At 41.9% G+C, this 256,019-nt stretch overlaps 4 protein-coding genes, 1 long non-coding RNA gene and 1 pseudogene across 7 annotated transcripts; 4 read left to right on the top strand and 2 right to left on the bottom strand.

Annotated features, from left to right (window-relative positions):
- The first annotated feature begins 9,492 nt into the window (after positions 1-9,492).
- On the top strand, positions 9,493-16,116 carry acot13 (acyl-CoA thioesterase 13). Its single transcript, XM_072283546.1, has 3 exons — positions 9,493-9,672; positions 14,854-15,038; positions 15,888-16,116. Exons 1-3 carry the CDS (start codon positions 9,589-9,591, stop codon positions 16,042-16,044), a joined length of 426 nt encoding a protein of 141 aa, XP_072139647.1. The 5' UTR covers positions 9,493-9,588; the 3' UTR covers positions 16,045-16,116.
- Positions 16,117-17,955: 1,839 nt separating this feature from the next.
- On the bottom strand, positions 17,956-29,109 carry c19h6orf62 (chromosome 19 C6orf62 homolog). 2 transcript variants are annotated; one of them, XM_072283543.1, is made up of 5 exons: positions 27,692-29,109; positions 23,981-24,157; positions 22,659-22,784; positions 21,243-21,377; positions 17,956-19,024 (listed from the first exon to the last, which is right to left on the bottom strand). In XM_072283543.1, the coding sequence occupies exons 1-5, from the start codon at positions 27,818-27,820 to the stop codon at positions 18,899-18,901; spliced, it is 693 nt and encodes a 230-aa protein (XP_072139644.1). In that variant the 5' UTR covers positions 27,821-29,109; the 3' UTR covers positions 17,956-18,898. The 2 variants fall into 2 exon arrangements, with proteins under 2 accessions (XP_072139644.1, XP_072139645.1); XM_072283544.1 differs by having other exon boundaries at positions 23,981-24,154.
- An 8,266-nt stretch (positions 29,110-37,375) lies between these two features.
- LOC140212575 (uncharacterized) lies at positions 37,376-44,978 on the bottom strand. The gene is made up of 3 exons (XR_011889750.1): positions 44,949-44,978; positions 39,349-40,807; positions 37,376-37,942 (listed from the first exon to the last, which is right to left on the bottom strand). It is a non-coding gene; the product is annotated as an uncharacterized lncRNA (long non-coding RNA).
- A 20-nt stretch (positions 44,979-44,998) lies between these two features.
- Positions 44,999-57,897, top strand: gmnn (geminin DNA replication inhibitor). Its single transcript, XM_072283542.1, has 7 exons — positions 44,999-45,102; positions 46,847-46,911; positions 52,847-52,948; positions 53,789-53,945; positions 54,042-54,124; positions 54,213-54,323; positions 57,373-57,897. The coding sequence occupies exons 2-7, from the start codon at positions 46,855-46,857 to the stop codon at positions 57,559-57,561; spliced, it is 699 nt and encodes a 232-aa protein (XP_072139643.1). The 5' UTR covers positions 44,999-45,102; positions 46,847-46,854; the 3' UTR covers positions 57,562-57,897.
- A 25,372-nt stretch (positions 57,898-83,269) lies between these two features.
- eepd1 (endonuclease/exonuclease/phosphatase family domain containing 1) lies at positions 83,270-224,323 on the top strand. 2 transcript variants are annotated; one of them, XM_072283540.1, is made up of 8 exons: positions 83,270-83,431; positions 143,815-145,372; positions 174,749-174,800; positions 204,178-204,288; positions 208,865-208,999; positions 211,023-211,134; positions 217,904-218,098; positions 223,188-224,323. In XM_072283540.1, exons 2-8 carry the CDS (start codon positions 144,510-144,512, stop codon positions 223,385-223,387), a joined length of 1,668 nt encoding a protein of 555 aa, XP_072139641.1. In that variant the 5' UTR covers positions 83,270-83,431; positions 143,815-144,509; the 3' UTR covers positions 223,388-224,323. The 2 variants fall into 2 exon arrangements, with proteins under 2 accessions (XP_072139641.1, XP_072139642.1); XM_072283541.1 differs by lacking the exon at positions 83,270-83,431 and adding an exon at positions 83,606-83,812.
- On the top strand, positions 113,203-119,207 carry LOC140212393 (copine-3 pseudogene; annotated as a pseudogene).
- Positions 224,324-256,019: the final 31,696 nt, after the last annotated feature.

Genomic DNA, 256,019 nt, shown 5'->3' with positions numbered 1-256,019 from the left:
CTTCAGTGCCAGAGTAGGCCAAGATTCAGAAGCCTGGAAAGGAGTACTTGGCAAACATGGTGCTGGAAACTGCAATGACAACGGGCGCCTTCTGTTAGAGTTTTGTACGGAGCAGCAACTCACCATCACCAACACCATTTTCCAGCAGAAAGACAGTCTGAAGACAACCTGGATGTGTCCTTGGTTCAAGCATTGGCACCTCATAGACTACATCTTGGTGCGCCAGGGAGACCTTTGGGACATCTTACTCACCCGAGTGATGCCCGGCGCAGAGTGTCATATGGACCGTCATCTTGTCCGCTGCAAACTCAGTCTCCATTTCAAACCCAAGCCAAAGAGAGGAGGCGCTCCAAGGAAGAAGTTTCAGGTTGGCAACCTCCAGTCAGCTGAGGTGAAAGCTGACTTTCAGACGAATCTTCAGTCGAGGATTCAGGATCCCAGTTTCCCCACAGTGCTCTGGGAACACCTAAAAACCACCATCCTGCAAACCTCTGAAGAAGTCCTTGGGTTTTCCACAAAGAAGAACAAGGACTGGTTTGATGAAAACAACCAGGAAATCCAAGAATTGCTGGCGAAGAAGAGATCCGCCCACCAGGCGCACCTTGTTCAGCCGTCTTGTTCTGATAAGAAAGCAGCCTTCTGCCTTGTATGCAGCAACCTCCAGCGCAAGTTTCAAGAGATTCAGAATGTGTGGTGGACCAACCTTGCAAAGAGAACTCAGCTTTGCGCAGGCACCGGTGACTATAGAGGGTTTTATGAAGCCCTGAGAGCAGTGTACGGCCCTTCACACCAGGTCCAGAGTCCCTTGCACAGTGCAGACGGTCAGGCGCTCTTCACAGACAAGGCATCCATCCTGAACCAGTGGTCGGAACATTTCCAAACTCTCTTCAGCACCAACCACATGGTCCAAAACTCAGCAATTCATCGCATCCCACAACAGCCAGAGAAAACAGAACTGGATAAGGTTCCAACTCTAGAAGAGACAGTCAAGGCCATAGAGCAACTGAAAAGTGGCAAGGCAGAGGGAGTTGATGGAATCCCACCTGAGATTTGGAAGCATGGGTGCCTAGTGTTACACACCAAACTCCACGAGTTCTTTTTCTGCTGCTGGGAACGAGGTAAACTACCACAGGACCTCCATGATGCAGTCACCGTCACCCTGTATAAGAACAAGGGGGAAAAGTCCGACTGCTCCAACTACCGGGGGATAACTCTTCTCCCTATCGCAGGAAAAATCCTCACAAGAGTACTCCTGAACAGGTTGGTGCTCATCATTGCAGATGAACACCTCCCAGAGAGCCAGTGTGGCTTCAGAGCCAACAGGAGCACCACCGACATGGTATTTGTTCTCAGGCAGCTCCAAGAGAGATGTAGGGAACAGAACAAGGGATTGTACATGACATTTGTTGACCTTACCAAAGCTTTCGACACTGTGAGCAGGGAAGGTCTGTGGCAAATCATGGAACGACTGGGATGCCCCCCAAAGTTCCTCAGCATGGTCATCCAGCTACACGAAGATCAGTGTGGCCAAGTCAGACACAACAACAACCTCTCAGAACCCTTCCCAATAGGCAACGGAGTAAAGCAAGGCTGCATCCTTGCACCGACTCTCTTCACCATCTTCTTCAACATGATGCTCGAAAGGGCCACAGAAGACCTTGATGACGAGGACGGTGTTTACATCCGATACCGCACCGATAGCAGCCTGTTCAACCTAAGGCGATTACAGTCCCACACTAAGACATTGGAGCAACTCCTCTGAGAGCTACTCTTCGCCGACAATGCTGCCCTTATTGCCCACACAGAGACAGCCCTGCAGTGTATAACATCCTGCTTCGCAGAGGCTGCCGAGCTCTTCAGACTGGAAGTCAGCTTGAAGAAGACAGAAGTCCTCCATCAGCCCACACCTCAGGAAGATTACCACCCTCCCCGCATCACCATCGGTGAGGTAGAGCTGAAGACAGTCCACCAGTTCAGCTACCTGGGGTTCACCATCTCGTCAGATGCCAAGATCGACAAAGAGATTGACAACAGACTGGCAAAGGCAAACAGCACATTCGGCAGGCTGTACAAAACAGTATGGAACAACAAGCATTTGAAGAAAGGCATAAAGATCAGTATGTACAGAGCCATTGTACTGACCACCCTCCTGTATGGCTCGGAGTCATGGGTCACCTCCCGTCACCACCTACGACTCCTTGAGCGTTTCCACCAGCGCTGCCTCCGCACCATCCTCAACATCCACTGGAGTGACTTCGTCATCAACATCAAAGTCCTCGAACAGACGGAGGTCACCAGCATCGAGGCCTTGCTGTTGAAGACGCAGCTGTGCCGGGCAGGGCACATCCCCAGGGCACAACGCCTGCCCAAGATTGTGCTGTATGGTGAACTCTCCACTGGCCACCGTGACAGAGGGGCACCGAAGAAGAGGTACAAGGACTCTCTGAAGAAATCCCTTGGTACCTGTCATATTGACCATCGCCGGTGGTCTAATCTAGCCTCCGATCATGAAGCCTGGCCATTCACCAGTCTGTCTCCTCCTTTGGGAACACGCGTAGGGCTGGCATTGGGGACAAAAGGAGAAGGAGGAAGAACCGTGACACAGCAGCACCAAACCCAGAACAGAATTTCCCTTGCAGCCGTTGTGGCTGGACCTGCCTGTCCTGTATTGGCCTCGTCAGCCACCAGCAAGCCGGCAGCAGACGTGGGCAGCCCCCTTCCTAAATCTTCGTTCACGAAGCCAAACTATGATAATGTTACATATTTCACAATAGTTTTCACCACATTGTGGAAGGTGAGACACATGTTCACTGTTGCAGCAACATGACCTTCAATAGTTCAACTATTGTTTCACATACCCTATGAGTGCACTCCTATAGCCATCAATGCTTTTAAAAACAGACATTCTGTCTTTCCTGCTCAACCCTGAGAAGTAATAAGATTAACATGTAATGTCACTTAACAACAGCTTCGCAATGATTAGTCAACTTCTCAAGACAAGATTGAACTTGTAAGACAATTTCTCTAATTTTCATAAGATTATTAATTGATGACATTAATCTTTTAATTTTGTTCACATTTGTTTCATACTCCTTCCCAAAACCTTAAATTAGATTAGCCTTAGCTATGGCTTTAATTTCTCTTTTGTAGCCCTGACTCCAGAGTCGTTGGTGCCAAATCCATGCTTTGATGCACTCATGTTACTTTGTCTAGCTGCCCAACTCTTAATTAACTCTTTGTTCACTCTCAGCACTGGTGATATTCAATTCAATAATTGTAGGCAACAAACAAGTTGATTATGCATCCACAGTGCTTAAACCAGACCAAACAAATGGCATTCAATTCAAATGTCAGATGTCAGTTGGGGAATTATTTCAGCACTTCAATAAAACAAAGCAACAAACCCTTAAGTAAACTCCAGATGATCAAGCAATGGTTCCCAATGGACAGGCAGCACTGACCATTCAAAACTGTATTCAAACCACAGATACACTGCACAAATCAAGAAAGCTCACTGATAATTCTACCGCAAGCTGCTCGAGGTTCCAACATGTTGTTCTCGTGCTGCGATTGCAATTTTGCCGACAGGTCCAAAGCAAACCTTTGCCATAGATGGGTGTTCATTTGGTATATCTATTTTTTGTTGACAAAAATGTAGCAGTTACCTTAAAACAAATCAAAACTGCTGAAAGGCTGAAGCCAGGGAGTCAACACTGTATGACGTGCTTCCAAATAATGAAGTTTCAAATTGAAAAAAGTACATTCAATCCCTTATTACAAAACCAGAAAGATGAATGATCTTATAGCGATTAAAAACCTAACAAAACTAAATTAGCGATATAGTGATCTTAGCATTCAAATTACTGTAAATAAGCAGTTTAATTAGCAATATAGCAATCTTAATCATCTAATTAGTGGACTTCACCATCTAATTAGAGATATAACTAAGAGATCCTGGTCAACAAAAAAATCCCCCAGCAACCTCTGACTAGCAGCTAATTGGACAAATCATGAAAACTTAACTATACTCATTTGCATCTACCACAGCCCACCCATGTAACAGATTACCATAATAAACGCACCACAAAATACAATACAGACAGGAAATAGGTACATGGCTCCTAGCAAGAGTCTGGTGGTCTCCCAGAATTCCCACATCTTACACAAAAAACAAAACACAGACCCTGGAGCCATTCTTACTGCCCCAACTATACACCAACAGATGAAGAATAAGCAAGAAAAAGCTTGCCAGATACTTAGGTTGCCCACACCTGTTTTTGCCTGAAGCCGAAGTCTTCCCACCCTGACACTGCCCTGCTCCAACAATGCTGCTCCTCTCGCCCCGCCTTAATTTTATTTGACCTTGCTAATGAATCCCGGACTCTGTTTGGCCACTGTTCAAGCTCCGGAAAACCGGCTATGGAGCACCGATTTTTAAAGCTCTCTCATTGACCTGAGTGAAGACACCATTACATTTGCCTCAAAACTCTGGCTGCTGTTCAAGCTCGGAAAAACCGGCTACGAAGCACTGATTTTTAAAGCTGCTTCCTTGGCCTGGGTGAAGACACTGTTACTTTACCCCCCTGAAATCCAAATGGCCACTCTTCAAGCTCATAATGTTCTCCCCCATCAAGATTGCAACTCCCCTCCTCCCTTGCCTGTAGCATCCATATCCAGGGACATTGAGCTGCCAGTCCTGATCCTCTTTCAGCCATGTTTCCATTCTGACTGCAATGTCCCATTCTACATATCAATCCATGTTCTGAGTTCATCTGCCTTACTTGTCAGGCTTCTTACCTTAAAATATATGCAGTTTGATCTATCGGCTTACTTGCTCCTGCTCACCCTGCCTTCTGAAGTTGCTCACTTTAACACCTATTTGCTTCATCTTGCTCATCTGCTCGGGGTGCCTCCTGAAAGACATTAGCAGATCTCCCTGCCAGGAGTTCGGTTTCCCTCCCATGCCCGCTCCCCACCTAGATCAGGGGCAACCCGTCCTGCTCGTCCAGATCGCTTGTGCCTCAGAAGGTCCAAGAACCACAACCCTTCCCTCCTACACCAGCTCATCAGTCACACGTACCTCTGACCTACCTCCTTATTCCCGCCCTCACTAGCACGCAGTACTGGAAGTAATCTCCTGCTCATCCTCCCCGTTGGAAGCATACTGCAACTGCTCAAAGACACCACCGATCGTGGGACCCAGGAAGCAGCACACCATCCTGCAGCGGGGTCTGCAGCCACAGGAGCTCCCGTCTGTACCCCTGTCGTCTCCCTCACTGCAGCCACAACCACCCCCCTTGTCTCCCCCATTCCCTGTCATGCATTGGAGCCCTAGTGATTGTGTCTCTCCCCTGGAAATAAATTCAGCCACCAGAATGCACACTGGCAGTCTCCCTGCTCTCTCACAGCTTGCAGGAGGAACCTGCAACCACCCTGACTGCCATCTCTAAGCTGGTAAGACTGGAGAGGAAGGTGAAAGATCTTACCTGGTTACCACGGCTCAGCTTCCTTGATGAAGCCTCTGAATCAGAATCAGAATCAGAATCAGGTTTATTATCACCAGAATGTGTTGTGAAACTTGTTATCTTAGCAGCAGCAGTTCAATGCAATACATAATATAGAAGAAGAAAAATAATAATAATAATTGTTTGTATATAGATACACATATTGAATAGATTAAAAATCATGCAAAAAACAGAAACAATATATATTTAAAAAGTGAGGTAGCATTCTTTAGTCCAAAGTCTCAACACTTATACCTCAAATACAGAACTTTGACCTTAAAAGCAGACACCGTCACCATGGTCTCTCCGCTAAAGCCTCAAATCCTATAAATATTTGCTCTGGGGTTCTCAAAGTGGCCCTACCCCTATATCTACTTCTCCTGTAATAACTCTCACTCACTGTGCACTTTTGGATCAGAAACCAGCTCAGCCCTACCTCTCCTCTGCACAATTACACTTCTTGCTTCCGTATCCACTCACTGTGCATGTTGGGACCAGAAACCATCTCAGCCTTACCTCTCCTCTGCACAATTACACTACCTGCTTCCGGGTGCACCCACTATATATGCTGGGACGAAAACACAGATCAGCCTAACCCTATTTAGGAGCATTTTTTTAAAACAACACCAGAGGTCCTTCTTTGCTAGTTTATACCTAAATTATTTTTGCAGGACCTTATCTCTTTCATTACCCACGTCATTAGTACCAACCTGGACTATGACTGCTGACTGCCCCCACCCCGCCCTTTCAAAATGTTCTGTACCTGCTACAAGGCACCTTTGACCCTGGCACCAGAGACGAAACATGGAATCTCACCAGTGGCCCACAGAAATAGCTGTCTCTACCCCAGATGATCAAGTCTCCCGCCACTACTATGCATCAAGTCTTGGTCCTTCCCTGCTGCACAACAAAGCCAGTCGCAGAGCAACCCATTTGGTTGCAGTTGCTTTTCCCCCGCAAGAGTATCCTACGTAGTATTGAGATAGGAATAAATACAGTGGTCTCTTGCACTGCCTGCCGGCCCCTTCAGACAGGTACCTGCCTACTCTTTGGCTGAACCTGCAGTGTGACCACCTCATTGAAACATCTATCTAGAACACATTGCCTCGTGTATATTCCTGAGGGAGTCCGACTGCCCCTCCAACCAATGGATGAGGTCTGAGATGAGCATTAGTGGACATACTTCCTGAAAAACATAGACCACAGGGACATTTGACTTCTCCCTGATTGCTCACACAGGAGGAGCTTAGCACTCCACCGGCTGCCATTACTATGCCTTCTAACTCCTGATGTAAGTACACAGGAATGACCTTACCTTGCATTACTATATCTCCACTCACAGTCCCTCTGAAGATTCATTTATTTATGTTCCAATGAACATGTGATAACTAAATAAATGTGAATCTGAACAGGTACTGCTGGTCCCATTGCATTCTGCAGCTTCACTTCACTTCCTCCTGCAGTCTTGAGAACCAAACTTACGTATGTTGTAGATTCACTGACCTTTGCCCTTACAGTTTGGGGGTTTATGGATCTTTATTCAAACATCTCTTTCCTCTTTTAACCCATTTAACTTATTAACTTTTAGTGAATGAATTAACCATATTTTTCCACTTTCCAATATTTTCTTCTCTGCAGAGAGACGGAGTTGCAGGTAGCAATATAAAAACAAAGCCAGTTTTTGAAATCAGACCCAAGTTTTGAGGTAATGGAAGCATGTAACTGTTGTCTGTTTTACTTGGGTTAAATATTCACATAAGAATCTAAGTGTCATGGTCCGGTCCGTGAAGTCCGTATTCAGGTTCACTGTCCAGTCCATCAATCCTTATTCCAGGTTTTCCAGTTTTCCTTTGTTTTGTTGGTGCCTTAATTGAGGCATATGATTCTCATCTTGGGCTGGCTACATAAACAGCTCCTGGGTTCAGCTTTGGTTGCTGGACTGTTCCTTTCACCTTCTGCCTGAAGCCTTGACTTGAAGACTTGCCTGCAAGCTTGCCTGTATCTCTGTCAAGTTCTACAGCTGGAGCAAGATCAGAGCCTTGCTGTGCCTAGATAAGGAACTGTCTCTGTGTCCACACCTTCGCTATGTAGGTCTGGCCATTTGCCGCTACCTTGAGTTGAGAACCGTTTCTGTATCCATGCCTTCGCTAGGTAGGTCCGGCCGTTTGCCGCTACCTAGTGTTGGGAACTGTCTCGTTGTGTTCAGCATTCTGTATATGAGTCCTGGCCCTACGTCCTGTTCCCAAGGAGGGGTCCCGGCTCTGTGTTCCATGTTCCTGTCCCTCCCTTGATCAAGGCTCCGCGTCCCTGTCCCTCCCTCAACCAAGTCAAGGCTTCTTGTTCTCGGCCTGTCCATGTGCCTCGCCCAGCCCAGGAGTACCTCACCCAGTCCAGAGCTGGGGTTCCCTCGTCCTGTCCAGGAGTCTCTCGTCCTGTCCAAGCCACATCCAAGAACCTCGTCCTGTCCAAGTCAAGGCTTTGTGTTCCTTTCCTGTCCATGTGCCTCATCCTGTGCAGGAGTTCCACGTCCTGTTCTGTAGCCACGTCCTGTCCTTGCCAAGATCCTAGTCCCAAGTCCTAGCCTAGACCCGAGTTCCGGTTCCGAGTCAAGACCCAGGTTCTGGGTCCCAACCAAGACCCAGGTTCTGGATCCTTGTCCAGGCTCTGGTTCCGGAGTTCCATGTCACTAGTCCAGGCTCCTAGTTCCCATTTCCTTGTTTCTTGTCCATGTCCTAGCCCAGGCCCTGCATCCTAGTCTCGTCCAGGGCCTGTGTCAGTGTCCAGTGTCCTTTCTTCCCCACTTCCCTTGCTTTCTTGACACTCTGAGTCCTGTTCCTAGTACTTCAGTGTCTGTGTCTTGCATCTGGGTCCGCTCCCAGCGCCCCTGTATAACACTAAGCAAATAAACTTTTGGACCATAGGTCTTATTAAACCATAGGACAATGTCCTTGTATTCTGAGGCTGTGCTATTATTTCTGTTTTTTGCATGATTTTTAATCTATTCAATATACATATACTGTAAGTAATTTACTTATTTTTTTCTACTATATTATGTATTGCATTGAACTGCTGCTGCTAAGTTAACAAATTTCACAACACATGCTGGTGATAATAAACCTGATTCTGATTCTAGACTCCACCACTATAGGAAACATCTTCTTCATGTTCACTCTATCAAAGCCTTTCAATATTCAATGAGTTTCAATGAGATTTCCCAAACCCCCCACTACACCCCCAGTTCTTCATTCTTCTAAACTTCAATGAGTATAGTTTTAGAGCCATCAAATACTCCTCACATGTTAACCCTCTCATTCCTGGGATCATTCCCAGGAACCTCCTCTGCACCTTCTCGTTTACCATTACTTTTACAAACAACCAAAGAAGGCGACACAGCTTGGTAGTGGTACAACTTGCTCAAATTAAAAGTGAAAATAGAAAAAAGATTAATGAACTATAAAGGTTAAAAACTTGTGGATGCTGGAAATTAGAAATAAAAACAGAAAATGCCACAGATGCTTTCTTAGCTGGTCAGGCAGCATCTGTCGAGAAAGGAACAGCTAATGAAGGGTTCTGTAGCTGAAACAAAAGAGAAATGCTGGAAAAGCCCTGTCAGTCCTGATGGACGGTCTTGGAGCTGAAATGTTAACTGTTTTCTCTTTCAGTAGATCTTGCCTAACTTGAGTCCTTCCAGCAAGAGAAAATCTGCAGATGCTGGAAATCCAAGCAACACACACAAAACGCTGGAGGAACCCAGCAAGCCAGGCAGCATTTACGGGGGGAAAAAAAGTGCAGTCGACGTTTCGGGCAGAGACCCTTCGGCAGGACAGTTCTTCCAGCATTTGTGTTTCAGATGCAAATACTGTGCCTGGGGAAAGAAAGTGAACTGTTTTCACGGAAGAGAAGTTCCGGCACTGGCCGTTTTAATTTGTGAAGTATGGGAGCTCAGCTCCTCTAGGGGGCGCAATGGGAGATGCTGTTGGTCATCCGAGCTTGCGGGCGTATTTCCGTCTGCTCCAGGAAGACCTCTCTCTATAACCTTTAAACAGTTCGCCGAGAAGCGATAGCTGCGACCTTATTTCTGACCATGGCTGGATCGTCCTTGAACAATTTCAGACAGTTAATCCGAGATTTGACAGGTGGAAAGGGCTTCGATCAAATTTTGAGCAAGGTGAATCGCTGACGCTGTGAATTTGTGAATGTAACCAGCATTGCAGGAAACTTCCAGCACTCCACAGCTTAGGCCAAATTTCTGCAAAGATAAGCTTTATTAAAAATGATTTACGCGACGTTTCGTCAGATGTTCTTAGCTGTTGGTTAGAATTGAATCCGAACCATTATTCCTATTGTTCTAAATTGATTAAGGGAAATATTAGGTGCAGTAGTTAATATTTTAGTAAAGCGTACGGTCAAAGACTATTCACAATTAGTTATTTTTATATCATTTTAAAGCGCGCTTTGATACTGAGAACGATAAACACAAGTTAATGACATTTGATGAAAGAAAGAATATTTTGCCTTCGAGCCCTGGAATGTGAAATTTTCCCTCTGATGGAAAAATGGCATTGGATTTGAGCAACATCAATTAATCCATTTCCCAATGAGTATGATTTGAGTCTCCTTCAGATTTCATGGCCTTAGGCACTGGCTTCAGTCACTTACAACATTTACTGAGTGTTATATGTGGAAACACTCTGTAAAGATGGTGCAACAGTTTGATTAAACTATCAGCATTTCCCAGGAACTGAAATCCCAGGAACTGACGCAGAAAGAATATTAATGCTATAGTGTAATGTTTAAAACAACACATTCTCCCCTTATGAATATGATAAATTAGTTTATTTTTCTGGTAATAAACCTGAGTAAATATTTCTTGTCCAAAACATTTTGTGTCCACAGGAAGAAATGTGGAAAGCAAGTCTTTCAGCTGCTTTTATGTTCTGCCATTCGATTAGATTGTAACCGGATTCATAAGAAATAATATGCTTAGGCTTTTTTACCTGTTACATTCACTAATATCATGGGGGATATACAGAAACTCTGCGATTTGTCTGTATTCCTTCATACTTTTTTTCTAAACCTATCAGTTATTAGGTGTTCAGTTGATCTGAGAGAGAGAAAAAAAGAAAAACAGAGCAGATATCCACCATCCTTTGTCTGAGGGTTCCCTGACTGCTCCTGAATAGCTTAGCACAGATTTTATGTTAATGTTTTCTAGTTCTGGACATCTGTACCAGAAAAAATGGTCATCACTGGTGATCTTGGAAATCTTAGTTAGATCAAGGTTTATAATATTGAAGCAACACATGAGAAGAGAAAACAAAGCAAGGACATACATTATAAATTGAGATTTGCTGAGAAGTTTAGAAGAACAGTAGTCTTGGAGGACATAGAGTCCCATTGACCTGCACCAGGACCATAGCCCTCTGTATCCCTACTATCCATGTACCTATCCAAACTTCTCTTGAAATTCAGTTCACATAGACCACTTGTGCTGGCAGCTTATTCCACACCTTCACAATCCTCTGAGTGAAGAGGTTTTCCCTCAAGTGACTCTTAAGCTTCTCACCTTTCAACCGTTAAGCCATGTCCTCTAGTTGTAGTCCCACCCAACCTCAGTGGAAAGAGCCTACTTGCATTTACCCTCTCTATACCACTCACAATGGCCACAGATCTCTGGAGGTACCCAGACAGATTGATAAGGTAGCTTTGAAACCACACAGAAACCTTTCCATTGCAGGATAAGGCACTGAACAGAGCAATGTGATCAAATTAAGATTTCCAGAACATTAGTTAACCATAGTTAGAGTTCTGCAGGAAGGGTATCATTGCATTGAGGAGCATGAAAAATAAATTTAGGTTGCTAGGGCTGCTGAATAATAGTCATAGTGAGAAATTATCAAGTCTTGTGTCATTTCCTTTGGAATACAGGAGTGATGAGAGACATAACTGAAGTCCTTTAGCGTGAGTGCCCTGGACAGGGTGTAAATGAAGGCGGATAGAACAAGGACAAAGAAGCATAGATTTAAGTTACACACACAAAATGCTGGATGAACTGAGTAGTCGGGCTGCATCCATGGAGATGAATAAACAGCCAGCGTTTCGGGCTGAGAACGTTCTTCAGGACTGAGAAGAAGGGGAGAAGATGCTAGAATAAAAAAGGTGGGGGAGAGGAAGGAGGTTATCTGGAAGGTGAAGGGTGGGTGGGAAAGGTCAAAGACTGAAGAAGGAGAGGAGAAAGGACCATAGGAGAAAAGGGGGGGGGGTGCGGGAGCCAGGGTGAAGTAGTAGGCAGGTGAGAAGAGGTAAAAGGTTAGAGTGGGGAATAGAGGAAGGGTGGAGGGAAATTTGTTTACTGGAAGGAGAAACCAATGTTCATGCCATCAGGTTGGAGGCTATTCAGATTGAATATAAGGTGTTGCTCCTCCACCCTGACGGCAGCCTCACCTTGGCACAAGAGGAGACCTTGAACCGACATGTCAGAATGGGAATCGGAATTAAAGTATTTTGCCACCGGGAGATTTAAGTTAATTGGTTGAAAGAGTAAAGGGGACTAAAGAGAAATATTTTTCACAAGTAATTGAGGTCCAGAACCGACTACTTGAAAGTAAAATGGAGGCAGAAACCTTTACCCATGTATAAACAATTTTATACATGAGTATTGGAAGTGTCATGATGTAAAGGGCCATACACCAACATGCATTAATGTAAACAGTAAATCTTCGGCTGGCAGGGCCGGTATGAGTTTAATTAGCTCCTTCTGGGCATAAATCTCTATGGCGTTGCAATCTTTATTTCTTCCTCAATTGCATACATATAACATCTGGATGAAATCAACAGGGCAGAAATACAATTTGCATTTTTGATTCAATTCATTGATTTAACCTGACTTTGTTATGGTTAAGAAGAATGTGTTATTTGGACAAACCTTTGTGGTTGTGGCTATGTCACTGGAGAAACGGGTAGATGTGGAGTGTCTTTGTCGTCATGACAAGCAGAAATTCCTTTTGACATCCTCTCAGTAAAATCTCCCATAATTCTTTAACTCCTGAATCCCTAAAACCCACAGACTAAATACATAATAGTATTAAACGGATAGTTATCAATACTGAAATGGATGTAACCTATTAACACCAATTTCAATTATTGATAAGGTGCATTATTATTGAGAAATAAGCAATATTTTGTCAGGATTTTGGTCTTCAAATATATGCTAGCCAAGACCAGGCAGAACTTGCCTCATTCCAATGAGACCAGAAAGATAGTTTCAGCTCTACTTTTTATTGGATTCTGCTTCAGAGGTCAGGAAATTTGGTTGCAATGCAACATAATCCCACTTGAAGGCTTCAAGATGCGGGGCACTTTCTCTCCCACGAACTTGAAGATTTATGTAAGTTTATACAAATAATGCATCATGAAATAAGTTGTATCTTGGGTGATAAGAATTATTTCTACCTCAGAGTTAGTAGATTATCCTAGGCACATTGTCAGTAATTTCATTCTTACTGCTTTTGCAAAGACATGGAATTCCTGCCAGCTGCTCAAGTGTGTTGCCAACAATCAGTGAATTCTCATGGCGTTCCATTCAAACATGTCGGTATTTTAAATTAGCTTCTCTGTATTTCCCAGAAGTTTCCAGATCTTTACATTTTTTGGTTGCATAATTTTCCCTGGCAAATATATCCACACAGAACAGAGATAGATTGGGAGTTAAGAGCAGGGAGCATGGTATGCTTTGAAATTGGTTTCATTTCCTGTCTAAATAGACACAACTGTATAGAAGTTGGTGATATTTAGAATAGAACAAGTTTCTTCTACTTGATTGATATATGTGGCCTTCTGAACTCTGTCTAGAAGATTCAACTATTTCTATCTTCTCTTCATTTAAGACATTTACAAGCTAATGTGGTAGCAATAGGGTCTAAGATCATCAGACTTGTCATTCATTAATGTCTTGAACTGAAAGTTTCATAATTTAGGTTGGATACAAAAGTGCATGATTTTCTCCATTATCGCAGTATCAAAACATGCTTAAAATTCCCACTAAATCTTAACATGTACCTTGAAGAAGATCAATGACTTCAGCACTACGTTCCCATTCCCTTTCCACTGCTGATCCCTCGCTGAGGACTGGTGTGCGTGCCCTTTTCTGAAGTCCACAGTCAATTCCTCAGTCTTACTGACGTTGAGTGCAAGATTGTTGTTGTGACACCAGTACGCCTCGTCATCACGATCTGAAATTCTGCCGACAACAGTTGTGTCATCAGCAAATTTATAGATGGCGTTTGAGCTGTGTCTAGCCACACAGTCACGGGCGTAGAGAGCGTAGGGCAGTGCACTAAGCATACATCCTTGAGATGTGCCAGTGTTGGTTATCAGCGAGGAGGGATCGTGCTTAGTAGAATCAATAGTTGTAAAAAGAGTTCAGAGGATTTTGGTCTGTGCTTAAAGTTTTTCTATCTTCCTGGCCATTTAATTAATTTCCACAGATTACATTTTCTTTAGGTAGAAATCTGGAGGAAATGAAAGGTCCTAATGTACTAGCAGTACTCAGAGTTTTTCTCTCTGGGCCTTGTTTTGTGTTAGCTGCTGATTGGACCTCCTGCAAGCAGCCAAATCAGGTAGTGCTTGTCCTGAAGATGATCCTTGAATTTCATGGTGAGTCACCAAGACTGGAACTTGCTCTGAGTGAAATGTGGCATTATTACCTTCTAGCATTGCACTCACTTGCCTCTCCTGTGCCAAAACTATTCAAGGCCTAATTACACACAGACCAGCCTCTTAAACACACTCCTTACCAGCCACCATTTTTACCGCAAAAGTTCCAGACATCTATGCAAAGCCCTTTAGACTTTCACCTCATGATTGCAAGGCTCCATAATGTTTCTTAACATGCTTGTTATGCCTTTTATTCTAAAAGACCCTCTCCTAGGAGCCTTTATATGCTGAGAACATCCCTTATACTATTTGGCATAATGCAAGGAGTGGCACAGTAGTGCAGCACTCTACAGTGCCACAATCTTGATTCAATCCTCCCTGTCTGTAAGGAGTTTTTATGTTCGCCAAATGACCATGTGGGTTTCCTCCACATGCACTGGTTTCCTCCCACATTCCAAAAACATACGAGTTAGAGTTAGTAGCTTGTGAGCATGCTGTGTTAACGCCAGAAGCATGGCGACATTTGCAGGCTGCCCTCAGCACATCCTTGGACTCTTGTTGGTTGTAGACACAAATGACATATTTCACTGTATGTTTCAATGCACATTTGGCAAAGAAAGCCAATTATTTAATAATCAATATATTTTAAAATCAAATATCAGTCTAATTAAGTTACAATTACACTTTTTTCCAGATGGCTGTTGTTACAGCTAGCCCTGGAAAAATTGTCTGCCAAATGAAAGTAGAGGAGGAACATGTGAATCGGGCGGGCAACCTACATGGTGGACTGACAGCAACACTAGTGGATGTGGTATCAACTACAGCCTTGCTTAGCACTGAACGGGCATTACCAGGAGTTAGTGTGGACATGAATATAACGTATGTACAGTTTTTGGTACTTTGGAAATTTAACAAACTGTGTCTAATCATTCAATAACAGAACCGAATGATGATGCACAACTAAAATCACTGGCAATGATTTATAGGAACCACATGCAAAATTGTTTTCAAATCGTAAACAGTGTTGTGAACTGTTCATTTATAAAGTATTTATCAGCACTATAGAAGAAAACCATTTGATCTCATTTGCCTGTGAGCTATCAATTTTCATTACTGATGTTGAAAATGTTATCGCCAGTTGCACCAAGCAGTGTGCCGAATTAGAGAAAATATATTTTGATGTCTTAGCAAAGACATTTTGGACTATAAATCATCAGTGACACATTTGCCTTTTTGCAAATAATGCTCCAGGTTGTGTTGTAGTCACTCCAAGGAGAAAGGGAGTCTTAGTTTGGGATCTCACACTAAAGATCATCTTTAAAGTGGAACAGCTCCTCAGTACTGCACTGAGCGTGGCAGCAAATTGTGTCCTCGTATCTCAGGTCTGAGGTTCCAGAGGAACCTGCACGTTTTCAAGTGAGGCATGAACATGACCGGTTAAGCTAATAGCTGGTACTCAGCATGAACATAATTAGAATAGCAAATATGTGCTATGTGGAGATTGACTACTTTTATTTAATCAATTACAGCAGATGGTACTTTGCTGACAATGACAATTCTTCTTCTTCTTATCGTGTCCACAATGACAATGGCAAGGTACCTTAGCCAGAAAAAGAATGTAGATGAAATGTCATTAAATAAATGTCTTTGCTTTTCAGAATAACATGTATCCAATTGCAATGATATACTTGATAACTGAAAATGTATGTGACTTATTACTTCTTTTAGGTATATGAATGCAGCAAAACTGGGAGAGGATATTATCATAACTGCTGAGGTGCTGAAGGAAGGTAAATCTCTTGCATTTACAACTGTGGACGTGACAAACAAAGAAACAGGGAAACTCTTGGCTCAAGGACGGCACACAAAATACCTTGGCACTTAAAAAATTTAAACCGTTTTTGTACAATTACTTCATTTGAGGAAAATTTAACAAATAAAAGATTTTAATTTCAAATATTGTAAATTGTGCTTTCAATTCAATTACAAGCTGTTCTGCAGATTAATTTTCAACTTGTTTGAGATGAAGGGCAGTGCAATACTGTGTAAATGTTGCATTGTCACAAGTGATGTCTTTTATGGTAAGACACTAAGATCTCATCAACAAACACCACTTACTCTGTTCAAAGAGTATTTGTGTCAGTACTTATGACTATAACCCGCTTTAAATGGTAATGTTTGACATTGTGGAATCTTGCTTATACAGTTACCTATTGCTAATGCAGTCGTGGCTACATGCCAATACTTCTTGGTTGTAAAATATCTTTGTTCTGGCAGTAAAGAAAATAAAAGTAATTTGAATATGCATTTTGTTCATTGTTCCAGTGCAAGTTGTTCTATTCCTCGAGTCTAATCTTGATGTTACATGTGTCCTAACTATATATACAAAAGTATGAGAAAATGAACACAGGAATTTGAAAACCTTGGTCAATAGAAGAATGGTGAAAAATTAGTGTTTGGGTCCGTAATTTAAATTTTGCAAGATTTGAGATTTCTTTCATAAGTTGATTTTGTCCAATGCTAATTTCATTATGCAGTAAAATAAGGATATCAATATCAAAGTTCAAAGTACTTTGAACTTTGAGATGAGCAATTGAATCTGTAATCTAAAATTCAACCATTTGTCCCTATGCCATCATGGAATATATTAGATGATAGAATTGTAGAGCTAATCTCATGCAATAGAGACGGGATCCCACAAATTACTGAATCACAGCCACCCTATTTCTGGGGATTATAAAATGACATTATCATCATGAACCATTTCATTGTGGTTTGTGAGATTTCCATATCGTAAGTTTTTCTCATTTGCCTAAAAGTAACTCAGTCTAATTTTATTATTCAGTAAAACCGTACCAATATTAAGTGGTATTAAACAAGATTTAATGCTATTTTCAAGACCACATAGTTAATTTACAGATTACATGGTTCCATCAGAAGAAATCTAGAGGACAGGTCCTAATGTATTAAGCCGTATTCAAAGCTTTTCTCTCCAGGCCTATGAACCTGAAACCCCTTCCTCCTCGTTTTGCATAGCTCAGGCTAGATCTCCTCTAAGCAGTCAAAACCTGAAGATAATCCTTCCAGCTCATGGTCAGTCACCAAGACTGGAACTTCCTCTGAATGAAATGTGGCATTTCTTTTTACTTTTACATTCCACCCACTTCCTCGTGATTACCTGAGTAGCTGAAACGCCTCTCTGTTGATGTTAGCAAATACCGCGCAGGAGTACAAACAAATCCTCATGGATAGCTAACATGAAAACGTTTCACACAGCTTGACTTGGATTCTTGATGCTTATATCAGACATGTTTAATTGCTGTCTGCATTCAATTGCCTTGAGGTCTTTTTACTTGGTGGGATTTACTTTGCTAAGAGGTTAATACATTTTCTGGTGTGGAAATGGCAGGTATTTTGTTTTTATTCAAGCATCATTAACTCAAAAGTATTGTTAACACAGTTACAGTATTTTGAATGATAAAAACAATTCTGAATATGGATTAAAGATTTATTTTCATTTTCCCAATTTCAACAGAAGGTGAATACAAATTTCCTACTGATTAGCCTTGTTCTTAACTGAAGTAGCAGGCATGCATAAATAAGCTCAGGAAGCTCACAATTCTTACAGCTTCAGAGAAATGCTTTCTTTCCTCCTTTGATTCATTTTGCAGCCTGCCTTGCATTAATTATGCAAGTTCAAAATCATGTCTTACAAGTAATGACCTTAATAACCCAACTGAAACACTCCAGAATTTTTAAAGAAGCAATTTTAAGTGCATTTTCTTGAACGCAAGTATGGTATTTCTTCATTATTTTATTAACTTTACAGAGTTGTATCAGCAATCAGCATATTTTTACACAATCAAAAACTGACTTTATACCTTCATCCATTTTTAGTCCCAACCTCCCTTTCTAGGTAAATAAGCTACTTCAGCTACAGGAAAGTTTTTTAAAGATTCCAGTAACATTGAACTTCAGTGACAATCTTGTAGCTGTTTCGCTACTTTAGACTCCAGTTATTTACTGAGTCTAACCTGCCATTATTAACCTGCTAAAATCTCCCCAAAGAATAGAAGAAAAATTCCTTTGTACATTTATATAGCAACTAAGGGAATAAGATCCAAAAAGAACATGCCAGCAAACTTAAATGTAGACTACATGGTGGTGATAGCCTACATTACACAGATACCAAAATGGGTACTAAAGATCCTCCCCCCGCTACCTCTTTCGCTTGCTTGCCATCCTCTTATGAACAGTTTGTGCTCAACAGCTATGCGTGTCAGGACCATGTGTTATTCAGGTTTGAAGCCCTTCATTTGTACAACACATCCAAGATGAATCCTTTACTTGAACTCTTTATCAAATGCAGAACTCGCCCAACATTACATCTCAAAACAATGCAGTGTGTCAGGTTACATAACCAGCAGAAACAAGATTAATCATGTACTTTTCAGATATTTATGCAGTTCAAAACAATCTTCAAATTTCACCTTTGTTTTCCATGTGAAACTGACAATGTAGATCTAAGCAGCCTATTGGTGAATATGCAGGCAGTAATGTAAAAAAAATAAAGTTTGAGATATGCATGACTAGAAAGAAAATTTCAAGTAGAGTATGCTTTGTAACAGACTGTTCTTTTTCACAAGTAGTTAATCATCTTAAAATCAGGAAATAAAGATGAAATATAAGTTCACTGTTGTTGACACTTTTGGTCTTCCCTGTATTGCTGGCCGATGCCCCTAATCTGGCATGTAGGGACGGAGATGGTCCTCAATGGTTCCAACTCCCCAGTGGGTGAGCTGATCCTGTGGCAGGTAAAGACAGACACTGCATAACTTGAAAATTATGGCCTTGGTTTTTGGAGTCTGCAAAATAAAACGTGACACCTTCATTGTTCACCATTACACATAAGAAATCATAAGCTGTAACACAGATGTGCAATAAATATGAAGCAAAACTGAAGGTACTTTGAAAATGAGTTTTCAAAAGTCAATGCATTCAAGCACATCTTCAAAGGTGAAGTATTTTCAATGTCACATATACTGTGCTTACTCAAACTTAGTATGGCATGTTTTGTTTTTAAATTTTAAATAGCTATGCATCATGAATCATCCAAAGTTTGTGTTTTTGACTTACTATGGATGGACTTTGAGTTCAAGTTTATCAATATCAACTTTTTCAATATGGGATAATTAACCATGCAAGTCTTATTGGAGATATGAAAAATAACTTTCTTTACTGCTCTGGGTGACATAAGCTTGTCCTTTGAGGGTGAAGAATACCACCTCCAGCCTCAAAAACAGTCATCAGAAACTAAATCTCTATCCATGGAGGAAAAAAAGATAGCAGCTCCAGAGACAAGGTGCATTTAGATTAGTTGCAACTGAATGTATTCTATCCAAATCAAAATATGCTTACTCTTTGAACATATACAGATCAACAGTTTTGTGAACTATGACATTTGGTTTCTCTAAACATACAAAACACTCATATTTTTTCCACATTGAAAGCTCTTGTTTTTCTTCAGGCCACCATCCTCATTAAATTAAAAAAAGGTCAAACCTACTGTATTTGAATTAATGCAATAGCACTATTTTTGCATTTCTTTAATTTTGAAATTTGCTTTGAATTGCTAAATGTAGCTACATTATACTGAACTCTTATGCAGTGAAGCATTTAGTTTGAAATTACTTTCAGTGTGATTGTTTCTTCACACTAATGTTTCCAGAAACTGACACCATCTTCTACTACATCTTCATGTTAAGAGTCAGTGGGGATGTTGAACTTCAAGGAAACTTGAAGCATGTCCTTAAATCTTTTGTCTGGAAATCTTTTCTCCTGACAGAGCTGTACTACTGCTCTGATCTTTCTCAATCTTTTCTGTCACAACCTTATGCCTAACTTCCTGTGGGATGTATTTAAACTTCAGAAGTTATGGAAAACCATTCAACCAGACTTCAGAAAGAGATCACCAAGGCCTCAGTACTCAAACTGCAGTATCCAGATGAGACTTGTGCACCTGCAGCTAAGCTACATCATTGATCTGTTCACCGAAGCACAAGGATGGTACTTGTACTCAACATCTGCAACACCAAGAAGCTCTACCTACCTGCCCCTGCTGCAAGATATTCCCCCTCTCAATAATGAAGATTCATTATTGAGACCTTTTCTTCAAGATCAAGATCACAGACCTGAAACAAACCTCGTGGTTGGCCAGACAGCTGTGACATCTGCTCCCCATTTCCTAAGATCTGGTTATATACATGAAGCATTTTAAGCCACTCTATGCAAAATTTCCAAGTTCACTGGACCCTTAACAATCTTAGGTCAGCATTCACTTCCAAGCCAAGATTCCCAGCACTGAGGCTCCAGTTAATCTCAGTTCGCAACATCCGACAGATATGTCATTTACATGTTTCACACCAGACACTGCCTCTATAAATGTCACTTTAAGTTAACGGCTTGACTGACTACTCCGGCTATAAACAGCAAAATCTCCCATGGGTGAAAATTGCATTTTTGGTAATATGCCACGTTACCTGTTAAGGAGATTACAACAGACTTAATCTCATCTTGCCTGATGTCAATATGGTGGACAAAGCAAATAATACTGATTTTATTTTCCAACTCCAATAGTATGGAGCTAGGTTCAGGACTAAGTACAGATTTAAGATCCAAAGTTATAAGTAGATTCATTTCAAAAATTTTGAGCTCACCAAACAATGAGTTTACAATGCAATGATTATTTCCATACAATGAGCAAATCTGTACTCTGCAGATTTTCAGAGCATACAATAACTCAAATAACTTTCAAATTTAACTGCCTTGCAATGGTCCTAAAAGTAAATCTACCAAGATCTGTAGGCAGTCATGCAGAGAGCCAAAGAGTCACTGTATATAGCAGTGCACAGTTCACAAAGACTTATTTCAAGAACACAAAGCAATATTAAGTTAGCAGCAAGAAAGGGAAAAATAATCATGCCGAATTTCACCGGTAAACCTCTGGCAATGTTCCACATTTTTTCACCCAAACAGATGGGACCAAATAAGTTTAGGAAAGTAAAGGCCCACAATTATATTCACCTGCAAGTGCTGACGATTAATGAACAGAAAGATGGACTGGGTAGGGTTGTTTACGATGAGTCCTGCCTTATCCTTCCGGCTAATTAAGTGCAGAAACTGTTTCTCATAATCGCCATGATGAAACTCAAACTTGGCCTGCGTAAACAGTAAGAACTTTCAAATATTAGAAAACAAGATTTGTTGCTTAATTTCATGTTCAGCAAGCACTCAGAAATTATCTGCCAAGATCTGAAAGATCTAGTTTTATTCCTTTTAGGTTTATTAGATGCATAGATTTTATAATTGGCCTTGGTAATTCTGCTAAGATTTGACAGGACCCCTGCTATTGGTCCCAATCCAACATCTTCATTATAAGTGCTTGTGGACTCAAGACAATCAAAGGGCTAAGCTTGGTTCTGAAGTACCACAGGCAAACAAAATGCTTCTGGTTTATGCATAAATAACCCTTTTAATTACTGTGCTTGGTGTGCATTGGGTGTCCAGGGAGGGGTAGCACCTTTGGTGAAGGGGCTTGTTGTGTCCATTCTGGGGCAGCTCACTCACTTTTGGTCCCCACCAGAAACTCAGCTCCCACCTATGGCTCCAAGTAGCTGTCTGCATGTGATAGTGGCCACACCCCAGTACACCACTTCAACAGGCAAGGGTGAAGGTAGCCAGCAGGCCTCATACCCGGTGAGATAGGGATATGCCTGTCCTAGCACGCTAAGTCAGCTCTGGCTGACTGGGCAGATGAGATCTACAGTGACATCCAACAGCCAGGAAGGCAGTACTGCAATGCTCCGTGGAAAGCAAAGAGCATGACAAGGCACAGAAGACACCATGGTCATCCACTGCAACAAAAGGAAGACCCCAGTTCGTGACACTTGTTTGTACCACTGAACCTGGACTTCTGGGGTCAAGAGAGGAACTGCCCCAGTGCAGTGGCCTATCCACTTTAAAAACTCTCCCACACAGGTCTCCTGTCATCGCTGCACATGAGAGACAACCACTGTTACTGTGCTAATGCTGACAGTATACTTATCACAATTGATTTGATTTGCAGTTTGCCAAGCCCACTGAGTTTCTACTTTTATGCTGGTTTGGTGATGCACAACTACAAATGTGAACCCAACACGATGTTAAGATCGCTAGAGGGAAAAACAAGAAACAAGGCATCCATAAAAGCAAAGAACAAAGTCTATCAAGATTTGTCGTTACACAGATGACTGACAGACAACTGAAATGAAACCCATATACTACAAATTAATTACAATGTCAAACTAAAAATACATAATGTCTGAACAAAACCAAAGATCCAGGCAAATCATCAAACCAACACAGAACCATAAAAACTATCAACAAGCTTGGCAAACTGCAAGTCAAATCAATTGTGATAGGCATCCAAAAGTTTGGCTCATGTTTATGTACAAACAGTACCTGAACAGGCCTGAAAGGCTCACCATCTGTACCCTTCCACTTGGAGAAAAGGAGACAGACCATCTTCTCTATATCATTCCGTGGCCAAAGGATAAAGTCCATCTCCTGTGTACAGCCAATTACATCCTAAAATAGGTCAGGAAATGAGAGAAATTCCAATAGAGATATTAAATGGATTCCACATCAAGAAACACAAAAACAAAGATTCTGACTTTATGAAGAATGATAATCTTGGTTGTGGATCAAGAGTTACAAGGCATTATAATACAAGGCAAGAAGTCAAAAGAATGTGAATTGCTAACAACCACTTCCAGTTTCCATACTTACCCTTTGCTCTAAATAACTAAAATCGTCATCTTTCAATGCCAGTCTAATATAGCTTAGAAAGAAAATAACAAGAACTTCTAAAAGCATTAAACCACAAAAGAATATTTGCATTAATGAGGATAAATTGATCCCTGCAGATGATCATATCTACCACAGCCAAATTTCCTTTGTTGCACTGCATTTTCAGCCATGGAACCAACTTTTGCCTTCCCACAACTAAATAAGCATATCTAAACAGTTTTAAAAGCTAATCAATAAAGTAACATTTACAATAATTTGAAATGACATATAGAAGAGAATCTAATAAATATATTACATCAAAACATTTAAACATCAGTTGATTTAACAAATGAGTTTAAATCTAATATTTCAAATCAATGAATCGTTACCAAACCAAAGTCCAGGAGAACTTCTATTATCACATTTGAAGTTCCATCTTAAAAGATCCATTAGATCATAAGCTCGAAGGCAAGTAGTCAGCTTTTCAGTTAAAATTGAAGGGAGTGCAAGAAACTATTGGCATCACCAAATTAAGTTTACACGATGCTGATCAGTAAATGGAATAAAACCAGTCACAAGAAAAATGATCAGCCTTAAGCAAGACGATTCCATATTAGTACAAATCAAAAGACCTTAGCATATCAAAATCAGGTTTATATTTAAGCCAATAAATAATTACAAGTCCATGGATATTAATACGTCTGACTGAGGATCTTTGACCTGAAACTGTTTCTTGCTCCCACTACTCTGTTGCCAGACCTTTTGAGTATTTTCTTACTTCCAGCGTTTACAGTGTTGAAGAGTATCAATGGTTGTTTTGGCTGTGAACATTGCGGAAAAAATGGTTATCTATGTACAAACAACTACAAACCTTTTTCCCTCTTACGATAAAGGAAGTTGCTGTTATTAATTGAACGTTTTGATGTGACATATTCTACCACTCTGTGTCATTCCAAGCAAACCTTCAATTTATATAATTCTTCTGAAGTACTTACCCTGCGCATGGATTGGTAGCGTGGTGCATGAAGCTGCACTACATCCTTCTGCAGCAGCTCTGTGGAACTGTCCAGGGAGTAGCTGGACTCCCGTACACCTTTGAGGATATTTTCTTCATAGTTATTGGTCATAACTGGTACAACTTCAGCCACTTCGAATAGTGCCGACTTTTTCTTCTTAAATCATAATATCAGAATCATAATTCTTAACATAAAACATTTTCTATGCTACTTCTTTTAAATTATTACTGCCAAGTTGCATTTTTCAAAACAGATTTAAAATATATTGATTCAATAAACACAAAAATAGCTCTATTTGGAAAGGATTGCAAGCTGCATTTAAAAATGTAAGCTCTTCATTTCACAGGACAATAAAAACAGGGACTATACACACTATACCTATTATACACAGGATAATAATTTCTGAAGTGAAATTTCTAAAATGTTGGGGAAAATCTGAAATGCAAGAAGAAAAATATCAAAGAAAGGAATTTTTTTTAAAAATTCAACTTTAAAAATACTTTAACAAAATTATTGAATCCTTGTTAAGCAGAAATCATGTTCTCACAAATTTAAGTAAGTTATATTAAAAATATAATGCACACAAGCATGAATATAAACAAATCACCATCAAGAACAATCCAAATGTCATCAGGAGACAGTCAACTGGGATTAATGTAATGGAAAACTAACAACTAATCAAGCCTTGTTTTGAGGAAGGATGGAATATGCTCCTAACTCAACTAGCCAACATTAGGGTAGTAGTCCTATTATCAAGTGCTTATTTTCTATTCCCATATTGCTTAAGTTGCCTTTACTTCCAACTACCTACAGATGTCTATTAAAAACTCTGATGTGACCTTTGCCTCAGTATTTAGATCAAATTTTCAAGGGAGCAGATACCTAATCAAATGCTGTCAACAAGAGCCCAATCCAACCAGTATATTCCCCATTCTCCTTTCCTTGAGATCCCCATGAAAACATTGTCAACCACAGATATAGACAGCAAGCAGAAATGAGTGATATTGTAAAAATGATTTGGACAATTGAAAAAAAATCGCAAAGAATATTTGAATGAAACCAACTGATCAATAAAATTCATTTTTCATACTGTTCACATGCTCAAATGCATTTCACTTTAACCAAGTAGCATGAAGAGGTTGAATAAAATTATTCCAGATACAACAGCTTGTGTTCTTGGTCTCAATTTAAAGTGTCTGTGAAGTGTTAGTGTATACTGAGGAGTGTCGTATAAACATTAATTAGCAACCAAATGACTAAAGGGATATTGAAATGAGGGATAAGAAAAATTAAGGACAGAGTAAAACTTCAGTTCAGAGTTCTAACAACTGTTCAGTTGTTCAGAAATTCAGCTCACACTTGGAACTCGGCAGGGCCCAAGGTCCCACAGCACTCTGAAACATCCATTTCCATTTCAAGCATTAATTTTAAACTCACTTGGAACATTGAAAAATTTATTAGTCCACTACATAACATCAGAAAGAGAACTAGAAGTGTGTAGGTGTATAGTATCTGATAGTCCAGAAAATTTGCTTGCCCAACACCAGAGCCCTACACAAACTGGATTACAGAGTTTCACTGGGGTGGGATTAATCATGGTAGTCATTTACAGGATAAGCAAATGTGGACAAGCTAACATTTTACCTCACTTATTGTAAAGATAAAGCAAATAAACCTTCATATCCCTGTCAAATGACAATGCAAATCACAAAATAATCCAAAGGAAGCACAGTGAGAATCCTTGGAAGGGTTAACTGTAACTATCAAGTGTGTCATATTAACCTCAGTTTCCAAAGTGATTAAGAAATTCTGTACAACCCTTAAGTTTTTGATAAAGAGACAACCACAGCAGTTATTTCCTCAGCTTTCCAGGAAAGTCTGCCCATATCAGAACAGCATAGAATTAAAACAAATGGAGGCCAGTTAGCCCTTTGTGCCTGTGCTGGGTATCCTGCAGTGAATGACTTACCTCCTGACATTCAAGGCCTTTCATAGAAGCCAGTAATGCGATGTAATACTCTCCACATGCTAGACAAATGCAAGTCCAACAACACTCATCCAGGATTATTCTAGGTTTAAATCTGTGCCTTCTGGTTTTGTCTCTTTAGTGAGGGGTATATTTAGGTACCTTCTATTCACCTATCCAAAGCCGTCAATTTCACATTTTTCAGTCTCTCCTTAGCCTCTATATAGATGAAGAAAATAACCCCAACCTATCTAATCTTCCCCTGTTGGCAACAGGTTTCCACTACTGGCAACATGTTTACAAATCTCGTCACTCTCTCCAGTGTAAGCACATTTCCCACATTGTTTGGACCAGAACTGTGAACAATAATAAATCTTCAATTCTAGTATCACTGCCAGTTGTTCTATGTCTGACCGAAAGAAAAGCTTCCCAACTATCCAGAACTGACTGTGGACATGCATCCCAAAAATCACTATTCCTCCACACCTGAATGTCATCCCATCTTCTTGCTGCCGTTCCATAAGTACATCTCCTCAGGGATCAGGGATTCTACTTGGCACCTTTCTATTCAGCTAATCCGACCAACTATATCCACCCTCAGGGTGGAGGAGCACCACCTTATATTCTGTCTGAGTATCCTCCAACCTGATGGTATGAATACTGACTCCTTCAAAAGGTGAAGAAAATTCCCCCTCGCCATTCCCAACTCCGACCTTGTACTTCTCACCTGTCTATTACTCCCACCTGGGGTCCCCTCCTCCTCCCCTTTCTCGTACTGTCCATTCCCCTCTCCTATCAGATTCTGTCTTCTCCAGTCCTTGACCTTTCCCACCCACCTGGCTTCACCTATCACCTTCCAGCTAGCCTCTTTCCCCTCCCCCCACCTTTTAATTCAGGCATCTCCCCCCACACCCCCAGTCCCGAAGAAGGGTCACCGCCTGAAAAGTTGACTGTTTACTCTTTGACTCGCTGAGTTCCTCCAGTATTTTGTGTGTTTTGCTTTGGGTTTCCAGCATCTGCAGATTTTCTCATGTTTGTGATCCACCATAAGTTCCCGCTCTCCTCCTTTCTGTCAATCACTGCTAGTTTCCCTACTGTCTTCAATGTTCTTTCCTCCCAAGAGGACAACAGCCTTGACGTAGTTTGAAGGCTTATGTGCCTCAATGACCCGGAGAGCTATGCTAGCTGAGTCAGGGTTTTATGCTTTGGCTCTTGGTAGGGTTACCCATGCCGAACAGGTCAAAGGGTAGAGGCCGGACTAACAGTGGTCCACCAGTCCTCCGGGTTCAGTTCAGGGCTAATAACCCTGACTGCTAAAACAAAACTGTTACGGAAACAGCAATGAAGAAACCTTCCACATCTGAGTGCAACAGTATTCCTGAGTCTCTATCCTGAACTTGCATGACTGACAGTAGTGAAAGCCGAGCTAATGACACAATGAAGGCAGCCCTGAACACCGCCACAGATGGAGGACCTTCATTGCTGCGCTAAATGCCAGTGGCGCAACAGGCAATAAGTAGGTAGATCAATGTTCTTTATCATGACTGTTACATTGAAGCCTAAATGAACTTCTGCCAATGTAGATGCTTCAATGAACCTCAATTACAGTTATCAAGGGACTGCCCTGTAAATATTCTGTAAAGCAACTTCTCACCCCACTACTAGAGAAGAAAGCATTCTACATTTCACCTTTGACAAATATGCCAGGAAAGATCATATCTTACCTTATCTTTGAATACAAAGGCAATGTACATTTTGAAGTCAAACTGATCTGCCAGAGATTCTTTCTTCTTTCTAAGTTGAGCACGCAGTCGATTTAAAGTCTGGTTCTTCCGAGAGTGTGGGTCACCCATTTTGTTTTGAGTGTGTTAACCCTCTTTTTAGCTTATGACAAAGTGACAAAATCTAACATGGGCAATTTCTCTCAAAAGAAAACAGCACAACAGAACATGTCTGGTAGCACTAACTTAAAAAAAAACTACCACAACTACTAGTCCAGAAGCTCTAAAACTGTGTTGTGCAAAAACTTAGGATAAATGTTGGCCAGAGTCCAGTCATGATAACAGTCCCTATATATACGCGGTCACATCAGAGTGCAGGGAACTAAACTCACTTTTAATTCACATTAACAAAACTTACAAACCAAAGCAATCCAAATTAGAGATAAATTTTAACCTGCTGAACTAAAACTAGATTACAATGATGGATACCAATGGATCTAACCAACAAATTAAACACCTAACTGAGATTCAGGTGTGCCCAAGGATGACACAGAAATGATGTAGCCAGATCCCATGTTTACATACAGGCCAGGTTTTTGCCTTTTTACACAAAAAAAAACAGCCTGAAAAGTTTACCTGCAGCCTCTGGCACAGTTGTCTTCAAACATATTGGAGTAGGTGATTGTATTTTTTTTTCCTTTTTAGTTTTTGCTTTAAGGACAGACAATAAAAGACAAAGAGGATTGCACTGGCACATCAACTACATGGCGCGGCTCATTGGCACATGAGTAGAAACAAACAAAATACCAAGCAAAGGGCATTTCTGACTTTACCAAAGACTTGGATTCAATCAACAACATGGTGGTAAACCTTTAACCGGTTTCCTGACATCGCCCTACACAAAGAAAACAAAAAAAAATCACTTGTTTATCATGTTTGCCTCTATAGATCTGCTCACAGGCTTAACTGTTGGGAGTTCCTGCTGTGCCGCCTTTTGATTGTTTTGGTTTTCTACCTTAACTCCTTTCCTAAGCTGTTTGTATTGAACATATATATAAAGTATATATATATTGCAAACTAACGCTGACTGTCACTCCCCGCCCATGTCAAGAAGAGACTACAAACCCGGTCAAACCCGTCAGTGTGAGCGAGCCGCGCTCTCTGCGCTCTCGGTCACCCATAGTCTTAAAGCGAGCTCCTGGCGTGAGAAAACCGCACAAAACCACGGCCTTCGGCCCGACTACTGCCTCCTCTCTCGCTCCTTCACTGCCCCTCGCCCAAGGTCGGCTGCTCCCGCTAACTCTCGGCCTGTCAGACCGGGCCACCGCTCGGCTCCCTGCGCTCCCGTCAGATCAGACGACAGCAAAGATCACCGCCGCCGCCGCCTCCACACCAGCGCAAGATGGCTGCTCAACGTCACAACCCACTCACCCCCCTCACAAAATACAGCTTCGGTAGATTCTGTTTAAATCGGCATCTTGCACCTAGGTTAACACTCCAATGCCCTTAAGCAACTCATTTACTTTTCTTTTTTTCAAATTCTAGCTTACTTTCAAACTATGTAAACATGTTTGTGTACGTCACCACTCATCACGTGGTCCATTCCCTCTTTCCCCCAACGCCCCACCCCCAAGTGTACTTACCCTTTTAACTTTCTGAGGCAGATTTTCCTGCAGATGTTCAGATTTTTAAAAAATGTTTTATTGGAAACATATCTCATTGTTAAAATAAAATATATTATTAATTGCTCAAGGAAGTATATAGGAGAGTAAAACATAGTTAAAGAGATGTTTAACTTAGTTTGGCTGTTCTAATAAATATACAAAAAGGTATCCCTCTCAGATTTACTGGTTAATCAATAGATATAATTACTTCGGAATTTCATTTCAAGTACATGAATTATACTGGACCTTAGACTTGAAAAAAAAACCACAAAATTCTTTCTAAAATTGTGCGATGTAAAATTTTCCTTTTAATTTAATAATAGACTGAGTTAACAGTTTAAAGAATTATTTATAGCAGAATTCAACTGAAGGTACGTTTAGTTAAATTCAAATAATATAATACAATCAAGACTTTCAGCAAAATGGTGCCAGTGACCAAATGCAACATCTTGCAGACAGCCTACAATAGTACTGAATACTCTTCTGCCAAATATACTTCTGAGCCATGATACATTGCAGCCTCTAGTTTTGCTTCCAAGAATGAATTTTTGAGCCAACTGAACAATCTGGCACTTTTGTGATATCCTGGGACATTTAATGTGGATGAGATTCCCTGTCGATTCCTAATGGCGGAACACAAACCTGTGGTCAAATCCATTGCTCTGCTCCAAGTAAGGCATTGACCAAGATTAAAATTGCCAAGGACAAGAACAGAAAATGAACAGGGAGCTCGGTGCCATCTACCTGCATTTGACTGGTCTCTCTTGTTGCTGCTGGCTGGAAGAAGTCTTGCATCCCATGCTGCCAGGTTTGGTTCCGCCTCCTTCTTCTACCCATTGTTTTCCCCTATTCCTTCTTCACCTTTCCTGCCTATCCCCTTCCTGCTTCCCCTCCCCCACCCCTTTATCTTTCCCCTTACTGGTTTTTCACCTGGAACCTACCAGCCTTCTCCTTCCCACCCTCCCCCCACCTTCTTTACAGGGCCTCTGCCCCTTCCCTCTTCAGTCCTGACGAAGGGTTCCGGCCCGAAACGTCGACTGATCTTTTCCACGGTTGCTGCCCGACCTGCTGAGTTCCTGCAGCGTGTTGTGAGTGTTATTTTGTGTTTAGGTTTGGGAGCAGTTGTTGCCCGGCAGCCATCGGGCTTCTGGACAGAGTCGCCCCCGTGCTGAACATGCTCCGAAGCTGTGGACTCGTTTTGGGGACTCTGCAGTTTCTTTCTTGTTTACTTTATTTTTATTATTTGCACAATTTGATCAGGGCACTTCAGCACTGAACTAACACTGCAACAGTCAGCACAGCACTGAGGAACCACTTCCAGGGACTCTGCAATTAATGTTATTTGTTTACTTTTTATTGTTTGCATGGATTGTCCTTCTTTTCCACATGTTGGGAGTTTGATGGTCTTGTGTGTTTTTTTTCTTTGAATGGGTTCTATTGTGTTTCTTTGTTTTGTGGCAGCCTGCAAGAAGATGAATCTCAAGGTTATATACCATATATGTACTGTACTTTGAACCTTGACACTCAAGGCCATAGAATATACAACAGTACAGCACAGGTCCTTTTGCCCACAGTTTCCTCCATCCTTCTAACCTACTTGAAGATCACCCTAACCCTTCCCTTCCAAATAACACTCCATTTTTCTTTCATCCATATGCCCATCTTAAATGTCCCTAATAAATCTGCTTCTACCACCATCCTGGCAGTGCAGTCCCTGTAAAAAAAAACACCTCTGACATCCCCCTTGATACATTTCTCAAATCACCTTAAAACCCTTTCGTATTGGCCATTTCTGCCCTGGGAAAAAAGTGCTGCATGTCCACTTTATTTATACCTCTTATCTTAAACACCTCTATCAAGTCACCTCTCATCTTCCTTCACTCCAAAGAATGAAGGAAGAGGAGGCCCTAGCTTGCTCAGATTTTTTTCCTGATAAAACATAGTCCCTAATCCAGGCAGATTCCTGGTAAATCTCCTCTGGACCCTCTCTGAAGCTTCCATATTCTTCCTATAATGAAAACAATTCTCTAAGTGTGGTCTAACAAGAGTTTTATAGAGATACAATAATATCAAAAGATCACAAGACAAAGGAGCAGAAGTAGGCCATTCGGCCCCTCGAGTCTGCTCCGCAGCTCCCCCATGAGCTAAACTATTCACCCATCTAGTTCCAATTTCTGGCTTTTTCCCATATCCCTTGATACCCTGACTAACTAGATACCTGTCAATCTCCTCCTTAAACACCCTCAATGATCAGGCCTCCACAGCTGTATGTGGCAATGAATTCCACAAATCCACGACCCTCTGGCTAAAAAAATTTCTCCTCATCTCTGTTTTAACTGGGTACCCTCTAATTCTAAGACTATGGCCTCTTGTCCTGGACTCACCCACCAAGGGAAACAACCTTTCCACATCTACTCTGTCCAACCCTTTCAACATTCGAAATGTTTTAATGAGATCCCCTCTCATTCTTTTATACTCTAATGAATACAGTCCAAGAGCCGACAAACGCTCCTCATATGTTAGCCCCTGCATTCCAGGAATCATCCTCATAAATCTTCTCTGAACTCTCTCCAACATCAGTATATCCTTTCTAAGATAGGGGGCCCAAAACTTCATACAATATCTTGTTGTTCTTAAACTCAATCCCCTAACTAATGAAGACCGACACACCATTGCCCTATCAACTTAATGGCAATGTTGAGGAACCTATGGACATGGAACCCAAGCTCCCTCTGTGTCTTCACACTGCTAAGGGTCCTGCCTTTAACCTTGTATGCAGAGTTCAAGCTCAACTTTCTAAAGTGTGTCATTTCACACTTTTCCAGAATGAACTCCAGGTGCCATTTCTCAGCACAGCTCTGGATCCCAATAATGTCCTACTGCAACCTATGATGACCTTCCACACTCTTCATTGAACCGTCAACCTTAAAAATAGATTTCACATTTCAGATCAACATTTCTTTTGCAGAACACAAAAAAGTTAGAAATAACTGACAAAGTAAGCTTTGTGACTGGTTACCAAATCTATCTGTCCTATCCTTTGGCCTCAGGATGAAGGCCAAAGGATTGTATGGATAGAGAACTTAGACATGTCACAGGTCTTAAGCAAAAGCAAAGCATACCTATGAAAAATGAGAGTTGTACAAAAGGAACGGTCGACAGTAGGGCATACAGCAATCAATCTGTCTAGATCAATTACAGTATATGTATTTTGTATAGATTAAATATAATGCAAAAACAGAAATAATATATATTTAAAAAGTGAGGTAGTGTTCACGCATTCAATGCCCATTTAGGAATTGGATGGTAGAGGGGAAGGAGCTGTTCCTGAATCGCTGAGTGTGTGCCTTCAGGCTTCTGTACCTCCTACCTGATGGTAACAGTGAGAAAAGGACATGCCCTGGGTGCTGGAGGTCCTTAATAATGGACGCTGCCTTTCTGAGACAACACTCCTTGAAGATGTCCTGGGTACCCAAAATGGAGCCAACTAAATTTACAACCCTCTGCAGCTTCATTCAGTCCTGTGCAGTAGCTCTCCCTCGCATACCAGACAGTGATGCAGCCCATCAGAATGCTCTCCACGGGACGTCTATAGACGTTTTTGTGTGTATTAATCGACATACCAAATCTCTTCAAACTCATAATGAAGTATAGTCACTGTCATACCTTCTTTATAACTGCATCGATATCAGTCAGATGCCTTTAATTTCATATTGAACACAGACAACCTAATTATCTCCATGATGACATTGCAATTGCCCTCCTGAAGCTGCCAGACATATACTTTATACTTTATTGTCACCAAATAATTGATACTAGAATGTACAATCATCACAGCGATATTTGATTCTGCGCTTCCCGCTCCCTGGAGTACAAATCAATAGTAAATATTAAACATTTAAATTATAAATCATAAATAGAAAATAGAAAAAATGGAAAGTAAGGTAGTGCAAAAAAACCGAGAGGCCGATCCGGATATTTGGAGGGTACGGCCCAGATCTGGGTCAGGATCCGTTCAGCAGTCTTATCACAGTTGGAAAGAAGCTGTTCCCAAATCTGGCTGTACGAGTCTTCAAGCTCCTGAGCCTTCTCCCAGAGGGAACAGGGACGAAAAGTGTGTTGGCTGGGTGGGTCGTGTCCTTGATTATCCTGGCAGCACTGCTCTGACAGCGTGCGGTGTAAAGTGAGTCCAAGGACGGAAGATTGGTTTGTGTGATGTGCTGGGCTGGGTTCATGATCTTCTGCAGCTTCTTCCAGTCTTGGACAGGACAACTTCCATACCAGGTTGTGATGCACCCTAGAAGAATGCTTTCTACCGTGCATCTATAAAAATTACTGAGGGTTTTAGGGGACAGGCCAAATTTCTTTAGCTTTCTCAGAAAGTAAAGGCACTGGTGGGCCTTCTTGGCAGTGGACTCTGCTTGGTTGGACTAAGTCAGGTCATTTGTGATATTGACCCCGAGGAACTTAAAGCTTTTGACCTGTTCCTCTGGCACACCACCGATGTAAATGGGGTCGAGCGGTCCGCTACTCCTTCTGAAGTCAACAACCAATTCCTTCATCTTGCTGACATTGAGGGATAGGTTATTGTCTTTGCACCATGCCACCAGGTTCTTAATTTCCTCTCTGTACTCAAACTCATCATTACCCGAGATACAGCCTACAATTGTGTCATCAGCAAACTTATATATTGAGTTCAATGGAAACTTGGCTACACAATCATGGGTGTACAGTGAGTACAGCAGGGGGCTGAGTACCCAGCCTTGTGGGGCACCGGTGCTCAGAGTGATTGTAGAGGAGAGCTTGTCCCCTATTTTTACAGCCTGGGTCCTGTCTGTGAGGAAGTTGAAGATCCAGCTGCAGATCTGAGTGCTAAGGCCCAGGTTCCGGAGCTTAGGAATCAGTTTATTTGGAATGATGGTATTAAAGACAGAGCTGTAGTCAATGAAAAGGAGCCTTACGTATGCGTCTTTATTCTCCAGGTGTTCTAAGGAGGAATTTAGGACCAGACAGATGGCATCTGCTGTTGACCTGTTGCTCTGGTAGGCGAATTGCAAAACGTCGAGGTTGACTGGTAGGCTGTGGTTGATGTGTGCCATAACCAATCTCTTGAAGCACTTCATAGCAATTGATGTCAGAGCCACAGGTCGATAGTCATTCAGGCATGCCACCTTGCTGTTCTTCGGCACCGGGATTATCATTGCCTTCTTAAAACACAAGGGGATCTTAGACTGAAGCAAGGAGCAGTTAAAGATGTCAGCAAACACTCCTGCTAGCTCGCTTGCACAGGCCTGGAGAACCCGTCCCGGGACGCCATCTGGGCCCATCACCTTCCTTGGATTTATCTTCAGGAAGGCCCTTCTAATATCCTCCTCGGTGACAATGAATCTCGATGCCACCAGGTCCGGTTCATCTCGAGGGAGTGGGACGCTCCTCTTCTGTTCAAATCTTGCGTAGAATACGTTAAGTTCGTCAGGAAGAGAAGCGCCACAGTTATTGATATTCCCAGCCTTTTCTTTGCGCCCAGTGATCTCATTTAGACCCTGCCATAGTCTACCGGCATCCCTCTGGTTGGCCTGGGCTTCCAACTTGGCTCAATATTGCCTCTTGGCGCCCTTAATGGCTTTCTGGAGTTCACGCCTGGATTCCGTGTAGTGACTGGTATCCCTGGACCTAAAAGCCGCAGCTCTAGCCTTCAAAAGGGACTTGACCTCATAATTCATCCAAGGTTTCCGGTTAGGGAATACCCGGATCGTCTTGCGAGACACACAGTCCTCTGTGCATTTCCAGATAAAGTCCATGACAGAGCTGTGGATATGCCAGTGGATGCCAAGTCCACCCATTCAGCTTATTCACTGGTTTTCCAAATCTTATCCATTTTACTTGACACAATCAACGCAGCTACTCCATTGCTGGGGGGCTGTAAATCTATGTTCCTCTCAAGCCTCGCGTCAGTGTCCACCCAGAAGCAGCTAAGGGAGGGAGGAGAAGATGGCGGCATGACGCAGTGCGCGCGGCCGTTCCGAATGAATATCGATATGTGTAACTAGGGGTGCCGTGCACAATCCGGATTTGATGGGGACAGCCATGAGAAAGCATAGAGGAACATCTGGATTAACTTCTGAAATGCCTGCTCCGCTGCCGCTGCCACTGCTACTGTGCGATCGAGAATCTCCGGAGACGAAGGCCCCAAATCCTTGGCTTTGCCTATTGCCTGTTACCGGGGCCGGGGTCGAAGTCGAAGCGCTCGGCAGAGATGGTGCTCGGTGCTCGGTGTTGAATAGGTGGTCAGAGGCTCGGAGTTTTTCGGACAGACCCGGAGTCGGACTGTGGTCAGATGCTCCCGGGATGCTGCATCGGCAAGTTGGTGGCGCTGGAGGTTTACCGTCTGCGTGAGATGATGGGACTTTCGACAGACTCTAAGGTTTTTACCGTGCCATGGTCTGTTCTCATCAAATTACGGTATTGCTTTGCACTGTTGTAACTATATGTTATAATTATGTGGTTTTTGTCAGTTTTTAAGTTGGTTTGTCATGTGTTTTCGTGATATCATTCTGGAAAAACATTTTTATCATTTCTTAATGCATGCATTACTAAATGACAATAAAAGGGGACTGCATGTCCTCATAATCATAATGGTCCTCCAAGCACACTAACAAAAAATCGAGAAGCTATTGACTGACACAGTATGCAGTCCCAGAGCTCCCATAACCTCAAGCCCATTATTTACATCTTTAAACTCAGTGTTGAGGGGCTTTCAGCAGATAAGCAACACCCATCGACATGCTATGAATGTTATCTGTATACAAAAGCTCGCATTTCCTCTAGCAAAGCTAACCAATACGAGATAAAGACCTTAACCCAGTATTTCATACTGCACATCTCTGGCACACATGCTCCAGTTGGCATGCGGCTTGTCAATCATCCTTCAAGTACTGCAAAGTCATTAAGGTGGTGCAAATAACACCCTTAGTGCTGATCTGGGTTGGAAAACTGTTCTGTTTTCACTGAACCCAGGTACTTAAGCGAATCATACAGATTGTGACTACAATGTGGTTAATGCTGACAGGGTAAAATTTGTAGACTGGTGCTCAGAAAATTGTCAAGACATCGTCCCTGATTGTTCTCTAGATGGATTCTTAGTCTTACACAGGGTTTCCTCAACAGACGGAGCCCATAGCCAGCACTGTGCCAAGTCTTGCTCATCTTACAGAGGCAGCATAGCCCCTCACTGGTAAAGGAAGTGTCTTTCTGCTTGTGCAGTAAAAGCCAACTGGCAACCTGTTCGTTTGAAATAATCGCTGTGCTGTTCCCACTGTGCCAGATGGGAGGAGAGAGCGAAGTCCTGGAGTTTATCCACTAAAGCAGGAATGTAGGAGTTTACTTTGTTATTGTAATGCTACTCGGTAGCCAATGACAACAAGTTGCTTTTTTGCAAATCAATTAGCAATCCATCAGCTTCATAAAAAGCATCCTAGAAAAAAAAATGTTCAGAGTAGAAAGTTTTTCCAAAGGCAAAGTTTTTCCAAAGGCAAAGTTTTTCCAAAGGCAAAGTTTGTTTTGACCCTTTCACACATAACAGCAAGTATAGTCCCATCACTGAATAGCATCTTTCTTGAAGGTTTGAAATATCTCAGTCCACTTTCTCACTCCCAACTTGTTCAGTTTCAAGGTTCACAAATGAGTACTAGCAACAATGTGACACACAAGAAAACTTTGCTTCCTCCTGAAGATCCAAATCAGGAATATCACCATTATATGCACATATGAAGTTATAAGAAAACACCCAATTCTCCAATAAGTAACAGCAGAGATAGCACATGTCTTGAACATTAAGTAGGCTCCAATATGGCCAAAGCACAAGTCCAAGTACTTACAGTGATATTTACCAAAAAAAAGTTAAAACGACTTATCATGTTTTTGCTGATCAGCAAAGTCAAAGCAACGTTTATTATAATATGCAAAAGTATACGTATACACAGGCACAATAACATACTTGCAACATCCATTATCTAACATTCGCAAGAAAAACAAAATTAAGCACAAAAAACAAGATATCAAGAGTCCTTCTCCAATAGTTTATTATTGTAATTGGGGGAAAAGCTTCTCCGAGGTGGATATGCCAAGAATAAAACACACAAAATGCTGGAGGAATTCAGACAGCATTTAAGAAAATCGACAAGCAGTCGACATTTCGGGCCAAGACCTTCCAGACGTATACGAATGAGAAAACTAGTTCTTAGAATAGAGAAAAAAATAGATTGTCTTCATTCTAACCCCAATCCTTCCAATCTATACACCGAATAAACTTGCCACTAACTCAATCACTGACATTTATATCTGTAATTGACAGATGCTGTGGGTCACATTCCTCACTCTTTCCAGAACTGGGCAAGACTCAGCTGCAAAGGTAGCAGATGACTCTAAGGCCAACTCCAGTAATGTAGCTGGCATGTAACTCCCGAAGGTGGTCTCGGCCCGAAACGTCGACTGTTTATTTATTTCCATAGCTGCTGTCTGACCTGCTGAGCTCCTCCAGTATCTTGTGTGCGTTGCCATAGAAGTCAATTTATTTCTTGCGTACACCATTCTGGAATAATACCAGAAGAGATGAAAAAAGTCAGTATTTATCACTCTTCCTAAGAAACCTGGAGCAATAGAATGCGAATTACATAGGACCATAAGTTTAATGAGTCATATCACCAAGATACTAATAAGAATTTTGATGACAAGAGCTAAAAGTAAGATACAAGCTGAAATAGGTAAAGAACAATGCGGTTTTGTGAAAGACAAAGGGACAAGAAACGGAATATTGATGTTAAGGATACTAACAGAATGAGCTATTCAAGTGCAAAAAGATTTGTTTGTTAGTTTCATCGACTACACAAAAGCATTTGATAAAGTGAAGCACAATAAGTTATTTGAAATATTACAGAAAACTCTAGATCTAGATTCGAAAGGCCTCCGCCTAATCAGAAATCTGTACTGGGAACAAACTGCCGCTGTAAGAATAGATGGAGGAGTCAGTTTACGAAAATCAAGAGAGGCGTTAGACAAGTGTGTGTTTTCTCCCCTGATTTATTTAATGTGTACAGTGAAACAATATTACAAAACATAAAAGACATCTTGGGAATTGAAGTTGGCTGTGTAAACATCAATAATTTCAGATATGCAGATGACACTGTATTAATTGCAAGTATGGAGGAAGAACTACAAAACTTAATTGATATAGTTGTTGAAGAAAGTGCAAAAATGGGTCTATCTATCAATTGCAAAAAGACAGGATGTATGGTGATATCAAAAAGGAGGAGAATTCTATCTGCAGGCTGAGAATAAATGGGGAAGACATAAAACAAGTACAGAACTTTTGCTACTTAGGAAGCTGGGTGACACCAGATGGCAGGTGCGACATGGATATCAAAAGAAGAATAGGGATGGGAAAAGACACCCTTACGAGAATGAAGAGTATACCGACCAATACTAAACTAGGCATGACAACCCTCCTCAGAGTACTGAAATGTTACATTCATCTGTAATGTATTGTGTGAGTATTCGTAGCATCAGAGTGCGTATGACGTCAGGATGTGGAAAAAGGGTTTAAAAAAATGGAAGTCTGGTGAATAAAGGTTGGTTGTTCAATCTACAGTGGTGTCCAAGTCACATCAATATTACATGGTGTCAGAAGAAAACGCGAAAAATAAAAAGGAAGGGAAGACACGTAAAAGATGTCACAGTTACAGTCACCGTCAAGTCTAAGCTTACAAGGTAATCTTGCTGAGAACTGGAAAATATGGATCCAGAGGTTTGAGCTGTTTTGCACCTCTAGCGGCCTAGCTGGGAAGACGGAGAAAGTGCAATGTGCTATGTTTCTGCACATAGCAGGAGAGGAAGCAATAAAGGTTTGCAACACGTTTGTCTTCCAAGATGATGAGCAAGAAAAAATTGAAGTGCTGAAAAAAAAGTTTCAAGATTACTGCGAACTGAGAAAAAACTTACCGTTCATTCGACACCGGTTTTTCACGAAGGCTCAAGGACCAACGGAGACCATAGACGCCTACGTAACAGATTTGAAGAGCAAGGCAAAAGACTCTTGAGTTCGGACAACTGCATGACTCTTTAATACGTGACAGCATTGTATGCGGCATACGAGGTGATCAAGTGAGAGGCAGGCTATTGAGAGAGGCAGATCTTACATTAGAAAAGGCGATTGATGTTTTCCGTGCAAGCGAGATCACGTCAAGTCAGGTCAAAGTGCTCAATGAAGAGATTGAAGTGCACAAAATAAAAACTGTGAAAACTAACAAGAGTAGGACAAAGCCAGCTCCACAGGATGATCAAAAGGAAGTTAATTGCAACAGGTGTGGTTATAAACATGGATACAGAAAATGTCCAGCCTTTGGTCAGACATGCAAGTTATGCCAGAAAAGAAATCACTTTGCAAAGATGTGCAAATCGAAAGAGCACGCAAGGAAAATGCACACTGTGGAACAGAGTGAGGGCAACAGTGACATGTTCATTGGCACAGTTGAAGTGGAACAGGAGGTATGCATCAAGAATATTGACAATGCAGAGATGGAGGATGAAGATGATTGGACCTGTTACGTACCCCGTAACTGGGTTGCCAAACCAGCAGAAATGGATCACTCAGTTGGAGTCCGGATTACTAGAACTAAGAAAGTTTTATTAAAGAAACAAGCAACACAGTAATCGAAAGGATAATAAATGCAACAGTTCAGCAATGATAAACACACATGTGCACAGAATTAAGATAACAGCATCAATCAAGCTCTATCGTTGTCTAGGGATAAATGACCAATTTCAAAGTGACACAAAGTTCAGTCCAATTTAGTAGTTCAGTTCGCAGTAATCGTTGCCATGACGATGGACAACGTGGGGGGAGAGAGAGAGAGAGAAAGGGAACGACTGATCATTCAGACACGGCTTCCACTCACAGACCGGCGATATGGCTCACAAGCAGCTTTCGGGCGGGTCCTTTGTGATGTCACCTGAGGTCATCGACTGTGACCCCCTCCTCCAGATGCAGTCGATCCTCTGCAGTGAACTCGGCACCCAAGCAAGGGCGGACACACACCGGGTTCCCGCTGATCGTACCTTTCCACCCTGTGCGTTGTCCGGTACTTCCCACCGACTCGTGAGAGGCGCACCGCTTCCAGGGTCTCGTTACCTCGGGTGTCGTGTGTGTCCTGCCTTAGCGAACCTGTCCCTTTTTATTCCCCTGCTGGGGTATCGCCTGTCCATCACTTCAAACAGTTCAGGGTTCAAAGGGGGAGCCGCTCCAGACAGTTCTCTCTCTCCCGTCCCTTCATTACACATCTCCAGATGCTGTTTCATTGTGTTCCTTATCTCTCTCTTGAAGACAGGTGGCAGACCAACTGCTGATCACACAGGACAGCTAACATCTTATCTATGTGTATTCTCATCACAGACCCAAGACCTGAAAATAAACAGGAGGAAAGTGACATTTAGGCTTGACACTGGGGCAAAGTGCAATATAATGTCGGCAGAAACATTCAACTCACTGGACATCAGAGGAAGACTGGAAAAATCCACCTGTAAGCTTGTTGCATATTTTGGCCACAAGACGGCGCCACTAGGCAAAAAAGCACTCACCTGATTTTTACAAAGGTCAAAAATACAAGATCGAGTTTGAAATAGTGCAGCAACATGTTTCAGCAATACTGGGCAAAGCAACATGCACAAAGCTAGGCCTGGTGAAGCGAATCTATGGTGTTGAAAAAGAAAATGACATTCTCAAAGACTTTGATGACTTGTTTTCTGGATTAGGATGTTTACCAGGGAAACACCATATCAAGATTGATCCAACTATTGCACCAGTCATGCATGCCCTGAGAAAGATTCCAGTAGCTCTCAGGGATCGAGTAGTGGAGGAGCTACACAGAATGGAACAGATGGGAGTCATAACAAGACAAATAGAACCGACCGACTGGGTGAATAGTATGGTGACAGTGGTCACAGAAAAAAAGACGGGGATTTGCATGGATCCACAAGATCTCAACCAAGCCATCAAAAGAGAGCACTACCCACTGCTCGCGGTTGAAGTGGTTGTCTCCCGCATGCCTAATGCAAAATATTTTTCAGTACTAGACGCAAATCAAGGCTTCTGGCAGATCAAGCTGGATGAAGAAAGTTCCAAATTATGCACTTTCAACATGCCCATAGGGAGATATCGTTTCCTGCGTCTACCCTTTGGGATTTCTTCTGCATCAGAGGTATTCCAGAGATCCGTGGCACAAATGATTGAAGACCTCGACGGGGTGGTCAACATCATTGGTGATTTGCCGATATGGGGTGACACAATTGAGGAACATGATCAGAGAGTGAGGAAGCTCCTGGAGAGAGCGTGTGAGTACAACCTAAAACTGAACAAAAGTAAATGTAAGATCAGAACTACAGAGATCAAATATATAGGTCATGTGCTCAGCGCTGATGGGCTAAAACCAGATGATGAAAAGGTCAGAGCTGTGGTACGGCTACCACCACCCAAAGACAAGCAAGAACTATGAACTAAGGTTCATGGGCATGATACAGCATCTTGACAAATTCATTCCCAACTTATCAGAGGTCAACACTCCACTCCGAAAGCTACTAGAGAGCAACACTGAATGGCATTGGGAAGACAAACAAAAGAAAAGTTTTGACACATTGAAGCAGTTGGTTACCAATGCACCAGTATTCAAGTTCTATGATGTCAATAAACCAGTGACGATGTCTGTGGATGCCAGTTCGGAGGGAATAGGAGCTGTTATACTGCAGGATGGGAGGCCTGTGGCGTATGGATCACGAGCACTTACGGACTGGCAACGCTGATATGCTTAAATCAAGAAGGAATTACTCGCCATAGTTTATGGGTGTGAGAAGTTCCACCAATATGTATATGGCAAAGAAATCCAGGTTGAGAGTGATCACAAACCACTTGAGAGCATCTTCAAAAAGCCACTCCACCAAGCTCCTATGAGGCTGCAAAGGATGCTTCTCAGGCTACAGAGGTATGCTCTCACAGTCACCTATAAGCCAGGAGAAGAAATGTACATCGCTGATGCTTTGAGCCGTGCTTACCTCAAAGAGCAAAAGGAAGAGTTGCTAGGAAGAGAGCTGGAGGTCAACTGGGTTACACCTCAGCTACCCATCTCTGAGGAGAAGTTGAACATGTTCAGGAAAGCGACTGCAGACGATCCTGAAATGCAAATGCTAAGAGACATTACAATGAATGGATGGCCAACAGAAAGAAAAGATGTTCCAAAGGAAATGCAGAAATACTGGACATTTAAAGAGGAAATCAGCTATGCATCAGGACTAATGTTCAAAACGGCAAAACTCATCGTACCAAACCAAATGAGACAGGAAATGCTCAACAGAGTTCATGAGTCACACCTGGGGATAGTGAAATGTAAAGAAAGAGCAAGGAACATTCTCTATTGGCCAGGCATGTCAACTCAGATAGAGGACATTGTGTCTTAGTGTGCTGTCTGTAATGAAAACAAAAACAGCAATCCAAGAGAGCTTCTGCTTCCCCACCCACTACCAGGAAGACCATGGGAGAAGATTGGCACAGATCTCTTTCACTACAATGGTACAGAATATCTGCTTTGTGTGGACTACTATTCAAAATATCCGGAGATCACCAAGTTAAGTGACACGTCCAGTCGAGGTGTCATTACCGCAATGAAGTTGACATTCGCAAGACATGGTATTCCAGATATTGTCGTTAGTGACAATAGTCCACAATATGCCAGTGGTGAGTTCAGAGGGTTCTCAGAAAGCTGGGAATTTCAACATGTTACTTCTAGTCCAGGGCACGCTCAGTCTAATGGACAAGCAGAGAGAACTGTACAAACTGTCAAGAACATGCTCAAGAAGGCACATAGCAGCAACGGTGACCCTTACATTGCTCTGCTTGAATACTGCAACACACCGATTGAGGGTGTGGGGTTCTCTTCTGCGCAGCTGTTGATGGGACGTCGTCTGAAGTCCAAACTGCCAACATCCACAACTCTACTGACTCCTGAAGGTAATGCTCAAGTACATGACAAGCAAAAGTACAAGCAAAAATAATGCAAAAGAGCTACTATACAGCCAGTTGCCAGATCTACATACAGGTGAAAATGTCAGAATACAGAGAGGAGACACTTGGCAACCAGCTGTGGTTGTGAACAGATATCAGCAACCAAGATCCTTCATAGTTCGCACACCAGATGGAAGAGTCTACGGGAGGAACAGGAAGCATCTGCTGAAGACAGGCGAGAGTGAGTTTCCACGTACAGATGCACAGTACATTTCCACAGATACAGACATGGAAACAAACGACACCAAGAATGATGCAGACCGCAAAGACACAGAGATCACTCGAGAGACTGACACGGATGAAGGACAAGCACAGTCACAGTTATATCACACACAGTCTGGGACACAAGTCAAACTTACAGCTCGATACAGAGACTAGACATACAGTTTGAGGCAAAGTCACATATGTCATAAGTTCCAAGGTGTGAATTAAAAGGTTTATTAGTCCATGTTAGTAAAAGAAAATACACTGCTGTTAGTATTGTAAAATACAATGCAGAATACAGTACAAGAAGGTAAGTTTTTTTTAGTTTATGTCATGGTTGTTGCAGTCTAAGAAGGGCATACCTAGAGGCATTGTTTTGGTAATTCACAGTGTTGTAAAAAAAATCTTGAGAAGGGGGATGTAATATATTGTGTGAGTATTCGTAGCATCAAAGTGCGTATGACGTCAGGACGTGGAAAAAGGGTTTAAAAAATGGAAGTCTGGTGAATAAAAGTTGGTTGGTTGTACACCGAGTCACATCAATATTACATATCCAGTTATGTTATATGGCTCAGAATGTTGGGCGATATTTAGTAACATGAGGAAACGAATTGAAGTAGCAGAGATGTGGTTTTTGAGGAGGATGCAAAGAATATCATGGACAAAACGAATATCTACTGAGGATGTCATGAACAGAGCAAACACAAAAAGAGAAATAATGTATGAGATCATCAGAAGGCAACGTAACTTCATTGGACATGTGACTAGGAAAGAGGAGTTAGAATGCACGGTAATAATGGGAAAGATTGAAGGGAAGAAAGCAAGAGGAGGACAAAGACAAATGATGATGGAGACAGCAGCCAGAGAACTGTAAATGAATGCCAATGAATTGATCCACTTGACCCGAAACAGGAGTATGTGGACCATGACAGTCAAAGCTCAAACTGGGCACGGCACCTGATGAGGATGATGACACCGTTGTGTGCATTTAAGCTAAGTGAGCAGAGATAGAAAGCAGCAAAAGAAACGCCGAAGTTATCCTTGTACCGAACTCCAACGCTGTTTATCCCCAAGGCAGTAACGCACGCGCATGCGCAAACATTTCCGCTGCCCTCACTCGGTTTAAATTGTACGCGCGAGCACTTGCGTCACTCTCGCGTAACCCGCGGCTTTTCTTGCCGTTCGTTTTTCTTCTTCTCGGACGAACATTTATAGCGCAGACGCTCTTGCATTTTGTGAGGGATATGCTGCTGATAGCAAGGGCGGAATTAGGAAACGTTGATTTTACCTTTCGCCCACAATGCTCGTCGCCGGGCCCCGCCTCCCTGCGCGCGCGGCTGTCACGTGACCAGGAGATATTTTAAGCTCGAGCCGAAGGCGGCAAGGGGAATTGCTCGGTAGCGTGAAGGTGCCGGTGCGGTCTGACACACGGCCGTGGGCTGGTGAGTGGCTGCTGTGGAGCCCCTTCACCGGTGGTAGGGGACTGAGGGCGGTCAGTAGCTTCTCTTGGGATTAAGGGTGGACCTTTTCCCCCGGCCAGGGTTGCGGGTCCCGGGCCCCGCGCCGGGTCTGTCCGATCCCGACCGGGTGGGTTAGGGCTAGCCTCTTGTTATGTAAACTCTGCGTCGTATTAGATTGTAAGGACTCTCTTTGCATCCTAACACGCCCGACCTAGTGGGCATCCACCTGTCCTGGGCAGCTGGCCGACCCCCCCCCCCCCAACCAAACATCTCCGGTTTGTACGTTTGTGCCTGTAGTTGTAATCAGTCTGTAATTGCCTGTGGGTTCGACTAACACGATTTAATGCTGCTGCATTGTTTGGTCGTAGTTAATCCTGTCTACATCACCGTCGGCATACAGTTAGATATCCCAATTGGATGGGTTTTGAATGGAGGTAGTTGTGTTGAGGGATGCTCGAAAGGGAATCGTAATAATTCGAAATTGTAATCTGAGCCATTTAACCTCGATGCTTCTAGAATTGTTGGGCTCTCGTGAATTGTATCTATTTGACGATTTCATTGCATCTCCTAATGCACTAAAGTTGTCAATTTGGTGGTATTTGAAATTACCATGAATAATTTTTGTTTTGTCCCTGCTTAGAATAGGTTGCAGTGTAGGATGCTTGCTGCTGCTGTTCCTTTGTTCTTTCCTAATGAAGCACTTTCCCTCCAAACGAAGTTTCCATCTGAAGCTATATTGTTCATATCCTGGGACATCAGTACGAAACATTAGATCCTTGAATTGCTCTGCATTTTTTTTAAAAAAATCAAATTGGCGGGACGTTTTCAGTCAATTTGTACAAGTGCAGCTGGTAACGTATTGACGTACAAAGCTGTTCAATCTGTTCAGTATGCTGTCATGTCTTTATCACTTAACTTCTGTGATGAGTGTGACATTCCAGCTTGAGTCATTTCTTGAAAAACAGTAATTAGTTCAATTTTAATGGATCTGTTCATACAATTTTAATCACTGGTACCTATCTGGTTTGTGATTGTCCAAGGCAACATTTCACCTGTTGTAGTTGAAATGGTGGTCTGAGCAGTAGTAAAATGGTGTTAGAATCCACTGCACCACATTCTTGAAGGGTCTTACAGGTGTAAATCTGATTGGAAAGCGATTACTGTATTCTGCCTTAATTTTGAACAATATGTGGGCAAAGCACATTCTTTACCAGAAAGAAAACCATTGCAATGTTCTGAAAGTGTTCCATTTACTTATTATAACCCGGATTTGAGGAAGCAGTTGTAAATTTCTTGAGTCCCTTTTGAATGGAGGTGTTTGGAAATAGATTGAATACAAAATGTATGAACAGTATGGAATTCTGTTTCATGGTATACACATTTTTATACCTTAAAACAGCCCTATCATTTTTTAAAATAGTCTTAGTTCAGACTGTAACAGTCATTTAACTCAAGTTTTCAGTATTGAAGTTCCAATTAGTGTAACTTTTTGAAGTTTAGAAAATAAGCTACAGTGGTAAGGGGTAAGAGGATGGGTTAGTCTGGAAGCTAAAAATTTAGTATCTCATTACAAATCTTACAAGGTCCTAATGAGGTCTGAAATCCAAATGCATGCTTTATGACAAACAAACAAACAAACATGTAGATCAAAGGCTGTTAGGATGCTTTTTCTTTACTGTTTTGATGGGCTATTTGAATTTCATTTTCAGTTCTTTTTGCCTTCTAGGTCTAACAATGACCACAAATATGAAACACAGATTTGATGCTGATAACAGCACACCTTCCATAAAGGTAAATATGCCAGTAATGATAATGGTCTTAGCACACTATAGTATGGATGAACATTTACAATGGGTTTGCTTGCAGGGAAATAAAACTTTCCCATTGGCAAAGTTTTTAAACTGCATTTTGCTTTAAATTGTTGGTATTTAGATTTTACAGTAAATGGCCAGATTTACAGCTGCTTCAAAAGTCAATCTATTTGCATAATATTAAAACATACCTTACTCTTAAAGTTTTTGTACTTCAGGTACTGTTTTATAAGTGATGGGTTAACTGCTGAAGCAGCATTGTTGGCATATGTTCACCTTGAGGAAAAATTACTAAGCTGCATGGTTTAATCTTTAATGATGTCTACAACCTTTTGTGTGGCACTTTCCCACGCTTGGTAAGGTGTGTCCTACACCATGGGAGTCATAATCTGTAGTGAAGTAACTTTACCGTGGGAATTCTGTTACTACATGTAGAATATAAATTATTTTCCCACGCTTGCAATGTAATGCATGAATACAGCTAACATCAATCCTAATCATGCCTTTAATCTACCTTTGTTTTCTATTTTATGGTAGAAGCTTAATCAATCATTAAAAAAAGATGAATCAATTCCAACTTTAGTAAATAAAGCTTTGTACTTGGGTTAGGTACAGTGATAAGGCAGTACTCCAGAATAGGACACTGATTTGGTACCCGCCTTAACTGCTTGGGCTAATGTATTCTGAAGTATACAACTTAATTTGGGCCTAGTAGGTACAATTAATGATTTTTACCGGTTAGAAATTTTTAAAAGTAATAAATGCATTGAATGCAGTTCTTATTTCTGTAGTATTTAAAACTTTAGAACTTTGTAAGCCTTGTACTATCATAGCTGTCAATGGTCTTTCATTTGGATTGTTTATAATTCACTCATTTGATGTTATGTGATTGATGATGTTACCATAGCTGTTTGCATGTGACAGCAGCCACATCCCGGGCAATGGCTTCGACAAGCTGGCTAAACCAGGTGAGGGTAGTCGACGGGTCTCAAACCCTCGGTGAGATAGGGAGTTGTCTATCCTAGCACGTGAAGACAGACTCTGGTGGATTGAACGGACGAGACCGATGGAAGGTCCAACGGTCAAGAAGGCGGTCCCTGCAAGTGTCATGGAATGTATAGAGCAGGACAAGACACAGAAGACGTCCTGGTCATCTACTGCGCCTAGTCCCATCTCCAGCCGTCTTGACTCTGTCTTGCCACTAGATCCAGATGGAAATTGGGAAGAGAGTGAGGCTGACACTGTACAACTCTCCCACACTTAAATCCAAATCACACGCTAGTCTTGACACCAACGTAATGGTGTTGAGGTCCTCATCGATGTCAACGATGGACGAACACACACAACACAGCAGTATTTCTATCCATAAATGAACTTTGTAGATGCAGCATAGTGCAATTATCATATTTAAATGCAACCAGAGTAACTTTTTCAGAAGGTTGTTAAGAATCAATTATGTAAGCTTGTATAGGGCAGGTTGGGTAAGTGCGGTAGATTTCACTTCTGTGCACAAATCTAGGAAGGGAGATCATTTGGTATTTTAGCAAGATGTTTAGAATGGAAAACGAAAAGTAAGAACTGCAGGGCTTTGCAAACCATTATGTACTGTTTAGATTTCTACATCTCGTGTACTTGCCTTTGGACCCAGTGTGCTGTAGATTTGATTTTGCATGTGCTGGGTTGCTCTAACTTGGCATTTGAGTTGGAGTATAAGATTTACCTACAATTTCAGGTGCGTGTAATACATGATTCTAGCAGGTTGATAGGGTGGATACCAAGGGGCTGTTTCTTCTAGCTGGAATATCTCAGACCAGGTACACACTGAGGATATGGCTGAAATGGGAACATATTGGACTTTTTTGGCTCCAGTGCAATCTTTGATTCTGAGGGAAATGTGGGATAAGGGACCAGAAGTATGTTGGAGCATAAAACATCAGAGCAGAATAAAGTCATTTGACCCATTGAATCTGCTGTGCCATTCCGTCATGGCTGGTTTATTTTTCCTCTAAACCCTGTTCATTGTCTTGTCTTTTCTCGGTAATCTGTTGCCAGTACTAATCAAGAATCTATCAACCTCTACTTTAAATCTACCCAATGACTTGGACTCCACAGCAGTATGTGGCAATGAATTCTAGATTCACTGCCCACTGACTAAAGATATTTTTTCTCTGACCCCCCCACCCTCATCTGTTCTAAAGAGATGTTCTTGTATTGTAAGGCTAGGCTTTCTGATTCTAGACTCCCACATGGTAGGATACATCCTCTTTTCACTCCCACCCCATTCTTATAAACTCCAGTGGGTACAGCCCAGAGCCTTCAAAACACACCTAATACTATTCCTGGGATCGTTCTGGAGAAGCTGCCTCCAGACCTCACCAATATCACCAGATCCTTGTTTAGACAAGGACCCAAAACTGCTCCGTAGTCTTAAGTGGGGCCTCTGTAATGCCTTGTATTGTAGTTACATAAATTGGGAGACTGCTTCGCTGAGTATTTACATCTGTCCGCCAGAACAAGTGGGATCTCCCAGTGGCCACCCATTTTAATTCCACTTTCCATTCCCATTCTGATATGGCCTCCACTGTTGGGATAAGACACTTAAGTTGGAAAAACAGCACCTTGTATTCTGTTTGGGTAGCCTCCAACCTGAAGGCATGAGCACTGATTTCTCAATCTTCTCGTAATGCCTGCACACCATTTTTCATCCCTTTGTCCCTCTCTCATGTTATTTCCTTGCCTGCCCATCGCCTCCTTCCCCCTTCATACTTCCATGGCCTTCTCTCTTTCACCAATCAGTTTGCTAGCTCTTGGCTCCATCCCTTCCCCTCTTAAATTTCACCTATTGCCTGTTTTTTCTTCTCCCCCCCCCTCTCTCTCCCCCCCCTCTCTCTCCCCCCCCTCTCTCTCCCCCCCCTCTCTCTCCCCCCCCTCTCTCTCCCCCCCCTCTCTCTCCCCCCCCTCTCTCTCCCCCCCCTCTCTCTCCCCCCCCTCTCTCTCCCCCCCCTCTCTCTCCCCCCCCTCTCTCTCCCCCCCCTCTCTCTCCCCCCCCTCTCTCTCCCCCCCCTCTCTCTCCCCCCCCTCTCTCTCCCCCCCCTCTCTCTCCCCCCCCTCTCTCTCCCCCCCCTCTCTCTCCCCCCCCTCTCTCTCCCCCCCCTCTCTCTCCCCCCCCTCTCTCTCCCCCCCCTCTCTCTCCCCCCCCTCTCTCTCCCCCCCCTCTCTCTCCCCCCCCTCTCTCTCCCCCCCCTCTCTCTCCCCCCCCTCTCTCTCCCCCCCCTCTCTCTCCCCCCCCTCTCTCTCCCCCCCCTCTCTCTCCCCCCCCTCTCTCTCCCCCCCCTCTCTCTCCCCCCCCTCTCTCTCCCCCCCCTCTCTCTCCCCCCCCTCTCTCTCCCCCCCCTCTCTCTCCCCCCCCTCTCTCTCCCCCCCCTCTCTCTCCCCCCCCTCTCTCTCCCCCCCCTCTCTCTCCCCCCCCTCTCTCTCCCCCCCCTCTCTCTCCCCCCCCTCTCTCTCCCCCCCCTCTCTCTCCCCCCCCTCTCTCTCCCCCCCCTCTCTCTCCCCCCCCTCTCTCTCCCCCCCCTCTCTCTCCCCCCCCTCTCTCTCCCCCCCCTCTCTCTCCCCCCCCTCTCTCTCCCCCCCCTCTCTCTCCCCCCCCTCTCTCTCCCCCCCCTCTCTCTCCCCCCCCTCTCTCTCCCCCCCCTCTCTCTCCCCCCCCTCTCTCTCCCCCCCCTCTCTCTCCCCAATATTGCATCCCCTCTAGTTGGTACCTCTATATATTGATTTAGAAAACTTTCCTGAACACATTTTACAAACTCTAAACCATCTAGACCCCTAACAGTATGGGAGTCCCAATCAATGTATGAAAAATTAAAATCCCCCTACCACCACAACTTTGTTTCCTGCAGTTGCCTGCTATCTCTCTGCAGATTTGCTCTTCCAAGTCTCGTTGACTATTGGGTGGTCTGTAATACAATCCCACTAATGTGGCCATACCTTTCCTGTTTCTCAGCTCTACCCACAAGGACTCAGTAGACAAGCCCTCTAATCTGTCCTGCCTGAGCACTGCTGTAATATTTTCCCTAACAAGCAATGCTACTCCCCCACCTTTCATTCCTCTGCCTCGATCACATCTGAAACATTGGAACCCTGGAATATTAAGCTGCCAGTCCTGCCCCTCCTGTAGCCAAGTTTCACTAATTGCTACAACATGATAATTCCACGTGTCAATCCACGCCCTCAACTCATCCGCCTTCCCCGCAATACTCCTAGCATTGAAATATATATACTATTTAATTTAAAGCCCTATCCACAGCCCTAGATACACGATTCACCAGTACTCTGGTCTCAGCATGGTTCAAGTTGACCCTGTCCCATTGGAACAGCTTCCGCCAAAACTGATGCCAATCTCCCACAAATTTAAACCCGGTACTCCTGCAGCTTTCAGCTATGAATTTAGCACTCTGATCTCATTAATCCTTGATCTGATTGATTGGCAGCATTGATAGATTGTTGATCCTCTGTTCTGATTTTCATTGTAGCTTTTTTAATGATGTTCTGTGTGCAGATCATCTATTGTATATATCACTAAAGCCGTGAAATGGGTTTGAGGATGTGAAGAGGAGGTTTCCTCTTTGGAAGAGTCTAAAATTAGGATCACTGATTGAAAGTAGGTAATATTTTTAAAGGGTGATTTCCCCCCCAGCCCTTAAAATATTGTTCAAAAGGCAGTATAAGTCAACTTAAAGTTTCTGTAAGGCAAGGCTAGATGATATCTAATGAGCAAGGAAATAAAAGCTTGCTGCTAGGTAGGAAGGCAAAGTAAAGTTGGTCAGACCTATGAATATTAGTAATGGACCAGGCTTTAATAGCCTCATAATTAATGTTTTTATATAAAATGAATCTCCATTTAATTTTGGAATTGAATGTTGTATAACAATATGCTTATGAATATGGTTGAGCTAATAGCACATTGATTTGAAATTGTGTAGTATTGATTTAAAAGTAGATTGTTTCATAACATCCTATTGTCAAGATTCAAGTTGACATCTCACCTTGATACTATAGTAACTGGGAAAGAATTAATGGTAGTTATCAGGTGGGAGGCTCTTCTGACTCTTCGTGGTGGATAGAACAAAAACAATTAGTGTGTTTATTTGGTGCTATATATTCAATATAATGCCTTGATGAAAAAATCCATTCCTGTTTTCTACATGTTTGCCATCTTGTAACACTGATCAAAGCTTATAGTTGTAGCTTAAAAAAAATCTCTCGCTGCTGGAAATGATAAATTTTTTCATGACTTGGGCTTTTCAGCCAATTGAGTTTTTCTGGCTTTCGTATTCTAATAAGGCCCCCCCCCCCCCCACCACCACCTCAGACCACATGATCTGAAGTAAAAATAGAATACTGGAAGTGTTCAGCAGATATGTCATCCATTTGTTGGTGCACGACCAGAGTGCTTCCAAATCTGTTGAAATCCAGCACCTTTGTTACATAAGCAAATACTACATTTGAAAAATTTTCAATGAGTGCCTGTTGAAGTCCTTTGTAAGTATTTAATCTGAGGAAATGATGTGACAATGAGTTCTTTTCCTTTCCCACAAACTGCCTTACATCTAGAACTTGAGGTCTCTGAAAAAGGCAGGGCTATCAAAGTGGCTTTGGTTTGCTAGTTGTGATTTGTTGTTGCATTTGAAGAAAATAATTGTCTATACCATTAACTGGACTTTAATGAAAATGGGTATTTGTTCATTTGTCTGTAATCACCATTGATGTTCATTCAGGTGATGAGATTGGGAAAGAAGCTTTAACTCAGTTAATATTTCAGAACAATCCTCTGAGTTTTGCTTGAGCCCTGCAATATTGCCCAATATACAAAAGGTACCTAATAAATATTCAGCATTGTTTTTTGTTTCTACTAGAATTTCACCAGTGGAGTTGCAAGTCATACATCACTAAGACGAACATTACAAGTAATTCAACCTGTTGCTACTTCGGATCAGCTTGTTGGCAGGATAAATGAGGTAGGTCACATGCAACTTTCCTCACTTCACCTTAATGTTCATATGCGAGTAATCTGGGTTTGGTGTTTAATTTTGCTTTGCATTAATTTTTTATGCCAAGTTTCCAGTCAGCAATTGGAAATTGTTCATGGAATTGCAATTTCATGGTAGAAATTGATTTGTGTAATTGGCTTTCATTCCTTTTTGTCTTTTACACAAACAAGAACTACGTTATTTGGTACAGGAGTGGAACTTTGGAACAGTGTGTGCTTCTGATGTGGCCCATCCACTTCGAGGTTTGATGTGTTGTGCATTCAGAGATGCTCTTCTGCATGCTGTTGTTGTGACACATAGTTATTTGAGTTACTGTTGCCTTCCTGTCAGCTTGAACCAGTGGCTGTTCTCCTGAGATCTCCAAGGCATTTTCGTCCACAGAACTGCCACTTAGTGGATGTTTTTTTTTGTTCAGGCCATTCTCTGTTAACTAGAGACTGTTTGTGTGACAACCCCAGGAGATCAATCAGTTTCTGAGATGCTGAAGACATCCATTCTGGCACCAATAGTCAGTCCACAGTCACTTGGATCACATTTCTTCCCCATTCTGATATTTGGTCTGAACAACTGAAACACTTGAACATGTCGGTATGCTTTCATGCATTGAGTTGCTGTCACATAGTTGGCTGATACTTGCATTAATGTGCAGGTGTACCTAATAAAATGGCCAGTGAATTTTAAAGCAAAAGCATAGAATAAAGGTGATGATTTGTCTGCTGAATGGTCTCAACACCAAAGTTGACTGTCAGTTTCCTTGCCTGAACCACTGAGTTTCTCCAGCTTCTTTGTGTTGTATTTGTTTTGTAGTCCCACAAGCAGTCTCCTAAAAGAAAGTACTGGAATGATGATCAACCAAAGAGCTGCAAGAAATCACGCACACAGATCCCTCAAGACTTTGCAGGGTGCAACAATGAAAACTCAGGGACTGATATGACAAAAGAAGCTTACCAACTTCTTGTTAAGTGTAAGTGTTCTGGTTCTGTTACAACATTTGGAAATACAAGCATCTTGGCTTTTAACTTTCCACAGCAGATTAAATTTTATGATTTGGCATTTGCAGCAAATCCTAGTTCTCTGTACTGGAAGGAGCTAGCAGAGGAGCGGAGAAAAGCCCTTTTCCAGGTTTTGCAAGAAAATGAAAGAGTAAGTACTATTGATATTATCTAATCATTCATCTGCCATCTGAATACTAAAATTTGGAAATGATTGAAATGCACTCTTCTACTTACAGTTACACAAAGAAATTGAACTTAAAGATGAAGATATTTTGAAGTTGCAGAAAGAGAACCAAGACTTAATGGAATTAGCAGAACATGTACAGTACATGGCTGATATGATTGAGGTGAGTAGATTTCTGAGTTGGGTGGTTTGTCATTGAACACCAGTAGTGGAGTGGTTAATGTAATGCTATTACAGCTCAGTGTCAGAGTTCAATTCCAGTGTCTTCTGTAAGGAGTTTGTATGTTCTCCCTGTGACCATGTGTAATTTTTCAATGCACCAGTTTCTTCCTCCAACAGTTTAAAGACCTACCAGTTAGTAGGTTAATTAATCATTGTAAATTATCCTGTCTTTAGCTTAGTGTTAAATAGATGGGTTGCTGGGTGGCATGGTTTGTTGGGCCAGATGGTTCTGTTCTGTACTCTAAAATAAAATAAATATATAAAGCCTGGATAAGGACATTTGAAGCTTGGTTTTAGCACTTGTACCAGAAATACTTGTTATACACTGATTGGAATTGAACCTGTGGCTTTAAAACTTCATCTAAAATTTTCATCTTTCAAATTTTCAAGTTTATAAATATGAATTTTTCATAATGCAATTTTAATTCCTGGGGTAATTTCATGCCATATGATTTCTGTTAAAGGAATTTTAAATTTAAGTATCAACAGCTCATAAAACAGTTGAAGCAATGAAGTAATTTTATAAAAGTTCTGGATTATTCCAGCATTTAACGATGGCTTGACATTTTTATCATACAATTCTTATGTTACACTAAATTGCTCAGTAACAGTTAAAGCAAATGTCCACTAGTAGAACTTGGGTGCAAATTTCCAGGAATTTGGGAACATCTGGTTTTATTGTACCTTATTATTTTCCTCCCCTCTTATATTCCCTGCTGAATGTTACTTCTAATGCATCCCTGAACAACTAGTCCCTTAACCACTTGTGCTGATCTCAGAATTGGGTGCCTGAGAGGGGGCAGGTACACTCACCATTTTGGCATCTAGATTGGCATTTGAAGATAATAGATCAAGTGCTGATAAGTGGGATTCATATAGAAAGACACTTGATGCTCAGCTTGGATATTGGGCCAAAGAGCCTGTTGCTGCTATTCTGTAATTTCTTGCTTTGGGGAGATTGTTTCAAGCATGTCTACAATTTGCACTACTGAAATAGTGTGTAATATAAACTCTTCAATGTGTGCATTAATCTGCTATAGTTATTTTATAGCCTTTGAATACGAGTAAATATCCTTAAGAATCTTTGGAGTTTCCTTACTACTGATGTAAGGCTCAAATGCCTATAATTTGGTTTGCCCTGCCTTCAAGGGAACAATATTGGCTATCTTGCAACCCTCCTGAGTATAGAGGATAAGCATCTCCTAAGGCCCCAGCAATCTCCTTCCTGCTTCCATCTTTGGATAGATTTCATCAGGCCCTGGGGACTTGTCCACATTGGTTTTTTTTCAAGGCACCCAGCACCGCCTTTTATATTGACATTGTGTAGAATATCAACATGTTCCCTAATTTCACCATTCTCCATGTCTTTAGTGAATGCTGATATGAAGCGCTCATTGAGGAGCTTGCAAATTTCTTGTGGCTTAGTACACAAATTCCCTCCATTGTCCTTCAGTGGATTTATCCTTTCCCTAACTAGCCTCTTGCTTGTAACATGTGTAATATGCCTTGGGATTCTCATTAATCCTATGTGCCAAGGATAAGTCCCCTCTTCATCTTTCTAATTTGTTTTTCCATACTTCCTGTATTCAAGGGCCTTTTTGATCTCTGCTTTCTTAGCCTAACGTGCTTCCTTTGATTAAACTTGCAATATCACTGTCATCTATGGTTCCTGAACCTTGCAGCCTTTCCCAGTCAGGAGTTCTGAACTCTGGCCTCTATGATAGATGTGGATTGTCCCACTCAGCTGCTCCCAATCTACTTAGAATCAGAATCAGGTTTATTATCACTGGTATGTGTCATGAAATTTAACTTAGCAGCAGCAGTTCAATGCAATATATAATAGAATAAATAAATCACCGTATGTATGTTGAATAGATTAAAAATCATGCAAAAACAGAAATGTATATTCAAAAGTGAGATAATGTTCATGGGTTCAATGTCCATTTAGGAATCAGATGGCAGAGGAAAAGAAGCTGTTCTTGAATTGCTGAATGTGTGACTTCAGGCTTCTGTACCTCCCGCCTGATGGTAACAGAAAAAGGCATGCTCTGGTGCTGGGGGGGGGGTCCTTAAAAGTTGGCACTGCCTTTGAGAGAACACGCCTTAAAGATGTCCTGGGTACTTTGTAGGCTAATACCCAAGATGGAGCAGTCTAAATTTGTGACCGTCTGCAGCTTCTTTTGGTCCAGTGCTGTAGCCCCCCCCCCCCCCCCACCCCATACCAAACTGATGCAGTCTGTCAGAATGCTCTCCATGGTACATCTATAGAAGTTTTTGAATGTTTTTGTTGACATAACCATATCTCTTCAAACTCCTAATGAAATACAGTCACTGTCTTGCCACCTTTATAGCTGCATCAATATGTTGGGACCAGGTTAGGTCCTCAGATCTTGACACCCAGGAACTTGAAACTGCTCACTCTCCACTTCTGATCCCTCTGAGGATTGGTATGTGTTCCTGCCTAGTAGTTGTATTGGCCTTCCCCCAAGTTAGCATTTTCAGCTGAAAATCAGTCTTGCCCTTGCACATAAGGCTGAACATGTATGGTTGCTGTTCCCAAAATGTACCCTCACTGAAATTTCAATCACCTGGCAAAGCTCATTCTTCAATGAAGTCTAGCACAGCCCTAGTGGGACAATCAACAGGAAATCTCCTTTATGCACCCAGCAAACCCTGTTCCATCTAAATGCTGACGTGGGAGCCGCAGTCAATATTGGGGAAGCTAAAATGACCACAGTAATGGATTTTGCAATTTTTCCATGATCTGCCTGCTTATCTGCTGTGGCTCCTGTGGTCTATTGATGTTTATTTTAACCTCAGCTAGTGAATGCAACTTGTTCCAGAGTTCTACTTGCATGGTCTCACTGGATGAGTCCAAGATATTCTTGCCACCTTCAGACCATCAGTCCTGTGTTAATTATCCTAGCCCTACTTTGCTTGATTTGAATTAGTTTAAATCCTTGAGTAACCATTATTTTTTTTCTGCGCAGAAATTAACTGGACAGAGTGCTGATGAATTAATGCTGGAGTCAGAACAGGGAGCTGAAGAAGCACATGGTTCTGAAGAGTTGAAGCTGGAATCACAAGAAGCTGAGGAAAGAGAGTCCAAGCTGACTATTGAACCTGTAGAAGAATCTGATGACAAATGTTCCTTGAGAGAATCTGAGGAAGAAGATTAGGCACAATCATTTTCTTGACTGCTTGAGCTGCTGACACCAAAAGGGAGGGAGATGTTATTCCCATTAGTTCTGGAAGAAATTTCCAGTGATGCTGCAATAAACAATGCCAGATGTACAAACTGCCATCCTTGTCATTTCGTGGACTTTTAATCTTGTGGGAAATGTTTGAGTTGATTGCATATGTTACTTTTTGTAGCAATATGATGGACAAAGTCATTAAATTTGACTTTGGTATGTAAAATGCATTCCAGGAAAGCTGTATATTTAAGAGTAAGTGCTTTTAGTCGATGTTTTAGTATGTACACTAATAAATAACTTGTAAAGTTTTTCATTTCACCTTGGCATTTGATACTAAATGTTTCCTTATTGACGATTTGCAAGTCACTTGCCAGTTTCCAAGAAGTGTATTTATTTTTGTCTCATTTTAATGAGAAATAGTTGAAGTATGTAAATAGTGATCCATGTCCATTAATGTGCTGCATTTCATAAATGGAAGTGAAATTGCATTTTAGTGGGTGATAAATTATTGTAATCAAGGTAGGGATTGATGTGTATGTGGTAGTGGAAGATGCAGAAGAGCATCATGGTGAAATGGGTAGAAAGCACTGCAGATACAGGATGTCACTAACTCATTTCCAGCATATTTCATTTGATATATTGGTATTCAACATTGCAATATAGTACCGGACATTCAGTTTGTTTTAAATTTATGATGGATATTCAGTGGTTTTGTTACCCATTTGGTTGGTACAAGTTAGTCTACTTGGAGTGAAACTGAGCTGGTATTGCACTCAGAACCATGGGAGCACTGAATCATAAATCACCCTTGAATGCCATAGCTGTTTAGATATTCAGAAAATACAAGAGATCTCATTAACACTACAATCTAGTTTCAGTTCAAATTATATACAGTAATGCAATACAAAACTAAATTTACATTCTGGTTCAATCTCAGTAGTACTGATCTGGTGCTTTAAAGATAGTAAGTTTTAATCTTGAATAACTTGATGTCTGTATTCACTTTGTCCTCTTGGGACAACTTAGTACATTGAAGGTACAACTGTTAAAGGGGTAAAGGAAATTTTGATGGTCTTGATTGGAAGAACTACTGCAAGATCAAAATGATTCTTGCCTTCTGATGAGAGTAGTTTGGTTGTGTGCTACAATTTAATTGCAATTGAAGTGAATTCAAATACACAGCTAAGGTATGTGATTGGTTCATCTACCATGGGTATGATTATTGGTTTGGATTAATTTCTCAGTTTTGCTTTTTTATAACTTCCCTGGCAAAAATGGTTAATTTTCAATTCTGTTAAGTGATTTGCCATTCTTCCAAGTTAAAATGCCAAATACTAATGTTAAATTTCCTTGATGTGATGGATTCATCATTGTGAAGTTCGTGTTCTGACTATTTAATGGCAATGATATAAATTTGGGTACCTGTTGTGCGTTTGAAGCAGTGTTTGATTTCTCATAACTTGGTAGCTTAAGAACATGTGGATTGTGGGGACTTCAACACCTGATGATTTATTTGCATTGGATAAAAATGTAGACTTGAGTTTTGATCATCTGCAACACAATTGGCATAGTCCAACAAATTCAGTAACAGGAATGATGTCGTTTCACTCTTGCTTTATATATGCTAATTGAATCATAATACCTTAATTTGTAAGCTTCTAGATAACTAACAATGAAGTAATGTAACCAGTTTTTGCCAGATAGTGGTGTCAATGGAATTTGAATAATGTATTCAGTTTGACTTGCCCGGTATCATTTTGTACTTGACAGTGTCAAACCAGTACTTGGAGTGTAACTTATCAATAAGTACACCTTGTCCTTATCTACATTGTTCTCCCAATTTCATGCTAACTGTTAGGCACACTACCAAATGAGTGACTACACATATCCAAATTTGATCCAAAGGCCTTGGTTATGAATACTAACAAGTGTTCACCTACCCACACACTTGATGTATTGCAGTGCAGGATTCCTCTAGTCTTGCTACAGTAATGTTAAGGTAGTAAATATTGGTTGAAAGATGCCATTCAGTGGTGATCCTGAATGAAGAGGGAAATGCATCTGAATGTTGCTCCCAAGTATTAAATGGAACAAAGCATAGGATGTTGTGCTGACCTTTTAACCTGCTACATAGCCCTCTGCTTTTCTATCATCCATGTACCCAAGAGTTTCTTAAATGTTCCTAATGTATCTTCCTCTACCATCACTCCTGGCAGGGTGTTCCAATCACCTTAAAATTATGTCCCTTCATTAGCCAATTCTGCCCTGGGACAATGTTTAGCTACCTGCTTGGCTTGTGCTCCTTATCTCCCTTGTACATTTGTCAGGTCATCTCCCACCGTCCTTTATCCCAAAGCCCTAGTCTGTCACCCTATCCTCAAGACATGCTATAATCCAAGCAGCATTTTGGTGGGGAAGCTAGTGCTGATGCTGCATCTGCTTGAGTCCACAACCCTGTAGCTTTTTTCAATACTGCATTGGAGCTTCTATAGCAGGAGATTATACAACCAATCTGAATGCTCTCCACTGTGCAGCTGTGCAAATATGCTAGTCTTTGGTAACATTAAAAAAACACTCCAAATTCCTAATGAAGTATAACTACTGGTGTACTGTCTTTGTGATTGCATCAATATGTTGGGCCCAGGAAGGATCCACTGAGATGTTGACATCCAGGAACTTGAAGCTACTTACAATTTCCACTGTTGACATCTTGATGACTGGTGTGTTTTCTGACTTTCTTATCCTAAGTCTGCAATTGGTTTTACCATTGACTGTAGGTTGTTGTGATTGATCAATCTCATGCCTGTACACTGTTTCATTGGCATATTTATAGATGGCATTTGAGCTGTGACTAGCCATCATTTTATTTTAACTGGAGATAGTGTGGAACAGCCCTTTTGGCTTGGCAATCCACCTATTTAATCCTAGCCTAATCACAAGACCATTTACAATGACCAATCAACCTACTAACTGGTTTATCTTTGGAATGTGGGAGGAAACCCCCATGATTTCAAAAGGATGTACAAAGATCTTACGGATGGTAACACACACACACACACAAAATGCTGGTGGAATGCAGCAGGTCAGGCAGCATCTATAGGAAGAAGTACAGTTGACGTTTCAGGCTGAGACCCTTTGTCTGGACTCAAAGGGTCTTGGCCTGAAATGTCGACTGTACTTCCTGTAGATGCTGCCTGGCCTGCTGCATTCCACCACCATTTTGTGTGTGTGGCTTGAATTTCCAGCATCTGCAGATTTTCTCATGCTTGTGATCTTATGGATGGTGTTGGAATTGAACTCCTTTGCCCTGAGCTGTAATAGTGCTGTGCTAACTGCTATGTTACTGTGGTGCCCCATGAGTGTAGAGAGAGTAGAGCAGTGGGCTGAGTACATCTTTGATCGTCTCCTCCCGGTTTACAAACACCCAACTTGTGTGTAGTCTGCACGTGCAATTGAGCACTCTAGTAGGAGTATGGCAGGATGGATGTGCCACTGCTCTGGAGCTGCAGGTATTTTCTGTGTTTGTGCCTCCATTTCTGATCTGAGACCTATTACGGTTATGTACAGTTCACAGGAATAGAAAGCTTCAATAACTTGGGGGTGGGGATGAGGAGTCCCTATACATTGCTTTCTATGTAATAAAGTGAAATATTATGAGGAAAAACTTCTTCACACAGAGACTGGTGAATCTGTGGAATTCTCTGCCACGGGAAACAGTTGAGGCCAGTTCATTGGCTATATTTAAGAGGGAGTTAGATATGGCCCTTGTGGCTAAAGGGATCAGGGGGTATGGAGAGAAGGCAGGTACAGGGTTCTGAGTTGGATGATCAGCCATGATCGTACTGAATGGCGGTGCAGGCTCGAAGGGCCGAATAGCCTACTCCTGCACCTATTTTCTATGTTTCTATTACTGTAGATGCAACACACATAAAAGTTGCTGGTGAACGCAGTAGGCCAGGCAGCATTGCTAGGAAGAGGTACAGTTGACATTTCAGGCCGAGACCCTTTGTCAGGACTGTAGATGGATTGACTTTACTGGGACTGAATATATCCAGTCTCTGCATTTATGGACAGTTCCTATAAAACTCTGGTTTCTCTGTAATGCCAAAACAAAAACTTTCCCCTAGAAACATTTCCACTTTCAACGTGTGATTTAAAATGGAACAGTACAGTGTGGCTCTTCAGCACATGATGTTCTGCCACCCTTTTAACCTACTCCAAGAATGATTAACTCTTCTGCCTCCACATAAGCAGTCATTTTCTAACATCCACCTGCCTATCTAAGAGTATCAACCCTTACCATCACCCCTGGCAGTGTGTTCCTTAGTAACCACCAATCTGTGTAAGAAACCATATACTTTCTTCCAATCACCTTAAAATTATGTTTCCTCACATTTCCACCCTGAGGATAAGTCTCTGACTGTGTTCGTTCGTGTGTCTCTCTCTCTCTCTCTCTCTCTCTCTCTCTCTCTCTCTCTCTCTCTCTCTCTCTCTCTCACACACACACACACACACACACACACACACACACACACACACACACACACACTCACACATCTTGTACACCTCTATCACATCACCTCTCATTCTCCTTCACTCCAAAGAGAAAAGTCCAATCTAACCCTTCACTGCCACATAGGTCTCTATTTTTCTTTCATCCATGTGCCTATCTAAGAGTCTCTTAAATGTCCCTAATGTCATTGCCTCTACCACCAACCTGGCAGTGGCTTCTTTGCACTGTAAAATCTACTTCTTACATTGCCCTCCATACATCCCTCCAATCAACTTAAAATTGTGCCCTTTTATATTAACCAGCGCCACTCTGGGAAATAGGCACTGGATGTTCACTCTGTCTTTGCCTCCTTTCATCTTGTACACCTCTATCAAGTTATCACGACTCTTGAACTCCATCCATTGACTAATGAAGGCCAACATGCCATGTACTTTCTTATCAACCCTATCAACCTGTGCGGCAACTTTATGTGATCTGCAAACACTAACCTACCCTTCTACTTCCTCATCTAAGTCATATGTTAAAAATCACAAAGAGCAGGGTCCCAGAACAGATCCCTGCGGAATACCACTAGTCATTGACTTCCAGGCAGAATATGTTCCATCTACTACTATCCTCTGCCTTTTTTGGGTAAGTCAAGTCTGAATCTATGCAGCCAACTTTCTGAATAAGCTACCATGGGGAACCTTGTCAAATGCTTTAACAAAATCCGTATGCAACTGATCCGCTGATCTACCTTCATCAGTTTGTTTTGTCACTGCCTCAAAGAAGTCCATCATGCTCATGATGCACGAGTTCCCTTCGCAAAGCCATGCTAACTATCCTTAATCAGACTATGCTTCTCCAAATACTTGTAAATCCTGTCTCAAAGAATCCTCTCCAATGGTTTTCCCACTACTGGTGTAAGACTCATTGGCATATAATTCCCAGAAATATCCCTATTAACTTCTCTTGAACAAAGGTTGTGAGTGAAAACATAAGAATTTGTTGTTTGTTTCATATTTTGCTTTTAATTTTTCCACTCAAATTCTTTGAGATTTGTACTCTGCATCTTGCATTTTTGGGTAGTAATTTCTGAATTCCATAGGATGAATTTCTAAACCGTGAACAGCTGTAAGGCGAGGTTTGCCTGCACATTGAAATTAGTAACCATTATTCCAACATGTCTTCAGTAATGTTGATAAGCCGATATCCCTTGTTCCTTGGTTTCCAATGCAAATCAGGATGAAGAGCATTAATCGCATCAGTAATTGATTTAATCTCTTCTCTAACATTTCGGCGTATTTCTTCCGATTGTTCACGGAGCAGATTCGACATTATCTCAAAGGTTAATTCAGGTTGTTTGGGATCAAGTTTCTTTCTCCCGTTGCCATCGGCATCTTTTACAGATTTAGGGTCTCGAAGTATAGGTTTTGTACTTGCTTCTCTACTCATGTCTCCAAGATTCAGAATCCAAACTTACAGAAAAGAGAAAAGGAAAAAATCTATTGTATGAGTCTTTTAGTGTCGATAAAAGTGGATTAAATAAAGGTGCTCATGAACAGTAATGGAGCGAAGCCAAGAAGTAACTTCACTCCAAGAGTGCCTCCTTGAGAATCCGGTAGGGAGTTGACACTAAGATCCAGATCTTTAAGGTCGCTGGCGTAATTCTCAGTAGGGATACCTCCATGACCTCTCTGTTGTTAGAGGCTAATATATGTAGCCGGAGGTTGGAGAGAGTACAGAGAAGGTTTACTAGAATGTTATCTGGGTTTCATCACCTAAGTTACAGAGAAAGGTTGAACAAGTTGGGTCTTTATTCTTTGGAGCGTAGAAGATTGAGGGAGGACTTGATAGAGGTATTTAAACTTATGAGGGGGATCGATAGAGTTGACGTGGATAGGCTTTTTACATTGAGAGTGGGGGAGATTCAAACAAGAGGACATGAGTTGAGAGTTAAAGGGCAAAAGTTTAGGAGTAACATGAGGGGGAACTTCTTTACGCAGAGAGTGGTAGCTGTGTGGAACGAGCTTCTAGCAGAAGTGGTTGAGGCAGGTTCGATGTTGTAATTTAAAGTTAAATTGGATAGATATATGGACAGGAAAGGAGTGGAATGGAGGGTTATGGGCTGAGTGCAGGTCGGTGGGACTAGGTGAGACTAAGAGTTCGGCACGGACTAGAAGGGCCGAGATGGCCTGTTTCCATGCTGTAATTGTTATATGGTTATATGGTATGTGGTGGTGCAGAACTTAGCAAATTTATAGCCAGAGAATATAGCTAGTTTTTAAATACACTGCACATGGGGTTCAAAAATTCTGATGGGTTCTGTTGTCAAAAAATCGTTACCAAAAGGATTATCAGAAGACATTCAGTTTGTTAAAAGTACAGCACAGAAAAATGTAGTTATTGGTGCTGCTGTAAGCAGACTTTGCAGCTTGAATGTATTGGGATTGTCTAAAACCTGAGGTTCCTTGCCGCCCTCTCCTGGAAACTCCAATTAATTACACTAGATGTAATTTACATTTTACAACCTTCTTCAAATTAAGGGTGGAATTGGACCTCGACATACAAAATACGTTTTAGAACTCACTTAGTGTATATAGGTGGGTTCAATGTGAAATTGTTTTAACTTGAAGTTTACTGCAACTTGACCAATGTGATCTTTTTTTTCTGTAGTGGCAGCTGGTGTAATTCATGGTCTGTTTCCTTTTCAGTTTAGTGTTTAATGTGGCTAGACTATGAGCTCAATGGTTATTTGAGTGGATTAAAAACAACCAGATCTGTCCTTGTACTTCAGATTTTAAAAGTCATCTTAAAAACTATTTCTTCAATCAATCTTTTGATTATTCTTTCTAATCTCCTTTATATTGTTGAATGATGTAAGACTCATTTTTAATCTGGTTTCCAAAGTATCCTGGACTATTTTGTGCTTTGAAAGCTTCAGATAAATACAATTTATTTTGCTCAGGAAGCACTTCTCCAAATATTTCTTCCTCTTTGAATTAGAAATACATGCCAAGAATGTATCAGACACACTGCACTGCAACAATCAAATCTCTGTATGATACTGAGGGGATAATTTTGAGTGCAGAAACTGTCTTCCAGATTGTGCAATCTCAAATGTGCTCCATCCACAAACTGTTCAGGATTGCTTTGGACTCTAGGTCACATATCATCCTCAAGGCGACCTGGTGTCAGTATGCACATATCATTTACACATCTGTAAATGGATCCTGGAAACCAATGGGATCAAAAGAATGAGGGGGCTGGCTGTGTTGAATCTTATTAATACCACATAAGTGAAATTGCTCCATTTCGCTCATTTATTTTATTCACAATTAAAATTAATAAAGGACTCCCTTATTAACTTTATATTGACTATTGCAAGTTGTTTGTGCCAGGTAAAAAGTTGGCATAAATTCTGAGCTTAATCAGTTACCATTGATGTAGCACTATAAATCTTTCAGATAAAGGTCTGTAAAATTGCTGACCCATTGCTTTATTCGCTTTTTTAAATGCCAGTTGGAATAAAGCCAAAAAACTATTTCTAAGTAAAGCAAAGCTCCAATTCTACTGCGAAATACACACAAGTTGCAAGAAGAGATACTACAACCAAATTAGGGTATTTTTGTAAGGAAGCTGCAGCCTTTAAGGCCAAAAGATATAGGAGCAGAAGTTGGCCATTCAGCCCACCGAGTCTGCTGTGCCATTCAGTCATGGGCTGATCCAATTCTTCCAGTCATCCCCACTCTCCTCCCTTCTCCCCATTCTCTTTGATGCCCTGGCTAATCAAGAACCTATCTATCTCTGTCTTAAATGCACCCAATGACTTGTCCTCCTCAGCCTCTCGTGGCAACAAATTCCACAGATTTACCACCCTTTGACTAAAGTAATTTCTCTGCATCTCTGTTCTAAATGGGCGTCCTTCAATCCTGAAGTTGTGCCCTCTTGTCATAGACTCCTCTACCATGGGAAATAACTTTGCCATATCTTATCTGTTCAGGCCTTTTAATATTCGGAATGTTTCTATGAGATCCCTCCTCATTCTCCTGGACTGTAAAAGCTTTTATAGAAATGTGAGAAGAAAAAGATTGGTTAAGACAACTGTAGGTCCCCTACAGACAGAAACAGGTGAATTGATCATGAGGAACAAGGACATGGCAGACCAATTGAATAACTACTTTGATTCTGTCTTCACTAAGGAGGACATAAATAATCTTCCGGAAATAGTAGGGGACAGAGGGTCTAGTGAGATGGAGGAACTGAGGGAAATACATACAACAGGAATTCTGCAGATGCTGGAAATTCAAGCAACACACATCAAAGTTGCCGGTGAACGCAGCAGGCCAGGCAGCATCCCTAGGAAGAGGTGCAGTCAATGTTTCAGGCCGAGACCCTTCGTCAGGACTAACTGAAGGAAGAGTGAGTAAGAGATTTGAAAGTTGGAGGGGGAGGGGGAGATCCAAAATGATAGGAGAAGACAGGAGGGGGAGGGATGGAGCCAAGAGCTGGACAGGTGATTGGCAAAAGGGATACTAGAGGATCATGGGACAGGAGGTCCAGGAAGAAAGATGGGGGGGGGGGAACCCAGAGGATGGGCAAGGGGTATATTCAGAGGGACAGAGGGAGAAAAAGGAGAGTGAGAGAAAGAATGTGTGTATAAAAATAAGTAACAGATGGGGTACGAACCTTATATTCCGTCTGGGTAGCCTCCAACCTGATGGCATGAACATCAACTTCTCTAATTTCCGCTAATGCCCCACCTCCCCCTCGTACCCCATCTGTTACTTATTTTTATACACACATTCTTTCTCTCACTCTCCTTTTTCTCCCTCTGTCCCTCTGAATATACCCCTTGCCCATCCTCTGGGTTCCCCCCCCCCCATCTTTCTTCCTGGACCTCCTGTCCCATGATCCTCTCATATCCCCTTTGCCAATCACCTGTCCAGCTCTTGGCTCCATCCCTCCCCCTCCTGTCTTCTCCTATCATTTTGGATCTCCCCCTCCCCCTCCAACTTTCAAATCTCTTACTCACTCTTTCTTCAGTTAGTCCTGACGAAGGGTCTCGGCCTGAAACCTCGACTGCACCTCTTCCTAGAGATGCTGCCTGGCCTGCTGCGTTCACCAGCAACTTTGATGTGTGTTGAGGGAAATATATGTTAGTAGGGAAGTGGTGTTAGGTAAATTGAAGGGATTAAAGGTAGATAAATCCCCAGGGCCAGATGGTCTGCATCCCAGAATGCTTAAGGAAGTAGCCCAAGAAATATTGGATGCATTAGTGATAATTTTTCAAAACTCTTTAGATTCTGGGCTAGTTCCTGAGGATTGGAGGGTGGCTAATGTAACCCCGCTTTTTAAGAAAGGAGGGAGAGAGAAACCAGGGAATTATAGACCGGTTAGCCTGACATCGGTGGTGGGGAAAATGCTAGAGTCAGTTATCAAAGATGTGATAGCAGCACATTTGGAAAGTGGTGAAATCATCGGACAAAGTCAGCATGGATTTGTGAAGGGAAAATCATGTCTGACGAATCTCATAGAATTTTTTGAGGATGTAACTAGTAGAGTGGATAGGGGAGAACCAGTGGATGTGGTATATTTGGATTTTCAAAAGGCTTTTGACAAGGTCCCACACAGGAGATTAGTGTGCAAACTTAAAGCACACGGTATTGGGGGCAAGGTATTGATGTGGATAGAGAATTGGTTGGCAGACAGGAAGCAAAGAGTGGGAATAAACTGGACCTTTTCAGAATGGCAGGCAGTGACTAGTGGGGTACCGCAAGGCTCAGTGCTGGGACCCCAGTTGTTTACAATATATATTAATGACTTAGATGAGGGAATTAAATGCAGCATCTCTAAGTTTGCGGATGATACGAAGCTGGGCGGCAGTGTTAGCTGTGAGGAGGATGCTAAGAGGATGCAGGGTGACTTGGATAGGTTAGGTGAGTGGGTAAATTCATGGCAGATGCAATTTAATGTGGATAAATGTGAAGTTATCCACTTTGGTGGCAAAAACAGAAAAACAGATTATTATCTGAATGGTGGCCGATTAGGAAAAGGGGAGGTGCAACAAGACCTGGGTGTCATTATACACCAGTCATTGAAAGTGGGCATGCAGGTACAGCAGGCGGTGAAAAAGGTGAATGGTATGCTGGCATTCATAGCGAGAGGATTCGAGTACAGGAGCAGGGAGGTACTACTGCAGTTGTACTAGGCCTTGGTGAGACCACACCTGGAGTATTGTGTGCAGTTTTGTTCCCCTAATCTGAGGAAAGACATTCTTGCCATAGAGGGAGTACAAAGAAGGTTCACCAGATTGATTCCTGGGATGGCAGGACTTTCATATGATGAAAGACTGGATCAACTAGGCTTATACTCATTGGAATTTATAAGATTGAGGGGGGATCTTATTGAAACGTATAAAATCCTAAAGAGATTGACAGGCTCGATGCAAGAAGATTGTTCCCGATGTTGGGGAAGTCCAGAACGAGGGGTCACAGTTTGGGGATAAAGGGGAAGCCTTTTAGGACCAAGATTAGGAAAAACTTCTTCACACAGAGAGTGGTGAATCTGTGGAATTCTCTGCCACAGGAAACAGTTGAGGCTAGTTCATTGGCTATATTTAAGAGGGAGTTAGATATGGCCCTTGTGGCTAAAGGGATCATGGGGTATGGAGGGAAGGCAGGTACAGGGTTTTGAGTTGGATGATCAGCCATGATCACACTGAATGGCGGTGCAGGTTCGAAGGGCCGAATGGCTTACTCCTGCGCCTATTTTCTATGTTTCTATGTTTCTATGAATACAGCCCAAGAGCTGCCAGATGTTCCTCATATAGTAACCCTTTCATTCTTGGAATCATTCTCTGAACCCTCTCCAATGTCAGTGTATCCTTTTTTAAAATAAGGAGCCCAAAACTGGACACAATACTGCAAATGTGGTCTCACGAGTGCCTTACTGAGCCTCGACATCACATCCCTGCTCTTATATTCTATACCTCCAGAAATGAATGCCAACATTGCATTTGCCTTCTACACCACCGACTCAACCTTGAGGTTAACCTTTAGGGTATCCTGCACAAGGACTTCAAGTTCCTTTGCATCTCAGCATTTTGAATTCTCTCCCCATCTAATAATAATCTGCCCCTTTAATTCTTCCACCAAAGTGCATGGCAGTACACTTTCCAACGTTGTGTTTCATTTGCCACTTCTTTGCCCATTCGCTTAAACTATCTAAGTCTCTCTGCAGGCTTTCTGTTTCCTCAACACTACCTGCTCCTCCACCCATCTTTGTATCCACAAATTTAGCCACAAATCCATTAATGCCATAGTCCAAATTATTGACATACATCATAAAAAGCAGCAGTCCCAACACCGACCCCTGTGGAACTCCACCGGTAACTGGCAGCCAGCCAGAATAGGATCCCCTTATTCCCCATCTCTGTTTTCTCCTGATCAGCCAATGCTCCATCCATGCTAGTAATGTCCCTGTAATTCCATGGGCTCTTATCTTGCTAAGCAGCCTCATGTGCAGCATCTTGTCAAAGGCCTTCTGAAAATCCAATTGCGCCACATCTACTGTATCTCCCTTGTTTACCCAGCTTGTAATTTCCTCAAAAAATTGTAGTAGGGTAGTCAGGTAGGATCTTCCTTTTGGGAAACCATGCTAGCTTTGGTCTATCTTGTCATGTGCCTCCAGGTACTCCGTAATCTTTAGTACCTGGGCATTGCCTACTTTCTGCCATGCTACCTCCACCATAAGTGAAGTTCATTTTGCCAGAAGAGTACTGCAAAAGGCAGTTTAATTTTGATTTTTGTCTATTTGTTTCTCAGTGTGTCAGCAATTCATGCCTAGCCCTACATACTAGAGCCACCACCTTGTCCTTCTTCCTTCTGGTGAAGTTACTCCCCAGTGGCCGAGGAACGAGTTCCAAGATTTGGACTTGGAACACAAAGCTGTAACCCCCCTCTCCAGGCTCATAGCAAGCCTGGTTTGTTAGCCAGCTCTACTAACAGCCTCAGGACTGGGTGGTGAGAAGGCCACTTTTCCTAAACAACATACATCTAGGGTTGTTATGATTTGGGGTTCAACCAAACAGGAAAATCATGATGTTCTGATTAAAGAAACCTCAATTTGAGCAAATGCTGTGTAAATACTGCTCATACACAAGAAATAACAGATCGTACACTGCATAAAATTATAAAGAAAGTATATTTACAAATTTCAGCTTTATTAGTTAGTAGGAAAAAGAGAAGAAAAAAAGGGCCCATTACAGTTAACTCAGTTCAAATATGCACATAAAGTTGGAGCTCTTCTTGGAGTTGTCTCTTTACTCACGCGCTGGACCCACAGTCTGCGTGAAAGCACACACCACATTCCGAGCCTTGCTGGAAATCCATCTCGAACAAACGGGCTCTCTCTTGGGAGTGTTGGCCCTTCCTCCTTGGAGCCATTCATCTGCACAAAGCACTTTGTGCAATGGAGATGCTCCTTCCCCCAGCACTCCTCCTGTCCTCTCCGCAGCTCCTGTCAAAAAGACCACAAACCCCACCGGCGTTCGTCACAAATCTCTCTCCACCCGGCTCTCTCTAGGACCTTCTCCCAATTCCACCATCTTGAATGGCTGACACAACATTCCTAACTTGAACATCATAGCCCCTTTTCTTTAGCTGAAACCAAAACATTCTACCAGCAGGACACACTGCTTTTGCAGAATCTGCTAAAATGAAATATCTACAGCATAATAGTGGAAATCTTAACCAGGGCATTACACAGCATTCAAAATCGGAATGATGTATGTGACTTAAAGAGGAACTTACAAATGGTGTTGTTGCTATGTTGCTGCGGCCCTGTTTTTGGTGTAGTAAAGGTAGTTGTTTGGAATAATCTAGAGTATTTTGTAGATTGTGTATTATGGTCATAAATATCAGTGGTGGAAGAATGTTTAAGGCATGAGAAGTCAACCAAGTGAACTGAATGTCCACAGCATTTAATGTCCTTCAGTGTGTTGACAGGGTATTTTGTCATGGTAGTGCAATTGAGTATCAGGGATAGATGACTAGATTCTCTCCTGTTGAAGATTATCAAGGCCCATCACCTTGGAGGTTTACATGTTTCTTGCCACTTCTCAGCCCAAGCTTGAATGTTGTCTAGGTTTGACTGAATGAAAGTGCCAACTGTTTTATTTGCTAAGGAGTTTCAAATTGATTATCATGGAATCCTGTGTGCATATTTCTGAGTGATCTCCAACAACCACAAGCATCTAGGGTTAACTGAAATTTGATGAATGTAATGCTTATAAATTTGGGAACACCTTTGAAGCAGGTTGAGTTCTAGTACTTAGTATGTCTTGGACTTCCACACCTTTCACTGTAATGTGGAAGTCTGTAACATGCAGAATTCAGATTCCATCTGATCTCTTACAACTTTGTTATTGAATTCTGGATCATACTGAACAAAGGATCAGCAGCACTTCAAACCTAGCCCCTCAACTTTATATCAAATTGGCTGCTGGCTTTCCAGTAAAAGGTAAATCTGATTAAGCTTTATGGTTATTTCTTTATATTACCATGCATTTAAGTAATTTGTAGTTTAATACAATAACTAAATTTCTAATATTGTACTTTTAAATCTACTTGTTGTGCTTCTGGAAGACTCATGGCCATATTAAAACAAAATAAAATATGCCTTTTACAGTGGGCTTTAGTGAAGGGTTGCAGAGGTGCAGCCTCCACTAAAGTAGATCCCACAAAGCTGCTGCAAGATCCATTGTTTAAATTAGATATGCATGCTCTTTACATCCTGTCTGTGATCATTGCTCAATGGGATTCCTACTCCACCACTTTGATGACCGTCAAAAGCGTCAGATCAATGAATTCTTTAAGTAGACACCGGATAGCAACAAGCAATAGAAAAGGTAAACTTTTTGCCACCAAAGTGAATTCAAGCTAGGCGGTGAGTACTGATGTTGCACCTCCAACTGAAAATACTTAGATAGTTAGATATACTTTATTAATCCCAAGGGAAATTTGGTTTCGTTACAGCCGCACCAACCAAGAATAGAGCGTAAATATAGCATTATCATAGTTTGTGACCAATTGATAGATTTACTTCAATTTTCCTGAAAATAATATTCCAAAAGCCTTAGGAGAAGAATGCTATCGCTGGCATCAGAACCTGGTGCTGAAGGCAGTGGCAGAAAGTTTCGCCTTGGCCGTTAACAACAGTAGGCACCTCCGCTAACCCTAAAAGTACATACCTTTGTCAAAGCTGGAAACCAACCACAGCCTCAGCACAGATCACCAGCAGGCTTGCTCGCCGTGGAATCTCACTGGCAATCGAGAGTCGATGTTGGCAAGCAATTAAAGTTCCCTGACTTCATCGCATCATCATCACTGAGGCCTGACATAGTCATTCTGTCAGAAACCTCGAAGTAAGTGGTGATGGTAGAACTGGCCCTTCCTTGCGAAGACCAGATTGAGGAGCTGTTTGACTGTAAGGAAGCCAAATACCAGGAGCTGGTAGAGCAGTGCTAGGGACAGGGAGGAGGGCATAATGCGAGCCTATAGAGGAGACCTGAAACACCCGATGACCCCAGTTTATATCACTGATAATGTGTCCCAGCGCATCCTAGGACGTATCTTAGCATCATAAAAATTCCATGCACTGAAACAGTGTGAAGGTTAAGAGTGAACTCAAGGCACAACAAAAATGTGCTGCAGAACTGGGAGGAACCTTATTCCCTATTAAACATCAGGATTTTAAAACATTGGCATCTGTTGGAGCAAACTATGTGTTTTCATTAATCCACGAGAATCAAAGGCTAGATTTTCTGGTCAAAGGGATGGTGCCCAGAAAAGAAGCTGTCTACAGAAATCTGGTGAGCTCTGATGTGTGAATTTCTTTTAAAGTGATTTGTAGTCTGGTGTCTTCCATCTGAGATTTTTAGTGGCCAGCATTTGCTAGCTAGTACGTTGAGCTTCCAGTCAGAATGAAAATTACACATATTCACTAAACTGTGAAGTAAAAAGCACTTACTCTAATTCACTTTATAATCAATTTATGGAAAGCAACATTGTTGGAGTAACTGTCGTCACCGATAATAAAATTAAATAACTAAAATAACTGGGCCCAGAACACACGTACTTACGACTGAAGCATTCTATTTCTTTATTTTACTTTTGCACAAGCATGGGCCACTGTCACCCACATTGTTCCGAACTCTGAACAAAAAACTGCTATTTTTATACAGCCAAATCTGCAGATGCTTGAAATTGAAGTAATTAACACGTAAGACCATAAAATATAGGAGCAGAAGTAGGCCATTCGGCCCATTGAGTCCGCCCTGCCATTCAATCATGCGCTGATCCAATTCTCCCCTTGCCTTCTCCCCATTCCCCTTGATGCACCGGCTAATCAAGAACCTATCTATCTCTGCCTTAAATGCCAATGACTTCGCCTCTACAGCCGCTCATGGCAACAAATTCCACAGATTTACCGCCCTCTGACTAAAGTAATTTCTCTGCATCTCTGGTCTAAATGGGCGTCCTTCAATCCTGAAGTTGTGCCCTTTTGTCCTAGAATTCCCTACCATGGGAAATAACTTTGCCATATCTCATCCATTCATGCCTTTTAACATAGTCATACTCATAGTCATACTTCATTGATCCCGGGGGAAACTGGTTTTCATTACAGTTGCACCATAAATAATTAAACAGTAATAAAACCATAAATAATTAAATAGTAATATGTAAATTATGCCAGGAAATAAGTCCAGAACCAGCCTATTGGCTCAGGGTGTCTGATCCTCCAAGGGAGGAGTTGTAAAGTTTGATGGCCACAGGCAGGAATGACTTCCTCTGATGCTCTGTGTTGCATCTCGGTGGAATGAGTCTCTGGCTGAATGTACTCCTGTGCCCAACCAGTACATTATGTAGTGGATGGGAGACATTGTCCAAGATGGCATGCAACTTGGACAGTATCCTCTTTTCAGACACCACCGTCAGAGAGTCCAGTTCCATCCCCACAACATCACTGGCCTTACGAATGAGTTTGTTGATTCTGTTGGTGTCTGCCACCCTCAGCCTGCTGCCCCAGCACACAACAGCAAACGTGATAGCACTGGCCACCACAGCCTCGTAGAACATCCTCAGCATCGTCCAGCAGATGTTAAAGGACCTCAGTCTCCTCAGGAAATAGAGATGGCTCTGACCCTTCTTGTAGACAGCCTCAGTGTTCTTTGACCAGTCCAGTTTATTGTCAATACGTATCCCCAGGTATTTGTAATCCTCCACCATGTCCACACTGACCCCCGGATGGAAACGGGGTCACCGGTACCTTAGCTCTCCTCAGGTTTACCACCAGCTCCTTAGTCGTTTTCACATTAAGCTGCAGATAATTCTGCTCACACCATGTGACAAAGTTTCCTACCATAGTCCTGTACTCAGCCTCATCTCCCCTGCTGATGCATCCAACTATGACAGAGTCATCAGAAAACTTCTGAAGATGACAAGACTCTGTGCAGTAGTTGAAATCCGAGGTGTAAATGGTGAAGAGAAAGGGAGACAAGACAGTCCCCTGTGGAGCCCCAGTGCTGCTGGTCACTCTGTCAGACACACAGTGTTGCAAGCACATGTACTGTGGTCTGCCAGTCAGGTAAGAAGGGAGCAGTTACTCTAATGGGGGTATTCTATAGGCCCCCTGGTAGCAGCAGAGATACAGAGGAGCAGATTGGAAGGCAGATTTTGGAAAGATGCAAAAATAACAGGGTTGTTATCATGGGTGACTTTAACTTCCCTAATATTGATTGGCACCTGATTATTTCCAAGGGTTTAGATGGGGCAGAGTTTGTTAAGTGTATCCAGGATGGATTCCTGTCACAGTATGTGGACAGGCCGACCGGGGGAATGCCATACTAGATCTAGTACTAGGTAATGAACCGGGTCAGGTCACAGATCTCTCAGTGGGTGAGCATCTGGGGGACAGTGACCACCGCTCCCTGGCCTTTAGCATTATCATGGAAAAGGATAGAATCAGAGAGAACAGGAAAATGTTTAATTGGGGAAAGGCAAATTATGAGGCTATAAGACTAGAACTTGCGGGTGTGAATTGGGATGATCTTTTTGCAGGGAAATGTACTATGGACATCTGGTCGATGTTTAGAGATCTCTTGCAGGATGTTAGGGATAAATTTGTCCCGGTGAGGAAGATAAAGAATGGTAGGGTGAAGGAACCATGGGTGACAAGTGAGGTGGAAAATCTAGTCAGGCGGAAGAAGGCAGCATACATGAGGTTTAGGAAGCAAGGATCAGATGGGTCTATTGAGGAATATAGGGAAGCAAGAAAGGAGCTTAAGAAGGGGCTGAGAAGAGCAAGAAGGGGCATGAGAAGGCCTTGGCGAGTAGGGTAAAGGAAAACCCCAAGGCATTCTTCAATTATGTGAAGAAGAAAAGGATGACAGGAGTGAAGGTAGGACCAATTAGAGATAAAGGTGGGAAGATGTGCCTGGAGGCTGTAGAAGTGAGCGAGGTCCTCAATGAATACTTCTCTTCGGTATTCACCAATGAGAGGGAACTTGATGATGGTGAGGACAATATGAGTGAGGTTGATGTTCTGGAGCATGTTGATATTAAGGGAGGGGAGGTGTTGGAGTTGTTAAAATACATTAGGACAGATAAGTCCCCGGGTCCTGACGGAATATTCCCCAGGCTGCTCCATGAGGCGAGAGAAGAGATTGCTGAGCCTCTGGCTAGGATCTTTATGTCCTCGTTGTCCACGGGAATGGTACCGGAGGATTGGAGGGAGGCGAATGTTGTCCCCTTGTTCAAAAAAGGTAGTAGGGATCGTCCGGGTAATTATAGACCAGTGAGCCTTACATCTGTGGTGGAAAAACTGTTGGAAAAGATTCTTAGAGATAGGATCTATAGGCATTTAGAGAATCATGGTCTGATCAGGGACAGTCAGCATGGCTTTGTGAAGGGCAGATCATGTCTAACAAGCCTGATAGAGTTCTTTGAGGAGGTGACCAGGCATATAGATGAGGGTAGTGCAGTGGATGTGATCTATATGGATTTTAGTAAGGCATTTGACAAGGTTCCACACGGTAGGCTTATTCAGAAAGTTAGAAGGCATGGGATCCAGGGAAGTTTGGCCAGGTGGATTCAGAATTGGCTTGCCTGCAGAAGGCAGAGGGTGGTGGTGGAGGGAGTACATTCAGATTGGAGGATTGTGACTAGTGGTGTCCCACAAGGATCTGTTCTGGGACCTCTACTTCTCATGATTTTTATTAATGATCTGGATGTGGGGGTAGAAGGGTGGGTTGGCAAGTTTGCAGACGACACAAAGGTTGGTGGTGCTGTAGATAGTGTGGAGGATTGTCAAAGATTGCAGAGAGACATTGATAGGATGCAGAAGTGGGCTGAGAAGTGGCAGATGGAGTTCAACCCGGAGAAGTGTGAGGTGGTACACTTTGGAAGGACAAACTCCAAGGCAGAGTACAAAGTAAATGGCAGTGTGGAGGAGCAGAGGGATCTCGGGGTACATGTCCACAGATCCCTGAAAGTTGCCTCACAGGTGGATAGGGTAGTTAAGAAAGCTTATGAGGTGTTAGCTTTCATAAGTCGAGGGATAGAGTTTAAGAGTCGCAATGTAATGATGCAGCTCTATAAAACTCTGGTTAGGCCACACTTGGAGTACTGTGTCCAGTTCTGGTCATCTCACTATAGGAAGGATGTGGAAGCATTGGAAAGGGTACAGAGGAGATTTACCAGGATGCTGCCTGGTTTAGAAAGTATGCATTATGATCAGAGATTAAGGGAGCTAGGGCTTTACTCTTTGGACAGAAGGAGGATGAGAGGAGACATGATAGAGGTGTACAAGATAATAAGAGGAATAGATAGAGTGGATAGCCAGCGCCTCTTCCCCAGGGCACCACTGCTCAATACAAGAGGACATGGCTTTAAGGTAAGGGGTGGGAAGTTCAAGGGGGATATTAGGGGAAGGTTTTTTACTCAGAGAGTGGTTAGTGCATGGAATGCACTGCCTGAGTCAGTGGTGGAGTCAGATACACTAGTGAAGTTTAAGAGACTACTAGACAGGTATATGGAGGAATTTAAAGTGGGCGCTTATATGGGAGGCAGGGTTTGAGGGTCGGCACACATTGTGGGCCGAAGGGCCTGTACTGTGCTGTACTATTCCATGTTCTATGTTCTAATCAAGAATCCATGAAACCAGGAAAGCATCCACCTGCATCGCTGTCAGCTTCTCCCCCAGCAGAGCAGGGCGAATGGTGTTGAATGCACTGGAGAAGTAAAAAAACATGACCCTCACAGTGTTCGCTGGCTTGTCCAGGTGGGTGTAGACACGGTTCAGCAGGTAGACGATGGCATCCTCAACTCCTAGTCGGGGCTGGTAGGTGAACTGGAGGGGATCTAAGTGTGGCCTGACCATAGGCCAGAGCAGCTCCAGAACAAGTCTCTCCAGGGTCTTCAAGATATGGGAGGTCAATGCCACCGGTCTGTAGTCATTGAGGCCGCTGGGGCACGGCGTCTTCGGCACAGGGACGAGGCAGGACGTCTTCCACAGCACAGGAACCCTCCGGAGCCTCAGGCTCAGGTTGAATACATGGCGAAGTACTCCACATAGCTGAGGGGCACAGGCTTTGAGCACCCTGGTACTGACACCATCCGGTCCTGCAGCCTTGCTTGGGTTGAGATGTTTCAGCTGTCTTCTCACCTATTCAGCTGTGAAGGCCACCGTGGTGGTTTTGTGTGGGGAAGGGGTATAGTCATGAGAGCAGGGTGGGGGACTGTGAGGAGGGGTAGGAGGGGAGAGTGGAATATGTGTTGGTTGGGGGTGGACAGCAGATGAATCATGTCGGGGATGGGCAGGGGCCACAATGTCAAATCTGTTAAAGAACAGGTTAAGTTCATTGGCCCTGTCCACACTGCCTTCCGCTCCTCTGTTGCTAGTTTGCCGAAACCCAGAGATAATCCTCATCCCACTCCAGACCTCTCTCCTGTTGTTCTGCTGGAGTTTCCACTCAAGCTTCCTCCTATACCTGTCTTTAGCCTCCCTGATCCTGGCTTAGCTCCTCCCTATTTCCACCTCTAAACGCCCTCTTTTTAGCTTTCAGGATGTCCTTAATGTCCCCCTCATTATCCTGAATTCCAGGGAATAGACCCCAAGAGTTGCTGGATGTTCCTCATACAGTAACCCTTTCATTCTTAGAATCATTCTCTTGAATCTTCTCTGAACCCTCTCCAATGTCAGTATATCCTTTTTTAAAATAAGGAGCCCAAAACTGCACACAATACTCCAAGTGTGGTCTCACAAGTGCCTTATAGAGCCTCAACATCACATCCCTGCTCTTATATTCTATACCTCTAGAAACGAATGCCAACATTGCATTTGCCTTCTTCACCACCCACTCAACCTGGAGGTTAACCTTTAGGGTATCTTGCACAAGGATTTCCAAGTCCCTTTGCATCTCTGCATTTTGAATTCTCTCCCCATCTAAATACTAATCTGGCCGTTTATTTCTTCCACCAAAGTGCATGACCATACACTTCCCTTTTTTTTTGTAATTTATTTTTTATTGAAGTTCAGCCTCAAACAAACATTTCCATAAGATGTATTTCAGATATTGTACATATATATCATGTAGTCATATATGCCACAAATCTCCACATAATATTTATCTGAGGTATACACTTATAGAAAAGAGAGGAAAGAAAGAACAAGCAAAAGGAGAAAACTATGTACAAGTAGGGAGTGATTTTTTTAAAACAATATATTCATTGATTTGTGAAAATAAAATCAGGCCTATGAGGTGTTATGTAGTTAAACTATTTTTCCCAGTATGAATCAGATTGTTCCAATTTATGATTAACAGATGCTGTTAATCTTCTCCATTTTGTAAATGTCCATTGTAATTTCCATCCATACATTTAAAGTTGGGCTCTCCTGTGATAACCATTTCCTGGTAAGAGTCTTTTTACCAGCTACCAGCAGTATATTCATTAAATATTTATCTCCTTTCAACCATTCTTGAGGTATATACCCAAAATAGATGGTCTTACTTTCTAAGGGTATTTCACATTTAAAGATACCTTGTAGGGCATTATGTATCCCACTCCAATAGTCTTTGATAACGGGGCATTCCCAGAAAATATGATAATGGTTTGTATTTTGGTTTCCATGATTTCTCCAGCAAACAGGGAGGTTACTATCACAATGGAATTTCTGAGAGGGTGTAATAAAATATCTAATCAAGTTTTTCCATCCAAACTCTCTCCATTTCTGTGAACTGGTACACTTCCATTGATACCTCCATATTATTGTCCATTCTTCCTCAGATATAATTATCCCTCCTTCCTTCTCCCATTTTGTTCTAAAATATGAAGTCGAATGTGATTTAAGATTTGGCAAACCCTTCTACATGCTTGAAATGATTCTACTACCATTATCTGAATTATATGCTTTTCTAAGTAGCTCTATCAAACATGTACTTGCCTTGGTTACATTTTTAACAGTCCTATTAACATACTGTCGCATCTGTAAATACTGATAAAAATCTTGTTTTTCTAATAAGTATTTCTCTTTGAGCATTTCAAAACTGAGCAGTGTTCCTTCTTTCATTATATTGCAAAGAACTGTTATTCCTTTAGCTGTCCAGTCCTTAAATCTAGCATTCAGTTTATTCGGCGTAAAATCCAAGTCATATGCACACCATTTTAGAATTGCAATATTCTTTTATAATAGTTTTCCATAGTTTAAGAGTCCATTTCACCCATGGGTTATCAATAGTATTTACGTCCCTTTGTAGGTTGTTATCAGCCAAAATTGCCTGAAAGGGGATGGGAAGTATCCCCTCCTCAATGTTTTTCCATTGAGTGTCATATGATGGGTTGCACCAACATACCACAGCTCTCAACTGTGCTGCAAAATAATAATCTCTAAGAGAAGGTAGGCCCCATCCCCCTCCCCCTTTCCTTGGCTAATTGCAAAGTTTTGAGAAGAACTCTCGGCCTTTAACCTTGCCATATATATCTTGACGCGTGGCCAAGTGGTTAAGGTGTCAGTCTAGTGATCTGAAGGTCGCTAGTTTGAGCCTCAGCTGAGGCAGCGTGTTGTGTCCTTGAGCAAGGCACTTAACCACACATTGCTCTGCGACGACATCGGTGTCAAGCTGTATCGGCCCTAGTGCCCTTCCCTTGGACAACATAGGTGGCGTGGAGAGGGGAGACTAGCAACATGGACAACTGCCCATCTTCCATACAACCTTGCCCAGGCCTGCGCCCTGGAAACCTTCCAAGGCACAAATCCATGGTCTCACGAGACTAACGGATGCCTATATATCTTGATAACATTTTGTTCCATTCATTGAATTGATTTTGATTAATCTCTATTGGTAGGGTCTGAAAGAAATATAATAGTCTGGGCAGTATATTCATTTTAATAGATTCAATTCTTGAACTGAGACTAAAAAAAGGAATTAGATTCCATCTTCCTTAATTTTTTTAATATACTGTATAGGCTGATAATTGCATTGACCATACACTTTCCAACATTGTATTTCATTTGTCACTTCTTTGCCCATTCCCTTAAACTATCTAAGTCTCTCTGCAGGCTCTGTATCTTCAACACTACCCGCTCCTCCACCTATCTTTGTATCATTGGCAAATTTAGCCACAAATCCATTAATTCCATAGTTCAAATCACTGACATACTTTCCAGTCACCTTTGGCCAGTTCCCCTCTCATGCCACTGTAATTTCCTTTATTCCACTGAAATACCGAAACATTGGATTTTAGTTTCTCTTTCTCAAATTTCAAAGTGATCGATCATATTCCCGAAGGGTTCCTTAACCTTAAGCTCTCTTATCGCCTCCGGAACATTGCACAACACCCAATCCAGCACAGCTGATCCCCTAGTGGCCTCAACAGCAAGCTGTTCTAAAAAGCCATCCCTCAGACATTCTACAAATTCTCTCTCTTGAGATCCGTCCTGATGAAGGATCTCTGCTTGAGACGTCAACTGTTTACTCTTTTCCACAGATGCTGCCTGGCCTGGCCAGTTCCTCCAGCATTCTGTCTGCGTTATTTTTATACAGAATTGGCTTATCGATCATAGGTATTTATTATTGTAAATTGCACATGTTTGAATTCCTTACTCACAAGACCAATCGCCGCTCACAATAGAGGTGGTAAAGTCAATCGAAACTTCGAGCAGACAGCTGATGATATTTTGAAGTTATAGTAAAGACAATTGAGCCTTGTTGGGTATGCTTCACGTCCTCTTGTTACCCCGTCTATCTCTGGCACCCCCAAGGGACGCTAAGTTTTAGGAAGACCTTTTTCGAAAAGCGTTACGACAGAGGATTCACTTGTCTGGCTTGAGTACACACTGCCACAGTCTATCTCATCTGTAAAATAAGAAGAGGTGTCTCCGGCCGTCTCACTTGACTACAACTGCCCCAGACTATTGATGACTTTACTGAAACTTCCACAAAAAGACTTGAACGTGTATATTGGATTAAGGTTGAAGCCGAAAGAACAATCTTTACTGTACTGTACATAAAAGTTCTTCACTTCTTGAAAAAGTGCATTCGGTTTTGCAAGATAAGACTCAATGAGTTGTGTGCAATTGAAAAGATTCTGCATGTTTTATACACTCCAAGCATAGAGCAAGCAGGTAAATCAGACCTAGGCCATGACGTGATTGCAGGAGAGGGAGGTACGAGGGGCAGAGGGTTCCTGGAGTCGGAGACGGATACTGAAAGTGGAAAGGGGGTCAATTTTGGGAGAACTGGGGTTCAGGTTTGTGATTGCAGCAAATGCAGTTGTTCAGCATGACTATGATTTAACTCCTTGTTAAACTCTCAGTTGCACCTTAGTTCACAATGCCTAAAATTTTCTGATTTTGCCCACAGTGAAAATAATGCATCAAATATTGATATTCAGGTTGAATTATTGATTTTGTATTTGTTGACTGTAACAGCAAACTCTGAGAGGTATGTCATGACTTGACAGCAACCAATTTATAAATTAAAAACGGTGGCTCAAAATTCCCTAGTTCATTCGCTGCTTGATACTTTTACAAGTGCCTCATGTGAATCTCCCAGTAATAACTTCCCTATCAAAGACACCTGGGTCCCTGTAAGAGCCAGAATAAGCAGTGCCTACCTAACATTGATATCTATCAGTCTAAAGCCTGTTTCTGAAAGTTAAACTGTAAATGATTTTAAAAAGATAATCAAAAATTATAATTACAGTTCATATAAATGTAAATATATACCTGTATGGGATGGGAAATCATGAAAGCTCCCTGAGCACACTTAACCAAAAGTTAGCAAATGGGACTATAGTTATCTCCAAAGACAATGGAGTTGCACTTATAAAAGGTGGTTCACTTCAGGTGGGAAGTCAATTTCAACACAATTGTATATTTACAATGGGGTTACAGTTCAGGTGGGGAAATACAAACTCAAAACTCCCCACACATCTATAATTCTTCGTGTAACAAGCTGACTGCACACTGATCTAAAACACCATATGTAAACAATTCGATGTTTAATATACAACGGGGTTTCCCATCGTACAAATAACCGAGGTGCACTTCTAACTTTTATCGTTTCCACTATTAGCATTTCCTATACTTGACCCATTGGCCGGGGGCGGGGGGGGGGTTATAATTACTATTTTATTGTATATTTAAAGTTTAGCATATGGTTGAAAACCACAGGAATTTAGAAAAAAATATGATTAAACGCACCTCTCGGTCTGTACACGTACGGAGTCCTTGGTTACATTATAGCATACTGGGCTAATAAAATTATGTCAGTTTCTGGGTGTAAGGGCGACAAATTTCTTGCACAGTGGCCCACTCTGCTAATGTAGTTACAGTTTGTCACGCTTAGAATATGCTCCACTAACATCATGTTTATCTGCGTGGCTGAGCAGAAATTTTCAACAGTTAATGTAGAATGAATGAAGCTATTGCACGCAGGGCGATATTCTGAAGCTCAGCTTGACCGCTCGCTACTTCGGTCATGTGCGAGACAGAGCCGGAATCCGGCACTCGCCAGCGTTCCAGCCGAGGACGCACGAGCGCGGAATGTTTGTAACAGGCGGTGGACGTGATTGGAGGGCCGGCGGGAGGTCGCGGCCGGTGATTGGCCAGTGGATCCGCACGGGGAACAGCTGTCAATCACCGCGGAGGTGGCCGGGGCCGTGCAGGTAGTGGAAACGCTTGGGGTGTAGGTGTCGATCAGCTAGACCGTGCCTACCAAGTACTATATAGTGCCGACTGTATCTACACCCAATACAAAATAACCTGTGTTCAACGGCCCTACTTCAAATGGTGCAGGTTAGTGTATACTTTAAAGTTCGCACTTTGTCGTCAGACTTCAGCATCTGCTCTATGCAGTTGCACAATTGCATCTGATTTACTTCTGAGAAATTGCTTAACAGACGGTTCCTTCCGATACCAGTTACACCGTGGGAGGAAAAAAAAACAGACTTAAGGCGCCGAACGCACTTTAAGTGGATGGGTTCGGGTTCGGGTTCGGGTTCCCCTGGCGGATTTGCCCAGGGTGAAGACGAGTTCGGAACTCTTTTTACCGGTTTGAATACTTCCAGAGCCTCGCACGTCGACATCATCTAAATTCGATGTTCACGAGGATGATGTATTGATGTTGATCTGCCGTGTAGATGCGGATTTGGAAACCTCCCCGGTGATGCGGTAAAGGTAGAACGAGTTTCTGCAATATTAACATTGGACATTGCGGATTACTGTTTTGCCTTAAATTTGTTGTCTCGCAATCCTGCAGAGAGGAAATCCCTTGGAACACCCTGTGGTTGAGCGGCTGCTTTAAAATGACTAATCTTCGCATATCCTGGAGAGCGAAAACTGATATTTTGCATATCATTATGCAGCACATTGGGCCATTTTAAATAATCTTGTTAGTTGATTTTTTTTGGAAGCTTATTATCCCTTATTTGTTGGAAGCTTTGTTTCTTTGAGAGGGAAACGGCCTTGGTGAGTAACTGCAGTGCATCTTGAAGGGGCCAAATATTTAGTTAGGTTGGCTTTCCATGCAAACGGCTTGTTTTGATATAGTTGGTGAGAGGTTTCACAACGTATCGCATCACACTCCTGATCGGTGGCGTGTAGATGATGTGCAAGCAGATGGCATTAGTTTAATTTGATGTCATGGTCAACACAGATGTGTTGGGTTGAAGAGCACTGTACAGTTCGTTGTTTTTCAGTGAAAGGCTTTGGAGTATGAGAAGGTGCATCATTTACATTAGGATACCCAGCTTCTGAGCAAAGGAAACGGACGGCCCACATCTTGGGTGGAGACCTTTCATTGTTTCCTAACCTTGAGTGCAGTCTGTGTGAAGTCTGCATCCTCCCTGTGACCTGGTGAATTTCTTCTCACTCCAGAGACTTGCTGAATAGTTAAGGGGTTACTGTAATGTACCCCAGTGTTTAGGTAATAGTCAAAGGAATCTTATGGAACTTAGACATTGGAGAAGGAATAAGCTAGAGGGTGATGGGAAAAGAAGGAATGATGCTGCTGGGATTGCTCTAGGGCCTAGTACAGACTTAATGGCCTTCTCTGTTGCAGTAAGAAAATAAACTGTTTTGATAATGTGAGAGAGACCGGCTGAGCATGGTTCTGAGCAGTGGTGACCTCAGGCAGGGCCAGATTAAGCCAGTGTGGGGCCTGGAGCATATGTTATAAAGGGGCCCTAAATTTAAAAAATGCACATAAGTACTAAAACATTATTTATTTGCATAGTAAGGTAATTCAATTTTTTCATTTGCTATACAGCCAAATAATATGACAAATGTCTGACACTTCAGTTTACTTGCGTGTAGGTATCAATTTCAAATGTCAAAAGTAACAAAGCTACAATTTAAGAGTTACATTTTCTAGATTCAGCATGAGCAAATTTGTTGTTGATACTGGGAATGTCTACTTCACGGAGAAGCTCATGCTCAATGCTCATTAGAGTGAGATTGTTCAATCTGTTTGGACCCATGATGCTCCTTAGTTCATTTTTAATCCTTTTCAGTTTTGAAAATGAGTGTTCTCCACTGCAGTTGTTAACTATGTGTAGCAAATAGATGCGCAAGGGATTTTCTACATTTGGAAAACATAACTCCAAAGAATTGTCAGTTATCAAACGGTACAACTGTAACTCTATAAGGTCTTGTTTGGTGCCAATATGAGAAGCAAGATCAGTTTTCAACAGTTCAGTAAACTGCACAAATTCTTCATCAAGACTTTCTTCCAGATCTTCCGGATATGATTTAATAAGATTTGATAGCCGCTTTACGATCTCTTCAGGTGTAAATGACTGTAACTGATGAACGAATTCAAAAACACCATTCCCCTTTAGATAAGCTTTCTGCCTTTTTGACAGGGCAGAAAACAAGCTGTCAACAATGGCAAGAAATGTTCGGCTTTTAAACTTCTGAGAAGGTGTTTGAGATTCAACAAGTGGATCTACAGTGCTGGAACCACTGAAATCATCATACGTGCGATTTTGCTTGTGTTTTCTTTGAGTTTGCTGTTGATGATCTTCGCAGTTAGTCAGATCCGTGGCTTTTTGCTCAATGTCTGAAAAAGTAGACTGCATAGCTTGACTATATCCATGCAAGGATTCATAGAGTACACAAGCTGTGTTCAAGTCTTGGCCAGAAGACTGCAAAGTGCACTAGTCATTTGAAAACACTGTAATACTTGATCCCACAATATGACCATTCTTCCTGTTTCCAACTTCATCATGGTTGAAAGTAGTCCACGAGTCTGTTGTCGACACTCTGCCTTCTGATCATTGTTATTTGAAATGTCATCCAAGACTTGCTTTATTGCAGAAAAGTTGTGTAAAAGTGCTTTTGTTGCATCTGCACGAGCTGACCACCTGGTATCTGACATTCTTTTCACAATGGGCAAATGAGCACCACCATCAGATAATGCAGCAGAAAGGAGATCCCACCGATAAGTAGAAGGAGAAAAACATGTGTACAGGCTTTCTACAAATTGAAAGAAAGTTAATGCTTCATGACAACATTCAGCAGCACATTTCAGCTAAGTAGCTGTATCAACAAAGACTAGTGAACAATAACAAATTTATGTGAGGGTTGTGGCTATGAGCATCTGTGGATCACATGCACTCAACAGCCAAGTAGAAATAGTGTTCTGAAAATTATCTGTTTAGTTGCTTATTGAAACTCATTTCAACTGGAAAATACAGGTTGAAACTCAGTGTAATCTGATTTTATATGTTCCTGAGCTGGCTCGGACTACCTAAAATCAGGGGAAAAAAATGAGGAATCATGAACTGGGTCACATAAAACTGTTGAGTTGCACATCCCTTGTCGCAGGCTCACCGTGGCGGTGCACCCTCCAGTGGTGTAACAGCGCACGCTGCAGCGGCTTGGGAGCGTGGGAGATGGCACAAAGGTCACCACGACACAGCAAGGAGCCAACACACGCCTGCACACACATACCATGCAGCATGCAGCTCCCCCGACATGAAAACAACAGCGTTGCCAGATTGTCGTGAGAATACAGTGAGATGCCGATTTCACCAGACTGCAGCTTGCAAGCATTTAGTGCGGGGCCTGTAGCACATGCTACTTTTGCTACTAGGTTAATCCGGCACTGACCCCAGGGTGTTGATTGTGAGGGAACTGGTGATAATAATGTCTTTGAACGTCAGTGGTGGGTGATGCGCTAACCTCCTGGTGGGAAACCTTGTTTGAAGGAAGTGTAGGTTGGAGAACTACACTTCAGAATTTTAAATAATTGTTTCCATCGCTACCTTTTATGGTCCTGTAGCCACCAGCATTTGGTTCAAGGTGGTGTGCCTCATGTAAATCTAAGTGCATAGGTACTCATTTTGCATGAAATTTGGAGTGTTTGGCTACAGTTGAGCACGATCAGGTTGTTGTGTACTGGTGATCAGAGCCTGTCTGGTTGGTTCCATAACCTGAGCATAGTTACTCCAGCTACATGAATAACAAAAGCACAACTTGCTCAGATTGGAGAAATGGGATCAGCACCTTTAAACACAGAAAAGGCAATGAGCCCTAAACAGGTAATGATGGATTGGAGAATGGTGGAGTGGGTGACTACAGTGTATATCTTGAAGATGACCCAGTGTTGGTGGATAATGTTATTTAGAGTTATATGCAAGTAATGAGGAAGAAAGAATCAATGGTTAATCCTTTAATAATTTCAGTGGTAATTTGGAAATTGAATTTGCCTGATGTCAATGTCAAAAGATATGGTTGCATCACTGAGTGGATGTGAAAGACTTGCTTTTGATGTCCTAGCTCAGACAATAAGGTAATAAAGATCAGCAATTCAAAACACTGAAAATCAGCATGTGTGAATGGTCAGTCGTCACACTGCATGCAGTCATAAATAAGAAATTTTAGACTTGCCGCTGAAAGATAGGATTGAGGCCCTTGCTAGCACTTTTTTTAATAGTTCTGCATGAGCCACGGAATTTGGAAATATGGAAAGAAAATGTTTGAAGGTGAGGTGTTTCACCTGAAGGTAGTAATTTGCACGCAGGGGCTCTTTTAAATTATCTTTTCCAGTTGATTGCTTTTTAAAAATAATATAGTCAGAATATGTCCTGTGGTTTCCATCCTTCACAATGAATTATAGAAGCTTCATTGTCCCTTGTTAAATCATACTTGTTGCAGTTCGTGATGATAAAGTATTTGAAGTTGAAAGATGAGGAGATAAATCGCATTTGGGACACAATGCAAAATACCTCACTCAAGATTTTTGACATTTTCCTTTGTTGAGAAATCTCTCTTAAATGGCTGAGTGGCAAGTTAAAAAAAATTCTCACTTACAATGGCATGCAGCATGGCAACAGACTATTCATACATGCTGATTTTCACTCCATTGAATTGTTGAAATAGATGTGTTTTACGAAAGCTGAGACAATGATACAGACTCCCCTGTATACATGCAGTACATCTTTCTGATGACACATCCACGCTATTAAAAGAAAATTCAAAGTGAAAAATAGATTTATTATCGAAGTATGTATCTATTACCTTGAGATTTATTTTCTGAAGCAGTTGAGATGTGCTATTGTTTATGCACTACATATTTTCCTGTGCTGCTTTTGATGTCCTGATTGGAATGCCACTTTCATGGCTTTGACCCCTCTGGGACACAGAAAACAACAAAGAGCAGTTCCTTCTGTAAAATATTGCTCATTCCTCTGGATTGTAGGTAGGGCACTTGATAGTCATTAGTCCTTTCTTTTTTAGAAATTCTCAATGACAATATTATATCACAGCGCCATTTTAAAAATCTGAGAAGTTCTGTGCTGGTGTTTCAGTCCAAAAGCTTTTGAAATCGGGTTTAATTGTTATTGAATTGAATTGACTTTATAACTTACATCCTTCATGTACATGAGGAGTAAAAATCTTTACGTTACATCTCTGTCTAAATGTGCAATTATAATAATTGATAATATGTACAACAAGATAGTCAATATAACATAGAAATACAGTTGCATCAGCATGAATTAAGCAGTCAGATGACCTGGTGGAAGAAACTGTCCCGGAGCCTGTTGGTCCTGGCTGTTATGCCGCAGTACCGTTTCCTGGATGGTAGCAGCTGGAAGCGACACAGTCATTAATGCAGATAATGGGATTATTTAAGACATAGGAGCAGAATTAGGCCATTTGGCCCATTGAGTCTGCTCCACCATTTCATCATGGCTGCTCCATTTCGCTCTCAAAACCATTCTCCTGCCTTCTTCCAATAGCCCTCATGCCCTGACTAATTAAGAATCTGTCACCCTCCACCTTAAATGTACACAGTGACCTGGCCACCACAGCCACCTGTGGCAGTGAATTCCGCAGATTCACCAGCCTCTGGTTAGAGAAATTCCTCCTCTTCTCCATTCTCAATGGACGTCCCTCTATTCTGAGGCAGTGACCTTTGGTTCCCCCACCATAGGAAACATACACTCTATCTAGGCCTTTCTGCATTCAAAACGTTTCAATGAGATCCTTCCTCATTCTTAATTCCAGTGAGTAAATGCCCAGAGCCATCAATTGCTGCTCTTATGATAAGACTTTCATTCTCAGTACCATTCTCATGAACCTCCTCTGAATCCTCTCCAATGCCAGCACAGCCTTTCTCAAATAAGGGGCGCCAAATTGCTCACAGTATTCCAAGTGATGCCTCCCCAATGCCTTAAAGCCTCAGCATTATATCCTTGCTTTTATATTCCAGTTCTCTTCAAATTAATGCTAACATTGCACTTGCTTTCCTCACCACCAACTCAACCTGTAAATTACCCTTTAGGGAATCCCTGTGCACCACTGAGGTTTCAATTTTCTCTCTCTTTAGAAAATAATCTATGCTTTTATTCCTTCTACCAAAGTGCTTGACCATACACTTCCTGACACTGTATTCCATTTGCCACTTCTTTGCCTGTTTTCCTAATCTGACCAAGTCATTCTGCAGTTTCTCTGCTTCCCCAAAACTTACTGCCCTCCACCTATCTTCATATGCAATCTTGGCCGCAAAGCCATCAGTTCCATCATTAAATCGTTGATTTACAATGTAAAAACAAGCGGTCCCAATACTGACTCCTGGAGAACACCACTAGTCACTGGCAGCCAATCAGAAAAGGCACCCTTTGTCCCCTGCCAATCAGCCAATGCTTTAACCATGCTAGTATCTTTCCAGTAATACCATGGGCTCTTATCTTGTTAAGCAGCCTCATGTGCTGTACCTTGTCAAAGGCCTTCTGAAAATCCGAATACACAATATCCACTGATTCTTCTATATCTATCCTGCTTGTTATTTCCTCAAAGGATTCAAACAGGTTTTTCAGGCAAGATTTTCCCTTAAGGAAACCATGCTGACTACGACCTATTTTATCATGTGCTTCCAAATACCCTGAAACCTCATCCTTAACAATCGACTCCAACATCTTTCCAACCATTGAGGTTAGGCTAATAATTTCCTTTCTTCTGCTTCCCTCCCTTCTTGAAGAGTTGAGTGACATTTGCAGTTTCCTGTCCTCCAGAATTCTAGAATCAAGTGATTCTTGAAAGACCATTACTAATGCTTCCACAATTTCTTCAGGTACCTCTTTCAGAACCCTTGGGGTAGTCCATCTGGTTTAAGTGACTTGTGTACCTTCAGACCTTTCAGTTTTCCAAGTACCTTCTCCTGGGAATAACAACAACACTCACGTCTGTCCCGTGACACTCTTGTACTTTTGGCATACTGCTAATGTTGTCCACTGTGAAGACTGATGCAAAATACTTCAGTTTGTCTGCAATTTCCTTGTCCCTTATTACTACCTCTCCAGCATATTCTTCCAGCAGTCCAATATCTACTCTCTCCTCTTTTACTCTTTATATATCTGAAAAAACTTTTGGTATCCTCTTTGATATTGTTGGCTAACTTGCCTTCATATTTTGTCTTTTTCCTCCTTTTATGGCTTTTTACTTTTGTTTGTTTTTAAAAGCTTCCCAATCCTCTAACTTCCCACTAATTTTTGCTCCATTATATTTTCTCTCTTTTTCTTTTTTGTTGGTTTGACTTTGCTTGTCAGCGCCAGTTGTGTGATCCTGCCTTTAGAATAATTTATGATGTACCCATGCTGCCAATCTACCCTTCTGAATTGCTCCTAGAAACTCCAGCCTTTGGTGCTTTGCCATCATCCCTGCCAGTGTCCCCTTTCAAGCAACTTTGGCTAGTTCCTTTCCCATGTCTCTGTAATTTCTTTTACTCCACTGTAATACTGATACTTCTGACTTTAGGTTCTACCACTCAGATTGCTAGGTGAATTTTTTTCATTTTATGATCACTACCTCCCAAGGGTTCCTTTACCTTAAGCTTTCTAATCAATTCTGGTTCAGTACACTGCACCCAATCCAGAATAGCTGATCCCCTAGTGTGCGGAACCACAAGCTGCTTTCAAAAGCCATCTTGTAGGCACACTACAAATTCTCTCTTGGGATCTGGCACCAACCTGATTTTTTTCCCAATCAACCTGCATATTGAAATCCCCTTTTTACTGTTGTCCTTTGGACATGCCTTTTCTATCTTTTGTAGCCCACATCCTGGCTACTGTCTTCAGGCCTGTGTATAACTCCACCAGGGTCTTTTTACCCTTGCAGCTTCTTAATTCTGTTCACAAAGATTCAACACCTTCTGATCCTGTGTTGCCTCTTTCTAAGGATTTGATTTCATTTTTTTACCAACAGAGCCCCACTGCCTACCTGCCTGTCCTTTCGATACAACGTATATCCTTGGATGTTAAGTTCCCAGCTATATCTCTTTCAGCCACAACTTGGTGATGTCCAAATGTTATACCTGCCAGTATCTAACTACACTGTGAGATCATCAACCTTTTTCTGTATACTGTATGCTTTCAAATATAACACCTTCAGCCCTGTACTCATCACCCTTTTCAATTTTGTCCCCATTTTACACTGCAATTCATCCCGCTGACTGCAAATTTGCTCTATCAGCTGCCTGTCCTTCTTGATAGTCTGACTACACTCTGCCACTGGCTTGTAAACCAACAGCCCTATCATTCTGGTTCCCTGCCCCTTGCCAAATTAGCTTAAATCCTCCCCTATAGCTCGGACAAACCTGGCAGGAAGGATATTGGTTCCCCCTCGGGTCAGGAGTAACCTGTTCCTTTTGTACAGGTCATACCTTCCACAGAAGAGATCCCAATGCTCCAGAAATGTGAAACCCTACCCCCTCCACCAGTTCCTCAGTCACGCCTTCATCTGCCAAACCATCCTATTCTTACTCTCACTGGCGTGTGCCACAGGCAGCAATCCAGGGATGGCTACTGTAGAGGTCCTGCTCTTCATCTTTCTACCTAGCTCCCCAAATTTTTTTTTTTTTTTTTTTTTTTTTTTTTTCAGGACCCCCTCATTTTTCCTACCTAACTCTCTAACTCAGAAGTGATTTTGGTATTTGCAAAATACATAATAGTTGCTTTCTATTCTAATAGGTAAAATGGAAAGAGCAATGTCATTAGATTGATTACCCTTATAATATGTACAGTAGCATTAGGGATGGGCATCACTTCAGAAAATTCAAGCCACTGTTTCATGAGCGTTCTTGTCTCTTTATAATATAATGTGCAAAAGCACACTGAGGGAACAGTACAGATATCCATATAATTTTAATGAGTTTTGTTGTTTTTAACTTGTATAGTCTGTTCAATCTGAGGTGTACATCGTCGAAACCATGTTGAATCAAGCACTCCAGGAAGCGCATTATTACACTTCACAATGGAACTTGGGCTCTATGACACAACTCAACTCCTTTGGTCAGATTAAGAATTACCATTCTGAATACATGGTTTGGTGGACGGGAAAGGGAAAGGGAAAGGGGGAGACTTGACCAGACAGGTAACAGAGAAAGCTGGTTTCTGTCTCAGCAGTAATGTGGGGAATACTCATCAGAACAGGCAGCGTCAGCATGGATCTGAACTGCACTTTGTTGGCTGGTCCCTCAGTGAAAAATTGAGACTATGCTAACTGGATTTGAGCAATATTCCAATTAAGAGAAGCTGTTTGAAGTGAAGGTGAAAAAAGGTGTGGTGCTCTTTTCAGGAGAGTAGCAAATGTCTTATCGTTCAGTGGTCAACATGTATCCTTTAGTTATCTCTGCCTTTTGTGTGTGCATATGATCTTGCTTTGAGCAGAACAGCAACTAAATTGGCCCATTTGGGACTGAAGTAGAAGGTGCAATGTTCCTGTCAAAAAAATCACCAAATGTTGGTAGTTCCAGTCATAGTCAGATTGATCTCTCTTTGATACTAGGTTTTCATAAATAAAACACCAAAGGCATTTTAAGTTTAAGGAAAACCGTAGCAACTAGCTTTATTGTCAACCAAACGCAGAACTTCAAGTTCGGTAGCAACATTCACATCAATACGTCATCACATCAAACATAGCCTCTTAATGTGAACCCCAACTCAATGTCAAAGCTTGTGAGTTACGCATATGTTTCCACCCATTACATAACTCTGCAATGGGCCCAACAGCGCAATGAGGCTGAAACCACAGTGGAGTTTGTGTATGAGTAAGGGAGCTGTTGGTGTTTTGATGCTTTTGCACTGATGTTATTGTTGCTTGTTGAATATTGTGCACTTGCTGTGTTGGCACCAGAATATGTAGTGATACTTGGGGGCTACCCCAGTTCATTCTTGGGTTGAGTTGGTTGCTAATGCAAACAACACATTTCACTGTATGTTTGATGTATATATGATAAAAGACTCTGAATCTATAATGCTGATGGTGATATGTGAATGTGTCCTCAATGTTGGCATTGCTGGCATGAAATCTATGGAATTGAGGGAAACAAGTAGTGAGACCATGGAAACTGTACAGATTGAAAAGGAGGAGGTGCTTGCTGTCTTGAGGAAAATTAAAGTGGATAAATCCCCGGGACCTGACAGGGTGTTCCCTCGGACCTTGAAGGAGACTAGTGTTGAAATTGCGGGGGCCCTAGCAGAAATATTTAAAATGTCGCTGTCTACGGGTGAAGTGCCGGAGGATTGGAGAGTGGCTCATGTTGTTCCGTTGTTTAAAAAAGGATCGAAAAGTAATCCGGGAAATTATAGGCTGGTGAGTTTAACATCGGTAGTAGGTAAGTTATTGGAGGGAGTACTAAGAGACAGAATCTACAAGCATTTGGATAGACAGGGGCTTATTAGGGAGAGTCAACATGGCTTTGTGCATGGTAGGTCATGTTTGACCAATCTGTTGGAGTTTTTCGAGGAGGTTACCAGGAAAGTGGATGAAGGGAAGGCAGTGGATATTGTCTACATGGACTTCAGTAAGGCCTTTGACAAGCTCCCGCATGGGAGGTTAGTTAGGAAAATTCAGTCGCTAGGTATACATGGAGAGGTGGTAAATTGGATTAGACATTGGCTCGATGGAAGAAGCCAAAGAGTGGTGGTAGAGAATTGCTTCTCCGAGTGGAGGCCTGTGACTAGTGGTGTGCCACAGGGATCAGTGCTGGGTCCATTGTTATTTGTCATCTATATCAATGATCTGGATGATAATGTGGTAAATTGGATCAGCAAGTTTGCTGATGATACAAAGGTTGGAGGTGTAGTAGACAGTGAGGAAGGTTTTCAGAGCCTGCAGAGGGACTTGGACCATCTGGAAAAATGGGCTGAAAAATGGCAGATGGTGTTTAATACTGACAAGTGTGAGGTATTGCACGTTGGAAGGACAAACCAAGGTAGAACATACAGGGTTAGTGGTAAGGCACTGAGGAGTGCAGTGGAACAGAGGGATCTGGGAATACAGATACAAAATTCCCTAAAAGTGTCATCACAGGTAGATAGGGTCGTAAAGAGAGCTTTTGGTACATTGGCCTTTATTAATCGAAGTATTGAGTATAAGAGCTGGAATGTTCTGATGAGGTTGTATAAAGCATTGGTGAGGCCAAATCTGGAGTATTGTGTTCAGTTTTGGTCACCAAATTACAGGAAGGATATAAATAAGGTTGAAAGAGTGCAGAGAAGGTTTACAAGGATGTTGCCGGGACTTGAGAAACTCAGTTACAGAGACCGGTTGAATAGGTTAGGACTTTATTCCCTGGAGCGTAGAAGAATGAGGGGAGATTTGATAGAGGTATATAAAATTATGATGGGTATAGATAGAGTGAATGCAAGCAGGCTTTTTCCACTGAGGCAAGGGGAGAAAAAAACTAGAGGACATGGGTTAAGGGTGAGGGGGGAAAAGTTTAAAGGGAACATTGGGGGGGCTTCTTCACACAGAGTGGTGGGAGTATGGAATGAGCTGCCAGACGAGGCGGTAAATGCGGGTTCTTTTTTAACATTTAAGAATAAATTAGACAGATACATGGATGGGAGGTGTATGGAGGAATATGGTCCTAGTGCAGGTCAGTGGGACTAGGCAGAAAATGGTTCGGCACAGCCAAGAAGGGCCAAAGGGCCTGTTTCTGTGCTGTAGTTTCTATGGTTCTATGTTAACAAGTGCTCTATACGATGCAGCATCTTGTATTGGTTGCCTGATGAAATAAATCTCATCAATTCAACATATTGACAGAAAACAGTATGCATTCCTTTTACCTTAACTTGAAGAAGCCTCTTTCAGGGTTAAAGTCACAGAAATTAGTTAGCAAGCTCGCAAATTTGGACTGAAGTGCCAGACTAGATTATGAAATGCAGTTCAAAACCCATGCTTTTCTTGCATTTTCCCATTTTATTTGTCATGATGGTTTCCCTGTTTATGTTCTTTTATAAAGATTGGGTAAATGTTTTAAAATTTGTAAAATAATTTTGCCCAACTTGTGTCTTCAATTTACTAATCTTGAGAAACACACTGTCAAGATTAGATTCTTGTATCTTCATGCACCAAACAGTATGTTAATATTTTCTTGAGCTGTTTTTCAGTAGTGAGGGTAAAGGTGAACATCCCATTGTGAGATCTGTTCTCTAACTAATCCTCTATTTGGCTTAAAATTCTCATGATGCATTTTGTTTACTTTGCAAAGTTAAGTTCCACCCCCCCCCCCCAAAAAAAATCATGTCCTGATAAGACCCACTGTGAAATCATCAATTGAAATCTGGCTTTTCCAAAACTACCACGCCTTGCCTACGCTGGTAAGGATTTGACTGGCTCTGATTCATTGTCAATACAGTGAAATAAAGTTTATTTGCAACATAAGATATCTTACTAGACCTGTGTAATGTACCTCTCCTCTATACAAAAAGATACACTTGCATTAAAGGTCAAAATATTGTTTTCATTCCTAATTGTTTGGTTATCTGCGTATTAATTTCTAACAGTGCATGTATAAGAACATCTGAATATCAACATTTTAAAATTTATACATGCCATCATTGATATTGATTATGAATAGCTGGGGTCTAGCATCACCCTTGTAGCAACCAACCAACCCTCCCAACCCAAAAATGAAGTGTTTGTTTATATTTCTGTTAATGAGTCAACACTACTTCATCATCCCAAATTGATGTCTTATAATTTTGCCTAATAACCTCTGGTGTGTCATACTATCAAAATCCTGCTGATCGTTTGAATACGCCACATCAACTGGTTCACCCTTATTTAATCTGCATGTTACAACATCCTTTTGTTTGTCCGTGTTACCTTTTTCTCCATCCTATTACTTTTTTTTCCCCACATGCCCTATTACAATGTCTTTTTAACAGACAAAAAATGCTGGAGGTATTCAGCAGGCCAGGCAGCATCTATGGAAAACGTACAGTCAACATTTCGGGCTGAAACGTCAACTGTACTTTTTTTTTCTATAGATGCTGCCTGGCCTGCTGAGTTCCTCCAGCATTTTGTGTGTTGCTCAGATTTCCAGCATCTGCAGATTTTCTCTTGCTTGTACCATGTCGTATTAATAAGTTTAAGCCATTTTCTTCCTCCAAATGCCAGGCTAACTGCAATTCCTTGTTTTCTTTCTCTCTCCTGCTTTCCTTAAATAGTGTGATTAAATTTTGCCTCCTTGTGATCTATTGGAACTGTTCTACTGTTTGTTATTTTGCAATGTAATCTTTGTCTAGGAAGGCTCGGTCTCTGTCTACATAACTTGATGGTTCTATTATTGAGATGTAGCTCAGTGCCTTCCTATCAGTGCCAAACAATGAAAGGATTAATGATTTCTTTATGTGCAATAAAGTTCTAATTTTTAAGCAGTCAGATATTAACTGAAATTCTTCTCCTTTCTGCCTACTTTCTGCTAACACTTGGCTGGTGGCACCAAACGTGTGTGCCAGGACTGAAATAATTTTTTAAGCTCAGTCTGAGGAGATGCCTCTGTAATCTAAAACTCTCTTTTCAGTTTGGTAAGGCGAAGGAAAGCACGTAAAGGGGAAAAATAGTTAGTTGAATCAAAATAGTAAGTTGGTAAGCAGTTCTAAACAGTAATAGAGGTTCCTTTGATCACGAAAGGAAGCTATGTTGAGTCAGTTTGAAATCTAGTTTGGTCACAGTTGTATTGCATCCAATTCTTACTTGCTTTGAGAAAGATATGAATATCCTAGCATGTTACTGAATAGATCCAAGGGTGTGGGGTTACAGTTTTATTGTTAAATGCGAAATTGTTGTCAAGGCAAAGGAGGTTAAGAGGAGATTTCGTAGAGCTGCACATGATCATGATGTCTTGAGGTGGGGAGGGTGGTGGGAAACTTTTCTCATTAGCCAATAACTCAAAAACAAATTGATGCAGTTTTAAAGATTTGGGGTAATATATAGTACTGTGCAAAAGTCTTGGGCACAGTTATAAATAGTCAGGGTGCCTAAGACTTTTGCATAGTACTGTAGTAATTTTGTATATTGCACTGTTGTGCAAAAAGAAAACTAATTTCATGACATATGAGTGATAAACCTGATTCTGATACAAGTCTCTATTGTGGACTGTGGGTAGGAAGGGGACAGGGAGAGGGGAATCATGGTAGGGAAAAGGGGAAGGGAGAGGGCAAGGGAGCAGGAGGCATTGGAGAGACATTCTGTAATGATCAATAAACCAATTGTTTGAATCAAATGACCTTGCCTGGTGTCTCAGGGTTGAGTATGTCTGCACACATGCCACCCCTCTCCCTCCCCCTTCTGTGTTACCTGTCTTGCACCTCCCCCGCAGCACTCTGCCCTTGCCATTCCCATCATCTTTTGCTCCCGCCGGATTTACATCTCACTCTCTGCTCCACATTGACAATATGGTACTGGGCAAAAGTCTTGGGTGTCCCCGCTACATACTGTATATGTGCCTAAGACTCTTCCCAGTACTGTATGTGGAGTATAATCACGAGCTTCACTTTGCTTTCTGTAGTGATAGTGGAAACAGAATCAATTAAAGCTTTCAAGAGAGAATTGGGTGGACGTTTGAGGAAAAGTCATTTGCATGGCTTGGAAACAAGTAGGGTATAGGATTAGCAGAATTGCTTTACCATGAGCAGTTATAGATGTTGGATCAAAATGCCTTTTGTTCTGGAATAAGCGGAAAGTGCAACACTAAATCCTTAACAAAAGTTAAACTTCTTCACTTATTGACGTACAACACAGAGAAGGCCCTTCAAGGAGTGCTGCCAGCAATCCCCCTCCCACCTCCCCCATTCAATCCTAGCCCAATCATGGGACAATTTGCAATAACGAATTAACCTACCAACCAGTATGTCTTTAGATTGAGGTGGGAAACCGGAGCACCCAGAGGAAACACACACAGTCGCGGGGGAGAATGTACAAACTCCTTACAGACGGCTCGGGATTTGAACCTGGGTGATGTGCTAACCACTACGCTGCCCAGTTAGTCAACTTCTATGGTAAATCCTTTCAGCTTGTCAGAACAATCATGAGATGGTAACTTCCGGGCAAGAAGTGCTGCAACTATGATTATTGATGTTTACACATGTATGGCACGACGAAAGTTAAGCTTATTGGGAAAATAACTATATTTTGACAGATATAACATTTGCGGTGTGTGGTTTGAGGTATATGTAATGTAAGAGGAGCATCTTTTACACAATATGGTGAGATTGTGAAACGCTTCGTGCAGATTAGTGTTTGAAAGTGAACCAATGCAGTATTAAAGACTATATTAGTTGGCTGAAGGATGGAGCAAAAATGACAGATGGGGTTGATGGCAGGCAGGATGGGTTAAGGCGAACTCTTGTGTTAAGCACCAGTGGAGTATTATAGTATTCATCCACTCAGTGGCCACTTTATGTACACCTGCTTATTAATGCAAATATCTAATCAGCCAGTCATGTGGCAGCAATTCAATGCATAAAAGCATGCAGATCTGGTCAAGAAGTTCAGCTGTTGCTCAGATCAAACATCACAATGGGGAAGAATGTAACTTTGACCATGGAATGATTTTTGGTGGTGCCAGATGGGTGGTTTGAGCATCTCAGAAGCTCCCGATCTCCTGGGATTTTCACGCCCAGCAGACTCGAGAGTTTACAGAGAATTGTGCAAAAAAAAAAAAAACCACAACCAAAAAAATTGATTCAGTGCGTGGTAGTTCTGTGGGTGAAAATGATTTGTTAATGGGGAAGGTCAGAGGAGAATGGCCAGACTGGTTCAAGCTGACAGGAAGGTGGCAGTAACTCAAATAACCGCAGGTGAAGTGTGTAGAAGATCATCTCTGAATGCACAACAAGTTGAACATTGAAGTGGATAGGTTACAGGAGCAGCAAATCATGAACCTGCATTCTTTGGCCACATTACTAGGTACAGGAGGTATGTAGTAAAGTGGTCACTGAATGTGTTTCTTTGTTGTAACCTTGGTCTTAGGAGAATTTGTATCTAAGGCAGTCTATCAGCATGTATTGGTGAAAGTGTGGAGGTATAAGGTGTTAGTGTTACATTACAACAGTGATATGGATTTGTTTGTAGAAAATGTGTGATGGCAACTTGCAAATCATACAACTTGGAATTGAGATCAACTTTGTTTGGAACTCCTCATAAGTGGCAAGAAAATTGTGCCAGGGAAATTGATATACAGGCTGAGTACCCCTTATCCAAAATTCCAAGATCTAAAAACCCCCAAAATCCAAATTTTGAGTGCTGACATGATGTCACAAATGGAACATTCCACAAGGTACTGGGAAGGTTCCCGGGGACGCGCAGCTCTCTGCATGCCACAGACCGGTCTGAGAGGTGACTTCACATACATACTGAATAGAAGTTAATGAAGAACAGAAAAACACTGCTTAAAGCAAAAAATAAATATCTTGATCGTGTATTGAAATGGTCAGTGTTAGAGTGAACATATGCCAGTTAGTGGTATGTTGATCATGATATAGGGAGAGATTCAGCAGGCTGGTGGCAGAAATTTAAGAAAAGGCACAGCATTAACGTTTTAAAGCATCTGCTGATCATGAAGAAGCAGAGAAATTACTGAGTTTGCCAAGATCGTCACTGATGAAAACCTAATCCCAGAATAAGTCCACAATAGTAATTGTTTTTATATCTTCGATAAAACCTTAAAAAAATATAGATAGTGTACTGTAACCTCTTAATCAAAACGCGCATCGTGGGTGGAGACTGAAAGCCTGTCGTTGTTTATCGTTGTTCAACAGTTGAGTCAGATATTCTCCTGATGCTATTGTGCTGTATTTGTTACCCTGCACACATTATTCTTTCATTATTTTAATGATAATGTAATAATTTTATGTACTGATATGTAATAATGTGTGTGATGAACAAAGTCTGCTTACTGAATCGGAAATTATGGTGATCCCAATCTATCTCATATAGTCCAAAATCTGAAACGCGTCCAGCGTGTAATAGTGTTCTATTCAGACAGTGAAAGGCCAAAACCTTTGAACTATTTTCAGCTTTAGTTTTTTCTGATATACAGAAGTTCCATTACATTTTTTTTGCCCATATTCTGCAGACTTTTTCTTGATATTGTACCAATGGTGGTGAGATTTTGCTATATTGTGGAGAATGGGGCTGTTGGGAAATTACAGGATTAAAGCAAGTCATTAAAGCACCCAAATTGTGCCTATTGGACCCATATAGTTTATGCTTGCTCTCATGTAATCTTGTGCATCTTATTGATCATAGCAGTACAGATTTATTTTCCCTCATGAGCTTGTCAAATTTCCCCATTTGAGCATCTCTTTACTATCATATGTAAGAATAATATTTATTAATTGCATGCATCTTTAAGTCCTTAAAGTGTAACATCAACCATATTGACTTTAATTGTCAGTAGCTGGAAGTGTGAATGCTGCAGCTGAAATCTGCCTTTGTCAACATCTTAAACAAATATTCTTATATAGGTTGTCTGTTCTTTGTCCTCAATAAAATTTGTGGTGTCTCATTGATGTATATGGATTTTGCCATACATTTACAGAACCCTATTTCCTATATTACAGCCTTATATTTACAACTCATGATGTGGCTGTCACTACCAAACTCAAATGGCCTGAGGTTTAATGTGCACAATGTAAACCCTGTTCCACAAGTAGAATTCAAGAACTGTGATGCAAAGACAGTGATCAGTATATTTCAAAGCCAGGGTCTGTCATATATTTGGAGAGACCTTGTGATACGGTTTGTCTCCTGGTTTTGGAGAGAAAGCAAAATAATTCAGATGCTGGAAATCTGGAACAAAAGTGGGTAATGCTGGAAGAACACAGCAGGGTTCATCATATCGATAAAGTCAGTGGTCCAAGTTTGTGACTTAACACCAGGGGGATGTGGATAATGAGCAGTGAATTGGGAGATAGGATTGGGTAATTAGAAGCTTACTTGAATGGATGGATTTTCAGAAGGTTTTTAAAAGCAGTGACAGAAAAAGAGCTCAATATGATGACTCAAATTACATAATTCATAATAAAAAGATGAAATAAAACCACTTTTCAATGGAAAGGAAATGCTGCCTTTGTCATTTCTCAGAATTTTGCCATCATGTTCCTGGAGTGCTTCATTTATTAGCAGAAATGTTAATAGCTCTGCTACTGATGTCCGGATCTTTTTAATATATATATTTTTTTAAAGATTTAGTTTTGCCAAGGCCCCTGATTGTGTTTGTATATCGGTGGCAGGCCATCTTCTTATCCCACCTGTGATCAGTTTTGGTTCCTGAGGTTACTATTCTACTTTTGACGGGGAGTGTGGATTTGGAACCAAGTGAAAGGGCCATGTGACACGAAGAATGTACTGAACTTTGTACCTACAACTAACCTGTCAAACCCTTAGAATAGTAGTCACCATCCTTTTTAAGCCCAAGATCCCCTACCTCGACCTTAGTGAAAGGCAAGATCTACCTACTAAATCATTTAGAGAAAAAATAGCTCAGATTGTACTGGCAATTTGAGGCCTTTTGTTTGGGCTAATTGTATTTGAATTACACAAAATACTTTTGTCAAACTTTCAAATTAATTCAAACAAGAAAACACTGTAACTAGCGTATCAAACAGGCCATAGCTGTCTTTCTTTAAGAATATTACAATACTTCACACTTTTAATTCTAAGTTTCATTATTTAATTTTATTTCAACATGAAAAATAAATGAAAAAAAATTGACTGTTGCACTCAGTGTGATGACTGGGGCTGAATACTTTCTGCTAGTTCCCTGAAATTTGGCTCATAACTACAGACAGCCAGTCTGAGACAGTCTGTGAGGTGTCTGTCAGTAAGATAGCTCTTGTACTTAGATTTAATAATTTTCATCTGTGAAAATGCAATTTCACATAGATAAGTCGACCCAAAGTAGGCACTGACTTTTAGTGGTATAAAACCAACACGCACACTACGCATTGCCGGGGCCCATCAGTAGTAATTGCCACCAGTTTATGAATGGGGATGTCATTTTCATGGACATTTTTTAAAACTCATTGTAAATATCCTCACCTCTTGTTCTCTCCTTTAATTGCAAGAGAGTGAGGAAGTCCTCCTTTGTTGTAAAATCCTGGAAAGCTATTCTAACAAATACAACAAGCTGAGCTGTTTGCATTACATCCAGGGATTCATCGAACTGTGGTGAATATTCAGAGTGGCAAGTCCTTTAACACTTGTCAATCCATGTCCTCTGACTCTACCCTCCTTGTCACTGTTGCAGGGCCAAGCGGAATATTATGTATTGCAGTTGTGATGTCGTTTTTGTTTCTAAAGTCATTAAAAACAGCCTCTGCGGTAATGGCCATTGTTTCCTTGAATAAATTGCCATCTGTAAAAGGCTTCTTGTGTTTAGCCAAAAGGTGACTTACATGAAATGATGCTTCAATAGCAGCCTTATTTTGAGCAGCATGTTTTGTGAAAAATGATTGCTGGGCCTTCAGCCCCGATCTCAGCTCAACTTTCCAGGCACAAATTGCGCTTTTTGGGGGGGTAGGTGTCTTTAAATTCCTGGTGGCGGGTGTTGTGGTGCTGCTCCAGATTCCCTCTTTTAGTCAGTGCTTGTGTTTGGTGGCACAACATACATACACACTTGTCTTTCACAAAGGTAAATAGAAATTCCTCTTCCCATTCTGGATGGAATTTGTATGTTTTTGCCTTCTTTCGTGGAGCCTCCGCCATGCTGTCAGGATATCACAAGCGAGTGCAGTGTATCAGTGGTCCCCAACCTCCGGGCTGCGGACCGATACATTGCCACGAAGAATGGAGGGGTGCAGCGATGGCCAGAACGCACCCAGCACATCTTTAAGAAAAAAGCCGAAATAATCAAGCTAATTAATTAGGTGCCGATTGCGTCGTCTCTGATCTGGGCCGACATTTATGTGCCGGGTGGCACCTAATCAATTAGCTTGTTGGGTTTTTTCTTAAAGATGTGCTGGGTGTGTTCCAACTACTGCTGCATTCTTCGCTGCAATGTATTGGTCCGCGGCCCGGAGGTTGGGGACCACTGCCGTATATTGATGTTTGCAACAGTCTGTACTCTTATCACTGGTCACTTTGATGCAGCACAGGCTACACTGAAAACGCGGTGCATGGCAGAAGAGCTACACACATGCGCACTGGGCAGAAAGAACAGAACTAAAACCCTGCAACCCGGAAACAATCTCTCTTTACAAACAGCTTTCAGTAGCGAAAGTATTGCTATATTACCATTATCCTAATTAGTATTACTTATTTGTGTTTTTATTTTTGATTTTTTTCGGGACCTACTGGGGAAAGTCTCAAAGATTGGCCGGTCGATCGCAATTGACGGTTCGGCAACCACTACTTTACAAGAAATCTTTGTACTATGTTTCCTCTGACTGAGAAACTAGGACGAGGGAGTACAGGTTATGTAATGGGTGTTAAGCTGCTTAGGACAGAGATAAGAAGTTTCTTTACTTTAAAGGTGATGAATCTTTAGAATTCTCAACCTGGAGCTCACTCATTGTGTTTGTTCAAAGCAAGGATGGATGGATTTATGGACATTAAGGGAATCAGAATATATGGGTGTAATTCTGGAAATTGACACTGAGCTAAAAGACCAGTCAGGATTTTGATGAATATTGGAGCAGGTTCAAGGATACCTATGGCCTAATATATTCCTGTTTCTTATACTTGAGTTTCTTGGCAATTGCAGCAGGTCGATGTAGGTAGTATCTTGGTGTTGTAGATTTTTGTGGGTTTTTAATCTTCACTTTCTAATTAATATGCTATTGAAACAGTATTTAGCAATTGAGGAAAAAGTGCTAGATTTAATAATATGTTTAATACTGGTGCGATCATCATTTATGCATGAACACCTTCAATTGATCAATTTTGAAGTAAATTTAATAAATTTGGGATTTTGGAGCTCTTGCAATGTGCATTTGATTTATTTAAGGTAATTAGTTTGGTTTGCTATTATATCTTGATGACACTGTATTTTTGGGGCTATTTCAGCTTCACTTATCCCAGGATCTCCAATAAATTAAGGGGGAGACCGTTTACCAGTGGTGAGGACCAAAAAGGTATGGTCCAGGGAGGTGGAAGAGCACTTGCAGGACTGTCTTGAGTTGGTGGACTGGACAATATTCAGGGACTCGTCTTTGAAAATGAATGAATACACGGCAGTTATCCCTGATTTCATCAAGTCCTGTGTGGATAAGTGTGAACCTTCGAGACCATGCCTAACACCCAACCCAAAAACTATGCGTGAACCAGAAGATTCGTAGAGTGCTGAGGGCTCTCTGTGGCATTCAAGACCAGTGATCCAGAATTGTACAGGAAGTCCAGAGACACGCTACAGAAGGCTATTTTAAGAACTCAAAAACTATTCTGATTGAGGTTAGAGATGAAATAGCATGCACGTCAGCTCTGGCAGGGTGTGCAAGGCATTACTACTTACAAGGCGAAACCTAACATCATGAATGTCTGTGATGCTTCATTCCCAGGTGAACTCAATGCCTTCTATGCTACTTTGAAAGGGAGAATGAAGCTACATCTGTGCAAATCCCTGCAGCATCTGGTGACCTTGTGATCTCTGTCTTGGAGGCCGACGTCAGGACATCTTTCAAGAGGGTGAACCCTTACAAGCCGTCAGGCCCCGAAGAGGACCTGGTAGGGCATTGAAAACCTGTGCCAACCATTTCGCAAGAGTGTTCAAGGACTGCTTCAATCTCTCACTGCTGTAGTCAGAGATTTCTAACTGCTTCAAAAGGATGACAATCATACCAGTGACCAAGAAGAGCTGAGTGTGTTGTCTCAATAACTGTCGCCCAGTTGCACTCACTTCTACTCAAATGAAGTGCTTTAAGAGGTTGGTCATGGTCAGAAGCCATTCTTGCCTAAACAAGGACTTGGACCTGCTGCAATTTGCCCACTGCCATAATAGGTCCACAGCAGATACAATTTCACTGGCTCTCCACCTGGGCTTGGATTATAGTAGTACTTACATCAGGCTATTGTTTATTAATCAATGCTCAGCGTTCTGGAAAATCATTCCCTCAGTTCTAATCAAGCTCCGAAACCTGGGCCTCTGTATCTTTTTCTGCACATGGTTCCCTAACTTCCTCACAGTTAGTGCAGATCAGAAATAACACCACCTTCTCGCTGACAGTCAACACTGGCGCACCTCAGGGATGTGTGCATTGCCCACTGCTCTTCTCTCTCTACACCCACGACAGTGCGGCTAGGCACAGCTCAAATGCCATCTATAAATTTGCCTATGACACAGCTATTGTTGGCAGACTTTCAGGTGATGAGGAAGCATACAGGAGTGAGAAAAATCAGCTGGTTGAGTGGTGTCGCAACAACAACCTTGCACTCAATGTCAGTAAGACCAAGGATTGATTGTGGACTTCACAAAGAGGAAGTCAAGGGAACACATACTAGTCCTATTCGAGAGATCAGTGTTGGAGAGGGTGAGCAGTTTCACGTTCGTGGGTATCAACATCTTTGACGATTTATCCTGGGAACAACATACTGATGCAATTACAGAGAAGGCATGGCAGTGGTTATATTTCATAAGGGGTTGGAGGAGAATTGGTATATAACCAAAGACTTGCAAATTTCTACAGGTGTAGCATGGAGAGCATTCTAACTGGTTGCATCACCATCTGATATGTAGAGACCTCTGCACAGAATCAGAAAAAACTGCAGGAAGTTGTAAACTCAGCCAGTGCCATCACTGGAGCTGGCCTCCCCAGCACTGAGGACACCTTCAAAAAGCGATGCCCCAACAAGGTGGCATCCATCATTAAGGACCCCATCACCCAGGGCACATCCTCTTCTCATTGCTGCCATCAAGAAGGAGGTACAAGAGCTTGAAAATACACACTCAGTGTTTCAGGGGCAACTTGTTGCCCACTGCCATCAGATTTCCTAATGGGGCAATGTACCCATGAACACTATCAGTATTTTATTTCCTCTTTTTTTCCCCATTTACATTTCTTATAGTAATTTTTATTGTAATGTACTGCTACCACAAAGCAACAAATTTCATAACATATGCCAGTGATATTAAACGTGTTTCTGACTACATAATCATTGTGTTAATCAAGTCCGAAACCTGTACTTGCAGCGAGAAATGCCATTGATGTAATATAGGTCTTGATGTTCAGGTTTGGTTAATGTGCTTAATGACTCACTCATGTGACCGTAAGATAAATGGCGCCTTTTAAAATCTTGAGGCACATACCTACAGAAAGAATCAGGAGATTTCTTGAAGCAATGACACTGCAAAGTAGTAAGTTGTTTCTTCTTCTTCTACCCTGCTGCTTAATAAAATAGGTTTCAGAATCCAAGGAAGGTGAGGTCACTGTCTTGGTTCCTTTCCCTTGCTGAGGGATGGAGTTTTTAATGGACCAAATGTGTAATGAAGTTAATTATAACTAAACTATAATTTGAAAGGAAGAAAATTCTTGTCTTGGGTATGCCATGCCCTTCTTAGACTATAGTGTGCACACTCTGATAACTCTACTGTTTAGTTAGAATGCTTCAATTTAAAATATGTATAGGGATTTCATGGATTGTATTCTCTGGCATTTGGAGAACTATAAGATTGATTATCTGATTGGGGCTTAGTAGAACTTTGAAAGGATATATTGTCTTTTTGTGGAAAGTCTATGACTTCAGGATGTAAAGTTAAAATGAGAGAACTCCTTCAGATGAAAAGTGAGGGTGAAAATTTTTCCCTAAGTGTGGCAAGTATGTGGAACTTTTTTTTGCCAAATAAGTGTTTGCTACTTATCAATTTATGATTTTAAATTTGAGTGCATAAGTGCAGTTAATATGGACTAAAAGATATGGAGCAAAGATGGATTCTCTGGACTGTTCTGTTTTTTATCACCAAATATGACTGTATCTGTACTTGGTTCAAAAATGAAAAAGTGCTAATATCTTGTCCCAATATGCCTGCTTTACTTTTGAGGCATGAGGTGATGTGTCTGAGAACTTTGATATTTATCTGACCATGAAAATAAAAGTTGCTGATCATGTGCAGGGCCTTGGGATTGGGTGAGGGGTAGACGAATGGGCCTTTGTTCATTTGCAGGAACTGCTGTGTTCTTCCAATTCATGTTTGGATTGGATTGAAGAGAGAAGGATAGTAAATGCTTTGAAATAGATGAGTGTTTTGGTGTTCTTTTACAGGACCTCAGCTGAGCCAAAGTCCTGGAACTCCCTACTTATCATCAGTCTCTTAAACACAGCAACTATAGTGGCTCAGGAAAGGAGTTCACCCCCAATTTTATCAAGAGTAGTCAGTATTGATGATTTTGTTAGCAGCTGCTGTGATCAATAATTAAAAAATTATGGCTGTGCTATTTGCATCATCCAGTGCAGATAGACAACAAATGAGAGCTGTAAGGACTGAGGTACAGAATTTTCCATTGTCCCTTAAGAAGCACACACACAATGCTGGAGGAACTCAGCAGGTCAGGCAGCATCTATGGAGAGGAATAAAGAGTTGACGTTTCAGGCAATGGTTGTTTGTTATTCTGGATTTCCAGCATCTGCAGAATCTCTTGTGTTTTTCCTTTTAAGAAGTGTGGTGGTTTACCTTTCTGATGAGGTGTCTGTTGCAGTGATTCATTTTCCCAATTTATTTGCCACTACATTACCTTGTTCCATGCCACCGGTCTTGCCAAGACTGAAATTGCAGGGCAGCGGGGGCCATGGGAGTTTGTGAAGCCTGCTCCATGTTTTGACAGTCAAAGTGAGTGTAGAAAGCACTGAGCTGATCTGGGATTGAAGCCATGTTGTCACCTATGTTATTTGATTTCACTTTGTTAGAGGTAATAGTATTCAAGTTCTGCTACAGCTGTTGAGCATCCTTCATTGATTCAAGTTTAGTCCAGAATTGTCGCTTTGCTCATAAGATGACCTTCTAGAGATCATACCTGGAGTTCTTTTATCTTTCTTGGTCACCAGACCGGAATGCTTCTGATCTGGCCCTTAGCAGATTGCCAATTTCACTGTTCATCCAGGGCTTCTAATTGGGGAAGACTGAATGATTTTGTGAGGACACACTTGCCTAGGACTTTTTATAAAGTCTGTGACAACCGTGGTGTATTCATTCAGATCCACCGAGTTCTTGAACACGGCCCAGTCCACCAACTTGAAGCAATCCCATCACTGCTGCTCTGCCTCCTGTGACCACCCCTTTGTTGTCCTTAACTCTGGAGCCCCGCTCTTTAGTCTCGGCCTGTATGCAGGTAGGAGGAGGGCAGCTAGGTGATCAGATTTCCCGAATTGCAGTTTGGGCCTGGAACAGCAGGCATTCCTTGTAATAGTATAGCAGTGGTCCAGTGTGTTGGGACCCCTTGTGCTACCGGTCATATGCTGATTGTAATTAGGCAGAGATCTCTTCAAACAAACCCCAAATTGTGATTTGATATGCATTGTGGACTGTTTCTTGTTTGGGGATGGCGGACTACAGTATCCCAGGTGTGTGATTACAGTCGGCCGATGGTGGTAAGCAAACTACAAAGGAGAACTTGCTTGGTAAATAGAACAGTCAGCACGTGATCGCAAAGTGTTCCAGGTCAGGAGAACATGAGTATGACAAAACAGACATATCAGTATGATACTTAATGCTTTGACAAACTTCTATAGATGTGTGGTGGAGAGTATATTGACTGGTTGCATCACGGCCTGGTATGGAAACACCAATGCCCTTGAACGGAAAATCCTACAAGAAGTAATCCACCACTGGTAAAGCTCTCCACTCCACTGAGTGCATCTACATGGAGCGCTGTCCCAGCATCCATTATCAGGGACCCCCACCACCCAGGTCATGCTGTCTTGCTGCTGCCATCAGGAAGAAGGTACAGGAAACTCAGGACCCACACCACCAGGTTCAGGAACAGTTATTACCCCTCAATCATCTTGAACAAGAGGGGATAACCTTCTCAACTTCACTTGCCCATCACTGAACTGCTCCCACAACCTATGGACTCACTTTCAAGGACTCCATCTCATGTTCGCACTATCTATTGGTTACTCATTTGTTGTTTTAGTTTCTTTGTACTGTATTTGCACAGTTTGTCTTTTGCACATAGGTTGGTTGTCTGCCCTGTTGGCTGCGGTCTTTCACTAATCCTATTATGAGTAATTACTGAGTATGCCTGCAAGAAAGCAAATTTTAGGGTTGTATATGGTGACAAATATGTATTTGATATTAAATTTACTTTAAGCTCTGAACTTTATTATCAATTATTATCAATAATCCAAGGAAGATGCTATTTTCCTTGCCTGAATTATAGTTGTGTAGTGCATGCAAATACGGACTTTGGGTGTTGAGAGCTGGAAGCGTGTTGCGTTAGTAAGCATTAAAAATAACTTCACCCACACCAATCTGCTTCACATCAGGAGGCTGTAGACATGGGAGGAATTCCAGTTTGCCATTTAGAAATATGGGATGTGCTTTTTTTTAAAAAAACCAAACTTCTTTGGCTGTGTTTCGATCTGAAATGTTGGCAGGTCCTTTCTGCTGACAGGTACCTGCTCAACCTGCTGAGTTCCTGCACCAGATGTTGTTCCCTTTTTTTTTTTTTTGCTGATGTTGTGACCAAGTGTTGCCAGACTTCCTGATTAAGGATGTCCATTCCTTTGCAAGGTTGGTTATGATCAGTCATGCAAATTTCACAGCAAGGGCTGCTTTGCACTAAGAAAATCACTCTGATTAGGATAGTGATGATTGTAATGGGTACCTTGGTGCTTTTGGAGTATTTAAGATTTTCCTTATTTACATGTGTCAAGCACAGCTAGCTCACTTTTTCCCAGAGATCAGTTCATTTCCTTCAGTGTATTCACCAGGGTGCTGTACCTAGGAAAGATGGCCTAGAAATTGTTCCGCATTGGCTTTTTGGTATTAGTACAGTGCAGTAACCACTTCAATGCTATCGATGTAAGTTTCTGATAAAGAGCAAGAAGTTGAAGTGCAGGATTGTGAAAATGTGGTTTCTATTTGAATGCCACGTTGAAATTGAATTGCTGGTTTCAAGTCCAGGGTTCTATTTTGATGTGTTTCAATACTTGTGATATAACACAGTTGGAGCAATCTATCCAGACAGCTTTTAAAAGGACTGCTACTCTTTCTGCTACAGGGCAGCATGGACAATGAAACTGTCTTTGAGAAATTATTAATACCGGTGTTCATGGAATGATGTGATGCCATTAGCTACCCGTGGTAGTTTCACAAACAGATCTTGTCAGTTCAGCAAGAGCTGATGTGCATGGGCAAAGTGTCACTTATCTGCAGAGGTGGGAATAGTAACTTGGCTCATACATGTCATTCAAATCAGCGTTCCTGTGCCAATGAAAGATGTTTTACAGGTGTCAGGGAATGATATTCTTGTTCAGGGAAAGTTTTGTAAGATGGATGAATCATAAAATGTGTTGGTATTTTTCACTAAAATTCATTCAGTAACATATTTAGTGTTTCATTTTTATTCATCACTGATCCTTTTAAATTGTGTGCCACTTGACATCACAGTTAATAGTTAAACAAATTGTTGTGGATTTGGATCTCATATAGACCTGGCCAAGTTAGATCAGTAAGTCTACTTTCTCAAGAATGTTGTTGGCCTTGATTCCTACAATAATCCAATTACTCCAATTTGTTTAACTAAATTTCTATTTCACCAGTATAACCTGATGGAAAACAGATTGGTGTGGGTAAAGTCATATTGAATGTCCCTCTGACATCAGTTCATGATTATAAACACCATGTTAACAGCCACCAGCGCAATGTGAGTCAAACCTTAAGCCCTGAAAGAGTGAACTACGAGAAGCAACAATTATTTTGTATGGAGAGTTGCATGATACTGCTAATTACAAATGGTGGCCTAGAAGATTGAGGTTCTCCCATACAGGTTACTTGTATTCCCCATGGTTGTGTGCTTAATATATCAGTAATATTGTAAATATACTGTTTGATTAAGAATTCTTTGTTTACATAGTTCATTACGGGTTATATGTAAAAGTATGTGAATAGCATACCTTATCATGCTACCACGTCTTATGTGTGCGCCTCATTTAAAAAAAACTAAAGTAAGACACTCATCTTACAGCTCCGTGTTTATCTTTCAATTAGCTTTATGTATTAGAGTTATAGAACATAACAGTGGCGATGAGGGTAGTTTTAAATGTACCCGAGATGACTACCTACCTGTTAAAGCACCATGAGATGTTTTTGGTGAAAAAGTTACAGTGAGGTGTTTGATTTTTATTTAAAAAGCAGAGTGGGACCTTTGAGTTTAGAAAAAGCAGAAAATGGATGAATTCACAGATTCATAAATGGTCTTGGGTGAGAATCATAAATTTAAAAACAGAAGTGACTGGTTAGATCTGAAAGATTGATGCATTCGATTACAAAAAAGCTGGCTAGTGTATACTGGACGAATTGAGCAATATTTTAAAGCAAATGGCAGTTTTGCCTAGTGCATTGGGTGGAAAAGCATAGAGTTTGCTTAGAAATGTGACTGCTTCAACCAAACCAGTTGAAAGTAGCTTGCCTGATATCATGAAAGTAATGAACGAACATTTAGAACTGAAACCATTGTTGTTTGCAGAACAATTTGGGTTTCATAAGCAGAATCAAAGGGAAAGGGAGTCCATTTCAGCATACGTGGCTGAATTGAAGTTGTCTGAGCATTGTCAATTTGGTAACAGGCTTAATGATGCACCGAGAGATAGTTCAGTTTGTGGAATCTTTAAATAAATCATTCAAAAACAACATGCAGAAAATGCAACAAAGTCGGACACGTACATAGAGCATGTTGGGCAGAAGAAAATAAGAGCTAAAGATAAAAGTCAAGTTGCAGTTTCAGAAAGAGCTGATGATCAAATGTGATAAGGATGAGAGTGACACTGTTGGGGAGGGTTAAGAATTATAAAGTGAAAACTAACAAGACTTGGCTTACACCATAAATGGAATTGGATACTGGCTCAGCTGTTTCAGTCATTCTTCAGAATGAGCTTGATCAATATTCAAAGATACTGCGAGTATCCAACTTGTAGTGAAGAAAAGATGACTCCTGTGGGAATGACATTCTTAACAGAAATACAACCACCACCAAGCCACACTGGGCTTGTGTGGTTAAAAACAGGAAGGCCAGCATTGTGGGGACATGATTGGCTGCGATAACCACAACTTATTGGAAATCCATCCACTATTTCAATGCTGTACCCCCTCCCCCCCGCAGTAGAGTCAACTGGAAACAAATTAAGAAAGATACTGAAGATGTCTTGAGTATTCAATGATGGCTTTGAAAAACACAAACATATCAAGAGTAAAATGGTGTTAAATGAAAATGCCACTCCCAAGTTTTACAAAACCCGGACAGTGCTGTATACTATCCACAATAAAGTAGCGAGTGAGCTAGATTGCATGGAGGCTGAAGGAATTCTTTCCAAGGTTGAGTGGAACCTATGTGCAAAGCCAATAGTTTTTTTAGCCAATAAGGACAGGTCTTGTCAGGATCTGTGGTGATTTTTAAGGTCACCATCAACCGAGTACCGAAAGTAGATCAGTGACCTCTGCCCAGGATAGGGGATATCTTTGCAAACCTTTCTGGAGGAGAACACTTAAGCAAAGTGGACTTGGCTGAGGCCTACCTACAGATGGAAATAGAAGAAGATTGCCTACCATAAACACCCACAAAGAGCTTTCTTGCTATAATAGTCTTATTTTTGAAGCAGGACCTGCGCTCTGGCAGAACGCCATGGACCAGGTGCAGCAGAGCTGCCCAAGCACTCAGTGTTACCTGGATGACATCTTTGATACCAGTGAAGATGACAAGGAACACCTCCAAAATCTCAAGACAGTGTTGGATTCAAAGCTGGTGCCGCCGCCTGATGCGTTGTGGGAAACAGAAGATTGTAAGCAGCAAGCAGGCTGTATGCCCAGAGACCCGAGTTCCATGAGCTTGGAAAAGTGACACAACAGACTGTTAACCATAAATCAGCCAGTTGCTTTGTGTCTCCCCTCTCACTGTGAAACGGGGACACCTCTTTTTCCCTTATTACGGAGAGAGCCAGCCTGTGGTATGTTGAATTACCGGGTGAACAAGTAGTCTTTGGGGTACTGCAAGTCTGTGTCTTTATTGATGCTTTGCTGCATGCTTGAGTGCTTGGTGGAGGATGCTGATGCTTTTCTTGCTGGTGGGGGGGGGATCGTTGCTTTGTTGCTGCTTGTGCATGGGAGGGGGAGAGCTGGGGGGGGCTTCGGGATTCTAACATTTAACTGTCATTCATTCTATGGGGCACTGCTCTGTTTTTGTCGATGGTTGTGAAGAAAAAGAATTTCAGGATGTATATTGTATGCATTCCTCTGACATTAAATATATCTATTGGAATGTACCTATTGAAAAAGATAGAAGATAATGGGCTCAGAGCACAATGCAAACAAGTGTGAATTCTTTAACCCAATTGTTACTTACTGTGGTTATGCTATTGATACACAGGTGTGCTGTGGTGGATGTTCCAAGGCTAAAGGACATGTCACAGTTGCTGTTCTTTTTAGGATTTGTCAATTATTATACCAGGTTCCTGCCAAACTTGGCTATTGTTATCTACCCCTCAAGCTCATTGCTACAGATCAGGAAGAAGCAGCAATGGGCAAGGCAGTGTGAGGGGGCTTTCCAAAAGGCAAAGGAAATGGTGATGTTAGGCACTGTATTCACACATAATGATCCACATCAACCAGTCAAGGTGGTTACCTGTGATGTCTCACCTTACATTACAGGTGTGTAGTCATGTCACATGTTATGAGTGATGGAAGTGAATGCCCCACAGCCTTTGCATCATGTTCCCTTAGTGTTGCAGAGAAAAATTATGCACAGATTGATAGAGAGGCCTTGAATCTGTTTTGGGGTGTAAAACGTTTGAACCAGTACTTGTATGGGAGAGAGTTTACCCTCATTACAGATCATCAACCATTGGAGTCCATTTTCAATCCACAGAAGTGTGTTAAACTCACAGCAGCAGCAGGAATACGGAGATGGGCTCTACTTCTCGGAGGACACAATTACAAGATAGAATTCAAGAGGACAATTAATCATAGAAATATTGATGGATTGTCGCTTTACCCTTGGAAAAGGAAGTACTTGAATAATTTACAACAGAGGACACTCCCCTTGACGTATTCTCTGTAAAGCAAATCAAATTGTGGCAGAGATGTTCCAAAGGGAAACAACAAACGACTCCACACTGTCTCAGGTCTCCATGACAACTCAAAATGACTGGGATGTGCAACAGAAACTCCAGTTTCCCCATTTTTAGCAGTGCCGAGATGAACTTGCCCTCGACGGAGGTTGCTTTATGTAATGATTGAAAAATGCTATCCATTCGAGCTGAGAGCTAAAATGTTGGAGGAGCTATGTGCCAGTTAAAATGAAAGTGTTGGCTTGAAGCTTTGTTTGGTGGCCTGGAGTAGATAGCTGATTGAGCAGTTTGCCATGCACTAGTTGGGATGCCAACACTTCCAGAAGAAAGGTATCCAGAGCTGTCAGAACCACTTCCTGCAGTCTGAATCTGAGTATATTGAGTTGTAGTTTATAGCTAACAGGGAGGAGTGTTGTGTGTTTAATATCAGTAATATTTGAGTAATAATTGTAAAGATATTGTTTGATTAGCTTTACATATTTCATCTTGGGTTGTATATAAAAGTACATGAATGGCATACGTCAGCACGCCACCACACCATTAGTACATACCTTGCTTAAAGTTTAAAAATAAAATGAAACTGAGGCATGTATCTTTAGGCTTGTTTTTCTTTCAAATAGTTTGTTTTGGAATTTCAAAACATAACGCCCACCTGCCTCAGTTGGTCTGATCCAACCAATGCACAGGATTGCAGAGACAACAAGGCAGTGTTTCCATAAAAAAAAAACCAAGTTAGTCACTGTGTACCCTTCCCGTGTCTGCGCGTTGTAGCACAGATGTATGGAAGATAAGGGCATAGTGGACCTTTTGTTCTACCATTGGGAGGACAGCTAGTCTCTCGGTACAGGCAACACACTGTATCTAAACCTTTAGCTTCACACTCCCACAGCTGATGGTTCAATCACAGCCTCCCTCCAGTTTTCAGACCACCCTCATGAAGGTAATTTCAATGAAATTGTTATTTTTATATATACCACAGCATTTTTGTATGTTGGTGTTTAATGTTTGCATTGGATTTACCTTTACATTCTCAAAAATATACTGTGTTCTTAAATGCCTAGTACCCAAGAGGAGTAGGGTGAGTTGCCTCAACAATCGTCACCCAGTTGCACTCACATCCTCTGCGTTGAAGTGCTTTGAAAGGTGGCCATGCCAGAATCAGCTCCTGTCTTAGCAAGGGCTCGGACCCACTGCAATTTGCATGTCGCTACAATAGTGGATGCAGTTGCACTAACTCTCCATTCAGCCTTGGATCGCCTGGACAATAGCCATACATACGGTATGTCAGGCTGCTGTTGATTGATTACAGCTCAGCGTTCAAACTATCATACCCTCGGTACTAATCAACAAGTTCCAAAACCTGGGTCTCTGTACCTCCCTCTGCAACTGGGCTCTCAGGAGACCACATATAGTGCAAATTGAAAATAACCTCTCATCATTGCTGACGGTCAACACTGGCACACCTCAAGGATGCATGGTTAGCCCATTGCTCTACTTTCTCTATACCCACAACAGTGAGGCTAGGCTCAGCTCAAACGCCATCTATGAATTTGCCAAGGCCCAGCTATTGTTGGCAGAATTTCAGATGGTGATGAGGAGGCATACAGGAGTGAGCTAGATCAGCTGGCTGAGTGGTGTCGCAACAACAACATCATTAAGAGCAAGGGATTGGTTGTGGACTTCAGGAAGGGGGAATCAAGGGAACACACACCAGTCCTCATCGAGGGATCAGCAGTGGGAGAAGGATGATCAGTTTCAAGTTTCTTGGTGTCAACATCTCTGAAGATCTATGCTGAGCCCAACATATTGACGCAATTGCAAAGATGGCACTTCCACAGCTATATTTCAATAGGTGTTTGAGGAGACTTGGTATACCACCAAAGCCTCTCGCAGATTTCTTCAGATGTACAGTGGAGAGCATTCTAATTGGTTGCACCACCATCAAGGACGGAGGGGCCACTGCACAGGATTGGAAAAAGCCGCAGAGAGTTCGAAACTCAGCCGGCTCCATCGTGGCCACTACTCTCTCCAGCATCAAAGACGTCTTCAAAGGACGATGCCTCAAAAAGGTGGCATCCCTTATGAAGGGCTGCCGGCATCCAGGACATGCCCTCTTCTCATTGCTACCATCAAGGAGGTGGTGCAGGAGCCTGATGACACACACTCACCCACTTTAGGGTCAGCTTCTTTCCCTCTGCCATCACGTTTCTAAATGGGCAATAATCTCATGTACACTACCTCACTTTAATTTTTTTTGCATTTTAATTTATTGTAATCTATAGTTTATGTATTACAATGTACTGCTGCTGCAAAGCAACATAGTTCATGACATACACCAGTGATATTCGTAATCAGGTTTATTATTTAACCTGATTCTAATTCTGACCATTAGATACAATTATACGAGTAATCTCCTTCGAACTCGTAAGGGAATGTAATATGAAAACTTAAAAGCAGTGGAACACTCCTCTGGCAATGCAGACTGAATGGTGCTGTAGACAGAACTTGGGAATGTATCATTGAGAGACCTGGTCGTACTTGCTGTCCTTTCTAGTAATAGTGGGTTAGGAGCTGAGGGATCAGGGGATCTTGAATCTCCGTGGTCTGGCAAAATTCAAAGCTGAAGCGAATGAACTTTTAAACACTTGGAAAAATGCGTCTTTACAGCTAAATTCCATAACTTCTGACACAGTGGGTCATGTTTTGTTTCCTCCTCTGTATACATTTGATGGTCACCACACTACACAAAGGACGAGTTTGTGCTGAAGAGGATACAGACACTATTCACTAGAATGTTGGCTGGCTTGAGGTATTTCCATTAGAAGGAGAGACCGGATAGGGTGGGCTTGTTTTCCCTGGAGCTCTCTTAACCTTCCAGGGAACACAATACTAGTTTCTATCATCTCCCATTTTTACTAACCATCCTGGAGTCCTGGTAAATCAATAGGGCACTCTCTCTGAGATCAAGGTATCATTCCTGAGAACTTCTACCTTTACCCTGAGTCTGGTTTAACCATTGCTGCTGTATAACTTCCGTCACCTTTTGTATTCCAGAATGTTTTGAATATAACAACCAGCATTCCATTTTGATTATTTTTGTACCTTTCCATTACATTTTTATGATCTGTGACCATGCATTTCTACTGGTTCTGGATGAATGACCAAATGCAATGCATCGAGGATTTCCAACTGCATGTAACTCTATGGTAGAGAGTGAACAGTGAAGAGACTGAGGTTGAGAGGGGCCGAATGATCTTCAGGATGGCGGATATTACAGGGAAATTCATTATAGACTTCGCAGAATCTATGAAAGCCAATAAGGCATGACGTCTTGAACTGTTGGGATGAACAGCGGCTTCTGATGGGCTCTAGATCATGGTCTCTTTGCTGTTGTTTGCATGTGGGGTGGGGGGAGGAGGAGAGGGGCTGATGCTATGGTTGAGGCAGTTGGTGGAAGGGGTGAGGTTTGATGCTTTGCTGTTGTTTGTGCATGAGAGGGAGGAGAGCGGCTTCGGGCTTTTCTGTCATTCATTGTTCGTTTTTTTTTCCCTTCTGTTTCATGGATGTCTGTGGAGAGTAAGAGTTTCAGGTTGTGTACTGTATACATTGTCTGACATTACATGTAACCACTAAGCCAGTGATGTTAAGGGGGGGATTTGAGTGTTTTGGTGAATGAAAGCAGAGTTGATGAGTGACTGCAAGAAACGATTGGGAAGGCAAATGGTGCATTGATCTTTTCCAAGGAGAGTTGGAGTTCAAGAATAAGGAATACTTGCTGCTATTTTGCAGAACCTTGGTAGAGATATTCTTTCCTAGACTATGTTAAGGGTGGCTGCCAGGTGAACTTTACTTTTGGCATTGATTTCGCCAGCTCCAATGGTGACCCCTTGCTCTCCTCTTTCTCTACATTATACAAGTCCTAATGGATATAGTGAATATCTGAGAGCAATCTGGTCTGTTGGAATGATTGTTCAAGACTATGACACTAACAAGATGTTCCCAGTATTAGGATTTGGTGCACAGGTACCCCCTGACTGGCAGGTATCACATGAATTTTCAGTTAATTTTAGCCCTGAGAACCCAGACTGTGCAGGAGTACAAGGATTTGTGGATGCTGGCCACAGTTGTCTTCCTCATGTCAGACTATATGGGCCAACAAACTTTTCCCCCATTATAAACCATGTGGCAAGATTGGCAGCAGTACAGCAGCCAACTGCATTGCAATATTACATGTTGCTGATCATTACAGATGGAGTTGTAACAGATTTAGATGAAACAAGACATGCCATAGTAAGTGCTTCTAAGCTGCCACTGTTGGTGTTGGTGGAGCAGATTTTTGTGCCATGGGGTTCTGAGATCACCCACTGGAGAACCAGCTATCAGAGATATTGTCCAATTTGTACCATTTAGGAGATTCCAGAATACTGCCAAAGACGCTCTTGCACAAAGTGACGTGCCTCGACAAGTGAGGTGTTACTTTAACATGCATGAACTCCCTACTCCAAATGATCAAAAGTCGGCAACTGAACCAAAGCTGGAAAGTGACCTGAAACTTGAAGACTAGCTGGATTTCTAGCTGATGGGGAAAGCCAAAGTTAACAAGCTGTTCTTCTGTACAGCAAAGAATTATTTTTCCATTTTTTTTTTCCAAAGTTGTTCTGTTAATTTGGTCTGATAACACAAGTCATAGGTGTGTGTCTTTCTGTGCCCAAGATCTGTGATGAGGGCTGAATTAACCAGTGGTGTTGCTCTATGCATTGCACGGAATTGTATAGGCTATTTGGCCACTTTTAGTCTGAACATTCCTCAATTGGTATTTCCACTTACGACAGCAGAAGTAGTGGATATTATATGAAGTTAGAAGTTTTGGCTGATTGGGTTTTACGCAATAATACTTTGAATATTTTCAAAACTGTAAAATTGCCAACTATAGGAATGATACTTGGACTGTTAGTTTTGATCAGCAATATAAGCAAGTTAATGTTCTTACTGGTTCATTTATGTGAGTAACATCCCTGATTTTAAACTAATGATTATGTCAGCCACCTTATTTCTTTCTAGTAGGCTGTAGTGAGTTCCTTTGACAATGGTATAACAATAGACAACATTTGGTATAATTTAAAAAGAGGGAAATTCAGAATAACTTTCCATGCTGCTCTAACAATTTGATCTATAGTATAAATTACACAAGCTGATGACACCAGTGGCCTGCTGGTGCAGTCAACTTGTCACTGGAACAGCTTCCTGCAGTTGTGACCACAAACAGGCAGTTCATCATGAAAAAGAAAAGGGAAGGAGAAAGAAAAAAAACATTTTTCTCTGTAAAGCTTGCTTTCCATTACGCGGTGGATTTCTGTTGATTTGCTCATCTGAGCATGGTTCTCCAGTACCAAATATTTTGTATTTTTTAAAAAAAAGTTTCATTTTATATCAAATTTTGAACCAAATGTTCAGATTGAATTATACAACAAGAATTTGGTTTTTCAATTTTGTAGATGAAATTTTGCCAATATTGTGCACTTGCATTCTGTAATTTTTCACTAACATTCAGTACAAATATCTGTATGTAACAATGAAATGCAAATGTGTGATTTTAGTGTTGTGTATTATACAGAATGAGAAAACATCAAAAACTAGGCCAATATCATCTAGGATTATATCAAGAAAAGAAAATTGTTCACGAGAATCTGTAAACAATGCAAACTGTTATAAGTTCTGCAATAAATGAAGCTTAAAAGGCTTTTTGAAAAAGATCTGTGAAATTCTCTGCCCAATGAAGCAGTGGAGGCTACCTCAGTAAATATATTTAAGACAAACTTGGATAGATTATTGTATAGTAGGGGAATTAAAGATTATGGGGAAAAGGCAGGTAGGTGGAGATGAGTTCATGGCCAGATCAGCCATGATCTTATTGAATGGCAGAACAGGCTCGACAGGCCGAATGGTCTACTCCTGCTCCTATTTCTGATGTTCAGGGTCTGTATTTGATGGACTTCAGAAAGATGGGGGGGTTCTCATTGAAGCCTTTTGAATGTTGAAAGGCCTAGACCGAGTAGATGTGGATAGGATGTCTCCTATGGTGGGGGAGTGTAGGACAAGAGGATGAAGAAATTTCTTTAGCCAGAGGGTAGTGAATTTGTGGAATATGTTACCACAGGCAGCTGTGGAGGCCAGGTTGTTGGGCGTATTTAAGGCAGAGCTTGATAGGCTCTTGATTGGTTCAGGGAGAAGGTTGGGGAGTGGGGAAGGATCAGCCATGATTGAATGGTGGAGCAAACTCAATGGGCCAAAATGGCCTAATTGTGCTCCTATGTCATATGGTCTTGGAAAGAGATGTGTGGGTCAAGTTTATTTTACATAGTGTGGGTGCTGGGAGTGCTCTGTGGTGCAGGCAGCTATGATCTAAGTGTTCAATCCACAGCAGAGGGGTTTGTTTGACACTGGTAACTTGTGTATAATTACTAAAATTAAAAGCTACAGTTTTTAAGTGGAACTAGTCCCTGCCTCAGGTGGAGGGCAGTCAGTTGTTGAATCAGGAGATTTACTGGTCAGACCTGCTAAAGTATCTGCACTGTGACTGGAAGCGTAAAAGGAGCACGTCCATTCAGACAGCACTTTATCAAACCAGTTATTCCAATAGGATTGGTGCAATATCTATTGTATTAGGGGGTGAAAGAGAAGCTTGGACATTGTTCAGGAGCAGAAACATCACACAAGCAGCAACCAGGTGAGTAGTTCTGTGTGTTGTTGATCCGCATGCAGGCTGAAACTATGTTTAGTGCAGTTGCTGCTCTGCTCTATGTTCAGTAACGACCTCTGGTGCTCTCTGTGTGGGGTTTGCATGTTCTCCCTATGACCTAGGTGTTCCAATATCCTAAAGGGTTAGAGAAATAGAAATACAGAAAACCTACAGCACAATACAGGCCCTTCGGCCAACAAAACTGTGCCAAACATGTCCTTACCTTAGAAACTACCAAGGGTTACCCATGGCCCTCTATTTTTCTAAGTTCCATGTACCTGCCTAGGAGTCTCTTAAAAGACCCTATCGTATCCACCTACACCACCGTCACCAGCAACCCATTCCACGCATTCACCACTCTGTGTTTTTAAAAAAAAAAACTTACCGCTGACATCTCCTCTGTACCTACCTCCAAGCACCTTAAAACTGTGCCCCCTCGTGTGAGCTATTTCAGCCCTGGGAAAAAGCCTCTGATGATCCACACGATCAATGCCTATCATCATCTTATACACCTCTATCAGGTCATCTCTCATCCTTTGTTGCTCCAAGGAGAAAAGGCCAAGTTCACTCAATCTATTCTCATAAGGCATGCTCCCCAATCCAGGCAACATCCTTGTAAATCTCCTCTGCACCCTTTCTATGGTTTCCACATCTTTCCTGTAGTGAGGTGACCAGAACTGAGCACAGTCCTCCAAGTGGGGTCTGACCAGGGTCCTATATTGCTGCAACATTACCTCTCGGCTGCTAAACTCAATCCCACAGTTTTTGAAGGCCAATGCACCGTATGCTTTCTTAACCACAGATTCAATTCGGACCCCAAGATCCCTCTGATCTGCCACAATACTATATTCTGCCATCATGTTTGACCTACCAAAATGAACCACCTCACACTTATTTGGGTTGAACCCCATCTGCCACTTCTCAGCCCAGTTTTGCATCCTATCAGAGTCCTGCTGTAACCTCTGACAGCCCTCCACACTATCCACAACACCCCCAACCTTTGTGTCATCAGCAAATTTACTAAGCCATCCGTCCGCTTCCTCATCCAAGTCATTTATAAAAATTGCAAAGAGTAGGGGTCCCAGAACAGATCCCTGAGTTACTGACCTCCATGCAGAATATGACCCGTTTACAAACACTGTGGGCAAACCCGTTCTGGATCCACAAAACAATGTCCCCTTGGATCCCTTGCCTCCTTACTTGGAGCCTTGCATGGGCTACCTTATCAAATGCCTTGCTGAAATCCATATACACTACATCTACTGCTCTACCTTCATCAATGTGTTTAGTCACATCCTCAAAAAATTCAATCAGGCTCGTAAGGCACGACCTGCCTGAGCATGTCCCTTCTCTATCATCTGCCTATCCTCCCTCTGCACTCTCTCCAAGCATTCTCTGTTTGTGAGCCAGCCGCCTCTTCCTCTGTCTCTTCAGTTTGGTTCCCACCCCTCAGCAATCCTATTTTTAACTCTCCCCAATAGCCTTAGCAAACCTCCCTGCCAGGATATTGGTTCCCCTGGGATTCAAGTGCAACCCGTACTTTTTGTACCGGTCACTCCTGCCCCAAAAAAAGTCCCAATGATCCAGAAATCTGAATCCCTGCCCCTTGCTCCAATCCCTCTGCCTTGCGTTTATCCTCCATCTGGCTCTATTCCTATACTCACTGTCAGGTTATTCACCAATATAAATTAGCCCTGGGGGAGGGGAGAGAATCCGGATTGGCAGTTGCAGCAGTGTGTACTATCTGCAAGATGCATTGCCACAACACACCAAAATTCCTAAGGCAGCACCTTCCAGACCCACGACCATTACCATCTAGAAGGACGAGGACAGCAGATACCAGGGAACACCAGCACTTGGAAATCACCCTCTAAGTCACTCACCATTCTGACTTGGAAACATATCTCCATTCCTTCATTGTCACTGGGTCAAAATCATTGAATTCCCTCCTTAACAGCACAGTGGGTGTATCTACACCACAAGGACTGCAGTGGTTCAAGAAGGTAGCTCACCAGCTCCTCAAGGGCAACTAGGGATGGGCAATAAATGCTGGTTTAGCTGGCGACGCCCACATTCCATAAATTAATAAATTTTAAAAAAGAATTTACAGTAATACAGAGAAATATGTTGGGGGTGGGGTGGGGGATGAGATTTCTCTGGACACTGACATAGACCTGATGAGGTGAATTGAGTCTTTCCAAGGATTTGGACTTGTGCACCATCACAAGTTCAGCATATATCCACAAACACTTCACAGATAATTAGTTCTGAAATTTGATGATTGCTGTAAGAAACAAGTCATCAATTTCTGCACAATCGTGATTGTTTCAGTGATTTTTGTTGAGGAATAAACATTGGGCAGCACACCAGGGAGAACTGCCTTGACCTTCGAAATGAAGCCGTGGAATCAGTTATATTCATATACTGTAGGAAACTGAAGGAGTTTTAACGCCTTGGTGTTGGGAAGAATGGAAAAGAAACAGCTTGCACATTAAAGGAGCTAGGTAACGGGAGGTTGAAGATCCTACTTGTACAAATCAAGTCAGGTTGAGTTCATTGCCACATATGTACTTCGGTGTAATGAAAAGCTTGCTTCTAGCAGTGTTATAGCTGTATAGCATTGGAGTCACAACATACAGGCGAAAAACAGAAATTACGCAAGAACTCTACAAAAAAAGCATAATTAGAACCAAAGAAATAAAGTTAATGGCACAATAACCTCTTTTTTTTTTGATTTTTTTTTAAATTTAGAAGTCTGTCTTTGGATAAATGTGGAACTCCCAATCCCATTGTCTTCAATTGTAAAGGAAGCCCTCTATGACTGCATCAAGTCAAGATGAAGCTTAATGTATGTTTGTCTATTGGTTAGAGACCAGACATTATTTACCATGTACACCACAAAGTCTGCAGATGCTGGAAATCCAAAGCAACACACACAGAATGCTGCAGGTCAGGCAGCATCTATGGAATTGAAGAAACAGTCGATGCTTTGGGCCGAGACTCCTCTTCAGGACTGAGCTATTTACGAAGCAAGTAGATATGGACAGGATGAAAATGGGAATAATCCTTCGATTGTTTCTGTGGTGCCCTTGCCTCACACAGGGAGAGTTGTTACATTGTCAGCAGTTAAACATCAGACCATTCCAGACAGTACTGGTGGTGGAATATTGGTTTCATTTTAAATGGATAAAACCTACTTTATCTTCTGCTGTAATGCATGGCAATCCTTTTTGCTCTAAAGAAATACACCTGAATTTATTTGGAATTGCTGCATTTGAGAAATCCTACATATCTGTCGAGTGTAGCCACACCTACTATTTGGAAATAGGGTTCCACAGATGAGTGATGACCTCATCTGTTGGTGACTGGTTGAATGTTGGGCAAGACCCCATGAGAATGTGAGCTGTTCTTCAGCAGATGCAATAGGTGTTTTCCACATATAGCTGGGTAAGGAAATGCTGTAAGTTTGTCTCATGGGACAGATGGTGAGAGAGAGGTTTTTTGGTGCCAGATGGAAGGCCAGTGACTGAAAGTTGGAGACACATCTTCATTTGCTCCATGCTGTGCTTCTAAAATCCCTAGGTGGGCCTGTAAATCAGCCAATGGGCAAGCCTGTTTACTTAAGACAGGTCGGTATTGGTCTAACTAGTAGCTTTGAATGTGCCTGCAGGTGGATGCTTATTTAAAGTTATCATTTTATGCTCCAGGGTTCATGTCCATTAAGACATGGGGGCAGAATAAACCCTTTGGCCTGTTGAATCATGGCAGAGGTATGATCCTTCTGAATCCCATTCTCCTGCCTTCTCCTTTTAACCTTTGATGCTGTTACAAAACAAGAACCTATGAAGCTAATGATTTGGTCTCTACAGCCATCTGTAGCAGTGAATTTCACAGACTCACTACCCTCTGGCTAAAGAAATTCTTCCTCGTCTCTGTTCGAAAGGGACATCAACTTGTGTACAGCTAAAACTTCATTGCTTCACAGGTTTAACTTGTCAGGAAGTTTTGGACGATACTGGGCCAAGATGACGTGTTTCAAACCTTTACTCTCGCATGCATTTTGAGTCTGTGGCAGCTATAGAGTGGTGCGGAGCAGCTGGAAATCACCAACTTTGCTAGAATTTTTCTGCTGTATTTTATAAAGTGAAGAAATGCATGATGTTTGGCTGCATTTATGGAAAATCATTATATCGTGTATCAATGACACAAAATATCACTTGCTAAAAATCACCCAATAAGAATATGACAACGGTGATGGAGGATTTCTTGTGATCAGACCATGTATACACTATTTATATTTTTCTCAGCAAGGCTTGGAGAAAAACTATTTGTATTGTGTATTGAAATGGGATGTCCATTTTGTGTTTTCATGCAGTGATTTGGAAATGTGATGTAAGACTCAACTTTGTGATAATGTTTGGCGCAAAGATCATGATGAACTTTTTTTTTAAAGTTTCTCAGGGAAAGTTAGGATCAGTGCTCATGCAACTGAGTTTTGGGATGTGGGGGGGCAAAGAAATGGCTTTGCTTTCCTCAAACTCATTTGGAGGAAACTGACTTGTGCAGTGTGCTACATTGACAAAGAACTGGGAATTGTTTGCTCTGTTTTCAGATAAGGCTTCCAAGTAGATGCTCTGCTGGCAGGTGATCCAAAACTGGATGGCCAAGAGTAAATCCTTGAGCACAAAAGAGGCAATGGTACTGCTGTGGTAAGCAAGCTGTTGGTGGTGATCTTTGTCTACAACTGGTTGCACTCGGATGTCAACAATTTTGGGCCCCTTATCTCAGAAAGGATGTATTGTCATTGGAGAGAGTCCAGAGGAGGTTCATGAGCATGATCCTGGGAATGAAGTGGAGTAACATATGAGGAGCGTTTGGCAGCTTTGGGCCTGTACTCACTGGAATTTAGAAGAATGCACAGGGATCTCATTGAAACCTACCGATTGTTGAAAGGACTAGATAAGGTGGATGTGGAGAGGATGTTTCCTCTGGTGGGGGTTTCCAGAACTAGAGGGCACAGCCTCAAAATTGAGGGGGCGACCTCTTAGTACAGAAGTAAGGAAGGATAGTTTTTAGCCAAAGAGTCCAAGTCCGCGGGTATATTTAATGTAAAGCGGAAGTTGATAGATTCCTGATTGGTTGGGACATTAAGGAATATGAGATGGCAGTTGTATGGGGTTGAATGGGATCTGGGATCAACCATGATGAAATAGCGGAGCAAATTTGATGGGTGGAATGCCCAAATTCTGCTCCTATGTCTTGTGGTCTTATGGTTAGAGAAGAATGGGATCCAGGATAGTGCAGTCCCATGTAGATGAACACTGGTTAATTGTGGCAGAGTTTGCAGATAGATCAAGAAGGATTAGGAGTGTTTGTTATAGATTCAGATGTATAGAACAAAAGTAGGCCCTTTAACCCATGACATCCACACCAATCGTTTTGACCATCTGCACTAATCGTATTTGCCTGTATAATTCTATATCTCTCTGAAGTTGTAGGTCAAGTTCCAAGATGTAATCAGGTAAAAGATTATTAGTGAGCTGGGTGGAATCCTGTGGAAGGAGTCTAAACAAAGAGTGCACAGGAAGATTGAACTTAAAAGTTATAACGTTTGGAAAGGGAGTTAAGTGTATAACTTGAAAGCAAGAAGATGTTGCTTAACTCTGTTTAGGTCAGTGAGTCAGGAGGGAAGGGGATGATGAAGATGGTGCCTTCCAGATGTACAAACTGCGACAGTATTCCCGAGTCTCCACTCGGGACTTGCATGACTGACAGTAGTGAAATCCAAGCTACTGACACAATGAAGGAAGTCATCAACATCGCCAAAGATGGAGGACCTTCATTGCTGCTCTAAATGCTAGCGGTGTAATGGGAAACAGAGTAGAGAGAGGTACAAGTGAATGATATCAAGATTGGACTTGAGGCTAGATAGCTTTAGGAAATGAGAAAGACTAAGGGGGAAATTGAGCATTCTTCCATTTTGAAGTCCTGTTTAGAAAAAAGGACAACACAACCATGAAGGAGACAGAATTCGTAATGAGAAGTAGTTGTACATATGACAGATCATTATAAGATAACCTCTCTTTATTATATCTGGTAACACGGAGAGGTTCTGCAGGATCTTTCCTCAGTACTGAAAACAATTAAATTTTGTATGGACTAGAATTTGCATACTTTGATAGACGCAATAACAAAAAAAACATCAGCAACAATGCAATTCCACATTCCTTCACCTTGTGGTTGCTCATGCTGTGCTGGAGTTCATGAAACAGATATGTGGTAGAGTCACAGTGCACAGAAACGGGTCCTTCACCCCAGCAGATTGATGCTGACCAGGAGTCCCATCCAAGCTGATCCCTCTAAACCAGTGGCTCCCAAAATGGGCAATATTGCTGCCTCCCCCCCGCCCCCCCAGGGGGAGGATGGTGGGAGTTTCTAAGGGGGTATAACAATAAAGAGGGGTAGTGAGTTGCAAGATGTGACAGCCTAAGGATTACAGGCTTCATTTAAGAAATGAATTGCTTGTTATAAACATTTGATCTTCAGTGACTCAATTAATTAAAATGATCATGTAATTACCTTGTCTCTTGCTAGCCCACCATTCCCTTAGCTTTTGCTTGAAGTGTGTTATTGTTGTTGAAAACAAGGTGACACTTACCATAAATCTGAACTGAAGCATTCATATTATTTCCACGCCTAGCCCGCACATTATTGGTACAGTAGTACAGCGTTAGCTAGTACAATTTCCATGCTCTAATTATGCAGTGAGGCAATTCCTGTGAATTAGGGTATGACATCAATGGAGTAAAGTTCAGAATCTGCTCTTTTGAATGATCTTAACGACATTTCTCTGGCCCATGGCCCAACCGAGATATATCACTGCCCCACGTTATGTACCTTCAGGCAGAGAGTCAGGTTTTGCATGAGCTGAGATAACGTCATAACTTTCACCTTTATTGATTGCAGTGCTTGAATTTGGACTTGATCAATAGGTGATTGACTGTAGTCATTAATCCATAATGAAAATGGCAGAACCAGATCTAACAGAACAGAAGTGTAGACAGTATAGTGTGGAGTATCTGATATATGAATTTATACCAGCACCAACCAACCAACAACATCCACTGTGGCTGTTGTGTGAAAAAGTTTTTTCAAGTGAGGCAATGAAACCATTCAAGCTCCTTGAACATTTGAAAAGAATGCACTCTGATAAAGCAACCAAGAACTTGGCTTATTTTCAGTCACTTCATGAAAACTTTTAGAAACAAAAAAAAAATTTCAAAACATGTTTGTCAGCACTTCACAACAAAACTGTGATGGTTTGCTTGCTTCATACTACTCATTGCTAAATCTGGAAAGCCCCATTCATTTGGAGAAGTACCTGATTTTGCCAGCAGTAAGGGAAGCTCTGAGTACAGTTTTACATATGTCACCAGACCAAATAATTTAAGCTCAGTAACAACTCTGTTCAAAGATGAATAGATGAAATGTCTGAGAATGTGGAAGAGACATTGTGCAAAATACTTAGGACAACAGAATTTGCTCTGCTGTTGGATGATGCAACTTTGCTAAGCAACAAATTTTTGCTTTTTGATTGTGTTCACTTCACTAAAGATTAAATCATGGTTCAAGAATTATTTGCAAGGGGACTAGAAACAGATACAAAGTGGGGGGGGGTCAATATATTGGATTGTTGAGAAATTTTTGAAAGAAAAGGATTTTCCGCTCACCATCATTCTTGTCTGAGCAACTGATGGGGCACAATCAACGAGAGGAAGACGCCATGGGGTTATTACTTTCTTGAAAAAAGCTCTAACATGTTTACAATTCACAGACAACATCTTGTCACAAAAAAATTAATGGGATTCACAAATCATTAAATACTGTAAATAAGCTGAAGCCTTGTGCTCTCAATTCTTAATTATTTCGAGAACTTAGTATTGAGAATGCTGAACAGTTCGAGCACTTGCTGTTGCCACTGAAGTCAGATGGCTCTCAAAACAAAACTGCCTGAGACTCTCTTATGTGCTTTTTGAAACTAATTAAATTCTTTGAAGACTCGAAAGCTTCATTCAAATATCAACTCAAGAATATTAGGCATGACATTGCTTATTTGTCAGAATTATTCACAAAGTTTAAAGAAATCCATCTTCAATTGCAAGGAAAGGATGTGAATCTTATCAAAGTCACATCAGTTGTCTCCACATTTCTGTCCATTAACCCTATTTAAGTGTAACACTGGCCATCGCGGCCTCTTTTAATTTCCAAGTCTCTCTGAGTTGGAAGAGGAAAAAAAATCAGGTGATGATCTTCAGGTATATCGTGCCCACCTGGGTGAGCTGCATAAAGATGTATCAGAGAGAGATACGTGATCTTCTCTCAATCCAAATTCCAGACTGAGTAATATATCCATTCTGAACAGTTGTAATGAGGAATTAACAGGAAGGGTGGAGGAAGAGCTGATCTTGTTACAAAATGACTTTCAGCTGAAGCCGAGATTCAAAAAATCCTATCAAGGCTTGCGATTGATTGCAGAAAGAAATCTCTGACTGCTATCCTGCACTGTGGAAGAAGGTCAAGGTGTTCTCTATTGCCTTTCCAGCATCATATTTAGTGGCGTGCAGCTTCAGTGTAGTCACCCAACTTCTTTCAAAGCAACAAAAGCAGACTGCAAGTTCCTGAACGTGGGGATCTGAGACGCTTGAGTGACTTTCAGCCTGATGTTGAGAAGCTGATATCACTGCACCAAGCCCATCCATATTGCTGAAAGGTAAAAAGCAATGAAGGAGTGAATAGTTGGACTACTAATATATGCTCTAAAATAGTTGATGAAAATTGCCTTTACTGTAATTAAATAAATAAAATTTATTTGTAACTTTAAGTAGATTTGAATAATTTTTGTCACTGCTTTGAATTTGAAGTTCCTACTTTCTTTCACCGTGCATTTTAAGTCAAAATTTGTTAAGTTTTAAGGTAATGGCCAGAAAGGAAGCAGGGTGTACTGAGGATGTGGTCTGGGGGTTAAAGGGGCAGTAACCCAAAAATGGTTTGGGAACCACTGATTTAAGCCTTTCCTATCCATGTACCCATGTAAGAGCCTTTTAAAAAGTTGTTAATGTACCTGCCTCAACTGCTTCCTCTGCCAGGTCATTCCATAGATGGACCACTCTCTGGAAAATGTTGCCCTTCATGTTCTTGTTAAATCTCTCCACTTTCACCTTAAACTTGTGTGCTTTAGTTCTTGATTCCCCAACCCTGGGGAAAAGATCATGTGTATCCACCCTATCTATGTCCCTCATGATGTTGTAGACCTCTATAACATCACTTTTCATTCTACTGTACTTCAAGGAATAAAGTTTACGCTTGTCCAACCTTTCTCAATTACCCAGTCCTTTGAGAGCAGGCAACATCGTCAGACAACTCATTTGTACTCTTTCAGCCCTAAAGGCAACCTTCCTGTAGCAGAGTGACCAAAACTGAACACACTATTCCAAATGTGGGCTTGCCAATGTCTTGTATATGTTTCTGCGCCGGACCCATCTCACTCCTTCACAACTCCAGGTTGTTCATCTGGAGAAAGGTTGCAACAGGAGATCAGTCTTGTTCATCTCCAAAGTGTATATGTGGTCCAGTAGGGGGAGTCACAGACTGAGGGAGAAATGCTGATCTTTACCAATTGTACTGTAGCGAAGGCTGTTTCTGCTTCAGGCATTGCAATTGATATTCAGAACATCAGTAACATGAAAGAACATATTATAAAGTCGTGTTCCTGCCACATGGTACAACATTAATTTTCCTCTTTCTTTTCCACAATGTCACTTTTTTTTATATCTTTATTTTCAATGATGAAGGAATGCCCTTTACTCTGTAGAACATACCTCTGAACATTGGCACGTCTATAACCCTTGAGACCAGGATTTTTTAACCCTGTCGGGGATAGATTGCAATGCAGTGATGCAGGTTTCATTTTAGTGTGGGATAGTGTACAGAAGAATTCATTGATGGTTAAAATTCTGAAGTACCAAATTTACAAATAACAAAAATCTTGGAGGTAAAATGAACTTTGAGGAGATTAATAATAGATGTGCAGGAGAGAGAGAGAGAGGGGCTGATGAATGGACAGATGAAATTTAAGCCAGGAACTGTAAACTGTTACATTTTGGTAGGACTGAGAAGAGGTGATTTAGATTAGAGAGCACAATTCTAAAAGGGGTAGAATAGCACAGAAATAAAATGCACAGCTTTTGAAAGTGGACGGGCTGGTTGAGAAAGTGATTATAAAAGCAGCAGTTCTTCCAGCAGTTTTTTTTTTGCAGAGATTCCATCATCTGCAGTAATTTTGTTTTATTTTTTTAAAAAAGCATATGGGCTTTGTAAATTTAGACGTAGAATAGTACAGCACAGTACAGGCCCTTTGGCCCACAATGTTGTGCCGACCCTCAAAGCCTGCCTCCCATATAACCCCCCACCTTAAATTCCATATACCTGTCTAGTAATCTCTTAAACTTCACTAGTGTATCTGCCTCCACCACTGACTCAGGCAGTGCATTCCACGCAACAACCACTCTCTGAGTAAAAAACCTCCCTCTAATATCCCCTTTGAACTTCCCACCCCTTCTCTTAAAGCCATGTCCTCTTGTATTGAGCAGTGGTGCCCTGGGGAAGAGGCACTGGCTATCCACTCTATCTATTCCTCTTATTATTTTGTACACCTCTATCATGTCTCCTCTCATCCTCCTTCTCTCCCAAGCGTAAAGCCCTAACTCCCTTAATCTCTGATCATAATCCATACTCTCTAAACCAGGCAGTATCCTGGTAGATCTCCTCTGTACCCTTTCCAATGCTTCCACATCCTTCCTATAGTGAGGTAACCAGAACTGGACACAGTACGCCAAGTGTGGCCTAACCAGAGTTTTATAGAGCTGCATCATTACATCGCGACTCTTAAACTCTATCCCTCGACTTATGAAAGCTAACACCCCATAAGCTTTCTTAACTACCCTATCCACCTGTGAGGCAACTTTCAGGGATCTGTGGACATGTACCCCCAGATCCCTCTGCTCCTCCACACTACCAAGTATCCTGCCATTTACTTTGTACTCTGCCTTGGAGTTTGTCCTTCCAAAGTGTACTACCTCACACTTCTCCGGGTTGAACTCCACCTGCCACTTCTCAGCCCACTTCTGCATCCTATCAATGTCTCTCTGCAATCTTCGACAATCCTCTACACTATCTACAACACCACCAACCTTTGTGTCGTCTGCAAACTTGCCAACCCACCCTTCTACCCCCACATCCAGGTTGTTAATAAAAATCACAAAAAGTAGAGGTCCCAGAACAGATTTATTCAGATTTTGATCTGAGTCTATTTACAAATCCCAGATTCAGATTCATATACTTACCACATGTTCATCGAAACATACAGTGAAATGCGACCTTTGCATTAACAACGAACACAAGCTACAGATGAGCTGGGGGCAGCCCGCAAGTACTGGCACACATTCTTCTGGCAACTTAGCAGAACATGTAAGCATCAACAAAACAAGCCCCTTGCCTCCTTTCCCTGCACCGGTGTGCGCACGCACAGTGTCTAACCACCTCCCCCCCACCCCCCCAGGACAGGACATATCCGGCCTCTAGCTTCCAGTGGCCTTGCAGGCATTGGAGCTGCTTCAGAAACAATGAGACTGCTCCCCAATCATGTTGGCATGAAAAGACATTTCGAGTGTTTCACTGGGTAAGTGAATTCCTGACGCAAGCAACAAAAGTAAATGTTTTCTTGTCTCACCAGTTGGAGAAGTAGTTGTACAGCAAGAAGAGCAGCTTCCTGTCATCCATAGCAACCTACGTCTAATTCTGACCTGGCGTGCTGTCCGCCTGCACCTTGCACATTCTCCCTCTCGCTCTGTGGGTTTCCTTCAGGAGTTCCGGTCTCCTCCACATTCCAAGAACACACAGGCTGGTAGATGAATGGGCTGCCTTAAAGTGCTTCAGCTGTGGTGGTGAATGGTGGAATCTGAGGTTCAGTGGGAGCTGGTGGAACGTGAGGAGAATTTGAGTAGAACTTTCCGGTATCTGCTACTATTTAAATAAAAAAAAATAGTCTACATAATTGTTTAATTCCTCAGTTCCCCAATCTACAATGGTCTACTTCATCTAGATCAGGGGTTCCCAACCTCCTTTATGTCAGGCACCAATATTATTAAGCAAGGTTTGTGCACCCCTGTTCTAGATAGAAGTGACTCAATGGCTGAAGGGCTTGCTTCTGTCTTGTATGACTTTAATTCAATGACATGGGAGACGTGCCTTCCCCTTTGAGTGCACAGGAATGTTTGCGGAAAGCAAGCAATTATGTTTGAGAACACAGAAGTTACAGAGATTAGTCACTGGACTAGAATAAACTCCTCTTGGTATCATTAGCTCCAGGGCTCCTTGGGGTGGTCCTACAGAGGTGCACTTTTTGCAATAATCTTGCAACATTAACTGAATGGAATGGAAGGAGTATTTTCACAATGTAGTATATTAAGAAAGCAGGCCATGCCTAGCTCTAAATATCGAAATAATACTAGCCTTATCCCAAGAATAGAGGACAGGACTTTGTTGTAGGCTACAATGGGCTACTTTATCTAGATTAGAGGTTTCCAGCCTTTTTTATGCCATGGACAATGGCTTGCTTGCTCTTTCAATGTGTTGAATATAAACACCTGACTAAGACAGTATAGTATAAATTCGAGATTCTGCAGATGCTGGAAATCCAGAACAACACACACACACACACACACACACACACACAATGCTGGAGGAACTCTGCAGACCAGGCAGCATCCATGGAGAGGAATAAACAGTGGACATTTTGGGCTGAGGCCCTTCATCAGGATGGGAAGGTGAAAGGGAGGAGGCCAGAATAAGGTGGTGGGAGAAGGGAGGGGTGACGGCTCAATATCTCCTTAATATTGGGCCTATTGTAGCAAAACTCTACATGCTGTTAAAAATGTTCAACTTTTAACCGTCAGTGAAAGTCAAAATAGGTATGATTCAAAGTAACCTGCATGTTACCAGATACAACCCTGAGATTCATTTTCTTGCAGGCATACTCAGTAAATCCAAGAACCATAATGGAATCAATGAGGGACAACACCCAACAGCGCGGACAAAACAATCAGTGTACAAGAGACAACAAACTGTGGAAATACAGAAGAAACAATACTAATAAATAAATAAAGAATAAACATTGAGAACATAAGATGATGAGTCCGTTGGTTGTGGGATCAGTTCAGTGATTGGGCAAGTGAAGTTGTCCCCACTGATTCAAGAGTCTGATGGTTGAGGGGTAACAACTGTTCCTGGACCTGGTGGTGCGAGTCCTGAAGCTCTTGTACCTTCTGCCTGATGACAGTAGCAAGAAGAGAGCGTGATCTGGGGTGCTGGGGCTGCCGATGACGGATGCTGCTTTCCTGCAATGGTGGTCCGTGTAGATGTGCTCAATGATGGGGAGGGCTTTACCCATGATGGACTGAGTTGTAGCCACTACTTTTTGTAGGATTTTCCATTCAAGGGCATTGCTATATCCATTTGAGGCTACGATGCAGCCAGTCAGTATACTGTCCAGCACACCTCTAAGGAAGCAGAGGTGCTGCTGTGCTTTTTCTGTAAGAGCCCTTGCGTGCTGGGCCCAGGACAGGTCCTTTGAAATGATAACACCAAGGAATTTAAGTTGCTGACCCTCTCCACCTCTTTTTCCCCTGATGAGAGCTGGCTCATAGACCTCTGATTTTCTCCTCCTCATGTCAATAGTTAGGTCCTTGGTCTTGCTGACATTGTTGCTGTTGTGGCACCGTTTAGCCAGATTTTCACTCTCCCTCCTATATCCTTTGATCCAGTCAACAACAGTGGTGTCGTCACCAAGCTTGAATGTGGCATTGGAGCTGTGCTTAGCCACACAGTCATCAGTGTAAAGTGAATAGAGCAGGGGCTAAGCGTATGTCCTTGAGGTGCACCTGTGCTGATGGAGATTGTGGAGGAGATGTTGCCAACCCAAACTGACTGGGGTCTGCAAATGATGAAATCGAGGATCCAATTGCACAAGGAGTTATTGCGGTCAAGGTCTTGAAGCTTAGTGATTAGTTTTGAGGAGATGATGGTGCTGAATGCCAAGCAGTAGCTGATGAAGAGCAACCTGATGTATGTATTTTGCTGTCCAGATATTCCAGGGTTGAGTGACGAGCTAATGAAAGGGCATCTGCTGTGGACGTTGTGATGGTAGACAAATTGGAGTGGATTCAAGTCGCTTCTCGGGCAGGAGTTGATGTGTAACCTAGCAAAGGACTTAAAAAATATATTGTAAAAGCTTCTCTGAATATTTGCAACGAAACAAATCAGCAGAAGTTTAAGTACCCCATTGTAGACTGGGGAAATTACATTGGGGAACCAAGGAATTAAACAATTATATACAGTAGTCTTTTTATAGTAGCAGACACCAGAAAGTTCTGGTAAAAATGAAGAAGGGCAGGTCTAGAATGGATGAGGAACTGAAAGCAATGAGTTTTGTTTAAAGGTAATAGACTAATTAATGAGACTTAAGGTCAGTAATGTTCAGATCCATGTCACCTCTATCCCAAGGTTTTGAAAGAGATGATAACAGTGATAACATTCAAATATTCTGGAATATCTCCCACTATTTAAGAAAGGACAGAGTAAAAATGGGGAATTATGGTCCTGCTAGTCTGACACTTCATTCCTCCCCCTCCAGATTTCACTTATCAATGTTTCTCTTTCCCTTCCACCCACCTTTTAAATTTACCCCTCATCTTTTTTTCTCCAGTCCTGCCAAAGGCTTTCGGCTCGAAACATCGACCGTACTCTTTTCCAAGAAGCTGCCTGGCCTGCTGAGTTGCTCCAGTATTTTGTGTTGCTCAGATTTCCAACATCTGCAAATTTTCTCTTGTTTTTACAAAAAAAATGTTTGAATCTTTTATTAAGGAAGTGGAAACAGCATTTAGAAAATAGTATTAGGGTTGATCAGAGTAGACATGACAAGACCACTGATATCCTAGGCCCTGAACCACAGGTGCCAAAGGCTCCTTCTGGCATTTGTCATCCTCCAGGCCCTGCTGCATGATCCATATTGATCCGTAGGCTTCCCAACCTTGGGGTCTTAATCACCTGTGATCTGACCCCAGTTAGGGACTCAACTGCTTTGCCCCCATGAGGAAAATGTCGAAGGCAGATTTGCTAGAGTCTGGTGCATTTGGCCCTGGACATTATTGATTGGTTTAAGTGTGGGGGGGGGGGGTCAAGGTGTGCGAAACTGCAACTGACTAACATGGGGTGCAAATGGATTTCGGGGCCAATTTCTGGTTTCATATGTGCCACCAAGTTCTATCTCACCACCCTCTCTAGTTTCAATCTCAGATTGAGCATTGGATTAGAAAAAAATTCCTCTCCTTTACACATCTGCAACTTATTTTTCCTGTCCTCAGACTCTGATCCTACCCTCTAATACCGTTACACTCCTGGGCATCTGAATTTATTGCAGATTCGGCATTATATTTGACACTGGTGAAGTTGGTCGAAATAGCCATGCCATCAGCAAAACTGCTTATTTGTACCTCTGTAACTTTGGCTTACCTTCACACATGCCTCAGCATCCCTGAACTCCTGTTCACACCAATCTTGGCCTGTAGACTTGCCCATTTCAGTCCATCTTTTGTTCTCACTGTGGTAGTCCAAACCTCTGCCCTTGAGTTAAGGCAGATTAACTCCTTTGCTGGCTGACCAGGTTAACATATGCCTCAATTCTAAAATTCACACCTTTGTTTTCAAATCCCTCTATGACCTCTTCCATTCCTGTTTTTAGTTGTCATCTCCAGTCGTGTGTGGCCTTTGGATAAAATTTTTTTAAATAAGTTTAAAAAAAAGAGCACAGTATAAGGAAGAAACACAGAGAATGGAGTCTTTATAAATATTTTGTCAAGTGTATATATTGATATCTTTAAAATGGAATAGTTAAATGAGAAGTGGGACATTATGGAAAGAGAGTGAGTGGAATATAAGCAGATGATGACAGACGCTTCAGAAATGATTAAACAAAGTCTGAGGGTGGAGCAGAGAATACTGAATTATTTAGGGGGCAGATTTTGTGTGTCTCAGATTCTGTGTTTGTAATGAGCTGGATATTGTTAGCATTTGCCTCCAGTTACCCTGTGTGGCACTGACAGCTACACTCTTGCCGATCGCAGAAGTTGTTGAAGCAAAGATCCACAAGTTGCCCCAAGAGACCACTCTTCCACACAGTGTCTGAGTAAGTCCTTGTAAATGTAAATCCTTCTGAAACTATTTGCTGAGAACTACTTGTGCACAGTTCCTGCTGTTTTTAAGAAGCCCTTGTGAAAGAAGGGATGATGTGGATGTCATTCCATGTTTACTCATGAAGATCTGTCCTGGCACAGAAAAGAAATTAACAACTTTAAGTTTGGAGTTCTGTTCCTTCAAAACGCTTATTCAAACATCCCATTTCTATCATAACCTCGTTATTATTCCTATCATTTGTGGTGTCTATGATTGAAAGTGTCCGTATTGTTTTTTGCCTCCTGGCTTCTGTCAATGAGAATTCTGTCGCATGATTGGCAGTTCAGCCAGGTTGATGACCTCACTGTTGCTGAACTCAGTTGTTCTTTAACTGACACAAAATCGAAGCAGAGTTCACATCACACTCCTCTTCAGCTGATCTGGTCAGCAGTAATTCCTTCGTTTCTTGCCAAGCCCAGCAAAATCGGGGTGGTCTAAAGAAGTAGTGCGTAAGGACAGAAGCAACTGATTGATAAAGAATTGTAAATCTGTGGCATTGTATTATTTGTATGAAGCCACTTTATCTGTGTAGCTGAGGGTAGGTTATGCAGATAAGTGATGGGGATGGCAAAACATTACTCTGCCGTGGCACAAAATCACTGTAAATAGAACTTGAATAAATTTCCTTCATGGAAATAACGGCTAATACCAGTCTTGTTGAAGCTTTCCAGGAAATTGTAAGCTGGCACCTCACTGAATTCCTTGGGAGCAATGTATTCTGGTCACGAAATCAGTGTAAATTATTTACTTGAAGGTTATGTTCAACCACAGCAAATAATTAGTGTTACTTTGATTTGTATTGAATTGTTAAAAATAAAACTCCATAAAGGGCATGGGATTTACTGGAAAATGAAGAAGCATCTATATCTGTTAGATCTAGGGCTCCATTATTAAGGACCCCCAGCACCCAGACCATGCCCTTTTCTCATTGTTACCGTCGGGAAGGAGGTACAGAAACCTGAAGGCACACATTCAGCGATTCGGTAACAGCTGCTTCACCTCTGCCATCTGATTTCTGAATGGACACTGAATCAATGAACACAACCTCACTTTTTAAAAATATATGTACCACTTTTGTTTTTGCACTATTTAAAATCTATTTAATATACACATATATACTTGATTTACTTAGTTTTTTCTTTCTATATTATCATGTATTGCATTGTACTACTGCTGCTAATTTAACAAATTTCACAACACATACGGTGATAATAAACCTGATTCTGATTCTGTTAGGACAACAGACGGACAAATCCAGGTAGTGAAAGCGTACAGATTTTTAGCTGACTGAAACACCTATTTATTGCAGCGTAGAATACCCTTAAGAAAATGCAACGTAGTATACATAAACACTTAATATTGGAAATAACGAGACTAATCTTCAAGATTCAGTTGTACTTCCAGTTTAGAATACTGTATTCTATGCTGACGATGTGGTCTCCTTTACATCAGAGGATTCGAGTGCAGATTGGGTGACTGTTTTCCTCAGTTAGTAAGGCTGAGACTGTGCTTCCAATAATCTGTCACTTTAATTCTCCGTCCCACTCTAACCTCTGTTTTCCATCTCCAGCTTTATTCCAATTTTAGCTTCGGAAGCTCAAGTTTTAACTGGCAGATTACTGACTGCAAGATCTAACAAGATCAGAGGACTAGCTGTTCCAACCTTCCACCTCGCACTTCCTGCAGTTGTTTGTTTCCTCGTTCTGTTATTTACGATTTTGTTTGACTCCTGCTCCAGACGCAGTTTTACTATTCTCTTTCGGCTGATTCCACCCCTTGTGTAAGTCAAACTCTTCTGATCTCCATCCTATCACTGACAAACTTTACTTCTCTCAACCCGTGTTCTCATTCCCTGCAACTTTTGTGTGATTTCCATCTCTTCCAGTTCCGATGGCCTGTTCCTTCATATCTGCTGCCAGATCTGTTGAATATTTCCTTCATTTAAAAAAAAATTGAGCTTTTTAGAAGTCCTATTCAGGATCTTTGGACTAGTTATGCACACAATAGATTTGAGGGAGAGATATGGAAGTGAATGGAGGGGGGAGAAAAAAACAGTTCAATCAGGCCTTGAACTAGATGTCTTTACTAAAGGTACATGACAGTACTTTTATTTACCCACTTTTGCACAATATCCCCTTGTGCCATGATCCCACAAAAATGTCTTACTTAGTGTTGAAGCTATCCACTTCCAATGGACTGTGGATGCCAAGTTTTGGAGTTTCTCTACTCTTTGAAGAGGAATTCCTTCCTAACTTAATTGGTCATGCTCTGATTTTAAGGTTATGCTGTCTTGCTTGAAATGGTTTGGCGTGTTGCGTTTTCAATAGATTGGATCACTTCATCGTAATAAACAACTTGACAAGATCGGTTGTCAGTCTAACCTTGGGGCGTCGAAGTGGGGACAATCGGTTATCGGTACATCATCAATGCAACCTCTCTCAATGTAATTTTTAAACCCAATTTCATCTAGTGGATTTGTTCTGCACTTTTGACTTTGTAGTAGTGTAAAAGCTGATAAGAGACAGAGATCGGTTGTAATGCTGGAGACTTTTTTGCAGGGCAGAAATGACTAATACAAGGGAACATAATTTTAAGGCGATTTGAGGGATGTCAGAGATTGTTTTGCCCAGAGTGATGGGTGTATGGAATGTGTTGCCGGGGTGATTGTAGAGGCAGATACATTAAGGATAGATAGACATGTGGATGAAAGAAAAATGAAGGGCCTACGTAGGAGAGAAGTGTTTTTCCAATAGGTTGAAAGGTTGACACAACATCGTAGGCCAAAAGGCCTGTGCTGCTCCATGTTCTCTGTCCTGTGCACCTCCTCAAGGCATTATGGAGGTTCTGTGCAGAACTTGTGTCTACTCTTTGTACTGAAGCATCAAGTAATGTTAACTGTAAAGAAAGATGGCTATATTAACAATTGTTTATATGCATCATGTAAATTGATTCCCTTAGTGAGTCTGCAACTGGGGGTAACCATCTAAAGATAGAAAGGATGTGATGCTGAGGCTTCGTAAGGCACTGGTGAGGCCTCACCTTGAGTATTGTGAACAGTTTTGGGCCCCTCATCTTAGAAAAGATGTGCTGGCATTGGAGAGGGTCCAGAGGAGGTTCACAAGGATGATTCCAGGAATGAAAGGGTTATCATACGAGGAACGTTTGATGACTCTGGGTCTGTACACGCTGCAAGGAAGGATGAGGAGGGATCTCATTGAAACCTTTTGAATGTTGAAAGGCCGAGGCAGAGTAGATGTAGAAAGAATGTTTCCCATGGTGGGGGAGTCTAGGACAAGAGGGCACAGCCTCAGGATAGAGGGGCATGCTTTCAAAACAGAGAAGCAGAGAAATTTCTTTAACCAAAGGGTGGTGAATTTGTGGAATTTGTTGCCATATGCAGCTGTGGAGGTTAGGTCGTTGGGTGTATTTAAGGCAGAGATTGATAGGTTCTTGATTGGACATGGCATCAAAGGTTCTGGGAAGAAGGCCGGGAACTGGAGTTGAGGAAGAGATAGAAAAAAGGATCAGCCATGATTGAATGGCAGAACAGACCCGATGGGCAAGATGACCTAATTCTACTCCTATGTCTTATGGTCTTATGATGGGGTGTAACACCATTAACACTGAGATGAAGAGCTATTTCTTCATTTGGAAAGTGACAAGTGATTTGAAATCTTTGCCCTAAAGATCTAAGAAGACCTAATCATTGATTTGCAACAGAGCTGAAAGGATGTCTGGTGGTTAAAAGAATCAGAGGATGTGGGGACAGCACAGGAAAATAACGTTGTGGGGAAAAGTCAACTATGAATGGCAGAGTGGGCATGAGGGGGCAATTGATCTATTCATATGACTTGTGTTCTCATGTTGGCATGTCTTGGTAATCATAAATGTACCATCTTACCATTGTCTTAGAAGCATTGGTCTGCCTCTGGACACCAATTGATAACTTGCCTTAAAACAAAAAATTCATCCTCACTCAGTAGAGCTAAGTGCACTACATACCAATTTCACCTCATTGCGGTGAATGTTTCTCAGAGACAGATTGCAGCTACTAGCGGTGCTAAGCTACATGTTTAGTTCTATTAACCAGTTATGAATGTTTAGACAGGTTAGGAAACCCAGACAGGGTAGCAGTGAAGTAAACTTTTTGAAATCCAAATATTCTGCTAACTTCAGTCGGGTTTAGAAATTTGGAAATGTAATGGAATAGTTAGATCCCATGCTTAAATTAATTGCAATGGCTGTCAAATACGGAATTATCATGAGATATTGCTTTCATTTGCTTTCATTTATACAAAAAAATGTTGTTCTCTCGAATTGTGAGGTTTTTTGATCATATCTGAATTCCATTGTTTTCTATTCCTGTCAAGTTAGATGTTCTGATTGCAAACCTGACTTGTGACATTAAGGCAACAAACACAAAACACTGGAGAAACTCAGCGGGTCAGGCACCATCTATGGAAAAGAGTAAACAGTTGACGTTTTGGGCCCAGGCTCTTCATCAGGACGTTAAAGTTAGTAACAAGAATCAGACACTAGGATGCTGTGGTTCCCTGATACAAAACAAATATTGCCAGTGCAAGTCCACTCCCATCAGTTGTCTAAAATGTTCACACTTTGGCTTAAAGAACTTTGGTTGGTGTCAATTCTGGTAACAGTCATAATGTGTTATGATTGGCATGTGCAAATACCATGCCATCATTATTTACTATTTTTTAACAATTTGTAAAAATTAACAATAACTTTTTAAAAAAAAATTACTATTTTTGTACAATGATGTATGCATCATTCTACACAAAGGAATCCATTCTACATAGTCATACATTCTCTAAGGTCACTGCCTTCCCTCTGGAAAATGTACATGCTGTGTAAGGAAAAGCTGCATTCCACTATTTTTCATTTCATGTTTATTTGTATACTGAATTGTAATGACTTTTGTGAAAGCTATGACATTCCATTTGTGGATTCCTAGCTCGCATCTCTAAACAGGCACTACTAAGTTCTTGTTTAGCAGTGAGTGGAGACGCAAGAGACTGCAGTTGCTTGAATCAAAAGCAGAAAGCAAACTGCTGGTAGAACACAGCGGGTCAAACGGCATCTGTGGAGGCAGAGGGATGCTTGACATTTCTGAACTGCGTGAAAGGTCTCAAGTAGAAAGATCGACCATCTCTTTGCCTCCACAGACTTTTAGTAAATGGCTGTGACACCTTTTATATTCTTTGACTATTTTGACTGACTTAGAGGTCACTTTGTGTTTTGGTGTCTTGCATTCATCCTTAAGGCTGATTTATACTTGTGCGTCAAATGTACGCCGTAGGTACCGCGTATCCTACGCCGTAGGGTGACGTGCACCTCCCCAAAAATGTAACTCATGCGTCCGACGCAGACCGCAACAACTGTGACTGGTCTGCTTGGTAGCATCGTATTTCCTCCTATGCCTTTCCGGTTGCTTTCCTCTGCCATGTCTGTACACCGATGCGAAGTAGATGGTTGGAGACGATGAACCAAATCGTCAAATCTACCTGCCAACATCCAAAAATATTTGAAATGCATTTCCTCGTCCATATCTCTTACGAAGAAACTCAACACAGTGGCATAGAAACCCCACCGCCAACTAGCGTTTTGGCGGTGAATTGCAGAGCGACGCAGACACAACTACACATGCTCGCTACGGTGTAGGGCTACGCAAAAGTATAAGTCAGGCCTATGGCGTAGCCTGTACGCACAAGTATAAATCAACCTTTAGTCCCTTGGCAGTGTTTTCTACTTGTACTTCATGTCAGCTAAAAACGCTGTGGCCAGTGGCTTCTTGCACTAGTTTATAGGTAGCCAAAAATAACGATGTCATTTCAAATGGCTGTAATTTAAGTGTTATCCTGAGCAAAGCTTGAATATTTATCTTTCAAGAAGCTTTTGAAAAAAGCATATTTCCAAAATAGAAGGTTGAAAGAAATGTTCCTCAAGTCTGTGATGTATTGAACTTTCATGTGATTTATTCCATTTGTAACCTAGATTAAGTTTCAATGAGTTTGTAATTGCGCATTCTGGCTGCCATACATTAACTAGCTCCTATCTCTTTTTACAGACACGAAGAAACTACTCAAGTCCTGAAACAACAAATGAATACCAGCTTCCCAGTGGAAAGAGGCCCGTTTTGCATTTTGGCTCCTTCTTTGTCACTGCGTGAGGTTTGACAAGTGCGTTTACCCAGACTGGTTGAAGCATTGTGTGGAAACTCTGCTTTTCAACTGCATAGCTTCAATCATTTATTTGTGAGAATCTGCACTCCGACTGTCTGTAACCAGATCTGACACCATGTGACTTGGAGTTGGGGGTGTTGTGATTGGTCGGCTGGAGGAACTCGGCCCTCCCACTCAATGATGTGTGCTCACGACCGTTGCTAATGCTGCACAGTGATTTGACAGCAGACTTGGCACAGTGCCTGCATTACATCTCTGGATCCAGCAGTAACGAAACAAGGACATAGGCGGCTTATTGAAGCACAAGCGTACTGCAGTGGAGAAAGGGGAACGTGAAAAAAGAGATCATTAACTGTCTTGAGGAAGTCCCATGTGTCCTGTGGTTAGCTGGTGCCTGAACAAGCTGCTCGGGTAACTAGCGGACAGTAGTTTGTTCCGGTCTGAAGTGGGTAGTCAAATGTGACTCTTGAATTTTTAGCTGTAGTCAGAGAGCAGCTATTAACTGCAGGGTGTAGAGAGAGAGAGAGAGAGAGAGAGCGAATGATCCTTTCAGACTGCTGGTGCCCATGTACGACTAACGATGGGGGGGAATTTAGGATGCCACCGTTCTATTCCCAAGGATCCTCTGGAGATTGGGCAGAATCGCAAGTTCAGTGCCGCGTGCAACTTCAGCAACATCCTGGTGAACCAGGAGCGGCTGAACATCAACACGGCCACCGAGGAGGAACTGATGACCCTTCCTGGGGTCAACCGCATGGTGGCACAAAATATCGTGGAGTACCGCGAGTGTATTGGTGGGTTTAAGAAGGTTGAGGACTTGGCGCTGGTGAGTGGGATTGGCGCCGCCAGGCTGGAGCAGGTGAAACTGGAGATCTGCGTGGCAAGCAGTCGAAGTTTCGGCTCTACGCAGCAGTCCCCCAGCTCTGCGCGCAGGGATCCCCATTCTGAAACCCTCTCCTCCACCAGCAGAGTCAACGTGAACCTCGCCACAGTGGCGCAGTTGATGAGCCTGCGGGGAATCAGTGACGAGGTGGCGCGCAACATTGTGAGCTATCGGAAGGAACGTGGGCCGTTTGAGACTGTTGACGACCTGACGAAGGTGACCTCCGTCAGCCTGGCTCTGCTGGAGCGCGTGCGGCCCCGCATCTGCGTGGAGCGGTCGCGGCCCACGTCCACCCACACCGGAAATGGGGGGATCGACTTCGCCGCCAAGCCTCGCCCCAGCCCTACCTCACTCAGCTTGCAGAGCGAGGACCTGGATCTCCCACCCGGCGGCCCGACTCAGATCATCTCGACCCGTCCAAACGTGGAGGTGTTCAGCGGGCTGAGGGACGGCGAGCGGGTCCTGAGGATAGCCAGCTGGAATCTGCAGAGCTGCTCGACCGAAAAGGCCACTAATCCTGGAGTGAGGGAAGTTGTGTGCATGACGCTTCTGGAGAACGGGTACATTTCATTTTCATAGTCTCTATTTGTTTAAATGCTAATTTTAAAAGACACTCGTATGATAGTTCTTTTATCTGATTTTTCTAACCTTTTTGTTTTTGTGCTTTTTCTTGAATTCCTAAAAGCTGTCAGCTAGTCATATGCCCGTGATTTTAATGAGCCCACTTTCCATTGGCAGCCTTCCAGTAACAATCATTCAGTATATTCCACCACATTTTTGTTATTGATGTAATTTTAACATTGACTTGCTGCCCAAACTCCTTCTACAGGAGGTTCTGTTAGAGGGGCTTTGTATTGGAATGATTGCATATTTTCTTACAAACAAAACGACACCCTGAAAATCGCTATTGTACAACATTGGCCTGACGCTGCTATTGAAATGCACGAGAGTATGAACTAGACCATTGCACTCTTCTTGCCTATTCTAGTTCAGCGTTGAAATTAATTTTTAATAAAATAGACATAGTGTTAAAGCTCCTTGCTTCCAGCTCAATGAAAGTGTTGGGGCAGTCTTTTAAAAGAATGGCTTCTTCTCTATTTCCTTTGGGATTGGTGGGGGTGATTTGGCTTTAGGAGAGTGGATGTGGGCAGATTTCTCCAAGCAAATAAGGGCTCCATAATTTTTTGAGGGGGGCGGTGTTTTTTTGTGTGTGTGGTCTACTATTTCAGTGCTTCAGGGTCAAGTTTGTGTCAACTGAAAGTTTCTGCAGGTGTGTTGTTCATAACTGTGAATTGTTTTTTCATTTGCCTTGCTGATAGAGTGAAGTTTTGGACCATGGTTACTGGAGAAGTCTGTATATCCCATGAGCTTGCACCACCCTTTAGTGATACGAATCTTAATAGAGTATGCCTGGCTTCTGTTACCACTCAACAAAATCTGTCATTCTCAGCTGTGAAATCTTCATCTTGAGTTATCCTCACAAAACCTTTTGAAGGAGTGGGATTTCAGATGTTTTTTTGTAAATTATCCTGTTACAACTAGCTCTAATTTTAAATTTATGGACTTTGTTCTAACCTCACTTTTTCAAATCTTTCCATCATCTTGATCATTCCTTTTACTTGACCCCTGAATCTCCTTTCCTTGGGGAGCACGTGTTTAGTCCATGCAGCCTGTCATTGTAATCTAACTCTTTTAACCCTTTTAACCTTTTAACCACCCCATCCCATCTCCTTCTTGTTTTATTGAAAGTCAAACACCGCTGCAAGTTGGCTATAATTTGATTCGGTGGGGATTTTTTTTTTGGTAAGCAAAAATCTAGCCCATCAAGTGCCCTTTTAAAAACCCCTTCCTTTCACCTGTGTCTTCTTCTCTTTGATACCTCTACCATGGGAAAACGATTTTGATTGCCTACCCTATCTATGCCTTCATCAGGTCACACTCCTCAGCTTCCAGAGAAAATAATTCTATCCAATCTCACCTCCTAACTGAAATCCTCCAATGCAGGCGATGTCTTGGTGAATCAATTGAGCATGTACCCCACGACTGCCACCTCCTTCCTGTAGTGTGGGGACCAGAACAGCAGACAGTGCTCCAAGTGTAACCCAACTGGTGCTTTGGGAAGAAGCGGTTTGACTAGCGGTCAAAAATTAACTAATGGGGAATTAAAAAGCTTTTTACTTTCCAATTGTCCAGATATCCGTGTTATCTTGTATCTGTGCAATGAGTGTACGGAGGGAATCTGTTGAAATTACCGCTGAGAAATAGCAGAGCCCAAGCATTAATTAAACTGCTCAGGTTAATAAAACTCATCAGGAAAATAATTTGATCTCGAGACTCGATGATTAAAAAATAATATGTGAAAAAAGCAGTGTTGTATGCTCAGGGGATGGTTTCTTGAGGTATTGTATGTATGCACTAAAACTGTTGTACAAATTTCAGTTAACTCTGAATGGAGGTGTGAAGAGAGTTGAAGTACACTGGATTCTGGTTAATTGGGGCAGACACGCATTTGGGACAACTCTTAAAGAACAAAAACTAATCGAGAAAATAGCTGGGATTCCCTTTGTTTAAATTGCACACTGCTGCTTAAATGGGGCAGGGGACTCTTGCTAAACAGTTTCTAGCTAGCATCAGTCGCATGTGCTTGCGTGGCCATCAGACGCACCATGCTTTGAGTGAAGTTTTTAAATAGCATCAGTTGAATGTGTTTGTGTTCAAAAATCAACAATTTTTGTCACTGATAGTTGGCAAGTAATAAGCAGCAAGATAATTCAGAACTGTTTTGCTACTGTGGTTTCAAGCATTCAGGCTTGGAGATGCTAAGCCACAGCCAGGAGTGAAAATGAAGCTATTTCATTACTTCAAGTTGGAAACTACGAAGTATCAAAAATCATCTTGAATGAAGATGAAGATTTGGAGGGTGCAGTTGTTGACAGCATTGTATGAAGGCAGCCATTATCTGCACTAGGGTGTCTGTGCTGATTTTGTTCATTTACAGTCAAAAGAATGCGATACAGATGAATTCCTCTGCGTATTACAAACTATTACAGTTTTATATACTACAGTAGTTTTTTGTGTATTTCATTTAAATACATAGCTTATTACTCAGTTTATCTTTTTTATACCTCTTCACCTATTTCCATGAAACTTTGGCTAATTAGGGCAGCTGCTTAATTGGGCCAAAATGTGCTGGTCGTGATGTGTTCCAATTAATTGGAATCCATTGTCTTGCCTTTGCCTAATTCTGCTTGCTTTCATCATTTTGCAAATTACTTCTTGGCTTTCTTAAAAACTAATCCTGTAGAACTGTGAATTATGCAGTAAGTTTTATGGTTTGCACTATACAAAATTCCTTCCCCATCCAGATCATTGAAAGCTGAACCATTGCACTTGCACAATTCAGTGTCCTTGTTCAGCAGGAAATGTCAATTGGGGTACTCACTTTGGGCTTAAAAAACACTGGGATTAGAACCAAGACTTTTGAGTGTGTGAAGCGCAAGTAGTTATCAACAGAGCTCAGATAGCTGAGCAGGATCTGGAGCGTTCCAAGTGCTCGTATCTTACTGATGATTCATGTGCATATGAAATTGCTTCCTTTACAACTGTTCCTCTCCGCGCTTTGTGACGCATTGAATAGCAACCTTGCCGTTTCTTTAGCATCGTTTGTTTTTTCAACGAGGCCGAATTACTAACTCGACACTCAACCCGTCAAGGATGGAAAGCGTGCAAGGAGCTGGCTGGATTTGAACCCAGGACCGCTCACCTCGAAGACCAATGCAGATGCCACTACACCACTGGCTGGCGTCCTTTACAATGCTGCCGTGTTACTTGTTTGCAGGAAGACAACAGCTATGCTCGAACGCCCTTGCTGGCAGAGAGAGTTAACTTTATGACTGAAGCAGCAGTCATTCATTTCTGCAGATAAAAATCAGTGATTGCAGTCTGCATTCCAAAGTTTATGCACCTTGACTCAACCATCGTTGAGAACCTCCCACTTGATGTCATTATCGGGAATGCACAACTATTTTTGGGAGGCAGGAGGTTGTAACAGCAGCTGACAGGATATTGTAACTATCTAAAGCTCTAGTCTATGGATGTGAATCATGGTCAACATAAAAAGAGGGACATAAAGATTAATTGCCATGTGTTAAACATAAACTACAACGTCAATAGTGAAGTTCAAGGACATGTGCAACACCATAATAAGCCAATGTCACCTGAAATGACTGGGACATGTCCAGAGAGAGATCGATATGAGATTCCCCTAAGACATTCAACACTTGGAGATCCTGCCTGGCAGGAGTCCAATTCGCAGAACACAGTTGGAACTCTCAGGATCGGTGGAGAGGTGTGGCCGTGACCTGGGTAGAAACAGGCGATACTGGAGCCAGGTGAAAGAGACTGTTGACACTGAGCCTCAGGTATGTGTGCCCACAGATAGATTGAGAGGTAGCAGGTGAACAAGAGACCCTGTCTTGTAGAAAGAGAAAATACTATTTGCACTGACCTGAAAAAGCAAACTGCTGGAGATACTCAGTGGGTCGAGTAGCATCTATGAAAGGAAAGGAATTATCGCCATTTTGAATCAAAGCCGTGCATTAGGACTGTAAGGGTTAGTGGATAAAGTCATAGTCATCAATAAAAATGCTTAATGGTATGTCAGCACTGTTTCAAGGTGTTTACAGGATAATTCAGTTAAACAGAATCTTTGATCCATTTTACACTCCAAGGTGTATTGTGGAGCAACATATCAGCAATAGTTTTCCAGGTTGTGCAGAGTAAATTCATCAAACTTGTACCAGGTTTCATAGGTTAAGCTGTGATGGAAGTAATGTGGATTCCTCTGGGCAGTGCACTGCAACACATTGTAATCACACAAGGTAAATCAAGGGTAGGTCAGTCATCCCCTCCTTTCTGGCCTGCCATTCTGTCTGATCCTAGCTGACCTAATTACTTGGTGTGACTTTCTGTCAGTATGTGAACTGGGAACCCAATAACCTCCCAAAATAAATATCGATGACTCTACCCTGCCGTCTGTGTTTCAGCATTCACGTAACTTGGCTTAAGCCATCAGCAAAGATCCTGGCTTTACCCAGGAGTCAGTATCAGCAGTGGGAAGGCATGACCAACTCTGAAAAGTTAAGCAAGAGAAACCAGAAGAGCATTTAATATGAAAGTACAGTTGTTGTAAAGCGTGTGTTATTACAACTCCACTAAATGGAAGTGAATCGTGGAAGACATTCAAATGGAGAGATGTTTGAAACAGGTCGATACATGGACAGAAAAAGTTTAGAAGGTTATACGACTAACTGGGATAGGCATCAATTGATTAATGGGGCACATTTCTATGCTGTATTATTCTATATCAATCTGTTAGTTTAAATGGTAGAAGATCTTGATCTGGCTGGGAAGCTGTCTAAATCCAGAGTGAGGGAACATCATGTTAGAGTTCTCATTGGAGTTAGAAAAGTCATTGTCCACACAAGGACATTCCAACCCAAAAGTCTATTGGGCATCATTAGCTGGAACTGTAGTGAATGAAGTCAGTGATATTTTGCTCAGTAAAGTTTTGAAGGGACGTGGGCAAAAAGCAAGTGAATTGAGTGTCAAGTATTAACTAATTCTCTGAGTGAATAGGTTGAAGACTCAGAATGGCCTGCTCCTGTTTCTATTGATCACTTAGATTTTGAAATGGGGAAATGTTTCCTCCACCCATGTTTCCACTAAGCTGTGAACTGCTGTTTCTTAATGATTTAACAAGAGCTCCACCACAAATGCATTTTTACTCTTGGCAACAAAGGTTCTCATTGTTGCGATGAGATAGAGTTGCCAGAAAATTTTGTTTTTCTCATGTTATTTTGCAATGCTGCCACTAAATCTGCTTAAAATGAAGGAGTTGCTAAGCAATCTTTGGGAACGGGGGAAACACCAGCAGAAGCCAGCAGTTCATGGCACAGCACATACATCACTTAGCTAAATGTTGCATTGGTGTTGGATGATGCAGACTGAAATCTGGAGCTTGTTAGACCAATAAAGTACAGTGTCAGTTCCAACACCTGCACTGAACTGTTGACATCCACTTCCAAGGACTTAGTGAAGTTCGTTACAGAAATTCAGAATCTTGCATGTCATTTTATGAAATCTGATTGTGTAAATTGGCTTCTGTATTTCCTGTATAGTGGGAAAAGGAGCAGTGTTTCTGTCGTTATAAAGTAAAATTATTATACTAGCAATTTAAACTACACATCAAGTAAATGTAGACTTGCTCCTTTTAACCCATTCAATTGAAAAAGTGAATTTAGGCACAAAAATGCTGTCCGTCTCTTACCAAGTAGAAATAACTAAATTCACTAAAATCTTTTCAGAACCTTTTGTCATGAGGCGTCATGGTACCATTGCGGTTAGTGCAACGCTATTACAGTTTGGGTGACAAGAGTTTGGTGTTCAATCCAGTGTCCTCTGCAAGGATTTGTTACATCCTCCCCGTGGAACATGCAGCTTTTCTCTGGATGATCTGGTTTCCTCCCACAGTCCAAAGACTTACCAGTTAGTAAGTTAATTGGTCATTGTAAATTTTCCCATGATTAGGCTCAGGTTAAATCGGGAGCTACTGGTGGCATAACTCAAAGGGCCAGAAGTGCCCATATCATGCTGTATCTCTAAGTAAAAATAAATTTAAAAAATATATTAGCTAACTTAAGATAGAAACTGAGTGTAGGGCCAAACTAAAGTTAGTTGCTAAATTTCAAAGTCTTGAGTTTTGTGTCTGTTTCCCCCAGCAGTTACCATGTAAGTTAGGTCACTTGTCTGAGTGGTACTGGTACCATGTAACACAGTACTACCTGTCGCATGGCCAGGTGGTTGGCGACTAAACCGGCTCCCCCACCAGGCTTGCCTGGTTAGGAGGGTGGCTAGACACCCTGCAGGACGAAAAACAAGACCTGTCAAAGGGCGGATGAACCCTCTTGTAGCAAACACGTGCCGTGAAGCGCGGAAAGGGCATCCCTTGCATCGAAGCTTGGTCTGGCCATTCACTGCAACAGAACTTCCCTCAGCCGTCTTGGATTCCACCATGCCACTGTGGATCTGGGAGGGGATGTCGAGAGGGTGGATCTGGACCTGTGCAACCCCCTACTCACCTAAATCCATTCACGCACACGCTGTTTCTTTCTGAGGAGGGGGGTACCACCCAACTAACTGACTGAAAGGAACCATCACCATCCTATGGGATGGATGGATAGATAGATAGATAGATATAGAGAGAGAGAGAAAATATGTATCAAGAGATTCACATTACCATTGCATCTCAATGCAGCTGGCTTAGAAAGTAAAAGACACTAGTTGACCATCTTACTCATGCCCATATCCCCAATATGTGCCAGTTGGGTAGAATGACCTCGAAAATTCACTGAGTTAGCTACCAATAGATCAGAGTACAACCAACTGTCCGTTCTGTTCCTGAATTGAAAATTCACTGCCAAACTATTCTTTTGTTTCAAAATAAACTTTATTTATAACAAAATACGGTGGGTTCCAGCTAATTGGGATATTTCAGGACCAGTGTGTTTTGGCCCAATTAAGCGGCTGCCCCAATTAGCCGAAGTTTTGTTAAAATAATTAAGTATTTAAAAAAAAAAGACCAACTAGTGTTTAACTGAGTAAAATTTATGTATTTAAATGAAATATAGACCAAATTAGAACACTACTGAAACAATTTCAATACTATAAAACTGTATTAGTTCCTAATTCTTATCAACGGAGGAATTAGTGCAACATACACTGTGGTTTTTTTTTGGTTGATTGACAGTAAATGAACATCATCCACGGAGACACGTAGTGGACAAGGGATTACCGTCAAACGATCTTTTTTGACGATTGCATCCTCCGAATCTTCATTTTCATTGTAATATTCAAGATGATTGCTGATACCTTCAATTTTGTCATAGTTCCTAAAGTAGTGAAATTGTTTCATTTTTCACTCCTGGCTGTTTCTGGCATCTCCAAGCCTGAATGCTTGAAACTGCAGTGAGGAAACAGGTCTGAATTGTCTAAACTGTTGTCCTCAGCCAAGTCACAAATTCCATTCTCCTGACAATTGTTGGAAACTGAGCCAGTCTATTTGAATTATAGTTTAATATTTATTATCTGTGCCCTCACACAGACCATGAATTTCCACTTCTGAAACGACACCTGTCACTGTGTGGCTAAGTACAGCTCCAACACCATGTTCAAGTTTGATGACGCCACTGTTGGCCTGATCAAACGTGGTGATGGATCAGCATACAGGAGGGAGATCGAAAACTTGGCTGAGTGGTGTCATAACATTGACTTGAATCAATGTCAGCAAGTCCAAGGGAACTGATGGTAGACTTCAGGAGAGGGAAACCTGAGTTTCATGAGCCAGTCCTCATTGGAGGATCAGGGTTAGAAAGGGTCAGTAATTTTTAATTCCTGGCTTTCATTATCTCAGAGGACCTGTCCTGGACCCATCATGTCAATGTAATTACAAAGAAAGCACAACAGCACCTCTACTTCCTTAGGAGTCTGTGGAGATTCAGCATATCATCAAAAACCTTGGCAAACTTCTATAGATGGGTGGTGGAAAACATCCTGACTGTCTGCATTACAACCTGGTATGGGAACACCAAAGCTTTTGAGTGGAAAATCCTATAAAATACAGTGGATTTGGCCCACCTATTGAGCACATCTACATGAAACGCTGTCATAGGAAAGCAGCATCCATCATCAAAGATCCTCACCACCCAGGCTATGCTCTCTTGCTGCTGCCGTCAGGTAGAAGGTACAAGAGCCTCAGGACTTGCACCATCAGGTTCAATAACAATTACTACCCCTCAAGCATCAGGCTGTTGAACAAAACAGGGTAACTGCACTCATGTATTGAGATGCTCCCACAACAATTGATCTCACTTTCAGGATTCTTTATCTTGTTATTTCATACTCATTATTTATTATTGTTTACATGTTTGGCATTTGCACAGTTTGTTGTCTTCTGTGCTCTTGCTCTTTCATTCATCCTGTCTACAGTTACTATTCTATAGATTTGCTGAATATGCCAGCAGGAGAAAGAATCTCAGGGTTGAATGTACTCTGAAAATAAATTTTACTTTGAACTTTGACACTCAGCTTCAGCCTGCACTCATCTTTTCCACACCTTACCTCCAGCCTTGGTTATTCCAAAGTGCCTTTGCCTATACTCTTGTCTATTCTCCTGAAACTAGAGTCCATCCTCAGCACTGCTGGCACTCTTTAACTCTGTGTTTGCCCATTCATGTCGATCAGTTGATAAAATCCTAACCCCTTGTGTTCAGATCTGACTGCATTCGTATACTTCCCTATCTCTAAACTCCTGCAGCTCTGTAGTCTTCCAATACCTGAAGTCCACTGATTGCAACCTCTGTATCATTGCCATATTTTAACAGAAAACCTTTTGGGTTCCATGCCCACAGCTGCCAAACTCTGAAGCTGTGGAATTCCCTTCTCTCCAAAACATCTCAGCATTTCTTTCCCATCCTTAAATCTACCACTTTGGTCACCATTTTGATAACCGTCCTGTGAGTTCTAAAGTGGGTGTCTTTTGCTGATGAAGCCATAGTAAACATGAATCTCTGCAATAAACTAAAAAATCACAATAAAATAAAAATTTACCCAGAGGTAGATTTAGCCTGTCTTGATGTGTGGCTGAAATTGGTTGAGGCAGGAAGGTGTGCAAATATCCATCAACAATTATCCAGTTCTCTGACCATCGCATTTCAGTGGTTGCTGCTCCCAGTGTGGGCTGTATTTCAACATCAGGTTTATCCTGGTTATAGAATGGCCTGTGGAAACTGGTCTCTCATTCCAACATTAATTCGGTTAATTTTATCGTTTGGGAAACCTTAGTGTGAGCTGCGGAGCCAGCTTGGAGATATTATTGATCAGGAAAAAGAATTTAATATTCTACCTCAACATACGGAAAACACAATGACATCCACTCCAATGACAAAAGAGAACACAGTTAATTAAATAGTGGTGTCAATTGCAGGGAGGACAAACTTGGAGAAGCAGATGATTGAGCTGAAAGGAAATAAAGGCAGATCCTGTTACAGGTTAGTCAACCCTACAGGGTGTGGTCTTTTTCTGTTATTTACAGGAGGTGTAGGTTGCCAGTAATCTTGGGATCTGGATGGCGAACCAAGCACTTCCAGTGGACCTCCCTTGAAGCTAGCCGATCAGAATCTGCCTCTGCTGAACTGTTTGGTGTTCTGAACCAGCCAAACAGATCACGATGTCTAATCAATATCCATTCCGACCCCGGAGGACTATATAAGCCAGCACTTCAAGGAGACAACACCCTCAACTGCACATTGATGATGGCTTTACAATTGGCACCAAAACATCTGCAAACATTTTGCCAAGCTCGGTGATCAGCAAACTTCCAAATGGAACGTTTTTATTCTCCTCATGAGAAGCTGGTGCTGAGCTGCCACGTTGGACCTCTTACCATGTGAAGAGCTCCAACGTGCAGTTTTTTTTTTGTAGTTCCCAAGATTTTGATGAAGTAATGGAAATATAGACCCTTCTTGCTTCAAGTAAGACTTGCAATTGTTTGTTTGTGTATTCCCCTACCTTTATAATTTCTAAGAGGAAGTGTTTTAGTGTTGGGGGTGTTATTAAAAGGGCTTTGTCAAATTGCTACTCCATAACTTGCAAATCCTGCACACTTTAGCCAAGTTGGATTAGTTTAACTTCTAAGGTGATGATGGGTTTCAGGTGGACTCAGTTGTCCTGGATGATCTCAAGCTCTTGAGTATCATCAAAGCTGCACTCATTCAGGCAAATGAGTGTTTCATATGTGTGAAATTCTGTGTTTCACGGAGACATGGCTCACTGTGGACCTGCCAGATACGTTAGTAAGACCCAAAGGCTTCTCAACACACAGAGTAGACCAGACTGCTAATTTGGAGAATGGAAAAGGTGGGAGTGTGTGTTTTATGATAAACTCATTGCGGCACACGGACATGGGGGTTTCGTTGCATTCCTGCTTCCCCCAGTCTGGAGCATCTAACAATTTAAGTGCCAACCGTTCTACTTACCAAAAGAGCTTACATATCGCCAAAAGCCGACATTAATCAGGCACTCGAGATATTGGATGCTGTCATCAGGAAACGAGAAACAGCGCACCCCAGCACATTTCAAATCGTAGTCAGGGTCTTCAGTCAGGCCTGCTTGATAAAATCTCTGCCCAGTTATCATCAGCATATAACCTGGAGCACCAGGGGTTCCAGCGTACTCAAGCAGAACTGTACTACGAGAAGGAGTGCCTAGACCACATTTTGGGAAATCTGATCACTTGGCTGTCCTCCTCTACCAGTGTACAGGCAGATGCTAAAGAACAAGTCTCCACAGATAATGAGAACAAAGAGGTGGTCACGGGAGGCAGAGAAGCGGCTTCGGGATTGCTTTGAGTCGGTGGACTGGGCCGTGTTCAAGGACTTATCGGTGGATCTGAACGAATACACCACAGTTGTCATGGACTTTATAAAAACAGTCATAGATGAGAGTGTCCCCCACAGTCTTCCCCAACTAGAAGCCCTGGATGAACCATGAGATCTGCAATCTGCTAAGGGCTAAGTCAGTAGCATTCAGGTCTGGCAAACAAGTAAGATACAAGAGGCCCAGGTACAATCTCTGGAAAGCCATCTCATGAATGAAGTGTCAGTTACAGACTAAACTTGAAATACTGAAGGATGCTCGACAGTGGTGGCAGGACTTGAAGACTATCATTTCTTATAAAGTGAAAGCCAGTGTCATGGGTGACAACAAGGCCTTGCTTCCAGATGAGCTGTGCTGATCAACTGGTTGGAGTAGTCACTGATATCATTAACCCCTCACTTCGACAGTCTGAGGGTGTTACACTTACAGTAAAACCAGACATAATTAAGCATTTTGATTGTGGTGAACGCAGTAAGGACAACGTGAGTTTGGCTTGTGGAAGTTGACGAAGATGATGTTGAAGAAGTTTTGGCATCCCATCACCAAGAACTGACAGATGAAGAGCTGATGCAATTGGAAGAAAAAAAGATAACAATCGAAACAGAATGAGTAATGATAAAGTACGACTTTAATTTTGAAAGGGTACGTCAGTTTAGGGGATATTTGCAGGATGGTTTGAGTCCTTATTAAAGAACTGTGTGATAGAAAAATGCGCGAGGCTCAGCAGTCAAGCGAGCCTTCCACATCAGCCACAGCAGACGATAAACCTCGACCTTCGACATCGAGGCAGGCGGTCATAGGGGAAGATGAGCTGCCTGCTCTAATGGAAACAGGCGACGAGATGACACCCCAGTGTCCCACCACCCCAAGCCGCAGGCCACGGACAGATAGCGATTCGTGGAGAAGGTAAAGGTAGCCGGCAGGCACACAGCACATCTTTAAAAAAAAACCCGAAATAAACATGCTAATTAATTAGGTGCCACCGACACGTAATTATCAGCCCAGATCAGAGACGACGCAATCGGAAATTGGCACTGATCTAGGCTGACATTTACGGGCGGCACCTAATTAATTAGCATGTTTGTTTCGGCTTTTTTCTTAAAGATGTGCTGTGTACCTCCTGGCTACCGCTGGACCCCTGCGTTCTTCGCGGCAATGTATTGCTCAGTGGCCTGGAGGGTGGGGACCACTGCAGCACCCAAACTCCGACCACTCAGCCTAACACACCATCAATGTGCTTGGCGCTGTCCCGATTCCCATAAGTGATACTACACTGTACATACATTGTTTCTACTTTATATCGGCTGTGTATTTTTACGTGTTATTTGGTATGATTTGGCAGCTTCATAGCTTAAAGGTTAATGGAGAGCGCTTGGGCGTATTTTTGCCAACAGCGCTTGCCTGAGATTTTCTGCCGACGGCACTTGCGTGAGATTTTCGTTCCAAAGAACAGTTCAGTAATGATCGTGGAAAAGTATTTCTACTTTATATAGGCTGTGTATTTATCATATCATTCCTGCTTTTACTATATGTTACTGTTATTTTAGGTTTTATGTGTTATTTGGCATGATTTGGTAGGTTATTTTTGGGTCTGCGAATGCTCACAAAATTTTCCCATATAAATGGTAATTGCTTCTTCGCTTTACAACATTTCGGCTTACGAACCGTTTCATAGGAACACTCTACCTTCGGGTGGCGGGGGAAACCTGTACGCTATTCTTGGTTGGTGCAACTGTAACGAAACCCAATTTCCCTCGGGATCAATAAAGTATGACTATGACTATTTGCCTAATGGCACAACGGGTCCACAGCAGATGCCATCTCTTTAACTCTTCACTCAACCCTGGGAAATCTGGACAGCAAAGATGCACACATCAGGATGTTCTTTATCAACCACAGCTTGACATTCAATACCATCATCGCCTTAAAACTAATCAATAAGCTCCAGGTCCTTGGCCTCAATATCTCCTTGTGCAATTGGATCCTCGACTTCCTCACTTGCAAACCCCAGTGATGCACAATCTCCATCAGCACAGATGCACTGCAAGGCTGTGTGCTTAGCCCTCTGCTCTGCTTGCTTTACACTTGTGATTGTGAGGCTAAGCACAGCTCCAATTGCAGGCTTAAGTTTGCTGACAACACCACTGTCATGGGCGGAAGCAAAGATGGTGACGAATCAGCACATAGGAGGGAGATGGAAAATCTAGCTGAGTGGTGCCATAACAACAACCTCACACAATGCCAGCAAGACCAAGGAGCTGATTATTGACCAGGTGGAGGAAACTAGAGGTCCATGAGCCAGTCCTCATTTGGGGATCGGAGGTAGAGAGGGTCAGCAACTTTAAATTCCTCTCTTATCATTTCAGAGGACCTGTCCTGGGCCCAGCATGCAAGTACAATTATGAAGAAAGCACAGCAGCACCTGTACTTCCCTTAGAAGTTTGCAAAGATTCGGATGATATCTAAAACTGTGACAGACTACTATAGATTTGTGGTGGAGAGTATATTGACTGGTTGCATGACAACTTGGTATGGAAACTCCAATGCCCTTGAAGGGAAAATCCTGCAAAAGATAGTGGATATGGTCCAGCCCATCACAGGTAAAGTTATCCCCACCAGTGAGCATATCTACATGGAACACTGTCACGGGAAAGTAGCATCCATCATCAAGAACCTCTACCATTCAGGCCATGCTCTCTTTTCACTGCCGCCATCAGGAAGTTGGTACAGGAGCCTCAGGACCCACCCAACCAGGTTCAGGAATCCCTCAACCATCAGGCTCTTGAACTAAAGGGGATAACTTCCCTCATCCCCAACACTGAACTGTTTCCGCAACCTATAGACTCTCTTTCAAAGACTCTTCATCCAGACATCCCACCCTGCAAAAACTCATTTCAGGGAGGTAGCACCATCAATTTGCGGAAGACTCCCAGAACTTCTGGGAGAGGTGGGATGTCTGCAATAGAGTAGCTCCTTAGCAGCTAGCCAGCTAGTTTAAATAACGTTAGCTATGCTAATGAACGAATGACACCTGTTAAACTCACCTCAACATGTCTTTCACAGTCTTAACCCACCATGGGCAATAGAAAAGTCAGTGTTGCAAACAGTGCAGCGAGCAACACTGTCATTATTTTTGACCCCTATTAGGCAAGGATACACTTTAGTGTAGTCTGGGGTGACGTACGTTTTATATTTTCTTTTTTTGGAACACTCTGCCATGGCACGTGCGCTCTCTCGCACTCGCTCTGTCTTTCGTGGTCGCTCTCGTGTATGCCCACAAGAATTTCAGAGTTGCATATGGTGACATACATGTACTTTGATACTTTGCACTTTGATTTCATCATGTCTCTAATTTGTATCCTGTAGATTATAGAAAGACTTTGAGGCGTTAGAAGATGATCTGCTTGATCTCTGATTTGCATTTTTTTAGCTACAGTATTGATCGGCACACAGCTAGATGTGTAGTAGTCAATGGTAAACCCTCACATGATGGTGCTGAGTTAAATGCTATTGGAAGTCACGATGTTGTGGTTAATGTCCCTGCTTACTGGGGTTGGCTTGGTATAGAATGATCTAAACCTAGCCCAAACCAAGAATCAGTGAGCAGGTTATTTAAATGCAGTTTGCTTGCACTTTCGGTTATTTTGAATAGTTGCTGATTGTAAGTGAACTTGATTGGATTAGTTGTTTTCTATGGCTAGGACATGGCTGAATAATTTTCTACTTGAGTAGATACTGGTATTGCAACTGCACTTGGGACACGCTGCTTGGAGCACAGATCCGCAGCCAGGGTGATGTTGGACTTGGCCATGCTGTTCCCTTATCTTGTGCGCCATATTGGCTGAGGACTGGCTTTGGTCATGGTGAAGACCTTGGGAGTCGGCCAATTTGAGTCATTTGCCCAAATTTTTTGATTGCAGTTGATTAGAAATACTTTAACATTCTTTCAGCACACACTGTATTCCCTCACTGAGGGCTGGGTGATTCACGTTCATCTTTCCAGCTCTTAGCTTCTTCCCTCCCCCTCCTGTCTTCTCCCTTCATTTCGGATCTCCCCCTCCCCCTCCCCCTCCCACTTTCAAATCTCTTACTGTCTCTTCTTTCAGTCAGTCCTTACGAAGGGTTTCGGCCCGAAACATCAACTGTACTTCTTCCTATAGATGCTGCCTGGCCTGCTGCGTTCCACCAGCATTTTGTGTGTGTTGCTTGAATTTCCAGCATCTGCAGATTTTCTAGTGTTCATGTTCATCTTCTATCAGTTGCTTCGTAATCTACCATTTATCTCATTGTATACTGCAGAGCTTTGAAGTGAAGGTGTGATCTTTAGTTCCTGTGAAAGCTGTGTACTGATCTATTTTTATGGGCAGATGGAAGTGCAATGGGTAGATTGCTAACTGCAAGGCCAGGTAAGATTATGCCTCTTGTAGTCTTTCCAAATTCCCCCAGAGTCTGTAACCCTCAGCCCTTTCTGCTGGCATTTTATGTGCTCCCAAACCGTGATTATGTGGTAGGGAAGTTCTAGGGAGTTTCTAAAGTAGGCTACATGGTGTGCACAACATTGTGGGCCGAAGGGCCTGTCATGTGCTGTATATTTCTATGTTCTGTATTCTCTTTGGTATTTGCACATTGTTTGTTTGTCCTGTTAGGTCTTTCATTAATTCTGTTACAGTTCTTGGATTTACTGAATATGCCCACAAGAAATCGACTCTTAAGGATGGTATATGGTGACATATATGTACTTTAATAATAAATTTACTTTAAACTTTGAACTTTAACTGTATGTTTCTTTTGCAGGACCACAGTATAATGAAAAGAGATAGCATCAGTACTAATTGCTTGCATTTCCAATATTGTATAATATTTTTATAATATTGTGCTGTGTGTTGTGGAACAGAATTTGATAACTGCTGCACACAGATATGCCATGTGTTTGAACAGCAACATTGAACTTAAGAGATGATTTAGAGGATAATCCTTTGCCAAATGTTTATTTTTAATACAGGAATGAGCATCAAACCCATACCTTGCAGTGGACGGGCAGTTTTTTGTACTCTAGTTCCACAAGACAATTTCTGATGGCATTGTGGAACATTCCACGTTGCCTAAAGTTCATAGTTCAAAGTGAGTTTACTAGCCAAGTACGTATGTGTCACCATATGCAATCAGTGATTCATTTTCTAGCAGGCAATCACAGTAAGTACAAGGAGCACAATAGAACCAATGAAAGACCGCACCCAACAGGATGGGCACACAGCCAATGTGCAAAATACAACAAACTGCAATTTAAAAAAAAGAAAAGACAATAATAATAACAATAATAAATATCAAGCTCAGCAGATGAAGAGTGCTTGAAAGTGAGTTGGTCGGTTGTGGAAATAGATAAGCGATGGGACGTGTGAAGTTATCCCCTCTGCTGGAAGATCTTGGTGGTTGAGGGGCAATAACTGTTCCTGAACTTCATGGTGCGGGTCCTGGAGCTGCTGTAGCTTTCTCCTGATGGCAGCAGCGAGAAGAAACCAGAGCCTACATGACAGGGATTCTTGATGATGGATGCTGTTTTCCTGTGACAGCACCGTGCAGATGTGCTTATTGGTGGGGAGAGCTTCGCCCACAGTGGACAGTTTTTGTAGAGTTTTCTGTTCTAGGGAATTGGTGTTTCTATACCAGACTATGATGCAACCAGTCCATGTACTCTCTACCACACATCCATACAGGCTTGTCAAAGGTTTAGATGTCATGCTGATTCTTCGCAAATTTCCAAGGGCAGGGAGGTGTTGCTCTTTATAATGGCACATGTGTACTGGAGCTAGAACACATCTCCTAAAATAATTTAAAGTTGCTGATCCTGTCCACTTTTGATCCTCCAATGAGGACTGGCTTATGGATCTCTGGTTTTCCTTCCCTGAAGACAATGGTCAGCTGCTTGGTCTTGCTGAGGTTGAGTGAGAGGTTGTTATTGTGGTACTACTCAGCCCGATTTTTAATCTCACTCATATACTGATACATCACCACCTTTGATTTGGCCAGATACAGTGGTGTCGTCAACAAACTTAAGTATAGCATTGGAGCTGTGCTTAACCTCAGTCATTAGTGTAAAGCGAATAAGTCAAGGGACTAAGCACATAACCTGTGCTGATGGAGATTGTGGATGTTGTTGCCAATCCGAACTGTCTGAGGTCTGAAAGTAAGGAAAACGAGGAACCATTGTACAAGGAAGTATTGAAGCCAAGGTCTTGAAGTTTATTGATTAATTTTGAGGGGATGATAGGATAGAATGCTGAGCTGTGGTTTATGAAGAGCATCCTGATTATACCTGACTTGAACACAAAGTGAATCACATGCAAGCTCCTTTCTGTGGTAATCTTCATGTATTAAATAATGAAACAGAACCCTACCTCAGGATCAGGAATTATTTATACTTATTATCAGATTCTAAGTTTTTTATTTTTGGAATAAGCTTAAAATATCTGAATTATGTTGATCATAATCTTGCATCTGTTGTGAGTAATGCCTTCAAAGACGTAAATGTAACTTTAATTCTGTTTCTTCTCCAAAGCTGCTGGCTTCTGGTGTGGAGTAGTTTTCCACTGCCTCTAATAGTCCTCTGGTAGCTTGATCAAATGCCCATCCTTCATGGGAGCCTGGACAACGTCGGTCCAGGGCCATTTATCCCGAAGTAAATTGCCGTGTTGCATGTGTACACAAGTGTGTGATCTCTAAACAATGGTATCTCAGCTGCTTATCCAGATGGAAAGTAATATGATTTTCAGTATTAATTGCTCCCTGCTGCAGATTTGTGGACATATTTGACCTCTATTGCAGATGGCTTGCTGTTCATACAAAAACAAATAACTGCTGTTGCTATTTTGTGAAGGTGCAGTTAATACTCATGGGGGAAGGGTTATATAAAGAGTGCCACTTGTTTATCACAGTAGGTGAATGTTCAGTGGGGACATATCAAGCAAGTTAAACGATCACTGAACTCTCTGTGGACTGCTCTTCCACTATAGGTATTGCCGCTGACATGAATCCAGCGGCAAAAGAAAACTTAATGGTACTTTCTGAAATCTCGACTCCTAAAGAGCACAGGGCAGTAAGTGATGGCAAAGCGCGGTTGGCACCAGGGTGCTCTCCCAACGTGTACAACACACATAGCTGAAGAAGTATCGCCGCTCTTTCAACACGGCCGGCTCAGAATCCCTGCCCTAGCACTGTTGTCACACGTTCTGTAGCAGTTCAGGGAGCTGCCTTGCAAGGGTGGTTGTAGATGGAGCTACAAACACGAGCTGAGCTCACTACAAATGAACCGAGGGAGGGGGAAAAACACAGACTTGGATTGTTGGGAAATACAGTCAGTGCTTTGTTCAGACTTGTAATAAGAAGCAGACAATTGAAACATCTGCCATCTCCTGTGCCTGCAATAATCTGGCATTTGATTGTTTGGGAGTCCTTTTGGTTTATCACCTAGCACACTCGTTCGTCCAGATAGTGTGAGCAGAGCAGGGGTTGCTTAGAGGTTTCCTGCTCCTTTTTGAACTCACTGGCTTCACTGGAAAATTTATTCTATTATAATTTTTTAAATATGCTTGGGATTTACAGGAATAATACCCAATAATCCAAAACAAAATCTGTTGGTCCAGAACCACCAAAGCACTAGATTATCAGAAGTTGTCTGTGTTTGTTTTTGAGGAAGAGAAGATTTGAAAGTGATTTTAAATTTTGGGTCAAGTCAGCTGTCTGTCTTTTGTGTTTTTTTTTTGCTGACATCACTAGAAATAACAGGTAAGAAGACATTAATATTGTTAGTGAGCTTGCTGGCCTCAGCAGTTTTCAAAGTGCTCTACAGCCAATCACCTTCCACTGTCATACAGGTAACATAGTATGCAATTTGCTCAGGACAAAGGGGACCAGAAATACCAATGAGCTAAATGACCAAGACACCTCTTTGGGGTATTGGTTGGGTATCTTTGGCAAGAGGTAGGAAGTCTGCTTCCCTGCTTCAATGATCCCGTGACTGTATTTCTACGTTCATCTGCGAGATCAGGACACCAGGGTGGGGTAACTGATGATGCAAGTTACGGTGCATACAAAGCTGCGTCGTATTGGGAGTATCATCCCTGGGTAAAGGTGCTTTGAACTTACAACCTGCAGATGTAAGAGGTTGCTGTGGCTGAGACTGGATCCAATTTTTCAATATTGGGAAGGGTCGTTGAAGTAGCCGCAATCTCCTACACTCATGCTTAGGACACTGAAGACAGGTCCCAAGTTGCTGCCAATTGCAAAGAGCAGCTGCACAAGCCCGCCACAGATGGTGGCGCACAGTGCTTCGCCATTCATAAAAATGACCTCAGCAATGAGAGGTTTATTTTACTGAATAATATACCTAATGAAATAAAAGATGTGCTCAGTGAGGGCGTTAGCTGCGGACAGGAGACTAATGTGTGTTTCATTGACTTTCTGAATAGATGTTTCCGAGTCCAAAGTTCCAGGGCAAGCTCCTTTGACAAAGGAAGTCAAACAGAGTGCTTAGTGTGATGTTAACTGTATTAGTATCACATATACAGCATATTCTGCAGGACTGTTTAGTGGCCAGAGGTTTGCTGTCTTGGTACAGCAGCTGTCACACCTGAATTGCCATTTTGCTCTTTTCGCAGTCAAATTTAATACTTATCAAGCCCCTCTCCTTGAACAAACAAGCACCTTGTGCATTATTTCAAATGGGTTGGGCAGTTTTTCTTTTGGGATCAATGAGGTCAATCATCAGCTGGTTTGTTAATGTGCAGTTCTTTATAATGATGAGAAACTTTACAGATTGTACAGATATGTCCCTGATTCAGATTAATCCCAAACATTATTGAAATTGCGATTCTGAGGAAAGGTGAATAAAATAATGTGCATTTTATTTCAAACCTTTTTTTTAAGCAAAAGCTAGATCCAATTAAAATTGTCAGCACAGGCCTAAGGTTAAGATGTGGGACAGACGGTTGGTGGCAACTTAGCTCTTGCAGAAGCTGGATGTTGAGGGAAGCAGTTAAGGCCAGAGAGCTTAAGGCAACGATCACCTGTCTTCATGGGGTGCCCTGTCTTTTATTTTGACTGTATACTGGTTAAACTGCAGCCACACCTGTGAGTTGATGATGACAGGAATGTCTCAGGAGAGATGCTGTTTGTCTGGCCACAGCATAACACCTCAAATATTGTGCATTCTAGAACAAATTATGCAAGGAAGAATATAACTATTGCTCTTAATATCCAATCTTTAACATAGGCTTATTTTGCTTTCAGCTTGAAATTTTTAAAATGCAAAATATTAACATGAATGATTTTGTGGTAATGAGGGATGCAAGTGAAAAAAACTGGGGATTAATTTGCGTGATGCGTCTCTGATACTGGAATTGGGAGGCAGGAAAAAAGCTTTGATCATCAGTTTGTTCTTCTGCCATCCTGTTTGTCACATGATACCATAACAGTATAACAAATCGTAGAAATCAGTTTTGAGCAACCTGTCTCCTTCCAGTCCGTGGTACACAGTGAAAACAGAAGTGGGGGAAGGCTTTAGATTGACCTCACCAGTAGGCTACACATATCATAAACACGAGAAAATCTGCTGCAGATGCTGGAGGTCCAAAGCAACACACACACACAATGCTGGAGGAACTCAGCAAGCCAGGCAGCATCTGTGGAAGAGAGTAAACAGTCAATGCTTCGGGCCGAGACCCTTTGTCAGGTCCTAAAGAGGGGTCTCGGCCTGAAACGTCAGCTGTTTAGTCTTTTCCACAGATGCTGCCTGGCCTGCTGAGTTCCTCCAGAATATTGTGTGTGCAACTACCCACATCCTGCTGTAATTTACTCCTCTATATTATCACAAAGCCAAACTAATTTGCATTTTAGTGTCTCAATGTTAATTATGCTGTTGTCTCCTTGGAGAGCCCAGTTCGTAGTCTGCCCACTTATTAGAACTTCTTTCCACAGGCATGTTTAAATTTACATTCCTTCACACAGACCATGAACTTTGTTTCTATTCCAGTAAAGCTGAAGCGGTTTATCTAGTCCCTTTTAGAATCTTATAAAAAGCAAATGCATGCTCTTTATCCAGTACAGATTTGTCCAATTAATTCAAACCTTCGTAATCCTAACTGATTCTAATTCTTATGTGTACTGTAGGTGTTCCTCAGTGGATGGGTGACGTATTGCTTAATGACTACATTTGGTGTGAAAGGTTAGACGTGAGGGAAATAGTGACAATAATCATCCAGAAATGAATATGTGAAAAGTGGGGATGCAAAGCCCTTGTATGTGTTTGTCCCACAGGTTTAAAATCTTGCCCGTACTCACGATCATACTGTTCAGAACATTTTACTTGCTTTCTAAAGGGTCAGCAAAATTACACAAGGGCTTCATTTATTTCTTAGCAGGGAAAACTTCTGTGCAAAAGGAACATACAGAAAACAGATTCAACAGATATACACCCAATGGCCACCTTATTAGGTACATCTGTACACGTCGCTAATTTAAATATCTAATCAGCCAATCATGCGGTAGTAAATCAATGCATAAAAGCATCCAGACATGATCAAGAAGTTTAGTTGTTGTTCAGACCAAATATCAGAATGGGGAAAATGTAATCTAAGTGAGTTTGACTATGAAATGAATTGAATTGACTTTATTTCTTACATACTTCACATACATAAGGAGTAAAAATCTTTAGAGTACGTCTCTCAGTGTGCAATGTGCAATCATAGTAATTTATAATAAATAGAACAGTCAATGTAACATAAAAATACACTCAGCTCACCATGAGTTAATCAGTCTGATGGCCTGGTGGAAGAAGCTCTCCTGGAGCCTGTTGGTTCTGGCTTGTTGGTGCCAGATAGGGTGGTTTGAGTATCTCAGAAATTGTCGATCTCCCGGGATTTCCACGCACACCAGTCTCCAGAGTTTACAGAGAAAAGCATCCAGTAAGCGGCAGCTCTGTGGGCAAAAGTGCCTTGTTATTGAGAGAGGTCAGAGGAGGACGGGGAGACTGGTTCAAGCTGACAGGAAGGCGACAGTAATTTAAATTACCACTCATTACAACAGTGGTGTGCAAAAAAACATCCCTGAATGCACAACACAAAGTGGATGGGCAACAGCTGAAGACCACAGACAATCAATGGCCACTTCATTAGGCACAGGAGGTACTTAATAAAGTGCCTCTGCGTGTATTTTCAACAAAATCTGAGATTGTATAAGTTGAGTTTTTTTGCAAGGGTGGAAGCTTTTGTGGTTTAATACAGTGCTGGTGAATTCTGATAAATGCATTTTACACAGAACATCTACCAACTAATTCTGGATTGTTTTTTTTCAGGGATGATGGGGTGTGTGAGGCTGGAAAAATACCAGGGGCATGACTCATCTTTACAAGGAACAGGGAATGTCCATTAGTTACAGTTATGACTAAACGTTATTATAAATCTTGCAGACCTAATTAGAAAATCTTTCAAGTAATTTACTCACAGTTAAGTGAAGGAAACCCAAAGAGCTTGCACGACATGCTTCCTCTCTGTAAAGTTTTGCATTTCATCACCCTCCTAGACTAATAAATTGCATGCTTTTTTTTTCAATTGAATATTAGCTAAAGCTGATGAGAATAATTGGATACTCTAAAATTCAATTTGGTGTTGGCTTTTAGTTGTTACTAATTCCCTTCAATACTTAGTCTAAATTTCTCACAGATTGTAACTCAGTCTTGGGTTAGTACTTGGTTCGATGGTTAAATAGTTTGTCTGACAGCCAGTCCAAGGGAAAGGAGCCAGTGGGGGTGGCGGGGGAGGTAATACGAATCAGTTGAAATGAAAACTTAGTTGTTGCTGTTGAAATGGACTGCCACATTTAGTCCCTAAAATCAAGCCTAATTGGAAATTATTGAAACCTCAGCCTCAATACCTCCATGTAGATGCATGGTGGAGATATATTTACTATTTACATCATGGTCTGGTACGGAAACACCAATGCCCTTGAATGGAAACAACTGCAAAACTAGTGGATGCAGCCCAGTCCATCACAGGTAAACCCCTCCCCACCATTGAACAGATTTACAAGTAATGCAACACACGCAAAATGCTGGAGGAACGCAGCAGGCCAGGCAGCATCTGTGGAAGTGAATAAACAGTCAACATTTCAGGCTGAGGCCCTTCTCCAGGACTGGGAAGGCGGGGGGGGGGTAGTATTGCTGTAGCAGAAAGGCAGCATCCATCATCAAGGACCCCCTCCATTCAGGCAATACTCTCTTCTTGGTACTGCCATTGGGAAGCAGGTACAGAAGCCTCAAGTCCCACACCACCAGGTTCAAGAACAGTTATTACCCCTCAAACATCAGGATCATGAACCAAAAGCAATAACTTCAATTACCCCACCATTGAACTGATTCTACAACCTGTGGACTCAATTTTAAGGACTCTACAACTCATGTTCTTGATTTTTATACTTGCTTGCTTATTTATTTATTTATTATTTTGCACATTTTATCTTTTGAACGTTGTTTGGCATGTGTGGTTTTTTCATTGATTCTGTTGTGTTTCTATTTACTGTGAATGCCTTCAAGAAAATGAATATGTACTTTGATAATAAATTTACTTTGAGGAAGGTAAAGTCTCCACAGTCTCCAATGGGTTCCCCATTAGTAAGCCAGGAGGCTATGGATTTTACCAGGCTATCAGTACTAGTGGATGGCTTTGTTGTTGCAATTCATCTTCGGGACTAGTCTGTAACAAGTTCATGTTTACCAGGACAATTTCTTCCATGTTTTTGATTGAAGTTAAATGTGTGTTTTTTTTTTGGAGAAATAGACTTCCAGTAGTAACTGGACCTCTGACATGATTCTGGGGGGAATTTGGAGCAAATCAGGAGTTTACATCACCCCAGTATTGTAGGTGTAACCGTGAGGTGTCTCTTTGCAACATCTTTGGTGCATTTTTCAATGTTTCGTTAGTTAAATTTGCTAGTGACTGTTTAAAGGCTGTAAACTCAGTGCAGGGATGTGGTTCAATATAGAATATGTGATCTTTGGGCAAGTCAAAATCAGGTTTAATATCATCAGCATATGACATGAAATTTGTTGCCTTTGTGGCAGCAGTATAATCCGATACATAATAGAGAGGGAAAAACATGAATTACAGTAAGTATATCTATATTAAATAGTTAAATAAGTAAGACAAAAACAGAAATTTAAAGAATTAGTGAGGTAGTGTTCATGGGCTCAATGTCCATTCAGAAATTGAACGAAGCCCTAATCTTGTAATAATCAATGAAATGGAGGAGGCTGTTGGAAGGTTTCACTTTGCAGCCTCTGTCAGGGATACAGTTTTTCATTTACTAAGCTGCAGATGGATTCCTTCCTCTCTTGCTGTCAGGAATATTAAGTGTGTATTAGCATAAAATTTACTCTCTAGGAAGCTGAGTGTTACTAGGATTGGATGACTCTTTCAAGTTGAATACAGCTTTTCCATCATTATATTTTTTATTCTAGAGGTATACACCCAGGTGCAATGAAGCTCCTTGCTTGCGTGAAGCTCACGGTAAACAGTGTACACGGTAATCATAAATACAGTAACGTGCAAAACAACCGGCTGGTGCGGGGATAGTGGTGCAGAAAGAAATGCCGAAGTGGTGAGATTGGAAGAGGGAGAATTAAAGTTTTAGGAACACAGGTAGAGTTCATTATAAATTATTTTTGTTCGCCTTTTGCATTGCATTGTCCAGCCTGCAGTGTAAACACTAATATGTGAAAAATTCTTTCTGAATCTTTCTTGAGCCATTGAAGATAACATTTCCTTAACCCCTTTTACAACCTCAGGAGTACTGCTGAAGTGTTGCCACTGTGTCACATAGGGAGGATGGCAGCTGATATTGCATGAACAGTACTGTTGTTTCACATCTACACCCTTTTACGTCTGTTAACAGCTTTTGAGGGCTGTCAGCTGATTCCATGGCACGTGACCATGAGCTGTTGGCTCACGGCCACAGTTGCACTGTTTGCTGACTGCCGTTTCCATCGCAAAAAAACAGAACAGTGCACATCATCAATGACCTCAGCATCAGTACAGATGGAGGAAGTAGCAAGGCACTCTCAAGCCTTAGTAATAGTCAGGGAATCCACTGCTACCTGCATCAAAGCCAACACCTGAATGATTTCAGGTTACAAATCAACACTGAGTGTTTCTATTGATTTCTTAATCTCTGATATCAAACAAACTGTGGTAGTGGTGCCAAGCTTTGCAAAGTTCTCAATGAGTTAGTGAATGCACTTCTTATAGGTCCTTTAAAAATATTTTCAGACTCAATGAAGCCCTTGTATCTTTACGTGCATGGTTAGTACTTGCAGAAGAGTTGCATCGATTTCCTCATGTTTCTCTGCACAACTGTTTGTAACCACGGTCAGTGCTGAAACAAGTCAAGATGATGCTTAAAGATGCAATTAAGGGTTTTGGTTTTGTTCCCAATTAATTGCTTTCCTTGTCCATTCCCATAGAGGCTGTGGTGTGTGTGGGAGGTGGTGCTGAGTACAGCCCGGTGAAATGCTCTGATGCATCTTGGAGACAGCACAGGTTGCGTCCAAATTGTAGCCATGTGTGTGAGAGTGAGCACGGTGGTCTCGAGCTTGAGTTCTTCAGTGGAGTGTTTGGCATGTATGAAGCCTACGTACTGATGCCAGATTTTTTCATTCATAGGTCATGTATAGACTCTTCCGTTTGATGCCACTTGCAAAAGCATTAGGAGGGCTTTTGACTACTCCTGTCTCTCTAATATTTTCCATGTCTTCAGCTGTTGTGAGCTTCATGTTTGGTATTGCTTGGATTGTTGCCATAGCTTAGTCTGTGGTTGTGACATCAGCGTACAAGTTGACAGTCTAAATAGTGCTCCTGGGGGAAGTGAAAGTAAATGAGTTTTATTGCGGCTTTTCTTTAACTTGACATCCCAAAGTTCCACCTTTTTCCAAGAAATGCCAATGTGGATGTGTTTTTATCAAGGTGATTGTTGAAATGGGGGGGAGGTACAGTTTAGGAGAAGGAAGGGAGAGATACAATGTCTGAGGACCACTGCATATGCAATAAAATGACCACCATATTCTGATTAATTGACTATTGAACTTGTTCTGTCGGGATTCCAGGTACTGGTTGTAGTTTTAATAATTTAGAATTCAGACAAGAATAGGGTTGATTTTGTTGATTTCTTTTTGCAAAGAAGAAGCCAGTAATATTGCCTTTGGAGAGTAGAGAATTAAACTTTCAAACTGCTCTCAAGCAATGAGGAAGTCCAAATTCCCCACTGGTGTCCATCCATCTGTGTTCAAGCACTGCCTTAATTCCAATTGAACATTGTTATATTTTGACATAATTTCTGAACAACCTCACTAGAGCACATTTATTTAATATCTAGTCTGGACTTTGAAACTCTGCTGCTTTAAAAACCAGAGACAAAATTTGCCAAGTAATGTTTATAAATTTTCAGATTTGTTCATTATTCCCATAATCAAGACTGTGTTGCTAAGTAACCCCGGAGTTTTTTTTAAATGTTATGAAGCTATCAATTCTTAAATCAATATTTATTTCCACTGCATATTTGCTCAGCATCTTGTGCACTTATGATCGCAAACTAGCTGGAAACATTTTAATAACTGTATCTGAGTAAGCATTCATTAATTTTGCTGAATTAGGTAAATGTAAATGCAAAGAAAGCACTCAAATTAGTGAAGTGAACTTTGTGCGTAATGTAATGAACTGAATTCGAGCCAGCTGGCAGTGGGAAGTGGACTGACATTTCAGGATGAGGGGAAATTGGTTCTTGTGTTGAAAACTGGAAAGCTTTAGTGTTAACCCCTCAGATCAGAGCACACACAGCTTTGGAAACAGATACCTGCTTTCATTGGAGTGACAAAACAATAAAGCCAGGCTTGTCAAATTTCTTGGTCAAGTATAAATATTCTATCCTGGGTACTTAAGTTCTGCTGCTGCTATCTGGAGTGCAATTAGGGAGGGTTTAAGGTGCTGTCAGAACAATATGCCATTAATACTTTAAAAAAAACATTTGGATATGCTTCAGGATGAAAGAAAACCTCTGGCTTCATTCACAGCCTTTATTGGTTCTGACTGGGCTGAAGCAGGGAAACATTCAGCAGAGCTCCCACTTCTGATTCATTATCCAGAAAGCCAGCTATAAGCCTGTGGCTATGGCAGCATTGCATTTAAGTCATTGGACTAGTGTCCAAAGCCCTGGACTATTGATCCACACTCCACTGTGATAGCAGAAGTAAATAAACCAGACTGTTGAACAAACTCATCTGGTTCACCGAAATCCTTCCCAATCTACTAGTCCTAATACATCTCTCTTTCCATGTATAACACGGAAACAAGGCCTTTCGTCCCACCTCGTCCCTGTTGACCTCGATGCCTCTCCGTACTAATCCCATTAGACTCTCTCCCTGTGCTCCTTTCCTATCCAACGACCTGTTCAAAAGCCCTTTTTTAAATGTTGCAAGCATTGTAATAGTATCTGCCTCTACCACCACCTTGGAGCTCTTTTGAATTTCTCCCCCCTCATCGTAAATCTGTGTCTTTTAGTTCTTGACCCCCACCGCCCTAGAAAAAAGGATTCTGACTATTTATGCCAGTCATAATTTTATATACTTGCATATGATCAGTTTCAAACTCCTACATTCCAGCAGGAATAATAATAATAATAATCTGCATCTGCAGATTATTTTGTGTTTAGAAATAAATGCTGCCTGTTCAATCTTTCCTTATGACTCAATCATCCATTCCAACATTTATCATCAAAATATGTATACAGAATACAACTCTGAGATTTGTCTTCTCCAGATAGACAAGGAACAAAGAAACACCATGGAACCCATTGAAGGAAACATCAGTCACCCAATGCGTGAAAGAACAAGCTGTGTAAACGGCAAAAAGCGACACACAGAATGTCAAACATCAAACCAGGAGGCCAATATTATTCAGTTTAGTTCAGTTCAGCGCTGTGCCGCTAGCCCACTGCTGAAGCGCCTCCGTATTGATCGCCCCGATCAAACTGCTCAAAAACAGCAAAAAAAAGAGTAACCAGAATCCAGAAATACATGCACCATGAACCTCAAAGTCTCCCAAAGCGAGTCCATAGCCATGCTGATCAATTCTTGCAGCATGGAACCTGCACTTTCCTCCGACGGCAGGTTAGCATGAGAGAGAGGAAGACCGGTCAAACACAGGCAGGCAGCGCCAAAAGCCTGCCTGTCCTTTGCTCTTATCCTCGTTAACTTCAACCTTACTTGGCGCCTCAGTCGAAGAGAAGCAGTGGAGTTGATCATGGGGTCGTGCCCCCAATGCCTCAAACAGAGGGAAGCAATGGAGTTGATCATGGGGTCGTGCGCCCAATGCCTCAATCGGAGGGAGGCAATGGAGTTGCCCCTGAATCCAGGTCTCCAGGCTGCGCACTCCGCTGTAAACTCCTGTGGAGATAACAAAGCGCCAGATTGCTCAACCTGTCCAAAAACACACCATCAACTCAGGTTCCAGTTGCAGTAGGGTCATATTCGAAAGAAGTGGTAGTAAAAGAAGTGGTTTTGTTAACTGTCGCCGTTGGTCACGTTGTTCGCTGGCGCCATCTTGCCAGGCTCCATCCTGCCCTCCCCATGTTTCCATATTTTTCTACAAACTTAGAAGGAAGCCGTCTCAGCCCATTGAAGTCTGTTCCAGCTCACAGAAAAGAAACTGCTCCAACTCCTCAACAGAATCTGTCACTCACCTGCGCAACCTACCAACCCATAGCACTTGGACAAAACCCAGGGAAATGATGTAAACTCAACACAGGAGGCCCCAGTGTTCAGTATTGAACCTGGATCTCTGGAGCTGTAAAGTACGAGCTGTGCCACTCTTCCTGCCCAGAGACCTTAAGCCCGTCAATGTGCCGACATTGAACTGCTTCCTTAGTTTGGCAGGGGACTTGCCGTTAGAGTTGGAGTTTGAATGGCAGAGTTGCCATTGAAGGAGAAGGTGTGGATGTTGCACATGAGCTGGATGTGGGTAGGCATGTTTACTGTGATGTAATGATGTAATAATGTTACCACAGTGTGATCCCCACAGGGCGTGCTTTCTCTTCCTAATTTACCATGTATCATTAGAATTAAAGCAAAGTAATGCACTGTCTCTGTAAGCTAGTGTAATGGTACTTTTTTAAAAAATGAAAACTCGCTAAAGAAAGTGTTCATTTGTCACTTGGTCGATTTTAAAAACTTCAGCAAGTAGCTGTGAGTTCCCATGGGAAATATTTGCGGTGTTGTCTTTAAGGATTTTATATGCAATGATGTAATGAACCGTAGAAATCCCCAAAATGTCTTGATGTACAAGTGTTGTGCTATTTCAGGGGGGGAACAAAAACTCATGATTTGTTTTTTTTTCTCTGTTTTCCAGCATTAAGTTGTTAGCTGTGCAAGAAATTACTGATCGAGAAGTCTTGGAAAAGGTAAGTTTTTTTTAAAACCATCTGTTTACTTTTAAATAATTGTGAAAATCTTGCAAGAATGGTTCAACTAATAGAAGTTGACAGGTCATTCAAGAACAATCATCGTTCCTTTGGCTCAGTCACTGAAAACCATAGATAATAAAACTCACATACGGCTGCATTCAATTCTGGTCGCCCCATTACACGAAGGATGTGGAGGCTTTGGACAGGGTGCAAAAGAGATTTGCCAGGATACCGCCTGGATTAGAGGGCATCTGTTATAAGGAGAGATTGGACAAGCTTTTGATGTTTCCTCTGGAATGGTGGAGACGAAACCTAATAGAAGTTTTTGAGATTATGAGAGGCAAAGATAGACACCTGGTTTCTTTTCCCTAGGGTTGCAATTTCTAATTCTGGAGTTCTTGAGTTTAAAGTGAGGGGGTTAACTTCAATGGAGGTGTACGGGGCAATTTTTTTTACACAGTGACGGGTGCCTGGAATGCACCACCAGGTAAGTACGATAGAGCAGGTTGAGAGGCTTTGAATATGCAGAGATGGAGAAAAATGAATATTGTGCAGGCAGAAGGAGTTAATTTAGTTAGACGTTTAATTATTAGTTTAATTAGTTTGACACCACATCATGGCCTCTTTCTGTGCTGCTCTGTTCTGTAATCAGAGTGAAGCTGCATCAGTTGGCGCTGAGTATCTCTGGCTCTGGTGGAGATGGGAGTTCTGGTGTTTCAAGGGCCTCAGCAGCTGTCTGTCAGCTCCATAGAACGGCTTTGGCTGACCCAGGCTGGAGACCAGGGGGTGTGCACCCATGCATTGGACCCCGGGGTTCATGATTGGTGACACATGCGTGTTGATCAAGTCTGGGATCTTGGTGTTGGCATTTCTTATGTTAACATACCCTCTTTCCTGGTGGCATAGAGCACAAATTCAAGAAAATGTCCTTTTTGAAAACACCTTTCACAGCTTCAGCAGACACCAACCTGCTTTAAAAAGAGAGACATGACTGTAGCACTGGCCTGGGATCGTGGTGAGCCCCAGGTTCTGCCATTAGGTGCGGGCTATTGATAGATCTATAGATGCTGTCATATATACATATGCCCATACATTTCAGCTCTTCATTCACTTAACCTCCTTGCTCCAATTCTCTCATGGCCTGGAATTGAACTTTATTAAATTACAGTATCTCTGCTAAAGCTTATTGTTCATATTCCCAGGAGAGAGCATATGAGGCACTGGACTGTTTGCAACAAAACTCTTGGTTAATTATATTTATATATTGCCCTTCTACATTTCCAGAAACTAATAGCCTTTTTTCCACAACATGTGTCAGTAGGATGCTTCCTGTCATGAGCAAGTAAAATGAAAACTGCTGAGCTAAGGTACAGGAGGGTTGCTGCCAAAGTGAATCATGACCTGATTTGCATTCTGAAAGAAAGCGTACACAAGTGGAGTTGTAAATATATTCAACATTTATTGGTGTTAAGATTCAAAGTACGTTTAATATCAAAGAATGTATAAATTATCCAGCCTTGAGATTTGTCTGTTTACAAGCAGCTGCAAAGCAAGAAACATGAAAGAACCCAATTTTTAAAAAAAGACCAACCCCCAATACGTGGAGAAAGAAGGGGGAGAAAAGCACAAATCATGCAAGCATTAGAAGTGAAAAACAACAGCTATAGCACTGCGAACCAGATTGAGTCCTTAAGATTCAAATCCCCAGCATAGACCCAGAGCCTCATTATTCAGTTCATCATATTAGTGGGGCAAATCGCCACAAAGTTCACAGACATGAAGCACAGCAGTCGGGGCAGTCTCACAGCCTCGGTGTCACGGAGAGAGAAGCCCCAGACTCACTGGGCCAGCGCTTAAATTGTCCGATCAGCGGACCGTACCTCATGTTAGGACCCAGGCTACACTGTGGCGAATCGGTCCAGTGGCCTAGTACACGTCGCCGAGTGATTCGCTTCAGGCCTAGATTTCGCTGCTCGAACTCTTCAAGTGGGCTCAGCGTGTAGAGCAGTATAGCCTTGCAGCTGAGATAGTTGGATAGGCATTGGAATTCCTCCGCTGTGCCTTGGCTTCTCCTTTCCAAATTGTTCACTCCAACCAGTACAGCTCCAACTCCTACTGCATCAACTTTGCTGTGTACTAGCATGGCACATCTTGAACTCACTCACCTCTTCATTGTTTGCGGAGATAGTTTACCACAATTTACTTCAAATAAAGTGTTATAGAAACATGGAAAACCTACAGCACAATATAGGCCCTTCGGCCCACAATGCTGTGCCGAACATGTATTTACTTCAGAAATTACTTAGGGCTACCCATAGCCCTCTAATTTTCTAAGCTACATGTACCTGTCCATAAATCTCTTAAAAGACCCTATCGTATCCTCCTCTACCACCGTCGCCAGCAGCCCATTCCATGCACTCACCACTCTTTGTGCAAAAAAAAATTACCCCTGACATCTCCTTTGTACCTACTTCCAAGCACCTTAAACCTGTGCCCTCTCATGTTAGGCATTTCAGCCCTGGGAAAAAGCCTCTGACTTTCCAAATGATCAATGTCTCTCATCATCTTATACACCTCTATCGGGTCACCTCTCATCCTCCGTCGCTCCAAGGAGAAAAGGCCGAGTTCACTCAACCTATTCTGATAATACATGCTCCCCAATCCAGGCAACATCCTTGTAAATCTCCTCTGCACTCTCTCGGTAGCATCCACACCCTTCCTGTAGTGGGGTGACCAGAACTGAGCACTGAGAACTAAGAACTGAGTATTCCAAATGGTGTTGTTAGTAATGTTTTTAATTGAATTTCTTTGCTTTCAAACTACCAGTAAGCTGTCATATGCCTTCGGTAGCGCCATCTGAAACGGTGTTATTTGACATTATAGCATCAGCGACAATGGCATTTGTTTTTGTATTTCCTGCCCAAGAATTTGCTTGTAGCTGCATCAAAGGACATGAAGGCAAGAGGTTAGGCTGTCAGCATTTTGTCGTATAGACGGTAATAAAGAAGACAAGAACGACAAAGAGCTTTGAGGAAGGAAAACCGTGGTTGTGGTGGGCTGATGGGCCAGTTTGTGTTGTATAAATGTGGAATTCCAGAGCTTTGATGGAAGAAATTCCAGGGTTTTGAGGATGCATAACTGAAGGCGTTATATTGACATTGAGATGAAATGGTGGGGATTACAGAGGCCAGATGGAGAGAAACCCAGAACAATTGTAGGGCTTATGGAGGAGGCACAAGGCCACGGGGTAATTTAAACAGGAGGATGAAAATTTTAAAATCTGAAATGTTGGCTAGGAGTTCAGATGTAATTAAGATACTTTATTTCTGTTACCCTTTACACTTTCAAAAACTAATGGACTATTTCCACAGCGTGTGTCAGTAGGCTAGTAATATCTGTAGTGTCTCACTGCTTGTCCTCCCGTCAACCCGTCTTTCCACTTTGGGATTAACCAGTCACGCAGCTGATTATCGCAACAGGAATGTTTGTTTGATTCAGATTAATAGCAAATTATTTGAAGGCATAATATGCATGGTAAGTATAGAGTAAATGGCAGAACCTTCAGGAACTGTGATGTTCAGAGGGTCTTGGAGTACAAGCCCATGGCTCCCTGAAAGTGGCAACGTCAGTGGATAGGTTTACAAAGCAGACGTACGGTATAGTTGCCCCTTTTTTTTGGTTGGAGCATTGAATATAAACACCAGGAGATCTTGTTGCGATGTATTAAACTTTGGTTAGGTCACGTTTGGAATATTGTGTGGAATTTCAGCCACTGCCTAACGTGAAGCATGTGGAAGCTTTGGAGACGGTGCTTAAGAGATTCAGAAGAGATTGCAGAGTGTTGGCTAAAAAAAAGTTGGACAAACCTGGCTTGTTTTCTCTGAAGTTTCGAAGGTTGAATGGCAAACTGACAGAAGCATGTAAAATGGTCAGCGGTGTAGATAGGGTAGATGGTCAGAGTGTTTTTCCCAGGATGAAAACATCAAATCCTAGAGAGCATAGATTTGAGGTGTGCCAGGGGAAAATTAAAGGAAAGTGTGAGGGAGCTTTTGTTGTACAGAGAGTGGCAAGTGTCTGGAGTGCACTGCCGTGGGAATGGTAGAAGCAGACATAACAACAACATTTAAACAAGCATGTGAGCAGGCTGGGTGGAGGGATAGATACAATGTGCAGGCAAATGAGATTAGTTTCGACTGGCATAGCCCGTTCCTGTGCTACGTCTTGTGTGTTTTTTGGAGTTTGTGGTAGACTGCCAGATAAAAGTTAGGAAACCATATGCTTATAAGAATTGGAGAATCTCACTAATAGGACATGATAACTATTCTCATAAGAATGTCTTTTTCTTTAAACCAATGCCATCTTGAACTTGCTCTCTTCTGTTATCATTTTGCATTTAAAAAAATTTGCTTTGATAAATAATAGCCTTCGAATGATAAGGAAGAAATTCAATTCAAGGTGACAAAATGATGCCTATCCTTGCAGATTCTGTGTTGTACTTGGTGGCTGAAGCTGGATAGAGAGTTTGGTTTCAGTAAGTGGCGCAAACATCAGCAAGGGATGGAATTATTTGAATTGCTATGTCAATGACCATAATGAGTGGATATAAATCTGACATGGCTAGGTCATAGACGTCTGTAACTAAACCTAGAATATGCTCTGTTAAGTGGACTAAGCACTATGCCAGTATGGATTTGATGCGAATGAGAGAACTTTGAGATCATTTTTCTGAGATTGCAGCACATGTTAATCAGACCGAGGAATGAAAAGTTGGTCTCTCCGTTGAGAGGGGGCAAAGGATGGGAAAGTATGAATTGGAGGTGGGTGGGAGCAGCCATTGGCTAAAAATAAGTAAATCAGTTGCAGCGATTCCAGGTGCCTAATGAGAGATAAAATGAGATTTAGAGGATTCTATTTTGAGATTACGGCCACTAAGTATCAGAAGAGGAAATTACTTTCAATTCCTCTGAATAACTGCCCTTGAACTTTAACACAGATTAAGTTTGTGGTGTACGTTGCTCCATAAATCATGATCTATGTACAGTGTGATGTATGCTGTCACTTTCATAATGACCCCTGAAGTGCTTGCGTCTGTAAAGATTACTGACATTAACCTTCTGCTTCTTGCTGCTCTTGCCCTTCTCTGTGGCTCCTACTCTTTGTCCCGGACATTCTGAACTAGAAGTATCTGCTGTGAAAGGGAGGGGGGTGGGAGGGACTCTGACACCTGGCTTAAAATTTGCCATTGGTCAATGATACACAGCTTTTTCTCTGGGACAGCCAGAAAGACCACCTGAATCACATACGAGGGGTGATTGATAAGTTCGTGGCCTAAGGCAGGAGGAGTCAATTTTAGAAAATGTAGCACATTTATTTTTCCTACATTTACACACTTAGTCCAGCGGCCGTGGAGCATACAGATCCCTTCTTTGTAGAAGTCAGCGTCTTGGACCTCCAGAAAGTGGTCCACAGCAGGGGTGATTGATAAGTTCATGGCCTAAGATGGAAGGAGAAGAGTTATTAACTTCAAACTTTCTGCATAATCACTCAAAGAGTTGAACTGCACGTGCATGTAACGAGAGCTATATAACTCATCTCCTTCTACTTTAGGCCAGAAACTTATCAATCACCCCTGCTGTGGACCACTTCTGGAGGTCCAAGATGCCGACTTCTACAAAGAAGGGATCCGTATGCTCCACGACTGCTGGACTAAGTGTGTAAATGGAGGAAAAATAAATGTGCTAGGTTTTCTAAAATTGACGTCGTCTACTGGAGGCCACAAACTTATCAATCATCCCTTGTAAAATGGTAACTTATGTGAAATGCTTTATCTTAGCCATCCGTATCCATTTCTAGTCATTTGCATGATGAGACAATGCTAGTTTTTAGTAATAGCCTAGTTGATGTTCCACTGGCTGACAAACAAGAAAATCTTTATTGGTTTGTTACCTGCAATGGGAATTGATTTATTATCACATGCCGAGCTAAAATGGAAATCTTGTTTTGTGTACTGCTCATGCACAGTGATTCTTTACACAGTGCATTAGGATAGTATGAGATAAAACAGAATACAAAATAAAGTGTAGCAGTTAGCAAGAAAGAGCAGTGCAGGTAGACAAGAAGGTGTCTGAGATGCGGTAAGTGCAGGCTGGAAAAGTCTGAGGTTTGATCGATTTAAGAGCCAAACTGAATTGGAAAGACCGGATACTGGCCCTATCGAGGCGCCCGAGCCTTTGGGCGAGGAACGACCTGAGGTTTGAACAACTTAAGCGCTGGGCCAAATTGAAATGGTTGGGGTGTTGGGGCTGGAGGTGAGAGATGGGCCGGTTCGGCTCCCTGCTCTGTTGGGATTGCACGACTCTGTGCTGGACTGAGGCCTTCTGAGTCGGCTTCTGTGCACTTCTGAATCAGCTGCAGCGAAGCCTGGCACCGTAAACCAGTCAAAATGTTGTTTGCTTGCTTTGTTGTTTGCATGATTTTGTTTTATTTTCTCTGTCTGCACATTGGATGTTTGGTCTTTTGTTTTTAATGGGTTCTATTGGGGTTCTTTGTTTCATGGCTGCCTGTAAGGAATTAGATCCTTACGTAAACTATACATACTTTGATAATAAATAAACTTTGTAAGACCATAATGAGTTAGATTGTGAAGTCAAGGGTCCATCTCACCATACTTTGGAACCATTAGATAGTCTTATATCAATGGTAGAAGCTGTCCTTCAACCTGGTGGCACATGCTTTTAGGCTTTAGTCTCTTTTGCCTGATGGGAGAGCAGAGAAGAAAGAGTATCCAGGGTGAGCAGTGAGAATTATAGACAGAATCAGTGGAGGGGAGGCAGGTTTCTGTGATGTGCTGAGCTGTGTCCACAACTCACTAAAATTTCCAGCAGCCACCTGCAGAGCAGTTGCTGTACCATCTATGATGTGTCCAGATGGAATGATTTCTATGGGGTATTGATAAAGATTGGTAAGGGCTGATGGGTTCTGAGGAGGTGCCACATCTCTAAAACACTTTAGAAGAACAAATGAATCAGTAATTTTAATTGGTTGTAGTTTTCTTGGAGCCATATCGATTCAGTGACACAATGGCAGGGTTTCCTTCCTTGTCACATTTTGAAAACAGAAGTCACCGAAAGTGCTTGGCACACTATATGCTCTCTTTGCTTGTAAATCCGTCAGCAAAAAGGAATGCGTTTTCAAGATGCTGGGTTCCTACCAATAGAAGTGCGCCTTAAATTGAGTTATGTTTGTTGTCATATGCACAACAACGTTTATGCCCATGTGCAATGAAAAAAATTACGTGCAGCAACATTACGTGCCAAATTACTTTAGCCTCCTGAGGATGTACGTCGAGGTGTTGGTGAGCTTTCTTAGCTGTGGCATCTACATGTTTGAACCAGGATAGACTATTGGTGATGTTCTCGACTGGAACCTTGAAGCTCTCAACCTCAGCAGTTAATATCAACCAGGAGTTCCCAACCTTTGTGATGCTGTGGATCAATAACCTTTGTGATGCCATGGATCAATAACGTTAAGCAAGGAGTCCAGTTAATGTCAACCAGGAGTTCCCAACCTTTGTGATGCCATGGATCAATAACCTTTGTGATGCCATGGATCAATAACTTTTGTGATGCCATGGATCAATAACATTAAGCAAGGAGTCCAGGCACACCAGGTTGGGAAGCCTTGATGTCGACAGAAACGTGTGGACAGAAATGTGCATTATTCCCTTCCCTGAAGGCAGTCACCAGCTCTTTTGTTTTGCTGGCATTGAAGGAAAAGTTATAGTCATGACACTGTGTTACTAATCTATCTCCTGCCTGTCCTCAGGCTCATCATTATTTGAGGTGCAGCCCATTGTGGTAACATCTACAAGCTTTAAATGAAGTTGGAGCACAATGTGACCACAGTTGTGAGTGTACAAGCTGTAGAGTAGCGGCTGAGGAGCACCAGTGTTAATAACCACGGCAGTGACGATGCTGCCTATCTTTACTGATTACATTTGAAGATGAGGATCCATTTACAGAATGGGATGTTGACTCCCAGATCTGAATTTGACAGCACAATTTGCCGGAAGTCACCTTTAAAGCCATGTCCAGCCCACAAGATTTGATAAGCTGGTTTTTTCATCCTACTGACATCTTGTCGTGGATTTTAATCTATTGACTATTTTGCGTGTTAAATGGCCCTTTGCATCGTACTCTTGGGAAGACCTATCTACCTGGTCCTTGTGGGCTTATTGGATGCACTTGGTTTGGCTAGAAAGAAACATCTGATGTACCAGATATGGCTGTAATGTTGTACAAACCTGCTGTAGACTGTACTCTGTCATCTTCAGAGTGCCAGGGCAGCTAGTACAGTGGTTGTGGGGAAAGCCTACGTACAAAGACAGGAACCAAAAGGTTGAGCAGCACAGCACTGATGTTCTGAGTTGCGCCTATTTCAATGCAAGAAGCTTTGTAGGTAAATCAAATGAGCTTAGAGCATAGATCAACACTTGGAATTATGACATTATAGCCATTAATGGGACTTGGTTGCAGGAGAGGTAGGACTAAGCAGCTGCTGTGCAGTGGCCTCTCCATACCAGACAGGGAGTATTCTAACTGGTTGCCTCACTGTCTGATATGGACAGGCCACTGCGCAGGATCGGGGAGCGGGTGAAAGCTGCAGGAAGTTGTAAACTCAGCCAGCCCCATCATGGGCACTAGCTTGGCCAGCATCCAGGACACCTTCAAAAGGTGATGCCTTAAAAATGCAGCATCCATCATGAAGGACCCTCATTACTCAGGTCGTGTCCTCTTCTCATTGCTGCCATCCAGGAGAAGGTATAGGAGGCCAAAGAGAGATTCTCAGTGTTTCAGGAACAGCTTCTTCCCCTCCGCCATCACATTTCTGAATGGACAATGAACCTTTGAACACTACCTCAGTATTTTCCCCCTTTTTTTGCACCTCTTATTTAATTTTCTTTTTATATATACACCACACATTGGAATTTATAGTTTTTATTATTATTTATTGCAAGGTACTGCTGCCGCAAAGCAACACATTTCATGACATATGCCAGCAGTATTAAACCTGAGTCTGATGTTCTGAAGTTCCATTGTTTTAGACGTTACAGAGGGAGAAGTGCTGTCCTTGTGAGTCATGGCAGTGCTCAGACAGGACAGACTGGAAGGCACACCTACTGAGGCTATATGGGTGGAGCTGAGGAATGAGAAAAGGGTGACCATGTTAATGGAATTATATTATAGACTTTCCAAAAGTCAGCAGGATTCAGAGGAGCAAATTTGAAGAGAGATGGCTGACAGTTGCAAGAAAATTAGGGCTGTGATAGTAGGTGTTTTGAATTTTCTGTGTATAGACTGGGACTCCTGTATGTATGCATATTTCTGGCTGGCAGACGGAGCACTTGGAGAGCGTAGTACTGTCAGAGTGCTATCTTCTGGGTGAGCTGTTAAATGGAGGTCCCCTCTCCCCCTTTACACTAATTTGAGGAGAGCAGGGCCCTCTGCCTTGGCCAATAATTTTCTTGCATGAAGAAACTAAAACAAAACAGAGTTGTTTTTCAAAAATATGAGGCAGGAGTCCATTTGGCCTATTGTACCTATGCCAGCTCGTTTAAGGGATTATCCAATTATTCAAAATCACTAATCTTTCCTCACAGTTCTGATGTTATTTTTGTTTTCTTGTTAGTATTTATCCAGTTTAGAAGTTTTTTTTTATCTGCTTCCACCCTTTAAGCACTACATTCTGATTATTATAGCCGCTGGAGATTTTTAGAACGCAGTCATTTATCTGTCACATCTGGATACTGACCATTTTGGCATTCGTGATATTTTTCTCCTTTTTCTTTGTCAAGACCTTTCGAGATTTTGAACCCTCTGCCAAAGCTTTCTCAGCTTCAGTGAGAACAAGCTTGTTTTATTGTTGCTCATTCACCCACAACCCCCCCTCTCCCCCTTCCCCACCAGCTCCCAACTGTGTTCCCTATCCTAGTTGGGTAATTCCCTATGTGTGCAGGGTGTGACTTGGATGTGAATGTGATTCCATACTTAGCAATGGTACAAAACTTTGCAAATATGATCACTGAAGAGTAGACCAGGAGAAGCCTGACAGTGGTAAATGGAATTTCATAGGGAAGTGTGAAATTAGCAGCAGAAAGAATGCAGAGTGAGGATTCAGGTTAAATGACAGTTCTGAAAGATGTACAGAAAAAGAGGGACCTGTGCATGTGCATAAATCTTTAAAATAGTAGGACATGTTGAGGGAGTAGTTTTAAAAGGAATTATCAAATCATTTGAATGTTCGTAATTAAAGGCAAGTATAAAAAAAATCCAGGGAAGTTGCAATAAATCTTTATAGAACATCAGTTAGGCTACAGCTCAAGAAATCCACGTACTATAATTCTGGTTATCCAACCTGAAGAAGGATATGAAAGTCCTAGCAAGGGCACTGAAAGATTTAGTAGACTGGACGAGGGGACAAGGTTAGATTAGAGAACATTTCTTCTCTTTTGAGCAAAGAAGACTGAGGAAAAGTCTGATAGAGATGTGCAAGATCTTATCCGTTTTCGAAAGAGTTCAAAGTATATTTTTATAAAAGTACATATATCACACCGTACATAACCATGAGATTCAGTTTCTTGCAGGCATACTCAGAAAGTCCAAGAAACGAAATAGACTGCGCCAGCAGGGCAGACAAACAACCGGTGTGCAAAAGACAACAAACTGCAAATACAAAATTTAAAAAAGCAATGATAATAAGTGAGCAATAAATATCAAGAGCATGAGGTGAAGAGTCTTTGAAAATGAGACCAAATGTTATAGGAGCAGTTCAGTAATGGGACGAGTGAAGTTATCCCCATTGATTCAAGAGTCTGTTGGTTGAGGGGTAATAATTGTTCCTGAACAGGTATGGTTTCTGAGGTCCTGTACCTCCTTCCTGATAGCATCAGAGATGTAAAAAAACGCATGGCCAGTGCGCTGGGGGTCATGGATGATGCTCTATATAGATGTGCTGAATGGTGGGCAGAGCTTTGCCCATGATGGACTGGGCCATATCCACTATTTTTTTTGGTAGGATTTTCTGCCAAAGAGAGTTGGTGTTTCCATACCAGGCCATGATGCAAACAGTCAATATATACTCCACCACACATCGACAGAGGTTTGTCTAAATTTTAGATGTCATGCCAAAACCTCACAAGTCTCGAAGGAAGTAAAGGTGCTGCAGTTCCTACTTCGTAATTGCGCTTACGTGCTGGGCCCAGGGCAGATCCTCTGAAATGATAACACCGAAGAATTTAAAGTTACTAAACCTCTCCACCCATGATCCCCTGATGAGGACTGGCTCATGGACCTCCAGCTTCCTCCTCCTGAAGTCAATAATCAGCTCCTTGGTCTTGTTGACGTTGAGTGAGAGATTGTTGTTGTGGCAAAACAGATACAAAGAAGCTGTCCATAGGTCCAGTAGCTCAAGGACTGGACTGGACAGTGATGGACAGATGTGAGGAATAAATGCTTATTTTGGAGAGAGTGGCTAAAATCAGGAACGCTGTGTCTGGAAGAATAATGGAAGCAAAGAGTGTCAAGGATTCCAAAAGGGAATTGGTTAGTCATGTGAAGGAAAATCAATGGCAAGCCTACAGGGAATAGGATTGGGTTGGAATATACTCGGTGGCCACCTTCTGTCTAATCATAATTCCACAACTCGACGTGATTCGACTTGCTGACAGCATCTGTCAATGTCCTTGCTGTTTGCCTATCCTGCTATAGAGGAAGGCTGACAACTCCATGCGCCTGCTCATTCCTGACACCCCGTAAGGCTGAATTAAGGGGGCAGTTAGAGGCCAGGTGCTGTACAGCCCTACAGCTGGACTCCAGCTGGACTCATCCCTGAGCCCAGGGGCAGCGCAATAATGTCCTCACTGAGCATTGTGAAGCCCCCCCCCCCACCGTTTCACACAAGTAGTAGAGACGCTGTCATTGGAACAGGCATGTGGAGCTTGACTGAAAGGGCAAGTGTAAAGAATCAGCACTGAGTACAGGCAGCAGAGCAGATCCGACTTGACATGACCCAGTTCTGCAGCTGGGACATAACCATTGTTTCTGAATATCATTCCCTTCTTGTGCTTTAAAAAAAATATATATATAAACAGGAGAAACTCTGTATATGCAGGAATTCCAAAGGAACAGACACAAAATGCTGGAGGAATTCAGCAAGTCAGGCATCATCTATGGAAATGAATAAACAGTCAACGTTTCGGCCGAGACCCGTCTTCAGGACTGAAATGGAAGGCGAAAGACGCAAGAATGAAAAGATGGGAGGAGGAGGTGGCTAGCTGGAAGGTGGTAAGTGAAGCCAAGTGGGAAGGAAAGGTTCAGGGCTGGAGAAGAAGGAATCTGACAGGAGAAAAATATATTCATTCCCAGAATTTGGGATTTGCTGGCAAAATCTGAAATGAATGCCAATTTGTGGTGGGCACACAGCAAGAGTACCTCACAAGGCACTTCAGAGAACTCGTAAAAGCTATTCATGTTGCTGCAAATCAAGAAGCAAGATTTAGACCCAACTGGGCAAAGATAACCGAAACAATCCCCCAAAGGAAGTTAGTGAACCAGTTGAGTTTTTAAATGACTATCAGGTTGTTGCATGGTTTTACTGAGACTTAAGTAGCTGAATTTTTACTTTATAAAGGTGAGGATCGCATATGGTTGTCTATTCAAAGACTTGAATGCATATATATCTCCAGATGCCTCTTCCTACAACCCTCTTTAAGATTATATTATGTTAATTTATTTTGCCATTTTGTGTTGTTCCTGCCAAAGTGAATGGCGTCACGGTACTTTGCCTTTGGGTTAGAGGACTGAGTAGAATTGAATTGGTTGCTTACCTTATTCTACTGAGTGAGAGGCTGCAGAGTGAGAGATGACTGCTCTGCATTCTACATGGCAATACACTGCATTTACTGATTAGTTAGTGGTTTGGGATGTCCTGCGATCATGAAACTTACTGCATTCTTGCATGTTCTTTCTTTAAAAATGACTTTATATCATCAAAATTTGTAAATAACAAGATGAGTATATTGTTACAAAGCCATGTAACTGTGTGTTATGAGTACTAATTCACATGTCAGAGAAAGATGTGACAGCTACTAACCTGGGGTATGTTGTTCCTCTCCGCACCTTGTGGTGCATCGGGTGGCAACCTTGTTGTTTCTTTAGCATTTTTGTCTGTTTTTCATGAGGCGGAGTTGCTATATCAACCCAATTTCCTCCAAGCTCATTGACACCCCTTGTGGACAACATCCAAGGTTTCCTTTGGACAGCAGAATGCAACTGGATTGAAAGATCCATCTAATTGAATGTAGAAATAGTTGGCAAAGTAAATTTGGACTGAAACTGTAGTTACTGGACTCTGGTGCAGGAAGAACTCTGAGTCGAGCAGCATCTGTGAAGAGAAGTTGACAGTGAATGTTTCAGGTTGAGACTCTTTATCTGGGCAGACTTGACCTCAAACATGGACTGTCCAATTTCCTCAGATGCAACCTGACCCACTGCGTTCCTCCAGTATCTTGTTTGTTTAAATTTGGACTTGATGTACGTCAAGTGCATCAGGTGCAGCTTGGAGGCTCAACTTCATACTTTCTGGTGAGAAGGTTGAGAGTTCAAGCTGTACAGGGATTATTGAGTAACCCAGGCAAGTTCTGTAGTTCTGAAGGCATGCTACAGTTTTTAAGTTGCTAGCTTTAAGATGAGACAATGACCTTCAGCCTTCTTGGATGAATGTGAAAGATTCCATTAGGACTATTTTGAAGCATTCACCCCTAGAGCCTCCCAACAGATTACTTGGTTGATATTTTATTACTGTGTGCACGTTGCTGATGTGGCCACCAAGTGTATAAATAACTCCAAAGCTCCATTATGCAGAATGCCCATCGACTTGCAGTTCGTAAACTTAGTAATGCAAGGGGCTATGGAGAAGACCACGAATAGTAAAGGCTATTCCATTGTGCTTCTTCAACTCAGAACACACTGGGAAAGACTAGAAGTGGGGCAAGGATCAGAGTTATGGCAGGAAAGAGGACCTGGAGGAATGGAGAAGTGTTGGGATTTGATCAGGAAGGGAGTCATGTGACAGGGGTTGTAGGGCATTAGCTTTCTTTGGCAGTTGGTCTTTTCAGTTGGTGTTAGGGTTGTTTTGGTGGTTGCTCGGGTACAGTTAGGGATGGGTGGCCAGGAGTGGTGCTACTGATGATTGGGGCTGAGTCTAGTGATTGGGTGGGTGTGTGGGCACAGTCATTTCCAAGCTGATTCTGTCTGGTTAGCTAAGGTCAGCAGGTAGTTAGATCTCAAGTTGACGAAGGTCATGAAGTATGAGACACTGTGTGTGTGTGTGTGTGTGTGTGTGTGTGTGTGTGTGTGTGTGTGTGTGTGTCTGTCTCTGTAAGAGAAAGAGTCAAGTTTGCAGTACCCGCTGAGACAGGTCTTCCTTCAGGTCCTGCTAAAATAAATAAATCTGTATAGTTCCAGGAAAAGCTGCTTTTTAGTGATTTACTGCAAGTGAAACAGAAGCTTGGACACAATAATCTTGAGGTGATTGCTTGAGGAATGAGGTGGAAAATTGAAAAATCTTCATACAGAATTAATATAATAATGTTTCATGTTTCTCGCTATTATGTATTACATTGTACTGCTGCCACAAAGACAACAAATTTCACTACATCTGCTGGTGATATTAAATCTGGTTCTGATAAACTGTAAGTACCATTGGGGCAGAACAGTGACATGAATACTCAGTGGCCACTTTATTAGGTACACTTGTGTACCTGCTCGCTTATGCAAATATCTTATCTGACAATCATGTAGCAGCAAATCAGTGCATAAAAACATGCGGCATCACTGTTTGATGGCTGAATGAGTACTAGGCGCAGGGCTGCCTGCAAGTTGGCCAGCTGCGTCGCATGAGAGGAAGACTGCGATCACGTTCGAGGTAGAGATGTAAGTAGTATTTGTAACAACTGTTATGTGATGTGAAAATATCTGTGATTTCTATGTGACAAAATCACAAATGCTGCTAATACTACTGTGGTTTGTTGCCTATATTAATCATTGAAGGGAACGCTAAATTTCAGTTAGAGGTTCATGAAAATAAAGATGTAATTTTTTTTCCCATCCAAGTTCATGGACCCTCTGGAATCTATCCACGGACCCCCGGACCCCAGTTCAAGACCATAAGACATATGGGCGAAATTAGACAATTCACCCCATCGAGTCTGCTCTGCCGTTTCATCATGGTTGGTCCGTTTCCCCCTCAGTCCCATTCTCCTGCCTTCTCCCCATAACCTTTCACATCCTAACGAATCAAGAACCTATCAACCTCCACCTTAAATATACCCAGTGACCTGGCTTCCACAGCTTCCTGTGGCAACACATTCCACAAGTCCACCACCCTCTGGCTAAAGGGATTCCTCCTAATCTTTGTTCTAAATCGACTTCCCTCTGTTTTGAGGCTGCGTCCAATGGTCCCAGACTCCCCTACCAAAGGAAACATCTTCTTTACATCCACTCTATCTAGGCCTTTCGACATTGGATGGGTTTCAATGAGATCCCCCCTCAATATTTAAATTGCAGTGAGTACAGGCCCAGAGCCTTCAATCGCTGCTCATACGGTAACCCTTTCATTCCCGGAATAATTCTCATGAATGTCCTTGAATCCTCTCAGCACATCCTTTCTTATATAAGGGGCCCAAAGCTGCTCAGAGTACTCCAAGTGAAGCCTCACCAGGGCCTTACAGAGCCTCAGTATTACATACTTGCTTTTATATTCTAGTCCTCTTGAAATTCAACCTGCAAATTAACCTTTAGGGAATCCTAATTAGGGCTCCCAAATCCCTTTGCGCCTCGGATTTTTGAATTTTCTCCCCCCACTAGAAAATCATCTGTGCTTTTATACCTTCTACAAAAGTGCATGACCATACACTTCCCGACACTGTATTCCATCTGCCGTTTCTTTAATCATTCTCCTAATCTGTCTAGGTCCCGCAACCTCTCTGCTTCCTCAACACTACTTACCCCTCCATCTATTGTCTGCAAACTTGGCCACAAAGCCAACAATTTCACATTCCATATCATTGACATACAACATAAAAAGAAGTAGTCCCAACACCGAACCCCTGTGTAACACCACTAGTCATTGGCAGCCAATTGGAAAAGGATCCCCCTCATTCCCACTCTTTGCCTCCTGCCAATCAGCCAATGCTCTATCCATGTTAGTATCTTTCCTATAATACCCAGGCTCTCATCTTGTTTAGCAGCCTCATGTGCGGCACCTTGGCAAAGGGTTTCTGAAAATCCAAGTACATAACATCTACTGATTCCCCTTTGTCTATCCTGCGTGTTATTTCTTCAAAGAATTCCAACAGATATGTCAGGCAAGATTTTTACTTGCGGAAACTATGCTATGGTCTATTTTGTCGTGTGCCTCAAAGAGTCTTAAACCACGTCCTTAACAACTGACTCCAACATCCTCCCAACCGCTGGCCTATAACTTCCTTTCTTCTTCCTCCCACCCTTCTTGAAGTGACAATTGTAATTTTCCAGTTCCTCGGAACCATGCCAGAATCTTTTGATTCTTGAAACATCATTACTAATGCCTCCATATTTTCTTCAGCTGCCTCTTTCAGAACCATGAGGCATAGTCCATCAGGTCCAGGTGATTTATCTCCCATCCAACCTTTCTGTTTCCCAAGCACCATCTCTCTATTAGCAGCAGCTGCACTCATTTCTGCCTCCTGATGCTCTCGAACTTCTGGCATACTTCTAGTGTCTTCCACAGTGAAGACTGATGCAAAATAATTATGTAGTTCATCTGCCATTTCCTTGTCCCCCATTACTACCTCTCCAGCATCATTTTCCAGCGGTCTGCTATCCATTCTCACCTCTCTTTTACTCTTTACCTTCATATTTCAGGAGTTAAGAACCTGTCATCTAGAGTTTTCAGAGAAGGATATGAAATAGAAGAAAAAATCCATTGAGCAAGCAGTTCTGTGGGTGCAAATGCCTTCTTAATGAGAGAGGTCAGAGAAAAATGGCCAGACTGGTTCAAGCTGGCAGGAGGGTGACAGTGATTCAAGTCACCAGGATTAAAACGATGTGTAAAAGAGCATCTCTGAATGCACAACACATTGAACCTTGAAGTGGGTGGGCCACAACAGCAGAAGACTATGAGCATACACTCAGTGGCCACTTTTCGGAACCCCCGTACCTAATAATAATGTGAAGTTCAAGGGCTGGAGTGTAGGCATGGTAAACCTAATAGCCTTCCATCTTGCTGTGTTATTTTTGTCAGTACAATTTATAGCTTCTAAAGGACCAGCAACAACTCATACAGCATCTTTTAATGCAGCACAAAAATTCCAATGTGCTTCGCAAGAGCATCACCAAACACAAAATTGATGCAGATGCACCTAAAACAACACTAGTGCAAATGACTAAAAGCTTGGTCAAAGAGTTAAGTTTAGAGCACTTTGTGAAGGAGAAAGGGAGATAGAAATGTTTGGAGAGAGAATTCCCAACCCTAGCCTCCAGTCAGCTGAACCTGTGGCATTTAAACTTCTTGAATGTTTAAACTTTCTATTCTAAATGTAAAATTCAGAAATATTAATATTGAAGCTGCAGTGAGTTACCACATTTAATTATGGAATAGCTGTAAAATGTTTTGCGAAGAACCTGCTGTGTATCCTTTGCATCATTTTGCACTTGTCTTCAAATCTGCACATCTGATTATTTTCAACAGGCGATGTTTAAAATGTTCATGGATGGGGTTGTAATGGGGAGCCCTGTAAATATCATCTTACTTCTGAGGACCAGCCAACCTCTGTCCCGTCATTCTCATTTCATACCATTATTTCAAACTTGTGTATAGCAGTGACAAGCCATGAGACCGTGGCATTACAGGAAAGATTCCAGCATGGATGAAGCAGTGGCTGATTGACGGGAGACGAAGAACGGGAATAAAGGCTGGGTGCTGGCGACTAGTTGTGTTCCACAGTGTTGGGACTGATTCTTTTCACATTACAATATATGTCAATGATTTGGATGATGGAATTGATGGCTTTGTTGTAAAGTTTGCAGATGATATGAAGATAGATGGAGGCCAGGCAGTTTTGAGGAAGATGAGAGGCTACAGAAGGACTTAGACAGATTAGGAGAATGGGCAAAGAAATGGCAGATAGAATGCAGTGTCGGTAAGTGTGTATGGTCACGCACTTTGGTAGAAGAAGTGAAAGGGTTGACTATTTTCTAAATGGAGAGAAGATACAAAAAACGGAGGTGCAAAGGGACTTGGGTGAACTTGTGCAGGATTCCCAAAGGTTAACTTGCAGGGTGAGTCTGTGGTGAGTAAGGCAAATAGAATGTTAGCTTTCATTTCAGGAAGACTAGAATATCAAAGCAAGGGTGTAATGTTGAAACTTTATAAAGCCCTAGTGAGGCCTCACTTGGAGTATTGTGAACAGTTTTGGGTCCCTTATCTTAGAAAGGATGTGCTGAAACTGGAGAGGGTTCAAAGGAGATTCAAGAAAATTATTCCAGGATAGAATGGCTTGTCATATGAAGCGTGTTTGATGGCTCTTGGCCTGTATTTGCTGGAATTCAGAAGAATGAAGGGTAACCTCATTGAAGCCTATCAAATGGTGAAAGGCCTTGATAGAGTGAATGTGGAAAGGATGTTTCCTATGGTGGGAGAGTCTAAGACCAGAGGGCACAGCCTCAGAATAGAGGCATGTCCTTTTAAAACAGAGATGAAGAATTTCCTTAGCCAGAGAGTGTGGTGAATCTGTGGAATTCTTTGACACAGGCAGCTGTGGAGGCCAAGTTTCTATGTATTTTGAAGGCAGAGATTGATAGATTCTTGATTGGTCAGGGCATGAAAGGCTTCGGGGAGAAGGCAGGAGATTGGGGCTGAGATGAAAATTGATCAGCCATGATGAGATGGTGCAGCAGGGTCAATGGGCCAAATGGCCCAATTCTGCTCCTGTATCTTATGAAAGGTAAAACAGTGTTTTACTTTTCACGAGGAAATCTGCAGATGCTGGAAATTCAAGCACCACACGCAAAAAAGTGCTGGTGAACGCAGCAGGCCAGGCAGCATCTATAGGAAGGGTCTCAGCCCGAAACGTCGACTGTACCTTTTCCTATAGATGCTGCCTGGCCTGCTGCGTTCACCAGTATTCTTTGTGCATGTTGCTTTTACTTTTCATATGGTCTTATGAAAAGTAAAACAATGTTAGTCAAAGCAATGTAATTCTGATCGCTGGCACTGTTTAACTTTTCTATAAATGGTTTCCCCTAGCCCAAAGGACCAGCATGGAGACAATGGGTTGCATTGGATTGCATTGTGTTGAAAAACTTCTGTGATTCAGGCTTTTCCAGGTCCCTGTCACTAACTAAAAGTAAACGTCTGGATATTTTGAAGGGTGGGGCAGCAGGAGAATTCCCAAAATCTTAAGCCTTTTAGCAAGTCCTAGAGTGAGCACAATGTGATAGTACCATTCTAGAGTTAAAGGCGGCGCCAATCACTCCTCCTGTTACCCTGTGACACCGGCATCTCGTTTGACTTCTTTAATCATACTTGCTATGTACTTCAGGCCTTAGAAAGGTGCTGCAGCTTTAAAATAAGTTGTTGCGTATCACAAATCAACAAGGATCTTTTTAGAAATGGCAGTGAATTACTGACTGCATTGGTGCACACCACAGTTATATATTCAATGGCATTTCTGCAATCTTTATATTTCAGCCAGCAATTCTTCAGTGCAAACTGTAACCTTTCACTCTGAAAGACAGTGTGGTTAATTTTATTGCCTCAAACTTCCATGCAAAGCAGAACCACATGAGGCAATTTAGATCAGAGCCCATCATGTAGAGTTTAGATTTATGTTATTTTTCAATCCTAAAGTATTTGGTTACTTCTGAGAACACTGGAAAGTGTAAATGTAACAACATGTGGTGCTTATTATTGTCCATGCCTCCTATGAAGTCTGTCAAATAAATACACTTCGTTCTTGAAATTATTGGAGTTCCATGCTTTATGCAACCTTGCATGAACTCCCTATAGGTATTTTCTATAGGTAACATATAAATTGTACTATCGAGCTAGTCACTATTTTTGTTCACCATCAAAACCAATTTTATTACTTAAATACTTATAGAACTTGTTTATCAAAATAAATTAATTGATTTTATGTTAGGTGATCTTAATATAAATCACTTCTACAAGCTAATTTTGAGAGAATGAGTTAGTAGTTGTGGGAACACACATGAAAGTTGCTGGTGAACGCAGCAGGCCAGGCAGCATCTCTAGGAAAAGGTACAGTTGTGGGAAGCATTTTTAAGTGTTGTACTCCTGAATTTTAAATAGGACCGTTAAACAGTGGATGTAGATTTAACATAATTTGCAAGTCAATTGTTTTTGCATTTTTGAGCTGCAATTCAGTTTCCACTTAATTGTAAATAATCCATTAGTATTTGGGAGATGCAAACATTTGTACCTTTTCAAACATCCCTCAGAGTACGAACAACTCTTCCTCAAGCCATATTCTGGCATAACAAACTGCTTTGTAGAAAGCACCAAAGAAAATCTAGAATTGTATGAATTTTGTGATTTCTATGATTTTTGCTCTAACATTTGCATTTGAAGCATGTAAAGTAGATTTGTGAAAATTGCCAAGAAGTGGGGGCTCGGAAGAACCTTCATCAAATGAAATACATTGCCTGACATATTGGAGAAGCAGCTGCAAATTGCATCCATGCGGAACGAGTAGAAATTGTAAGACTGTTAAAACTGTGCAGGATCGTGACTAATTGAGAAGCTCATAAAAGGAGCTTCAGCAAAAACATATTCAGATTATGATCTTCAGTGTTGCCTAGTTAGACTTTACTGTAGTCCAAGCCAAGTAACACTACTTGCAGTACATTTGGCACTTGGGAATCTGTAAAATGCCCTTCAAGTTCTCCAGTTTTGGAATAGATTTCTCACTTTGCAGTGTCTGAATTAGCCAATATGTGGCAAAGCACTCCTATGTCATGAGGTTGAGTTAGGTGTTTTTTTAAAGCAAATAGGGAATTCTTTGATGAATATTTTGTAGAGGAAAAGAATAATAGACATTACAATTTACATGATCTGTTCTGCACTGGAGTTGGGAAATGCAGAAAGTTGTGTTGTTTATCAGTGCTCCAGAGTGCAAGTAACACATCACCAGGCCTTGTTAGATATTCAGAGAAGTCACCAAAGCAAACCTCGTATTCGTGAATTTAGCTACTTTGGCTTTGATATATTTTTATTTGCATGTTTTCCAAATGGAGATTGCAACACCTTTGCGTTTGCCTGTACGGTGACTGGAGTTATGTGCAGCTGTGAGATTGATGCATTAAATCAAAACTCTATGCTGTATGTAAACCTTCCTTTTGAAGTAAAAAAAAATGTAAGGCTGAACATCTTGCATAATTTGTCTGTTCGCTCGTGATGAGGAGGAGAAATATTCACACTTGATTTGGTGGGGGAGGTGTTCTGCGGTTCGCTCTGAAGTAGAATGGTTGTTGACCTTGCAGCTGGCTAATGTTGGCAGTGGATACAGAATTCTGCTGTCTAGAGCTGGCATGCTTCAGCTTTGGCCTTGAAGGGGTTGGAGGGCCAATTGTTGTGGGTGTTTTTTTTCTTCACCATCTATTTCTGGTGCTGATTGGATTTTCACTTTTTAGAATTGTTCTGCAAAATATTGTCTTTCTCCTTCTATACAGCATGGCTAAATGAAAATTGGCAATAATAATTGCCAATAATGAATGGTAACAAACATGAGTCTTGGTCAGATTTATCTGAATGCTCTATTGTGTGCCAAGTCATCACTGTCAATCAACGGATCAGTGAATCCCACAAATATCTACAACTGGCAGCTAACTGCATTAACGTTTGAAATCCACCTGCGGCATGCTCAAAGCAAAGTGACTGCTGAAATGTAGTTTCTTCGTCACTGACGTTCATGCCAGCATGGAGCTTTAATCAAGTTGAGTCAACTTTCCTGTCATGTGTACAAGTACATGTCTGCACAGTTGCAAATGGAAAAAACCTAACTTGCAGCAGCATCACAGGCACGTAGCGTCATATGAGAAGCATTTAGGAGAAAAACATAAATTATACACAAATTTTGCAAGAAGAAAACACAAAAATAACTTTTTTTAAAGTCCATTTTAGTACAAAGTGCCATAGTATTGCTAAACTGTCATGGTGATCATGGTTTTGCCAGCTGGTTCAAGAACAAAATGGTTGAAGAGAAGTAGTTCTTGAACCTGGTGGTGTTGGATTTGGGCTTCTGTACCTCCTTCCTGATGGTAGCTGTGAAAAGATGGCATGGTCAGGATGGTGGGGACCTTCTTGAGGGAGCGCCCTCCACAGATGTTGGAGAGAGATGTGCCAGATCTGCGCCAACTTCTTGCATTCCAGTGCATTCAGTGACGAGCTGAACTCTTTTAACCTCCGAAGTAAAATGTTGGCAGGCATTCCCTACGATTGTGTGTATGTGCTGGTGGGGAAAGATCCAAGTCGACTTTTAAGGGAAATGTTTTTAAGTCTATTTTCTCCGCTCTTCTCCGACTGCTAAAGGGAAGGGACAGCTCTAGTACTTGCTCCTGAGATCCAAGTCATTTTGGTCTTGGGTTATTAGTTCTCCCATGTCAGGAGTTGTGGATTGAAGGAACGTAGATTGAAATTTCAGTGCATTCCTGAAGGCTGCATGCATGAATAGAATGATAAACCAAGTGGATGTTGGCAAATGAATGGTGCTATTCAGAGGAGAACAGTGGAGCTGTCTGTGTTGTCACTGCCACTTACTCCAACAGTGTGTTATCTGGCTACTTAATTGTTGCTGTTGATGGATGTGTGCAAAGTGGTTGCCGTGGTGCCTGTAACAGGAAACCGCTTCATTGCCTGAGAAGTACTTGAATGCATTTTGATCTAGTGTACGATGTTAGGTAAGTGCAGGTGAAAAATCAACTAAAATCATACGTGAAGGGGAATTCTTCACCGGTTCACAACACTGGTGCTGGGAGATTTATCTTGGTTCTTGGATCTGCAGCAGTTCATAAAGGAAAGAAGAGTTCTAAATTCCTGGTCGACGTGTTCCTAAACATTGTCAAAAATAAAGATTAGGGCTGACAATCTTCAGCTGTTTTCTTAACAACGTTCCTTTCATCACAACATGCGGCCTGGACAAATCTGTGGGTGAATGCAGTGTTCAGTTCCATTTGGGCTTTGCTGTTGGATGGGTGACAAGTTGTGTAGTATTATAGAAGGAAAGGGAGCTGTCCATGCTGAGTAAAGCAGGGTGGCTGTGGCATCCTGCGTTAATTATGTTAAATGGGTGAAAGTGGTGGTGGGGGGGGAATGTATTTTCATAGTGTAAAGGTTACTCCAGGCCAGACAGGGAGAAGTACTTTATTAAAGCGAGCTCTTCATGCTTTCTTTTAAGAAGACAGGAAGTTGGGCACATTTCTCCTGTCCACCCCTGATAACCACTATACCTGGCAGTACCAGCTTTTTCTGTGCATCTCTTGGGTTCTTGTAGATGTCATAGATAAAATCCGTGTGAGAGTCCAAGGTAAGAATGACAATTCAAAGTTGTGACGGCCAGAACTCTTTTAAAGAGCTTTATGACATTTGAGTTAGTGCCCACAAAAGATCTGTAGCTACCAGTACCCCAATAATTGTAGCAATAATTCTGTTTGCATCAGCGTTCAATAATATGTTGCCCAATTTCTGGCCCCAGTACTAGACCCTACTGTGGCATTGGGCCCCAAGGAGACAACACTCAGCTCTGCTGTTATCCATCATCCACTATAACACTTCAGCTTGGTCACCATGTAAGAGGCTCGTCAAGTCACCAACTGTTCCCTTTAAGGTGTTGGAATTGGTCTTTGGATTTCTGACTCGATCCCTCCAGCCACAGTTTGGATTTTTATGAGGAAAAACTGACATCTAAATTCAAGCTAATATGAGTCACCAAATTTTTGCATACAGATGCAGAAGTCTCATACCAACCATGAATAGTTAACCCTTCTTCATCCTTTACTGGCCAAAGTTAATCTAGGACTGGCCTGGCAAACCTCTTGCAAAGTGTGTGCCCAAATGACAGTAATCTTTTTTTTAAAAAAAAATCCCTTGCAGTCATGGTAATTTTGAGCAGAGATTATCACTGATTAATGAATTAGTAACAATAATTATGTTTTTTTTAAGTGAAAGGATGAGTCCTGTTGTTTTGACATCTATTCCTATTAATAAAGGTGTAAGAGAGACATTGAAATAAATGAAGTATTTTAGAAAACATGCTCAAAAATATTAATATTAATCCTTTAAAAAGACAATTAAAAGTAACATCATTTCTAAGTCGCATTATGTAACCACTTTCTACCCAAATACTGCTATGTACATCAGGTTTGCAAGGATTTTAGAGTATCATCGAATGTCACATGTTTCGCAACTGTCTATTTGGCACCAAGCCATCATAAGACGTTTCCTGTGAAAACATCTCACTGCTCTCTGATTATAAAACATTGTCTCCTGCTTCATTTATCAGCAAAGATGATCATTATGTAATTTATTACGGGTGGGGTTTGAAGAATCGAGGGGCAGCACTGCGTGTCGTGGGCTAACAGAATTTTTGAATGCGTGCCATCTGGGGTGTGCATCTTAGTGGTTGCCACCCATGGTCTCGGGCACCATTCTGGTCTTTGATTGATGTCATATAGTCCCCCAATTTTGTGCAAAGTAACTGGCCCCAATCAGAAAGGGTCTATTTCTCATTGAAGAAATTCAGATATTCAGTGTTCATTGCACAAACTGCTGAACCACGTCAAATGCCCAGCTATTCCAATTGATCTCCATAAAGGAGCAGGAGGGAAATTGGCCATTTGCCTGAGATTGGAGTTGGCAGTTGGTGATATATGGTTAAAGAATAGGGCATTTGAGGAACTTCTGACACCTTTAAATTGTCTTACTTTTCCAATCATTTAACCTTTACTGCTTCTGATAAAAGGTGTATAATCTGAATTAATTGATTTTAAATTGAACATTTTCGTTATGCAATTCCATTTGTTCTTGCAAATCCTGCCCTGCCGTATCATTTGCATAGCTTAATTCACAAAAGGACTCTTAGCTCAAGAAATGAATTATTCAGCGATGTTAATCACATTTGAAGGAAGTCCATTCTGCGTTGAAATTAAATTAGGCATTTATTATTCACTGCTCATAGCGACACTGCCTACCACTTGTATAGTTTGGCAGAAATCCAGCAGCTACTTATAGCAGATCCTGATCCAAAAAATCAGCTCTTTATTTCATTGTAAAGGAAACACTCAGAGCTTCATTAGCCTAGTCATCACCAGTGTGAGAGTGTGGCTACCTTCTATAATGTGTGTCATTTTACCGAGGATATGGTTCGGCACATTAAGTTCCTAAATCTTACTTGACTTTGCAGTACGGTTTGGAAATTGCTGCAGATTAGATAGGAAGATGCAGCTCACGGTTTGTGCAACAACGTCTGGGATTTGTGCAGGTAGCACAAGGCTTGTGCAGGAAATGCATGTTGCATTAAAGCAATTCTCCAGCAGGTCAATTAAGATTCGTTGACACAAGTCAGGGTCAGGTCCTTCTCACTAGTTTGCTTTCCTTGCACATGGAAATGTGCTTGTGCCATGCTCCAGTTTGTGTGGATGCTCCAGAAGCTGTGTGGTTTACAGATGTATGAAGAGTTAATATTCCATTGTGTCACCAGTAATCTAATTACACAGTGCTGCTAAAATCAATTATCCTGATTTATAAAACCATTTTAAAAATGAACCTGAGACAACTCCCTACCCTTTGAAGTGGAGTTAGACTTTCAAGTTTTTTTTAAAAAAGCGCAGCAAGAAGCAGTGAATACTGGATGATACGAATCATAATATTTTTTTTAAAAAGAACAGAAGTGGCTGACTATATCAGAAAGGTTGATGCATTTGGTTACACAAAAGATAACTGGCTGCTGTATGTGGAATGAATTCAGCAGTATTTTAAAGCCAATAAGAAACAAGTACCAGTTTTGCTGAGTGCATTGGGTGAAAGAGCATATAGTTTGCCTAGAAATTTAACTGCTCCACCAAACAAACCAAAATGATCTTTGCTGATATCGTGAAAGTAATGCAGGAACATTTAGAAACGAAACCATCGTAGATTGCAGAATGTGTTAGGTTCAAAAAAAATCCAATAATGATGAAAGTGACTGGACTGTGTAGCCTTGAGATTTACAGTATGAAATCTGACAATAGACCATAAGACCATAAGACAAAGGAGCAGGTCAGCCATTCAGCCCATCAAGTCTGCTCCGCCATTTTTTCATGAGCTGATCCATTCTCCCATTTAGTCCCACTCCCCCTTTGATGCCCTGGCTACTCAAGTACCTATCAATCTCTGACTTAAATACACCCGATAGATGAGCAATATGGCTTTCATCAGAAGTGAACGGCAAATTAATTTAAAATGCATCAGATACTAGCCTGCTGCGTTCACCAGCAATTTTTATGTGTGTTGCTTGAAATTCCAGGATCTGCAGATTTCCTCGTGTTTGCAGATACTGGTTTGGCTGCTTCAGACATTTTACAAAATGAATTTGAACAGCATTTCAAAAATACTGAACTGAAGCCTGCAGATATCCAGCTAAGAATGTGTACTGGAGAAAAAATAACTCCTGTGGGAATGACATCTGTAACAGTGAAATACAACAACCAACAAGCCACATTGGGCTTGTTTGTGGTAAAAACAGGAAGGTCAACATTGTGGGGACATGATTAGCTGAGACAGCTACAACTGATTGGAGATCCATCCAAATTCAGAAAGGTACTGTATGATGCCACAGTAGTATTCATGGATAGTATTGGAAAACTCAAACATATGAAGGGTAAAGTAACGTTAATTAAAAATGCCATACCTAAGTTTTGCAAAATTCATCCAGTTCCATGATGAAGTAGCCAGTGAGCCAGATCACATGGAGTCTGAAGAAATTTTTTTCCAAGGTTGGGTGGAGCCCATAGACAACACCAGTGGTTCCAGTAGCCAAGGAGAATGCATCTGTCAGAATCTGTGGTGAAGAGTCCATACTGTTCATCACCATAAATACTCAAGGGTCTTTCTCACTTATTTTTGGAGTAGCACCTGCACCTGCACTGGGGCAGAAAGCTATGGACCAGGTACTGCGAGGCTGCAAGTCAGTGTTACCTGGATGACATCATTGTTCCCAGAGAGGATGAGAAGGAACATCTTCAAAATCTCATGACAGTGTTAAAAAGATTAGAAGATAATGGGCTCGGAGCACAATGCAGCAAGTGTGAATTCTTTAAACCAAACATCACTTACTGTGGTCACATTATTGACACACAAGGATTACACAAGTATGCTGAGAAAATTCAAGCAGTGGTGGATTCCCCAAGCCCAAAAGACATGTTACAGCTGTGGTTTTTTTTTAGGATTTGTCAATTACTAGAACAGGTTTCTGCCAAACCTGGCTACTCTGCTGCACCCCTCGAACTCATTCCTACAACCCGAGAAGATATGGCAATGGACAAAGCAGTGTGAGTTGGCTTTCCAAAATGGTAAAGGAAATGGTGACGTCAGACACTGTGCTTGCACATTATGATCCACGTCATCCAGTGAAGCTTACCATGTCAACATGTCCAGAACAAAGGTGTCCAAAGCTTTGAGATCCACTTCCTGCAGTCGCAGAGTCAATTCCCACAGCCATCATGGAGGAGGATCCAGAACTGGGATTATTTCACAGCTTCAAGTCTCATTTGCCAAGCAGAGTGAAACTCTTTCTCCGTTCCCCCCCCCCCCCCCCCACTCCCACTTGTCAGGAAAGACATTATACCTACAAGAGTAAGAAATCCTGCACAGGTTTATATGTATATGTGTTTAGAAGTTGAGACGCATTCTATAATGAGTTGGAGTTGTTTACTGAGCAGGGAGCAGTGTTGTGTATTTGATATTTCAGAAATATTTTAGTACAATGGTAGGTATATTTGATTTAGCATTCTGTTTAAATAATTCATTGATGTGTGTGTAAAAAAAAAACGAATTTATGTTATGATGCTACTATGCCATACCTCTCGCTTAGAGTGAAAATGAAGTACACACGTTTATCTCCCGGCTCCTTGTTTTGCTTTCAAGTAGTTTTAATGTTTTGGAGTCACAAAACATAACCGGCAGGTACAGTGCATACCAACAGAGTAGTTTCCGTCACCAGATGCAGAGGACCGTCGTAGTTTGTGAGTTGGTGAAGGAGAGTTACTGGGGAAAATTCAATTCTAGAGTTAGTTAGAGTAGCACATGTGGAAGTGCTGGGAGGGAATGGTGCTGGGTTCACATTAGTGGTCTCTTGTTAAAGACGGCTTCAATGTGAGTAGTCATTGCCAACACTGATCTTGGATATGCAGAAGACCTTAATACATTGCAGGAAAGCATGGATTGCATCTATCTGATGTTGCCAATGATATTTTTCAATCCTTGCCAGGCCCAACCACCACCAACTAGCTAAGTCTGGGACTCCCTCCTCCTCATTATTTCTGTTTCATCCCTGAAAAGTCAAGTGCCCAGAGGACGCTGCTCATTTTTTTGAATGTTTTCTCCCATGTATGAAGAACTAATTGTTTTTCAAGTCAAATTCATTCACTTGTTGGACAAAAGCTTTGTATGCAAGAGCTTCCATCCCACCCTGTCTAAGGAATGAGAGGGAGTTGTCTCCAGTGTCTGCAGTGGTATTTGACCCTCACCCACACCACTGAGGCCTTGCCTGATCATTTTAAGTTTAAATATGTTGGAATTGTTCAGTGTAATCTCTCTGCTGTTTCTTGCAACAGTGACTGCACTTCAGAACGAATACTTAATTGACTTTAAAGTGCTCTGTGACTTACATGAAATCATTAACCTTGCATAAGTGTAAGACTTCTTCCGTTCATTGGATATATTATTCTATTTGATGCCTGTATGGGGAAAATTAATTTCAGTAAGTCATCTGAGTTTAATTGATGTAATGTACGTGTAAAACCTGTAGCTGTTGGTTCAAAGTTTTTTTTATATAATAATGGTCTGATTATACTTCAGTTTCTCGGGCACATACAAATTGTTCCAGCAATGGTCTCCTTTGTTTTATGTAATGGTATTAAAGGCTTGGTGCAAAACCTGAATTTTGAATAAAGACAAGATTTTTAGAATATGTTATAATATATGGATATGTCAAAACTGTGAAATGTTGCTCTTTTTAACTAGCTGGCCCAGTTTGACCCAGGTGTGTTTTTGTGCCTTGTAGTTCTGTGCAGAATTGAATCAGCCCATGCTGCCAAATGTTCGAAAATGGAAAGGTCCCAGAGGATGCTGGATGTGTGTGGTGACTGAGAAACCATCTGTACAAACGCTCAAGGTATGTTCAGCACAACCACATTCCAATGTTGACTCAAATATCCTGCTGACTCTTTAAAATTTGCAGATTCCAGCAGAGTTATTGAACACACAGCTTTGAATGGACTGAGAAGTCGCCTGTTTTTGGTCACAGTGATAATAGTACATGTATATAATTCAGTTAAGCCAGTGTCTCCAATATTGGCTAAATCACAGTTCACTTGTGTTTGTGCCAATAACAGACACATGTTATCACTTATCCATTCTCTTGGGCAATAGAAAATCTGCAGATGCTGGAAATCCAAGCAACACACATACAAAAAGCTGGAGGAACTCAGCAGGCCAGGCAACATCTATAGAAAAGAGTATAGTCGACGTTTCAGGCCAAGACCCTTCATCAGGATGGGATGTCCTCATGAAGGGTCTTGGCCGGAAACATCAACCATACTCTTTTCCATAGATGCCGCCAGGCCTGCTGAATTCCTCCAGCGTTTTGTGTCTATTCTCTTGGGCACTGTTTGTGTTGCAGCTGGTTTCATTCTGTTGGCTCATGGTGCCATTTTGTAACTGAAATGGAACTTTGTACTTAACGTCATGAGATTTGTGATGAAAGCAGACTATGTTCCCAATTGTTTCTCTTGCTGCCCACTGGCCATTCTAAGTTTTCTTTCTCTTGCAAGGAAAGATCCGTGATTTGGCATTATTAGTAGGGGAAACTGTTTCTTCCGTTTTGCCATGAAGAATATGGCACTTGCTGCACTGAACTTGCCTTTATATGGCAACTTTTTCATCCCACCAAACACTATATTTGCTTATCACATAGAAGGGTGGACATTCAGCCCATCAACTCCATGCTGGAACTTGGGCCAATCCAGTTCCCCCCTTTATTTCCATGTAACCTGTTTTCTCGCATGTGGCCATTTAAATCTGTCCTTACACCCCCACCCCATCAAAGCTTCAACATCACAACTGCATTCGGAGGCAACTAACAGCAGCCACTTAGCCCAACAACAAGCATGTTGGTTTGACGTTGGAGGAAACCAGATCACTGAAGCTGTACAATGGCCTCAGTACCAAGCTCACTTTGCAGCAGCTGAATTAATCTAATAGGGCCAGTCACTTTCTGTTGTAGACAAGCAGCCATAGTTTGCAGAGACTGTGATTAATGGAAAGATTTTGCTATTCAAATCGCGCCACATTTGCTCTGAAGGGCTTGCAGAGCCATCATTTAATATTTGTTTTAATAATGTAGCTCCGTTTCAGAATCACTCTGGCAAGTTGGCCTGCAGTTAGGCTTGATGTTATCATTCAGGGCTGGTATTTATGACACCAGACTCCTCCCTGAAGCAAGAGGAGTAGACTTGTTTGCTGTGTAGTGCAAGAGAATACCTCATCGGTGTTCTCTTTCTCATTAACCTCACTTCTGTTCCCTGTGACAAGGCTTGTTTGCTAGGTTACACAGTCATCATGGTGTTTAAAAATAAACAAATTTGGAAAAAGCAACACCACTCCTGCCGACTTGTCAGAGCCATCAGTTTGTGGATCCCCGACATGGCAGACTCAGAGATCAGGCACATCTCTGCAGCCCAACTATAGTAGTTGAATCATGTTCACTATATGTGATCCACTGTACCAAGTGAGTTATTGCTGTAAATCTAGGAGATGCTGTTAAACTGGGATAGGGAATAGATTCCTTTATTAATTTTGCACATACTCAAGATTAGTTTAAATTATGTTTTACTAATACAACCATAGTTCACAATTGTACCTTATTTACATCTACCAAAGTGCTTTCTGACACACGAATATTTTTGAAGTATTAATGTAACTTCCTATCCACCAAAATCTTCATCACTTGGTCATCTCTCGCACCCCACCCCTTACCACTATTACATTTTTAAATTGGTATGTCAACATTTTATGCTTGCCCTTGGCCTACCGATAGTATTTGCACTTCTGGGTGTGAAGTTGGTGGACAAAACTTTGCAGGTGTGGTGGTGATGGCAGGAATGACTGCCCTTTTGGAGTCGTTGATTTGCATGTTTAGCCTGTTTTCGTAACCTAACAATATATGCCCCAGTTCAAGTCTGGGCATGAGGAGGCAAGCAATCACCTGTACAATCCCCAGACATCCCAAGCTTTCTTCACATCCAAACAATTGCTTTAATGAAGCATAATCTTAAATGTAGTACAGGAAACTTGGCAGTCAATATGCATGCATAAACTTAGATACGAGGAATGGACATTGAAAACGAGCCCATTAAAAACTTCAAAATTAAAAGCATTACTTGTTTTTGTTTTGCTTTTCCACCTCCCCTCCACCTTTGAGAACAATTATAGAAAAATTATTCAAAGCACAAGGTTAATTAGAGAATGAGAGAGAAGTTCTGTTGAAGTTTTCTAACTACATGTTAGTAGAGCAGGTTCCAGGATTTTGACCAAAATGGGGCCAAGCCAGTAAGAATTGACTGATTACTTTGAACAGAAGATAGAATTACTCAATGCTGTCTTTGTATTTGCTGCATGTTTCCTGTCAGGTGGAAAATGTGCTGATGTGCATTATCTTGTGCATAAGTTGTTACTGTGTGTGATATAGATTCTTGTTTAGTCACCATTTCATATGCCCTAAACTTGCTTTGCTAAGTGGTCTTCCTTCTCTCTTATCGGAAGCTGGGGAGCTGAGTATTTAGGGTAAACTTATAAACTAGTTGTGTTTCTGTACTGGTTGGAACGTAATCAATTTTGCACAGACCTGTGGATGGAAGGCTGCTGTCTCTTGTTCTGCACAGTGGCTAGTTCTTGCTGTTTTGCCTTGCATTTAGAGAAGCCACTGTGTTGTTCTGTTGGTAGGATGTCTGAACGCTTTCAATGGTTTTTGTACCATGCAATACTCACAGCATGGGACTGCAAGTGCACATATTTCAGGGCTTGTTACTTGGGAATACAACTTATTTGACAATTATTGCTGTAATTTGATGTTTACAGTAAATCTGCCAGGGAGTATTTCTCTGCTTTCTGTGCCAGTGAACTGTGAACCTTAGACAATGTCCTGCTAACTAGAACTATCACAGGCCAGTATGTGACATGACTGTGATGTGCTTTGAAGTACAGACTGTCTGGAGTGGGTTTTGTTTAAACAGACATTCATAAGTCAGTTTTGTCGATAACATAAAAGGCTGTTCAGCCCATCGAGTCTACTCCGCCATGCCATTGTGGCTGATCCCGGATCCCACCCAACCACATACGCCTGCCTTTTCGCCATACCCTTTGATGCCCTGACCAATCAGGAAACTATCGAATTCCGCTTTAAATATACTGATGGACTTGGCCTCCACTGCAGTCTGTGGCAGAGATTCACTACTCTCCGGCTAAAAAATTCCTCCTTACCGCTGTTCTAAAAAGTCGCCCCTCAGTTTTGAGGCTGTGCCCTCTAGTTCCGGATGAACTCACTGTAGGAAACATCCTCTCCACATCCAACTTATCTAGTCCTTGCAACATTCAGTAGATTTCAATGAGATCCCCGTGCATTCTTCCAAATTCCTGTCAGTACAGGCCCAAAGCTACCACACGCTCCTCATATGTTAACCCCTTCATTCCCAGAATCATCTTTGTGTACCTCCTCTGGACTCCCTAATGACAACATAGTCGATATGTGATGGGGGCTCATTTATAGGCAGGAATGTCCGGAAGTCAGGTGTTCTAACCTGGGAATGGCCTCCAGTGTCAAGGTTTGAGTGCAACTTAACCAATTGTCGAACCATGTCCTTGCTTAGGATGTGGATGATACATTGCTTATCTCAGTTTGAGGAGACAGTGAACCGTTCTCTTCTTGCCACCTGGTGGAAGTATCCCCCACAGTATTGGGTAAAGAGTTCCAAGATTTTGGCTCACAAAAGGAATGGTGACGTATGAACAAAAGCTTAAGTATAGTGTGTGAGTTGGAAGGTCACAGAATCCCTGTGCACTTGCTCCCATTTTCCCCTTCAAGGTCACAAGCTTGGGGATGCTGTTGAAGGAAGTTTGGCAGGTTACAGGTTCAATCCTTGAGAAATGTTTGCTTCGCTGGCATAAGCTTGGATCATTCCAGAGGCCGCAGCTTTTGTGGAAGGAAAAAATATCAGTCAGAGTTAGCAGTTGTGATTTCGAGAAGTCCAGTGATCCATTAAATGAAATTAAATAGACATGGTCCTTTGCAGTACACCAAGATATTGAAATATCTTTGACGGTCAGATCACTGATGTTCTGCCCAATATTTTTAAATCAATCTTAGTAAAATATGATTGCTCTTCTATTGCTGCAACTGAAGTAAGCCGCCACGTCTCCTATAGCACTATAACAGCTACACTAAGGAAGTCTAGTTAATTGGGTTATGTGCACTTGGGTCACTCCAGGACTGTGAATGGTGCTGAATAAATGCAATTTGTTTCTTTCATTCATTCATTCAGGTTGAACAAGTAAAGAAAGGCCGCTCAGGAGAGGAGCTGCCTAGTCATGAGGGTCATATATTAGTGAGGGAGGAAAAGATGAGCCACAGCTGATACATGTCTGATGTTATGTACAAATGTCTGTGTTTGAACTTGAGTTTTGCTCTCTCTCAGAGTGCAGAGTATGCTGGTTATCTTTGGGACACCAGCGCCGGAGTCGACTTGAGGACTGCGTTTCTTCTGGATAAAGCACAAACCAATGGGAATGGGAAGCCTTGCGTCTTAAGGCCGTATCTTGCACGTTTTAAGGTGAATGTTTTTATCGGGCCTGTTTAGCATCTCTGCTGTTGCCTGAATTGAAAAGGGGTTGTGCTGGCTGGTTATAAATCCACGTAACTGTGAGCAACGATAACCTCCTCTTTTAACCAACTCCTCAGTGAATCAGAATGGTCAATACTTCATACCGGGAATATTTCAGGCACTTCACGCTATTGGTGGTTTAAAATCAAATTCTTTCCTTGGACTCATCAGAGTTTTGTTGCTTTATGTGGTATCATGAGCTCTGGATAATTAAACATACATTGTAGTCATCGCAAGATCCCTAAATGAACTCAGGCCTGGAATTAAAACATATCATTACCTCAATGACCATCTTAAAATTTATAAAGTTTTTGTCTATGACTAAAAGCTAGACCTCTCACAACTGAAGTAATTTGCTAAGTGAACAGCTAAACTTTCTCTTGTAGTGATTTGTATGGAATGGATCATTTCTCTGCCTATGTTCCAGTACCTTTATTGTACTGGGAGGAAAGTTTGCATACAGTATTTACTGCTTCCACCATAGCAACAAAGATGAGCAAAGAATTTACATACTCAGAAGTGCCATTCAGCTGTGCATTGGTTATGTGGTTGTAGTCTAGGGAACCAGCACATCCATTTTATGTTTGCATGTTACAAATGAGAGGAACGGTAGCAAGGGAAGACTTTATGATCCACTCTGTCTTGGTGTTGGTTGAAAGACAGACATTAAATAATGGGAGAACTTGAGACAGTCCTGTGCCTAAATTCCAAGGCAGGGTATCGTATTCACTCAGGACTTTGTTAATACCTCACTTGAAGTTTGTATCTTTTGATGGTGTAGCACTCACTGCCTTGGTTTTGCGTTGAAGTATCAGACTAGATATTATAACCAAATCTCTGTAATGGTACACTAACTCAGGTCTTCCAGACTCGAGAGGAGCTAACGAAAGCATGACTTACAATGACGCAGAAGAAGGCCAATGAACCTATCTGGTCCATGCCAGTTCCCGGTGGTGCAATCCCATCGGTCCCATTCCCCCTCTCTTTTCCCTTCTGTGGTCCAGCAATGTCTCCCTCACCTGCTCACCAACTCCACTGTGTAATTCCCCTACACAGAGCGGTAATTAGCAGCAGCAGTTAACCTTTGAGATATCGAAGCACTCGGGGAAAATCCATGTGTTCACAGGAGAACATACACACTCCACACATGGCACCTGGAGTCAGGATAGAAGTTGGGTTGCCCGAGCTGTGAGAATCTGCAGAACCCTACTGCTCCGTAGGAAGAAAATGTTCTACACGAGCTAGTTTTCTGTCAGTTTTGTACACTAGAATTTTAATTTATAATACGAATTGCTTTAAATTGAATCATTGAGAAATCAAAGGTACCGAGGAGATGTCAGGGGTAAGTTTTTTACACAGAGAGTGGTGAGTGCATGGAATGAGCTGCCAGCAACGGTGATGGAGGCTAATACGACAGGGTCTTTTAAGAGACTTTTGGATAAGTACATGGAGCTTAGAAAAATAGAGGGCTATGGGTAAGCCTAGTAATTTCTAAGGTAAGGACATTTTCGGCACAACTTTGAGGGCCGAAGGGCCTGTATTGTGCTGTAGGTTTTCTATGTTTCTACAACATGGAAACAGGTCCTCCAGCCCATCTTGTACACGCAGGCCAAGGTGCCTTCCTGAACTAATTCCAGTGACCTGCATTTGACTCATATCCTTATGCTTTTTGTTGGCCGTTCATAGTTGTGCTAGCCCTGGTTGGACGTTTTCTTGGAGATTTCGTCGTTAAACCTCCTCCCTCCCATGCTGCCCAATCAGAAAGCCAATTTTTCATTTCCGATAGTTTAATGAATAGAAGTTCAAAATAAATAATGGCAGCATCTTTTTTGTGTGTGTTTATTGAATTTGTTGAAGGTAAGGTACAGGAAACTAATTCTTGGAGACTTTGGGACATCCCAGAGGCTGGGTTAAACCTGACAGCATACAGCATTCCCCTATAACTTATCTCCCTTGTATGATTTCTTTGCAGATTGGAACTGTTGACGTTACTTTGGTGAATGTTCATCTGAAAGGAGATGTCACTGAGGAAGAGACTAATAAAGTCTCACTGTTTACAGGCACTCTTCAGGAAACCCTGAAAGGTATAGCACTGTATCCATTGCAAAAATAAAAACCATAATCTGTTTTATTTCTGTCTTCTCCATCTTCTGAGGATATTTAGTCTGCTCTTCCTGGCCTCTAGGTTCCCAGCTACTTTCATGGCCACTTTTTTGGCCAACTTTCTGGATGAATGTCAGTCAGCAGGGGGAAAAAAAAAAATCGCAGGAATGTTATGTTATTTATAAGTTTGACAGGCTCAACAAAGATTTGAACTGTTAAGTTTAATTGGCAGTTAATTTTGAAGGATCTTGCCCAAGGGAGGAGTCAAGGTCATTGCATTGTTATAAAAGGTGTCCATGTACAAAGCTGCTGCGCCCTGCACTCCAGTGATTGTACTCTCAACTCGATATCATTTATCTGTTATAAAATGGTTGTCAAAATTGGGTACAAATGTTAACCTTTTACTATAGTGGATAATAATAAATTTTCCTGGGTGTTCTGAGTAATACATTTATTTCCTAACCAATATTACTAACATATATAATCTGTCATTCTCATTGTGTTGTGTGTATGAAAGCCCATTCTTGCATTGGCTGCCGCATACTGGGCTGCAGAATGCTCTGGGACTTCCTGAGGTTCTAAAGGGAGCTGTGGAAATGCAAGATAATTCAGATACTATATACCTACAGTATATTTGCTGAAGGGAGTGAGGCCACTTGCCTCCGATCTGATCTGTGGAATAGCTTTTCCTCATGGCAGTTACTTGGCTAGTGTGCTATGCCACAAATTAGATTCTTATATTTTCCAGTAATGTGAATCGATTGCAGCTCAGCCTTTCAGGCCGAAGAGTGGCCTGGGAGGTTACATATAGTTTCAATATGCGATGAAACTATGCAGCTTACAGGTTACAGCTTTTCCTACTAGAATGTAATCAGCAAAAAGCTTTTTTTTCTTTCAATTTAGTCAACACAAGAATCTAAAGAAAAATCATAGGGGCCATTTGTTCCATTGTGCCTATTGAAAAGCTATCAATTTAGTCCTCCCACCTTTGATTTACTCAAGCAATTCCCTTGTTGAAAACTTTGAGATAGTGTTCCAGATTACAACATCTCACTGTACATTTCCTCATGTCAGCCTTGGTTAAAAATCCAACTAACTTGAACCTCTTCTCTGATTACCTGCACCTGGCACATTTTCTTTTACTGTAAGAAAATCATTTATGGTCTTGAGCACTTTTAAATCAAATACGCTTTTAATCATCTTTGTCTTCAGAATAAGCCTCAGTTTTCCAGTCCTTCCACACAACTGAGTCAGTCATCCCTGGCATCATTCCAGTAAAGCACCTCTTCCTACAGCGTAATCTCCAGTGTACTAAATGTAATCCTCCAGTTCATAGTTTAATCTCCTTGCTTTTAAACCCAGTTGCCACATCTGTTCAATCAGTGCTGTAGCTGTCAGAGTAGAGAGCGAGAGGAATTGTTTTAATGGGGAAAGAAGAATTACAAAGGAAAGGGAAAAGAGGAGATCTTATTCAAGAATTCAGGGAAGATTTTTCACCTGGCTGCAGAGTCAGGGACCAGATGAAGCGACTGCAGCGAGGAGAAATTTTTGGAATTCTCTGCTCCCAGAGGGATGTGGAGGCTCAGTGATTGCATTCACCAATATGCATTAAGGGAATTCAGGGTAATGGATCTAATGCTATGAAATGGAGCTGAGGTAGAAGTCCAGCTGTGATCTAAATGAATAGTGGAGCAGGATCAAAGGGCCAGATGGTCTACTGCTGCTTCTGTTTCTAACGTTCTCATGAAAGTGTAAGCAATCCTAATCATTGCTTCAAGAGAGACAAAAATTAACCACAGCTGACAAGGTTCAGTAGCTGCAAAAATTTGTAGCAAATTCTGTTCCATAATTGCAAACCAGCATAGACATGATGGGCTATGTTGTGTATTAAATTTTGAGTAATATTGTAAATATATTGTTTGATTAAGCATTCTTTGTTGTTTACAAAAATCATTACAGGTTATTTGTAAAATTAAATGAATGGCATACGTCATTATTCCGCCACGTCATATGTGTGTACTTCACTCAAGTCAGAATGAAGTAGAGACATTATCCCCGGCTCAATATTTTTCTTTTGATTAGTTTTATGTTTTGGAATTATAAAACATAACAGTGGCAATGAGTAATCTTTAAAACTAACCTGAGACGTTGAAGCACAGTGAGACATTCAAGTTTTTTAAAAAGTGCATTGTGTTTTTTTTTCTTCAGCAGAGAGAAAGACAGTTGAGTTAAAATAAATGGCAAAAAACAGACAAATTTCACAGGTTCATAAACACAAGTACCAAGTGATAATAAAACAGCAGAAATTGCCAGCTACGTCGGAAAGATAGACACGTTTGATTGCAAAAAAGATAACTAGATTTTGTACACTGAGCGAATTGAGCAATATCTTGAAGCAAGTGAAATAGCCAATGAAAATTGAGTGTCAGTTCACTGAATACACCTGATTGTTCACAACCTTAGAGTTTGAAAACCCTCAGACTGCATCGTCCCAATGTCAAGGTTAACTATTTCCAGCCTTGAAATATAAAGAATCTGCACTCTTGCGTCTTTCCTCCTGCTACTGAAAAATGTTTCCCTGCATATCTGGATGCACTTAAGGCAGAGATTGATAGGTTCTTGAGTGGTAGGAGGGTTGAGGATTTTGGGAAGTTAACAGGAGAATAGGGTTGAATAAGAAAGTCAGGTGGAGCGGAACAGATGGGCCTAATTCTGCTCCTGTACCTTCAGTATGAAATGTCCCAATTCTTCCCTGACCAGCCTTCTAAAATCACCATCTGTCAACTTCAGCTCATTCAAACATCTGCATCCCACATCTGAGCTTATACTCACGAATGCTCTTCAGATGAGGCTGGCACTTGACACTCAAACAGGCATTTAATCTCTTCCAAGCCTTTGCCCCAACTGGTGCCAAATGTCTTGCAGGAGAGTCTGCTGATAATGTGTACAAGTAAATCTCTGACAAGATCTATAGATGCATTCTCCAAATTATGAAGGACTATTTGCTTTGATCTATGGATTAGAGAAGTTCACCTGTTTGGGCAAATATTGCATATGCATAGTGATCATAAGCCACTTCAGATTATTACTGTGAAACTCCTCCACAGAGCAGAGTATACTTGTAAGGATGTAGGTGTTATATATAGGCATATAACCCGTGAGACCATGGATTTGCGCCTTGGAATGTTTCCAGGGCGCAGGCCTGGGCAAGGTTGTATGGAAGACCAGCAGTTGCCCATACTGCAAGTCTCCCCTCTGTTGTCCAAGAGAAGGGCATTAGGACCCATACAGCTTGGCACCGGTGTCGTCGCAGAGCAATGTGTGGTTAAGTGCCTTGGTCAAGGACACAACACGCTGTCTCAGCTGAGGCTCGAACTAGCGACCTTCAGATCACTAGATTGACACCTTAAGAACTTGTACTGGAGAAAAGACAACTCCTGTGGGAGTGACATTTGCAACAGTGAAATACAACAACCAACAAGCCACATTGGGCTTGTGTGTGGTAAAATCAAAAGGCCCAACTTGATTGGAGATCCATCCACAATTTGCATGCCACATCCCCTGCAAAAGAGTCAACTGAAAGCAAATTAAGAAAGGTACTGGATGTTGTCACAGCAGTGTTCAAGGATGGCATTGGAAAACTCAAACATATTAAGGGTAAAATAGTGTTAAATAAAAATGTCACACCCAATTTTGCAAAGCTCATCCAGTTCCTTATACCTTCTGTGATAAAGTAGCCAGTGAGCTGGATCTACAGAAGGTTGAAGGAACTCTTTCCAATGTTGAGTGGAGCCTCTGATGTGATCTGGAGACAACACATCGATCAGTTGAGAGGAACAGAGTTGATTGTTAGAGAAGAAAGATGTCTGGAGCTGTCACAAGAACTTCCTGCAGTCCCAGAGTCAACTCCTACAACACTATGGAGGAGGCCCCAGAAGCTGAGATTGTTTCAAGCAAAGTGAACCCCTTGTCAGGAAAGGTGTTATCCCACGAGAGAGAAGACTAGAGAGCAATACGTTACCTGTTTGAGTTGAGATGCAGTCTATATTGAGTTGGAATTTATAGCTAAGCAGGGAGTGTTGTGTATTTAATATTTGAGTAATATTGTAAATATATTGTTTCATTAAACTTTTTGCTGTTTACATAATTAATTATGGGTTATACGTAAAAGTATGTGAATGGCATCCGTCACTATGCCACCACATCGTACGTGCACGCCTCACTAAAGTAGGAAAGAAGTAGACTCTTATCCCCGGCTCCATGTTTTTCTTTCAGTTTGTTTTATGTTTTGGAGTTACAAAAAATAACAGGCTGAATGGCCTCCTCCTGAATTGTATCTTTCTCTATGGAAATGTGAACTGAAGGACAAAGGTCAGCAGGGGAAGGGTTTGAAAGTGATGGAGAACTCCCTTGATCAGTGTGGTTCTAGCTCTGTTTGGCTTATGGCTGTTCTTTTGCCTAATCCAAAATCTCACCTCTTTCCATTAAACAGTAGCATCACAAAAATCTGTGAAGCTCAGATTTAAAATTAGTAATTGGCCTAACATCAATTACTGTTTTAAGAGGAGGGTCTAATTTTCTGCCACCTTCTGTGCATACAAGTGTTTCCTAATTCTACTATTGAAGTGTTTCGCCCCAATTTTTGTGACCTATACCTTGCACTCCGAATCCAACAGAAACAGTTCCTATATCTATCCTACTTCTTCACCAACTATATATATCTTTTAAAGTTCTAAAAATCACTGTGCAGGCTTCTGAGTATTGGAGAGTACAATCCTTCATAATATCTCTTCTTGCAATTTAGTCCTTTCTATCCTGTTAATATCCAGGTGTACTCATTTCTTGGTCAGTAGACAGTTTCTGAATTGCAATACCCAGTGCTGATCTTAATATTAAATAGTGGAGCCAACCTAATGGGTCAATGACTGATTCCTGTAGTTTAATTTCTTCAGTGAGGTCTACTTCTGTTCTCTACCTTTCTTTAATCAATTGAGATCTTGTCCCTCCCATAATGTGGTAAAACTAGACCTGGGGTAACAATAAAATAACATAGTTTTTATTTGTAATATGTGAAAGACGGGAAGATGGTGCAAAAAAGAATGTTTTGCAGTATCTGCACTAAATATAAAATTCATTAGCCTTTTAGCTCATTTACTGTACTTGATTTTATGTCATCTGTATGCGTTGGGCCCTCCCAAGCCTCCTCAGACCTTGTGTTAGTAAGTGCTAGCCTATTTTGTAAGTGCCCTACGTACAGTCTCCTTGGTCAATACAAGATAGCACCATGTTTATCTAGAATAATGTCCATATACCGCATCTTTCCCATTTATTCTATTAACATTTTTTCAAAGTTCGAAGTAAATTTATTGTCAAAGTACATATATGTCACCATATACAGCCCTGAGATTCATTTTCTTGCAGTTATATGCAATAAATCCATAATGGAATGATAACCATAACAGTGAAAGACTTGGGCATTCAATCAGGGTGCAAAAGACAGCAAAGTGTGCAAATACAAAAAGAACAAAAACATAACAAACAAACAAACAAGCAATACTTTCGAGAACATGAGATGAGGAGTCCTTGACATTGAGTCCATGGGTTGTGGGAACACTTCAATGATAGGGCAAGTGAAGTAACTCTCTTTGGTTCAAGAGTCTGATGGTTGAGGGGTTATAACAGTTCCTGCACCTGATGGCTCTTTTCTGAATGGTGGGGTGAAGATGTGTCTCTACTGAAGGAAGTGCAAGACACTCCTTCCCTCCACTAGCTTGCTAGTCACCTTTGGGCAAAATGTCGCACCTGCTTAGCAACCCCACCCCTCCCCCACCCAAAATCGGGGCCACATGAAGCCATGGGAGCAGGTAGTTGACGGTCATATGAGCAGCTGGTGCATATCACAAGTCCCGACCACTGACGCCAGACAGATAATCTTTGAAGAATATTGATAAGGGCTAGGGTCACCACACAGTTAGTTGTAAAGACCCTGCCCAGAAGAAGACAATGCCAAACCACATCTATAGAAAAATTTGCCAAGAACAATCATGGTCATGGAAAGAGCACGATTGCCCACATCATATAACACGGCACAGAACGAACAAGTATCTAATGCAGCAGTAATGCAGACCTTTGTTGTTGCCAACCATTTAGTCATAGTCATACTTTATTGATCCCGGGGGAAATTGGTTTTCGTTACAGTTGCACCATAATAATTAAATAGTAATATGTAAATTATGCCAGGAAATAAGTCCAGGACCAGCCTATTGGCTCAGGGTGTCTGACCCTCCAAGGGAGGAGTTGTAAAGTTTGATGGCCACAGGCAGGAATGACCTCCTATGACGCTCTGTGCTGCATCTCGGTGGAATGAGTCTCTGGCTGAATGTACTCCTGTGCCCACCCAGTACATTATGTAGTGGATGGGAGTCATTGTCCAAGATGGCATGCAACTTAGACAGCATCCTCTTTTCAGACACCACCGTGAGAGAGTCCAGTTCCATCCCCACAACATCACTGGCCTTACGAATGAGTTTGCTGATTCTGTTGGTGTCTGCTACCCCAGCACACAACAGCTAGCTAGGTCACTAGTTTGCCTCTAGTTCCATGAGATTCAGCTTTAGCTAACAGTCTGCAATGGGGAACTGCCTCAAATGGCTTCTGAAACTAAGAAGCATCTGTATAGAGAACATCCATTATTTTAGATATCTTTTTCAAAACAATCATTCAGTTGCAACCTACGTGTTTCATTTTCAGGTGAAAAGGATATTATTATTCTGGGGGATTTCAGTCTATCGCCCGACGCAAATGATTTTGACCACCTACGGAAAGAGAAGTTTCTTCACTGTGTCCCTGCAAGTACTTTCACCAATATCAGCACAAAGAACCCTCAGGGGTCAAAGTCTACAGACAACATCTGGATTAGCCGAACACTCAAGAAGACATATTCAGGTACAGCGGGGCCCGATCTGATGGGATCAGTTTGGCTAATGATATAACTCGACAAGTTATGTCACGTACCTGCACAAGGCACACAGGACTCTGCAAAAGTCTTCTGCCAGGGTGCACAGTACTGTATTTAACGTGGAGTGGAGAGCGCGTTTGTAAACGTGGGGTAGCAAAGGAAGTTGGGAAGGCTGAAGGTGGAGCACGTGGGACAGGTGGCAGAGAAGGAGTGTTGGGCGGGAGGTGGCAGAAGTGCGGACACACCCAGCCCTAAGACTCCAGGCAAGGTCATTTGATTCCAAACAATTGGGTTTATTGATCATTACAGAATGTCCCTCTGGTCCTTCCTGCTCCCCTCCCTTTTTCCCATCCTTGATTCCCCTCTCCCTACCCCCTTCCCACTCTCATTCCACAGCAGAGACTCATGTCAGTTTATCATCGCTCACATATGTCATGAAACTTGTTCTTTTTTGCAGCAGCAGTACAGTGCAATACACAAAATTAACGTAGTCTTTTGCACAGTGCTGTTTATTATATATGCTTAACATTAATTGAGTGTCCCTGTTCAGCTATTTTTGATAGGAAAACTAGTCACACATTGTTAGCAAGTATTATTTGTAACAAACAAATATAGGCTTGCATCTGCTCAGTTTGTCTGTCATTGAAAATACATTTGATGAATAACAGTGTCTAGCTACGACACCTCTTCTACATGTCGGGATGGTGACCAAGTCTCGAATGTTGGGCCCTAATGCCTTGTTCTAGAAAAGTGGTAGCCAATTTACAGCAGGTTGATTTACAGCAATTGTGAGGTTGTTTTTTACTGGACGACTGGGTTCACAGGCTGAACCAGCATTTAAATGCCCATCCCCTAGTTGCCCTTGAGAAGATGGTGGCGGTGAGCTGCCTTCCTTTAAGCCCCTCAGTCATTGAGATGTGGGCACACCCACAATTCCACTCGGGAGAGAGCCCCAGAATTCTGAATCAATGACCGTGAAGGCACAGCGATGTATTTCCAAATCGGGATGGTGTGCAGCTTTGAGGGCAACTTCCAGGCGGTGTCCCCATGCTTTTAAAGCCAAAGTCCTTCTAGCTGATGGAGTTTATGGGTTTGGAAAGTGCTGCCTAATGGGTTGCAGCAGTATATCGGGCACCTAGTGTAGACTATACTACTGTGTATCACAATTGGAAGGATGGTGGTGAATAGTGTGCTTCTCTAACTATGTCCTAAATGGTGTAGTTTTCAGTTTTTTTCCGAGACTTGAAAACAGTCCAAATAAACTTAAATAAGTTATAAGCATTTAATTCTAATAAATACTATGCTCACTTAAGCTTCTAGGACTTCATTAAAAGCATGAAGTAAATTAAGGGAAAATAAAGTACTTCCCTACACTTAATCAAGATACATGACTCCTGTTATGTGGATTGGGTTGTGGTAATTATTCCAGTCATGGCTAATATAAAGCTGGGGAGCCAGGTAAAAGAATACCCATAATACCTTACAGAGAGGATCTGTGCTCCACTCCTAGGCTGAGTGATGAGTGCAGAAGCAGAGCAGGAGATCAGGTGGATTGACATCTGCAGCCTAGCGTAGTTCCAGTCCCTGTGCCTTAGACCATAAGACTTGGAGCAGAAATAGGCCACTCAGCCCATCAAGCCTGCTCTGCCATTCGATCACGGCTGATTTATTTTCAATCTCAATCCCATTCTCCTGCTTTCTCCCCATAATATTTGATGCCCTTACCAAGCAAGAACCTGTAAATCTCACTTTAAGTATATCCAATGACTTGGCCTCCACAGCCATCTGTGGCAATACATTCCACAGATTCACCACCCTCTGGCTAAAGAAATTCCGTCTTACTTCTGTTCTAACGTGATGTCCTTGTATTCTGAGGCTGTACCCTCTATTCTTAGATTCTCCCACTATTGGAAATATCCTCTCTAATCCACTCTATCTAGGCCTTTCAATCTTGGGTAGGTTTCTTCTAAACTCCAGTGTTACAGGCCCAGGGCCATCAAACTCTCCTCATACATTAATCCTCTCATTCCCGGGATCGTTCTCAAAAGCCTCCTCTGGACCCTGTCCAGTGCCAGCACAGCCTTTCTTAGATAGTGGGCTTGACCACAAGCTGCTCTGGAAAAAAAAACTTAGAGGCATTCTACAAGTTCCTTTTCTTGGGATCTAGCACCAACCTAACTTTCCCCAATGAAATCCCTCATGTCTATTGTAACAAAGCCCTCTTTCTATTTCCTGTTGTAATTTATACTCCACATCCTGGCTATTGTTCAGAAGCCTGTATATGACTCTCACCAGGGTCTTTTTACCCTTGCGGTTTCTTAACTCTACTCACAAGGATCCTGCATCTTCTAAAGTGATGTCACTTCATTCTAAGGATTTTATTTCACTTTTACCAACAGAGCCACCCCACCCCCTCTGTTTATCTGCCAGTCCTTTCAATACAGTGTTTCTATATCCTTGGATGCTGAACTCCCAGCTGTGGTTTTCTTCCATCCACATTCCGTGATGCCTACGTCAAAGGTGCCAATTTCTTATTGTGCTGCAAGATCATCAGCCTTATTTTGTATACAACGTGCATTCAAATATAACATCTTCAGTCCTGTATTCACCATACTTTTCAATTTTGCTTCCATCTTTCTGGAATTTAAATTCTTATCCCTTTCTAAACTTACTGCCATTTGACTTATTCTGGAGACGTTTGTAAGCTCTCCTGCACTCTCCTTCTCTTTTACTTTATCCTCACTTTTCCAAGCTGTTGATCTCAATACTATTTAGTTTAAAGCCTCATCAACAGCCTTAGTTATGTTTCAGCAGAAAGCCGTGCGATTGGAACAGCTCCCTCCTTCCCCAGTATTGGTGCCAACCAACACCTTACGCATTCAGGCCCATTTCTCCCACACCAATCTTTGAGGCACATGTTAGCTCTCTGATCTCATTGACCCTGTGCCAGTTTGCATGTGGCTCAGGTAACGATCCAGAGTTTGTTACTTTTTTGGTTCTGCGTTTAAATTTGGTCCCTAGCTGCTTAAAGTTCCTCTTTCCTTATTCTTACTATGCTGTTCATACCCACATGGATCACTTCATCTGGATCATTCCCCTCCCACTCCAAATTCCAATGCAAGTCCAATGAGATGTCCTGAACCAGGCACTATGCCTTCAGGATTCTCGATCCTTGTGACAGAGAACTATCTCTATTCCCCGATTATATTATCTCCAATCACAACTATATTTTTCTCTCGTACCCCCTGAATGGTTCTCTGAATCATGGTAGCACAGTTTGGTTGTTTATTTTTCCTGTCGCCTCCCCTCTCGGCCTCACAGAGAGCGACAAGCTCAAGAGCTGAAGGGCTGGGGCTCCTCCATCACCACCTCTTGGATCCCTCTTACCTGCCTCACTCGCAGTTCTCTCTAATGCATGTGACTGCTTCCTGAATCAGTATCGAAGTATTTCTTCCCCCTCTGCAATGCGCCGCAGTGTTTGAAGCTCAGCTTCCAGGTCAGCAACCTTGAGCCTGAGTTCCTCGAGCAACCAATTGATGTTTGCTGCAGATGTGGTCCTCGGGGAACCACGACGGTGTCCACCAGCTCCCACGTCATCCAGCTAATACACACAGGAGTTTGGAACTGAGAGAAAAATTGGATCAACCATGATGAAATGGCAGAGCAGACTCTATGGGCCAACTAACCTAATTCTGCTCCTGTATCTTATGGTTTTATCTCCTGATCTTGTAATGTTACTTTAATTATTTGTAATTTGGAGTCTTTTAAGTTAACTACAAAAAGTAGCCTTACCTGATACTCACCTGAGACTTCTTGCCAAAGCCTGTTAAGTTTTAAGATCGCAAACAACAGGAACTCTGCAGATGCTGGAAATTCAAGCAACACATATCAAAGTTGCTGGTGAACGCAGCATGAAGGATCTCGGCCTGAAACGTCGACTGCACCTCTTCCTAGAGATGCTGCCTGGCCTGCTGCGTTCACCAGCAACTTTTATGTGTGTTGCTTAAGTTTTAAGATGCAGGTGAGGAAGTCAGAGATGAGCAGGACATTGCCGACCGTTCTCCACAGAAGTATTGGCCAAAGTTAAGTACGTTCAAGCATAGTAGATTGCTGTTAGAAATTGGAATCGAGGGACGTAATTAAACTGAGGATATGAACTTTCAGCCAAAATTGGAATAACAGGGTACTGAGATCTGTGATTTTCACAGATAAGACTGTTCTGATCTACCACCACATGTTTTTCTAGTGAGAGCAGCTGAATACACTCAGCAAGGATCTGAAAGATCAGTCCTCTTCTCCCCTCACCTGGAGCAGTGCCAGGAAGTGCCTTTTTTCCACTCTCCTTGAGAAGATTAGTTTGCCAATGAATTTCAGACACACCCGCTAACAAAAAGATAGTGAGCCATTAGCTGCAAATGGGTGATAGCCACGTAGTATATTACCAAGGTCTTTACCGTGAGCATTATAAGGAAGTGCTTATGATTAAGCCACAAGTGGAGTAGAGCTTTAGAAATGGAATACCACAACCAGTTATAATATCATGCATTTAACTGATAAACTGAGATCAAATTTTATCCCATTTATGTCTGTTTCTGAATCAGGAATTTGCCAAATTGGTGCAAAGCATTTTCAAGCACAGGGTTACAGAAGACATGACTTAATGGAAATCAATTTTACACAAATCGTACCATTAAAATTTTAAAAGAATTTTTCAAGATGACAGTAATAATGGGAAGGGAAGGGTTAGATGAACGTAGAAGATAGGCAATAAAATAAGAATATAGGAAAAGTATGCAAAGCAATACAATATAAGTAACTGCAATAAACAGATGTTTTAAACTTGTGGAAAAACTAGTTAACCAACAGTTCTCGGGATCAGAACCCAGAAACTGCCTGTATTGGGGCTCAACTTTATGTTTTTTAACTTCTGAAATGCAGTCAAGTTCTTGTTTTTGAAACACTATACCTGAAAATAAGAAGTTATCCTGTTTTTTTTTCTCTCTCCATCTCCTTCTGGTTTTCTGTAGCCTGCCTTCCTAAATATGTTTTTTTTCCCTTTGCTCTCCCCACCACAAGGTCACTGGTCGGTTATTAGGGAAGGTCTGACTAACCCCTGGATTCCTGACTGTTGGTCATGGGGAGGAGTTGCCTCTGAGCACTGCCCGTTGTGGGCAGAGTTCTACGTAGAAAAAGACTTGGGTAGAAAAATCCCATTTGGAAATGGCAGCGCCGTGACTGTTGAACAAGCTAATGGAAGCACCAAAGATGAGCGGTGACATACGTCACAGTTGTTGGACGTTTATTACAGAACGAGTACTCATCAATGAAGCAAGTGAGCAACTGAATGTGAAAGGATCTAATCTGCCTTTTAACAATTAACTTTCAATTGTGATGTGGTTAATTTCTGCTGCAAATGAGTGTGTTTTTTAAAATTAAATAATAGGCTATTTTTTTTGAAAGTGGGGAAAGAAGAGATATTTTAAATGGGGGGTGGGGAGGAGAGAAGGACACTTTATGCCAAACAATTTGGCAACTTAAGTTGCTATTAATGTACTTTAAAAATATAGTGGATGATATTAAGCTCAGTCACCTCATCCACTCTCTCCTTTGGAACATTTCAAAATACTGCACTATTTTCATTCAGTATCACTAACACTGCTTGAATTTGGAAGCTAAGATGGAAAGCTACAGCTGCTGCTGGCACTTAATGCTTCAGGTATAAGTGAAAAGGTTAACTTTTTGTACATAAATAGTGAAACAGATATTATATTGTGATTTTTTTGTTTTTGCTTTTGCACAGAGATTTAGGATGTATTTGTTCCTATTCTGCCGTTCATCATATAAAATGATAAGCAATAGTAGATTATATTTGTACTGAGCTTGTGATGGTAAAGTAGCTTTTTTTGGAAGATATTTGGTATGCTCATATTGCACCGTGTTGCACATAAGCATCACACTGCTGGTGTGGCAGTCCACATTTTATGTGAACCCAGGGAGCTAAAAGGGAAGACTGCATTCTGCAGTAAAATAGCGAAAGCACAGCGTAGCCATTGTCACAGTCCAACACTTCGTTGGCTGTGTCCTGTGGGGTCTGTGACTAGCATATTTTAATGGTACAGTTTATGACTGTTACTATAATTACCACTTGTAATATTAACTTGTATGGTACTCTGAAATTGCACATTTAATTAAAGAGCTAATAAATTTAACAATATTTGAGCTGTGTCGTTATTGTTAAGTGTATCCAAGTTGATTAAAACACTTTCTACATTCTGATCACAGTGCCCTGGTGTTCCAAAGCTGCAGTAACACTTATTTCCTCAGGAATGAAAATGTTCATAGTCCTGTATACTCTGCCTTCTACATCCTGGTGCAGTTTGGCAAGGTCTTGTAACCTGTTCAGATCATTAATGCAGCCTGAAAAAGCACCTGATACCTCTCTGCACAATTCCATATCAAAGCATCTCAATTGCTTGATCTTAGGGGCGGTGCCAAGAAATTCAATGTTCAAGGTAAGTTTATCATTAAAGTACAAATGTTGTGTGTCACCCTGAGATTCATTTTATTGCATGCATGCCTACACAATAAATCCCAAGAAACATAAAAGAATCAGTGAAAGACCACACCCAACACGATGGACACCAGTGTGCAAACGATAGCAAACTGTGCAAATACAAAAGGAAAAACATAAATAAATAAGCCATGAGTATCAAGAACATGAGATGAAGAGTCGTTGAAAATGAGTCCTTAACTTGTGGGAACAGTTCAGTGGTGGTGCAAGTGAAGTTCTCCCCACTGGTTTAAGAGCCTGATAGTTGAGGGATAATAACTGTTCCTGATCCTTGTGGTGTGGGTCCTGAGGCTCCTGTACCACCTTTCTGATGGCAGCAGCTTGGCATGGGTGGTGTATGCCCTTGATGATGCATACTTCTTTGCTGGAGCAGTGCTCTGTGTAGATGTGCTCAATGGTGGAGAAGGCTTTACCTGTGGCGGACTGGGCTGTATGCACTAATTCTTTTTTTTTTTGACGGATTTTCCATTCAAAGGCTTTGGTGTTCCCATAACAGGCTCTGATGCAACCACACATCCATAGAGGTTTGTCAAGATTTTAGATGTGATGCTGAATCTTCTCATACTTCTAAGAAAGTGGAGGCCTGCTGTACTTTCTTCGTAATGGCACTTGCGTGCTGGGCCCACGTCAAATCCTCTGAAATGATAACAGCGAGGAATTTGAAGTTGCTAGCCCTCTCCTCTGATCCCCCAGTGAGGGCTGGTTCATGCACCTTTGGTTTCCCCTTGCTGAATTAGTAACTAGCTCTCCGGTTTTGCTGACATTCAGCTGTGGCACCATTCAACCGGATTTTCAATCTCCCTCCTATCTGCTGATTCGTCACCACATTTGACTCTGCCTACGACAGTGGTGTCATTAACGAGCTTAAATATGGCATTGGAGCTGTGCTTCGCCTCTTAGTCATAATCTTGAAGCAAGTAGAACGGGGCTAAGCTCACAGCTCTGCGGGGTATATGTGCTGATGGAGATTGTTGAGATGTTGTTGCCCAATCTGAACTGACTGGGGTCTGCAAGTGAGGATAGCGAGAATCCAATTGTGCGAGGAGGTACTGAAGCCTAGGGCTTGGGAGAATGTTGATTAGTTTTGAGAGGATGATAGTTTTGAATGGTGACTGTAGTCTATAAAGAGCATCCTGACGTAGGCACCTTTGCTGTCCAGATGTTCCAGGGTTGAGTGAAGAGCAAATGAGATGGCGTCTGCTGTGGACCTGTTACTCTAGTAGGCAAAATGGAGCAGATCCAAGTCGTTTCTCAGGCAGGAGTTGATATGTTTCATCGCCAACCTCTCAAAGCACTTCATCATAATAGTGCAAGTGCTACTGGACGATAGTCATTGAGGCAGGATAGGGGCCTGTTCTGTTGGCAGACCTGAACATCTTAACCTGGAGAAATGTCAGCTCGAGCAATTTTTATATTGGTGAAATTTTAAAGTGTCTTTCCATTTCTCCCACATCTTTCACTGAGAGTGAATTGCTATTTGTATTCTGAAGTTCCCTGTCAGCCACATGTATTTTTGGCAAGTGGTTGTAAGTTTATTCCACAATGTCTTTAAAAAATGTTTTCTTAAGTGGGTATTTAAAAAACTCTTTGTTTTGTTCTCAGGAAATAATTGTAGGCTTTGCTATTCATATTGTTTGAAGTGAGCAGGAAGTTTCAGCAAAACAAACCAGTTTTTTTTTACAATTTTTAACATCTCAGTGACAAAGTAAAACGTGTCGCCCTTCCCAAGCAACCTGAGCCCTTGGGGGATCAGAAATCTGTTCACACTACAGTATAGTACTGCTGAAGTCAGCTTGTGTTGGAGTTAAGTGAAACAAACTTAATATGAAATCTGTTTCTTTCTCTATGGATGATGTCTGAACTGCTAAGTATTCCCAACCGTATGCTGTTTTTACTTCAGGTTACCAGCATTTTCCCTTTTCAACCCAGAACTGTTCATTTCCATACAATTCTGCATGGATGTGTAAAGGATATTTCCAATAGTGGGAGAGTCTAGGACCCGAGGACACAGCCTCAGAATAGAGGGACGTCTGTGGAATTCCTTGCCACAGACAGTTGTGGAGACCAAGCCATAAGACCATAAGACAAAGGAGCAGAAGTCAGCCATTCGGCCCATTGAGTCTGCTCCGCCATTTTATCATGAGCTGATCCATTCTCCCATTTAGTCCCACTCCCCCACCTTCTCACCATAACCTTTGATGCCCTGGCTACTCAGATACCTATCAATCTCTGCCTTAAATACACCCAATGACTTGGCCTCCACTGCTGTCCATGGCAACAAATTCCATAGATTCACCACCCTCTGACTAAAAAAAATTTCTTCGCATTTCTGTTCTGAATGGGCGCCCTTCAATCCTTAAGTCATGCCCTCTTGTACTAGACTCCCCCATCATGGGAAACAACTTTGCCACATCCACTCTGTCCATGCCTTTCAACATTCAAAATGTTTCTATGAAGTCTCCCCTCATTTTTCTAAGCTCCAAAGAATACAGTCCAAGAGCGGACAAACGTTCCTTATATGTTAACCCTCTCATTCCTGGAATCATTCTTCTCTGTACCCTCTCCAACGTCAGCACATCCTTTCTTAAATAAGGAGACCAAAACTGCCCACAGTACTCCAAGTGAGGTCTCACCAGTGCCTTATAGAGCTTCAACATCACATCCCTGCTCCTATACTCTATTCCTCTAGAAATGAATGCCAACATTGCATTTGCCTTCTTCACTACCGACTCAACCTGGAGGTTATCCTGTACGAGGACTCCCAAGTCCCGTTGCATCTCAGAACTTTGAATTCTTTCCCCATTTAAATAATAGCCTGCCCGTTTATTTCTTCTGCCAAAGTGCATAACCATACACTTTCCAGCATTGTATTTCATTTGCCACTTCTTTGCCCATTCTTCCAATCTATCCAAGTCTCTCTGCAGACTCTCCATTTCCTCAGCACTACCGGCCCCTCCACCTATCTTCGTATTGTCAGCAAACTCAGCCACAATGCCATCTATTCCATATTCCAAATCGTTGATGTACAATGTAAAAAGAAGCGGCCCCAACACGGACCCCTGTGGAACACCACTGGTAACCGGCAGCCAACCAGAATAGGATCCCTTTATCCCCACTCTCTGTTTCCTGCCAATCAGCCAACACTCTATCCACGTATGTAACTTTCCTGTAATTCCATGGGCTGTTATCTTGTAAAGTAGCTTCATGTGTGGCACCTTGTCAAAGGCCTTCTGAATATCCAAATATACAACATCCACTGCATCTCCCTTGTCCAGCCTACTGGTAATTTCCCCAAAAAATTGTAATAGGTTTGTCAGGCAGGATTTTCCTTTAAGGAATCCATGCTGAGTTCTGCCTATCTTGTCATATGTCTCCAGGTACTCTGTAACCTCATCCTTGACAATTGACTCCAACAACTTCCCAACCACCGATGTCAAGCTAACAGGTCTATAATTTCCTTTTTGCTTCCTTGTCCCCTTCTTAAATAGCAGAGTGACACTTGCAATCTCCCAGTCCTCCGGAACCATGCCAGAATCTATCGACTTTTGAAAGATCATCGCTAATGCCTCCGCAATCTCCACAGCTACTTCCTTCAGAACATGTGGGTGCATTCCATCTGGTCCAGGAGATTTATCGACCTTTAGACTATTCAGCTTCCTGAGTACTTTCTCTGTCGTAATTGTGACTGTGCACACTTCTCTTCTCTGCCACCCTTGAGTGTCTGTTATACTGCTGATGTCTTCCTCAGTGAAGACTGATGCAAAATACTCTTTCAGTTCCTCTGCTATCTCCTTATCTCCCATTACAATTTCTCCAACATCATTTTCTATCGGTCCTATATCTACTCTCACCTGTCTTTTACTCTTTATATACTTGAAAAAGCTTTTAGTATCCTCTTTGATATTATTTGCTAGCTTCCTTTCATAGTTAATCTTTTCCCTCTTAATGACCTTCTTAGCTTCCTTTTGTAAGGTTTTAAAAACTTCCCAATCCTCTGTCTTCCCACTAATTTTTGCTTCCTTGTATGCCCTTTCCTTTGCTTTAACTTTGGCTTTGACTTCTCTTGTCAACCACGGTTGCATCCTTTTTCCATTCGAAAATGTCTTCTTTTTTGGAATATACCTGTCTTGCACCTTCCTCACTTCTCACATAAACTCCAGCCACTGCTGCTCTGCCGTCTTTCCAGCCAGTGTCCCTTTCCAGTCAACTTTCACCAGTTCCTCTCTCATGCCACTGTAATTTCTTTTACTCCACTGAAATACCGACACATCAGATTTCAGCTTCTCTTTTTCAAGTTTCACAGTGAACTCAATCATGTTATGATCACTGTCTCCTAAGGGTTCCTTCACCTCAATCTCTCTAATCACCTCTGGTTCATTACACAATACCCAATCCAGTACAGCCGATCCCCTAGTGGGCTCAACAACAAGCTGTTCTAAAAAGCCATCTCGCAGACATTCTACAAATTCTCTCTCTTGAGATCCAGTGCCGACCTGATTTTCCCAATCCACTCGCATGTTAAAATCCCCCATAATTATCATAACACTGCCCTTCTGACAAGCCTTTTCTATTTCCTGTTGTAATTTGTAGTCCACATCACTGCAGCTGTTTGGAGGCCTGTATATAACTGCCATCAGGGTCCCTGCGATTTCTCAGCTCAACCCATAAAGATTCTGTACCTTCCGATCCTATATCACCTCTGCTCCACCATCAACTCTGCTCTCAAAGGCATCTCCCCCATTTCACACACATCTGCTCTCACTCCATCCTCCCGCCACCCCACTAGGAATAGGGTTCCCCTGGTCGTCACCTACCACCCCACCAGCCTCCGGGTCCAACATAACTTCCGCCACCTCCAACGGGATCCCACCACTAAGCACATCTTTCCCTCCCCCCCCCCCCCGCCCTTGTCCATTCATCCCCCCCATCCCTCCCCACTGATCTCCCTCCTGGCACTTAACCTTGTAAGCGGAACAAGTGCTACACATGCCCTTACACTTCCTCCCTTACCACCATTCAGGGCCCCAGACAGTCCTTCCAGGTGAGGCGACACTTCACTTGTGAGTCGGCTGGGGTGATATACTGTGTCCGGTGCTCCCGATGTGGCCTTCTATAGGCGAGACCTGACGCAGACTGGAAGACCGCTTTGCTGAACACCTACGCTCTTTCCACCAGAGAAAGCAGGATCTCCCAGTGGCCACACATTTTAATTCCACATCCCATTCCCATTCTGACATGTCTATCCACGGCCTCCTCTACTGTAAAGATGAAGCCACACTCAGGTTGGAGGAACAACACCTTATATTCCGTCTGGGTAGCCTCCAACCTGATAGCATGAACACTGACTTTTCTAACTTCTGCTAATGCCCCACCTCCCCCTCGTACCCCATCCGTTATTTATTTTTATACACACATTCTTTCTCTCACTCTCCTTTTTCCTCCCTCTGTCCCTCTGACTATACCCCTTGCCTATCCTCTGGGTTCCCCCCCCCCCCTTTTCTTTCTCCCTGGGCCTCCTGTCCCATGATCCTCTCATATCACCTTTACCAATCAACTGTCCAGCTCTTGGCTCCATCCCCCCCACCCCCTCCTGTCTTCTCCTATCATTTTGGATCTCCCCCTCCCCCTCCCACTTTCAAATCTCTTACTAACTCTTCCTTCAGTTAGTCCTGACGAAGGGTCTCGGCCTGAAACGTCGACTGTACCTCTTCCTAGAGATGCTGCCTGGCCTGCTGCGTTCACCAGCAACTTTGACAATCTCCTGTCCGTCCCCCTGACTATGGAATCCCCTATGACTACTGCATTCCTCTTCTCCCTCCATCTCTCCTGCACAACAGCGCCAGGCTCGGTGCCAGAGACCCGGTCACTGTGGGCGTCCCCTGTCAGGTCATCCTCCTCAACAGCATCCAGAACAAGATATTTGTTGCTGAGGGGGACAGCCACAGATGTGCTCTCCACTATCCGGGCATTTCCCTTCCCTCTCTTGACAGTGACCCAGTTTTCTGTCCCCTGTAGCCTAGGGATGACTACCTTCCTGTAGCTCCTGTCTATCACCTCTTCACTTTCCCTGATAAGCAGCAGGTCGTCAAGCTGCAGCTCCAGATCCCTAACACGGTCTCTGAGGAGCTGCAACTCGGTGCACCTGGCGCAGATGTGGCCATCAGGGAGGCTGGAGGTCTCCCAGGATTCCCACACCTGACACCCGGAACAAAGCACTAACCCTGCAGGCATGCTATCTAATTCTACAGGAATGAAACAGGAAAAATAAGTCTACTCACCCACTTACCTTGCCAAACAGATGAACTTATTAAACCATTAGCTGTGAGAACCCTGCTGTTCCTGTCTGTCCAGGCTGATTCGCGAAAGGTGGGGGGGGGGGGGGGGGGGGAGGGGAAGAGTTGGTGCTTCGCTCTCGCCTCTTCCCGTTGACCGCTGAAGCCCGTTGAAGCCAAAGCCCTACACTCTGCTACCGCTCACTCCACTGCCTGCTCTGACAGCTGCCCCGCTGTATAGGGCAGTCTCCTTTTTAAACTCTCCGCGTTATCCTGTTGACGTCACATGCCTGCGCAGTCCCGTCCTTCTTGCACTCGAAGAAGTTTTTAAAAAAACTGCCTTCCTTCAGGATTCAGCTCCCACGCCACTCTGTAGTCCCGATCCAAAAGAGATCCGTTGGTAGCAGCCTTCCTTTTTAAACTCTCCGCGCTGGTATACAGTGGATATGGTTAACTGGGACACACCAGTACATTTTAGCCCAGGTCATCTTTGACCCACATAAGCTGTGATTTGAGCCCGTCTTCCCTATATTTCTACAGTCTCTGGAAGGATCACCAGGATCCTGAAGAAATACCAGATTAATCTCATCCACAAACCCATAAAGAAGCTCAAATCGTAGCTTGTGAGGGTCGAAGATGCTGGGTCTCAGGATGGCTGGTGTTTGTAGGATTCCCTGTGAATGTGGAGCAGTATATATCAGCCAGATGGGACACACAGTGGAAACCTGCATCCAGGAGCACGGGAGGTGTATCTGTTTGGGTCACCTGGAGAAATCGGAGGTAACAGAACGGTTGCAATCGCAATAGTCATACGATAGACTTCAGCACAAAACTACTGTGCTGCGCCAGTGGGTTTTGGGACAACCTGGTGAAGGAAGCCAGTGAAATAAAAACTAGAGGAAAAGAATTTTAACAAAGACAAAAATCTTGCTCTAAGTAAGAACTGGAATTCAATTGTAAACAAGGTGGAACAGCAGAAATCTGATTGGATGAGGACTAACCAATCAGGAAGGACAGATGACAGATGTACATATACCACCAGACTAGACATGCTGAGGCATCGTTGATGAAGATGGCAGAGTTTGTCACTGAAAAGTTGGTTAAAATCAATGTCTGTACCTGGCTGGAAGCCCAAGAAGAGTTTATTCGTCATATACACCGGGTAAGGACTAGATCCGGTTTCAGTATGCCTCCAGTCTGCAGGCAGATGGGGCAAGGGCAACCGGTTGAAACATCACACAGGAGGAAAGCTCCTGCATCCCTGAAGTTGACATCAATAACTACAAGCCCATAACCACTGCCCTGTAAGCCTGGACCTCTGGGTCAGTAGATTGGTGGGCCGCCATGCCAGCATAGTCAACCCCAGTCAGGGGTGCAATGCTGCCGGAGCTCACCAGGGCACCGCTCCGGCACCTCTTTAACAAAAAGAGTCAAAATAAATATGCGGGGAATTTAACAGAGGCCACATATTAAATAGAGGGAATTTTACAGAAGCGGGGTTTGGGGAGAGGGGGTGGTGACTGGTGGGGAAAATACCCTAATAACATTAGGATATTTGAACGTTTTTGGTGAAATCCTGGAGCTGTGACTGTTTTGTGAAATTCCTCCTCACTTGGCCCATTGTCCCAGCATACCCTGCTGTAGCCTCCCGCCACTTCACAGATCCTCGATCTCTCTCCAGCACTCACTGTTTGAGCATTGTTCGCTGAGAAAGTAACAATCTTAGATCGTTTGAAAAGTGGCATGTCACTTGCCGAAGTGGGCCGTAAGGTTGGTAAGAACGAATCGAGCATTCGCACAATAAAGCAGAAAGAAGCTGCAATTCGTGGAAGTGTTAGTGCTGCCCCTACAACGTCAAAAATGGTCTCTCTGGTTCGTGATAAAGTACTTGCAAAAACTGAGAAAGCATTAAGCGTGTGGCTAGAGGACATGTCACAGCAGCATATCCCTGTTGATGGCAAAATTATGCGTGAAAAAGCACTTAGCCTCTATGAGCACTACTGTGAGGGGGTTGAGGACAGCAAGGGGAAGGAGTTTAAGGCTAGTAAGGGATGGCTGGCTGGCTATGTAAAGTGCTACAGCCTCAAGAACTTACAGATCACGGGAGAATTGGCATGGCAGATGTACCAAGTATTCTATTATGGAGCCGATCGAAGTACACGCTTGAAGTCTCTCAGAAAAAAAATTGTTGATCACAAACTATCAAAAGCTCACACTGCTGCTCTAAGTGTTGAAAATATAGCTAGTGAAGGTGCTCTTCGAAAATTATGTGACACCTTGAATGCTTCGCATCTAAAAGCAACTTGTTCAATTTTTCATTCTACATATTATTTAGCTCAGAATGACAGACCATACTCTGATCACTTTGCTTTATTGGAACTTCAAAAAAAAATGGTATTGACATTGGAATTGGACTGCATTCCCGCACTAGTGCTACAGAGATAATTAATCACATAGCCATTAATATGAAAAAGAAAATTTGCCAGCATATCAAACAGATAAATGGCAAATTTTCTGTTCTCATTGATGAATCAACAAGCCTGAGCATTAAGACCACCCTAATAGTTTATTTGAAATGTGAAAGTGATGAGGAAGGTGATCCCTAATTTATATTTTTAGGTCTAATTGAACTGCCTGATCAGAAAGCTGCAACTATTGCTGAGCATCTATTGAACTGTCTCAATAACCATGGGTTTGATGACCCTTGCTTGAAACAGAACCTTGTAGCATTTGCGCGTGATGGGGCGAGCGTAATGCTTGGTGTCAAATCTGGTTTTGCTACAATTTCCAAGGAACATTACCCTGATGTGATAACTTGACACTGTCTGAATCACAGATTAGAACTTGCAGTAGGTGATTCGGTGAGAGAAGTTCATGCAATAAATCATTTTCAATCATTTATGGACAAATTTTACTGTTTACAGTAGATCACCTCTAAATCAAAAAGAACTGTCTGAATGTGCCTCTCAACTAGAACAACAAATTTGCAAAATAGGCCGTGTTCTGGGCACCAGGTGGGTAGCTAGCTCGTTTCGAACAGTTTCAGCAGTGTGGCAAAATCATGAAGCACTGTGTTTTCATTTTGAAAAAAGCAATGAAGGATGAAACAAGATCTGGGAGTGACAGGAAAACCTATGAAGGTCTGTTGAAAAGGCTCTCTTCAGAACAGTTTCTTTTGGACTTAGCTCTAATGTATGACACATTGCATGAACTTGGTTTACTGTCAGAGTGTTTACAGAAACACACTACCAGGATTGTTTATGCAGACAAACTGATCCAACGGAGCATAAGATCACCGCATGGACTGAAAGAGCAACCTGGTACAAAAACTCTAGAAGCTCAAGAGGCAGTTGAAAAGGGAAGTTTGGAGAAATTACCTTAACAAACAACAACAAAATTGTCTCCATTAATTATCTACAGTTTCTTACTAGTCTTATAAACAATTTGCAGCACTGTACGTTCACGACAACATCCTTGAAAGGTTTTCAAACTTCTAAACCGCAGAGAATGTATAAATCCCTGCTAAATGAAATGTGTGTCCTTGATAAAGATAACTGGCCTGCTGAAATATCACCTAATTATTAGAGAAGCTGCAACATCATCTCTCTGTAAGAGGTTTAAGCTTTCTTCGTCCTCTGTAATAAATGCCTTCAGAGATTATGTGGAGGATCGTGGACGCTGCATCCCCCAAGATTTACGTCCATTACTGAGCTGTTCACACATTATTCCTATTATTACTGCTGAGTGTGAGAGAGGATTCAGTCACACGAACTTGATAATAATAACAACATGCTCAAGAATTCTCATAATTCTTATGTATCATTACTTATGTTTGTTAAACTACACGGACCTCCTCTAGTTTAGTGGAATCCTGAGCCACATCCAGTACCACAGATCGGCAGATGACACCAGGACAAGAGTTGCTTCAGACCCCCTAACAGATATTATGCCCGACCCTTTGTGGAAATTATTGTGAAACTTCTCATTGGTGGCATTTGGTAAGTAGGTAATTACTTCTAAATTGGTAAAATACATAATTATCATCTTTTTCTTTACTTGCTTGATGGTTATATTTTATGGTAATTAGTGAGTGCAACCGTGCAATACTTTGTCATATTATTAAATTATGGTAAGTATTATATGTTTTATTGTACCGGTTATACACTGAAATGTAGTGATAGGCTATAATCTTGTTAATGTCTTAACTATCACTATATTTCTGTGGAGCTCTGGAATTCATATATTTCGTTCATCTTGGTTTAGTGCTTGATATTATAAGAAGCCGTATTCATATATATATATATGTCACACCCAATTTGTGTACCTGCTCATTACGTGAATGGGGCAAAGAAGTTGCCCAGTACATGAAATAAGCAGCTACACAAATTGGGTGTGATATGTATATAAGAGAGGATATAGGAAATGGCAAGCATTTTATCGGCTCCGGCCCCTAAAAAATTAGCACTGCACCCCTGACCCCAATGTGTATGGCATCGGGCGGGCCGAGACAGGCAATCTGCCACAGTGTTATTTTTCCCTTCAATGTATGAATTCCGAAAAACGAACGCAATAAGTCAGTGACAGTGTTCGTGAATTGTGTGGAACAGTTTCTATTATGAACAATGTGTGTCATCTGTCACCCATTACCTTACCCTACAATGTTAAGTGCGAGAGCCCATTAGTAAATTTGTCTCCTGTTCTCCCCCACACGAATTTCAGATTTCCTGCTACTTTGTTTACTTTCCCAACTCACATCAGCTGTAATTCAACACATTGTTTGAAATGAACATTCAACCTCACTTCCCCGAAAATACAAGTTACTTACTCATAGAAACATAGAAAACAGGTGCAGGAGTAGGCCATTCGGCCCTTCGAGCCTGCACCGCCATTTATTATGATCATGGCTGATCATCCAACTCAGAACCCCGCCCCAGCCTTCCCTCCATATCCCCTGACCCCCGTAGCCACAAGGGCCATATCTAACTCCCTCTTAAATATAGCCAATGAACTGGCCTCAACTGTTTCCTGTGGCAGAGAATTCCACAGATTCACCACTCTCTGTGTGAAGAAGTTTTTCCTAATCTCGGTCCTAAAAGGCTTCCCCTCTATCCTCAAACTGTGGCCCCTCGTTCTGGACTTCCCCAACATCGGGAATAATCTTCCTGCATCTAGCCTGTCCAATCCCTTTAGGATCTTATACGTTTCAATCAGATCCCCCCTCAATCTTCTAAATTCCAACGAGTACAAGCCCAGTTCATCCAGTCTTTCTTCATATGAAAGTCCTGCCATCCCAGGAATCAATCTGGTGAACCTTCTTTGTACTCCCTCTATGGCAAGGATGTCTTTCCTCAGATTAGGGGACCAAAACTGCACACAATACTCCAGGTGTGGTCTCACCAAGGCCTTGTACAACTGCAGTAGTACCTCCCTGCTCCTGTACTCGAATCCTCTCGCTATAAATGCCAGCATACCATTTGCCTTTTTCACCACCTGCTGTACCTGCATGCCCATTTTCAATGACTGGTGTATAATGACACCCAGGTCTCGTTGCACCTCCCCTTTTCCTAATCGGCCACCATTCAGATAATAATCTGTTTTCCTATTTTTGCCACCAAAGTGGATAACTTCACATTTATCCACATTAAGTTGCATCTGCCATGAATTTGCCCACTCACCCAACCTATCCAAGTCACCCTGCATCCTCTTAGCATCCTCCTCACAGCTAACACTGCCACCCAGCTTCGTGTCATCCGCAAACTTGGAGATGCTGCATTTAATTCCCTCATCCAAGTCATTAATATATATTGTAAACAACTGGGGTCCCAGCACTGAGCCTTGCGGTACCCCACTAGTCACCGCCTGCCATTCTGAAAAGGTCCCGTTTATTCCCACTCTTTGCTTCCTGTCTGCTAACCAACTCTCCACCCACACCAATACCTTACCCCCAATACCATGTGCTTTAAGTTTGCACACTAATCTCCTGTGTGGGACCTTGTCAAAAGCCTTCTGAAAATCCAAATATACCACATCCACTGGTTCTCCCCTATCCACTCTACTAGTTACATCCTCAAAAAATTCTATGAGATTCGTCAGACATGATTTTCCTTTCACAAATCCATGCTGACTTTGTCCGATCATTTCACCGCTTTCCAAATGTGCTGTTATCACATCCTTGATAACTGACTCCAGCAGTTTCCCCACCACCGACGTTAGGCTAAACGGTCTATAATTCCCCAGTTTCTCTCTCCCTCCTTTTTTAAAAAGTGGAGTTACATTAGCCACCCTCCAATCCTCAGAAACTAGTCCAGAATCTAACGAGTTTTGAAAAATTATCACTAATGCATCCACTATTTCTTGGGCTACTTCCTTAAGCACTCTGGGATGCAAATCATCTGGCCCTGGGGATTTATCTGCCTTCAATCCCTTCAATTTACCTAACACCACTTCCCTACTAACATGTATTTCGCTCAGTTCCTCCATCTCACTGGACCCTCTGTCCCCTACTATTTCTGGAAGATTATTTATGTCCTCCTTAGTGAAGACAGAACCAAAGTAATTATTCAATTGGTCTGCCATGTCCTTGCTCCCCATAATCAATTCAACTGTTTCTGTCTGCAGGGGACCTACAATTGTCTTTACCAGTCTTTTCCTTTTTACATATCTATAAAAGCTTTTACAGTCCGTTTTTATGTTCCCTGCCAGTTTTCTCTCATAATCTTTTTTCCCCTTCCTAATTAAGCCCTTTGTCCTCCTCTGCTGATCTCTGAATTTCTCCCAGTCCTCAGGTGAGCCACTTTCTCTGGCTAATTTGTATGCTTCTTCTTTGGAATTGATACTATCCCTAATTTCTCTTGTCAGCCACGGGTGCACTACCTTCCTTGATTTATTCTTTTGCCAAACTGGGATGAACAATTGTTGTAGTTCATCCATGCAACCTTTAAATGCTTGCCATTGCATGTCCACCATCAATCCTTTAAGTGTCATTTGCCAGTCTATCTTAGCTAATTCACGTCTCATACCTTCAAAGTTACCCTTCTTTAAGTTCAGAACCTTTGTTTCTGAATTAACTATGTCACTCTCCATCTTAATGAGGAATTCCACCATATTATGGTCACTCTTACCCAAGGGGTCTCTCAGGACAAGATTGCTAATTAACCCTTCCTCATTGCTCAAAACCCAGTCCAGAATAGCCTGCTCTCTAGTTGGTTCCTCGACATGTTCACAAAAGCACCAGACTTCACTCATCCTTTTTCTCCTGAAACTCCTGCGATTTTCTTGCCCTCATACCCTTTCACTCCTTTCTTTGTCCTCGAATCAGTGACATTGCACAGGCACAAGCACGACGTCACAATTAATAGAATGCCATGAGGAAGAGTCACAGGAAAGTACAGCCCAGAAACAGGTCCTGTGGCCCATGTGGTCTATGCCGAGCCGTTTAAACAGCCTACTCCCATCAATGGCACTTTCTATTAAACTCCAGCCAGTTTTTGATTGGTAACGATAATGAGTAAAACAAAGAGGGGTGTAAATGGTGAAAAGGGAAGAAGCTCTTTTCCATAATGTTGGAAGCAAATACCTTGACTGATTTGCCTGTGGATATCAGGGTGACAACCACCCTTTCCTCCTTTACTTCACGATCATTCCAGGCTGCTGCTAAATATCATCACATCTGAGATATGCAGTTAACAAAGGAAATGCTTATCCAGGAACTGATACTGCTTTAAATGTTAGCTTTTTTTTACTCTTCTGCTTTTTTTGACGGGTCAAACTTGAAGAATTTAGGTTTGATATTGTGGATTGAAATTTAGTCTGAATTAGTCGCTGTTGCTGGATTGACGAGTATTTGCCGCAACAGACAAGAAGCTGGAGGAACTTAGTGGGTCAGGCAGTATCTATGGAGGAAAGTGGACATTTTGGGTGGAGATCCCCCAACTGGACCAAAAGATAGAGGAAAGAGAGTCAGCATAAAAACATGAAGGGAAGGGTGAAGCTGGCAAACAATAGGTGGATCCAGGTGAGGAGGGGCGATAGGCAGATGGGGAATGAGATTATTTGCTCTCTATCAATGTAATACCAATGGGTGAACACGCTCTCAACTATAGTTGCAATTCTTGGGTAACTGCTGAATGTTAGCAGAGACACTGTCAAATCAAAACCAGTGGCCACTCATCTTGTGCCTTAAATTCTGACAGAAAGTGTACACTGCCTATGACTTAACTAAAATATAATACTTATTTTTTCAAGTTGGAACTTTGGAGTTATGAGACGTTTTGATGGATTACCTCTGTCAAAGGTATTCTATTAAGAGGTTTTGATAGAATACGTGAAGAGAAACTCGACTGGCAAAAGGATAATGGGCATACAGGAGTGAGATATGCCAACTACTGGAGTGGTGCTGCAGTAACAACCTGGCACTCAACATCAGTAAGACCGAAGAGCTGATTGTGGACTTCAGGAAGGGTAAGATGAAGGAACACATACCAATCCTCATAGAGGGATCAGAAGTGGAGAGAGTGAGCAGTTTCAAGTTCCTGGGTGTCAAGATTTCTGAGTATCTAACCTGGTCCCAACATATTTATGTAGTCATAAAGAAGGCAAGACAGCCGCTATACTTTATTAGGAGCTTGAAGAGATTTAGCATGTCAACAAATACACTCAAGAACTTCTATAGTTGTACCGTGGAGAGCATTCTGACAGGCTGCATCACTGTCTGGTATGGAGGGGCTACTGTACAGGACCGAAAGAAGCTGCAGAAGGTTGTAAATCTAGTCAGCTCCATCCTGGGCACTAGCCTACAAAGTACCCAGGACATCTTTAGGGAGCGGTGTCTCAGAAAGGCAGCGTCCATTACTAAAGACCTCCAGCACCCAGGGCATGTCCTTTTCTCACTGTTACCATCAGGGAGGAGATACAGAAGCCTGAAGGCACACACTCAGCGATTCAGGAACAGCTTCTTCCCCTCATACAATATTTCTGTTTTTGCATATTTTTTAATAATCTATTCAATATAAGTAATTCATTTACTTGTTTATTTATTATGTTTTATTTTATTTTTTTTTCTGTCTGCTAGATTATGTATTGCATTGAACTGCTGCTGCTATGTTAACAGATTTCACGTCACATGCTGGTGATAATAAACCTGATTCTGATTCTGAAATAAAGATAAGCAGAGAAACAGGAAACAAACTTTTCTATAATGAAATGATGTTGGAAGCATTCTCAACAGTAATTTTCAAAAAGGAATTCAACATTGATTGGAAAAATAATCATTTCTAGTTGCTCTGAGTTTTTAACTCTTTTTCATCTCTCCCAGATTACGAAGGCTTCCTGGTTGGATCAGGAGTATGTGCAATGTATTTGTGACTGTGTGGGTGTGTCTCTTTGGAGCAGGGTAATACTTCAGTGATTTGTCATTACATTAGGTCACAAATATAAATTACCTTAAAGAAATTACACATGCAGGTGTGGAAGTTTATATAAAATTTAATGGAACATTGAACAGTCACTGCTTTTGTTGTCTAGTGCCTCCTGCAGGAAAGTGGGTGTCTGTGTAGCACATAAAGCCGAGATGAAAACAAACATCTAGATAAATTCTTCAGGACTCTGTGCCATGTGTTACCCCTCCTTTCTAAAAAAAAACAAGCACCTTAAAAGAGGAAGAACAAAAAGAAAACAAAATCGTTTTGGATTTGTGTACAGTTTGTCACGTATATTAAAGACGTGCATGAACAGTCAACCATGTTGATATTGTACAGAAGCTTGACTGGATCTGAGAATAAGACTAATCCATTTTATCATCTCTTGTACATAGGTTTTTTTTGAATAATGGTTGGCGCCTGTCTTCAAATTTAGTGGAGCCTGGAACAAATCAATTCAAAGTGCACAACAACATGTTCCATAATTTTATATGACCTTAATATTATATAAATTAGCTGAGATTTTATTATAACTGTTTCAAAGCTGGTTCTTTTTATCAGGCTCTATTAGAATATTGCAGTTTGTTTCATGATTGTTTAACCTAAAGTGTCAATGTCAAATTTCTGAAAGAGCTTTGTCGTTTTATTTCTTCTGTATGTCTAATTTAAGAGAAAGGTTGTAATTATTTTAAAATATACATTTAAAATCAGTTGTGGATCCTTCCTTCATTAACATTTTTTGGTGGTGTTTCCTGTCTTCAGGAAGAATTGAAAAATGTAGTTCATCCAACCATTTATTTTAAGTGTGAATTAAATTCATTTAGCTAGGAATTAAACAGGAAGCTGAGTGGATTTAAATAAACCAGCGGAATTAATAACATTTTTAATGGCAGGATTATACTGGAATGAAGAGTATCATTGTATCTTGTTCATTCATTATGTGTTGTGTTGTATGATGTGGGTGATCATGGTCTTTCCAAGACCATGATTGTTCTTGGCAAATTTTTCTACAGAAGTGGTTTGCCATTGTCTTGTAAAGACACTGCCCAGAAGGCATTATCAATACTCTTCAGAGATTGTCTGCCTGGCATTAGTGGTCACATAACCAGGATTTGTGATCTGCACCAGCTGCTCATACGACCATCCACTACCTGCTCCCATGACTTCATGTAATCCTGATCGGGGGAAGCTTAGCAAGTGCTGCGCCATGCCTGAGGGTGACCTGCAGGTTAGTGGAGGGAAGGAGCACCTTACACCTCCTTTGGTAGAGACATATCTCCACCATATTCAATGGCACAATAATAATTGTGTTTTTAAAGTTTATATAAATAACCTACATTCAAAAACTCTAAGGTAAAATTGCTATTACTATACAACCCTGAGAAATAGGGTGAGAAGTTGCAGCTCAGAACTAAGCAAAAGATATTGTATATGATATGCTACATGCAGATAATTGATAGATAAAATGTAACAGCACAGCACATCACACAAACCAATCTTCCGTCCTTGGTCTCAGTTTACACCGCACGCTGTCAGAGCAGAGCTGCCAGGATAACCAAGGACACAAGCCACACAGCCTACACACTTTTCGTCCCTCTTCCCTCTGGGAGAAGGCTCAGGAGCTTGAAGACTCGTACGGCCAGATTTGGGAACAGCTTCTTTCCAACTGTGATAAGATTGCTGAACGGATCCTGACCCGGATCTGGGCTGTATCCTCCAAATATCCGGACCTGCCTCTCAGTTATTTTGCACTACCTTACTTTCCATTTTTCTATTTTCTATTTATGATTTATAATTTAAATTTTTAATATTTACTAATTTTTACTATTTTTAATATTTAATATTTGTACTCCAGGGAGCGGGAAGCGCAGAATCAAATATCACTGTGATGATTGTATGTTCTAGTATCAATTGTTTGGGGACAATAAAGTATAAAGTATAATGGAGATAAAAACAAAAAAAAAGAAGAAAGCATAGTCATGACTGGTGTTGAAGGAGCAAAGTTTGGTAGATTTAGCAATAACACTGGACAACAAAGATTTTGCTTCCTGAACATTTTAGGGCGTATCGTATGGATTTTGGGCTGCTGGTCATAAAAATCACCATGAAATTTCTTTTTTTGCGCACCATTATTTTTAAATTGCCTATACTTCTTATTTCAATTCATAAATCAAAGATTAAGGAGGGCATTTTTGTTGGTCCACAAATCAAACAGGTTATCAATGACAGGTTATTCAAAGCACCTCTAGTGTGACTGGAGAAAATTGCATGGAAGGCATTCAAGGATGTTGTCGAAAATTTTCTTGACAACTACAGAGCATGAAGCTACATGCAGCTGGTTGACCACATGCTTCAAGCGTACAAAACCATGAAGTGCAACATGTCACTGAAGATTCATTTTCTGCATTCCCATTTAGACTTCTGCCCCGCAAATCTTGGCACTGTCAGTGACGAGCACGGTGAAAGGTTTCGCCAGGACATTGTGGTCATGGAGAAATGGTATCAGGGCACCTGGAATCCATCAATACTGGCTGATTATTGTTGGACACTTAAACAAAACGCCTCAGACACAGAGTACAAATGAAAATTATCAACAAAGCATTTTTAGCTTAGTTGAACTATTGCAAAGCATCACCACCGTTATGCAATTAAATGCATTATATTCAATAAAAGTTTATTTTGTGTTTATCCAAGTTCCTTTATGATACAAGTAATCTGAAATTATATTTGTGTTCAGCCCAAAGCATCTATCATAAACAAAAAAAATTCTGAGGAAGCAACACTTTTGGAGGAAAAAATTGTCGTCCAGTGTAATTTTATACAGCGAATACAAAGCAACTAGCTGTTGAACTATTGAGCCAAGTCAGTGCAACATAAGCTAGAGAAGGTAGAGATCAAGCTGAAGCTCACCTAGAACAGTATTGTAGTTACAGTTGCCATGGAAGAAATGAGACATTCCTCCAAATAGGCAGCAGTGCTTCAAATCCACAATATTAAATAGTAAAATGTCTCAGCTTTTTAGCCTGGAAAAAAGATAAACCATTGAAAAGTTCATAACATTATCTAAACTGTGGAAATAAATTGGGATACATGATTTTAAAATGAAGGATTTCCTTTGGGACAGATAGAAGTTCCTCGTTCAGGCACAGAGTAAGCAATAAATTGATCAAAACTGCAGATGAGTAACGTGTGGAAAAAGTTTGGCATCAATAAGGTACAGTATTAGCATCCTCCTCCATGAGCAAATCAAGAAAGGACAATGATTTAATAGGACCATAAGGTATAGGATTAGACACAGGCCATTCAGCCCATCGAGTCTACTCTGCCATTCAATCATGGGCTGATCAATTCTTCCAGTCATCCCCGCTCCCCTGCCTTTGCCCCATACACTTTGATGCCCTGGCTAATCAAGAACCTATCTATCTCTGCCTTAAATGCACCCAATGACTTGGCCTCCACAGCCATTCATGGCAACAAATTCCATGGATTTACCACCCTCTGACGAAAGTAATTTCTCCGCATCTCAGTTTGAAAAGGATGTACTTCAATCCTGAAGTCGTGCCCTCTTGTCCTAGATTCCCCTACCATGGGAAATAACCTTGCTGTATCTAATCTGTTCAGACTTTTTAGCATTCGGAATGTTTCTATGAGATCCGCCCTCATTCTTCTGAACTCCAGGGAATACAGCCCAAAAGCTGCCAGACATTCCTCATACGGTAACCCTTTCATTCCTGGAATCATTCTCATGAATCTTCTCTGAACCCTCTCCAATGTCAGTATATCCTTTCTAAAATAAGGAGCCCAAAACTGCACACCATACTCCAAGTGTGGTCTCACGAGTGCCTTATAGAGCCTCAACATCACATCCTGGCTCTTATATTCTGTACCTCTAGAAATGAATGCCAACATTGCATTTGCCTTCTTCACAACTGACTCAACCTGGAGGATAACTTCTCGGGTATCTTGCACAAGGACTCCCAAGTCCCTTTGCGTCTCTGCATTTTGAATTCTCTCCCCATCTAAATAATAGTCTGCCCATTTATTTCTTCCACCAAAGTGCATGACCATACATTTTTTCAAATTGTATTTCATTTGCTACTTCTTTGCCCGTTCTCCTAAACTATCGAAGTCTCGCTGCAGGCTCTCTGTTTCCTCAACACTACCAGTTCCTCCACCTGTCTTTGTATCAGCAACGAATTTAGCCACAAATCCATTAATCCCATAGTCCAAATCATTGACATACATCGTAAAAAGCAGTGGTCCCAACACCGACCCCTGTGGAACTCCACTGGTAACCGGCAGCCAGCCAGAATAAGATCCCTTTATTCCTACTCTCTGTTTTCTGCCGACCAACTAATGTTCCACCTATGCTAGTAACTTCCCTGTAATTCCACGGGCTCTCATCTTGCTGAGCAGCCTCATGTGCGGCACCTTGTCAAAGGCCTTCTGAAAATCCACGTACGCCACATCTACTGTATCTCCTTTGTCTACTCTGCTTGTAATTTCCTCAAAGAATTGCAGTAGGTTTGTCAGGCAGGATCTTCCTTTCAGGAAGCCATGTTGGCTTTGGCCTATCTTGTCATGTGCCTGCCTACAAGTACTCCGTAATCTCATCCCTAACAATTGATTCCACCGACTTCCCAACCACTGATGTCAGGCTAACAGGTCTGTAGTTTCCTTTCTCCCACCTCCCACCTGCCTCCCATGTGTCTGTTTTCATTCTTGATGATTTCCCTCATCCAGAATTATCTTGTGGCTTTAAAATTGTAATCTGCAGCTGAGGCCCAGTCATAAGTGGGAATGGGTTTTCCCTACTTGCCTCAAACTACTTCTGTTTGGAATATCCCTAAATGTTGAAGCTGCACACTTCAAATCTTTTATAATTACATTTTAATGGTAAACCATAACAGGACCAGTAGAATCACTCAATTAATTTGCAGATACTTTCACTTTTTCACCATCTTTTTTACATTCATAGAAATTTCTAATGTCAGAAGTAAAAAGGGGAAAATAATTTCTTTAGAACAACTGTGACTATTTTAACCTTCCTTTGGTGAGCTTTTACAGGGAGAACTTGATCCCTTCTCATGATTCGCATCACCTATTCACTAGAGCTAAAATCATGCATGCAAGGTAGACAGCAGTACTTAAGGAGAGTTAAGTATAGAAGAATACAAGACATAGGAACGGAATTAAACCATCACGTCTGCTCCGGGATTCTATCATTCCTGATTTATTAACCCTCTCAAACTCATTCTCTTGCCTTCTCCCCATAACCTTTGACGCTCTTACTAATCAAGAACCTATCAACCCCTGCTTCAAATATATCCAATACCTTGGCCTCCACAAATGTCTGTGGCAATGAATTCCATAGATCATTACCCTCTGGCTAAGAAATTCCTTCTTATCTCTGTGCTAAAGGGACATCTTTCTAGTTTGGGGCTGTGCCATCTGATTGTAAACTCCCCTACTATGTGAAACACCCTGTCCACATCCACTCTAGCTAGGCCTTTCAATATTCAGTAGGTTTCCATGAGAACCCCCTCATCCTCATGCGCCTCATGTGTTAACTCTTTCATTCCCAGGATCATTCTCATTAACCCCCTCTGAACCCTCTCCAATAACAGCACATCCTAAATAATAAAGGTAAAGCTCCTCCCTGCTCCTTGTTTGGAACATTGGTTGGCAACCTTCCCATTTCTTTCATGTTTTGTTTGTTTTACGAGGCTGAGCTGCTAGCTCGATGCTCAGCCCAGCACAGATGGAAAGCATGCAAGGGACCCAGGACCTCTTGTTCTGAAGTCCGGGTGCAGATACCACTACATCACCAGCATAGATTCTGTCTTAGATAAGCGGCCTAAAACTGCTCACAATACACCAAATGTGGTCTGACTAATGCCTTATAAAGCCTCAGCATTACTTCCTTGCTTTTATATTCTAGTCCTCTTGAAATGATGCTAACATTGCATTTGCCTTCCTCACCACCAGCTCAACCTGCAAGTTAACCTTTAGGGAATCCTGCACAAGGACTCCCAAGTCCCTTTGCAAGTGATTTTTTAAATTTTCTCCCTTTTAAAAAATAATCTACTCTTTTTTTCGAGCTTATGCACTTTATGTGAAGTACCAAATACAATTAGTATTAGATTTCAGGTAAAATTGATTGAACAACACAAAAGAAGAGTTGTGCTCTACGACAGAAGAGAAGGGAGCTATGAGCAAGTGGCTGATTTATCCTCACCTTTTACTGATTTTGTGAATGGTGACAGGGATTTAGTAATAAAATCTGACACGTTCCAACTTACACTTGGGAAATGGGTGATCTGTAAAAAGCAAGCAGCCTCCTTTCTTTATCTTTGGAATGTAAGAGCCAATTCACTCTTAATCATACTTCGTAATAGTCATCTGGCTCCTGTCAGTGCCTAATGTTTAAGTTCTTCCAGAAGCAAGTCTCTCTATAATGTAAAGAGTTTCTTCAGATGCTGGAAATCCAGATCAACACACACAAAATGCTGGAGGAAGTCAGCAGGTCAGGCAGCATCAATGGAAATGAATTTTTGGGCCTTAATCAGGACTTTTAGCATCTTTAACATATGTTAAAGACATCTCTCTTCAGCATATTTTGTTGAATTAACCTTTACACCTCAAATATTTGGCAGTTCCACGCATGTCTACATTTGTGTATGTTCTGCTTATCTGATAGTACACCCCGTTCTGACACGTCGGTCCATGGCCTCTTCTTTTGCCACAATGAGGCCAATCTCAGGAAAATCGAGGTAGATTACATCGAGGTAGCCTCCAACCTGACAGCATGAACATCGATTTCTTCTACTAGTTTAAAAAAACCCTCACCCTTACCTCCCCCTGGTGTTCCTCCTCCTTTCTCCCATAGTCCACTCTCCTCTCCAATCAGATTCCTTCTTCTCCAGCCCTTTACCTTTCCCACCCAACTGGCTTCACCTATCACCTTCTAGGTAGTTCTCCTTCCCCTCCCCCACCTTTTTATTCTGGCGTCGTCCCCCTTTCCTTCTCAGCCCTGCAGAAGAGTCTGGATCCAAAAGGTTGACTGTTTACACTGCCTGACCGGCTGAGTTCCTCAGCATTTTGTGTGTGTTGCTCTGGATTTCCAGCACCTGCAGAATCTCTTATGTTTATAGTAGTACACCCTGCTTCCTTTTATGAATAACAGGACTTAGCAATGTGTGCAAACAATGAGTTTATTTCTGCTTATTTTAGGTTGTTGAAGTTCCTGTTTACTACAGTATCAAGTATTTTAAGCGTGCTCAAGGTATTTTAGAAAAAGTCCCATTTGTCACAAATGTAGTTTGAAATATTATCTATACAACAGGGCAAACAAAATAAAACATTTAGGAAACTAAGAGTTAAACCGTTCAAAGTGCTGGTTGGTGCTGTTGCTTCTTGTAACAACACCTTAAGTTGCTCATGACTTCCTCCTCCTGATCACCACAAGTATTGGGATGACAGGCTTAAGAACAATGTTATCTTGCTGAGCAGATTCTGATTAAGTTTCAGAGCTTCCTGTAAGAGAACAACATTTAATTGCTCTTTCAGTGGTTGACCGTAGTATTGACTGGAATGTTGGCAAAGACCAGGCTGAATCACTTTCAACTATGTTCAGCTGGAAATGCTGAGTCGATGATCCACCTCTGCTTCCTCGTGAGATTCCAGCCACCACAGAATTAGCTTCACAGTGAGTCCCAACGTGGAATGGGCAAAAGCACTGGACATAGCAAGAATCATCAGATTGAGCAATGTCCCAGCTGCCTTGCCCAGTACAGTGGCATTGTTAGCACCTACCCGACAACGTGTAAAATTGCTCAGGTTCATGTGTTCAGACTTAATCCAACTAATCGACAGCAGTCAGTCCAAGAAAATGGTGGCACGGTAGCATGGCGGCTTGCACAACGCTTTACAGTACCAGCAACCCAGGTCCAATTTCCCACTGCTATTTGTAAGGAGTTTGCACGTTGTCCCCATGACCGCATGGGTTTCCTCCAGGTGCTCCCGTTTCCTCCCACAGTCCAAAGGTGTATCGATTAGTTGGTCATTGTAAATTGTCCTGTGATTAAGCTAGGGTTAAAGCGGGGTTGTTGGGCAGCGCGGCTCAAAGTGCCAGAAGTTCCAACTCCATGCTGTATCTCAATAAAATAAATAAAGACACTGGAAATGGGAGTAGTCTATCTACTCTTAAACTCTGCTTTACCATTTATCACCTTCCTCAGCCACATCTTGCAACATTGTCTTCTTGCCCCTTGATCCCCTTTATAACCACCATTCTACTGATCCCAATGATAAAGCTTCTGCCACCCTCCACAGTAGAAAACTGGCAGATTGACCACCCTACTCGTAGAAGAGATCTCCCTTCATTTCAGCCCTGAATCCTATTATCCTGAGCCTGAAGCTATTTTCCGTCATCAATAAAGTGGTGGTGCTCCATCATTAGTGCTATCAAGCACCAGGATACTGCTCACTGGTGTTCAGTTTGTACTTTGACACGATGAGGTTATAGTTGTGGTCCAAGCATAGGGTGTGGGTGTTGAGTTGGTTCTGCATTGTTCGATGAGAGTCAATTTGAATCAAGTTTGAGGACTATCATCCATTCTTTCTGTGGTGACAACAAGCTACACAGAAGGTCCAACACCCAATGGTTGGCAGCTAATTGCTTCGATGATTGTGAAAAGCAGTACAATTCCTCTGGCCCTGTGTTTTCAGTCCCTCATTTGAATAGATCGACAGCATTTCAATCAATGCAACATTGCAGAACTTTCTGTTGTAAATATCTCTTTCAAGGTCACAACAGTATGCAGTGATATTTACGGCAGTTGTGTTTAGTTACTGTAATCGTGGTCATAGAATTGCTCATGTTTGCTTTTTAGCTACTGCTAGTAGCATAAATAACTTTTAAAATGTATCCCTCATTGTCTTCATTCATCATACTGATATGAACTGGGCCTCTCCATGCTCCTTTCATAAATGTGTTTACTTATCATCCGACCGCTAATGGATTACAACAGCCTGACTCAGCTGTGTTTGCAGACTACTATGATGTGTCTCCATTTGTAACAGAAATAACATTGAGCTGTTCTGAGTGGCACAATTGTGATGAATGGTTGCCCTGACAATGCTTACAGTTTCTCCGGGAGATGCCGCATGAGCTCGATCCAATGTCACCAGTACGGCACTCACTGTTTTAATCTCAGCGTGCCCTCTGCTATGTGACTACCTGCCATTTTATCCTGGAAACAAACAGTGATTAAAGTGGTGTGGTCGGCTCTTCGATTCAACACTTATTTCACATTATTTCCTCGACCTTGGTTGCTCTTACATATTGGTAACTCCAGACATTTCCCAGCGCACTGGTTTAAGATGGCACTGTAATACTGCAACAGCTTGGTTGACCTGGGCGTTGGCTAACCTGTGAAGTACAAGGAACTACGTATTTAGGTGTGTCTTGCTGGAAGGATTTAACTTTTTAAAAAGTTATTTTTACTTCCTACTACTTCTAATGCTGTTGATGATTAAGAACACTTTCGTGAATTTCAAGTAGGCATTAACAATTCCCATGTCGTTACATATTCTGTGAGCATCTTGCACCTTTTTGACCAACAACCTGACACAAGATTTTCTTTGTACAACTTTTGACTTGCCACATTTGCTCTCAACCTTCTCAAATTCACCGTGTCTGTACTTTCAATGATTTAGGCTTTCAGTGGTCACCAGCAAAGATCTGTGTTCTTTGTGTGACGTTGTGGTTAAGGAACTGTATGTATTGGGACCATTTGTGCTCAGTGTCTCTCCAGATAATTGTCACAGTCCAGAGTAATAGTCATTTACATAAGGTAGCACCCAGAAAATCACAAACTTCCTTTAAAAAGACAAAACCAATGAGACTACGCACTGTATATTTTCCTGAAGTAAACACTGGATTAAAGACATGTTAGCATTTTCCAAACTTTTTAATATAACCTATTTACAGAATAAATATCAGTGAATATTAACTTATCAGTATTCAGCTAGTAATAGATATGCTATAAATATACCTTAAATTAAAGGAAAATCCTGCCTGACAAACCTACTGCAATTCTTTGAGGAAATTACAAGCGGGGTAGATAAAAGAGATGCAGTAGACGTGGTGTTCTTGGATTTTCAGAAGGCCTTTCACAAGGTGCCGCACATGAGGCTGCTTAGCAAGGTAAGAGCCCATGAAATTACAGGGAAGTTACTGAAATAGGTGGAGCATTGGCTGGTTGGCAGAAAACAGAGAGTGGGAATAAAGGGATCTTATTCTGGCTGGCTGCCGGTTACCAGTGGAGTTCCACAGGGGTCGGTGTTGGAACCACTGCTTTTTATGATGTATGTCAATGATTTATACTATAGCATTAATGGATTTGTGGCTAAATTCGCCGATGATACAAAGATAGGTGGAGGAGCAGGCAGTGAGGAAATAGAGAGCCTACAGAGAGACTTAGATAGTTTAGAGGAATGGGCAAAGAAGTGGCAAATGAAATAAAATGTTGGTAAGTGTATGGTCATGCACTTTGGTAGAAGAAATAAATGGGCAGACTATTATTTAGATGGGGAGAGAATTCACAATTTAGAGATGCAAAGGGACTTGGGAGTCCTTGTGCAAGATACCCTAAAGGTTAACCTCCAGGCTGAGTTGGTAGTGAAGAAGGCAAATGCAATGTTGGCATTCAGTTCTAGAAGTATAGAATATATGAGCAGGGATGTGATGTTGAAGCTCTATAGGGCACTCGTGAGACCGCACTTGGAGTATTGTGTGCAGTTTTGGGCTCCTTATTTTAGAAAGGACATACTGACATTGGAGAGGTTTCAGAGAAGATTCACAAGAATGATTCCAGGAATGAAAGGTTTACTGTATGAGGAACATCTGGCAGCTCTTAGGCTGTACCGTCTGGAGTTCAGGAGAATGAAGGGGGAGCTCATAGACATATTCCAAATGTTAGAAGCCCTGAACAGATTAGATATGGCAAAGTTATTTGCTATGGTAGGGATTCTAGGACAAGAGGTCACGACTTCAGGATTGAAGTAAGTCCTTTTAGGACTGAGATGCGGAGAAATTACTTTTGTCAGGGGGTGGTAAATCAGTGGAATTTGTTGCCACGAGTGCCTGTGGAGGCCAAGTCATTGGGTGCATTTAAGGCAGAGATAGATAGGTTCTTGATTAGCCAGGGTGTCAAAGAGTGTGGGGAGAAGGCAAGGGAGTGGGGATGACTGGAAGAATTAGATCAGCCCATGATTGAATGGCGGAGCAGACTTGATGGCTGAATGGTCTACTTCTGCTCCTATATCTTACGGTCTTATGAAATAGAATCTCACTCTATTGTTTGAGAACACAATACCCGCTGAATTTAGATGCAATCTCATTCCCAACCAAGGGATAACACAGCAATTGAAGTTTAGTGCGTCCTTGCCTGCCCTTTTGAGGGTATAACTTTTCAAGCCGATAAATGGATAGACGTTTTCAATGACTCAGTGTCAGCATATTTTACAGTGTTTTTTAAATAACTTGCCTGTCTTTCTTTGTCTTTGCACTGATCAAACATTGATCATGTCTCACAAATTCAACGTAAAGTGTCTAGACTTTAATTTTAAAAGTTAACGTGTCTACTAATCTTTCGATGTGATGATTTATAATCTCATTCTGCCGATCGAACCAAGGACAATTTCTGGAAACATTTTTGTACGCTCCAGTAAACAGATGGTGCAGAAACACTCCCAACCTTTTGGATTGTTAACAGCACAAACACAAGGAAACATAAAGTGGCTCGCACAACGTCCTGGAGGAACTCAGCAGGTCAGGCAGTACTATGGAAATGGACAAACAGTCGATGTTTCAGGCCCAGATCTTTCCTCAGGACTGAGAAGGAAGGGGGGAAATGACAGTATAAAAAGGTGGGGGGAAGGTAAGGAGGCTAGCTGGAGGGTGACAGGTGAAGCCAAGTGGGTGGAAAAGATCAAGGGCTGGAGAAGACAGAATCTGATAGGAGAGGAGAGTGGACCGTAGGAGAAAGAGAGGGAGGAGGGGACACTGGGGGATGTAATAGGCAGGTGAGAAGAAGTAAAAGGCCAGAGTGGGGAATAGAGGAAGGGGTGAAATTTGTTCACTAGAATGAGAAATTTATATTCATGCCATCAGGTTAGATTGTTGGCCTGTTTTCTGGAGAATGGACAGCCTTTGGCAAATCATTTTCCTTATACTAGAATATGTATTTGTTGGTGTGGATTTTTGAACTCAGTACAAATGTTATTGTCAAGAAAAGATATTCATCAAATGAATAACTTTCAAACATAACTTTATTTTACATTTTCCAATTCTCATAAGGACCATAGGTCAGAGGGTAGCAACTTCAGTGTCTAAGTGCCATTCTTTAGAAGCTGCACTGTTGTTGGTCATGGGAAGCACTCACTTCTAGGTGCAACAACAGGGTGCTTGGAATGCCATTAGCAATACCTTGGAGGCAACATCAAGTTAATAAGTGGATAGGATTCCAAATCCTGACATGTTTTTTGTAGATTTACATCAAATTCCAGTTGGACATTGACAGCACCAAAGGAACTAATTGACCCATCATATCTAGTCTGACATTTTGCCAATGTAAGCGAAAGAATAACTCCAGTGCCCAGCATTTTCTCTCTCATTCGATAATTTCCTCTGCTTTCAATTAACATTCACATTTCTCTTCCAAATATTCAGCAATTCGTCACTATATAGCAAGCAAAGCATAAACCCAAGATGATTTCATTTTTACCTTGCATAATGCCTAAAAATGGCGCAACTCTGAAAAACCTAATACTCCAATGCAAACTCAGTCATCTGCCTACAGTATCAGAAAAGTCTAAAAATAATGTGGACAAAATATGTTTGCAAATGAAGCCAATTGTTGCAACTTGGTTATGTTCTAATAAATTATCAAAACCTAAAATCAAGACTGTGATATTATCATGTATTAATTTTTAAATATTAAGGAATGAAAGTTTTGATGACAACTTAGTCTACTTCTGATTACTTATTTGTACCACCATGGTCATTGGGTTAACCAATCCCCTGCCTGCTGTGTGAGCTGCTGAACTCTCAGGCTGCTATTGTTATAGGGCATACTTGAACTTCACAAAGTAAAATAAGTGAAATTACTCACTGCTTCAGAAAATGTTATGAAAATAACCATCCTGTTCTTCAAGGTGATTGGTTCTTTTGCCCATTCTTTAGCTAGAAGTGTAATGTGAGAAACTCTTTCCTTGCTGGGTTAACATCTACCATAGGACATGAAGTCATTTGGTAACATTTGATTATCTAGCTTTCTGATAAGATAACCTCTAATATTAAACACCAAAAAATGGCATCCTTCTTTGTGACAAAATTAAAATTGCGAAGCTCCTTGAGTTACGTTCATTAATGTTGACAATGGCTCATATTTTTACAAAACTGATGTGCTCCTTTATCCCACAGATTTAGCACCCATGGTGAAATGACTAGACTTTTTCAAATATCCAAGCTGATGCATCTCTAAATCCCATACACTAGGGAATTGGTTAACTGTATCTGGACCTAAAATTCCAATTGTAAAACTTCCAAAGTGCAGCATGGCGATTTCCGGCCATTCCACTGTGAAGGACCGCTAGTATTTAATGTTTTGTTTCTTTGCATTTGAAATGCCACTGGAAAAGCATTATAATTACTTGATCTTAAGTATTTGTAGTTTAATTATGTGACGAGGCCAAATTTTGAAAAGAAGAGATTATTAAACCACTGTGCTTGCTGGTGTTGACAGAAGTTTTTGTATTTGATTTAGAACTCTCTTTACAGAGAAAACCATTGCTCAGGGTCCTGGTTATGAGGGATTCTTTCAGGCCGAGGGGGCTCATATCATCAGAATAATGGAAAATGTGAATTTGATAGCATGTTTCATCCCGAGCTGATAAGGTCCAATCCATGATATTGTGTAATTTCATAACAATTGCTGTTTAAGATAAAATTTCTTTTAGAACAGGCAGGTAGCAATTACTAGACTTATGTTAATTAATTAAGATCTACTGTATAACTCTGTTCGGTAAGTGAAAATGTACTTTTATTTTCATTCATCCTCAGTCAATCTCAGAGGGCGTGAAGTATTGACTTGCAAGGGACCAAATATTTTCACCTAGGCATCCACCCTTTGACAATTGAAGAAGCTGTCCTTGCTTGCTATGTGCTCACATGGGCCCCTTGGAAACCAAATGCAAATATGCTCTTTGGTTAGTAGGGGAAGAAAGAACTTCCACTGGGCTGAATGGTGCTATCCATTGTGGTGAAGAGTGTAAATCAGAAATATATTTGAGCAAGAAATATAAAACACCTGAACAGAGGGAAGATGTGATAACCAAGGAATGGTGTGACATATCATTGCTAGTTCACCCAAATTCAAATGACAACGGCCTAGAAATTCTTCTGTTCCAATTTAGGAAGATAACACAACTGTGTGCAATCTGTTAGCTTGTTGTGTGGCCGGGGGGGCGGAGGTCAGGGGTTTTGATGCTATTGTCACTGTTCTTTCCTGCGAGGGAGGGGGTTGGGGATTTGATGTTATTAGAAACATAGAAAACATACAGCACAATCCACGCCCTAGGCTTTACCCATAGCCCTCTATTTTTCTAAGCTCCATGTAGCCATCCAGGAGTCTCTTAAAAGACCCTATCATTTCCACCTCCACCACCGTCAGCGGCAGCCCATTCCACGCACTTACCACTGTCTGCGTAAAAAAAACTTAACCCTGACATCTCCTCTGTACCTACTTCCAAGCACCTTAAAACTATGACCTCTTCTACTAGCCAATTCAGCCCTGGGGAAAAGCCTCTGACTATCCACACGATCAATGCCTCTCATTATCTTGTACACCTCTATCAAGTCACCTCTCATCCTCCGTCGCTCCAAGGAGAAAAGGCCGAGTCCACTCAACCTGTTCTCATAAGGTATGCTCCCCAATCCAGGCATCATCCTTGTAAGTCTCCTCTGCGCCCTTTCTATGGTTTCCACATCCTTCCTATAGTGAGGCGACCAGAACTGAGCACAGTACTGTACTCCAAGTGGGGTCTGACCAGGGTCCTATATAGCTGCAACATTACCTCTCGGCTCTTAAACTCAATCCCACGATTGATGAAGGCCAGTGCACCATATGCTTTCCTAACCACAGAGTCAACCTGCATAGCAGTTTTGAATGTCTTATGGACTCAGACCCCAAGATCCCTCTGATCCTCCATACTGCCAAGAGCCTTGCCATTAATGCTATATTCTGCCATCATATTTGACCTAACAAAATGAACCACCTCACACTTATCTGGGTTGAACTCCATCTGCCACTTCTCAGCCCAGTTTTGCATCCTATCAATGTCCCGCTGTAAACTCTGACAGCCCTCCACGCTATCCGCAACACACCTAACTTTTGTGTCATCAGAAAATTGACTAACCCAACCCTCCTCTTCCTCATCCAGGTCATTTATAAAAATCACAAAGAGTAGGGGTCCCAGAACAGATCCCTGAAGCACACCACTGGTCACCAACCTCCATGCAGAATATGACCTGTCTACAACCACTCTTTCTCTTCTGTGGGCAAGCCAGTTCTGGATCCACAAA

Source organism: Mobula birostris, chromosome 19, assembly GCF_030028105.1.
Source record: "Mobula birostris isolate sMobBir1 chromosome 19, sMobBir1.hap1, whole genome shotgun sequence".
In the NCBI taxonomy this organism is placed as follows: domain Eukaryota; kingdom Metazoa; phylum Chordata; class Chondrichthyes; order Myliobatiformes; family Myliobatidae; genus Mobula; species Mobula birostris.
The sequence above is the reverse complement of the archived record's forward strand: the minus strand, read 5'-3'. Positions and strand labels throughout refer to the sequence as shown.

Coding starts and splice junctions, on each gene's coding strand:
- acot13 (XM_072283546.1), top strand. CDS start 9,589: ATGGCTGGATCGTCCTTGAACAATTTCAGACAGTTAATCCGAGATTTG. Junction 9,673..14,853: donor TCGATCAAATTTTGAGCAAG/GTGAATCGCTGA, acceptor ACTTTTTTCCAG/ATGGCTGTTGTTACAGCTAG. Junction 15,039..15,887: donor AGTGTGGACATGAATATAAC/GTATGTACAGTT, acceptor TACTTCTTTTAG/GTATATGAATGCAGCAAAAC.
- c19h6orf62 (XM_072283543.1), bottom strand. CDS start 27,820: ATGGGTGACCCACACTCTCGGAAGAACCAGACTTTAAATCGACTGCGT. Junction 22,785..23,980: donor GCTACCAATCCATGCGCAGG/GTAAGTACTTCA, acceptor GACCTATTTTAG/GATGTAATTGGCTGTACACA. Junction 19,025..21,242: donor TTAATCGTCAGCACTTGCAG/GTGAATATAATT, acceptor TTTATTTTGCAG/ACTCCAAAAACCAAGGCCAT.
- gmnn (XM_072283542.1), top strand. CDS start 46,855: ATGACCACAAATATGAAACACAGATTTGATGCTGATAACAGCACACCT. Junction 46,912..52,846: donor ACAGCACACCTTCCATAAAG/GTAAATATGCCA, acceptor TGTTTCTACTAG/AATTTCACCAGTGGAGTTGC. Junction 53,946..54,041: donor TTACCAACTTCTTGTTAAGT/GTAAGTGTTCTG, acceptor TGGCATTTGCAG/CAAATCCTAGTTCTCTGTAC.
- eepd1 (XM_072283540.1), top strand. CDS start 144,510: ATGGGGGGGAATTTAGGATGCCACCGTTCTATTCCCAAGGATCCTCTG. Junction 204,289..208,864: donor CATCTGTACAAACGCTCAAG/GTATGTTCAGCA, acceptor GCTCTCTCTCAG/AGTGCAGAGTATGCTGGTTA. Junction 211,135..217,903: donor TCTTCAGGAAACCCTGAAAG/GTATAGCACTGT, acceptor TTTCATTTTCAG/GTGAAAAGGATATTATTATT.